The sequence below is a fragment of the Coregonus lavaretus genome (assembly GCF_964263955.1).
Source record: "Coregonus lavaretus genome assembly, contig: HAP1_SCAFFOLD_533, whole genome shotgun sequence".
Classification (NCBI taxonomy): Eukaryota; Metazoa; Chordata; class Actinopteri; order Salmoniformes; family Salmonidae; genus Coregonus; species Coregonus lavaretus.
This window is the reverse complement of record NW_028157083.1, coordinates 128,993-345,644: the sequence shown is the minus strand read 5'-3', so window position 1 is coordinate 345,644 and position 216,652 is coordinate 128,993. Positions and strand designations below refer to the sequence as shown.

General features: G+C 42.7%; 4 protein-coding genes across 8 annotated transcripts; all 4 read left to right on the top strand.

Annotated features, from left to right (window-relative positions):
- Positions 1-3,330: 3,330 nt before the first annotated feature.
- On the top strand, positions 3,331-125,780 carry LOC311125830 (uncharacterized protein; the record flags this gene model as incomplete). The annotated part of the gene is made up of 13 exons (XM_084199859.1): positions 3,331-3,411; positions 5,809-5,859; positions 5,995-6,027; positions 6,470-6,550; positions 6,968-7,018; positions 7,165-7,191; positions 33,176-33,256; positions 121,349-121,399; positions 121,544-121,570; positions 123,928-124,008; positions 124,427-124,477; positions 124,716-124,774; positions 125,391-125,780. Coding segments are annotated over 12 exons (638 nt in total), but the record flags the coding sequence as incomplete, so codon positions are not given.
- Positions 16,374-33,025, top strand: LOC311125828 (uncharacterized protein; the record flags this gene model as incomplete). Its single annotated transcript, XM_084199857.1, has 6 exons — positions 16,374-16,386; positions 29,496-29,777; positions 29,994-30,266; positions 30,417-30,488; positions 32,625-32,629; positions 32,834-33,025. The coding sequence occupies 6 exons, from the start codon at positions 16,374-16,376 to the stop codon at positions 33,023-33,025; spliced, it is 837 nt and encodes a 278-aa protein (XP_084055983.1).
- Positions 125,781-128,575: 2,795 nt separating the features above from the next.
- LOC311125833 (uncharacterized protein) lies at positions 128,576-171,788 on the top strand. 3 transcript variants are annotated; one of them, XM_084199862.1, is made up of 11 exons: positions 148,529-148,704; positions 157,688-157,972; positions 158,123-158,398; positions 158,549-158,626; positions 160,368-160,394; positions 160,532-160,588; positions 168,322-168,348; positions 170,243-170,296; positions 170,506-170,622; positions 170,850-170,939; positions 171,098-171,788. In XM_084199862.1, the coding sequence occupies exons 1-10, from the start codon at positions 148,629-148,631 to the stop codon at positions 170,933-170,935; spliced, it is 1,083 nt and encodes a 360-aa protein (XP_084055988.1). In that variant the 5' UTR covers positions 148,529-148,628; the 3' UTR covers positions 170,936-170,939; positions 171,098-171,788. The 3 variants fall into 3 exon arrangements, with proteins under 3 accessions (XP_084055987.1, XP_084055988.1, XP_084055989.1); XM_084199863.1 differs by lacking the exon at positions 168,322-168,348 and having other exon boundaries at positions 148,556-148,704; XM_084199861.1 differs by lacking the exons at positions 148,529-148,704; positions 157,688-157,972; positions 158,123-158,398; ... (5 more) ...; positions 170,506-170,622; positions 170,850-170,939 and adding exons at positions 128,576-128,697; positions 135,504-135,791; positions 135,945-136,214; ... (3 more) ...; positions 138,693-139,103; positions 139,333-139,422.
- Positions 171,789-189,665: 17,877 nt separating this feature from the next.
- On the top strand, positions 189,666-206,553 carry LOC311125834 (uncharacterized protein). Of its 3 annotated transcripts, none has more exons than XM_084199864.1 (12): positions 189,666-190,187; positions 196,535-196,822; positions 196,963-197,232; positions 197,512-197,781; positions 197,932-198,006; positions 198,337-198,363; positions 198,501-198,561; positions 201,656-201,678; positions 202,113-202,187; positions 202,580-202,630; positions 202,894-202,958; positions 205,393-206,553. In XM_084199864.1, exons 1-11 carry the CDS (start codon positions 190,121-190,123, stop codon positions 202,932-202,934), a joined length of 1,248 nt encoding a protein of 415 aa, XP_084055990.1. In that variant the 5' UTR covers positions 189,666-190,120; the 3' UTR covers positions 202,935-202,958; positions 205,393-206,553. The 3 variants fall into 3 exon arrangements, with proteins under 3 accessions (XP_084055990.1, XP_084055991.1, XP_084055992.1); XM_084199865.1 differs by having other exon boundaries at positions 190,010-190,187; positions 202,583-202,630; XM_084199866.1 differs by lacking the exon at positions 202,580-202,630 and having other exon boundaries at positions 190,030-190,187.
- Positions 206,554-216,652: the final 10,099 nt, after the last annotated feature.

Here is a 216,652-nt window from a genome sequence, read left to right as displayed (position 1 = left end):
CGAACTGCTTGACAAGACATATAAACTATCTGTTATCAGGATGTGTTTCTGTATGCGTGTGTGTGTTCATATATCTGTGTGTATGTATCCGTGTGTATGTGTGCGCGTGGTCGTGTATGAAACAGCAGGTTATGCAGTGCCTCACAAGCATAATTTTTGTTTTGTATACAGTCGTGGTCAAAAGTTTTGAGAATGACACAAATATAAATGTTCATAAAGTCTGCTGCCTCAGTTTTTATGATGGCAATTTGCATATACTCCAGAATATTATGAAGAGTGATCAGATGAATTGCAATTAATTGCAAAGTCCCTCTTTGCCATGAAAATGAACTTAATCCCCAAATAACATTTCCACTGCATTTCAGCCCTGCCACAAAAGGACCAGCTGACATCATGTCAGTGATTCTCTCGTTGACGAGGACAAGGCTGGAGATCACTCTGTCATGCTGATTGAGTTAGAATAACAGACTGGAAACGTTAAAAGGAGGGTGGTGCTTGAAATCATTGTTCTTCCTCTGTTAACCATGGTTGCCTGCAAGGAAACACGTGCCGTCATCATTGCTTTGCACAAAAAGGGCTTCACAGGCAAGGATATTGCTGCTAGTAAGATTGCACCTAAATCAACCATTTATCGGATCATCAAGAACTTCAAGGAGAGAGGTTCAATTGTTGTGAAGAAGGCTTCAGGGCGCCCAAGAATGTCTAGCAAGCGCCAGGACCATCTCTTAAAGTTGATTCAGCTGCGGGATCGGGGCACCACCAGTGCAGAGCTTGCTCAGGAATGGCAGCAGGCAGGTGTGAGTGCATCTGCACGCACAGTGAGGCGAATACTTTTGGAGGATGGCCTGGTGTCAAGAAGGGCATCGAGGAAGCCACTTCTCTCCAGTAAAAACATCAGGGACAGACTGATATTCTGCAAAAGGTACAGGGATTGGACTGCTGAGGACTGGGGTAAAGTCATTTTTTCTGATGAATCCCATTTCCGATTGTTTGGGGCATCCGGAAAAAAGCTTGTCCGGAGAAGACAAGGTGAGCGCTATCATCAGTCCTGTGTCATGCGAACAGTAAAGCATCCTGAGACCATTCATGTGTGAGGTTGCTTCCCAGCCAAGGGAGTAGGCTCACTCACAATTTTGCCTAAGAACACAGCCATGAATAAAGAATGGTACCAACACATCCTCAGAGAGCAACTTCTCCCAACCATCCAAGAACAGTTTGGTGACGACCAATGCCTTTTCCAGCATGATGGAGCACCTTGCCATAAGGCAAAAGTGATAACTTGCAACAGGCTGATCAAAGCAGTGTCATCGAACTTAACGAGGTGTCTGTCAGGATGGGAACTAGTACAACTATTAGTGTACAAGAGTGGGGACAAAACACATCCCTGAGGAGAGCCTGTGTTGGTGGTGCATATGTCCGACACGTGGGGACCTACTTTGACCCGCTGTGACCTCTGGCTCAGGAAGTCCAACAGCCACAAAACCATCCCCCCATCTAAGGAGAAGTCCCTTATGAGTCTCTGTGCCAGAATGTAAGGCTGGATTGTTTTGAAGGCAGAAGAAAAGTCAACAGAACCGTGACATGGGATTTGGCGCCCTCTAGATATCTATAGACCATGTTGAGGAGAGTAAGAATGGCATCATCAACTCCTCTGCTAGACTGATAGGCAAACTGAAACGGGTCGAGGAGCTTCAGGGTGGCACGAGGGCCAGAACATGGCTAATGAACTCAATGTTTTCTTCTCAAGATTTGTGTCGGAGGTAAAACATACATGCAAAAGGTGGAGAGGACCCTCTCCTCAGGAAACTCAAGGGTGGCCTGGCAAGGGATTAAATCCATGGCTAGTGCCTCCCACATAGGCAGGGTAAAAACCAATGCTGACCTTGGGAGACATGAGGGCCAGAACATGGCTAACCAATGCTGACCTTGGGAGACATGAAGGCCAGAACATGGCTAACCAATGCTGACCTTGGGAGACATGAGGGCCAGAACATGGCTAATGAACTGAATGTTTTCTTCTCACGATTTGAATCTGACGACTTTGTGTCAGAGGTAAAACACATGGAAGCATCATTACAAATGTTTGAGAGGGTTGTTATTAAACAGGCTGATGTTGTAAAGTTGTTCAGGGGATGTAACGCACACAAAAGCCCAGGCCTAGACAAAATAACTGGACGTGTTAAAGCACTGTGCTGAACCATTGACTGGTGTTTTTACAGACATTTTCCAATCCTCGCTCTACCAGTTCCAGTATTGTGGAAAAACTAAATAATTATTCCCATTCCTAAAGCATCTAATCCCGCTGTGCTGAATGACTACCGTCCTGTCGCCTTGACATCCTTAGTAATGAAATGCTTTGAGAAAATTGTGAGAAGTCATATGCCAAGAGTGTGCAAACTGTCATCAAGGCAAAGGGTGGCTAATTTGAAGAATCTCAAATATAGAATAACTTTTTATTTATTTAGCAGTTTTTTGGTTACTACATGATTCCATGTGTGTTATTTCATAGCTTTGATGTCTTCACTATTATTCTACAATGTAGAAAATAGTAAAAATAAAGAAAAACCCTTGAATGAGTAGGTGTGTCCAAACTTTTGACTGGTACTATACATTATACTGTGTATTATAAGTATTGGAGGTTTTCTTTCAAATGATCAGATTAGAAAAAGTTTGTCCTTCTGTTCTCCTTAACATCAGAAGTCAGCAGATCCAGTAGTCCTAAATATGAGTCAAGGCCTGAGGGTAAGAAGACACAGTGGCATTCACCTGGAATTCTGCCACTTAGCATCCTTTTCATTGTCATCCAGAAGTGAACACAACAAATACTAATGTGGTCTGTGTATGAGAATGTTAAACTCAACTTTGACTGGACTACTGATGTAGTCCAGTCAGAACAAGGCAAGTCATACAGTTAATTTCAGACTGTATAAAGCAGAAGTAACTTCTTTAAAGATGTACTATAAAGAAATCACTAAGTTTCCTGGTTGATAAAATTCTAATAGTTTGCCTAATTTCAGTTTATGTGAAGAAACAAGCAGTCATTGTGTAGAGAATCATTGTACCATCTAAATATATGTTTCCATAACCAAAAATGTTGTATATTCAGCTGTTTGAAGCTGGTGTACAAAACCGAAATGGGAAGCATAGAAATAGAACAGATTTACGGCTTCTTAGACTTGCTTACAATGGGAATGAAAGATCTATAACTCAAATTTCTATGTGAATTTGTAAGGGTCGCCCAAAAAGTTACATATCGTAGCTTTTAGAAGTGTTTGATGCAGTAGGAGAGAGGCTGTAGTTAATGTTTTCCTTCTACGTGTGATTCTGCAGGGGTTACGGTTCCACAAACGGCCAACCCCAAAACAGGGGAAGACGATGCAGACAAAGATGGAAAGGGGCAGGGGAATGGAGGTGTGTATGAAACTTAAGCGGATAGTTTACCCGGTAACAGAGTGCTCTGGCAGTTACAGTACACTCAAACCATATTTGTCCTGATGATTTGGTTCCTTGATTCACCGCTGCTGAATTGTTGATGTATTTTTTTTATGTATATATTTTTGCCAAGATGCTTTTAAATGGATAGTCATTGGCTCAATAACCTGAAGTCTATGGGAACAGCTACACTATATATAGAAACGTATGTGGACACCCCTTCAAATTAGTGGATTAAGCTATTTCAGCCACACCCATTGCTGACAGGTGTATACAATCGAGGACACAGCCATGCAATCTCCATAGACAAATATTGGCAGTAGAATGGCCTTACTGAAGAGCTCAGTGAATTTCAACGTGGCACCGTCATAGGATGCCACCTTTCCAACAAGTCAGTTCGTCAAATTTCTGCCTGGCTAGAGCTGTCCCGGTCAACTAAGTGCTGTTATTGTGAAGTGGAAACGTCTAGGAGCAATAACGGCTCAGCCACGAAGTGGTAGGCCACACAAGCTCACAGAACGGGACCGGCGAGTGCTGAAGCGCGTAGCGTGTAAAAATAGTCTGTCCTCGGTTGCAACACTCACTACCGAGTTCCAAACTGCCTCTGGAAGCAACGTCAGCACAAGAACTGTTCTTTGGGAGCTTCATGAAATGGGTTTCCATGGCCGAGCAGCTGCACACAAGCCTAAGATCAGCATGCACATTGCCAAGTGTCAGCTGGAGTGGTGTAAAGTTCACCGCCATTGGACTCTGGAGCTGTGGAAACGCGTTCTCTGGAGTGACGAATCACGCTTCACCATCTGGCAGTCTGACGGACAAATCGGGGTTTGGCGAATGCCAGGAGAACGCAACCTGCCCCAATGCATAGTGCCAACTGTAAAGTTTGGTGCAGGAGGAATAATGGTCTGGGGCAAGTTTTTTTTATGGTTCGGGCTAGGCCCCTTAGTTCCAGTGAACAGCATACAATGATATTCTAGACGATTCTGTGCTTCCACCTTTGTGGAAACAGTTTGGGGAAGGCCCTTTCATGTTTCAGCATGACAATGCCCCCGTGCACAAAGCGAGGTCCATGCAGAAATGGTTTGTTGAGGTCGGTGTGGAAGAACTTGACAGGCCTGCACAGAGCCCTGACCTCAACCCCATTGAACACCTTTGGGATGAATTGGAACGCCGACTGCGAGTTAAGAAGATTTTATAGTAAACTATGAGATTAACTCTGTTTATCACAAACATGACGAACATGGAGTCAGAATTAGACATGGGTGCTCTCTGATGCTGGGCGGGAACATGATTGGTTCCTTTCACTGGGTTTGTGTGTGTGTGAAGTGTGGATCTGACCTTGGGTCGAATTCTTTGCTCTTACCTAATCCATGGCTGTCTTACCTTATTGGAGACTGAAACCAGACTGTTGCCTTTTGACTCTCTCCTCAAACAAAGTAGAGAGAGTGGAGCCAGAGTTGAACAGAGTTTAGACTAATCATGAGTAATTACAGCATGACGGGAGGGAAGAGAGGAGTGGGTTTGGGTATGTTTGAAAGATTGAGTGTGGACCTGTCATGTCCAACAATCAATCTTCAGGTCAAGCCAGGGTGAGCCGGGGTTGAACAGAGTTTAAACTGAACATGATTGTTTTTGCATGACAAGGGCGTGATTGATTATACTACTATTGATTCTAAACTGAATAAAAGTCCAATTTAGCCGCTATCATAGACTAAGGAAGTGGGCGGAGCGGTAGAGAGGGGGAAACTGAGGATGGTGGTGGGGGAACCCAAGAGGGAGGGGCTTTAAGCTAAGATGTATGTGAATATGACTATATAAACGGAGAGCTGAGAGGTAGACGGGAGGTGCTCTGCAGACCAGCTCGGCTTCCGTTACTCTATGTAAAAAAATCTATATTGATTCTACAAAAACTCTGGAAGAACTTTGATTTTTAATAAGTATAGTGATAATTTTCCACATCACGAGCCAGGCCTAATCGCCCAACATCATTGCCCGACCTCACTAATGCTCTTGTGGCTGAATGGAAGCAAGTCCCTGCAGCAATGTTCCAACATCTAGTGGAAAGCCTTCCCAGAAGAGTGGAGGCTGTTATAGCAGCAAAGGGGGGACCAACTCCATATTAATGCCCATGATTTTGGAATGAAATGTTTGACAAGCAGGTGTCTAGATACCTTTGGTCATGTAGTGTAGCATGTCATTGCGCTAACACTAGTAGCAATGCCCCCCGTCTACCACTGCTGAAAAAGTCCTAGGGAAAACACTGCTGTAACCGACTGATTCTTAAAGGTTAAATATAATATACTGTGTATTATAAGCATAGGAGTGTTTCTTTCAAATGATCAGATTAGAGAAAGTTTGTCTTTCTGTTCTCCTTAGCAGCTGAAGCCAGCAGATCCGACAGTCCTAAAGAGAAGTCAGAGCCTGATGGTAAGGCACAGTGGCATTCACCTGGAATTCTGCCACTTAGCATCCTTTTCATTGTCATCCAGAAGTGAACACAACAAATACTAATGTGGTCTGTGTATGAGAATGTTAAGCTCAACTTTTCTCTCTTCTCCTCAGCTAAAGGCAGTGATGGAGTCCAGCCAAAACAAGGCAAGTCATCCAGTTAATTTAAGACTGTATAAAGCAGAAGTAACTTCTTTAAAGATGTATTATACAGAAATCACTAAGTTTCCTGGTTGATAAAATTCTAATAGTTTACCTAATTTCAGTTTATGTGAAAAAACAAGCAGTCATTGTGTAGAGAATCATTGTACCATCTAAACCGCTGTGAAATATATTTTCCATAACCAAAAATATTGTATATTCAGCTGTTTGAAGCTGGTGTACAAAACTGAAACAGGAAGCATAGAAATAGAACAGATTTACCACTTCTTAGACTTGCTTACAACGGGAATGAAAGATCTATAACTCACATTTCTATGTGAATTTGGCTGGGTCGCCCAAAAAGTTACATATCGTAGCTTTAAGCAGTGTTTGATGCAGTAGGAGAGAGGCTGTAGTTAATGTTTTCCTTCTACGTGTGATTCTGCAGGGGTTAAGGTTCCACAAACGGCCAACCCCAAAACAGGGGAAGACGACGCAGACAAAGCTGAAAAGGGGCAGGAGAAGGGAGGTGTGTATGAAACTTAAGCGGATAGTTTACCCGGTAACAGAGTGCTCTGGAAGTTACAGTGAACTCCAACCATATTTGTCCTGATGATTTGATTCCTGTAACTGACAGATTCTTAAATGCTAAATACATTATACTGTGTATTATAAGGATAGAGGGTTCATCTAGAACAGGGGTGTCAAACTCATTCCATGAAGGGCTTAGTGTCCGAGGGTTTTTGGTTTTTCCTTTCAATTAAAACCTAGACAACCAGGTGAGGGGAGTTCTTTACTATTAGTGACCTTAATTCATCAATCAAGTACAAGGGAGGAGTGAAAACCCGCAGACACTCGGCCCTCCATGGAATGAGTGTGACACGTGATCTAGAGGGTTACTAGAAATGATCTAATTAGAAAAAGTTTGTCCTTCTGTTCTCCTTAGGAGCTGAAGCCAGCGGATCCGGTAGTCCTAAAGAGAAGTCAGAGCCTGATGGTAAGGCACAGTGGCATTCACCTGGAATTCTGCCACTTAGCATCCTTTTCATTGTCATCCAGAAGTGAACACAACAAATACTAATGTGGTCTGTGTATGAGAATGTTAAGCTCAACTTTTCTCTCTTCTCTTCTCCTCAACTAAAGGCAGTGATGTAGTCCAGCCAGAACAAGGCAAGTCATCCAGTTAATTTCAGACTGTAAAAAGCAGAAGTAACTTCTTTAAAGATGTACTATACAGAAATTACTAAGTTTCCTGGTTGATAAAATTCTAATAGTTTACCTAATTTCAGTTTGTGAAAAAACAAGCAGTCATTGTGTAGAGAATCATTGTACCATCTAAACCGCTGTGAAATCTATTTTTCCATAACCAAAAATATTGTATATTCAGCTGTTTGAAGCTGGTGTACAAAACCAAAACGGGAAGCATAGAAATAGAACAGGTTTACCGCTTCTTAGACTTGCTTACAACGGGAATGAAAGATCTATAACTCACATTTCTATGTGAATTTGGCTGGGTCGCCCAAAAAGTTACATATCGTAGCTTTAAGCAGTGTTTGATGCAGTATGAGAGAGGCTGTAGTTAATGTTTTCCTTCTACGTGTGATTCTGCAGTGGTTACGGTTCCGTTAACTGCCAACCCCAAAACAGGGGAAGACGACGCAGACAAAGCTGAAAAGGGGCAGGAGAAGGGAGGTGTGTATGAAACTTAAGCAGATAGTTGACCCGGTAACAGAGTGCTCTGGGAGTTACATTACACTCAACCCATATTTGTCCTGGATGATTTGATGCCTGTAACATTATACTGTGTATTATAAGGATAGAGGGTTCATCTAGAACAGGGGTGTCAAACTCATTCCATGAAGGGCTCAGTGTCTGAGGGTTTTTGTTTTTTTCCTTTCAATTAAGACCTAGACAACCAGGTGAGGGGAGTTCTTTACTAATTAGTGACCTTAATTCATCAATCAAGTACAAGGGAGGAGTGAAAACCCGCAGACACTCGGCACTCCATGGAATGAGTTTGACACGTGATCTAGAGGGTTACTAGAAATGATCTCATTAGAACAAGTTTGTCCTTCTGTTCTCATTAGCAGATGAACCCAGTGGATCCAACAGTCCTAAAGATGAGTCAAAGCCTGAGGGTAAGACACAGTGGCATTCACCTGGAATTCTGCCATCTACTATGTTGTTGTTTACCTTGAGGATTGGTAGAGCAAGTTTGTGGTCCAGAATAGACAAACTAGGAAATCCCTGTACTGTTTGATTGTTGTAGCTTGTGAGGGTGTGAAGGGAGACCAGGGATGTGTGTGCACATGCGTGCTTACCTGCATGTGTATGTATGATTAAGTCCAACTCTTCTGTTGTGTGTTTTCTTGCCAGAAACCACACCGTTGATGGAGTATGAAGACAGACTGTAAATAATCCAGTGTTTTAGGATGGTAAGTCTGAGTCTGAGAAAGACAGTAACCACAAGATTTATTAAGAAAGCATTTGGAAGTGCTCACATTGTTATTACATTGTTATTATGTGTGTGATCAACATGTGGGATTTTTCTTTTAATTTGGATGCCATGAAAGTCAAACATTGAAGAGGTGAGATTGGTGTTGGCATTCTTAAAGCCAGACTCAGTGTCAGTTTCGTCATTTTGTTTACTTTGTATGTTTTGTTTTGTCGCGTCAACAAAACAAACCCAGCCATGATGTCATAACATACTCTAGAGTCTAGGCTACCTGAGAGAAATCTGACCTGCAATTTGTAAACAAAGCTGCTGTATTTATAACATAAGACCAAGAGTTTTTCCAGACCATGTGACCTGACCAGGGAAAAACTCCTGGTCCTAGTCATTAGTAATGTTTTGTCTGATGATCTCTGATCTCTATTGCTTCCTTCCAGCTGGTGGTCTTCCTGGTGGGGAACTGAGGACCACAAAAATGGGGTTTGAAGGCTCTCAGTACATGCCTCCATGTCTGTTACATTGAGACAAACGACCAAGAAGAGAGAAACTGTTGGAGATGTTTTTAATGTACTATACATTTAAAATGGAAAATAGGCAAATATTGCACATAGTAACTTGCATTCAATCAGATGAAGTACAGTGAGCTACAAAGTATTGGCACAGAGACATCTTTTGTTATTTTGGCTCTGTACTCCAGCACTTTGGATTTGAAATTAGATAATGACTATAAGGTTAAAGTGCAGACTGTCAGCTTTAACCCGATATGAATGAGAATACCCTCAAATTAAAGCTGACAGTCAGTCTGCACTTTAACCTCATAGTCATTGTGTCATTTAAAATCCAAAGTGCTGGAGTACAAAGCCAAAACAACCAAAACACGTGTGACTGTCCCAACAATTTTGGAGCTCACTGTATAATGTGATGAGCCGTGTGCTTTATGAACTTACAGTACTTCAGACATTTGAGGGCAATATTTGTATCTCAGAACATTTGGTGATTGACAAAAACAAGAGATTCTTACCCTTTCTCACTATTCATACCTCGTCTTTACAAATCTCCATCAATTTGTGCAGGTTGTTTTTGTTGTTTGAAGCCATAGTATCAATCACTTTGTGGTTGTATGATACCTTTTCAGGTATTTTCCCCAGAGCGCTTTATGCCAACCCACTCCACTTTCTGTTTTAAATCGCAGCTTGTGAATGTCTTATATCATTTCAGAATTTACTAATTCTTCAAGCCTTCACTTGACTTATATCAAGGTATTTGTACAGGTTGTTATTGTTATAGTTATTTTAATCAGAGTAATTTATGCCAACCCCCACACTAGGCAAAGTCTAGTGTAGGGAGAGAGTGTTGGTTGAGAGGAACCAGGCCTGAGGTAGAGCTCATCCTCATCTGCCTTGTAAAGAGAGTGCTCTGCAGTACTGAGATGTTGTATTACTAACAACAATGGTGCATGTGTATTTGTTTTAATACCTTAATATTCCTTCAAATTTCCCTCTGGTATACAGTGCTGCTTGAAAATATGTGAACCCTACAGGGCTGTCATTATTTTTGCTATAAAATATTAAAATAAACTTAAAATCCTTATCTAAACCCCAATTCGTAATAAAGACATTCAAGTAAATGACAAACAAAAAAGAAATGATATTTTCATTGTTTATTTAACAGAAACTCAGATTCGATGTGTCCAAAAATATGTGAACCCCTTCAGTCAATAGCTTGTGGCACCTCCATTAGCAGCGGTAACTTGGACTAAACGTCTCCTATAGCCAGTAAAATCAGTCTGACATCTGTTTTGAGTGATTTTTGCACACTCCTCCTTACAGAATTCAGCCAATTGAGTGAGGTTTGAGGGGTTTCTGGCATGAACTGCCCGCTTCAGGTCCTGTCACAGCATCTCGATTGGATTTAGGTCAGGACTTTGACTTGCCCAATCCAAAACACAAATCTTCTTTCTCCTGAGCCATTCTTTGGTAGATTTGCTTGAATGCTTTGGGTCGTTGTCTTGTTGGAAGACCCATTTTCGTCCCAGCTTTATCTCCTTGACTGATGGCCTGACATTCTGTTCAAGAATCTCCTGGTATACCTCAGAATTCATGGTTCCCTTAATGATGTGAAGTCATCCAGGTCCAGAGGAGAAAAAGCAGCCCCAGATCTTGACATTCCCACCACCATGCTTGACTGTTGGGATAAGGTTATTTTGGTGGTAGGCAGCGTTGGGTTTTCACCAAACATAGCGGTGTTGATTGTGACCAAAAAGGTCAATTTTGGACTCAACGGTCCAGAGACTGGACTTCCAGAAACCTTCAGGTTTGTCCAGGTGGTCTCTGGCAAAGTTAAGATGGGCAGTTTAGTTCTTTTTTGACAGCAGAGGCTTTTTCCTAGCAACCCTCCCATGAATGACATTTCGATTCAGTGTTCTTCTGATTGTTGAAGCATGCACAGTTACCTGAGATGCAGCAAGGGAGGTCTGCAAATCTCTAGATGTTATGTTTGGGTTGGCTTTTACCTGATTTATTATTGTTCTTGTGGCTCTTGGGGATATTTTGGAAGGGCGTCCACTTCTAGGCCGAGTTGCTGTCATGTTAAATGCTCTCCATTTGTAAATTATTTGCCTCACAGTGGACTGATTATGTTATAGCCTTCCCCAGACTGATGTGCTCTCACTACCCTCATCCTGATGTCCTCTGCGATCTCCTTTCCTCTCGGCATGGTGTGCTTTGCATTCACCTGGATGGGGAACACCAAATTGACCAGGTTTCTTATCTCTATTTATCAGAGTCCCGCCCAAACTCTTTCCTAATGATCTCTCCTTTGATTCGTTCATTTGGTAGCTAATTATTTACCCGCCTGATTCTACTTACCTACTTGATTTAACCAATGCAACTTGGGGTTCACTTATTTTTGCACCTGCAATAATTACTTTTTAATTTTGTTTTTCTACTACACGCATGATTTCCTCTACACCAACATATGGTATTGGTAAATATAAACCTGTTATGTCAGATCAAAAAGACTGGTTCTGATTAAAATAAGATTTCATGGTAAAAACGGAAAAAAGGTCTCACATACTTTCAAGCAGCACTGTATATCTGAGCGTATCTGTTTTCACAATATAATTTTGTCACCTGGATTTTAATAAAACAATTCTCATATCTGTACATCAATCTGTGATGGACCAAAGTAAGGAGTAACAGCGGTGTTGACTAGTTGCCACCAGATTGGTAAGAACATTTGTTGGGAAAGACAACTAACCTGGGATATCCCAGGTTTTAGTTTGTTTACTAGTATGTCTCAGGTAATTATGTTACAGAAGAAGATGTTATGAATTAAGACCAGCCACATTGCTTTATTTTGGAACTGGACTGTTCTAAAATGGAGTCCTGGTACATGCAAAAACCTGTACTTGTACAATCATTGTATGTATCCCTGTTTAAACTCCAGACCTCACACTGTAGTGGTGTGTTGATGACTGAATGCTTGTGTTGTCCATGTACACACAACATCTGAACACCAATTCTGTTTCAGCACTTTGTCTTAAGAATGTATTTTTTCCAAACTTGATTGGTGAAAGCAATACAGAGGAAGGTCTGTATAGGGCTGGGCTGAGCCATCATCAACATACTGTACGTATCCCTATCTGAACCCTTCAGATCTATGAATACTGAGCTAGGGAAAGGGACTAGTTGACTCTAGACTTAGAGATCAGTCTCTTTGCATGCACTGGATTACTTTCTCAGCCAGGTTCACTAAACGGATCACACCACAGGACTGACGATTCCTAAATCAAGTGTCAACTCCTTCCTTCCGAGACATGCTGCTGTGATAAACAAATGCACTTCAAAGCGCAGTGTGTTAAAAATATTTTATCTGCAACGATTGAATTCCAGACTGCATATACTGCCAATACTTTGTGAATTTGAGGTGTTTGATATTTATATTGTTTCAATAAAGGAGTTGAGTTCTATATTTCCTTTTCTTATTTTGACCTCTGACAGTGATCACATTTTTTACTAACCTGATAGGTGAAAGAAAACTACTGTATATATGATCTGTTATCAGTGTGTGTGTGCATGTTTGTTCCAATTCTTGCAGTATTGCTGTGTGTGTGTGTGTGTGCCTCTATATTACAGTGGGGGAAAAAAGTATTTAGTCAGCCACCAATTGTGCAAGTTCTCCCACTTAAAAAGATGAGAGAGGCCTGTAATTTTCATCATAGGTACACGTCAACTATGACAGACAAATTGAGAAAACAAAATCCAGAAAATCACATTGTAGGATTTTTAATGAATTTATTTGCAAATTATGGTGGAAAATAAGTATTTGGTCACCTACAAACAAGCAAGATTTCTGGCTGTCACAGACCTGTAACTTCTTCTTTAAGAGGATCCTCTGTCCTCCACTCGTTACCTGTATTAATGGCACCTGTTTGAACTTGTTATCAGTATAAAAGACACCTGTCCACAACCTCAAACAGTCACACTCCAAACTCCACTATGGCCAAGACCAAAGAGCTGTCAAAGGACACCAGAAACAAAATTGTAGACCTGCACCAGGCTGGGAAGACTGAATCTGCAATAGGTAAGCAGCTTGGTTTGAAGAAATCAACTGTGGGAGCAATTATTAGGAAATGGAAGACATACAAGACCACTGATAATCTCCCTCGATCTGGGGCTCCACGCAAGATCTCACCCTGTGGGGTCAAAATGATCACAAGAACGGTGAGCAAAAATCCCAGAACCACACAGGGGAACCTAGTGAATGACCTGCAGAGAGCTGGGACCAAAGTAACAAAGCCTACCATCAGTAACACACTACGCCGCCAGGGACTCAAATCCTGCAGTGCAAGACGTGTCCAGGCCCGTCTGAAGTTTGCTAGAGTGCATTTGGATGATCCAGAAGAGGATTGGGAGAATGTCATATGGTCAGATGAAACCAAAATAGAACTTTTTGGTAAAAACTCAACTCGTCGTGTTTGGAGGACAAAGAATGCTGAGTTGCATCCAAAGAACACCATACCTACTGTGAAGCATGGGGGTGGAAACATCATGCTTTGGTGCTGTTTTTCTGCAAAGGGACCAGGACGACTGATCCGTGTAAAGGAAAGAATGAATGGGGCCATGTATCGTGAGATTTTGAGTGAAAACCTCCTTCCATCAGCAAGGGCATTGAAGATGAAACGTGGCTGGGTCTTTCAGCATGACAATGATCCCAAACACACTGCCCGGGCAACGAAGGAGTGGCTTCGTAAGAAGCATTTCAAGGTCCTGGAGTGGCCTAGCCAGTCTCCAGATCTCAACCCCATAGAAAATCTTTGGAGGGAGTTGAAAGTCAGTGTTGCCCAGCGACAGCCCCAAAACATCACTGCTCTAGAGGAGATCTGCATGGAGGAATGGGCCAAAATACCAGCAACAGTGTGTGAAAACCTTGTGAAGACTTACAGAAAACGTTTGACCTGTGTCATTGCCAACAAAGTATTGAGAAACTTTTGTTATTGACCAAATACTTATTTTCCACCATAATTTGCAAATAAATTCATTAAAAATCCTACAATGTGATTTTCTGGATTTTCTTTTCTCATTTTGTCTGTCATAGTTGACGTGTACCTATGATGAAAATTACAGGCCTCTCATCTTTTTAAGTGGGAGAACTTGCACAATTGGTGGCTGACTAAATACTTTTTTTCCCCACTGTAAATAGCAGATTATTCAGTGCCTCACAAGCTTTTCTTCCTGCTTTGTCTTTGTCTCTCTCTCCTGGATTTACAGAGGCAGTCCCTAAACCCACAATCACTTCTTCCTGAAACTCCAACAAAACCTCCTGCACTCTGACCTGTGAAGGGGACGCCACTAATGCTGAACCAGTCACCTACAGCTGGAAAGTGGGAGAGGGGGCGTGGGAGGTCTTAGACAAACAGCTGTAAGAGTGACAATGGCAAATCAACCAACAGTTACAAGTACAGCTGCAAGCTGAAAAACTGTTAGTGGGGAAGTCAGCGAGCCAGTTGGAGAAGTGTTTGGCTCAGGTGAGTGGTAATGATAGGCCAGGGCATTAACTGAGAGGTCGCTTGTTCGAAACCCTGAGCCGACTAGGTCAAAACATCTGTCTGTGCCCTTGAGCAAGGCACTTAACCCTAATCACTCTGGATAGGAACGTCTGCTAAAGGACTAAAATGTCAATAGGCCTGATCATCATTACTGATGATTATGTTATTACATATAACAAAAAAATCTAATCAGTCTTCATTTTAGAGTCAAACAGTGCTGGTACTGCCATTTGAATTGCTGCCGGTGACCGTACCCTACTTGTTTTGACCACTTGCATTGGTGTTCATAGAAAATTGACCAGTAGGGACAATACATTCTTAGTATTTAGTAACGGAGCACTTGCTCATAGAATCTACTGTAGTTAGATGATTTGTTGTGGTGCAGGTTAACATAACAGTAACAGTGGTAACATTCCCCCTCTTACTTGTTAGTAGGCAACCTTTATGACAGGGTTTGGCTACATTAGGTTTGTGTTTTGGAAATTCCCATGGCTGCAAGAGTCACCGCGCTGAAGTGAACCATCTTATTGTCAACATGTGGTGTTAGTAAGTGCCAAGTTGTAGGTGAGTGGGAGCAAGTAGTACTACCAATATGTCTACATCATTTTGCCGACAAGCAGTAATTCTGAAGGTGGATACTGGTTCTATCTGTATTTACAGTAGTGTTCAGGTGTGCATGAACAGTACACCTGTTGCCTATTGGTATTATCTGATGTGTCCTCATTATTGAAGTAGCTTAGAGTATAAATGTGGGAGAAATCTTCAACAGCTCAGAGCTTGTGATCTTGCAACATAAAGCAACTTTATTTAATCATTTTTCTTACAGAATCTTGGATTCGAAAATATATGAGAACTGTTAAACTAATCTCTGTCTACTTCATAGAGAAGTATAGGTAAATCCTCTGGACCAGTAGACACCAGCTCAGATACAGCCTCTGTACCAGAAGAAACCAGTTGAAAAGCACTTATTGAATATATAGTTTGTTTGACAAATATTTAGATTATGTACAGGGAAGGTTTGTTTCTCTTCAGTAAACTCATCTCTTTTTCTATCAATTTCTACTATACATAATAGTATCATTGTTTTCCTGTATGGGCTGTCATGTTTAGCCTAGAATACTATCATTTTTCAACTTTGAATAATGTGAATTATAATGAAATGTTGATCCATGCAACAAGATGGCAAAAATGTATTATGTTTTGAGGAAAATATTTCGTTGTATGAATGTTTTTGTGTGCATGTCTCAAAGCCTATAGGTTAATGGCTAGGCTGGTGAATCAAAATTCCTCACTCAGTGTACAGGAGGAAAATTAAATGAACTATAATTATTACGTTACCTTTAAATATTACATTATTGCCAACTGTTGTTACATTATAGCACAGTGATCCTATCAATTCTAAATTCTATATGTAATTCTGTACATTGTAGCCAATTATACACACAGGGAGGCGTCAAAGACCAGGTATGGGCACGACTACAGCAAGGAATATTCCAGAAGTGGTTAGAAAAAAATTGATATTAAAGTTATGGCATATAAACATAATGCCAGGTGTAGGTATAGTGTGATTGTATTGCAGCTATTAAACATTATTTACAAGTCAAATGGAACATAATTTTATTTTCCACCACCTTATTTTATTTTCCACAAAGAGGTCAAACATAGGAGGAACTAAACCTAATTACTTTCACTTTCACAGCCTCGGGAAATAAAGATCAGACGTAGACTAGGTGAACCACACAGTGTTTTAGGATGTCTCATTTGAATTTACTGTTATGTATTATCTTCACAAATAAACTAGCAGCAAATATGCCCAAACTAACGCTAATCATCTGGCTTTGTCTGGCGCAAATGGTCTCCGCAGGTAAGTTGAACCGACTGGCAGGGGCGAACCTGGCATTTGGCCTACCTAATATTGGCTACTTGTTTGCTATTCTGTACTAATTGTATAGCCTAGTCTACAACATCACATCATAATCTTTGACATCTTTGATTATCATGAACAAAATGTATATGTAAGATAATGTGATTTATGAACACTATGTGCGCTGTAACTTCAAGTTAGAAGCGCATCCGCCGATGGGATTCTTATCACAGATTTTTATTTTTTAACTACGTTATGGATGAACAATAATCTAAACACGCTCTTCATATTGATTTTCAACATGGAAAATCAGAATGGTTTTAAACGACGTCTATGTGGGTTTCAATGAGAAATAAGCACCGCACCCTTCTAATTCAGTTTAGCTACAGTATGTGTAGACCATGTATCTGATGCTGTCTGGACCAAAAGAGTATGGCGCCAGAACGAATCATTTGGATGGGCATTTGATTTCTATAGGCGGGACCGTTTTTCCCCCGGGACCTCCTGTGTGGACGCCCTTGCATTGTTAATGAGGTTATAAATAAGCAATAAGGCCCAAGGGTGTGTGGTATATGGCCAGTATACCATGACTAAGGGCTGTTCTTATGCACAATGCTGAGTGCCTGGATACAGCCCTTTGCCATGGTATATTGGTAATATACCACATTTTTACATTTTACATTTTAGTCATTTAGCAGACGCTCTTATCCAGAGCGACTTACAGTTAGTGAGTGCATACATTATTTTTTTCATACTGGCCCCCCGTGGGAAACGAACCCACAAACGCCATGCTCTACCAACATCCCTGCCGGCCATTCCCTCCCCTACCCTGGACGACGCTGGGCCAATTGTGCGCCGCCCCATGGGTCTCCCGGTCACGGCCGGCTACGACAGAGCCTGGATACGAACCAGGATCTCTAGTGGCACAGCTAGCACTGCGATGCAGTGCCTTAGACCACTGCGCCACTCGGGAGTACCACAAACCCCTGAGGTGCCTTATTGCACCTAGTGTGAAAAAAATGTAGAATAATGTATGCACTCACTAACTGTAAGTCACTCTGGATAAGAGCGTCTGCTAAATGACTAAAATGTAAAAATTTAAATGTAAATTGTTATTATAAACTGGTTACCAACGTAATTAGAGCAGTAAAAATACATGTTTTGTCATACCCATGGTGTATAGTCTGATATACCACGGCTTTCAGTCAATCAGCATTCAGTGCTTGAACCACCCAGTTTATAATAAAGACCATAGGCAGCTCGTGAGTTTCAAGTTTAACCATTTCTACCTATCTGCGTGCCAGTTATGATAATTTTTATATGTACATTTTCATGCAACAGTTTCATTTTAAATAAAAAAGTTGTAGTTTCTCAGAATTATTGTCATGTGGTTGATCATAAAAATCTGAATTAAAATGATGAAAATCTAAAAGTGAAAATTCAACAAAATGCAAGACCACCAGCCTTTGCCATATGGACACACTGATACACCGTGATCCATTGGCGGCTAAAGAAATTAGCGCATGTAACTCAGAGATACGGTGCCCACAAACTGTTAGGGCCTACATAAAGCTGTCCCAACAACAGTCCCAACACCTTACCACTGCTACACCTGGCTATCAGCGGAGCCTTGTCTGGCAGCGAAACAGTTCATTCAGCCTCATTTACTGCCTTTTAAAAAAACATAGCTGATATGGCTGACTTGCTTAAACAAATGTGGTTTCTAATGACAATTGAGATGTACAAACTATGGCATAAGGGGACGAAGAGCTGATAAGAGGCAATCCGTAATTTCTATGAAGACATTAATGAGCGCGCTAGGACGGACGTAGTCAATATAACTATTTGTTTAGCACTTTTGAAATGTACAGCGACAGAATTCAGAACATGGGCCGTTCTTACAGTGTTCTCCCTGTACACCAAGTCAGAACCGTAAGATAAATAAAAGGGGGCATATAAGCAGACAATTAAAGCTCTTACAATATTTGATGATTACATTTCTCTAAAACAGGTTATAGGCTACATGTGCACTACCAAGTCAGAACAACAGGTGAAATTAAGAGGGGTAAATAGACCAAATTATTAGGGTGAGGCACATGGGCTACTAACAGCTTACTACACAACATACACTTAGTATTACTTTCTTAGCTACAGCATACATATCTCCCTGGCATATTACATCATTTATGCAGCAGCATACAATAAATTTTTTGATTCACCTTGTTGTGCTGTGCTCACTTGAACAGGAAGGTGGCGCGGCGGTCCTTCGTGGGCAAATTTTGTCATCAAAGTCTGCCATTCTCTGGATTGATGGTGCTTTCAAGACAACTGGGAACTCGGGGAAAAAACAAGGTTGAATCATGATGATGTAGCTTTTGAAAGAGGCCGGATTTACAATTCCGAGTTGGATGACCGTTCAAACCATATTTTCCCAGTCTGAGCTTGTTTATTCCCGACCTCCTAGTTGTCTTGAACTCAAGTTTTCGCAGTTCCGAGTTAACAGTTGTTTTGAGCGCGGCACAAATCATGCTTCATTGACAGCATGGCCAATGTCGAATGTTTATAATTTTAAACTTGGAAAATTAATTCCCTTAATCCCAGATTTGGGACCACACAGCCACTCCACTGAATAGCAGGCTAGTGATTGCTTTACAATGCTTGCAGTTAGCCACTGTCACTGATTCCTTCCAAACCACTCATTGTTGAATTTGCGATTTCCAACTTGTTGTGTAATGTTTATGTCCAATGGACGATGAGCCCCGATATGTTTTATCTATCATTTCTCTTCATTATTTCTCTTCATATGACAAGGATTAAAAAGGATTTGCCAGTAGATTGTCGACTTGATTCATGATGATGACTGCTAGCTAAGATTTTGAAAGTATGATGTTGACATGATCAGTCCAATCAAAGCTACTGTTGATATAACGTGATTTGACGTAATTTTATCTGTGGCCAATGACCTTGAGTCTTCTTGGATGGGCAAGTCTAATGTAAATTTATGGCAGCACCCAAGGGGCTTGAATTTTCCAGGTCTACCCTTAGACTTGGCGGTGACTTAGTGTCCCCATGAATGACAGAACACTGAGCCAATCACGACGCAACGCTCCGTATTTTCTGCTGGCTTGCCCCACCACCACAGAAAGCATTGTGCTAGGCTGAAACACCTGCATTTTGGAGCTGCCTTACTCAAGAAAACAAAAAAGAGACCATGTTTGTATGCAGCTTTTGTCACGTTTGTTCAATGACGGTTCAGACCAAGGCGCAGCGTGATATACGTACATGTTTATTAACTTATAAACACCACGACAAAACAACAAACGAAACGTGAAGTCCAAGGTAGAACACACAACTAGCCTAAACACAGAACAAGATCCCACAACTCAATAGTGCCAATCGGCTGCCTAAGTATGATCCCCAATCAGAGACAACGAGCGACAGCTGCCTCTGATTGGGAACCACACCGGCCAACATACAGTGGGAAGAACAAGTATTTGATACACTGCCAATTTTGCAGGTTTTCCTACTTACAAAGCATGTAGAGGTCTGTAATTTTTATCATAGGTACACTTCAACTGTGAGAGACGGAACCTAAAACAAAAATCCAGAAAATCACATTGTATGATTTTTAAGTAATTAATTTGCATTTTATTGCATGACATAAGTATTTGATCACCTACCAACCAGTAAGAATTCCGGCTCTCACAGACCTGTTAGTTTGTCTTTAAGAAGCCCTCCTGTTCTCCACTCATTACCTGTATTAACTGCACCTGTTTGAACTCGTTACCTGTATAAAAGACACCTGTCCACACACTCAATCAAACAGAATCCAACCTCTCCACAATGGCCAAGACCAGAGAGCTGTGTAAGGACATCAGGGATAAAATTGTAGACCTGCACAAGGCTGGGATGGGCTACAGGACAATAGGCAAGCAGCTTGGTGAGAAGGCAACAACTGTTGGCGCAATTATTAGAAAATGGAAGAAGTTCAAGATGACGGTCAATCACCCTCGGTCTGGGGCTCCATGCAAGATCTCACCTCGTGGGGCATCAATGATTATGAGGAAGGTGAGGGATCAGCCCAGAACTACACGGCAGGACCTGGTCAATGACCTAAAGAGAGCTGGGACCACAGTCTCAAAGAAAACCATTAGTAACACACTACGCCGTCATGGATTAAAATCCTGCAGCACACGCAAGGTCCCCCTGCTCAAGCAAGCGCATGTCCAGGCCCGTCTGAAGTTTGCCAATGACCATCTGGATGATCCAGAGGAGGAATGGGAGAAGGTCATGTGGTCTGATGAGACAAAAATAGAGCTTTTTGGTCTAAACTCCACTCGCCGTGTTTGGAGGAAGAAGAAGGATGAGTACAACCCCAAGAACACCATCCCAACCATGAAGCATGGAGGTGGAAACATCATTCTTTGGGGATGCTTTTCTGCAAAGGGTACAGGACAACTGCACCGTATTGAGGGGAGGATGGATGGGGCCATGTATCGCGAGATCTTGGCCAACAACCTCCTTCCCTCAGTAAGAGCATTAAAGATGGGTCGTGGCTGGGTCTTCCAGCATGACAACGACCCGAAACACACAGCCAGGGCAACTAAGGAGTGGCTCCGTAAGAAGCATCTCAAGGTCCTGGAGTGGCCTAGCCAGTCTCCAGACCTGAACCCAATAGAAAATCTTTGGAGGGAGCTGAAAGTCCATATTGCCCAGTGACAGCCCCGAAACCTGAAGGATCTGGAGAAGGTCTGTATGGAGGAGTGGGCCAAAATCCCTGCTGCAGTGTGTGCAAACCTGGTCAAGACCTACAGGAAACGTATGATCTCTGTAATTGCAAACAAAGGTTTCTGTACCAAATATTAAGTTCTGCTTTTCTGATGTATCAAATACTTATGTCATGCAATAAAATGCAAATTAATTACTTAGAAAATCATACAATGTGATTTTCTGGATTTTTGTTTTAGATTCCGTCTCTCACAGTTGAAGTGTACCTATGATAAAAATTACAGACTTCTACATGCTTTGTAAGTAGGAAAACCTGCAAAATCGGCAGTGTATCAAATACTTGTTCTCCCCACTGTAGATCTACACCTACTAGCATGCCCACATATAAAATACTACATAACAAAGAATATACACACCCTGACTCAACATATACGAGTCCCCTGAGTCAGGCCGTGACAGTACCCCCCCCCCCCCCCAAAGGTGCGGACTCCGACCGCACAACCTTCACATACCAGGGTAGGGGCCGGGTGGGCATTCCGCCTCGGAGGCGGATCCGGCTCCGGGCGTGACGACCACACCCTCTCCGCCTCCCTGTTGGGCCCCTGGTCTGGTCTGGACCTCGGCGCGCTGCTTCCCCTCTCCTTCCTCCCACGATACTCCAGGCCCTGTCTGGACCCTGGTGTGGGAGACCACCAACCTGGAGAGGGGCTGACGTCATGGTCTGGACTGGAGCCGCTGACAGGAGCTGGATCAGGCACCGGTGGAGCGGACTACTCAGGCTCCGGACTGGAGCCGCTGACCAGAGCTGGACTGGGCACCGGTGGAGCGGACTGCTCTGGCTCCGGAGTGGAGCCGCTAACCGGAGCTGGATCAGGCACCGGTGGAGCGGACTGCTCTGGCACCGGAGTGGAGCCACTGACCGTAGCTGGATCAGGCACCGGTGGAGCGGACTGCTCTGGCTCCGGAGTGGAGCAGCTGACCGGTGCCGTACCAGGCACCGGTGGAACGGGCACGGGCCGTGCCGGACTGGACAAACGCACCACTGGTCTGGTGCGAGGAGCAGGCACGGGACGGACCGGACTTGGAACGCGCACCACTGGCCTGGTGCGAGGGGCCGGACCGGACTGGCGACGCGCACCACTGGCTTGGTGCGAGGAGCAGGAACAGGCCGGGCCGGACTGGCGATGCGCACCGCTGGCTTGGTGCGAGGAGCAGGCACAGGCCGGACTGGCGACGCGCACCACTGGCTTGGTGCGAGGGGCAGGAACAGGCCGGGCCGGACTGGCGATGCGCACCACTGGCTTGGTGCGAGGAGCAGGAACAGGCCGGGCCGGACTGGCGACGCGCACCACTGGCTTGGTGCGAGGGGCAGGAACAGGCCGGGGCGACGTGCACCACTGGCTTGGTGCGAGGGCCAGGAACAGGCTGGGCCGGACTGGCGACGCGCACCACTGGCTTGGTGCGAGGGGCAGGAACAGGCCGGGCCGGACTGGCGACGCGCACCACTGGCTTGGTGCGAGGAGCAGGAACAGGCCGGGCCGGACTGGCGACGCGCACCACTGGCTTGGTGCGAGGAGCAGGAACAGGCCGGGCCGGACTGGCGACGCGCACCACTGGCTTGGTGCGAGGGGCAGGAACAGGCTGGGGCGACGTGCACCACTGGCTTGGTGCGAGGGGCAGGAACAGGCCGGGCCGGACTGTCGACGCGCACCGCTGGCTTGGTGCGAGGGGCAGGAACAGGCCTGGCCGGACTGGCGACGCGCACCACTGGCTTGGTGCGAGGGGCAGGAACAGGCCGGGCCGGACTGGCGACGCGCACCACTGGCTTGGTGCGAGGGCCAGGAACAGGCCGGGCCGGACTGGTGACGCGCACCACTGGCTTGGTGTGAGGAGCAGGAACAGGCCGGACTGTGGAGGCGGACTGGAGGTCTGGAGCGGAGAGCTGGCACCACCCGTCCTGGCTGAATGCCTACTTCCGCACAGTATGTGTGAGGCATCAGCACAGGACGCACTGGGCAGTGCACGCGCACTGGCGATACAGTTCGTAGAACTGGCGCAGGATATGCAGGACCGAGGAGGCGTACTGGAGACCAGGAGCGTTGAGCTGGCACACCCCGTCCTGGCTGGATGCCCATCTTGGAACGGCACGTGCGTGGTGCAAGCACAGGACGTACAGGACTGTGCCGGCACACTGGCGACACAGTACGTAGCTCCACATAACACGGAGCCTGCCCAGTCATACGCTTCCTCGCGTGAGTACGGGGAGTTGGCTCTGCTCTGACACTAGGCTCCGCGCACCACCCCGTGTGCCCCCCCCCCCAACATTTTTATTGGGGCTGCTTCTCGGGCTTCCTCCTCGACTGGCCTCCTCCGTGTTGCCGTTGCACCTCTCCTGCCTGGGCATCTACCTTAGCCCATGGTCCTCTCCCCGCAAATATCTCTTCCCATGACCACAAATTGCCCACCTGTGACATGGCTATTCGCTCCGCCTGGGCACGCTGCTTGGTCCTGGTTTGGTGGGATCTTCTGTCACGTTCGTTGAATGACGGGTCAGAACAAGGCGCAGCGTGATATACATACATGTTTATTAACTTATAAACACTACGACAAAACAACAAACGAAACGTGAAGTCCAAGGTAGAACACACAACTAGCCTAAACACGGAACAAGATCCCACAACTCAATAGTGCCAATCGGCTGCCTAAGTATGATCCCCAATCAGAGACAACGAGCGACAGCTGCCTCTGATTGGGAACCACACCGGCCAACATAGATCTACACCTACCAGCATGCCCACATAGAAAATACTACATAACAAAGATTATACACACCCTGACTCAACATATACAGTGGAGAAAAAAAGTATTTAGTCAGCCACCAATTATGCAAGTTCTCCCACTTAAAAAGATGAGAGAGGCCTGTAATTTTCATCATAAGTACACGTCAACTATGACAGACAAATTGAGGAAGAAAATTCCAGAAAATCACATTGTAGGATATTTAATGAATTTATTTGCAAATTATGGTGGAAAATAAGTATTTGGTCAATAACAAAAGTTTCTCAATACTTTGTTATATACCCTTTGTTGGCAATGACACAGGTCAAATGTTTTCTGTAAGTCTTCACAAGGTTTTCACACACTGTTGCTGGTATTTTGGCCCATTCCTCCATGCAGATCTCCTCTAGAGTAGTGATGTTTTGGGGCTGTCGCTGGGCAACACGGACTTTCAACTCCCTCCAAAGATTTTCTATGGGATTGAGATCTGGAGACTGGCTAGGCCACTCCAGGACCTTGAAATGCTTCTTACGAAGCCAATCCTTCGTTGCCCGGGCGGTGTGTTTGGGATCATTGTCATGTTGAAAGACCCAGCCACGTTTCATCTTCAATGCCCTTGCTGATGGAAGGAGGTTTTCACTCAAAATCTCACGATACATGGCCCCATTAATTATTTCCTTTACACGGATCAGTCGTCCTGGTCCCTTTGCAGAAAAACAGCCCCAAAGCATGATGTTTCCACCCCCATGCTTCACAGTAGGTATGGTGTTCTTTGGATGCAACTCAGCATTCTTTGTCCTCCAAACATGACGAGTTGAGTTTTTACCAAAAAGTTCTATTTTGGTTTCATCTGACCATATGACATTCTCCCAATCCTCTTCTGGATCATCCAAATGCACTCTAGCAAACTTCAGACGGGCCTGGACATGTACTGGCTGAAGCAGGGGGACACGTCTTGCACTGCAGGATTTGAGTCCCTGGCGGCGTAGTGTGTTACTGATGGTAGGCTTTGTTACTTTGGTCCCAGCTCTCTGCAGGTCATTCACCAGGTCCCCCCATGTGGTTCTGGGATTTTTGCTCACCGTTCTTGTGATCATTTTGACCCCACGGGGTGAGATCTTGCGTGGAGCCCCAGATCGAGGGAGATTATCAGTGGTCTTGTATGTCTTCCATTTCCTAATAATTGCTCCCACAGTTGATTTTTTCAAACCAAGCTGCTTACCTATTACAGATTCAGTCTTCCCAGCCTGGTGCAGGTCTACAATTTTGTTTCTGGTGTCCTTTGACAGCTCTTTGGTCTTGGCCATAGTGGAGTTTGGAGTGTGACTGTTTGAGGTTGTGGACAGGTGTCTTTTATACTGATAACAAGTTCAAACAGGTGCCATTAATACAGGTAACGAGTGGAGGACAGATGAGCCTCTTAAAGAAGAAGTTACAGGTCTGTGAGAGCCAGAAATCTTGCTTGTTTGTAGGTGACCAAATACTTATTTTCCACCATAATTTGCAAATAAATTCATAAAAAATCCTACAATGTGATTTTCTGGATTTTTTTTCCTCAATTTGTCTGTCATAGTTGACGTGTACCTATGATGAAAATTACAGGCCTCTCTCATCTTTTTAAGTGGGAGAACTTGCACAATTGGTGGCTGACTAAATACTTTTTTTCCCCACTGTACGAGTCCCCTGAGTCAGGGCGTGACAGCTTTATTAACTCAATGATATATATATATATATTTTTACATTGTTTGCAAACTGATATGCGACACGTATTAATGCCAAAATAACATGCAAAACAGGCAAGCCCCCCATTTTTGCAAAAAATGTGGGGCTCAAAACAGGTGGGGCCCTGAATGACGAGTCGCTGCTGCCTATAGGCCAATGCAGCAGAAGGCCTATAACTTCCATCATCAACTAAGTAAAATACATAGGCCTAAAGCCAACAAAATAAAAACAGTAGAACATATCCTGATGAAAATGCAGGTTATTTTAATTGCATTCATGTCTCTACTCCGCATGTCTGCCTCCCTTTCTATCTTCTTGACTTGAGTTATTGCTAGTGAAGCGCAACATTGTATCAAATTGGTTTGTTGGCGTGTTCAGGCGCGCACGCTGCCTCAACATTATCACGACAGAGAAACCACACACATGCTCAATGCTCACATGGAGCACTCCAAAAAAAATACAATGAATAAATGGACAACTCCTAAATGATAGTTATGGAATAGACAAGAACTTGTTTCTCACAAGTGTAGCAGGTTGTGAACTCTGCACACAACGTTTCCACTCCGAGAATGAGAAAGGTAAATGACTGTAATTCATGCATTAACAGTAATTAATGTAACCAAATGACGGGGATTAAGGGTACATTTACTAGACCTACTGGTTACATATGTAATGGGGATTTGATCAAAATAAACATTAAAAAGGCATTGAATTCACACAATGAAACAATTGATGTGCACGCTTTGGCGGGAGACAAAGGAGCACATTCTGGAGAGCTGAGTGAATGGAAAAAGACACACATATCTTCGCCACACACCCCTCCCCTTCTTCTTGTCTCAACATTTTAAATTATACTCAACACACATTATCTTCACACATTTTAGATGCTTTTCACTGACAGCCGCAACTCAATAATCAGCTAGGCCTATTGCCACGTGCGCCGCCCAAATTGCTGGCTTCCCAAGTTGGCATAGGCCTATTCACTTGTGATTTGAAACATTCCACATATATATATTTTTTAAGAAGCTAATGATCCTCTGTGTCTAAGTCAAGCTCTTTGGTAAAGTAATTAGAGTTATTTTATTCAGACAGGAGTAATTATATCGTTTTTGGCAAAACTTAAATTTACTTTAGGGGAAGCCAGCATCCGAACAGTGCACTGTGCACCCGACAACTTTCCTTTCTAATTCGCAAGTGGCTGAAACCAGAGATCTGTATATACAGTGGCTTGCGAAAGTATTCACCCCCCTTGGCATTTTTCCTATTTTGTTGCATCTAGCCACTGGGATTTTTGCCCATTCTTCAAGGCAAAACTGCTCCAGCTCCTTCAAGTTGGATGGGTTCCGCTGGTGTACAGCAATCTTTAAGTCATACCACAGATTCTCAATTGGATTGAGGTCTGGGCTATGACTAGGCATTTCCAAGACATTTAAATGTTTCCCCTTAAACCACTCAAGTGTTGCTTTAGCAGTATGCTTAGTGCCATTGTCCTGCTGAAAGGTGAACCTCCGTCCCAGTCTCAAATCTCTGGAAGACTGAAACAGGTTTCCCTCAAGAATTTCCCTGTATTTAGCGCCATCCATCATTCCTTCAATTCTGACCAGTTTCCCAGTCCCTGCCGATGAAAAACATCCCCACAGCATGATGCTGCCACCACAATGCTTCACTGTGGGGATGGTGTTCTCGGGGTGATGAGAGGTGTTGGGTTTGCGCCAGACATAGCGTTTTCCTTGATGGCCAAAAAGCTCAATTTTAGTCTCATCTGACCAGAGTACCTTCTTCAATATGTTTGGAGAGTCTCCCACATGCCTTTTGGCGAACACCAAACGTGTTTGCTTATTTTTTTCTTTAAGCAATGTTTTTTTTCTGGCCACTCTTCCGTAAAGCCCAGCTCTGTGGAGTGTACGGCTTAAAGTGGTCCTATGGACAGATACTCCAATCTCCGCTGTGGAGCTTTGCAGCTCCTTCAGGGTTATCTTTGGTCTCTTTGTTGCCTCTCTGATTAATGCCCTCCTTGCCTGGTCCGTGAGTTTTGGTGGGCGGCCCTCTCTTGGCAGGTTTGTTGTGGTGCCATATTCTTTCAATTTTTTAATAATGTTTTTAATGGTGCTCCGTGGGATGTTCAAAGTTTCTGATATTTTTTTATAACCCAACCCTGATCTGTCCTTCTTCACAACTTTGTCCCTGACCTGTTTGGAGAGCTCCTTGGTCTTCATGTTGCCGCTTGCTTGTTGGTGCCCCTTGCTTAGTGGTGTTGCAGACTCTGGGGCCTTTCAGAACAGATGTGTATATATACTGAGATCATGTGACGGATCATGTAACACTTAGATTGCACACAGGTGGACTTTATTTAACTAATTATGTGACTTCTGAAGGTTTGGTTGCACCAGATCTTATTTAGGGGCTTCATAGCAAAGGGGGTGAATACATATGCACTCATCACTTTTCCGTTATTTTATTTTTTTGAATTCTTTGAAACAAGTAATTTTTTTCATTTCACTTCACCAATTTGGACTATTTTGTGTATGTCCATTACATGAAATCCAAATAAAAATCAATTTTAATTACAGGTTGTAATGCAACAAAATATTATTTTTTTGCAAGGTACTGTAATGACTAGATTGTCTCCGCACTAACTATCTCCCGAGTGGCGCAGTGGTCTAAGGCACTGCATCGCAGTGCTAGCTGTGCCACTAGAGATCCTGGTTCGAATCCAGGCTCTGTCGTAGCCGGCCGTGACCGGGAGACCCATGGGGCGGCGCAGAATTGGCCCAGTGTCGTCCAGGGTAGGGGAAGGAATGGCCGGCAGGGATGTAGCTCAGTTGGTAGAGCATGGCGTTTGCAACGCCAGGGTTGTGGGTTTGATTCCCACGGGGGGCCAGTATTAAAAAATAATAATGTATGCACTCACTAACTGTAAGTCGCTCTGGATAAGAGCGTCTGCTAAATGACTAAAATGTTGTCCCAAAAGCGGGAATGCAGGCGACAAGCTTAGGTCTGCATATTATGTCCAAAGAAAAATATTGGGTTCATTCAGGACAGATTTTGGCTAGAGTGAGCTTTCTCGCTACAGATGAAATAAATTATTATGAACTTCACAGGGTGGAGAAAGTGCAGGGTGATCTTGATGCTACTTTCCAATAAATATCGAGGGTCTCATTCTGGTGACATGATGATCAATGCTTGACTGCCGTTGGACAAATAAAAATATTCTCGCTCTTATCCATGATAATCTCATAATGTAGATAGTTTACGCCCACTGTAGCTGCGAGCTGTTGGCTAGAGTGCATGTGCCAAGACCAGATTGGGCAGATTTGCTATATAATGCAACAGTTTTTGTGACAAACCATCAGTAGAGTTGAAAATGCGATGGAAACCCATGTTTCATTCGGTACATGGGAATTTAACGGCTAAAGTTATTTGTATGTGCACTACGTCATCACGCACAGCCTTTTATCCGCAGAAAGTCAGTTTGATGGAAACATACTGTATCTCTGGTAGAAAAATGTTCATATAGTTTTATGCATATTTTTGAATATTTGCATGAAAATCTGTTTCAAATAGGATGGAAACCTAGCTGGTGATATAATAGTGGAGAGCCTCAGAGGCAGGGTGTAGACAAAGATTTTCATCTGTGGTGTAGTATAGATCAATTTCTGCTCCAGTGGTGGTGGTGAGGGGGCAAATACTGGCAAAGTGGGCAGACTTCATAGGCCAGATATACCCAGCAAGCAGAATTCTTGATATAAAAAGTAAAGGTTCATAATAATGTCTCTTTCAATACCAATAGGGTTAGGACTACATATCTATACCCTAACCATAATGTGTTACCCTGGATACATTGATACTATCTTACATGTATGAAATGTCTGCTTTTCCAGATCTTTATCATAAAGTGGGAGGTGAGGTCTTGTTGAAACCAGACAAGACCACAGTGCCTGGCCCCATCACAAGCATACTATGGAAGCATGGGGAGAACAAGGTGGCAGAGTGGGACAATAATTTTGGTCTGGACATCTATGCTGCCTTCAAAGAGCGCACAGCCCTGAACCAGGCTACTGGAGAGCTGAGAATCAGTGGATTGACGAAAACAGACAGTGGAGTTTATTCTGTGGAGTTCAACAGCAAACTGCAATACAAGACATATAAACTGTCTGTTATCAGTAAGTGTTTCTGTGTGTGTGTGTGTGTGTGTGTGTGTGTGTGTGTGTGTGTGTGTGTGTGTGTGTGTGTGTGTGTGTGTGTGTGTGTGTGCGCATACGTCTGTCTGTATATACATGTGTGTATGTGTGTGTGTGTGGTCGTGTAGAAACAGCAGGTTATTCAGTGCCTCACAAGCATTTTCCCAAATTATTCCTGTTTCTTTCCTCTATTTACAGAAGCAGTCCCCAAACCCACAATCACTTCTTCCTGTAACACCAACAAAACCTCCTGCACTCTGACCTGTGAGGGCAACACCACTGATGCTGAACCCATCACCTACAGCTGGAAAGTGGGAGAGGGGGAGTGGGAGGTCTTAGACAAACAGATGAATGTCTCTAAAAGCGACACTGGCAATTCAAACAATGGTTACAAGTACATCTGCAAGCTGAATAACTCTGTTAGTGGGGAAGGGGAAGTCAGTGAGCCAGTTGGAGAGGTGTTTGTCTCAGGTGAGTGGACACTCATAAGTAGGCTACAGTCTTATGTATTGATATGTCAGTAACACTGCTAGTGTTGTAGGACATTTTGAATGCTGCACTATGTTGAATACCTGATCAACTCCTGTCAAAGTATCAGTACAAAATGTGTTTTCATTTCAGAGCCTTCCATCAGAGATGTTGTTGGTGTTGTTGTCACTGCCATCGTAGCGTTTGTTTTCATCGTCTTAACAGGTAAGAACAGCACATCTATAGTAACAGAGCACTGTACATGTACATATTTCTGAAGCACAGATTGACATAACAGCAGCAACAACAGTGAGCTATACCCCCTGAAGGGGATACCTGTTCTACCTGTATTTACAGTAGTGTTCAGGCTACTGCTACAGACAAGACAGGGGGTTAGATGCACCACCTGCCGTAGGGGACAGTCTTCATAATGTGTCACAGTGAGGCACCAATTTGGACCTCGCAGAGTATGGATTAGCCTAATCTGAATTAATTAATTAATCAGCAAAAAGGACCGTAATCACTTTGTGGTAACCTAAAAATATGTTTAGCGTACATTGGATATTAGATGTGAAATCACTGGCTATGTTATTTTACAGGTGTGCAGGTACTGTATGCAGGTTGTTTATTGGTGCTCTCAGAAATGGTTTCTTATTGCAGCTTATGCATGTAATTGTGGGTAAATTCAATAGCTGACAGAATATTAATGCAGACTTGTACTTTAAGAAGTTCTAAATTATTTGTATTTTTACTCCCCAGTTTGGTTGGTGTGGAATAAAATAAAAGGTATGATGATTATCTGTCTCTTCCTGGTTCAACTCTTCATACTCACTGATTGACCAAAATGTTACACAATGTGAATTTCATTTGATTGAAAGTGTCTTGATAATGTCTTAAATTAGAGCTTATAGTTAAAGCATTCATCTGCAGGGGTAGACAACCCTGGTCCTGGAGGTCTGCAGGCACTTCATGTTTTTGATTTTGATTTGGAAGACCAGGTGTGTTGAATTTAGGCAATCACTGAACTGATCAATTAGCTCAGTTGGTCTGGTGTGGTGCCTAGTTGGAAGAAAATCCTGCAGTACCTGCAGCACTCCAGGAACAGGGTTGCCTTTCCCTGATCTACTGTATGTTACAAATCAAAAAGTTGGATCATCATCATTCAAAATTGTCACAACAAAGATGTTTGAGAATGCAAACCTGATCTATTCTCTCTTCAGCTAGTGCCAGTGATGTAAACAACCAAACCACAGGCAAGTCATCCAGCTAATTTAAGACGTCATAAAGCAGAAGTAGCATAGATGGTCATCTGCATATCTCAGAATATCACGATAACATAGATTGATTGCTATTTTATTTGAATTCTGTTGTTGATTACTCTAAGTAGGAAGTCGTTATGTCAACCAGAAGGTAACACAAGTTGGGTGTTCCAGCCAGCAGATCCAACAGTCCTAAAGATGAGTCAAAGTTAAAGGGTAGATTTACTTTTACTGACTTTATTGTCCCCATGGGGAAGTTTTGTTGCAGTGTCTTGTACACATTTAAAGTGGTGTTTAAATACAAAACAAATTGACAATACAACTGTCATAACAGTTACATACCAATAAAAAGAGACTAGCCTGCTGGCCTTACTGGGTCGATAGGAACATTAGCCTGCTGGCCTTACTGGGTCGATAGGAACATTAGCCTGCTGGCCTTACTGGGTGGATAGGAACATTAGCCTGCTGGCCTTACTGGGTCGATAGGAACATTAGCCTGCTGGCCTTACTAGGTCGATAGGAACATTAGCCTGCTGGCCTTACTGGGTCGATAGGAACATTAGCCTGCTGGCCTTACTGGGTGGATAGGAACATTAGCCTGCTGGCCTTACTGAGTCGATAGGAACATTAGCCTGCTGGCCTTTCTGGGTCGATAGGAACATTAGCTTGCTGGCCTTACTGGGTCAATAGGAACATTAGCCCAAGCTATTTAGGAGGGATATCACACCTGGCACAAATTATTGTCTAGTTCTGTTTTTCCTGCCGAGGGGTGCCCTATACCTGCACCCAGAGGGGAGTAGTTCAGAGTCCGGGTACAGGGGGTGGCTTGGGTCTAAAATGATTTTATGAGCCTTGCGGAGGGCCCTGACCTTAAAGATCTCATCCAGGCCTGTCTGTTTGACTCCAAGTACCTTGCTTGCTGTGGTGATAATCCTTCTCAGCATATTTCTCTGGCTGACAGTGGCATTGCCAAACCAACAAACAATACAAAAAGTTAAAATAATCTCAATGAAAGATTTGTAAAACAGTCAGTATAGCACAGTCAACATTAAAAGATCCCAGCTTTTTGAGAAAGTACAGTCTCTGTTGACTCTTTTTGTAGATCAGGTCTGTACATTTACTCCACTGAAGCTTATTGTCCAAGAGGACACCCAGATATTTGTATTCCTCTACAATCTCTATGTTCTGACCTCTGATAGATGTTGCAGAGGTAGGTGTTGTACGCTTCCTGAAGTCTATGCACATCTCTTTGGTCTTGTTGGTATTGAGGACCAAGTGTGATTCGTCACACCACTCTACAAAATCATTTAGGACCGGGCCATGGTGTTCCTCGTCATCAGGCTGATCAAGGCAGTGTCATCAGTGAACTTATCGAGGTGTCTGTCAGGATGGGAACAGGTACAACTATTAGTGTACAAGATGTACAGGAGTGGGGACAAAAGGAGAGCCTGTGTTGGTGGTGCGTATGTCCGACACGTGGGGACCTACTCTGACCCGCTGTGACCTCTGGCTCAGGAAGTCCAACAGCCACAAAATCAGCCCCCCATCTAAGGAGAAGTCTCTAATTAGTCTCTGTGCAAGAATGTAAGCAGTGAATGATGCAGTAGGAGAGAGGCTGTAGTTAATGTTTTCCTTCTACGTGTGATTCTGCAGGGGTTAAGGTTCCACAAACGGCCAACCCCAAAACAGGGGAAGACGACGCAGACAAAGCTGGAAAGGGGCAGGAGAAGGGAGGTGTGTATGAAACTTAAGCGGATAGTTTACCCGGAAACAGAGTGCTCTGGCAGTTACAGTACACTCAAACCATATTTGTCCTGATGATTTGGTTCCTTGATTCACCGCTGCTGAATTGTTGCCACCGCTGCAAAAATGATGTATTTTTCTTATGTATATATTTTTGCCAAGATGCTTTTAAATGGATAGTCATTGGCTCAATAACCTGAAGTCTATGGGAACAGCTACACTATATATAGAAACGTATGTGGACACCCCTTCAAATTAGTGGATTAGGCTATTCCAGCCACACCCATTGCTGACAGGTGTATAAAATCGAGGACACAGCCATGCAATCTCCATAGTTTTGACAGTTTGAGTGAGTACTTCGTCAACTTATTCAGCCAGTTAGTTAGCTAGAATAGTTAGCAATTGGGTTGCCAGAGCAGCGAATAGCTTTGACTGGGCTGAGCGGGAACTGTGCTTCCGTAGAGGTAGGGGAGCTAGCAGGCCAGAGGGGGATGAACGTAGTGCCCTCGTTGGGTGTAGGGTCTGATCAGAGCCTGAAGGTAAGGAGGTGCCGTTCCCCTCACAGCTCCGTAGGCAAGCACCATGGTCTTGTAGTAGATGCGAGCCTCAACTGGAAGCCAGTGGAGTGTGCGGAGGAGCGGGGTGACATGAGAGAACTTGGGAAGGTTGAACACCAGACGGGCTGCAGCGTTCTGGATAAGTTGTAGGGGTTTAATGGCACAGGCAGGGAGCCCAGCCGACAGCGAGTTGCAGTAATCCAGACGGGAGATGACAAGTACCTGGATTAGGACCTGTGCCGCTTTCTGTGTAAGGTAGTGTCCTACTCTGCGAATGTTGTAGAGCATGAACCTGCAGGATCGGGTCACCGCTTTGATGTTAGCGGAGAACGACAGGGTGTTGTCCAGGGTCACGCCAAGGTTCTTTGCACTCTGGGAGGAGGACACAATGGAGTTGTCAACCGTGATGGCGAGATCATGGAGCGGGCAGTCCTTCCCCGGGAGGAAGAGCAGCTCCGTCTTGCCGAGGTTCAGCTTGAGGTGGTGATCCGACATCCACACTGATATGTCTGCCAGACATGCAGAGATGTGATTCGCCACCTGGTTATCAGAAGGGGGAAATTAATTGTGTGTCGTCTGCGTAGCAATGATAGGAGAGACCATGTGAGGATATGACAGAGCCAAGTGACTTGGTGTATAGAGAGAATAGGAGAGGGCCTAGAACTGAGCCCTGGGGGACACCAGTGGTGAGAGCACGTGGTGCGGAGACAGATTCTCGCCACGCCACCTGGTAGGAGCAACCTGTCAGGTAGGACGCAATCCAAGAGTGAGCAGCGCCGGAGATGCCCAACTCAGAGAGGGTGGAGAGGAGGATCTGATGGTTCACAGTATCAAAGGCAGCGGATAGGTCTAGAAGGATAAGAGCAGAGGAGAGAGAGTTAGCTTTAGCAGTGCGGAGAGCCTCCGTGACACAGAGAAGAGCAGTCTCAGTTGAATGACCAGTCTTGAAACCTGACTGGTTTGGATCAAGAAGGTCATTCTGAGAGAGCTAGCAGGAGAGTTGGCTAGAGATGGCACGCTCAAGAGTTTTGGAGAGAAAAGAAAGAAGGGATACTGGTCTTTAGTTGTTGACATCGGAGGGATCGAGTGTAGGTTTTTTGAGGAGGGGTGCAACTCTCGCTCTCTTGAAGACAGAAGGGACATGGCCAGCGGTCAAGGATGAGTTGATGAGCAAGGTGAGGTAAGGGAGAAGGTCTCCGGAAATGGTCTGGAGAAGAGAGGAGGGGATAGGGTCAAGCGGGCAGGTAGTTGGCCGGCTGGCCGTCACAAGTCACAAGATTTCATCTGGAGAGAGAGGGGAGAAAGAAGTCAAAGCATAGGGTAGGGAAGTGTGAGCAGGACCAGCGGTGTCATTTGACTTAATAAATGAGGATCGGATGTTGTCAACCTTCTTTTCAAAATGGTTGACGAAGTCATCCACAGAGAGGGAGGAGGGAGGGGGAGGAGGAGGAGGATGCAGCAGGGAGGAGAAGGTGGCAAAGAGCTTCCTAGGGTTAGAGGCAGAGGCTTGAAATTTTGAGTGGTAGAAAGTGGCTTTAGCAGCGGAAACAGAGGAAGATAATGTAGAGAGGAGGGAGTGAAAAGATGACAGGTCCGCAGGGAGTCTAGTTTTCCTCCATTTCCGCTCGGCTGCCCGGAGCCCTCTTCTGTGAGCTCGCAATGAGTCGTCAAGCCACGGAGCAGGAGGGGAGGACCGAGCCGGCCGGGAGGATAGGGGACATAGAGTCAAAAGATGCAGAAAGGGAGGAGAGGAGGGTTGAGGAGGCAGAATCAGGAGATCGGAGGGAGAAGGATTTAGCAGAGGGAAGAGATGATAGGATGGAAGAGGAGGGAGTAGCGGGACAGAGAGAGCGAAGGTTGCGACGGCACATTACCATCTGAGTAGGGGCAGAGTGAGTAGTGTTGGAGGAGAGCGAGAGAGAAAAGGATACAAAGTAGTGGTCGGAGACTTGGAGGGGAGTTGCAGTGAGATTAGTAGAAGAACAGCATCTAGTAAAGATGAGGTCAAGCGTATTGCCTGCCTTGTGAGTAGGGGGGGGGACGGTGAGAGGGTGAGGTCAAAAGAGGAAAGGAGTGGAAAGAAGGATGCAGAGAGAAATGAGTCAAAGGCAGACGTAGGGAGGTTAAAGTCACCCAGAACTGTGAGGGGTGAGCCATCCTCAGGAAAGGAACTTATCAAGGCGTCAAGCTCATTGATGAACTCTCCAAGGGAACCTGGAGGGGCGATAAATGACAAGGATGTTAAGCTTGAATGGGCTAGTGACTGTGACAGCATGGAATTCAAATGAGGAGATAGACAGATGGGTCAGGGGAAAAAGAGAGAATGTCCACTTGGAAGAGATGAGGATTCCTGTGCCACCGCCGCGCTGACCAGATGCTCTCGGGGTATGCGAGAACACATGGTCAGATGAGGAAAGAACAGTAGGAGTAGCAGTGTTTTCTGTGGTAATCCATGTTTCCGTCAGCGCCAAGAAGTCGAGGGACTGGAGGGTAGCATAGGCTGAGATGAACTCTGCCCTGTTGGCCGCAGAACGGCAGTTCCAGAGACTGCCGGAGACCTGGAACTCCACTTGGGTCGTGCGCGCAGGGACCACCAGATTAGAATGGCAGCAGCCACGCGGTGTGAAGCGTTTATATGGCCTGTGCAGAGAGGAGAGAACAGGGATAGACAGACACATAGTTGACAGGCTACAGAAAAAGGCTACAATAAGGCAAAGGAGATCGGAATGAAATGAACTAAACATCTGGGAAAGCGAGAGAGCGGGGCCTCCCTCACTTACATTTCACTGAAACACTCAAATATAACTCTCCCAACTTCCACTTTAGAAATTATAATTGTTGTAAACTACAGCGGTTCAATGTTTTCTAGGAATAGACTCTAACTTAGTTTATTCAGCTAGCTAACTTGGTACAGTATTCTTCTGTGAAAACCGTCCAGGGCACTGAATCCTATGACGCCATAGCCAACTAGCATGCCAGCCTCCAATAACACGGTTTAGCACCAATACTCGGTTACAACAAACCACCAGTGTGTTAACACGCCAAACAGATCATTCGTGTCCGTGTCTAACGTTGTGTAAAGTTTTGGGTTAGTTTTGACAGTTTGAGTGAGTACTTCGTCAACTTATTCAGCCAGTTAGTTAGCTAGAATAGTTAGCATACTAGCTAGCCATTACTCTCTGCCAACGAACCAACCCCTCCACCCACGGCACGAAACACAGAGAGAGCCAAGCTAACGTTAACTAGTCACCCTTGTCCCGAATTCCCTTGAACGACTCTAGTTACCAGTATGTAAAAACAAAACAAAAATAAATGTAGGTTATAACTTACCCTTAGTAGCTACTGTTAGCCAGTTAAGTGCAAAGCTAGCCACTGAATCGATTCAGCCAGTTCGCGTCTGTCCCAATGGAGAGAAAGCGTCTCCAAATATTACAGCTAGGTCGTTTCAGCTATTGTTTAGTTAGCTATCCAGGTAGCAACAAGCTAGCTACAGTTCGAGTACAGTAGCTACTAACTATCTAATGTTAACGCTTCAGATAATTAGAAAAACAGCTGAATGGTAGGTAGCTGGCTGGCATAATTACAGGTACTCTTAAGTGTGAAATAACATTGGAAACAACTATCCACAATTGCTAATAGTTACCAGTAGCTACCCGCTAGCTAGCTTTATTGGTCCAGGTAGTGGGTTAGCTAGCCTCGTGCTTCATCGGGCTCAGCCGAATACAATACTTACCTACAAATAAACTACCTTCAATACCTAACTACAATACCTACCTACAATCTAAATACATGGTTTAAGCTTTACTCAACACCATATAAGAAGCCAAGCTTACCTCCCGCTAGAGAAACACAACCTCACCCGACCAGTATCCTGTTGATGCCCCCATGCACAAAGCGAGGTCCATACAGAAATGGTTTGTTGAGGTCGGTGTGGAAGAACTTGACTGGCCTGCACAGAGCCCTGACCTCAACCCCATTGAACACCTTTGGGATGAATTGGAACGCCGACTGCGAGTGAAGAAGATTTTTTAGTAAACTATGAGATTAACTCTGTTTATCACAAACACGACGAACATGAAGTCAGAATTAGACATGGGTGCTCTCTGATGCTGGGCGGGAACTTGATTGGTTCCTTTCATTGGGTTTGTGTGTGTGTGAAGTGGGGATCTGACCTCGGGTCGAATTCTTCGCTCTTACCTAATCCATGGCTGTCTTACCTTATTGGAGACTGAAACCAGACTGTTGCCTTTTGACTCTCTCCTCAAACAAAGTAGAGAGAGTGGAGCCAGAGTTGAACAGAGTTTAGACTAATCATGAGTAATTACAGCATGATGGGAGGGAAGAGAGGAGTGGGTTTGGGTACGTTTGAAAGATTGAGTGTGGACCTGTCATGTCCAACAATCAATCTTCAGGTCAAGCCAGGGTGAGCCGGGGTTGAACAGTTTAAACTGAACATGATTGCTTTTGCATGACAAGGGTGTGATTGATTATACTACTATTGATTCTAAACTGAATAAAAGTCAAATGTAGCCGCTATCATAGACTAAGGAAGTGGGCGGAGCGGTAGAGAGAGGGAAACTGAAGATGGTGGCGGGGGAACCCAAGAGGGGGGGGCTTTAAGCTAAGATTTATGTGAATATGACTATATAAACGGAGAGCTGAGAGGTAGACGGGAGGTGCTCTGCAGACCAGCTCGGCTTCCGTTACTCTATGTAAAAAAATCTATATTGATTCTACAAAAACTCTGGAAGAACTTTGATTTTTAATAAGTATAGTGATAATTTTCCACATCACGAGCCAGGCCTAATCGCCCAACATCATTGCCCGACCTCACTAATGCTCTTGTGGCTGAATGGAAGCAAGTCCCTGCAGCAATGTTCCAACATCTAGTGGAAAGCCTTCCCAGAAGAGTGGAGGCTGTTATAGCAGCAAAGGGGGGACCAACTCCATATTAATGCCCATGATTTTGGAATGAAATGTTTGACGAGCAGGTGTCTACATACTTTTGGTCATGTAGTGTAGCATGTCATTGCGCTAACACTGGTAGCGTTTAAGCAGTGTTTGATGCAGTAGGAGAGAGGCTGTAGTTAATGTTTTCCTTCTACGTGTGATTCTGCAGTGGTTAAGGTTCCGCAAACGGCCAACCCCAAAAGAGGGGAAGACAACGCTGGAAAGGGGCAGGAGAATGGAGGTGTGTATGAAACTTAAGCAGATAGTTTACCCGGTAACAGAGTGATCTGGCAGTTACAGTGAACTCCAACCATATTTGTCCTGATGATTTGATTCCTGTAACTAACAGATTCTTAAAGGCTAAATACATTATACTGTGTATTATAAGGATAGAGGATTCATCTAGAACAGGGGTGTCAAACTCATTCCATGAAGGGCTTGGTGTCTGAGGGTTTTTGGTTTTTCCTTTCAATTAAGACCTAGACAACCAGGTTAGGGGAGTTCTGTACTAATTAGTGACCTTAATTCATCAATCAAGTACAAGGGAGGAGTGAAAACCCGCAGACACTCGGCCCTCCATGGAATGAGTTTGACACGTGATCTAGAGGGTTACTAGAAATGATCTCATTAGAACAAGTTGGTCCTTCTGTTCTCATTAACAGATGAACCCAGCGGATCCAACAGTCCTAAAGATGAGTCAAAGCCTGAGGGTAAGACACAGTGGCATTCACCTGGGATTCTGCCATCTACTATGTTGTTGTTTACCTTGAGGATTGGTAGAGCCAGTTTGTGGTCCAGAATAGACAAACTAGGAAATCCCTGTACTGTTTGATTGTTGTAGCTTGTGAGGGTGTGAAGGGAGACCAGGGATGTGTGTGCGCGTGCGTGCTTACCTGCATGTGTATGTATGATTAAATCCAACTCTTCTGTTTGTTTTCTTGCCAGAACACACCATTGATGAGTATAAAGACAGACAGTAAAGAATCCAGTGTTTCAGGACGGTAAGTATGAGTCTGAGAAAGACACGAAACACAATATGTATTAAGAACGCATTTGGAAGTGCTCACATTGTTATTACATTGTTATTATGTTTGTGATGATCAACATGTGGGATTTGTCTTTTAATTTGGATGCAATGAAAGTCAAACAATGAACAAGTGAGATTGGTGTTGGCATTCTTAAAGCCAGACTCAGTGTCAGTTTCGTTATTTTGTTTACTTTGTATGTTTTGTTTTGTCGCGTCAACAAAACAAACCCAGGCATGATGTCATAACATGCTCTGGAGTCTAGGCTACCTGAGAGAAATCTGACCTGCAATTTGTAAACAATGCTGCTGTATTTATAACTCATAAAAACGTATTTATCACTTTGAAGTGACCCAAATGGCAACTTAAGCTTTCATCTATCCATTTCGAGATATATTCAACAAAAAAAGAAAATGTGTATTTTATTTGGGACTGAGTCTGGCTTTAAAGGAAAGGAAGAACACATTTTGCATTTATAACATAAGACCAAGAGTTTTTCCAGACCATGTGACCTGACCAGGAAAAACTCCTGGCCCTAGTCATTAGTAATGTTTTGTCTCATGAGCTCTGTTCTATATTGCTTCCTTCCAGCTGGTGGTCTTCCTGGTGGAGAATTTAGGACCACAAAAATGGGGTTTGAAGGCTCTCAGTACATGCCTCCATATCTGTTACATTGAGACAAACGACCAAGAAGAGAGAAACTGAAGAGAGAAACTGTTGTAGATGTTAGCACACTCCGCCAACCCTGATGTTCTAGCAGTGTCTGAATCCTGGCTTAGGAAGGCCACCAAAAATTCTGAAATGTCCATCCCCAACTACAACATTTTCCATCTAGATAGAACTGCCAAAGGGGGTGGAGTTGCAATCTACTGTAGAGATAGCCTGCAGAGCTCTATCATACTATCCAGGTCTGTGCCCAAACAGTTTGAGCTTCTACTTCTAAAAATCCACATTTCCAGAAATAAGTCTCTCACTGTTGCCGCTTGCTACAGACCCTCCTCAGCCCCCAGCTGTGCCCTGGACACCATATGTGAATTGATTGCCCCCCATTTATCCTCAGAGTTCGTACTGCTTGGTGACCTAAATTGGGATATGCTTAACACCCCGGCCGTCCTACAATCCAAACTAGATGCCCTCAATCTCACACAAATTATCAACGAACCTACCAGGTACAACCCTAAATCCGTAAACATGGGTACCCTCATAGATATCATCCTGACTAACTTACCCTCTAAATACACCTCCGCTGTCTTCAACCAGGATCTCAGCGATCACTGCCTTATTGCCTGCGTCCGTAACGGGTCCGCGGTCAAACGACCACCCCTCATCACTGTCAAACGCTCACTAAAACACTTTAGCGAGCAGGCCTTCCTAATTGACCTGGCCCAGGTATCCTGGATGGATATAGATCTCAATCCGTCAGTAGAGGATGCCTGGTTGTTCTTTAAAAGTAATTTCCTCTCAATCTTAAATAAACATGCCCCATTCAAAAAATACAGAACTAAGAACAGATATAGCCCCTGGTTCTCCTCAGACTTGACTGCCCTTGACCAGCACAAAAACATCCTGTGGCGTACTGCATTAGCATCAATTAGCCCCCGCGATATGCAACTTTTCAGGGAAGTCAGGAACCAATATACACCATTAATTAGGAAAGCAAAGGCTAACTAAATTTGCATCCTGTAGCACTAACTCCAAAAAGTTTTGGGACACTGTAAAGTCCATGGAGAATAAGAGCACCTCCTCCCAGCTGCCCACTGCACTGAGGCTATCACTATCACCACTGATAAATCTACAATAATCGAGAATTTCAACAAGCATTTTGTTACGGCTGGCCATGCTTTCCACCTGGATACCACTACCCCGGGCACCACCTCCGCTGCAACTTGCCCATGCCCCCCCCGCTTCTCCTTCACACAAATTCAGACAGCTGATGTTCTGAAAGAGCTGCAAAATCTGGACCCCTACATCTGGGCTAGACAATCTGGACCCTTTCTTTCTAAAACTAGCCGCCGAAATTGTCGCAACCCCTATTACTAGCCTGTTCAACCTCTCTTTCGTAACGTCTGAGATCCCCAGAGATTGGAAAGCTGCCGTGGTCATCCCCCTCTTCAAAGGGGGTGACACTCTAGATCCAAACTGTTACAGACCTATATCCATCCTGCCCTGCCTTTCAAAAGTTTTTGAAAGCCAAGTTAACAAACAGATCACCGACCATTTCGAATCCCACCGTACCTTCTCCGCTATGCAATCCGGTTTCTGAGTTGGTAATGGGTGCACCTCAGCCACGCTCAAGGTCCTAAACGATATTATAACCGCGATCGATAATAGACAGCACTGTGCAGCCGTCTTCATCGACCTGGCCAAGGCTTTCGACTCTGTCAACCACCGCATTCTTATTGGCAGACTAAATAGCCTTGGTTTCTCAAATGACTGCCTCGCCTGGTTCACCAACTACTTCTCAGATAGAGTTCAATGTGTCAAATCGGAGGGCCTGTTGTCTGGACCTATGGCAGTCTCTATGGGGGTGCCACAGGGTTCAATTCTTGGGCCGACTCTTTTCTCCGTGTATATCAATGATGTCGCTCTTGCTGCTGGTGACTCTCAGATCCACCTCTACGCAGACGACACCATTTTGTATACATCTGGCCCTTCATTGGACACTGTGTTAACAAACCTCCAAACAAGCTTCAATGCCATACAACACTCCTTCAGTAGCCTCCAACTGCTCTTAAACAGTAGTAAAACTAAATGCATGCTCTTCAATCGAACGCTGCTGGCACCCGCCCACCCGACTAGAATCACTACTCTCGACGGGTCTGACCTAGAGTATGTGGACAACTACAAATACCTAGGTGTCTGGTTAGACTGTAAACTCTCCTTCCAGACTCACATTAAGAATCTCCAATCCAAAGTTAAATCTAGAATCGGCTTCCTATTTTGCAACAAAGCCTCCTTCACTCATGCTGCCAAACATGCCCTCGTAAAACTGACTATCCTACCGATCCTTGACTTCGGCGATGTAATTTACAAAACAGCCTCCAACACTCTACTCAGCAAATTGGATGTAGTCTATCACAGTGCCATCCGTTTTGTCACCAAAGCCCCATATACTACCCACCATTGTGACCTGTACGCTCTTGTTGGCTGGTCCTCACTACATATTCGTCGCCAAACCCACTGGCTCCAGGCCATCTATAAATCACTGCTAGGCAAATCCCTGCCTTATCTTAGCTCATTGGTCACCATAGCAACACCCACCCGTAGGATGCGCTCCAGCCGGTATATCTCACTGGTCATCCCCAAAGCCAACACCTCCTTTGGCCGCCATTCCTTCCAGTTCTCTGCTGCCAATGACTGGAACAAATTGCAAAAATCTCTGAAGCTGGAGACTCTTATCTCCCTCACTAACTTTAAGCATCAGTTGTCAGAGCACCTTACCGATCACTGCACCTGTACACAGCCCATCTGAAATTAGCCCACCCAACTACCTCATCCCCATATTGTTATTTATTTTGCTCATTTGCACCCTAGTATCTCTATTTGCACATCATCTCTTGCACATCTATCATTCCAGTGTTAATACTAATTGTAATTATTTTGCACTATAGCCTATTTATTGCCTTACCTCCATAACTTGCTACATTTGCACACGCTGTATATATATTTTCTGTTGTATTTTCGACTTTATGTTTTGTTTTACCCCATATGTAACTCTGTGTTGTTGTTTTTATCGCACTGCTTTGCTTTATCTTGGCCAGGTCGCAGTTGTAAATGAGAACTTGTTCTCAACTGGCTTACCTGGTTAAATAAAGGTTAAATAAAAAATTTTAAAAAATGTACTATACATTTAAAATGGAAAATAGGGAAATATTGCACATAGTAACTTGCATTCAATCAGATGAAGTACAGTGAGCTACAAAGTATTGGCACAGAGACATCTTTTGTTATTTTGGCTCTAAGTGGCAGGTAGCTTAGTTGTTAAGAGCATTGTGCCAGTAACCGAAAGGTCGCTGGTTCTAATCCCAGAGCCGACTAGGTGAAAAATCTGTCGATGTGCCCTTGAGCAAGGCACTTAACCCTAATTGCTCCTGTAAGTCGCTCTGGATAAGAGCATCTGCTAAATGACCTATTTACTCCAGCACTTTGTATTTGAAATTAGATTATGACTATAAGGTTAAAGTGCAGACTGTCAGCTTTAACCCGATATGAATGAGAATACCCTCAAATTAAAGCTGACAGTCAGTCTGCACTTTAACCTCATAGTCATTGTGTCATTTAAAATCCAAAGTGCTGGAGTACAAAGCCAAAACAAACAAAAAACGTGTCACTGTCCCAACAATTTTGGAGCTCACTGTATAATGTGATGAGCCGTGTGCTTTATGAACTTACAGTACTTCAGACATTTGAGGGCAATATTTGTATCTCAGAACATTTGATGATTGACAAAAACAAGAGATTCTTACCCTTTCTCACAATTCATACCTCGTCTTTACAAATCTCCATCAATTTGTGCAGGTTGTTTTTGTTGTTTGAAGCCATAGTATCAATCACTTTGTGGTTGTATGATACCTTTTCAGGTATTTTCCCCAGAGCGCTTTATGCCAACCCATTCCACTTTCTGTTTTAAATGTTTTATTACTAAAAGAGAGTCCTCTGCAGTACTGAGATGTTGTATTACTAACAACAATGGTGCATGTGTATTTGTTTTAATACCTTAATGTTTTAATTTGACAAACACAGTGGTTGTCTTCATCAAATTCCTTCAAATGTCCCTCTGGTATACAGAGCTGGTCATTATTTTGGTGGAGGAGGAATAATGGTCTAGGGTTGTTTTTCATGGTTTGGGCTAGGCCCCTTAGTTCCAGTGAAGGGAAATCTTAACGCTACAGCATACAATGACATTCTGTGCTTCCAACTATGTGGCAACCATTTGGGGAAGGACCTTTCCTGTTTCAGCATGACAATGCCCCCGTGCACAAAGCAAGGTCCATACAGAAATGGTTTGTCGAGATCGGTGTGGAAGAACTTGACTAGCCTGCACAGAGCCCTGACCTGAACCCCATCGAACACCTTTGGGATGAATTGGAACGCCGACTGCAAGCCAGGCCTAATCGCCCAACATCAGTGCCCCACCTGACTAATGCTCTTGTGGCTGAATGGAAGTAAGTCCCCGCAGCAATGTTCCAACATCTAGTGAAAGCCTTCCCAGAAGTGGAGACTGTTATAGCAGCAAAGGGGGGACCAGCTCCATATTAATGCCCATGATTTAGGAATGAGATGTTTGACGAGCAGGTGTCCACATACTTTTGGTAATGTAGTGTATATAGTTTGTTTGACAAATATTTAGATTCTGTACAGGGAAAGTTTGTTTCTCTTCAGTAAACTCATATCTCTTTTCTATTTCTTTTGGGTTAGCCTATTAAGTATCATATTGTTATCCTGTATGTGATGTGCTGTCATGTTTAGCCTAGGCTACTATAATTTTCCAACTTTGAATAATGTGCATTATAATGAAATGTTGATCCATACAACAAGATGAGAAAATGTATTATGTCTTAAGGAAAATATTTATTGTGTGAATGTTTTTGTGTGCATGCCAAATAGGCCTACAGGTGAATGGCTAGGCTGGTGAATCAAAATCCCTCACACTCAGTGGACAGGAGGACAAGTAAATGAACTATAGTTATTTATTTACGTTTGAATATTACAGTATTGTCAACTTTTGTTACATTATAGTAGAGATTCTATCAATTCTAAATTCTGTATGTAATTATGTGCATTGCAGCCAATTATACACACAGGGAGGCGCCAAAGACTAGGTATGGGCATGACTACATCAAGGAATATTCCAGAAGTGGTTAGAAAAAAATTATTATTAAATTATTAAAGTTAATGTGGTCCTCTGTAGCTCAATTGGTAGAGCATGGCGCTTGTAACGCCAGGGTATTGGGTTCGATCCCCGGGACCACCCATACGTAAAAATGTATGCACACATGACTGTAAGTTGCTTTGGATAAAAGCGTCTGCTAAATGGCATATTATTTATTTATTTATTATTAATATAGCATATAAACATAATGCAATGTGTTGGTATACAGTGTGATTGTATTGCAGATATTAACATGATTTACAAGTCAAATGGAACGTTATTTTATTTTCCAACAAGAGGTCATAAATAGAGAACTAAACCACATTTTACTTTCACGTTCACAGCCTCTGGAAATAAAGATCAGATGTAGGCTAGATGAACCACACAGTGTTTTAGCATGTCTCATTTGAACTTACTTTTATTTATTATCTAAACAAACTAACTATATGCCCAAACTAACGCTCATCAGATTGTGCTCCTGGCTTTGTCTGGCGCGAACAGTGGTCTCCAGAGGTAATTTGAAACGACTGGCGGGGCCGAAAGCACCGTTTGGCCTACCAAATATTGGTTAGGCTACTTGTTTGCTATTGTGTGCTAAATATTTATCCTAGGCAACAACATCACATCATAATATTTGATTATCATGAACAATAGGTATATGTAAGGTAATGTACTTTATGAACGCTATGTGCGTTGCAACTTCAAGTTCTTAGTGCAGCCGCCGAGTGGGATTCATATCACTGAAAAACAACAACTTGTAACGACATTATGGATGGACAATATCCTAAACACGCTCTTCACATTGATTTTTAACATGGAAAGTCAGAATGGATTTAAACGACGTCTATGTGGGTTTCGATGAGAAAGAAGGGTCTGCATGATCATGGCAGGGCCGGCGTTATGGGCTGGCCCACCCTACCTTACTTCCTTGCCCATCTGATATTACGTCTTTATACAGGATTAGATCATGTTTGATATTGTGAGCTGCATAAGGATTTGGAGAATGAGGACATTCCATGTATTTATTTCTGTCACTGGTCGGTGCCAGGAGGTATGCGGGCCAAGATAGCTGGGGGGCCACTGGTGCTAATCTTAGAAGGAGTGCGTGATGGAATATCCTGACTAGGGTGCAACACGATACCATATAGGGTAATCCTATTCTGGTGAGGAGTGACACTCAATAATGGTTGGCAACTGTTGGATAGAATTAGCTTGCAAACAAGTATATAAGCTAAGAGATTTCCTTTGTTCAGTGAGTTCAGATAGCAATGGGCCACCCACGTGCCGTTTGCTATGTGAACACGGTACCGCAATATTAAATACTTTGAATCAACTCTCCATGAAAGTATCTTCTTGCATACTGAATTACTTGACGTCAGAGAAACTCATAACACCATCCCAAAAAAATATTCAAATATTGATCATTAATTTGACCTAAACTCACGCTGACAGAAAGACCCATCAATCTCAGATAAAGCATCCGAGCGAGCGAAACAGCGCCCCTCTGTCTCAGAATGTGTCGACCATGTACAGTGCCCTCCACTAATATTGGCACCCTTGGTAAATATGAGCAAAACGGGCTGTGAAAAATCGAACCTTTAATTGAAGTAAAATGATTCAAAAAAAATTATGTGAAATAAATATTTTTCTCCGAAACATGTCTGCCACAATTATTGGCACCCCTAGAAATTCTTATGAGTAAAATATAACTGAAGTATATTCCCATTCATATTTTACGTTTTTAAGTTCACTTAGTGTGAAGGAACACTTAAGTGGTAAGCCATGACTTCCTGTTTCACTGGGGTATAAATATGAGGTGACACACAGGCCAAGTTCCCATAGTCATCCATCACTATAGGAAAGACCCAAGAATACTGTAATGATGTGCGAGAAAAGGTTGTTGAGCTGCACAAATCCGAAATGGCTATAAGAAAATATCTCAACAGTTGAAAATGCCTATTTCCACTATCAGGGCAATAATTAAAAAGTTTAAAGCAACTGGCGATGTTAAGAATCGGCCTGGAAGAGGACGTGTTTATTTTTATTTTTTGTAATTATAGTTTTTATTGTTTCCTTATATAATATAACAACAATGCAATTGAATTACATTTGGCATTAAACAATAATTTGACAGACATGAAAATGTCCGCAGATGTCAGAAAACGTATCGAGTTTACCATTCATTTTATAAATCAATCTTTCGTATGAAGCTGTTTCTGCCAAGGCTACATAAAATTCCTTATATGAGGGAGTGTCCTTCTCCCTCCAGTGTCTCATTATGACTCTTTTGGCTTTTAGCCAGTTTAAACATGAGCTTCTCAGTCTATCAATATCCTTAGTGACATTCAGTAATAACAAAGCAGGATTTGCAAGTATTGTGGTACCCAGAATATCCCCAATATTTTCCATTACCTTCTGCCAAAAGGTATGCAAGCTTGGACACAGAACATATGGATCATGTCATTTGTACTTGACTGACATCTCCAGCATAGGTTGGATTCTATCAAACCTATTCTGTTCAACCTCCTATTGAACACTTTAAATTGAATCAGCTTGGACCGGGCATCTCTCATAGGGAGGAGCATCTGTTGTACTATTATATTCAATTCCTCCTCTCCAAATGTTACCTCCAAGTATTTTTCCCATATGGCCTTTAGGCCCTTACAAGTTCCATTAAATGCACCTATAAAGTGGCTATATATAAGCCCTGAGGTATGTGGTAATATGCATAGGATTTCTATATTAACACTTATATCGGAATGTACTGGGAATTTGTTGTTGTTTTGTCCTACCTTAAACATACAATCTCTAAGCTGGAGATACCTCCAAAAGTCTTGTTTCTGTAAATTATATTTGGACCTTAGTTCTTCAGATGAGGTAAAAGTGTTTTCTTGATACAGACAAACAATGTTCTTTATCCCCTTTCTATACCAATCTTTCCAGAAAACCATGTGTCCCCAGATTTTCAATTTAGGGTTGTTCCATAATGAAGCAGAGCTCGTCAAGAAAGGTGAAGATCTCTCTCTCTTATGAATCTGGCTCCATATATTTTTAGTATGGGACATTATTGGATTCTGCAGTCCCAACTTTTGTTGCCTCAAATAATCTGATGCTCCGAATGGGGCATTAAGTTCCTCTTCCATGTCCATCCAAATTGGCCTAGTTGAGTTCTCAATAAAGAGAGAGCCTATTTGGGCAGCTACAAAGGCTTCTTGATATAGTTTCATGTTAGGGAGCTTTAATACTCCCTTCTCAGTCTTTGCCTGTAATCTCGCTAGATCAATGGGTGCATGATCTGTCATAGCTATCGTGCCCACACTGCAAGCACCCACTTTATCTATGAGAGAGTGTGAGATCAGAAAGTAGTCGATGCGTGAATAAACAGTGTGCCTATTTGAAAATAATGTGTAATCACGAGCGGTTGGATTGATCAATCTCCATATATCATAAAGACCAGCATCTTTACACAGTGTTTTAATTGCTTCTTGAGTTTTTGAGGTCCTGGTTAGACCAGTTTTGGATTTATCTAAAAAATCAGGGACCTGATTGTAATCCCCCCCTAGTACCAGAGAAAAATCACAGAAATCCAGTATTATTTTGTTAAGTTGAAGGAAGAAGTCTGGATCCTCCTCATTTGGAGCATAAATATTTCCAGATATTATGTTTTGTCCTGAAATCTTTACAAGTAAAATCAAGATTCGTCCCTCTTTGTCCTTAAACTATTTTTTCACGTGAACATGTATACTTTTGGAAAATAGAATAGAGCCACCTCTTTCTTTTTGGTAAGCACTGCCCACCCATCTGTCTCCCACCCTAGGAGCATCCTTTTCCAGCAGGTGGGTCTCTTGGAGCATAATCATGTCTGAGTATTTTTGTTTAAGATAATTCAATACCTTATGTCTTTTTAAATATGAACCTAATCCGTTCACATTCCATGACATAACTTTAATCACATTGGTCATTATATCTGAAAGGTTGTAAATATATTATTACCAAAACGTGACGAGTGTTAGAATAGTTTTAATCAATGCGTTTCTGATGGCGAATCAATGAAAGTGAATGACTGGTAGCCCCTCCCACCTAGAACACTAAACTTCCCATAGAACAAATATGTAATAAACATATCCCAACCCCAGATGGTACAAAATAAAATAAAATACAAAATAAAAATCTCCCTCCCCCTAAACCAGGCCTTCATCCGTGTGAAGTGTCCCGAGGTCTTCCGAGCACTGACGCTCCAACTAGAATAAGGACGCTTTACCAACGCCAAATATAGGCATGACCATATACATTTTGAAATGACAGAGATGACATGTCATAGAGATGACATAGATCAACCAAAAACATTGAACATAAAGACATGCTGATCATTACTCTCGCATAGAGAAGAAATGACCTTTCTCATGTAGACTGATACATGAACTGTCTAATTCCAAAAGACAGGGATGTAAGGTGAGGTCAAACACAAAAGGGAGACCGCTATAGGTCATAATAATGATAAAATAAAATAAGCTGACTAACACTTCACTAACATATCACTATTTCTAAAACAAGCCATAGAAAGTTGGTTGCAATTTCAATTTAATCCTCCAGAAACGACAGAACAAATAATGCAACAAATATTGTGGTTAAACTCAAATATACTTTGACAAAATGTTTAAAAAAGTATAATCTTCGTAAATGATATCATCGGTAGGACTGGTGGAGTTATGTCGCACATGCAGCTAACAAAAACATATGGAAATGTCTGCTCTACCCAAAATTACAACCAAATAATTGCAGCCTTACCGCAAAAATGGAAGAGGAAAGTGGAAGGGGGAGAAAGTAAGGAACTTGTCTGTCGGCCTTGCATTAATGAACATAATTGATTAAAGAAAACTGTGATAAATAAAAAAGTATATGTCACGGTTTCGGCCGAGGCTGCTCCTCCTCCTTGTTCGGGCAGGCTTCGGCGGTCGTCGTCCCCGGAGTACTAGCTGCCACCGATCTATGTTTCATGTTCGTTTGGTTTTGTCTTGATGTTGTACACCTGTGTCTAGTTAGTCCTCGTTAGTGTCCTATTTAGTTCTCGTTGTGTGTGTCTGTGTTTGTGTGTGATTGCCCTTCTGTTTTGGTGTTTGAGCTACGTACTTCCCTCCAGTGTTTGGAGAGGTTTTCGCACATGTTAGTGCGCCGTTTGTTTGACGCCTGTGTGCGCCGTTATTTCCCCTCCGGGCTTATTGTGCTCATTTACTACGTGAATATTTCACTAAAGTCTTTTGGACTGAGCTTCTGCGTCCTGCGCTTGATTCCTGCACCACACCCACCTTCAGCACCCCTTGACAGAATCACACACCTTAAGAATGGAATCAGCAGGATCAACAGTCACACCTGAGTCGCTCGAGGAGCATGTCCGCGGCCAGGATGACCAGATACGACAACTGGGGACCGCTCTACAGGACGTCATCAACACCCTGCACCGATGGGAGGCCAGAGGGGTACCCACACCTCCACCTACCCTGCCAACCCCATCGGCCGGTCCACCAGTCCCAGGTCCGGAACCCAGGGGAATTCGGCTCTCGCTCCCGAGGGCGTATGACGGAACAGCTGCCGGGTGTCAGGGGTTCCTCCTGCAGGTGGAGCTCTACCTGGCCACTGTACACCCGGTGCCCTCGGGACACGAGAGCGTTTCCGCCCTCATCTCCTGTCTCACGGGCAAGGCGTTGGAATGGGCCAACGCCGAGTGGAGGAAGATGGACGCCGCCACCATCTCCTACGCCGAGTTCTCCCGTCGCTTCAAGGCCGTGTTCGACCATCCACCTGAGGGCAAAGCGGCGGGGGAGCGTCTAGTCCACCTGAGACAGGGGAGGAGGAGTGCACAGGCGTTTGCGCTGGAGTTCCAGACTCTAGCAGCGGACGCAGGGTGGAATGAACGGGCCCTCATCGACCATTTTTGATGTAGCCTACGGGAGGACGTTCAACGTGAGTTGGCCTGCAGGGATACCAATCTCACCTTCGACCAGTTGGTCGATATGTCCATCCGTCTGGACACCCTGCTGGCCACCCGTGGACGTCCCGAGGGGGGTCCGTCCATTCCACCCTCCGGCACCTCCGAGCCGAGCCCTATGGAGCTCGGGGGTGCCGGCGCTAGAGAAAGGAGGAGGAGGAGCCCGAGGGGGCCTGTCTCCTGCATCAAGTGCGGTCGTGGAGGGCACACTGCGGCCAGGTGCTGGGGAGGGTTCTCCGAGGGAGAAGACAACAGGCCACGCACTGGGGAGGCCTCCCAGGTGAGTAGAGGCCCCACTTACCCAGAGCTCTCTGTTGCGCACTTTTGTATACCTGTTTGTTTTCCACAGGTTGCACCTCATTCCCAGCATAAGGCGCTAGTAGATTCAGGCGCAGCTGGGAATTTTGTTGATCGGAAGTTTTGTTTAGATTTAGGGATCCCTCTCCTACCTGTTGACAAACCTTTTCCCGTTCATGCCTTAGATAGCCGCCCGTTGGGGTCGGGGTTGATTAGGGAAGTCACAGCGCCACTTAGGATGTGTGCGCAGGGGGGTCATGAAGAGACTATACAGCTGTATCTGATCGACTCTCCTGCGTACCCAGTGGTGCTGGGAATTCCCTGGTTAAGCACCCATAACCCTGCTATTTCGTGGCAACAGAGGGCTCTCGATGGGTGGTCTGCTCAGTGCGAGGGGCGATGTCTGGGTGTTTCCGTGGGGGCGACTTCGGTGGAAAGTACAAACCAAGTGCCCGCACTGCACATTCCGCCTGAATATGGGGATTTACTCTCGTGTTTAGTAAAACTAGGGCGGCGCAGTTGCCTCCTCATAGACAGGGGGATTGTGCGATTGATCTCCAGGCAGGAGCAGCGCTCCCACGGAGCCACGTGTATCCTTTGTCTCAAGAGGAGTGAAAAGCTATGGAGACTTACATAGCCGAATCTTTGAGACAGGGATACATTCGGCCCTCCACTTCTCCCGCCTCCTCGAGCTTCTTTTTTGTGAAGAAAAAAGATGGAGGGTTGCGCCCGTGCATTGATTACCGTGGTCTCAATCAGATTACTGTGAAATACAGTTATCCACTCCCTCTGATTGCGACCATGACGGAGTCATTGCATGGAGTGCGGTTTTTCACAAAACTGGATCTCAGGAGCGCGTATAACTTGGTGCGCATTAGGGAGGGCGACGAATGGAAAACAGCGTTTAGTACCACGTCAGGTCATTTCGAGTATCTCTTCATGCCATATGGGTTGATGAATGCTCCATCAGTCTTCCAATCCTTCGTAGATGACATTTTCCGGGATATGCAGGGGCAAGGGGTGGTCGTGTACATTGATGACATTCTGGTGTACTCGTCTACCCGAGCCGAGCATATAACCCTGGTGCGTCGTGTATTGAGGAGGCTGTTGGAGCACGACCTATATGTCAAGGCAGAGAAATGTCTGTTTTTCCAGGAGTCGGTCTCCTTTTTGGGTTATCGGTTGTCAGCGTCAGGGGTGAGAATGGAGGTGGATCGTGTGTCCGCTGTGCGTAATTGGCAAACCCCAACCACTGTCAAAGAGGTGCAGCAGTTCTTGGGCTTTGCTAATTACTACCGGAGGTTTATCCGGGGTTTTGGACATGTGGCAGCTCCCATCACGTCCCTTCTGAAAGGGGGTCCGGTGCGCCTGCAGTGGTCAGCTGATGCGGACAGGGCTTTTGGGAGACTGAAGGACCTGTTTACGTCGGCTCCGGTGCTGGCGCATCCGGATCCCGCATTACCCTTTCAGGTTGAGGTGGACGCGTCTGAGGCTGGTATAGGGGCCGTTCTCTCTCAACGGTCCGGCACGCCACCTAAACTCCGCCCCTGTGCTTTTTACTCAAAAAAGCTCAGCCCGGCGGAGCGTAATTATGACGTCGGGGACAGGGAGCTGTTAGCTGTAGTTCAGGCCCTTAAGGTGTGGAGGCATTGGCTTGAGGGGGCTCAACACCCTTTCCTCATTTTGACTGACCATCGGAACCTGGAGTACATCCGGGCAGCGAGGAGACTGAACCCTCGCCAGGCTCGATGGAGTATGTTTCTCACCAGGTTCGTATTTAAAATCACGTACATCCCTGGGTCCCAGAATGGTAAGGCAGATGCGCTGTCCCGGTGGTATGACACGGAGGAGAGGTCCGTTGAGCCTACTCCCATACTACCGGAGTCTTGTCTTGTGGCACCGGTGGTGTGGGAGGTCGATGCCGAAATCGAGCGAGCGTTGCGTACCGACCCCAGCCCTCCACAGTGTCCTGAGGGTCGGAAGTACGTCCCGCTCGAGATTCGGGATCGACTCATTTACTGGACTCACACGTCACCCTCCTCTGGACATCCGGGTATTGGCCGGACAGTGCATTGTCTTAGCACTAAATACTGGTGGCCCACGTTAGCCAGGGATGTGAGGGTTTATGTCTCCTCCTGCTCGGTGTGCGCCCAGTGTAAGGCGCCCAGACACCTGCCCAGGGGTAAGTTACAACCCCTGCCCGTTCCACAACGACCATGGTCCCACCTCTCGGTGGATTTTGTGACAGACCTTCCCCTCTCTCAGGGGAATACCACCATCCTGGTCGTTGTGGACCGGTTCTCTAAGGCCTGTCGTCTTCTCCCTATGTCGGGTCTGCCTACTGCCCTACAGACCGCAGAGGCCCTATTTACCCACGTCTTCCGGCATTATGGGGTACCCGAGGATATAGTGTCTGATTGAGGCCCCCAGTTTACCTCCCGAGTATGGAGATCGTTCATGGAGCGTTTGGGGGTCTCGGTTAGCCTTACCTCAGGGTACCACCCGGAGAGTAACGGGCAGGTAGAACGTGTCAACCAGGATGTGGGTAGGTTTCTGAGGTCGTATTGCCAGGACCGGCCTGAGGAGTGGGCTCGGTACATTCCCTGGGCCGAGATGGCCCAGAACTCTCTCCGCCACTCCTCTACCAACCTAACCCCCTTCCAATGTGTGTTAGGTTACCAGCCGGTTCTGGCACCTTGGCAGCAGAGCCAGATCGAGGCCCCTGCGGTGGATGATTGGATGAGGCGCTCGGAGGAGACGTGGAACGCTGCCCACGTCCACCTGCAGCGGGCCATCCGTCATCACAAGGCGAGCGCCGATCTCCACCGCAGTGAGGGGCCGGTGTACGCACCCGGAGATCGAGTCTGGCTCTCTACCAGAAACCTACCCCTCCGCCTGCCCTGCCGGAAGCTGGGTCGGCGGTTTGTGGGGCCTTTTAAAGTCCTGAGAAGATTGAACGAGGTGTGTTATAGGTTACATCTACCTGTTGAATATAAGAATATTAACCCCTCGTTCCATGTGTCTCTTCTCTGGCCGGTGGTAGCTGGTCCACTCCAGGAAGGTGAGATAGGAGAGACTCCTCCGCCCCCACTGGACATCGAGGGGGCTCCGGCGTACACCGTTCGGTCCATCTTGGACTCAAGACGCTGGATGGGGGGCCTCCAGTATCTTGTGGAGTGGGAGGGGTACGGCCCGGAGGAGCGGTGCTGGGTGCCGCGGAGGGACATCCTAGACCCATCTCTCCTGTCGGAGTTCCACCGGGACCATCCCGCGCGCCCTGCTCCGCGTCCTCCTGGTCGTCCCCGAGGCCGGGGTCGGCGCACGGCTGGAGCCGCGCGTCAAGGGGGGGGGGGGGGGGTACTGTCACGGTTTTGGCCGAGGCTGCTCCTCTTCCTTGTTCGGGCAGGCTTCGGCGGTCGTCGTCCCCGGAGTACTAGCTGCCACCGATCTATGTTTCATGTTCGTTTGGTTTTGTCTTGATGTTGTACACCTGTGTCTAGTTAGTCCTCGTTAGTGTCCTATTTAGTTCTCGTTGTGTGTGTCTGTGTTTGTGTGTGATTGCCCTTCTGTTTTGGTGTTTGAGCTACGTACTTCCCTCCAGTGTTTGGAGAGGTTTTCGCACATGTTAGTGCGCCGTTTGTTTGACGCCTGTGTGCGCCGTTATTTCGCCTCCGGGCTTATTGTGCTCATTTACTACGTGAATACTTCACTAAAGTCTTTTGGACTGAGCTTCTGCGTCCTGCGCTTGATTCCTGCACCACACCCACCTTCAGCACCCCTTGACAGTATATCAGTTTCATTTAAGGACCAAAGGATTGACAGCCGTCCCATATAGATTCCAAAATAGTTGGGAAGAGATTTTTTTTCCCATGGCATAGTGTTTATGAACTGATACGCAAAACGACACCGGATTCAAAACTTAGAATCTTTCAATTTAAATTATTATATAAAATTCTTGCTACCAATAGAATGTTAATTATATGGGGGATACAATTTTCCCAGCTCTGCAGATTTTGCTGCGAAGAGACAGAATCATTAGATCATTTGTTTTGGTACTATCCATTTGTAGCTTGTTTTTGGACACAGGTCCAGGAATGGCTAAAGGATTGTAATATTTACCTGGAGCTAACCTTGCAGATAGCATTACTGGGTGATCTGAAAAGTCATAGTCAATCGATCAATAATATAATAATACTTTTAGCAAAAAAAAATATTTTCAATTCACAATCTGGAGAAACAATGAGAATAGAAAGGTTCAGAACTTTTGTAAAACATCACAGTACAGTTGAAATATATATGGCAAATATAAATCCTATATGGATGGTGTTAAGAGATAGATGGGAGGTGTTGAATGGAATTGAAGGATGGGACTATATAACAGCTAACAACAAATAATAACAAGATAACTAATAATGTAAGCATACTGTGTCCATAATAAGTATATAGGTTGTATGTTGGGAGCTTTTGTGAAAGCACAGTTAGAAAGATATGGCATATAGAAGCAAAGCCCTGCAGCCCCCAGTATCACTCCTACTCCCCAGGAGCTATCATTTGTTGACTTCTGTAACCGTAAAAGTCTTGGTTTTCTGCACATAAATATCAGAAGCCTCCTTCCTAAGTTTGAGTTATTCACTGCGTTAGCACACTCCGCCAACCCTGATGTTCTAGCAGTGTCTGAATCCTGGCTTAGGAAGGCCACCAAAAATTCTGAAATTTCCATCCCCAACTATAACATTTTCCGTCTAGATAGAACTGCCAAAGGGGGTGGAGTTGCAATCTACTGTAGAGATAGCCTGCAGAGCTCCATCATACTATCCAGGTCTGTGCCCAAACAGTTTGAGCTTCTACTTCTAAAAATCCACCTTTCCAGAAATAAATCTCTCACTGTTGCCGCTTGCTACAGACCCCCCTCAGCCCCCAGCTGTGCCCTGGACACCATATGTGAATTGATTGCACCCCATCTATCCTCAGAGTTCGTACTGCTTGGTGACCTAAATTGGGATATGCTTAACACCCCGGCCATCCTACAATCTAAACTAGATGCCCTCAATCTCACACAAATTATCAACGAACCTACCAGGTACAACCCTAAATCCGTAAACATGGGTACCCTCATAGATATCATCCTGACTAACTTACCCTCTAAATACACCTCCGCTGTCTTCAACCAGGATCTCAGCGATCACTGCCTTATTGCCTGCGTCCGTAACGGGTCCGCGGTCAAACGACCACCCCTCATCACTGTCAAACGCTCCCAAAAACACTTCAGCGAGCAGGCCTTCCTAATTGACCTGGCCCAGGTATCCTGGATGGATATAGATCTCATTCCGTCAGTAGAGGATGCCTGGTTGTTCTTTAAAAGTAATTTCCTCTCAATCTTAAATAGACATGCCCCATTCAAAAAATACAGAACTAAGAACAGATATAGCCCCTGGTTCTCCTCAGACTTGACTGCCCTTGACCAGCACAAAAACATCCTGTGGCGTACTGCATTAGCATCAAATAGCCCCCGCGATATGCAACTTTTCAGGGAAGTTAGGAACCAATATACACAAGCAGTTAGGAAAGCAAAGGCTAACTTTTTCAAACAGAAATTTGCATCCTGTAGCACTAACTCCAAAAAGTTTTGGGACACTGTAAAGTCCATGGAAAATAAGAGCACTTCCTCCCAGCTGCCCACTGCACTGAGGCTAGGAAACACTATCACCACCGATAAATCTACAATAATCGAGAATTTCAACAAGCATTTTGCTACGGCTGGCCATGCTTTCCACCTGGCTACCACTACCCCGGCCACCAGCTCTGCACCCTCCGCTGCAACTTGCCCATGCCCCCCCCGCTTCTCCTTCACACAAATCCAGACAGCTGATGTTCTAAAAGAGCTGCAAAATCTGGACCCCTACAAATCATCTGGGCTAGACAATCTGGACCCTTTCTTTCTAAAACTAGCCGCCGAAATTGTCGCAACCCCTATTACTAGCCTGTTCAACCTCTCTTTCGTAACGTCTGAGATCCCCAGAGATTGGAAAGCTGCCGCTGTCATCCCCCTCTTCAAAGGGGGTGACACTCTAGATCCAAACTGTTACAGACCCATATCCATCCTGCCCTGCCTTTCAAAAGTTTTTGAAAGCCAAGTCAACAAACAGATCACCGACCATTTCGAATCCCACCGTACCTTCTCCGCTATGCAATCCGGTTTCCGAGCTGGTCATGGGTGCACTTCAGCCACGCTCAAGGTCCTAAACGATATTATAACCGCGATCGATAATAGACAGTACTGTGCAGCCGTTTTCATTGACCTGGCCAAGGCTTTCGACTCTGTCAACCACCGCATTCTTATTGGCAGACTAAATAGCCTTGGTTTCTCAAATGACTGCCTCGCCTGGTTCACCAACTACTTCTCAGATAGAGTTCAATGTGTCAAATCGGAGGGCCTGTTGTCTGGACCTATGGCAGTCTCTATGGGGGTGCCACAGGGTTCAATTCTTGGGCCGACTCTTTTCTCTGTGTATATCAATGACGTCGCTCTTGCTGCTGGTGACTCTCAGATCCACCTCTACGCAGACGACACCATTTTGTATACATCTGGCCCTTCATTGGACACTGTGTTAACAAACCTCCAAACGAGCTTCAATTCCATACAACACTCCTTCAGTAGCCTCCAACTGCTCTTAAACACTAGTAAAACTAAATGCATGCTCTTCAACCGAACGCTGCTTGCACCCGCCCACCCGACTAGAATCACTACTCTCGACGGGTCTGACCTAGAGTATGTGGACAACTACAAATATCTAGGTGTCTGGTTAGACTGTAAACTCTCCTTCCAGACTCACATTAAGAATCTCCAATCCAAAGTTAAATCTAGAATCGGTTTCCTATTTCGCAACAAAGCCTCCTTCACTCATGCTGCCAAACATGCCCTCGTAAAACTGACTATCCTACCGATCCTTGACTTCGGCGATGTCATTTACAAAATAGCCTCCAACACTCTACTCAGCAAATTGGATGTAGTCTATCACAGTGCCATTCGTTTTGTCTCCAAAGCCCCATATAATACCCACCACTGTGACCTGTACGCTCTTGTTGGCTGGTCCTCACTACATATTCGTCGCCAAACCCACTGGCTCCAGGCCATCTATAAATCACTGCTAGGCAAATCCCCGCCTTATCTTAGCTCATTGGTCACCATAGCAACACCCACCCGTAGTCTGCGCTCCAGCGGGTATATCTCACTGGTCATCCCCAAAGCCAACACCTCCTTTGGCCGCAATTCCTTCCAGTTCTCTGCTGCCAATGACTGGAACAAATTGCAAAAATCTCTGAAGCTGGAGACACTTATCTCCCTCACTAACTTTAAGCATCAGTTGTCAGAGCACCTTACCGATCACTGCACCTGTACACAGCCCATCTGAAATTAGCCCGCCCAACTACCTCATCCCTATATTGTTATTTATTTTGCTCATTTGTACCCCAGTATCTCTATTTGCACATCATCTCTTGCACATCTATCATTCCAGTGTTAATACTAATTGTAATTATTTTGCACTATAGCCTATTTTATTGCCTTACCTTCATAACTTGCTAAATTTGCACACTGTATATTATATGTATTTCTGTTGTATTTTTGACTTTGTTTTGTTTTACCCCATATGTAACTCTGTGTTTGTTTTTATCGCACTGCTATGCTTTATCTTGGCCAGGTCGCAGTTGTAAATGAGAACTTGTTCTCAACTGGTTTACCTGGTTAAATAAAGGTGAAATAAAAATAAAAAAATAAAAAAATAAAAACCGGATGGACATCATGAAAATGATCGGAGAGGTTGAGAGTAGAAGAAGTTCAGGAGAAAAAACAAACAAAATATAATTATTGTAAAATTGACTGTGTCCATAAAATGTAGATAGTAAGTATAAGCTGGAAGTAGAGGCCTAAGCATTGTTGTTCACTAGTTTACTCCAAGTAGGAAAAGGGTGGCGGGGATGGAAAGTGATAAAGGGGAATATATATATATTTTTTATAGGATATGTATGTATGTGTGTATGTGTGTATGTGTGTATGTGTGTATGTGTGTATGTGTGTGTGTATGTATATGTGTATATATTGTTAGAAATAGCGTAATTCAAATCTGGTATTGGAATAAGAGAAAACATAATCAAGAGATATTCAATCCAAGCTAAATGTATTATATGCAAAATGTATGTATGATAAGTATGATGGTTCGTATACGGGCTCACTGAAATACCACGCAGGGCAGACAGAGAACTGATCCATTGTTACAGGCTCTTCTTTAAATACCCTGACAGTGATAGTTCCCGCTCCTTGCTGGGCCTATCAGGGTAGAGACTGAGCATGGTTTAGACTTACTCAGCCTATCCGTTGGCGCACAGGCTGGTCCCATCCCCTTGGCACTCCACTGTTGCACACTGTTGCCAGGCATAAGTTGTTATCATCACAACCGGTAGAGTCAGCACCTTTTTGCAGTACACGTCCTTGAGCGCGGTTTAACAAAAAGGCAGTGTTCGTGTATGTGAGACATTTGAGACACAAGTTCTTATCTCCCCCTACTCCCTAACAGCTCCTCACATGAATCACAGCTTGTTATGTGAAACTATTTATATCAGTACAGTACAAACCTATTATGTTTAATCATTAATGCATTCTTTCTAAGCTAGTCATCACATCCAGTTATAAGAAAATAGAACCCCACAATATGTCTATGTGTGTATATATATATACACACATGTATGTATATATACAGTGGGGAGAACAAGTATTTGATACACTGCCGATTTTGCAGGTTTTCCTACTTACAAAACATGTAGAGGTCTGTAATTTTTATCATAGGTACACTTCAACTGTGAGAGACGGAATCTAAAACAAAAATCCAGAAAATCACATTGTATGATTTTTAAGTAATTCATTTGCATTTTATTGCATGACATAAGTATTTGATACATCAGAAAAGCAGAACTTAATATTTGGTACAGAAACCTTTGTTTGCAATTACAGAGATCATACGTTTCCTGTAGGTCTTGACCAGGTTTGCACACACTGCAGCAGGGATTTTGGCCCACTCCTCCATACAGACCTTCTCCAGATCCTTCAGGTTTCGGGGCTGTCGCTGGGCAATACGGACTTTCAGCTCCCTCCAAAGATTTTCTATTGGGTTCAGGTCTGGAGACTGGCTAGACCACTCCAGGACCTTGAGATGCTTCTTACGGAGTCACTCCTTAGTTGCCCTGGCTGTGTGTTTTGGGTCGTTGTCATGCTGGAAGACCCAGGCACAACCCATCTTCAATGCTCTTACTGAGGGAAGGAGGTTGTTGGCCAAGATCTCGCAATACATGGCCCCATCCATCCTCCCCTCAATACGGTGCAGTCGTCCTGTCCCCTTTGCAGAAAAGCATCCCCAAAGAATGATGTTTCCACCTCCATGCTTCACGGTTGGGATGGTGTTCTTGGGGTTGTCCTCATCCTTCTTCTTCCTCCAAACACGGCGAGTGGAGTTTAGACCAAAAAGCTCTATTTTTGTCTCATCAGACCACATGACCTTCTCCCATTCCTCCTCTGGATCATCTAGATGGTCATTGGCAAACTTCAGACGGGCCTGGACATGCGCTGGCTTGAGCAGGGGGACCTTGCGTGCGCTGCAGGATTTTAATCCATGACGGCGTAGTGTGTTACTAATGGTTTTCTTTGAGACTGTGGTCGCCAGCTCTCTTCAGGTCATTGACCAGGTCCTGTGTAGTGTATGATGGATTATGACTTTGCTAATGTTTTCAAGTGGAACCTGAGAGGATGTTTATTCAGTTTCAGATGGAGTTGTTTTAGAGTGACGCCCCATAGAACAGAGGGAGTCTGTGTGTTGTAGACAGGGGATTGGACAGTAGATAGCCACCCATATTTTGGGAAAGATTATAAGTACTGGATGGGAACAAAGAAGGTCAGAGCAGCAGACATATTCTTTTCGGACACTGCTCTCCGGATGCTATAGACATCTGTAAACTTATGCTGAAATCTTGTGATATGAATAAAACTTATGATCAAAGCTCAGTATAAGCGGACTCCTTTGTTACAGCATAATTAGCAACATTGACTCGACCCTACAAATTTGGCGACGAGTGATGAGGCGGTCTGCGTCTCTTCAGTGTTATATTCATGAGCAACGACGTGACTCTCGCTCAAGACGCCGGCTTAAGGTGAGATTTCTCACGGTCTTGTGTGTGATTTCGTTCGTCAGCTTTTGGGTGTGTGCGCTGGGGAGATGTACCGTAAAGGACCGGTGTGTGCCGCTGTTGCTTTTATTGCTGTGGACTAGGGGTCTGGCCTAACCATTCTAAATTTCTTTGCACTGGTAACCAGCGCAAAAGGGGGGAGTGTCTATAGAGTGTCTATAGAGATATTTGGCTTGAATAAGAGTTCAAGAACAATCGATTGAGAGGAATAAGGCCTAGGCATATGTATGTAACTTAGAACCGCTGTGAATCAACGGAAACCCTCATGGAGGTGATCAATATGATGGGCCAACAAATCCTGTAACACTTTAGGTGGAATAGGTGAGTCCTGGGGACTGGAGGCCGTGGTATATTGTGATTGCATGTTACTGCTCAGCTGGTGATTGACGAATAATTTGTTTGATGTGACCACTCATTACAATTCCGGAGGGACCTTGTGGTAGCACAAATTTAGCTAACAAAGACATTTTACGGCACGGCGGAGGGAGGAATGCTAAACGTGGCCTGCTAATAATGCTTCATGCTACATGCTAATGCTAAATGCTAATTTATTCTTGCTACATGCCAATTTTGATGCGGGTTATGTTCGATATTTTTTCCTTGGTGGTCCATTGGAATGGGTCGAGCCACCAATATTGTGTTTAGATAGTTTGGGCTTGGTGCCTGATGTTTTGTGAGCTCTGTTAAGTGTTATTGTTTGTCTATAAGGGTAAAAGAGAGGAGGTATAGCAGACTGCTAACGTTCTGTTGTCTGGAGTGAAGAGAGCTGAGAGAGAACTCCTTCCACTGTGAAATCGTAGTGATGAATGTACTGCGCATGCGTGTGATTTTACGACACTAGAGTGACGTAGGGGTAAATAGGTCACTCCTCTGCTATACTCTTCTGCGGGGAGACGCAGACGAACGAAGGAACAAAGAGAAGGGAACATTTAGAGTCTAATGGTGTATGCTGGTTGTTACATTGGCTGTTGTTTGAAGATGGAACTGTTTTCTTGTGACCTATTGAATTGATAAACTAGAGATATGTTGACGGATTAAAAATTAAAATAATTAAATAAATAAATAAAATAAAATGTTATTGAGCTATCTATAAATATTCCTTAGTTAAGGTTGCTTATTTCATAGCGCGAATGTGACTGGAGGAATATTGAATGGTTGAAATAACTCAGTGACTGCATAAACTGCTAGATTCTTGTCTGTTTCTTTGTTCTTTTGTCATATGAGAGACGATAAGAGGAACGAGAGGAGAGAGAGAGAAAGAGAGGAAGTGCTGACGTGTACATCATGTGACAGGGTGTGACGCGGCAAGAGGCTGCTGCGACAGGATCAAGTCAAAAGAGAATCAGGCTAGTGCTGTTCTGTTTACAAAACCTTCCCCTACAGGATATTTGATGTTATGACAATTTGACAAGGACTTGGCAAAAGACTGATCAATTGATGAAAATAAAAATTGCATTTTGGAGTTTTTGTGCATGAGTGGGTTTGATTAGAGTTGTGTTGGGAATCGAGTACTGACATTATTCTGTAAAATTAAGATAATTGGGTGCTTATTCAATAATTGGTTTATGAGGACTGTAGTGTTGCTGGATTATAGGTGTTTTCTTTTTGGATTGCTCTGAAGTTGTCTACTTTCCTGTACTTTTCCTGATTGAAGGTGGTAAGATAGCCACTAATTGATAAATTAGTAAAATAAAATAAATAAAATATTTTTGAATATTCATATTTTTATTGATTATTTTTTTATTATTTAGATTTAAAAGAAAAAAAAACTTTTTGGGGTTTATATTAATAATTAAAGGGAGGACACTATAAGCTATATATTCTAAAATAATAAAATAATTCACAATAAAGGAATATAAAAGAGTTGTTACAATGGGGAAAAAGGATATCAGGACTATGAAGGTAATTACACCTGTTGATATAGTACAAAATAGTAATCCTTTAGTTAATGGTATTGCTAGGTTATCCGGCAAATGGAACAAACGTTGGCCTGACATTGAACAACCATGGCCAGTGGAAGGGACTCTTAACCCTGATGTAATCAACATAAAGAAAGTGCTTCTGTCAATTCATAAAGCAGATCAAAAGAAAGGGAAAAAAAGGGAACAACGTAAAGAAAAGAGACAAAGAGAGCTGGGTGTTCTTAAGCTGTTTGAGAATGAAGGACAAAAACGGATAAAAGATGCCAGCGATAAAATAAACAAAGGTATAGAGAAAATGGTGAAACAAGGAAAGGCGACAGAAAAACTAATGGCAGAAGTCAGTACAACTTTCTCACATACGGATTCAGCAAAAAGACCCCCACCTTATGAGGAAGAAGTAGAGCTTAAGGACGTCTATCCTCAGCTTCCGGTGTTCAGGAGGGTGATTATTGCATCAGAGATGAAGATGAACGAATAATAGAGAGAGGACAAGCAGAAACGACCATAAAAATGACTCCAAACTCCAGAAGTAAGAAAAAACCGAGATGTCTGGAAACTAAGGGTAGAATGAGGTTCAGGAGAACCAGGTGGCGAATCGCATCTCTGCATGTCTGGCAGACATATCAGTATGGATGACGGATCACCACCTCAAGCTGAACCCTGGCAAGACGGAGCTGCTCTTCCTCCCCGGGAAGGACTGCCCGTTCCATGATCTCGCCATCACGGTAGACAACTCCGCTGTGTCCTCCTCCCAGAGTGCGAAGAGCCTAGGCGTGACCCTGGACAACACCCTGTCGTTCTCCGCCAACATCAAGGCGGTGACCCGCTCCTGCAGGTTCATGCTCTACAACATTCGGAGAGTGCGACCCTGCCTTACACAGGAAGCGGCGCAGGTCCTGGTCCAGGCACTTGTCATCTCCCGTCTGGACTACTGCAACTCGCTGTTGGCTGGGCTCCCTGCCTGTGCCATTAAACCCCTACAACTCATCCAGAATGCCGCAGCCCGTCTGGTGTTCAACCTTCCCAAGTTCTCTCACGTCACCCCCCTCCTCCGCACACTCCACTGGCTTCCAATTGAAGCTCGCATCCGCTACAAGACCATGGTGCTTGCCTTTGGAGCAGTGAGGGGAACGGCACCCCTGTACCTTCAGGCTCTGATCAGTCCCTACACCCAAACGAGGACATTGCGTTCATCCACCTCTGGCCTGCTGGCTCCCCTTCCTCTGCGGAAGCACAGCTCCCCCTCAGCCCAGTCAAAACTGTTCGCTGCTCTGGCACCCCAATGGTGGAACAAGCTCCCTCACGACGCCAGGACAGCGGAGTCACTCACCACCTTCCGGAGACATTTGAAACCCCACCTCTTTAAGGAATACCTGGGATAGGCTAAAGTATTCCTTCTAACCCCCCCCCCCCCCCCCCCCCAAATTGTAAAGTGGTTATCCCACTGGCTATAGGGTGAACGCACCAATTTGTGAGTCGCTCTGGCTAAGAGCGTCTGCTAAATGACGTTAATGTGCCCTTGAGCAAGGCACTTAACCCTAATTGCTCCTGTAAGTCGCTCTGGTTAAGAGCGTCTGCTAAATGACTAAAATGTAAATGTAAATGTAAGACGATGATGATGATGATGATGATGATGATGATGATGATGATCAGAGTGATGAAGAAGAGATCATGGGTGGATATGACCCTGTGATCAGACGGAGGTTGGCCAGAGCGGAAAGAAGGGGTGATGGATGTTTGAAGAAGAAGAATACAAGAGATTCGAGTTCTGATAAAAGCAAAGATGAAGACAGCGATAAAGAGTGGGAGAGTAAAGGTGCTTCATATTCAAGGGGATTTTATCCAACAATGACTAGCACAGAAGAAATAGAAAGGGATATAGACCGATGCGTATCATGCCTGGATAAAGCGAATGATTTAGGAGAAGAAGATACAGAAGAAGAAACTGCTGAGAAAAGAATCCCAATAATTTGAGAAAAAATATACATTGAGGCCAAGGAAAGAGGGCACTAGCAAGAAAATTATGCCGGTGATCATTCGAGGTCAAAACTTAGAATATAAGCCTTTGCAAAGTACCGATATGTCAGATATACTTGAGAAGCTGCCTACTCTTCAAGATGGAGCCTATCCTTGGATTTCAAAATTGGAAGAAATTACAGTGGGAACACAGTCTGCTATAGGAGACATTAAGAGACTTTTGGCTAATCTCCTGGGGATTATGTCGTAGAAATATTTGACTAATAATTAATCAACTCAAAAATATCTCGCAAGACACCAGAGCTTGTGAATCCAAGAATTTAGACTTTATTGCATAACAAAGCCGAGTTTGCTCCATGGAACAACTGTCTCTCTCTGGCTTAGAGATCTCTTATATACACACAAATGAACAAACATGCGTACATTCCTAACTTATTTTAGTTCTGCACCACCCTTCTTTTTCAACGTCCAGCTGTCACACAATGTCCAGTCCAAAAGGTCATGAATGCTTTTTTCTATATGAAGCCTCTCATTCTATCATTCTATTGGCTGCGTGGCTTAGGCCCCTTCTTAAAAAAGAACTAATGTAATGCATACATTACATATGTGTCCATAACAAGCCCATGGGCCACAGTTTGAGAGCCCCTGCGACAGAGCACATATATTAATTTAAACATATTCATGCTTATTACTAATATTATTATTTTACCTTTGACCTCTACCTACATTTGCCTTAATGATACATAAAATAATACCATATAATCCCCCCTATGGGACATTCCAACAATGTCCCAACAATACAAAGATTAATTGTATAAATGAATATAAGCATGTGCATTTCCTTATTTCTAACCTTGCCATATGTGGTTACTTTTCATATGCATATATTTAAACCAATATATCTTCCTCATTACTTGACCCATCCTGATGAGGACCCATAGCCCAGTCAGGTATTGATTACAAGTCTAGAAGGTTTTCCTCTAAATTAACCTCCACATTTTCCTGTTGGGTTTTATAACCATGGCAGGCCCATCCACCCCCAGGAACAACTCCATACAAACATTCAGGATTCCCAAATTCCCAAAATGTCCCATATTTATTTACCTAGTGTCATGGCGCTCCCTGAACTGGGTGTATTTCTTTATAAACAATGCTCCCCACTTTTGTTTAGTTATAGCCTTTCCCATATATGTGTTAGTATCCTATCACATCAACATATGCAACTTTGTCTTAACAATAATATCTAGGACATGTTTAAGAATGGTGTCAATATCTTTAGCTTACATAACCTTTTTCACCCATATCACAAGTATTATAACAATCAAAATAATCAATATCCATATCTAATCAAGTAATTGCCATGTCAACATCACGTGGTCCTCTGTAGCTCAGCTGGTAGAGCACGGCGCTTGTAACGCCAAGGTAGTGGGTTCGATCCCCGGGACCACCCATACACAAAAATGTATGCACGCATGACTGTAAGTCGCTTTGGATAAAAGCGTCTGCTAAATGGCATATTATTATTATATTATTACTAAGCATTAATATTAATAAGGTATTCAGATCAGTCAGTCCACTTATAATTTATAATCATAATCAAATTAATTACCCAAAACAACTTTAGAATGACAATTCTTAATTAGTCACCTTTGTTCCATCATTCAAAGTAAAAACTCTCACCTTGGCACATATTGACACTGGCCGAATATATATTTATATTATAATAATTCTAGCATTAACTTCCTCATAACGAGAATTACAACAGATCAGTACCTTAATGCATTGTCCAAATTACTATAAATTTAGTAGTGTATAATACCTCCTTAATCAACATACTACCTCAACTAACACTCCCTTCCTCTACCAGCACTCAATCTTCTGGCGTCTTCATTATGTTCTTCAGATAGCTTCATAGTTCATCTTGGATTACCCATAGCAATGTCCCAATTCCAATGTCACACCTGAACCGCCACACCTCCACCATCATTCTGTTTTGTCCATGTGCAAACCAGTATACCCAAACTAGGAAGAACGTTGCATTTGCATAGACCTCTTTCCTCACATTCTTGAAAGAAAAGGCACAAAAGAGAAGGCAATTGATTGCTTTGATTTGATGCTGGATTCAGGTCTCCTGGCAGAAGTGATGTCAGACAGGAACGTCTTCAACGCCTTTGTTGTTCCTCTTCAGCCAAGTAGAGGATTTTTGGTTTTTATTGAGGTTTACACCGTTCTGGGCCAAATGATCTCTGCAATGCATTACGACACCATCCGTAGCAACCTCAGGAAAGGACAGATCATAACAGTTCAGTTGAGTTAATTTCCAATCCAAAACATCCCTGTTAACATTGTCTACATGACAAATCATTATGTTTCATCACTCATTCTTATACCCATTTCTATCTAACGCCTGATAGGTTTTCCTTTGAGGGGCCCCTGTATTCCAAAGGCTATCTGTTTAAACACCCCCTAGTTTCACATTCTCCCTTGAATTCTCCCAAATTATATAACCCAATTGTTTTATTGTAACATTCCTATATTTTTGCTCATACTCTATTTGACATTACTCTGGTGTTTCCCTTTCCTTGTTCCTATTCTAACAATTGCTTACACTTCTCTCCTCATCCTGGTTGATCATAAAATTGTTTATATTTAGGATTTCCTAAATATTACAAACATTCTGCTGGCCAATATGGTCTTTCCGAGTTCCTTATATGACAAAAGTTGTAGTTGAATCATAACACAGTCCTAGTAACTGTGAAGATTTTGAACTACTGTTAATTCTTTAAACGGAGATGTGGTGCATATTAGACTATTTTCTTTATTTAATTGTAATATAATATATTGTACTCATCTATATCAATCATTGTTTAACGGCTCCTTCAATTCCCTTTCTTCTGTATTTGGTATAGCTCTAACATATACAGGGTTTAATGCACTTTCCCAAGGAATAACTACTCCAATAACACTTCCCCCTGGAAATCTAACACCAAATACTACATCAAATTGTTTGTCTAAGTCTTGGACTGTTCTCCTTATGTCTATGATTCACCTGTCTCTTTCTTTCATTATCTTAAGGTCACACTACCCCATGTGACTTCCCCATACTCTTTGTGCTGGTTTCTCACACACCAATAATATTTTAACCCTTGTATTTTAATAGTGATCCCTTCCTGTATTTTTAGTTATGGTTCCTGCCTGTGCAAGAATATACATTCTAATCCTGTCTATATCCCTTCTTTGTCTTGTTCTTCTGCTCTTTATTATTATCAGTACTCCATTCCCCTTATTCTCAGGTAACTAGTCAAGTGTAGAGAAATCAATGATAAGGATATCTGGTGCGTCTTGGAGGTCTGGAATCTCTCGATGGTCTGGAATCTCTCGGTGGTCTGGAATCTCTCGGCGGTCTGGAAGGTCCTTAAAGTCTCTTAATCATCAGTTCCCTCACTCTGGTACAATGGTTAAGATGATACCCGATACTCCCCTCTATCCGTACCATCGATGGTATAACCAAGACTACGATGTGTATGGTCACTTCAGTTGTTAACCTTCCCCCGTTACTAGGGTCTCCGGATCAGCCAGAGTCCCTCTCAATCTATCGACATCTGTCTGTGAAAAGTGTCCTTCAATCAGCCTACCCATAGGGAAGATCAGAGTTACTGCTGCAAAGACACAAGCACAGACACACACAAAAGACAACAATGCTACCCAATGGCTGAGGTTGGAACACTCCTATAGTGGGAAATATGAATCTAAGTATCTGTCTCCACCACTTTTACCATCATTAAGGTAGCCAACAACACCTGGTACAGGCCCCTCCACATAGGGTCTTTCCAGCTCTTTCTTCTGTAGTCTTTTGCCATCACATAGTCTCCAGGGCACAGAAAATATTCAGATTATCCTACTCAGTTGGGCAGAGTTATCTTCACCCATGAAAAGAAAAATTTAAGAACATTGTTAGGTTAGGTGAGACACAGTATGCTACTCATGTCCTCTCATCCGTCAAGAGAAGCCTTGAGATTATGAAGCACACCTGCTTCCAGCTTGTTGTAGTTCACTTATCTCATAGACAGACCACCTCTACATCATGCCTCCTATCACAAAAACTAAAATTATTTAACCTAACCCATAACACATTATTACTACTGCTCATATCCTTAATACACCTTGCATATTTCCCCACAAAACCATAATAAAATATTAAAACCTCTGTAATCCCAACTTCCCCCCTTGGACACATGCATCACATCGTGATTCATGTGTACAAAAAACAAAACAAAACAATATTGCCTATCAAACCTAAAATAATAAGTAACCTTAAAATGACAACCCTTGAGCATATCTTTACTTAACTGTATTCCATAACACTATTCAAGGAATACCTCTCCTTCAGGACTAACCCTCTCACTTCATCCTTGTCCTGTTTTGACTAATTTATATATAGGATTTTTTCCAAATTATAAACTTCTTCACAATTATCCTTATTTTATCCAACCCCTTAATTCAGCATGCCTCTAGAATTTATAGTGCGGGTGATCAGGTCACACTATAAAGCCAAGACAGATTTCAGAGGTCATTGAAATCATTCAATGAATTGTTTCATCCAATAGTATACTACTCCTAACAACCATCAAGACCTTTCATAAATGTTGTAAGTCCTTAGTACAGCTCTTTTCAAAATAAATCACACATATTTACTTATCCCTCAGTAAATAAAACCCAAATTACATGTGTCTGCCCCTTTAAGATATTTCACTTCCATCCCATCACAAAACCCCAAATATAAATAAAAATCCTATACAACTAACATTTCATACTAAGTAGTTTGTTTGTGGTTATTCGAACACCATATAGTAAAACAATAAACAAACAAAAATGGCCAGGCCTTATTTATTTTGGTAGCTCCCTATGACAACCTAAAAATAAAACTACTTAATTTTACTAACTAGTTCCACCCTAGCCTACAGACTTTTTTAACCTCCCAATAAAGAAATCCCCATGTTCCTGGAAGAGAAAGTATACATGTCGTTAACATATAATCAACCATCCAAAGATAGTAATTACACACAAAACATCATACATATATCCCCAGTCCTATCTCATCAACAATCATTAACCCCAGCATCAATTTAAAATTGTTTGATACGTCGTGTCCTATCTTACCCCTAACATAATATTATAGGAGACTCCCATCAACCCTTAAAAGAAACTCCCACTTAGAAGACACTAGATAATAACACGTTTTATTATGTTAACTACACCTTCCACTATAAACCTATAACCCCATTTTAGTAATTTAACGTCGCAAACTGTTGCATTGATGTTTTCTATTTTTTTTTTCTTCTAAACATAAACTTATTGTTTCATAATCCAAAACCCATAAAAAGATGTCTACTTAATCCATCAAGCCAACAGCAACAACTACCTCCCAAGGTTCAACGTACTATAAACAATTTATCGTTAACTGAAGTAATACAACTTCATCATAACTCACTGTTGTTTAAACAAACTATATAATGTCATAATAAAATGATCAATTATCAAATATTGTTCCTTATTCAACTATCGAGACATGTTCTTCATTAGTAAATCGTCTCCACAAAGCAATACTACCTAATAACTTATTCTCATTCTCCTAAGTAGAAATAATTACTTCTATTAAACAATCCCATTCAACATCAAGTCAACCTGTCTCATCTCCCAATTAACTTATTTTTTAAACCCTCTACAATATCTATCATACTCTACCGCTAATTTCCCTCATAATGGTACCTCAACAGATGACAAATTATTTTATATTTATAGTAAAAACCAATAAAACATCCAATTCACCAATATGCAATTTTAATTACTATGTTATCCTATCCAACATGGATTGGTAGGACAACATCTTTCCTATAATGTTATCAATGAAACCAGTAATTCACATCAATAACATCAATGTAAAAGATTTGCTTTCTGTCCCTCACTGGATTCGAACCAGGGACCCTCTGCACACATTGACAACATTCACCACCGAAGCACCGTTACCCGTAGCTCCACCAATGCCACACAAAGCATCTACTTCCAGTTCATAGAGCAAGTGACGTCACCCAACGAAAACCGCACTAGCTCTCACCGCTAACTAGCTAGCAATTTCCTGCCGATAATATTCAACCTTCTACGACTTCCTACAAAATATGCGATCCTTGTACACCTAACGTAACCCATAATGTCCCTTATAGCGCTCTCACGTTTCAGCAAGCCCCAATGTTTAACACCCACAGACAAAAATGGAAATTCTTCAATTTTTCCTAGCAGACCTAATAAAACACACTTTCAAACAGCGTTCTGCATTTACCTCTATCATAGGGTTTAAAAATGAACTTAACAACATTAATCATGCTAAATTTCCATAGTAACGTCATGTTTGGTTCAGTTGATCTCTTACCATAAAAGACATTCACTTCTCCATGCGTCGTAAACTATATCCTATTTCTCCTGTAATTAACTCAAATCATAGCCACGCAATTAAACCATCACCCCGCCATTACAGAATGAATGAGATCTATTAATCTATCCTTTCTAAGTAAGCTACAAGTAACACCAAACACTTGCTGTAGTTTACCATCATATATTGAAATCATCCATTTATCACAATCCAATTTATTTATAGACATATTCCACCATTGTCACTCGTTTAATCTAGCAAAACCTTATTCAATGACTAAAAATTATTACCACGTACTCTCCTCTCCATTAATATTTTAGTCATTTAGCAGATGCTCTTATTCCAAGCGACGCACAATTAGTGGGCTCATACATTATTATACTTATACTAGCCCCCCTTGGGAATCGAACACCCAACCCTGGCATTGCAAGCACCGTGCTCTACCAACTGAGCTACAGAGGACCACAGATGAGCGTATAGTGCCTTTTTCTGATAATGTTATAATTGTAGCCTATTGCATTACTTTAGTTTAAAATATAAGTTTGTTTATTCAACAAATCTAGAACCCACTATAAATTGGTGCTATTCACTCAGCATAATAGCCAAAGCTCCTTGCATCCCCTAGTTCACGTAACGAAAATACATTATCATTCTACAATTCACAGACGTCATATGACCACACCGGTACACGTGACCTGTTCCTCCAACAGGTTTTATTCTACCCCTCCTGGTAACGTGAATTTTCTACACTCAGTTGGTCAATGAATATCCACGCACCATTTATTCTTCTCTTTCCTAATGTGAGATTGGGCACGCCCTTTCTCCATCAGACAGAAGCTTCAAACAACCTCAAATATATTTCCTTTCCTTAAAGAAAGGCTATTTACTTGCAGGATTTCTTATTATTCTCACTCACACAGATGAGCAGCCACTTGTGCCCAAATGAATCAGACAGTTGAATGACTCACAGCCGCCAAAGCAAACCACTCACTCACACAAGATGAGCAGACATACTCTATTTAACACTTTATCAAAATTTTGAAGCCCTTGTGACTATTTAACCCGTTCACCTACTCAGGATGACCGGTGTTACTCCAATTTATGGTGTCACCTACGCCGGATGACCTAACTTTTTTTACCTGATCGACCCTACCTAATTTTGGCATCACCACAACACAGGATGATGCCCTACCTGCCCGTTCAGACCTCTGGAGTGCTAATTTTAGCTCTCCAAAGCGGTATCCACATGATTTCTATTTATTTAGCCCAGGTGTTACACTTCCTCTACACACCTGGACTTCTACTACGCTTTCCTAAGCGACCTGTAAATTTTGCCCTATTTTTTCTGTTACACTTCCTCAACACAGAAAAAGGAGCGGTTTTACACAGGATTTCTGCCTACCTAAGCAGTCCTCAAGACGATTCACTTCCACAACACGTCTAAAGCGGTATATGTAGGACTTAACATGTTATTGTCTGATCGCTCAACCAGCTGGACAACCACCCGTGCCGAAATGACTCAGACAAAGCGATCAGCAGGATGAATCTAATGAATCAAATGAATCAAATGAATCAAATCAATTGAACAGACGGTTCAGACAAACAACAGCGACATGTATTCTTAAATTCAAAAGCTCCTAGTCTTTAATTTTCTGGTTCTTAAATTTGGAGAGACCTATTTGGTATTTCTTTAGATGTTGCCGAGCCCCGGATCGGACCACACAAACGTTATACTATATAAGTAAGAACTTGGCTTACCTTTTAAAAGCGGCCGCTTTTGTTTGTATGGTCCGTCCAAGCCGTTTCACAACTGCAGATGTATACCGTCTCTGGTCCCTATTTTTCAACTCCTGGCAAAAGCTCTTCAATTATGTCGTAGAAATATTTGACTAATAATTAATCAACTCAAAAATATCTCGCAAGACACCAGAGCTTGTGAATCCAAGAATTTAGACTTTATTGCATAACAAAGCCGAGCTTGCTCCATGGAACAACTGTCTCGCTCTGGCTTAGAGATCTCTTATATACACACAAATGAACAAACATGCGTACATTCCTAACTTATTTTAGTTCTGCACCACCCTTCTTTTTCAACGTCCAGCTGTCACACAATGTCCACTCCAAAAGGTCATGAATGCTTTTTTCTATATGAAGCCTCTCATTCTATCATTCTATTGGCTGCGTGGCTTAGGCCCCTTCTTAAAAAAGAACTAATGTAATGCATACCAAGTGTCCATAACAAGCCCATGGGCCACAGTTTGAGAGCCCCTGCGACAGAGCACATATATTCATTTAAACATATTCATGCTTATTACTAATATTATTATTTTACCTTTGACCTCTCCCTACATTTGCCTTAATGATACATAAAATAATACCATAATTCCAGGTATGGAAGACATTTTTCAGAGAGCGGGACTCAATAGATATGTGGGGACTGCAGTGAACGACCCTGAATTGTTGGCTGCAAGTAGGAATCGTCTGTGGAGAGCATTGAAAGATACATTTCCAACAAATGTGCATCCTGATAACATTCTGATTGACCCACTAGGACAACAAGAAAATCAGAGAGCCTATGTGTCAAGAGTTCATCAAGTGTGGAGAAATATTACTGGAAATGATCCAGATGTGAGTCAAATTGAGCAGTCAATTTTGAGAGCTAAATTGCAGATGGGACTGCCCTCACCAGTAAGGAGTAAACTGGCAGAGGTGGTTGGACTTGGAAGCATGACAAAAGGTGTCTATACAGATCATATAGCCCATCAAGTGGATTTGTACAGAAAAAAGGAACACAACCAGAAAGAACAGGACCAAGAAACTCTCAGAAAACTCAATCAAATACAGCTGGGGGAGAAGAAGAAGGAGAAGAGAAGCTTTGGTTATGAAGGATCAGAGTGAACCAAATCAACAATCACTGCCACAGCTTCAACAGGACCAGTTCCAACCTCAATTGTATCAGCCACCAATAGCGGTTCCAGTTGTTCCATATCCACAGCCAGTTTCTGGACAGACACAGAATTGGAGAGGAAAAGGACGAGGAAGGTTTCAGCTACACTTCCAGCAACTTTCAGAAGCGTGTTATAATTGTGGACAGGTTGGTCACTTTGCCTGTGAGTGCAATGCGCCAGGAGGAAACAACAGAGGGAATTTCTGAGGAAGATAAAGGAGCAAGTGAAGATCATCTGGAGGACAGGTGAACCCTTAAAGGAGCAAGGATTCTAGAGTGCCTAGAAGATCCGAAGGGGGGTGTCAGCTGATAGCACCAATTAGGGAGAAAAAAATATCCAACAATTGAAGTGAAAATAAAAGGACTAGGAGAAGTGATAGTGGAAAAGCTTTTATCTGTGTTGAGCCTGATGAGGTTACACATCTCACTATGTAAAATTAACTAATTAGGATTTGAGGGAGTAAAACAGCTGATTACTCTTAAGGAACCAATTGAGCTCTGCTATAAAAATCAAAGAGAAATTAAAATACCCATACTGGTATCAGAACATATACCTATTGCATTGTTGGGAAGAGATGCATTGTGTAAATTGAACTGTACAATAAGATGTACACTAGACGGCTGTCTGGTAGAAGATTTTAAAAGTGTAGGGTTTTTGGGAATCATATTTGCTTGAAAAGATAATATCATTGGAAGGAGGACAATCTATTAGACTGCCTATTAGACAATCTGTCTGAAAAATAAAGTTAAAAGGGGTGACTGTTATTCTTGGTTACATTCCTACACCAAGAGATTTCAAACTAGGCTAAAAGATGTTCAATCGTTTGCCAAGTCTGTGTGTAAAGAAGTCAGAAGCAGGTGGGGATTACCCGATCACATATTCTAAAAATTGGTGGTAAAGGGATTTTGTGAATAAATCAGTGGAATGGTTTTTTTAAAGTTAGAAGAAAAGATTAGATTAAAAAAGTTAGGAAAACTAGGGTTGAAGGAACTCTAGGACAGTAAGCTAAGTTTCAATGTTAGTTAGTAGTAAGAGAGAGAGAACAGTGGTGAAGGAAATATTTAGAGTTCAGTGGGAAGATGGATATGGTAGGAGTTTAAATCTGTTAGGAGCAGTGCCATTGAGAAAGTATGCATTGCTGAATGATGAGAGAAGAATGAAAATTGAGGGTGATTGCGGTATCTATATTTACAATTCCCAGCAGGAAGATCAAGGTGATTATAAGTGTATTTTTATAATCAACAGTTTGAAAGTGAGGGATTAGAGTTAGGACTGAGAGTGAATGTAGTGACACTAGTGGTGATAGATGGAAATACAAGTCAGGAGTTCAAAGTCTTACGGAGAATGGATGAAGTAACAACAAGGACATCAACACTTCAGCCTATTATAACAACAGTGAGAAGCAATTTAACTCTTTCAACATTGATAGTTATTAAAGCCATAAATATATCGCATTTGATTACAAGGGAGCAGATAGCTCCAGCACCAATTTTAGAGGAATTTCATAGTCTGGGAAGCCTATCATTGGAGGATAAGTCTAAGAGAGAAGTGGGGATTTTTCCATGGTATGGTGTAAAATTTGGCAGATCATATTGATAATATTACCTATGCTTTGCAGGGTTTTGCAAATGAAACGATAAAAGGGTTTAACCTTCTGTCGAATACTCAAAGAAGTCACAGACTGACGCTGTTAAAACATGACATGGCTCTTGACTATATTCTAGCAAAACAAGGTGGCTTATGTCTGGCTATGAATTTGAAGGGGGATGATTGTTATACTTTGATTCCAGATAGTTCAGATAATATCACTAGTGTTATAGATGCATTGAAGAATATAAGGGATGCATTTGGTAGATCTGAAGGTGCTGGATGGTCAGCGAAGACTTGGTTGCAAGATCAGTTAGGCCCAGTGGGAGCAGTGATGGTTCAGATTTTAGTAGCAGCTTTGATAGCACTGTGTGTGATGTTTTGCTTTTGTACTTTGTTACTGACCTTTGCGAAAGCTATGATATTGAGATGGGTTGGAGTTGTGATGCCTGGAGACAACACTCAGATGCCGTTGTTGACTGTTCCTGATCTGGATGAAGATGGACAAGTGGGACTGGATGGAGTATTGATGGATAAATATCCTTTTTGATTATTTGATTATTTTTCAAATGTTTTTCAATATTAGTGTGATTTTTGTATTTTGTTATGAATCAAAGGGGGGAAATAGAATAATGTGATTCATTCATATATCATTTTATATCATTGTTTATATTCTTAGTTGATATTGATGTTTTAATTTGAATGTGTTGTTTTGCAAAAGATACTGTTTGGTCTTTTCTTTTCTTCCAGAAGCATTTGGGGGAATATGTAGAGATTGAAATACTCAAACAAGGACAATATGAAAGGACAATATGAAAGGACAATATGAAAGGAGAATATGAAGGGACTGGAGGAGATGGAACAAGGAAGGTGTGGAAATGTTCAGAGTCCATCATCAGCGATGCATTGGAAGTCGAGACTGCTGAGGAGATGAAGTGTAGTGGACTACATTCCAGTGTCTGCAATGAAATATAGACATATTTGCATGTGTAATACATAATTTGTGTCATATTCTTTCTGTATAAATTTTTGTAGAATGATATTTGATGTTATTGGATACATGTGGGGATCTTAGATGTTTTTGTTTATTTTGTGGAAGCTTAGGGACATGGAGTCTAGGCAGGGATAGAGATAATCCACAGTAGGGTTCGATGGGTCGACCAGCCTGAGAGTGGACATTTTGGATAGTATTTTGTTTGCTGGGGCTTTCATGTGTATTTAATGGCATCATAGTTTCAAATGCATTGATAAAGATTTATGAATTGATCTGGAGTACTTAGGTGGTTGCCTGGGGCAGAGGGGCCGTGAGAGAATTTTACTGTCTTGATTGATGGATGGATATTTGGAAAGAAGGCTGCCAGACAGGTTTTTCGCTCTCACACTTCATAAAGGTTTGTTCATATTTCATAGTAATGTATTCACACTTCATAAAGATTTGTTCATATTTCATAGAAAGTATTTAGTATTTACACTCCAGAGAAAAGTGTTTTGGGTATATTGTTAAAGATACTCAATAAGAGAGATTGTTACTTGTCATAATCCTATTCTTTTTGTTTTCGAGACTTTTAGTTAGTCTCGAAGGGGGGAAATATGTAGTGTATGATGGATTATGACTTTGCTAATGTTTTCAAGTGGAACCTGAGAGGATGTTTATTCAGTTTCAGAGGGAGTTGTTTTAGAGTGACGCCCCATAGAACAGAGGGAGTCTGTGTGTTGTAGACAGGGGATTGGACAGTAGATAGCCACCCATATTTTGGGAAAGATTATAAGTACTGGATGGGAACAAAGAAGGTCAGAGCAGCAGACATATTCTTTTCGGACACTGCTCTCCGGATGCTATAGACATCTGTAAACTTATGCTGAAATCTTGTGATATGAATAAAACTTATGATCAAAGCTCAGTATAAGCGGACTCCTTTGTTACAGCATAATTAGCAACATTGACTCGACACTACACCTGCCATGTAGTTCTGGGCTGATCCCTCACCTTCCTGATGATCATTGATGCCCTAAGAGGTGAGATCTTGCATGGAGCCCCAGACCGAGGGTGATTGACCGTCATCTTGAACTTCTTCCATTTTCTAATAATTGCACCAACAGTTGTTGTCTTCTCACCAAGCTGCTTGCCTATTGTCCTGTAGCCCATCCCAGCCTTGTGCAGGTCTACATTTTTATCCCTGATGTCCTTACACAGGTCTCTGGTCTTGGCCATTGTGGAGAGGTTGGAGTCTGTTTGATTGAGTGTGTGGACAGGTGTCTTTTATACAGGTAACGAGTTCAAACAGGTGCAGTTAATACAGGTAATGAGTGGAGAACAGGAGGGCTTCTTAAAGAAAACCTAACAGGTCTGTGAGAGCCGGAATTCTTACTGGTTGGTAGGTGATCAAATACTTATGTCATGCAATAAAATGCAAATTAATTACTTAAAAATCATACAATGTGATTTTCTGGATTTTTGTTTTTGTGTCTCTCACAGTTGAAGTGTACATATGATAAAAATTACAGACCTCTACATGCTTTGTAAGTAGGAAAACCTGCAAAATCGGCAGTGTATCAAATACTTGTTCTCCCCACTGTATATATATATATATAAACATGGGGGATTGGAAGTGATGCAGACAATTACATTGATGGAAGTTACAATCTATCTGCAACACTTTGGGTTATGGCCTATATTGACCCACTATTGCTGTTATTAGAGTGAAAATTTAAAATAATATATATGTTTATCCCCACTATAACCACAATACAGAATTATATGCTTGGACTATATTCCTGCTTAATCTAGTACTATAATGATGTCAACTGTAAACCAGAAAGATATATTATAGGCAGCATTTGTAGCATAAACACTCAATGAGACTATTAATCACAACATGGGAGGTTCTATCACCTTAAAGAAAAATGGTTGTCCATCCGTGATGAACCACTGCCACCATGCGGATCTTCCATAGCCTTCCACGCTACTCATTTTGTTCGGCCTCATTGACGTCCATGACACACTTCTTTGCCTCCTTTGGGTCTGTGAAACGACCTAGTGATCCTCTCACAGTAACCCAGAACACGGTGGGATATTGCAACAAATATTTCAGTCCCCGTTTCATGCACATATGTTCACCTCTGTGAACTAATTTCTCTTGTCCTGAACCTCCTTGGAAAAGTCAGGGAAAAACTCCACCTTTGACCCTTTCCAGTGAAAAGTCCTAAGCTCTTTAGCTCTGAGCCAGACCTTCTCCCTGTCGGTGTATCGTAAGACTTTCACCAGGATAGGACGGGGGTTGCGTGGGGCTGTATCCTAACAAATAGGTTGTCAGGATACATAGTATCATGGATTCCATCAAGTAACAACTGATATTAAATCAAAACCTGACAGCCTCTGCTAGGAAGCTTAAACTGGGCCGTGGTTGGATCTTCCAGCAGGACAATGATCCAAAGCACACCTCAAAATCAACACAAAAATGGTTCACTGACCACAGGATCAAGATTTTGCCATGGCCATCCCAGTCCCCTGACCTAAACCCCATAGAAAACCTGTGGGATGAGCTGAAGAGGAGGATCTGGAAAGATTCTGTATGGAGGAATGGTCTCAGATCCCTTGCCATGTGTTCTCCAACCTCATTACGCATTATAGGAGAAGACTCAGAGCTGTTTTCTTGGCAAAGGGAGGTTGCACAAAGTATTGAATGAAGGGGTGCCAATAATTGTGGCACACACATATTCTAGAAAAATATTTGTTTTATGATAAGAATAAAACCATTTATTTTCATTATTTTACTTGAATTAAAGGTTAGATTTTTGTGAGTATTTTGAATGAAAGACCAAGAGGATAAACAATAAAGAAAAAATTTTCACAGCCCGTTTTGCTCATATTTACCAAGGGTGCCAATATTAGTGGAGGGCACTGTATTTAGGCAATCCCTAGCTGCTAGGCTGCTCAGTCCTGGCATTGGGGGTCTGCCGTCCTGTGGGTTGTCACTCTGTCCTTGGCATAACACACCCGAAACCAATAATGAAAGTTTCACTAAGATTCTACAGCTGAGTGGGGTGTGTTGGGTTGGGGTGCTGCAGGGTGGTGGACCCTTATGGACAGGACGGGGCGACCCAGCTATATTGTGTGCAAGTAAAAAGAGCTCTACAGTACTATTAGGCCTATTAGAATAATTATATGGAGGATTTGTTGTTTCTGTATGTTAAGGTATATTTGAGGTGTATGTGTTTTTTTGGGTGTTTTTTTGTTTCTAAACCTTTCCCTTGGGAACAAAAAAAATGTAAGGTGGGAACTGGGAAGGAACTTGTTGGGAGAGAGTTGAGTTATTGACTAGACTGGTGGGGGTCGGTCGTGCAGGCGGCTGGAGCTGGCTGGTCGGTCTGGCTGAAATTTTATATAGAGGATGTCTTAATAAAGACAATCAAAAATATTTGTATTTTTTCAAGACTTGTTCATTTGTTAGGCTAATGGTTAAAGGTGCAACACTATATTTATTATTGAATTACCTTTGATCTAGTTCAGTCTTATTAATCACTTAAACATATTTAGTAATGATCTCTTACCTAGTTTGATGACTGTGGGCATTTTTGCTTACTTTTTTGTTCTAAATAGAGACGGCATATTGGATTGTGTAAAAAAGCAGGAAATTAGCTTTAGATGCCCCTTAGATGCCCCAAAACATTCTGTGGGAGGACCCCCAGACGCCTTGCCAGGTTATGTCCCCACCACTTCTAAAACCAAAGTGGTGCCCCTTGAAATAAGTTATGATGAAATTCACAGGGTGGTGAAAGTGCAAGGTAATCTTAATGCTCCTTTCCAATAAATACCGAGGGTCTTATTCTGGTGACATGATTATCGATACTTGACTGCCGTTTGACAAATAAAAATATTCTCGCTCTTATCCATAATAATCTCATAATGTAGATATCTTACCCTCACTGTAGCTGTGAGCTGTTGGCTAGAGCGCACATGCCAAGACCAGAGTAGGCATTTTGCTATTCAATGCAACAGGTTTTGTGACAAAACTATTAGTGGAGTTGAAAATGTGATGGTACATGAAAACGTAAGAGATAAAGGACATTTTGTGTGCACTACATCATGACGCACTGATTTCTATCTGCAACAAGTCTGTTGGTGGAAACTCACCACTGGTTGGAAAATGCGCACATTTTCTTTATGTGAATTTGAGAATATTCACATGAAAATCTGTCGCTAATTGGCTGGAAACCTAGCTACTAACCAAGTTTCCATCTAACCTTTTTATGCGAGTAAAGTATATGTCAGTAAATTAAATTCATGACAGGCCTGATGGAATGATTTTAAAAAATGGTAAACTTTCCAAATGTCGACAAAACAAAATACGCTAGACAAGGTGGGATCTTTTTGTGTCTGTAAAATTAATAATCCAATAAATGTTGGTGGAAATGCTTTTATGCACAAATATTGATATAATACTCATCATATTGAAGTAAACTTGGAGTCACGCAATGACATGTTGTGTGGTCCTCCCAATATGACTCGTCAGGAAAGCATGCAGTTTATTAGGCTACAGATAAAATAAGTTATGATGAACTTCACAGGGTGGTGAAAGTGTAAGGTGATGAACTTGATGCTCCTTTCCAATAAATATTAATGGTCTTATTCTGGTGACATGGAGATCATCCGTTCACACACACAGCATCTCACAAATACACGGCGGTTGGAACCAAAAATCTCACATTTGGACTCCAGACCAAAGGACAGATTTCCACAGGTCTAATGTCCATTGCTCGTGTTTCTTGGCCCAAGCAAGTCTCTTCTTCTTATTGGTGTCCTTTAGTAGTGGTTTCTTTGCAGCAATTCAACCATGAAGGCCTGATTCACGCAGTCTCCTCTGAACAGTTGATGTTGAGATGTGTTTGTTACTTGAACTCTGTGAAGCATTTATTTGGGCTGCAATTTCTGAGGCTGGCAACTCTAATGAACTTATCCTCTGCAGCAGAGGTAACTCTGGGTCTTCCATTCCTGTGACGGTCCTCATGAGAGCCAGTTTCATCATAGCGCTTGATGGTTTTTGCGACTGCACTTGAAGAAACTTTCAAAGTTCTTGAAATTTTACAGATTGACTGAACTTCATGTCTTAAAGTAATGATGGACTGTGCTTATTTGAGCTGTTAATATTGCCATAATATTGACTTGGTCTTTTACCAAATAGGGCTATCTTCTGTATACCACCCCTACCTTATCACAACACAACTGATTGGCTCAAACACATTAAGAAGGAAAGATATTCCACAAATTAACTTTTAACAAGGCACACCTGTTAATTGAAATGCATTCCAGTTGACTACCTCATGAAGCTGGTTGAAAGAATGCCAAGAGTGTGCAAAGCTGTCATCAAGGCAAAGGGTAGCTACTTTGAAGAATCGCAAATATAAAATATACTTTGATTTGTTTAACACTTTTTTGGTTACTACATGATTCCATATGTGTTATTTCATAGTTTTGATGTCTTCACTATTATTCTACAATGTAGAAAATAGTAAAAATAAAGAAAAACCCTTGAATGAGTAGGTGTGTCCAAACGTTTGACTGGTACTGTATACAGTGGGGAGAACAAGTATTTGATACACTGCCGATTTTGCAGGTTTTCCTACTTACAAAGCATGTAGAGGTCTGTAATTTTTATCATAGGTACACTTCAACTGTGAGAGACGGAAACTAAAACAAAAATCCAGAAAATCACATTGTATGATTTTTAAGTAATTAATTTGCATTTTATTGCATGACATAAGTATTTGATCACCTACCAACCAGTAAGAATTCCGGCTCTCACAGACCTGTTAGTTTTTCTTTAAGAAGCCCTCCTGTTCTCCACTCATTACCTGTATTAACTGCACCTGTTTGAACTCGTTACCTGTATAAAAGACACCTGTCCACACACTCAATCAAACAGACTCCAACCTCTCCACAATAGCCAAGACCAGAGAGCTGTGTAAGGACATCAGGGATAAAATTGTAGACCTGCACAAGGCTGGGATGGGCTACAGGACAATAGGCAAGCAGCTTGGTGAGAAGGCAACAACTGTTGGCGCAATTATTAGAAAATGGAAGAAGTTCAAGATGACGGTCAATCACCCTCGGTCTGGGGCTCCATGTAAGATCTCACCTCGTGGGGCATCAATGATCATCAGGAAGGTGAGGGATCAGCCCAGAACTACACGGCAGGACCTGGTCAATGACCTGAAGAGAGCTGGGACCACAGTCTCAAAGAAAACCATTAGTAACACACTACGCCGTCATGGATTAAAATCCTGCAGTGCACGCAAGGTCCCCCTGCTCAAGCCAGCGCATGTCCAGGCCCGTCTGAAGTTTGCCAATGACCATCTGGATGATCCAGAGGAGGTATGGGAGAAGGTCATGTGGTGTGATGAGGCAAAAATATAGCTTTTTGGTCTAAACTCCACTCGCCGTGTTTGGAGGAAGAAGAAGGATGAGTACAACCCCAAGAACACCATCCCAACCGTAAAGCATGGAGGTTGAAACATCATTCTTTGGGGATGCTTTTCTGCAAAGGGGACAGGACGACTGCACCGTATTGAGGGGAGGATGGATGGGGCCATGTATCGCGAGATCTTGGCCAACAACCTCCTTCCCTCAGTAAGAGCATTGAAGATGGGTCGTGGCTGGGTCTTCCAGAATGACAACGACCCGAAACACACAGCCAGGGCAACTAAGGAGTGGCTCCGTAAGAAGCATCTCAAGGTCCTGGAGTGGCCTAGCCAGTCTCCAGACCTGAACCCAATAGAACATCTTTGGAGGGAGCTGAAAGTCCGTATTGCCCAGCGACAGCCCTGAAACCTGAAGGATCTGGAGAAGGTCTGTATGGAGGAATGGGCCAAAATCCCTGCTGCAGTGTGTGCAAACCTGGTCAAGACCTACAGGAAACGTATGATCTCTGTAATTGCAAACAAAGGTTTCTGTACCAAATATTAAGTTCTGCTTTTCTGATGTATCAAATACTTATGTCATGCAATAAAATGCAAATTAATTACTTAAAAATCATACAATGTGATTATCTGGATTTTTGTTTTAGATTCAGTCTCTCACAGTTGAAGTGTACCTATGATAAAAATTACAGACCTCTACATGCTTTGTAAGTAGGAAAACCTGCAAAATCGGCAGTGTATCAAATACTTGTTCTCCCCACTGTATATATATATATATATATATATATATATATATATATATATATATATATATATATATATATATATATATATATATATATATATACAGTTGAAGTTGGAAATTTACATACACCATAGCCAAATACATTTAAACTCAGTTTTTCACAATTCCTGACATTTAATCCTAGTAAAAATTCCCTGTCTTAGGTCAGTTAGGATCACCACTTTATTTTAAGAATGTGAAATGTTAGAATAATAATAGAGAGAATGATTTATTTCAGCTTTTATTTCTTTCATCACATTCCCAGTGAGTCAGAAGTTTACATACACTCAATTAGTATTTGGTAGCATTGCCTTTAAATTGTTTTACTTGGATCAAACGTGTCGGGTAGCCTTCCACAAGCTTCCCACAATAAGTTGGGTAAATTTTAGCCCATTCCTCCTTACAGAGCTGGTGTAACTGAGTCAGGTTGTAGGCCTCCTTGCTCGCGCACGCTTTTTCAGTTCTGCCCACAAATGTTCTATAGGATTGAGGTCAGGGCTTTGTGATGGCCACTCCAATACCTTGACTTTGTTGTCCATTTTGCCACAACTTTGGAAGTATGCCTTGGGTCATTGTCCATTTGGAAGACCCATTTGCGACCAACCTTTAACTTCCTGACTGATGTTTTGAGATGTTGCTTCAATATATCCACATAATTTTCCTTCCTCATGATGCCATCTATTTTGTGAAGTGCACCGGTCCCTCCTGCAGCAAAGCACCCTAACAACATGATGGTGCCACCCCCGTGCTTCACGGTCGGGATGGTGTTCTTCGGCTTGCAAGCTACCCCCTTTTTCCACCAAACATAACGATGGTCATTATGGCCAAACAGTTCTATTTTTGTTTCATCAGACCAGAGGACATTAGTCCAAAAAGTCCCCATGTGCAGTAGAAAACCGTAGTCTGGCTTTTTTATGGCGGTTTTGGAGCAGTGGCATCTTCCTTGCTGAGCGGCCTTTCAGGTTATGTCGATATAGGACTCGTTTTACTGTGGAAATAGATACTTTTGTACCTGTTTCCTCCAGCATCTTCACAAGGTCCTTTGCTGTTGTTCTGGGATTGATTTGCACTTTTCACACCAACAGAACGCGTCTTCTTCCTGAGCAGTATGACGGCTGCGTGGTCCCATGGTGTTTATTCTTGCGTACTATTGTTTGTACAGATGAACGTGGTACCTTCAGGCGTTTGGAAATTGCTCCCAAGGATGAACCAGATTTGTGGAGGTCTACAATAATTTTTCTGAGGTCTTGGCTGATTTCTTTTGATTTCCCCATGATGTCAAGCAAATAGGCACTGAGTTTGAAGGTAAGCCTTGAAATACATTCACAGGTACACCTCCAATTGACTCAAATGATGTAAATTAGCCTATCAGAAGCTTCTAAAGCCATTACATAATTTTCTGGAATTTTCCAAGCTGTTTAAAGGCACAGTCAACTTAGTGTGTGTAAACTTCTGACCCATTGGAATTGTGATACAGTGAATTATAAGTGAAATAATCTGTCTGTAAACAATTGTTGATAAAATTACTTGTGTCATGCACCAAGCAGATGTCCTAACCGACTTGCCAAAACTATAGTTTGTTAACAAGAACTCTGTGGAGTGGTTGAAAACGAGTTTTAATGACTCCAACCTAAGTGTATGTAAACTTCCGACTTCAACTGTATATATATATATATATATATATATATATATATATATACAGTGAGGGAAAAAAGTATTTGATCCCCTGCTGATTTTGTACGTTTGTCCACTGACAAAGAAATGATCAGTCTATAATTTTAATGGTAGGTTTATTTGAACAGTGAGAGACAGAATAATAACAAAAAAATCCAGAAAAATTTATGTCAACATTTTTATAAATTGATTTGCATTTTAATGAGGGAAATAAGTATTTGACCCCTCTGCAAAACATGACTAAGTACTTGGTGGCAAAACCCTTGTTGACAATCACAGATGTCAGACGTTTCTTGTAGTTGGCCACCAGGTTTGCACACATCTCAGGAGGGATTTTGTACCACTCCTCTTTGCAGATATTTTCCAAGTCATTAAGGTTTCGAGGCTGACGTTAGGTAACTCGAACCTTCAGCTCCCTCCTGTTACGTGAATTATTTAACAAACTATTTTAGTGTCTCTGTGCGTCTCCCAAAAGATTGTAAGTCTTTTGGGATTTAAGTAACGGCCAGAGTCCCGGTCTGCATAGTCAGAGATATTTATTCATTGAGAATTCTGCCATCACAATTTCAGAGTCCATCTTTTATACTCATACGTCATACAAAAAGAAATCCCTTCCCTCTGTAGGCGGGCTGTAGTTTTCCACTCTAAAACTGCTCTACTGACCTTCAGTTCACACACACACACACATATACACACATGCATACACCCATACATACACACACACACACACATATCCTACTCACTGCTTTACTCAGTTATTGCCGTTCTCACAATATTCTGCACCATGTTTTCATAACAGTTTCTCCCCTCCCTAAATTGGGAGGCCTCTTTATCTTAGTTTCTCAGTTGTCTTTGTTGTCTGGCCTAACTCTTACTCACATTGCTAAATAGTGGCTCAATGCCATAGCCTTTACTGGTCCTACACTCACACATTTCTAACACATTATACACAGTTTCAGGGTGTAATAATTAGTCATTAATAATTAATCTATCAATTCCACCCTTTGACTAAATATTACACACATACAAAATATATGTTGTTATAGAAATGAATCACACTCATTGAAGTATATAAGTTGGTTTGCATATAAAAACATTACAGGTTCATCAGTGTTACCCCATGATTAAAAGCGTAACGTTACTTTTTAGCAATGGTAACTAGTATATCATACTTAAAACGAGACTTTAATACACAAAAGATCATTACAATAACTTTTAAACTAGAGATTTATAGTTCTAGGAAAACATCCAGTCTCAAACTATCTGGATCGTCGTCGTCCTCCACCAAGCCTGGTAGGTCATATCCTTAATTCCTTAGGTCGGAGTCCGGGATTGGGCCGTATCTCACCATCTGTTGGGAAACCACCTTCTCCATCTCCTTTTCTCACCAACCCTCAGACACAGGAAATAAGACAACATCCACAAAGAACAAGTATACCCATAGAAGCTATAACTTCACCCAGAATAGTTACAACAATAGTTTTCCATTTACCAAATATGTTATCAAACCAACTGTTTATGGAGCTATCAATACCAGAGTTCTCAGCCAGTTTGTTTGCCAGCGTGGTGAGTCCCTGAAGCGCTTTGGTCACGGACCCGTCCGGTGCTGTATTGTTGGGGATGAAAGTACAGCACATAGATCCAAACAGAACGCAAACTACATTCTGCTCAGCCAAAAGCATATCTAAAGCTATTCTATTCTGCCATGTCATTAAGCTAGTTGCCGCTGTCTGCTCAGCTAATCCCTTTATTGCATCACGAGTGTGGTTTATAAATCTTTACTGGTTATAGTACATATAATTTATCCAACCTACGCTTTTATTAATTGTTGACCACCAGAAAATACTTGATTCAAACCCAGCTGCGATTTGATTCCTAGCTTTGAATTATTCTGGAACCCCTCGAGGTACTCCTATCCCATCAATATATATCCTTTCATCGAAGGATCCCGGGAGGAGGTCCCACTTTCTACGTGACAACTCACCAATCTCTGACACGTTTGATTGTTTGCGTATGTAGGTGAGTTCACAATCTGTTATCACCACACAACCATCAGATGTCAGCACGGGCCTGGTTTTGGTTCCTAAAATCCTCTGGCTGCAACAAAGAGGAGAGATTAGTCATGGTCTCTTTAGTTGTGACATTCTCTGTGTGGGAGCAGGAGCTAAGATGCCCAACCCTGTATCCTATCTTACTAGTCCTAGAAAAACAATAAGAATCCCCTGAGACTTCAAACAGAGGCAACCTAGGTCGGGGTGACTTTGTTATCGGGGGATACAGATAGTGCAAGTTACTACAAGACTCCTTCACCACAGCCCCGGTCTGACTACCTCCCTCAGAGAGGTTTACAATATAGGGTGCCCCAGTTGAAGAGGATATCTCACTTGTTCAGGTCTGTAACCTGTTTTAGCGTAATTCAGACTTTCAGACAGGACCTACCCTTATATGGGTCGCACTGCCATTTCTGGTAATTCCCTACTTTCACAATACTACACCTGTCCTTAAACTGTGTATGGAGATTGACATATCCCCCCCGCTTGGTATGAGCAACTACATAGTCCCAGGATATACATGGTGACATACATATGGTGATGTCCTTCCCTATAGTCCCTAGTACTTCCCCTTTCCCTACGTCTAGTTGTCTCCTATGCCTTCATAGACTGTGTTAAGGTATTATTTTATCAACTTGTTGTTAGGTTAACTACTACTTCTGGCGGATCAGGAGGGTTTGAGTGTGTTAGGAATATGGCCACCACAATCAGACAGCTACCTACCGTCAGGAGACCTGTGAATCCCCACCCTCGCCCTGAGAACATGTCAGACGCCAGAGGCCAACCCATTGCTTTACCTTCTATCGAACTCACACAGGGATGATCAGACAGGGTAAGGGAATCTTCGTTAAGGAGCCAACCCCCGAGCCCTAGTGGTGATCAGTTCTTTCTCCTAACTCTGTGTTTGTTCGTCAGGTGTAACTGGGTTTACCTTTTTGCAGTGAGTGACATGCACCAAGGTGGATCTTTCGGCGATTCTTACAGCGAAGGCCGTCACCAACAGGACCTGATATAGACCTTCCCAACGGGGCTGCTTCCAGTTTTTCTTCTTTAGGGACTGGATCCACACCCAGTCTCCTGGTTAGATAGAGTGGGTCACCTTCTCCTTTAGTTCACCTGTGGGGCACAAAACCTCTGACATACAGGTGTGGTTAATAAACTACCTTCTCATGTGTTCTGCTAGGGTGCTCTCTAGTTCTATGTCTGCCTGTCTGGTCCTGCCAACTGTGGCATTCTGTAAGGTCTTCCAAACACTTTCTCAAAGGGGGATAACCCATCTTTATCTGGGGTTACTCTAAATTTCTTCCCTTCACTCCGTGATAACTCTATAAAATCAATTTCCAATTGCTGGAAAGGGTACTTAGCCGGAGGATACTCACCCTGAGGTGCCCTTTGTCTGCCCTGGTGATTATTTTGAGCACAGATAACACATCTTGAACAAAAGTTTTTTTTGTTATTTTTTTTTTTATATATAATTAGTAATCCCATGTGCAACAAAGTGTTGTCTAATCTGTTCTACCATCCATCCCTCCTTTTGACACATGTCACTGCCCATGTGTCAATATTATCACCTACCTAACAATCACTTAGGTAATATTGGTAATTTATCATCCAATTGCCATCCCTTATTTTTATTTATTGGTAAAATAAACTATCTTAAAGTCCTCCTCTCATGCCTTTAGAATTTACCAGTGTGGATGATTAATTAACACCAGAAAGTTAAAACAGAGTTCAGAGGCAATTGAAATTCCATCCCATAGTATACCAAACATTACCATTATTCTAAATATTTAATAAATGTTACTTATCCCAAGTGTTCATTAATCCTCATGACATTCATTCTCATAAGAAATCATATATACCCCAAACTCAGCCAAAACCTAAAAAACTCCATAAATTCACTGTGTGCTCCTCTAAGACCTATCACCCTTGACCTGCTGAAAACCCCCCAAAATTGAAACAACAAGGCTTTATAAACATCATACTAGGTGTGTTGTTTTTTATTTGAAAACCCCAATTTAAAAAAACAACAACCAAACAGCCAGGTCATGAGGACTCCTGATTTCTCTCTTCCCCTTCTGCCTACAGTTTCTTAACTGGTGCCCTTTCCTTGCACAGTAACTACACGGTTCCTCACATTCTCTAGCAAAATGTCCCGTTTTGTCGCAATTGTAACACTTCCACTTACTCCTGTCTCCACTATTACCATTTCCTTCTTGTCTGTCTTTGCTACCGTAACCTCTCTTCTCTCCTAGGTATTGACTAATAGTCTCACTGTCTCTAATTCAACACAAAACCCCATCATCCAATGTACTCCCAGCAGAACTGAAAAAACAAAACAGACTGTGATTTCCAGGACACTGCACCTTTGTTTCTGGCCTCACTATCTCCCCGAGAATTGGCCCTCCCTCAAGGTCCCTCACAATCTGCTCTTGGTAAACTGCAAACCTTTTATTGCTTCTGGTTTCATAGGGTATTGCTTCTGATATGGCCTATGATTAGATTTGGGTATCTCCTGTACTGGAATTACCCCTTTTATTAATCCTACGTATGCTGGACCCCGGGACCACAAATGCTCTGGAACTTCTTTTAAGTCTGACTCCTGTTGTTCTGTCAACAGGTATTCCTCTCCTCAGCATCTGCTATTCTCATCTAAATGTACTATCTGTGGATGGGCTGTGTTGATCGCCACTCACAATATTGACCCAATCAGTGATCCTCTTACCCTTGGATACCCACTGGCCCATGTCTTTCCAGTCCTCTGCTGGCTCCTTTGCTAGGGACACATGTGGGCTCCATATTTCCCTGAACAGTCTCTGACTTTGGGGCCCTAGTTCCACCTCCACTACTGCGTGGGTGTTGTCATAGTGAAACCATTTCAAGGCTATAGTCCTTTCTGTGGTTTTAAATAATGCTTCCTCATATATTGCATCTGGACCTGGGTGTTTGTTATACCAGAGAGTACAGTGTAGGTCATCGGGGGACATTTTAGTGGGGCCTGGTACTACATCATCAGCAAGTTCCATCAAGGTTCGGGGAATATCAATTATTCCCCCCCTTAACAATTATTGCCTATACCAATAACATGGCTCCCCTTCCCCACAGACCACCATATTGTCTCTGACTATGTGTACTTTCATTCCCCTCTCAGCGGAAATGACAGCCACATTCAATTTAGTCATTACATCACGTCCTAGTAAATTTACCCGACACAGCTTAGATATCAGGATGGGTATGGTTGCCTCTCATCCTGATTGGTCATGTTTTAGGGTTATTGGGGCTGATAACCTTTCAATAAATTGATGACCAGAGGCAGATCGCACTATGATTTTCTCCCCATCAATCCTGACTCCATCTGGCTTGTCTGTTGCACAGATTGCTGTCCTGCAGGCTCCCGTATCACAAAGGAATTTCATTTTCATACCCATTACTGTCAATGTCAAATAAGGTTTCTGTTCCTGTTGAAGTGCTAAGTCAATAGTAGCCAATTCAAACACCTCACAATTTGGATCAAAGGGTTCCTTAGTCTTCCCCCCACTAGAGTCTACTATTTCTCCCTCAAGGACTAGTCACGCCTTATCTTCCTCTTCCTCACGCTCAAAGCTGGGGGATGGACTTCTCTCTCTCTCTCTTCTCTCTTTTCTCTCTTTTCTCTCCCCGGTTTCCCTTCTTGCCCTCTCCTTTATGTTTGCAGCGGGAAAAGTTATGGCCTATCTTGCCACAGTATTTACACAGGGCCTCACATTCTTTGGCGAAGTGCCCTCCCTTGTTACAGTTAAAGCCCCTATTCTCCCCCCCCCCCCCCCCCCCCCGTGGCCTTCACTCTTTCCTGCCTTATCTCCTCTCTCTCCTAAGTTTCTAGTTCTACCCGCCATCTCTCCCAGAGTGGCAATTAGTTACTCTGCATCTTCCTCTTCTTTCTTGGCTCTGTCCTGTCTGTTATTCTGCTCATGATGGATTACATGTCTCTCTGAGGCTATTACACAATTCAGTTATTTTCCCAACATACTCTCCGTGATCGGCCCATGGCAAAGGTGTCCTCTGGGCATCCCCTGAAACCCACTGCCCTCTAACGGCAGCCCAAACCTTACTATTCCTGTTTTGGGGTGGGTCATTCCTTCTACCGCTCTGGCCACGTCCTCTGTGTTCATGGCCTGTCTGCTAAATGGCATATTATTATTATTACTGTATACATCTAAGGTTGCTGGGGCCCCTTTCATTCCCCGCCAATAGATTAGGTAAGGCTATCAGTGGGTACTGGCCCCCTCCTACTCTCTCTCTCTCTCACTGCTTATTTCTCCTTTACACACCTTATGTGTATGTTTAAGCATGGATTCGAGTTTATCTGCGTCTAGACGTCCCTCAAAACCATACCTCTCCCTCCACCTGGTTACATAATGGAGATTTCTTCTATCCCTGGATTCCATTTTAATTACATCAAGTATTTCTCGTCCCCAGTAAATTCTGGGACCTCTTGTGAGGATTTGCCCCCCCCATGGTTGGTACTGTTAAAAATCCCTTAGCCACCTCTTCTATATAACAAGTCAATTTAACAAGTAATTCAAAATAGCTTCACACAACAACACCTTGAATCACCCCTTCCTGTATACGTAATCTTGACTAGTCCCCCAGAATTATCTCATACTTTTACAGAGGGATTGATCCCCACAATGTAATGTCTCCCGAGTGGCGCAGTGGTCTAAGGCACTGCATCGCAGTGCTAGCTGTGCCACTAGAGATCCTGGTTCGAATGTTTGTGACTTTTGACTTTACTAATATTCTATTTCTCACACATGCTATTTTAATTCCTTCTGGTGTACTTTTTGTATTTGTTTAACCCGGATTATTTGTTGACTGTTCAATAATCTCTTACAGGTTCCATCCCATAGGTGTACTTTTAATAGTTCCTTCTATTTCAACACCGGGTAGTTTATTTTGGTAATTGGCCTATTACCGTGAGTCGTTACGGACCCACCAACAGGTTGACTAGTCCCCCAGAATTATCTCCTACTCTACGGAGGAGTCTATCCTCACAATGTAATCTTGATAATTCCTGACAGTCCCCTACATTTCACTTAAAATGGCTACACATTTATCAATTTGCTACTTTTCAATATTTTAGCAAGTTCTCAAATCAATTTCACCAAGTAATGAATAAAGACTACTGACCTTATCCTTGCAGCCGAGATTCAATGTAGGTTTGGATTCCGTCACCGTCTCTGTCATTAATCAGGTGTCCTCTGGCCTGTTTTAACCCTTAATGTCAAAGGGCAGGACTTTCTATTTACGAATGTATCATTCGCCCGTCGACGGTTTTCAGAGTTACCTGGAATGACAGAAACAGGGTATTGGAGTCCGGCTCAGAAGGACCAAGCTGTTACGTGAATTATTTAACAAACTATTTTAGTGTCTCTGTGCGTCTCCCAAAAGGTTGTAAGTCTTTTGGGATTTAAGTAACGGCCAGAGTCCCGGTCTGCATAGTCAGAGATATTTATTCATTGAGAATTCTGCCATCACAATTTCAGAGTCCATATTTTATACTCATACGTCATACAAAAAGAAATCCCTTCCCTCTGTAGGCAGGCTGTAGTTTTCCACTCTAAAACTGCTCTACTGACCTTCAGTTCACACACACACACACACACACACACACACATATACACACACATGCATACACACATACATACACACACACACACACATATCCTACTCCCTGCTTTACTCAGTTATTGCCGTTCTCACAATATTCTGCACCATGTTTTCATAACAGTTTCTCCCCTCCCTAAATTGGGAGGCCTCTTTATCTTAGTTTCTAAGTTGTCTTTGTTGTCTGGCCTAACTCTTACTCACATTGCTAAATAGTGGCTCAATGCCATAGCCTTTACTGGTCCTACACTCACACATTTCTAACACATTATACACAGTTTCAGGGTGTAATAATTAGTCATTAATAATTAATCTATCACCACCACAGATTTGCTATGGGATTAAGGTCTGGAGACTGGCTAGGCCACTCCAGGACCTTAATGTGCTTCTTCTTGAGCCACTCCTTTGTGGCCTTGGCTGTGTGTTTGGGGTCATTGTCATGCTGGAATACCCATCCACGGCCCATTTTCAATGCCCTGGCTGAGGGAAGGAGATTCTCACACAAGATTTGACGGTACATGGCCCCGTCCATCGTCCCTTTGATGCAGTGAAGTTGTCCTCTCCCCTTAGCAGAAAAACACCCCCAAAGCATAATGTTTCACCTCCATGTTTGATGGTGGGGATGGTTTCTTGGGGTCATAGGCAGCATTCCTCCTCCTCCAAACACGGCAAGTTGAGTTGATGCCAAAGAGCTCGATTTTGGTCTCATCTGACCACAACACTTTCACCCAGTTCTCCTCTGAATCATTCAGATGTTCATTGGCAAACTTCAGACGGGCCTGTATATGTGCTTTCTTGAGCAGGGCGACCTTGCGGGCGCTGCAGGATTTCAGTCCTTCACGGCGTAGTGTGTTACCAATTGTTTTCTTGGTGACTATGGTCCCAGCTGCCTTGAGATCATTGACAAGATCCTCCCGTGTAGTTCTGGGCTGATTCCTCACCGTTCTCATGATCATTGCAACTCCACGAGGTGAGATCTTGCATGGAGCCCCAGGCCGAGGGAGATTGACAGTTATTTTGTGTTTCTTCCATTTGCGAATCATCGCACCAACTGTTGTCACCTTCTCACCAAGCTGCTTGGCGATGGTCTTGTAGCCCATTCCAGCCTTGTGTATGTCTACAATCTTGTCCCTGACATCCTTGGAGAGCTCTTTGGTCTTGGCCATGGTGGATTGTTTGGAATCTGATTGATTGATTGCTTCTGTGGACAGGTGTCTTTTATACAGGTAACAAGCTGAGATTAGGAGCACTCCCTTTAAGAGTGTGCTCCTAATCTCAGCTCGTTACCTGTATAACAGACACCTGGGAGCCAGAAATCTTTCTGATTGAGAGGGTGTCAAATACTTATTTCCCTCATTAAAATGCAAATCAATTTATAACATTTTTGACCACCGTTTTTCAGGTTGTTTTTTTTGTTATTCTGTCTCTCACTGTTCAAATAAACCTACCATTAAAATTATAGACTGATCATTTCTTTGTCAGTGGGCAAACGTACTAAATCAGCAGGGGATCAAATACTTTTTTAGTACATATACTTTGTGCATGACAGAAGTAATTTTTCCAACAATTGTTTACAGACAGATTATTTCACTTATAATTCACTGTATCACAATTCCAGTGGGTCAGAAGTTGACATAGGCTAAGTTGACTGTGCCTTTAAAGAGCTTGGAAAATTCCAGAAAATGATGTCTTGGCTTTAGAAGCTTCTGATAGGCTAATTGACATCATTTGAGTCAATTGGAGGTGTACCTGTGGATGTATTTCAAGGCCTACCTTCAAACTCATTGCCTCTTTGCTTGACATCATGGGAAAATCAAAAGAAATCAGCCAAGACCTCAAAAAGAAAAATTGTAGACCTCCACAAGTCTGGTTCATCCTTGGGAGCCTGAAGGTACCACGTTCATCTGTACAAACAATAGTACTTCAAATATAAACACCATGGGACCACGCAGCGTCATACCACTCAGGAAGGAGATGTGTTCTCTCTCCTAGAGATGAACGTACTTTGGTGCGAAAAGTGCAAATCAATCCCAGAACAACAGCAAAGGATGCTGGAGGAAACAGTTACAAAATGATCTTTATCCACAGTAAAACAAGTCCTTTATCGACATAACCTGAAAGGCCGCTCAGCAAGTAAGAAGCCACTGCTCCAAAACCACCATAAAAAAGCCAGACTATGGTTTGCAACTGCACATGGGGACAAAGATCGTACTTTTTGGAGAAATGTCCTCTCGTCTGATGAAACAAAAATAGAACTGTTTGGCCAAAATGACCATCGTTATGTTTGGAGGAAAAAGGGGGTATCTTGCAAGCCGAAAAACACCATCCCAACCGTGAAGCACGGGGGTGGCAACATCATGCTGTGGGGGTGCTTTGCTGCAGGAGGGACTGGTGCACTTCACAAAATAGATGGCATCATGACGAAGGAAAATTATGTGGATATATTGAAGCAACATCTCAAGACATCACTCCGGAAGTTAAAGCTTGGTCGCAAATGGGTCTTCCAAATGGACAATGACCCAAAGCATACTTCCAAAGTTGTGGCAAAATGGCTTATGGACAACAAAGTCAAGGTATTGGAGTGGCCATCACAAAGCCCTGACCTCAATCCTATAGAACATTTGTGGGCAGAACTGAAAAAGCATGTGCGAGCAAGAAGGCCTACAAACTTGACTCCGTTACACCAGCTCATCAGGAGGAACGGGCCAAAATTCACCCAACTTATTGTGGGAAGCTTGTGGAAGGCTACCCGAAACGTTTGACCCAAGTTAAACAATTTAAAAGCAATGCTACCAAATACTAATTGAGCGTATGTAAACTTCTGACCCACTGGGAATGTGATGAAAGAAACAAAAGCTGAAATAAATAATTCTCTCTACTATTATTCTGACATTTCACATTCTTAAAATAAAGTGGTGATCCTAACTGACCTAAGACAGGGAATTTTTACTAGGATTAAATATCAGGAATTGTGAAAAACAGAGTTTAAATGTATTTGGCTAAGGTGTATGTAAACTTCCGACTTCAACTGTAGGTGGTTCTGTGAGTAATAGCCAGAATCAGGCCCGAGATTCCAACCAGCCTACATTTCAGATGAGGACACCGACTAAGGAATGTGAAGACGGAGAGGGGGAGGGAGAGAAAGAGAGAGAGAGGAAAGTAAAGAAAGAGAGTGAGGGAGGGAGAGGAAGAGGATGGGCTCATCTCACCCCCTCCAAAGCCCAACCAGATGCCACTTGCCAGCAATGGATACAGCCTGAAACACAATCTAATACTCCCAACAGGTTCAAGATAAACAGTGGGGGAACCGAGCTGACCAGGGGTTACATGAGGAAAGTGACTAAGGAAATGACTCAGAGACAGAGGGAGAGAGAGATGGACAGGGAAAGAGAGATGGACAGGAGAGACAACATGGAGAGGACAGGAGATACAACATGGAGAGAGGAGGAATGAGAGATGTTGATGGGGAGAGACAGAGGAAAGATGAGCTGGAGAGAGGGAGGGAGGGGGAGGAAGAGAAAGAGGGAAAGCAAGAGGGTGAGGGAGAGGAGAATGATGTAAAGACAACAGGAGGACATTAACTCTGAGTTGGAGCCAGAGTCAAAGGAGCAAGAGGAGGAATCCAGCAGAGGCACACACAACAGCCAGACTGACGGTCAGAGGTCTCCACCAACCCCTCAGAGAAGGGATGAAGATGGAGTATCAGAGAGAGGAGGGAAAGAACATAACTTCTTCAAAACAAACACCTCCATACCGAATTCCCAAACATCAAGACCCAACTTCTCCTAAAACAACGGCATTCCCCCACAATCCCCCACCATGTGTTGCACCAAGACCACCATCTATAAGACACTATCATGGCTATCAGATGGGTGTAGAACAAGGAAGCCTAGTGGAAAGACAGAGGACCAGTGGTCAGGTAGACAGAGAGGGAGGAACACCTGGCCTATCAGGTCTGAGGAGACCCACTAGCTCAGTGTCAGACAGTCCAGACACTCCTGATAGAAGCAGTCCAGGATTGTCAGCTGGTCTCAGAGCCACAGCATGTAGGTACACTATCTACTCCAGTAAAATACAGTTCAGGTGCACCCTCTGGACCAGTAGACACCAGCTCAGATACAGCATGTAGGTACACTATCATGGCTATCAGATGGGTGTAGAACAAGGAAGAGTAGTGAAAGCAATGGAAACCCAGAGGAGCAGTGGTCAGGTAGACCGAAAGGGAGGAACACCTGGCCTATCAGGTCTGAGGAGACCCACTAGCTCAGTGTCAGACAGTCCAGACACTCCTGATAGAAGCAGTCCAGGATTGTCAGCTGGTCTCAGAGCCACAGCATGTAGGTACACTATCTACTCCAGTAAAATGTGTGTGCATGCCTCAAAGCCTATAGGTTAATGGCTAGGCTGGTGAATCAAAATCCCTCACTCAGTGGACAGGAGGAAAATTAAATGAAATATAATTATTAAGTTACCTTTGAATATTACAGTATTGCCAACTGTTGTTACATTATAGCACAGTGATCCTATCAATTCTAAATTCTATATGTAATTATGTACATTGTAGCCAATTATACACACAGGGAGGCGTCAAAGACCCGGTATGGGCACGACTACAGCAAGGAATATTCCAGAAGTGGTTAGAAAAAATTGATATTACAGTTATTATGGCATATAAACATAATGCCAGGTGTAGTTATATTGTGATTGTATTGCAGCTATTAAACATTATCTACAAGTCAAATGGAACATAATTTTATATTCCACCACGTTATTTTATTTTCCACCGTGAGGTCATACAAAGGGAGGAACTAAACCTAATTACTTTCACTTTCACAGCCTCGGGAAATAAAGATCAGAAGTAGGCTAGATGAACCACACAGTGTTTTAGCATGTCTCATTTACTGTTATGTGTTATGTTTACAAACAAACTAGCAGCAAATATGCCCAAACCAATGCTCATCATCTGGCTTTGTCTGGCGCAAATGGTCTCCGCAGGTAAGTTGAACCGACTGGCAGGGGCGAACCTGGCATTTGGCCTACCTAATATTGGCTGGTTGTTTGCTATTCTGTGCTTATTGTATAGCCTAGTCTACAACATCACATCATAATATTTGACATCTTTGATTATCATGAACAATATGTATATGCAAGATAATGTGCTTTATGAACACTATGTGCGCTGTAACTTCATGTTAGAAGCGCATCCACCGATGGGATTCTTATCACAGATTTTTATTTTTTAACTACGTTATGGATGAACAATAATCTAAACACACTCTTCATATTGATTTTCAACATGGAAAGTCAGAATGGTTTTAAACGAAGTCTATGTGGGTTTCAATGAGAAATAAGGACCGCACCCTACTAATTCAGTTTAGCTACAGTGTCTGATGCTGTCTGGACCAAAAGAGTATGGCGCATTTGATTTCTATAGGCGGGCCCGTTTTTCCCACGGGACGTCCTGTGTGGACGCCCTTGCATTGTTAATGTGTGTTATAATTAAGCAGTAAGGCTCAAGGGTGTGTGGTATATGGCCAATTTACCATGACTAAGGGCTGTTCTTATGCACAATGCAGGGTGCCTGGATACAGCCCTCTGCCATGGTATAGTGGCAATATACCACAAACCCCTGAGGTGCCTTATTGCTATTATAAACTGGTTACCAACGAAATTAGAGCAGTAAAAATACATTTTTTGTCATACCCATGGTATATAGTCTGATATACCACGGCTTTCAGACAATCAGCATTCAGTGCTTGAACCACCCAGTTTATAATAAAGACCATAGGCAGCTCGTGAGTTTCAAGTTTAACCATTTCTACCTATCTGCTTGCCAGTTATGATTATTTTTATATGCACATTTTCATGCAACAGTTTCATTTCAATAATAATGTTTTCGTTTCTCAGAATTATTGTCATGTGGTTGATCATAAAAATCGGAATTAAAATGATATAAATCTAAAAGTGAAAATTCAACTAAATGCAAGAGCACCATGTCACGATTCTCTAAAGCAGAACCCAGAAGCAGGCCAGGAGAAGGTGAGTAGAACGAAGGTGAGTATTATATTTACAGATTCAAATGTGGAAGCAGAATAATCCAGGAGACGGAGCGGGCAGCGGAGGTGAGTTGGTGGGAGTGAATAGGCAGATCCAATGATGTCACAGAAGCCACCTACGACCAGGCAGGGGTGGGGTGAATGTTCTGGGAGGATGACTGTAGACAGAGTAAACGAAGGTAAGTACACGGCAAGCAAAAAGTACAAAACAACAAAACTAACTCTAGTAACTTTGAGGCTGATACGCTGACACAACATACTGTTCATGGCTAACGATCCGGCAGGGAATGGATGTCAGGTCAGAGCTTATGAAGTGGAGAGGTGATGATCAGGACCAGGTGTGCAGATAGCTGATGAGATGCAGGTGCGGGTAATAGAGACATCTCCCGCCTAGCTTCGTCGCCCGGCAACCAGACAGGGTGCGTTCAGGAACCTCAGGAAACAGACTCCAGGACAGAAAACAGGCAACACAGGCAGAAACAGACTCAGGAAGCGGGATTCATGACAGTACCCCCCCCTCCGACGAACGCCACCGGGCGGACTACCCGGAGCACCAGGATGGAGGCGGTAGAAGTCACGAAGGAGGTCAGCATCACGGATCTGACACAGAGGAATCCAACTCCTCTCCTCAGGACCATACCCCTCCCAGTCCACGAGATACTGGAAACCCCGGCCCCGCCGTCTGGAATCCATGATGTGGCGCACCGTGTAGACAGGACCACCTCCGATCATCCGAGGAGGAGGAGGAGGAGGAGGGGGCAGCAGAGGACTGAGGAGAACAGGCTTGAGGCAGGAGACATGAAAGGTGGGATAGATTCTGAGCGTTCTAGGCAATTTGAGTCGAACCACCACAGGATTAATGACTCTCTCCACCACAAACGGACCAATGAACTTCGGTGACAGCTTCCTCGACTCAGTCCGCAGAGGAATATCCCGTGTAGTCAACCAGACCTTATCTCCGACGGCATAAGCGGGGGCTGGAATACGGCGATGATTCGCCTGGAGCTGATACCGGTCAGAAACTCTAAGGAGGGCCTTTCTGGCCCGATGCCAGGTCCAGTGGCAACGACGAATGTGGGCCTGGACAGAGGGAACCGAGAGATCCTTCTCCTGAGAAGGAAACAAGGGAGGTTGGTAGCCGTACAGGCACTGGAAGGGGGACATCCCAGTGGCAGAAGTAGGGAGAGTATTATGGGCATACTCGACCCATGGCAACTGAGAGACCCAAGAGGTGGGGTTGGAGGAGACAAGGCAGCGCAGCGTGGACTCCATCTTCTGGTTGGCTCTCTCCGCCTGACCATTAGATTGGGGGTGAAATCCAGATGTGAGACTGACTGTAGCTCCAATGGCCAAACAGAAGGATTTCCAGACAGCAGAGGTAAACTGAGGACCACGGTCGGAAACTATGTCACTGGGCAACCGGTGGACCCTGAAAACCCAAGGATCTCGGACGTCTCAGAGGCAGAGGGAAGCTTGGAGATGGGCACAAAGTGGGCGAACTTGCTGAATCTGTCCACAATAGTCAGAATGACCGTGTTCCCATCAGAAGAGGGCAACCCAGTGACAAAGTCCAGGGCCAGATGCGACCATGGTCGCCGGGGAATAGGTAGGGGGTGAAGAAGTCCAGAGCTGGGCCGATTGGTACTCTTATTCTGCGCACAAACTGGACAGGCAGCAACAAACTTCCGGGTCTCTTCTCCCATGGCAGGCCACCAAAATCGTCTGCGTAGTAACGCCATAGTCCGAGCCACGCCAGGGTGACAAGCCATCTTGCTGGCGTGGGACCATTGGAGGACAGCAGAAGGGACAGACTCTGGCACAAACAACTGACCGGATGGACCGTTACCGGGACCGGGCTGCGTCCGAAGGGCCGCCATAACCTCCTCCTCAATCCTCCACGTAACTGCTCCCACGACGAAGTTCTGGGGAAGAATCGTCTCAGTCTTGGCCCCACTCTCCTCCGTCTTGGAGAACATCCGGGACAAGGCGTCCGCCTTGCCGTTCTTTGAACCAGGTCGGAACGTCAGGGAAAAACTGGCCTGACGGGAGTTGAGACGTCTAGCCGATTGCACGTAAGCAAGATTCTTGTGGTCAGTCCAGACAATAAACGGTTGCTCCGCCCCCTCCAACCAGTGGCGCCACTCCTCCAAGGCAAGTTTCACAGCGAGAAGCTCCCGGTTACCCACATCGTAGTTTCTCTCCGCAGGCGAAAGACGACGAGAGTAGAAGGCGCAGGGATGGAGTTTACCGTCAATGGAGCTTCGCTGGGACAGGATGGCGCCAACCTCCACATCAGACGCGTCCACTTCTACGACAAACTGACGGGAAGTGTCAGGTTGAGAGAGAATCGGGGCGTTGGTGAATCGGCTCTTCAAGTCCAGGAATGCTCGGTCTGCCTCAGGATTCCAACAGAAGGTTCTGGTGCTAGAAGTCAGGGCAGTTAATGGAGCGGCCACACAGCTGTAATCACGGATAAATCTACGATAGAAATTCGCAAACCCCAGAAACCTCTGGAGCTGCAATCTCGTACCGGGCTGGGCCCAATCAAGAACCGCCCTAACCTTCTCTTGGTCCATCTTAATCTCTCCCCTGGAGATGATGTACCCGAGGAAGGATGTAGTGTGGGCGTGAAAATCACACTTCTCTGCCTTCACAAACAGGCGGTTCTCCAACAATCGCTGCAGAACCTGCTTGACATGCTGGACGTGGCTGGAAAGCTCCTTAGAGAAGATGAGAATGTCACCCAGGTAAACGAACACAAAAAGACCGATCATATCTCTCAGAACGTCATTCACCATACTCTGGAACATTGCTGGAGCATTGGTCAGTCCAAACGGCATCACTTGATACTCGAAGTGTCCCATAGGTGTATTGAACCCAGTCAACCACTCGTCCCCCTCTCTGATCCGGACCAGATGATACGCATTGCGTAAATCAAGCTTAGTGAACACAGTAGCACCCTGTAAGGAGTCGAAAGCAGAGCTCATCAAGGGCAGGGGATACTTGTTCTTGACAGTAATATCATTCAAACCCTGAAAATCAATACAAGGTCGAAGAGAGCCATCATTCTTACCCACGAAAAAGAATCCGGCTCCCAGGGGTGATGACGAGGGACGAATGAGACCAGCAGCTAGCGACTCCTTTATGTAGGTCTCCAAGGCTTCACGTTCAGGTCGAGAGATACTGTATAAACGTCCCTTGGGATAGGCAGCTCCAGGGAACAGATTAATCGCACAATCATATGGTTGGTGGGGAGGAAGTAACAGAGCCTTCTGCTTACTGAACACTTCACCCAAATTGTGATATGTTTCAGGAACTTGGGACAAATCTGGGGGGGCAGAATCAATGACCTGACTGGGAAGAGAATGGGAACAAGCAGTCCTAAGGCAGTTAGCATAACATTCAATGCTCCAACTAGTTACCTTGCCAGTCACCCAATCGAACGTGGGATTGTGTTCTCTCAGCCAGGGGTATCCAAGAACCAGGGGAACATGGGGAGAAGGCAGAATGAAGAAGGAGATAACCTCGGAATGATTCCCTGACAACAGCATCTTAACAGGTTCAGTCCTCATAGTGATACGTGCCAGCAGACTGCCGTTCAGAGTGGTAGCTTCAATGGCTTCCGGTAATTGCTCCTTGGAAAGCCCCAGCTGTTCCACCAAGTCAGCATCCATAAAGCTGCCATCGGCACCAGATAAAAAGCGTTAATCGCTAAACTCTGATTCTTGTTCATGAGGGTTGCAGGAAAACGGGGTCTGACAGGGCTCTTGAGAGGTTGAAACTGGCTCGCTAAAAGTCCTCCCAAACTTAGCGAGCCGGGCATTTTAACGGGCGCTGGGGACAAGCGGAGATGTAATGTCCCGGGTTACCACAGTAGAGGCAGCTGTTGGTCTCACGTCTACGTTGGTGCTCCTCCTTGGTTAACCTGTGCCGCCCCACCTGCATGGGTTCAGGATCTGGAGGCAGGACCCCTCCTCTAATCCCGTGTGGTGAATACTGATCGGCTCGTTCTGGTCCACTTCCTGACCCAAATGGTAACCGAGTAGCTGAGTGATTGGACGGACCCCATTGCTTCTCCCTCCTTCTCTCTCGGACTCTGTTATCCACCCGAATAGATAATGCTACCAAACTGTCCAGGTCACTAGGCTCAGGATAAGAGATCACCTCATCCTTGAGTTGCTCCGACAACCCCTGATAAAAAACCGCTTGTAGTGACTCCTCATTCCACCCACTCTCCACAGCCAATGTCCTGAATTCGATAACAAAGTCTGCAACACTGCGAGCTCCTTGGCGAAGAGAGAACAAATGCTTAGCTGCGTCCTTACCTCGGACTGGATGGTCAAAAAGCTTCCTCATCTCTGCCGTGAACTCCTGGTATGACGCCATGCAGGTGTCCTGTCGTTCCCATACTGCTGAAGCCCACTCCAGAACTCTTCCACGCAGCAGTTCAATAACAAAAGCTATCCTGGCCTTGTCTGTGGCGTAAGAGTTGGGTTGCAGATCAAAGACTAATCCACACTGCATATGAAATGAACGGCATCTTCCCATATCCCCTTCGTACTTATCTAGCATCGGAACCTTGGGCTCACGGAAGGGAACAGCTCCAGAAGCGGCAGGCGAGAGGGGTGAAACTGAGACTGGCAAACTGAGCTGAGCCTGGATACTCATCAGACTGGCAGAAAAGTTCTGAACCGACAACGCTATCTCCTGTAGCGCCGTGCTGTGTTGTCCCAACATCCTCTCCTGATGGGTAATGGCATGGCGAACAGAGTCCAGGTCCGCTGGGTTCATCCTTGGCCGGATCGTTCTGTCACGATTCTCTAAAGCAGAACCCAGAAGCAGACCAGGACAAGGTGAGTAGAACAAAGGTGAGTATTTTTTTACAGATTCAAATGTGGAAGCAGAATAATCCAGGAGACGGAGCGGGCAGCGGAGGTGAGTTGGTGGGAGTGAATAGGCAGATCCAATGATGTCACAGAAGCCACCGACGACCAGGCAGGGGTGGGGTGAATGTTCCGGGAGGATGACTGTAGACAGAGTAAACGAAGGTAAGTACACGGCAAGCAAAAAGTACAAAACAACAAAACTAACTCTAGTAACTTTGAGGCTGATACTCTGACACAACATACTGTTCATGGCTAATGATCCGGCAGGGAATGGATGTCAGGTCAGAAGTTATGAAGTGGAGAGGTGATGATCAGGACCAGGTGAGCAGATAGCTGATGAGATGCAGCTGCGGGTAATAGAGACATCTCCCACCTAGCTTCGTCGCCCGGCAACCAGACAGGGTGCGTTCAGGAACCTCAGGAAACATACTCCAGGACAGAAAACAGGCAACACAGGCAGAAACAGATACAGGAAGCGGTATTCATGACACACCAGCCTTTGCCATATGGACACACTGATACACCGTGATCCATTGGCGGCTAAAGAAATTAGGCATGTAACTCAGGGATAGCCTATAGGCAGTGGCGATTTTAGCATGTAAATCTTGGTGAAAAAATAGAAAGTGGGATGCATGCCAGCAAAGCCACAGCACAACACACCACTAAATAACACATTAATTGCACAATAACGGTGACAAACAGTGTCCACAAACTGTTAGGGCCTACATAAAGCTGTCCCAACAACAGTCTCAACATCTTACCACTGCTACACCTGGCTATCAGCGGAGCCTTGTCTGGCAGCGAAACAGTTCATTCAGCCTCATTCACTGCCTTTTAAAAAAACATAGCTGATATGGCTGACTTGCTTAAACAAATGTGGTTTCTAATGACAAATGAGATGTACAAACTATGGCATAATGGGACGATAAGCGGATAAGAGGCAATCCGTAATTTAGATTAAGACATTAATGAGCGCGCTAGGACGGACGTAGTCAATACAACTATTTGTTTAGCACTTTTGAAATGTACAGCGACAGAATTCAGAACACGGGCCGTTCTTACAGTGTTCTCCCTGTACACCAAGTCAAACCGTAGGATAAATAAAGGGGGCATATAAACAGACAATTAAAGCTCTTACAATATTTCATGATTACATTTCTCTAAAACAGGTTATAGGCTACATGTGCACCACCAAGTCAGAACAACAGGTGAAATTAAGAGGGGTAAATAGACCAAATTATTAGGGTGAGGCAAATGGGCTACTAACAGCTTACTACACAACATACACTTAGTATTACTTTCTTAGCGACAGCATACATATCTCCCTGGCATATTACATCATTTATGCAGCAGCATACAATACATTTTTTGACTCAACTTGTTGTGCTCACTTGAACCGGAAGGTGGCGGTCCTTCATGGGCAAATTTTGTCATCAAAGTCTGGCATTCTCTGGATTGATGGTGCTTTCAAGACAACTGGGAAATCGAGAAAAACTAACTTTTTTTGAAAGAGGCCGGATTTACAATTCTGAGTTGGATGACCGTTCAAACCATATTTTCCCAGTCTGAGCTGGTTTATTCCCGACTTCCCAGTTGTCTTGAAATCAAGTTTTCACAGTTCAGAGTTAACAGTTGTATTGAGCGCGGCACAAATCATGCTTCATTGACAGCATGGCCAATGTTGAATGTTTATCATTTTAAACTTGGAAAAGAGACCCTTAATCCCAGATTTGGGACCATACAGCCACTCCACTGAATAGCAGGCTAGTGATTGCTTTGCAATGCTTGCAGTTAGCCACTGTCACTGATTCCTTCCAAACCACTCATTGTTGAATTTGCGATTTCCAACTTGTTGTGCAATGTTTATGTCCAATGGATGATGAGCACCGATACGTTTTATTTATAATTTCTCTTCATTATTTCTCTTCATATGACAAGGATTAAAAAGGATTTGCCAGTAGATTGTCGACTTGATTCATGATGATGACTGCTAGCTAAGATTTAGAAAGTATGATGTTGACATGATCAGTCCAATCAAAGCTACTGTAGATATAACGTGATCTGATGTCCTTTTATCTGTGGCCAATGACCTTGAGCCTTCTTGGATGGGCACGTCTAATGTAAATCCATGGCAGCACCCTAGGGGCTTGAATTTTCGAGGTCTACCGTTAGATTTGGCGGTGATGTAGTGTCCCCATGAATGACAGAACAGTGAGCCAATCACGGCACAACGCTCCGTATTTTCTGCTGGCTTGCCCCACCACCACAGAAAGCACTGAGCTAGGCTGAAACACCTGCATTTTGGAGCTGCCTTACTCAAGAAAACAAAAAAGAGACCATGTTTGTATGCAGCTTTATTAACTCAATGATATATATTTTTTGTACATTGTTTGCAAACTGATATGTGACATGTATTAATGCCAAAATAACATGCAAAACAGGCAAGACGCCCATTTTTGCTAAAAATGTTTGGCTCAAAACAGGTGGGGCCCTGAATGACGAGTCGCCGCTGCCTATAGGCCAATGCAGCAGAAGGCCTATAACTTCCATCATCAACTAAGTAAAATACATAGGCCTAAAGCCAACAAAATAAAAACAGTAGAACATATCCTGATGAAAATGCAGGTTCTTTTAATTGCAGTCATGTCTCTACTCCGCATGTCTGCCTCCCTTTCTATCTTCTTGACTTGAGTTATTTCTAGTGAAGTGCAACATTGTATTAAATTGGGAGGTTGGCGTGTTCAGGCGCGCACGTTGCCACAACATTATCAGGACAGAGAAACCATTCACATGCTCATTGCTCACATGGAGCACTCCAAAAAAAAACTATGAAAAAATTCACAACTCCTAAATGATGGTTATGGAATAGAGAATAACTTGTTTCTCACAAGTGAGGCAGGTCGTGAACTCTGCACACAACGTTTCCACTCCGAGAATGAGAAAGGTAAATGACTTGCATGAACAGTAATTAATGTAACCAAATGACCGGGGATTAACGGTACATTTACTAGACCTACTGGTTACATATGTAATGGGGAGTTGATGAAAATAAACATTCAAAGGGCAAAAAATGAACCCAATGAAACAATTGATGTGCACGCATTGGCGGGAGACAGCGAAGCACATTCTGGAGAGCTGAGTGAATGGGAAAAGACGCCCATATATTCGCCACACACCCCTACCCTTTTCTCAACATTTTAAATTATACTCAAGACACATTATCTTCACACACTTTAGATGCTTTTCACTGACAGCTGTAACTCAATAATCAGCTGGGCCTATTGCCACGCGCGCTGCCCAAATTGCTGGTTCCGCTGGTGTACAGCAATCTTTAAGTCATACCACAGATTCTCAATTGGATTGAGGTCTGGGCTTTGACTAGGCCATTCCAAGACATTTAAATGTTTCCCCTTAAACCACTTGAGTGTTGCTTTAGCAGTATGCTTAGGGTCATTGTCCTGCTGAAAGGTGAACCTCCGTCCCAGTCTCAAATCTCTGGAAGACTGAAACAGGTTTCCCTCAAGAATTTCCCTGTATTTAGCGCCATCAATCATTCCTTCAATTCTGACCAGTTTCCCAGTCCCTGCCAATGAAAAACATCCCCACAGCATGATGCTACCACCACCATGCTTCACTGTGGGGATGGTGTTCTTGGGGTGATGAGAGGTGTTGGGTTTGCGCCAGACATAGCGTTTTCCTTGATGGCCAAAAAGCTCAATTTTAGTCTCATCTGACCAGAGTACCTTCTTCCAGATGTTTGGGGAGTCTCCCACATGCCTTTTGGCGAACACCAAATGTGTTTGCTTATTTTTTTCTTTAAGCAATGGCTTTTTTCTGGCCACTCTTCCGTAAAGCCCAGCTCTGTGGAGTGTACGGCTTAAAGTGGTCCTATGGACAGATACTCCAATCTCCGCTGTGGAGCTTTGAAGCTCCTTCAGGGTTATCTTTGGTCTCTTTGTTGCCTCTCTGATTAATGCCCTCCTTGCCTGGTCTGTGAGTTTTGGTGGGCGGCCCTCTCTTGGCAGGTTTGTTGTGGAGGCATATTCTTTCCATTTTTTAATAATGGATTTAATGGTGCTCCATGGGATGTTCAAAGTTTCTGATATTTTTTTAGAACCCAACCCTGATCTGTACTTCTCCACAACTTTGTCCCTGACCTGATTGGAGAGCTCCTTGGTCTTCATGTTGCCGCTTGCTTGGTGGTGCCCCTTGCTTAGTGGTGTTGCAGACTCTGAGGCCTTTCAGAACAGGTGTGTATATATACTGAGATCATGTGACGGATCACGTGACACTTAGATTGCACACAGGTGGACTTTATTTAACTAATTATGTGACTTCTGAAGTTAATTGGTTGCACAAGATCTTATTCAGGGGCTTCATAGCAAAGGGGGTGAATATATATGCACGCAACACTTTTCCGTTATTAATTTTTTTAGACTTTTTAGTAATTTTTTTCATTTCACTTCACCAATTTGGACTATTTTGTGTATGTCCATTACATGAAATCCAAATAAAAATCTATTTACATTACAGGTTGTAATGCAACAAAATAAGAGAAACGCCAAGTGGGATGATTACTTTTGCAAGGTACTGTAATGACGAGATACTCAGGTCTCCGCCCTAACAATGCGAGTCGTTGTCCCAAAGGCGAGAATGCAGGCGACAAGCTTAGGTCTGCATATTATGCCCATAGAAACGCATTGGGTTTATTCTGGACAGATTTGGGCGAGAGTGAGCCCTCTCGCTTCGCCTCTTCCTCTCTGCTGAAACTAGCCAGTGAAACAGCGCCCCTCTGTCTTACTATATGTAGCCCATGTATCTGATCCTGTCTGCCCAGAAAAAGTATGACATGCCATACTACTTTTGTCCAGACAGCATCAGATACATTTTCTACACATACACAGACAGAGGGGCGCTGTTTTGCTCTTTCTGTCGGTGTGCGTCTCGGTCAAATAAATGATCAATAGTTCAATATTTTATTTGGAAGGGCAAAGAGGTACGGTAGGGCGGGCCAGGCCCCCTAGCCCCGCCCATGATGCCTGCTCTGCTTTATAAGCAAATATTGATATAATAACCATCATTGAAGTAAACTTGCAATCACATGATGATATGGTGTGTGGTCCTCCCACTACCACTCGTCGGGAAAGCATGCAGTTTATTAGGCTACAAATGAAATAAGTTATGATGAACTTCACAGGGTGGTGAAAGTGCAAGGTGATGAGCTTGATGCTCCTTTTAAATAAATATTGAGGGTCTTATTCTGGTGACATGATGATCAATGCTTGACTGCCGTTGGACAAATACAAATATTCTCGCTCTTATCCATAATAATGTCATAATGTAGATAGTTTACCCCCACTGTAGCTGTGAGCTGTTGGCTAGAGTGCATGTGCCAAGACCAGATTGGGCAGATTTGCTATATAACACAACAATCTATATAAGGCAAACATTTTTGACAAACCATCAGTAGAGTGTAAAATGTGATGGAAACCCATTTTAAACTTGTATTTATCATTCGGTACATGGGAATTTAACTGCAAACGTTATTTGTATGTACACTACGTCATCACACACAGTATTTTATCCACAAATAGTCAGTTTGATGGAAATATATCTCTGGTGGGAAAATGTGCATATTGTTTTATGCAGATTTTAGAATATTCACATGAAAATATGTCACAAATTGGATGGAAACCTAGCTGGTGATATAATAGTGGACAGCCTCAGAGGCAGGGTGTAGACAAAGATGTTTGTCTGTGGTGTAGTATAGATACATTTCTGCTCCAGTGGTGGTGGTGAGGAGGGAAATACTATCAAAGTGGGCAGACTACATAGGCCAGTTACGCCCAGCAAGCAGAATTCTAGACATAAAAAGTAAAAGTCAGTTCAATGCCAATAGGGTTAGGACTACATATTTATACCCTAACCATAATGTGTTACCCTGGATATTTTGATACTCTGATAAATGTATGAAGTGTCTGCTTTTCCAGATCTTTATCATAAAGTGGGAGGTGAGATCGTGTTGAAACTAGACAAGTCCACAGTGCCTGGCCCCATCACAGGCATCATATGGAAGCATGGGAAGAACAAGGTGGCAGAGTGGGACGAGTATTTTGGTCTGGAAATCTATGCTGCCTTCAAAGGCCGCACAACCCTGAACCAGACTACTGGAGAGCTGAGAATCAGTGGCTTGAAGAAAACAGACAGTGAAGTTTATTCTGTGGAGTTCAACAGCAAACTGCTTGACAAGACATATAAACTGTCTGTTATCAGTAAGTGTTTCTGTGTGTGTGTGTGTGTGTGTGTGTGTGTGTGTATACATCTGTGTGTATATACATGTGTGTATGTGTGTGCGTGGTCGTGAGAAACAGCAGGTTATTCAGTGCCTCACAAGCATTTTCCCAAATTATTCCTGTTTCTTTCCTCTATTTACAGAGGCAGTCCCCAAACCCACAATCACTTCATCCTGTAACCCAGACAAAACCTCCTGCATTCTGTCCTGTGAGGGCAACACCACTGATGCTGAACCCGTCACCTACAGCTGGAAAGTGGTAGGGAGAGCGTGGGAGGTCTTAGACAAATCGATTATTGTCTCTAAAAGCGACACTGGCAAACCAAACAATGGTTACATGTACATCTGCAAGCTGAATAACTATGTTAGTGGGGAAGGGGAAGTCAGTGAGCCAGTTGGAGAGGTGTTTGTCTCAGGTGAGTGGACACTCATAAGTGTGTTACTGTCTTATTTATTGATATGTCAGTAACACTGCTAATGTTGTAGGACAATTTGAATGCTGCGCTATTTTGAATACCTGATCAACTCCTGTCAAAGTATCAATACAAAATGTGTTTTCATTTCAGAGCCTTCTGAAGTTGGTGGTTGGGTTGTTGGTGTTGTTGTTGTCATATTAGTACTTGTAGCGTTTTTTTTCAACGTCTTAACAGGTAAGAACAGCACCTCTATAGTAACAGAGCACTGTACATGTACAGTTGAAGTCGGAAGTTTACAAACACTTAGGTTGGTCATTAAAACTTGGTTTTCAACCACTCCACAAATGTCTTGTTAACAAACTATAGTTTTGGCAAGTCGGTTAGGACATCTACTTTGTGCATGACACAAGACATTTTTCCAACAATTGTTTACAGACAGATTATTTCACTTATAATTCACTGGATCACAATTCCAGTGGGTCAGAAGTTCACATACACTAAGTTGACTGTGCCTTTAAACAGCTTGGAAAATTCCAGAAAATTATGTCATGGCTTTAGAAGCTTCTGATAGGTTAATTGACATCATTTGAGTCAATTGGAGGTGTACCTGTGGATGTATTTCAAGGCCTACCTTCAAACTCAGTGCCTCTTTGCTTGACATCATGGGAAAATCAAAAGAAATCAGCCAAGACTTCAGAAAAAAAATTGTAGACCTCCAAAAGTCTGGTTCATCCTTGGGAGCAATTCCAAACGCCTGAAGGTACCACGTTCATCTGTACAAACAATAGTATGCAAGTATAAAGACCATGGGACCACGCAGCCATCATACTGCTCAGGAAGGAGACGCATTCTGTCTCCTAGAGATTAACGTACTTTGGTGAGAAAAGTGCAAATCAATCCCAGAACAACAGCAAAGGACCTTGTGAAGATGCTGGAGGAAACAGTTACAAAAGTATCTGTATCCACAGTAAAACAAGTCCTATATCGACATAACGCTCAGCAAGGAAGAAGCCACTGCTCCAAAACCGCCATTAAAAAAGCCAGACTACGGTTTGCAACTGCACATGGGGACAAAGATCGTACTTTTTTGGGAAATGTCCTCTGGTCTGATGAAACAAAAGTAGAACTGTTTGGCCATAATGACCATCGTTATGTGTGGAGGAAAAAGGGGGAAACTTGCAAGCCGAAGAACACATTTTACATTTTAGTCATCTAGCAGACGCTCTTATCCAGAGCGACTTACAGTTAGTGAATACATATATATATATATATATATATTGTATATACTGGCCCCCTGTGGGAATCAAACCCACAACCCTGGCGTTGCAAACGCCATGCTCTATCAACTGAGCTACATCCCTGCCGGCCATTCCCTCCCCTACCCTGGACGACGCTGGGCCAATTGTGCGCCGCCCATGAGTCTCCCGGTCGCGGCCGGCTGCGACAGAGCCTGGATTCGAACCAGGATCTCTAGTGGCACAGTTAGCACTGCAAAGCAGTGCCTTAGACCACTGCGTGGGGGTGGCAGTATCATACTGTGGGGGTGCTTTGCTGCAGGAGGGACTGGTGCACTTCACAAAATAGATGGCATCATGAGGAAGGAAAATTATGTGGATATATTGAAGCAACATCTCAAGACATCAGTCAGGAGGTTAAAGCTTGGTCACAAATGGGTCTTCCAAATGGACAATGACCCCAAGCATACTTCCAAAGTTGTGGCAAAATGGCTTATGGACAACAAAGTCAAGGTATTGGAGTGGCCATCACAAAGCCCTGACCTCAATCCTATAGAAAATTTGTGGGCAGAACTGTAAAAGCATGTGCGAGCAAGGAGGCCTACAAACCTGAATCAGTTACACCAGCTCTGTCAGGAGGAATGGGCCAAATTTCACCCAACTTATTGTGGGAAGCTTGTGGAAGGCTATCCGAAACGTTTGACCCAAGTTAAACAATTTAAAGGCAATGCTACCAAATACTAATTCAGTGTATGTAAACTTCTGACCAACTGGGAATGTGATGAAAGAAAGAAAAGCTGAAATAAATCATTCTCTCTACTATTATTCTGACATTTCACATTCTTAAAATAAAGTGGTGATCCTAACTGACCTAAGACAGGGAATTTTTGCTAGGATTAAATTTCAGGAATTGTGAAAAACTGAGTTTAAATGTACTTGGCTAAGGTGTATGTAAACTTCCAACTTCAACTGTACATAGTTCTGAAGCACAGATTGACATAACAGCAGCAACAACAGTGAGCTATACCCCCTGAAGGGGATACCTGTTCTACCTGTATTTACAGTAGTGTTCAGGCAACTGCTACAGACAAGACAGGGGGTTAGATGCACCACCTGCCGTAGGGCACAGTCTTCATAATGTGTCACAGTGAGGCACCAATTTGGACCTCGCAGAGTATGGATTAGCCTAATCTGAATTAATTAATTAATCAGCAAAAAGGACCGTAATTACTTTGTGTCAACCTAAAAATATGTTTAGAGTTCAATGGATATTAGATGTGAAATCGCTGGCTATGTTATTTTACAGGTGTGCAGGTACTGTATGCAGCTTGTTTATTGGTGCTCTCAGAAATGGTTTCTTATTGCAGCTTAAGCATGTAATTGTGGGTAAAGTCATATTCAATAGCTGGCAGAATATTAATGCAGACTTGTACTTTAAGAAGTTATAAAATATTTGTATTTTTACTCCCCAGGTTGTTTGGTGTGGAAGAAAAAAAATGGTAGGATGATTCTCTGTCTCTTCCTGGTTCAACTATTCATACTCACTGATTCACCAAAAGTGTTACACAATGTGCATTTCATTTGAATGAAAGTGTCTTGATAATGTCTTAAATTTGTGTGTCTCTTTTTCATCTCAGGATATCCCGAAGACACCTGGATCTACTTTTTGACAAAGTTTTGTGGTGGAATGTTTGGTAATTTTACCCTAACTTGACTCTGATCCATATTCAACCTGCTAACTGGCTCCCCACAGTAATACAAACACAACATTATTATTATTATTATTATTCATGCACTGCACCATATACACATTCAGTACTTCCATGCACTGCACACATGCTTCCTCACAGCACAGGACAGGAGTGTTGTTTCTGTCCCATCCCAGAAATCAAGAAATCTGTTTTAATCAAATTAGGGCCCTTACTTAGTAACAGGTATCTCCAATTGTGTTTGTGTGATAGAAAGCGAGAGTGCGAGTGCACAGCAGTAATCTCACAACCCAGAATATTTTCTTACTGGGTCGATAGGAACATTAACCTGCAGAATATTTCCACTTATATGCAAACTTAAAGGGCAAATACAGTGCCTTGCAAAATAATTCATCCCCCTTGGCGTTTTTCCTATTTTGTTGCATTACAACCTGTAATTTAAATGGATTTTTATTTGGATTTCATGTAATAGACATACACAAAATAGTCCAAAGTGGTGCGTGCATATGTATTCACCCCATTTGCTATGAAGCCCCTAAATAAGATCTGGTGCAACCAATTACCTTCAGAAATCACATAATTAGTTAAATAAAGTCCACCTGTGTGCAATCTAAGTGTCACATGATCTGTCACCTGTTCTGAAAGGCCGCAGAGTCTGCAACACCATTAAGCAAGGGGCACCACCAAGCAAGTGGCACCATGTAGACCAATGAGCTCTCCAAACAGGTCAGGGACAAAGTTGTGGAGAAGTACAGATCAGAGTTGGGTTATAAAAAAATATCAGAAACTTTGAACATCCCACGGAGCAAATTTAAATCCATTATTAAAAAATGGAAAGAATATGGCACCACAACAAACCTGCCAAGAGAGGGCCACCCACCAAAACCCATGGACCAGGCAAGGAGGGCATTAATCAGAGAGGCAACAAAGAGACCAAAGATAACCCTGAAGGAGCTGCAAAGCTCCACAGCGGAGATTGGAGTATCTGTCCATAGGACCACTTTAAGCCGTACACTCCACAGAGCTGGGCTTTACGGAAGAGTGGCCAGAAAAAAGCCATTGCTTAAAGAAAAAATAAGCAAACACGTTTGGTGTTCGCCAAAAAGCATGTGGGAGACTCCCCAAACATACGGAAGAAGGTACTCTGGTCAGATGAGACAAAAATTGAGCTTTTTGGCCATCAAGGAAAACACTATGTCTGGCGCAAACCCAACACCTCTCATCACCCCGAGAACACCATCCCCACAGTGAAGCATGGTGGTGGCAGCATCATGCTGTGGGGATGTTTTTAATCGGCAGGGACTGGCAACTGGTCAGAATTGAAGGAATGATGGATGGCGCTAAATACAGGGAAATTCTTGAGGGAAACCTGTTTCAGTCTTCCAGAGATTTGAGACTGGGACGGAGGTTCACCTTCCAGCAGGACAATGACCCTAAGCATACTGCTAAAGCAACACTTGAGTGGTTTAAGGGGAAACAGTTAAATGTATTGGAATGTCCTAGTCAAAGCCCAGACCTCAATCCAATTGAGAATCTGTGGTATGACTTAAAGATTGCTGTACACCAGCGGAACCCATCCAACTTGAAGGAGCTTATAGAGACACACCTCAAGAGACTTGCAGCTGTAATTGCTGCAAAAGGTGGCTCTACAAAGTATTGACATTAGGAGTGGAGGTGAATAGTTATGCACACACCGTTTCAGTTTTTTTGTCTTATTTCTTGTTTGTTTCACCCCAAAAAATATTTTGCATCTTCAAAGTGGTAGGCATGTTGTGTTAATCAAATGATACAACCCCCCCAAAATCCATTTTAATTCCAGGTTGTAAGGTACCAAAATAGGAAAAATGCCAAGGGGGGTGAATACTTTCGCAAGCAACTGTACATCCTAAAAGGAACCTCTTCTACTTTGTTTGTTGTAAAATATTTGTATGGATGGTGTAACTTTACAGGGGTTGCAGTCAACAATCAGAATTCTATTGCCCCGGATACTGTTTATCAAACTGTAGGGGATGTTCAGGTTGCCAACTGTGGAGTTTCAGGGTTTCTCTCTGGGGTTGCCATGGATACAGTTAACAGCGCTGTAATAATAATATGCCATTTAGCAGACACTTTTATCCAAAGCGACTTACAGTCATGCGTGCATACATTTTTGTGTATGGGTGGTCCCGGGGATCAAACCCACTACCTTGGCGTTACAAGCGCCATGCTCTACCAGCTGAGCTACAGAGGACCACAAGGTGAATAGACTCTTAGAGATTACTCCATGAATCAGAATAATAACAATCAGCCCACTAACAGGTAGTAACACTAACACACCTTTTACATGGTACTTCTATGGGGCCATTTTGACAATGCCGATATTTGGAGATGTTGCCAGAAATGTGTTACTCACATTATTTGTGGTAGCATTTATTTGAATAACATGTTTTAGTGACATCTACATACAGTATGAGAAGGTGATTACTAATGTGAGTTTAAAGTTAGCAGTGTGTGGACTAGCCTATATCAAATGTGAATGATGTAGTTGGAATCTGCAAGGGAAATGTGCTTTAAATTATGTACGTGTGATGAGTATTTGAAATAACCTGTTTGGTTTTGGTTTTGTCGTGTATGAAGATTATGACTTTCTATAGGAACAAAGAGTGGATGTTTATCTTAGTTCAAAAGTAGCCAGTTGTAGGGTGACGCCCCAGGGGAGACAGGTGATTGGACAGCAGAGGGAGCAACCCATATTTTTACATTGTTTATAAGTATATGCTGGAGGAAAAAGAGGTTAGAGCAGCCATTGCAATCTGGGACGTTGCTCTCCGGGTGATCTTGACACCTGTAACTCATGCTGAAAGCTTGTGATATGAATAAACGTATGATCAAAGGTTCAGTATGAGCAGACTCCTTTGTTTGACAGCAATAATTGCCAGCATTTACTCGATACGACAGTTTCTCTTCACATCTATGCATTCGTGAACTTTCTAAATGTCTCCAATAGAGGTAACATTGTGGATAAAGATTCTGTCACCTCCACCCCTTGCTAGATTATACATCCAAAAGCCAATTATTTAATGTGCTTCAGTGTGAGTCTTCTGTTTTATTTGATCTGCTCCATGGTTGTCAATCAGGACATTTTGAGTTCTGAGAACTGTTTCCATTTTGTTTTGTTTGATATGACTGTTGCTGGTTTAGAAATGTGGCTTGTGTCAGAACATCTCAAGACCTTTGCAGGATTTGTGTCTTTAAGAGCTTACGCTTAAAGCGTTCATTTACTGCAGGGGAAGACAACCCTGGTCCTGGAGGTCTGCAGGCACTTCATGTTTTTGATTTAACCGACATGGAAGACCAGGTGTGTTGAATTTAGGCAATCACTGAACTGATCAATTAGCTCAGTTGGTCTGGTGTGGTGCCTAGTTGGAAGAAAATCCTGCAGTACCTCCAGCACTCCAGGAACAGGGTTGCATATCCCTGTTACAAATCAAAAAGTTACATCTTCATACTTCTCCCATCATCATTCAGTATTGTCACAACAAAGATGTTTGAGAATGCTAAACTGATCTATTCTCTCTTCAGCTAATGCCGGTGATGGAATCAACCAAACCACAGGCAAGTCATCCAGCTAATTTAAGACGTCATAAAGCAGAAGTAGCATAGATGCTCATCTGCATATCTCAGAATATCACGATAACATAGATTGCTATTTTATTTGAATTCTGTTGTTGATGACTTTTAGTAGGAAGTCGCTATGTCAACCAGAAGGTAACACAAGTTGTGTGTTCCAGCCAGCAGATCCAACAGTCCTAAAGATGAGTCAAAATTCAAGGGTAGCTTTACTTTTACTGACTTTATTGTCCCCATGGGGAAGTTTTGTTGCAGTGTCATGTACACATTTAAAGTGGTGTTTAAATACAAAACAAATTGACAATACAACTGTCATAACAGTTACATACCAAAAAAAGAGACTAGCCTGCTGGCCTTACTGGGTCGATAGGAACATTAGCCTGCTGGCCTTACTGGGTCGATAGGAACATTAGCCTGCTGGCCTTACTGGGTGGATAGGAACATTAGCCTGCTGGCCTTACTGGGTCAATAGGAACATTAGCCTGCTGGCCTTACTGGGTCGATAGGAACATTAGCCTGCTGGCCTTACTGGGTGGATAGGAACATTAGCCTGCTGGCCTTACTGGGTCGATAGGAACATTAGCCTGCTGGCCTTACTGGGTCGATAGGAACATTAGCCTGCTGGCCTTACTGGGTCGATAGGAACATTAACCTGCTGGCCTTACTGGGTGGATAGGAACATTAGCCTGCTGGCCTTACTGGGTTGATAGGAACATTAACCTGCTGGCCTTACTGGGTCGATAGGAACATTAACCTGCTGGCCTTACTGGGTCGATAGGAACATTAGCCTGCTGGCCTTTCTGGGTCGATAGGAACATTAACCTGCTGGCCTTACTGGGTCGATAGGAACATTAACCTGCTGGCCTTTCTGGGTCGATAGGAACATTAGCCTGCTGGCCTTTCTGGGTCGATAGGAACATTAGCCTGCTGGCTTTACTGGGTCGATAGGAACATTAGCCTGCTGGCCTTACTGGGTCGATAGGAACATTAGCCCAAGCTATTTAGGAGGGATATCACACCCGGCACAAATTATTGTCTAGTTCTGTTTTTCCTGCCGAGGGGTGCCCTATACCTGCACCCAGAGGGGAGTAGTTCAAAGTCCGGGTACAGGGGGTGGCTTGGGTCTAAAATGATTTTGTGAGCCTTGCGGAGGGCCCTGACCTTAAAGATCTCATCCAGGCCTGTCTGTTTGACTCCAAGTACCTTGCTTGCTGTGGTGATAATCCTTCTCAGCATATTTCTCTGGCTGACAGTAGCATTGCCAAACCAACAAACAGTAGAAAAAGTTACAATAATCTCAATTAAAGATTTGTAAAACAGACTCAGTATAGTACAGTCAACATTAAAAGATCCCAGCTTTTTGAGAAAGTACAGTCTCTGTTGACTCTTTTTGTAGATCAGGTCTGTACATTTATTCCACTGAAGCTTATTGTCCAAGAGGACACCCAGATATTTGTATTCCTCTACTATCTCTATGTTCTGACCTCTGATAGATGTTGTACGCTTCCTGAAGTCTATGCACATCTCTTTGGTCTTGTTGGTATTGAGGACCAAGTGTGATTCGTCACACCACTCTACAGAGTCATTTAGGATGGTGTTCCTCATCATCATGCAACAGGCTGATCAAGGCAGTGTCATCAGCGAACTTATCGAGGTGTCTGTCAGGATGGAAACTAGTACAACTATTAGTGTACAAGATGTACAGGAGTGGGGACAAAACACATCCCTGAGGAGAGCCTGTGTTGGTGGTGCGTATGTCCGACACGTGGGGACCTACTTTGACCCGCTGTGACCTCTGGCTCAGGAAGTCCAACAGCCACAAAACCAGCCCCACATCTAAGGAGAAGTCCCTAATTAGTGTCTGTGCCAGAATGTAAGCAGTGTTTGATGCAGTAGGAGAGAGCCTGTAGTTAATGTTTTCCTTCTACGTGTGATTCTGCAGGGGTTACGGTTCCGCAAAAGGCCAATCCCAAAACAGGGAAAGAGGACGCAGACAAAGCTGAAAAGGGGCAGAGGAATGGAGGTGTGTATGAAACTTAAGCGGAACTGGCCTGCACAGAGCCCTGACCTCAACCCCATTGAACATCTTTGGGATGAATTGGAACGCCGACTGTGAGCCAGGCCTAATCGCCCAACATCATTGCCCGACCTCACTAATGCTCTTGTGGCTGAATGGAAGCAAGTCCCTGCAGCAATGTTCCAACATCTAGTGGAAAGCCTTCCCAGAACAGTAGAGGCTGTTATAGCAGCAAAGGGGGGACCAACTCCATATTAATGCCCATGACTTTGGAATGAAATGTTTGACAAGCAGGTGTCTAGATACCTTTGGTCATGTAGTGTAGCATGTCATTGCGCTAACACTAGTAGCAATGCCCCCCGTCTACCACTGTTGAAAAAATCCTAGGGAAAACACTTCTGTAACTGACTGATTCTTAAAGGTTAAATTTAATATACTGTGTATTATAAGCATAGGAGTGTTTCTTTCAAATGATCAGATTAGAGAAAGTTTGTCTTTCTGTTCTCCTTAGCAGCTGAAGCCAGCGGATCCAACAGTCCTAAAGATGAGTCAAAGCCTGAGGGTAAGACACAGTGGCATTCACCTGGAATTCTGCCACTTAGCATCCTTTTCATTGTCATCCAGAAGTGAACACAACAAATACTAATGTGGTCTGTGTATGAGAATGTTAAACTCAACTTGTCTCTCTTCTTCTCCTCAACTAAAGGCAGTGATGGAGTCCAGCCAGAACAAGGCAAGTCATCCAGTTAATTTAAGACTGTATAAACAGAAGTAACTTCTTTAAAGATGGACTATACAGAAATCACTCCTCCATTTCCTGGTTGATAAAATTCTAATAGTTTGCCTAATTTCAGTTTATGTGAAAAAAACAAGCAGTCATTGTGTAGAGAATCATTGTACCATCTAAACCACTGTGAAATATATTTTCCATAACCAAAAATATTGTATATTCAGCTGTTTGAAGCTGGTGTACAAAACCGAAACAGGAAGCATAGAAATAGAACAGATTTACCACTTCTTAGACTTGTTTACAACGGGAATGAAAGATCTATAACTCACATTTCTATGTGAATTTGGTTGGGTTGCCCAAAAAGTTACAGTGGGGAAAAAAAGTATTTAGTCAGCCACCAATTGTGCAAGTTCTCCCACTTAAAAAGATGAGAGAGGCCTGTAATTTTCATCATAGGTACACGTCAACTATGACAGACAAAATGACGAAAAAAAATCCAGAAAATCACATTGTAGGATTTTTAATGAATTTATTTGCAAATTATGGTGGAAAATAAGTATTTGGTCACCTACAAACAAGCAAGATTTCTGGCTCTCACAGACCTGTAACTTCTTCTTTAAGAGGCTCCTCTGTCCTCCACTCGTTACCTGTATTAATGGCACCTGTTTGAACTTGTTATCAGTATAAAAGGCACCTGTCCACAACCTCAAACAGTCACACTCCAAACTCCACTATGGCCAAGACCAAAGAACTGTCAAAGGACACCAGAAACATTACATTTACATTTTAGTCATTTAGCAGACGCTCTTATCCAGAGCGACTTACAGTTAGCACATACATTATTTTATCGAACCCACAACCCTGGCGTTGCAAACGCCATGCTCTACCAACTGAGCTACATCCCCTGCCGGCCATTCCCTCCCCTACCCTGGACGACGCTGGGCCAATTGTGCGCCGCCCCATGGGTCTCCCGGTCGCGGCCGGCTACGACAGAGCCTGGATTCGAACCAGGATCTCTAGTGGCACAGCTAGCACTGCGATGCAGTGCCTTAGACCACTGCGCCACTTGGGAGACTCCACAAATTGTAGACCTGCACCAGGCTGGGAAGACTGAATCTGCAATAGGTAAGCAGCTTGGTTTGAAGAAATCAACTGAGGGAGCAATTATTAGGAAATGGAAGACCTACAAGACCACTGATAATCTCCCTCGATCTGGGGCTCCACGCAAGATCTCACCCCGTGGGGTCAAAATGATCACAAGAACGGTGAGCAAAAATCCCAGAACCACACGGGGGGACCTAGTGAATGACCTGCAGAGAGCTGGGACCAAAGTAACAAAGCCTACCATCAGTAACACACTATGCCGCCAGGGACTCAAATCCTGCAGTGCCAGACGTGTCCCCCTGCTTAAGCCAGTACATGTCCAGGCCCGTCTGAAGTTTGCTAGAGTGCATTCGGATGATCCAGAAGAGGATTGGGAGAATGTCATATGGTCAGATGAAACCAAAATATAACTTTTTGGTAAAAACTCAACTCGTCGTCTTTGGAGGACAAAGAATGCTGAGTTGCATCCAAAGAACACCATACCTACTGTGAAGCATGGGGGTGGAAACATCATGCTTTGGGGCTGTTTTTCTGCAAAGGGACCAGGACGACTGATCCGTGTAAAGGAAAGAATGAATGGGGCCATGTATCGTGAGATTTTGAGTGGAAAACCTCCTTCCATCAGCAAGGGCATTGAAGATGAAACGTGGCTGGGTCTTTCAGCATGACAATGATCCCAAACACACCGCCTGGGCAACGAAGGAGTGGCTTCGTAAGAAGCATTTCAAGGTCCTGGAGTGGCCTAGCCAGTCTCCAGATCTCAACCCCATAGAAAATCTTTGGAGGGAGTTGAAAGTCTGTGTTGCCCAGCGACAGCCCCAAAACATCACTGCTCTAGAGGAGATCTGCATGGAGGAATGGGCCAAAATACCAGCAACAGTGTGTGAAAACCTTGTGAAGACTTACAGAAAACGTTTGACCTGTGTCATTGCCAACAAAGGGTATATAACAAAGTATTGAGAAACTTTTGTTATTGACCAAATACTTATTTCCCACCATAATTTGCAAATAAATTCATAAAAAATCCTACAATGTGATTTTCTGGAATTTTTTTTCTCATTTTGTCTGTCATAGTTGACGTGTAACTATGATGAAAATTACAGGCCTCTCTCATCTTTTTAAGTGGGAGAACTTGCACAATTGGTGGCTGACTAAATACTTTTTCCCCCACTGTACATATTGTAGCTTTAAGCAGTATTTGATGCAGTAGGAGAGAGGCTGTGGTTAATGTTTTCCTTCTACGTTTGATTCTGCAGGGGTTAAGGTTCCACAAACGGCCAACCCCAAAACAGGGGAAGACGACACAGACAAAGCTGGAAAGGGGCAGGGGAATGGAGGTGTGTAGGAAACTTAAGCGGATAGTTTACCCAGTAACAGAGTGCTCTGGCAGTTACAGTGAACTCCAACCATATTTGTCCTGATGATTTGATTCCTGTAACTGACTGATTCTTAAACGCTAAATACATTATACTGTTTATTATAAGTATAGAGGGTTCATCTAGAACAGGGGTGTCAAACTCATTCCATGAAGGGCCTAGTGTCTGAGGGTTTTTGGTTTTTCCTTTCAATTAAGACCTAGACAACCAGGTGAGGGGAGTTCTTTACTAATTAGTGACCTTAATTCATCAATCAAGTACAAGGGAGGAGTGAAAACCCGCAGACACTCGGCACTCTGTGGAATGAGTTTGACACGTGATCTAGCGGGTTACTAGAAATGATGTAATTAGAAAAAGTTTGTCCTTCTGTTCTCATTAGCAGATGAACCCAGCGGATCCAACAGTCCTAAAGATGAGTCAAAGTGTGAGGGTAAGACACAGTGGCATTCACCTGGAATTCTGCCATATACTATGTTGTTGTTTACCTTGAGGATTGTTAGAGCCAGTTTGTGGTCCAGAATAGACAAACTAGGGAATCCCTGTACTGTTTGATTGTTGTACCTTGTGAGGGTGTAAAGGGAGACCAGGGATGTGTGTGCGCGTGCGTGCTTACCAGCATGTGTATGTATGATTAAGTCCAACTCTTCTGTTGTGTGTTTTCTTGCCAGAAACCACACCATTGATGGAGTAGAAAGACAGACTGTAAAGAATCCAGTGTTTTAGGATGGTAAGTCTGAGTCTGAGAAAGACAGTAACCACAAGATTTATTAAGAAAGCATTTGGAAGTGCTCACATTGTTATTACATTGTTATTATGTGTGTGATCAACATGTGGGATTTTTCTTTTAATTTGGATGCCATGAAAGTCAAACATTGAACACGTGAGATTGGTGTTGGCATTCTTAAAGCCAGACTCTGTGTCAGTTTCGTCATTTTGTTTACTTTGTATGGTTTGTTTCGTTGCGTCAACAAAACAAACCCAGGCATGATGTCATAACATACTCTAGAGTCTAGGCTACCTGAGAGAAATCTGACCTGCAATTTGTAAACAAAACTGCTGTATTTATAACTCATAAAAACGTATTTATCACTTTGAAATGACCCAAATGGCAACTTAAGCTTTCATCTATCCATTTCGAGATATATTAATCAAAAAAATAAAATGTGATATTTTATTTGGGACTGAGTCTGGCTTTAAAGGAAAGGAAGAACACCTGTTATTGCATTTATAACATAAGACCAAGAGTTTTTCCAGACCATGTGATCTGACCAGGGAAAAATCCTGGCCCTAGTCATTAGTAATGTTTTGTGTCATGAGCTCTGTTCTCTATTGCTTCCTTCCAGGTGTGGAAGTGAGGACCACAAAAATGGGGTTTGAAGGCTCTCAGTACATGCCTCCAAATCTGTTACATTGAGACAAACGACCAAGAAGAGAGAAACATGTTTGAACGGTTGGAGATGTTTTTAATGAAATATATAATGAAGGAAACAACAGGCAAATATTGCAAATAGTAACTTGCATTCAATCAGATGAAGTACAGTGAGCTACAAAGTATTGGCACAGAGACATATTTTGTTATTTTGGCTCTGTACTCCAGCACTTTGGATTTGAAATTAGATAATGACTATAAGGTTAAAGTGTAGACTGTCAGCTTTAACCCGATATGAATGAGAATACCCTCAAATTAAAGCTGACAGTCAGTCTGCACTTTAACCTCATAGTCATTGTGTCATTTAAAAATCCAAAGTGCTGGAGTATAAAGCCAAAACAACCAAAAAATGTGTGACTGTCCCAACAATTTTGGAGCTCACTGTATAATGTGATGAGCTGTGTGCTTTATGAACTTACAGTACTTCAGAAATTTGAGGGCAATATTTGTATCTCAGAACAGTTGATGATTGACAAAAACAAGAGATTCTTACTGTCACGGTTTCGGCCGAGGCTGCCTCTCTTCCTTGCTCGGGCAGGCTTCGGCGGTCGTCGTCTCTGGAGTACTAGCTGCCACCGTTGAATGTTTCTATGTTCGTTTGGTTTTGTCTTTATTATGTACACCTGTTTTCGTTTAGCGCTAATTAGTGTCCTATAAGTTCTCATTGTGTTAGTCAAGTGTTGTGTGTGATTGTTTCGCTGTCGTGTTTGTGCGCTACAGTTGCCCGTTTGCTCTTCGTAGTTTTCCTCCTCTGTTTTAGGAGGGTATTTACGCACATGTTAGTGCGCCTTTTTGGTTTACGCCTGTGTGCGGATTTTCGCCTCCGGGCTTTTGGCTCGTGTAGTGAGTGTGCTTTCACTAAAGTCTTTTGGACTTATTTTCTGCGTCCTGCGCCTGATTCCTGCACCACACCCACCTACAGCACCCACTGACACTTACCCTTTCTCACAATTCATACCTTGTCTTTACAAATCTCCATCAATTTGTGCAGGTTGTTTTTGTTGTTTGAAGCCATAGTATCAATCACTTTGTGGTTGTATGATACCTTTTCAGGTATTTTCCCCAGAGCGCTTTATGCCAACCCACTCCACTTTCTGTTTTAAATGTTTTATTACTAAAAGAGAGTGCTCTACAGTACTGAGATGTTGTATTACAAACAACAATGGTGCATGTGCATTTGTTTTAATGCCTCAATGTTTTAATTTGACAAACACAGTGGTTGTCTTCATCAAATTCCTTCAAATGTCCCTCTGGTATACAGTGCTGGTCATTATTTTGGTGGAGGAATATTTTTATTTTTTTATTTCACATTTATTTAACCAGGTAAGCCAGTTGAGAACAAGTTCTCATTTACAACTGCGACCTGGCCAAGATAAAGCAAAGCAGTTCGATAAAAACAACAACACGGAGTTACATATGGTGTAAAACAAAACATAAAGTCAAAAATACAACAGAAAATATATATACAGTGTGTGCAAATGTAGCAAGTTATGGAGGTAAGGCAATAAATAGGCCGTAGTGCAAAAATAATTACAATTAGTACTAACACTGGAATGATAGATGTGCAAGAGATGATGTGCAAATAGAGATACTGGGGTGCAAACGAGCAAAATAAATAACAATATGGGGATGAGGTAGTTGGGTGGGCTAATTTCAGATGGGCTATGTACAGGTGCAGTGATCGGTAAGGTGCTCTGACAACTGATGCTTGAAGTTAGTGAGGGAGATAAGAGTCTCCAGCTTCAGAGATTTTTGCAGTTCGTTCCAGTCATTGGCAGCAGAGAACTGGAAGGAATGGCGGCCAAAGGAGGTGTTGGCTTTGGGGATGACCAATGAGATATACCTGCTGGACGGCATACTACGGGTGGGTATAATAATAATGGTCTAGGGTTGTTTTTACATGGTTCGGGCTAGGCCCCTTAGTTCCAGTGAAGGGAAATTTAACGCTACAGCATACAATTACATTCTGTGCTTCCAACTATGTGGCAACAGTTTGGGGAAGGACCTTTCCTGTTTCATCATGACAATGCCCCCGTGCACAAAGCGAGGTCCATACAGAAATGGTTTGTCGAGATCGGTGTGGAAGAACTTGACTAGCCTGCACAGCGCCCTGACCTGAACCCCATCGAACACCTTTGGGATGAATTGGAACGCCGACTGCAAGCCAGGCCTAATCACCCAACATCAGTGCCCGACCTGACTAACGCTCATGTGGCTCCGCAGCAAAGTCCCCGCTGCAATGTTCCAACATCTAGTGAAAGCCTTCCCAGAAGAGTGGAGACTGTTGTAGAAGCAAAGGGGGGACCAACTCCATATTAATGCCCATGATTTAGGAATGAGATTTTCGACAAGCAGGTGTCCACATACTTTTGGTAATGTAGTGTATATTGTGTGTTTAACAAAAATTTAAGTATTAAGTATCATATTGTTATCCTGTATGTGATGTGCTGTCATGTTTAGCCTAGGCTACTATAATTTTTCAACTTTGAATAATGTGAATTATAATGTAATGTTGATCCATACAACAAGATGGCAAACATTTATTATATGTTTTGAGGAAAATATTTATTGTGTGAATGTTTTTGTGTGCATGCCACATAGACCTACAGGTGAATGGCTAGGCTGGTGAATTAAAATCCCTCACACTCGGTGGACAGGAGGACAAGTAAATGAACTATAGTTATTAATTTACCTTTGAATATTACAGTATTGTCAACTTTTGTTACATTATAGCACAGAGATCCTATCAATTCGAAATTCTATATGTAATTCTGTGCATTGTAGCCAATTATACACACAGGGTGGCGCCAAAGACCAGGGATGGGCACGACTACATCAAGGAATGTTCCAGAACTGGTTAGATTTTAAAAAATTAATTAAAATAAAGTTAATATAGCATATAAACATAATGCCATGTGTTGGTATACAGTGTGATTGTATTGCAGCTATTAAACATTATTTACAAGTCAAATGGAACGTTATTTTATTTTCCACGAAGAGGACGACTCATGCAGAGGGAGGAACTAAACCACTTTTTACTTTCACAGCTTCAGGAAATCTAAAGATCAGAAGTAGGCTAGGTGATGAGCCACACAGAGATTTAGCATATCTCATTCGAACTTAATTGTATTTATTATCTAAACAAATTAACTATATGCCCAAACTAACGCTCATCAGATTGTGCTTCTGGCTTTGTCTTGCACGAACGGTGGTCTCCGGAGGTAAGTTGAAACGACTGGTAGGCCTACATACTATTTGTTAGGCCACTTGTTTGCTATTGTGTTCTAAATGTAGATCCTATCCTACAACATCACATTAAATATTTGATTATCATGAATAATAGGTGTATGTAAGATAATGTCCTTTATTAACACTATGTGCGCTGCAACTTCAAGTTAGTGGGATTCATATCACTGAAAAAAACAACTTGTAATGACATTATGGATGGACAATATCCTAAACACGCTCTTCATATTGATTTTCAACATGGGAAGTCAGAATGGTTTTAAACGACGTCTATGTGGGTTTCTTTGAGAAATAAGGACAGCGCCCGTCCTATTCAGTTTAGCTACACACAGATCTCACTTGAAGAAGTTATTGAATATTGATTCCTGGCCTAACCAAGGCTCAAACCTACACATGACCTAGCCCTACGGTACCTCCTTGCCCATCCAAATAAAATATTGAAATATTGAACATTTATTTGACCTAAACTGACGCCAACAGAAAGACGTATTAATCTCAGATAAAGCTTCCGAGCGAACGAAACAGTTTCCCTCAGTATGCGTCGACCATGTATCTGATGCTGTCTGGACCAAAAGAGTATGGCGCCAGAACGAATCAGTTGGATGGGCATGCAACAATTTAAAAGATTTTACTGAGTTACAGTTCATATAAGGAAATAAGTCAATTGAATTAAATTCATTAGGCCCTAATAGATGGATTTCACATGACTAGGCAGGGGTGCAGCCATGGGGTGGGCCTTGGAGGGCATAGGCCCACCCACTTGGCAGCCAGGCCCACCCACTGGGGAGCCAGGCCCAGCCAATCAGAATGAGTTTTTCCCAACAAAAGGGCTTTATTACAGACAGAAATACTACTCAGCACTCCCCTTCAGACGATCCTGTAGGTGAAGAAGCCGGATGTGGCGGTCCTGGGCTGGCGTGGTTACACATGGTCTGTGGTTGTGAGGCCAGTTGGACGTACTGCCAAATTCTCTAAAACAACGTTGGCGACAGCTTATGGTAGAGAAATTAACATTCAAATATCTGGCAACAGCTCTCGTGGACGTTCCTGCAGTCAGCATGCCGATTGCACGCTCCCTCAAAACTTGAGACATCTGTGGCATTTTGTTGTGTGACAAAACTGCACATTTTAAAGTGGCCTTTTATTGACCCCTGCACAAGGTGCACCTATGTAATGATAGTGCTGTTTAATCAGCTTCTTGATATGCCACACCTGTCAGGTAGATGGATTATCTTGGCAAAGGAGAAATGCTCACTATCAGGGATGTAAATTTGTGCACATCATTTGAGAGAAATTAGCTTTTTGTGCATATGGAACATTTATGGGATTTGTTATGTCAGCTCATGAAACATATGACCAACACTTTGCGTTCATATTTTGTTTCAGTGTAAATTATTCTCAAGACACATTATCTTCACACATTTTAGATGCTTTTCACTGACAGCCGCAACTCAATAATCAGCTAGGCATATTGCCACGTGTGCTGCCCAAATTGCAGGCTTCCCAAATAGGCATCGATTTGTGATTTGAAACAATCCACAGCTATTTTTGTAAAAAAGAAGCTAATGATCCTCTGTGGCTAAGTCAAGCTCTCTGGTAAAGTATTTTGAATAATTTTATTTAGACAGGAGTAAATATGTAATTTTGGCAAATTTGGCAAAATTTACTTTCGGTTTTCCGCCAGCATCCGAACAGTGCACACGTTTTCCTTTCTAATTCGCAAGTGCCTGAAACCAGAGATCTGTATATAATGGCGAGATGCTCAGGTCTCCGCCCTATCAATGCGAGTCGTTGTCCCAAAGTCGGAAATGTAGGCGACAAGCTTACGTCTGCATATTATGCCGATAAAAACGCATTGGGCTTATTTCAGGACAGATTTTTGCGATAGAGCGAAACAGCGCCCCTCAGTCTTACTATATGTAGCCCATGTATCTGATACTGTCTGGCCAGAAAAAGTATGACATGCCATACTCCTTTTGTCCAGACAGCATCACATTGACATTTTTTTATTTTTTTTAGTCATTTAGCAGACGCTCTTATCCAGAGCGACTCACAGTTAGTGAATACATTTTTTTTTTTTTTATACTGGCCCCCCATGGAAATCAAACCCACAACCCTGGCGTTGCAAACGCCATGCTCTATTACATTTACATTTACATTTACGTCATTTAGCAGACGCTCTTATCCAGAGCGACTTACAAATTGGTGCATTCATCCTATAGCCAGTGGGATAACCACTTTACAATATGTTTTTTTTTTTTTTTTTTAGGGGGGGGGGGGGGGGGGGGTAGAAGGATTACTTTATCCTATCCCAGGTATTCCTTAAAGAGGTGGGGTTTCAAATGTCTCCGGAAGGTGGTGAGTGACTCCGCTGTCCTGGCGTCGTGAGGGAGCTTGTTCCACCATTGGGGTGCCAGAGCAGCGAACAGTTTTGACTGGGCTGAGCGGGAACTATGCTTCCGCAGAGGAAGGGGAGCCAGCAGGCCAGAGGTGGATGAACGCAATGCCCTCGTTTGGGTGTAGGGACTGATCAGAGCCTGAAGGTACGGAGGTGCCGATCCCCTCACAGCTCCATAGGCAAGCACCATGGTCTTGTAACAGATGCGAGCTTCAACTGGAAGCCAGTGGAGTGTGCGGAGGAGCGGGGTGACGTGAGAGAACTTGGGAAGGTTGAACACCAGACGGGCTGCGGCATTCTGGATGAGTTGTAGGGGTTTAATGGCACAGGCAGGGAGCCCAGCCAACAGCGAGTTGCAGTAATCCAGACGGGAGATGACAAGTGCCTAGATTAGGACCTGTGCCGCTTCCTGTGTAAGGCAGGGTCGTACTCTGCGAATGTTGTAGAGCATGAACCTACAGGATCGGGTCACTGCCTTGATGTTAGCGGAGAACGACAGGGTGTTGTCCAGGGTCACGCCAAGGTCTCTTTGCACTCTGGGAGGAGGACACAACAGAGTTGTCAACTGTGATGGCGAGATCATGGAACGGGCAGTCCTTCCCCGGGAGGAAGAGCAGTTCCGTCTTGCCGAGGTTCAGCTTGAGGTGGTGATCCGTCATCCACACTGATATGTCTGCCAGACATGCAGAGATGCGATTCGCCACCTGGTTATCAGAAGGGGGGAAAGGAGATGATTAATTGTGTGTCATCTGCATAGCAATGATAGGAGAGACCATGTGAGGATATGACAGAGCCAAGTGACTTGGCGTATAGCGAGAATAGGAGAGGGCCTAGAACTGAGCCCTGGGGGACACCAGTGGTGAGAGCACGTGGTGCGGAGACAGATTCTCGTCACACCACCTGGTTGGAGCGACCTGTCAGGTAGTACGCAATCCAAGAGTGAGCCGCGCCGGAGATGCCCAACTCAGAGAGGGTGGAGAGGAGGATCTGATGGTTCACAGTATCAAAGGCAGCAGATGGGTCTAGAAGGACGAGAGCAGAGGAGAGAGAGTTAGCTTTAGCAGTGCGGAGAGCCTCCGTGACACAGAGAAGAGCAGTCTCAGTTGAATGACCAGTCTTGAAACCTGACTGGTTTGGATCAAGAAGGTCAGTTTATTAGTGTACAGATGAAATAAGTTATGGTGAACTTCACAGGGTGGTGAAGTGCACGGTGATCTTGATGCTCCTGTCCAATAATTATCGAGGGTCTTATTCTGGTGACATGATGATCGATGCTTGACTGCCATTTGACAAATACAAATATTCTCGCTCTTATCCATAATAATCTCATAATGTAGATATCTTATCCTCACTGTAGCTGCGAGCTGTTGGCAAGAGCGTACATGCCAAGACCAGAGTAGGCATTTTGCTATTCAATGCAACAGGTTTTGTGACAAAACTATTAGTGGAGTTGAAAATGTGATGGTACATGAAAACTGAAGCGAAAAAGTACATTTTGTGTGCACTACATCATGACGCACTGATTTCTATCTGCAACAAGTCTGTTGGTGGAAACTCACCACTGGTTGGAAAATGCACACATTTTCTTTGTGAATTTTAGAATATTCATGTGAAAATCTGTCGCCAATTGGCTGGAAACTTAGCTCCTAACCAAGTTTCCATCTAACCTTTTTATGCAGTAAAGTATAAGTCAGTAAAAAATATAATGACAGGCCTGATGGAAACAACATAATTTGTTTGGGGTAAACTTTCCAAATGTCGACAAAACAAAATACTCTAGACAAGGTGGGATCTTTTTGTGTTTGTAACATTTATTATGCGAGAAATGGTGGTGGAAATGCTTTTATGCGCAAATATTGATATAATAACCATCATATCGAAGTAAACATGGAGTCACGCGATGACATGTTGTGTGGTCCTCCCACTACGACTGCAGTTCATTAGGTATGCAGTTTATTAGGCTACAAATGAAATAAGGTATGATGAACTTCACAGGGTGGTGAAAGTGCAAGGTGATGAGCTTGATTCTCCTTTCCAATAAATATTGAGGGTCTTATTCTGGTGACATGATGATCGATGCTTTGTTCCCTTTTGACAAATACAAATAATATCGCTCTTATCCATAATAATGTCACAATGTAGATAGTTTACCCCCACTCTGTGAGATTTTGGCTGGAGCGTATGTGCGAAGACCAGAGTGGGCAAACATTTAGCTATATAACGCAACTGTTTTTGTGACAAACCATCAAGGAGGGGTTCGTGCTGATTGTACAGAGATTGTGACAGCCGGTTAAATGGCGTTCCTTGACAAGGCAAGAACAAGATGTATGTCAGGAGAAGTGCAGTACTATCATAAGGAGATTTATACTTGGAATACGGAGAAGGAATGGAGGGAAAAAGAGAGGCAGAGGAGGTCTAAGAGAGAGAGGGAGGAGGAAGAGGGTGAGCTTGAGTCGGTTAAAAATTGTGGGAAAAAGGGAGATGGTTTGTTAAAGGGGAATGGTAGAAAGTATTAGAGTGTGTTGAAGACAGTAGGAGAAATGGAAGTGAATGAGGGCGAAGTATCGGAAGTGGTAGGTGTGGTGAAATTCTCGGAGCCCGAGGCTTGCACCGATAAAGATGAGTCTGTGACAGTAGGATTGAAGTTTTTGGAAAAAGTGGACCCTTGCCTTTTGGCTGATCCATTTGTGGTTTCAGGGTGGGTGAAAACAGAGTTATGTGCTGTGGAATCGGTGAGGGTAACCAGAAGTGGTCTTGTGATAATTATTTGTGTTTCTGCTGGTCAGAGGGAGCAGGCGCTCCACGTTAAACGAATGGGGGCAAGAGATGTGAATTGTTTTGCACTCAAGAAAAGGGCGCCATTGAAAGGAGTGATTACTGGGGTAGCAGTAAATGTAAAAGTTGACCAACTGAAGGTGTTTTTGATGCTCGTCGTTTGGTGCGACGCAGACAGGGTGGCGTGAGTGGTGAAACAGAATCATTGTCTGTTCTTTTGAGTTTTGATGTTGAGTCTTTGCCTGACAAAGTGATGTTAGGATATATGTTACCCTGTACAAGCTTTTGTGCCAAATACATTACGTTGTTACAGGTGTCAAGCTTATGGGCATGTGGCAGCAGTATGTAGGAGGGAGGTTCCTAGGTATGAGAAGTGTGCAGAAGGGCATGAGACAAAGGAATGTGTAGCATTGGGGAAAGTAGTGGTATGTGTTAATTGTAGGGGTGCCCATGGGGCTGGGGATCAGAAATGTCCCATGCAAGAGAGGCAGGTTGAGGTTTCCAGGGTTAGAGTAGTGCAGAAGTTGTCATATGCGGAGGCAGTGAAGAAAGTAGAGGAAGATGGGTCAAGGGGGAGGGATCCTGAGAGGAGTGGTGTGAGTAGTAGATCTGTACCAGTACAGAGGGATAAACCAACAAGTGATATATGTTTCAGTAAGATTGGATTTTGATCATTTATAGCAATGGTTATCAACTGTACTGCAGGGATGGAACATAAGTCGCAGAAAATTGAGGTTGTGGTGGCAGCTGCAGAAAGGTATTTGGGTGTGCGAGACTTGACATCAGAAGAGTTACAGGGTGTTAAGTGGTGGTGTTCTATGCTTTCAGGTTGTTGGCCTGAGTTAGTACTAAATAGATTGAAAGAGTGGAGTTTTATATTTTTTTGTGAATGTAGGGTATTTCTTTATTTTTTCAAGCAATGTATAAGGGAGTTGTACTGTTGTCTAGTTGGTGGCGGTAATGCAACATTTACTGGATGCCAACCGCCGTTAAAACTCATAAAAGAAGAAGGAGGCACCAAAGAGTAGTACCAGAGATATTTATAACTAAGATAGACCACATCCTGTCGTTGCCAACGGGAACAAATGAGTACCAGAGATAAAGAAGAAGACCATCATTAGAGTCTAAAATGGAAACCTATTCAATTGTATTTTTCATTCGGTACATGGGAATATAACGGCAAAAGTTATTTTTATGTGGACTATGTCATCATGCACAGCCTTTTATCCGCAAAAAGTCTGTTTGATGGAAGAAATCTCTCTACTGGGAAAATGTGCATATTGTTTTATTCAGATTTTAGAATATTTGCATGAAAATCTGTCGCAAATTGAATGGAAACCTAGCTGGTGATATAATAGTAAGCCTCAGAGGCATGGTGTAGACAAAGACTTTAATATGTAGTGTAGTCTAGATACATTTCCACTCCAGTGGTGGTGGTGAGGAGGAAAATACTATCAAAGTGGGCAGACTACATAGGCCAGATACACCCAGCAAGCAGAATTCTAGACATAAAAAGTAAAGGTTGACAATAATGTCTCTTTCAATGCCAATAGGGTTAGGTCTACATATTTAATGTGTTACCCTGGATACATTGATACTCTTTTACAGATGATCTTTATCATAAAGTGGGAGGTGAGCTCGTGTTGACACCGGACAAGTCCACAGTGACTTACCCCATCACAAGCATCCTATGGAAGCATGGGAAGAACAAGGTGGCAGAGTGGGACAAGGATTTTGGTGGTCTGGAAATCTATGGTGCCTTCAAAGAGCGCACATCCCTGAACCTGACTACTGGAGAGCTGAGAATCAGTGGATTGACAAAAACAGACAGTGGAGTTTATTCTGTGGAGTTCAACGGCAAACTTCAAGACAAGACATATAAACTGTCTGTTATCAGTAAGTGTTTATCTGTGTGTGTGTGTGTGTGTGTGTATGTGTGTGTGCATACATCTGTATGTGTGTATGTGTGGTCATGTAGAAACAGCAGGTTATTCAGTACCTCACAAGCATTTTCCCCAAATTATTCCTATTTCTTTCCTCTATTTACAGAGGCAGTCCCCAAACCCACAATCTCTTCTTTCTGTAACGCCAACAAAACCTCCTGCACTCTGACCTGTGAGGGCAACACCACTGATGCTGAACCTGTCACCTACAACTGGAAAGTGGGAGAGGGGGCGTGGGAGGTCTTAGACAAACAGATTACTGTCTCTAAGAGCAACACTGGCAATTCAAACAGCGGTTCCAAGTACTTCTGCAAGATGAAGAACTCTGCTGGAGAAGGGGAAGCCAGTGAGCCAGTTGGGCAGGTGTTTGGCCCAGGTGAGTGGACACTCATAAGTATGCTACGGTGTAATGTATTCATATGTTAGTAACACTGCTAATGTTGTAGGACATTTTGAATGTTGGGCTATTTTGAAAACAGACAGTGGGGTTTATTCTGTGGAGTTCAACTGCAAAGTGCTTGAGAGGATATATACATTATGTTATAAGTAATTTTTTATTTCTGTCTATCTGTGTGCCTCTATATTAAATAGCAGATTATGCAGTGCCTCACAAGCATTTTTCCCTGCTTTGTCTCTCTCTCCTGGATTTACAGTGGCAGTCCCCAAACCCACAATCACTTCTTCCTGTAACTCCAACAAAACCTCCTGCACTCTGACCTGTGCAGGCGACACCACTGATGCTGAACCAGTCACCTACAGCTGGAAAGTGGGAAAGGGGGCGTGGGAGGTCATAGGAAAACATCTGGTTGTCTCTAAAAGCGATACTGGCAAATCAATCAACAGTTACAAGTACATCTGCAAGCTGAAGAACGCTGTTAGTGTAGAAGTCAGTGAGCCCGTTGGAGATGTGTTTGGCCCAGGTGAGTGGACACTCATAAGTATGCTACAGTCTTATGAATTAATATGTCAGTAACAATGCTAGTGTTGTAGGACATTTTGAATGCTGCACTATGTTGAATATCTGATCAACTCCTCTCAAAGTATCAATACAAAATGTGTTTTTATTTCAGAGCCATCTGAAGAAAGTGTTGCTGGTGGTGTTGCTGGTGTTGTCGTCGTCATATTAGTACTTGTCGCCATCATAATAGGTAAGAACAGCACATCTATAGTAACAGAGCACTGTACATGTACATAGTTCTGAAGCACAGATTGACATAACAGCAGCAACAACAGTGAGCTATACCCCCTGAAGAGGATACCTGTTCTACCTGTATTTACAGTAGTGTTCAGGCTACTGCTACAGACAAGACAGGGGGTCAGAAATTTTTCTCACATTTGTGGTGGCATTTATTTGAAAATTGTTTTTGTTGAGACATCTACATACCGTATGAGAAGGTGATGATTACTAATGTGAGTTTAAAGTTATCGGTGTGTGGGCTAGCCTATATAAAATGTGAATGATGCAGTTGGAATCTGCAAGGAAAATGTGCTTTAAATTAACTGCCGTGATGAGTATTTGAAATAACCTGGTTAGTTTTGGTTTCTCTTCATATCTATGCATTCGTGCACTGTCAAAATGTCACCTATAGACCACTGTCGATAAAGATTCTGTCACCTCCACCCTAGTTTGTACGTTCCAAAAGCTAATTATTAAATGTGCTTCAGTGTGAGTCTTCTGCTTTATTTGATCTGCTCTATGGTTGTCAATCAGGACATTTTGAGTTCTCAGAACTGTTTCCACGTTCTTTTGTTTGATATGACTGTTGCTGGTTTAGAGATGTTTGCAGGTTTTGTCGTCATAAAGCAGAAGTAGCATTAGATGTAGCATAGATGCTCATCTCCATATCTCAGAATATCACAAGATCTTAGATTGCTATTTTATTTGAATTCTGTTGTTGATGACTGTAAGCAGGAAGTCACTGTGTATGATGCTATGCCTACTGGTATCCTTTATTGTGAAGTTATTCTTGTTGTCAAAATGTGGGGTTAGTAAGTGGTAACTTGTAGGTGAGTGGGGGCAAGTACTACTAATATCTACACCATTTTGCTGACAGTCATTCTGAAATGATGATACCTGTTCTACATGTATTTACAGTAGATCTTAGGTGTGCATGTACAGTACGCCAGTTGTTTATTGGTGTTCTCTGTTGTGTCCTCATTATTGAAGTAGCTTAGAGTGGAAATGTAGGAGAAATCTTCGACAGCTCATTGCTTGTAGTCTTGCAACTTTTATTTAATACTTTTTTTTACAGAATCTTGGATTTCCTGAAGTCATGAGCTAATTTTAGACTGTATAAAGGAGAAGCAGCATTAGATGTGTATCTGCGTATCTCAGAATATCAGAGGAACTTGATTGATTCTCTTTGTGTTGTTAGTGATTTCTTCTGAGATGGTACTGTCACAGACCTTTGCTAGAATCAAGCTTTGACTATTGTTCCAAGCAGATGCAGGGTTATGCTGAAATATCATTTGGTGCAACTGTGAACAAAGTTTTCCTCTTTAAGCTCCACTAACAACAGACAGGATAGGAGTCATACAGCCCTTAACTGAGGAAGTTGATTTATAGACAAACTTTGCTCTTCTGTCCTCAGGGATGGCTGGCAACAATGCCAACAGTGTTAAGCCGGTGACAAAACCTGAAGAAGGTAAGTCACAGATGGAGGTGATCGTGGCATTCCACTGGAATTCGACAATCGAATAGGTTGAGGATTGTTAGAACAAGTCGGATTTGAAAAACATATATATTGGTGGGTGGGAGGGCTTGCACTGTCTACGAAACCACTGTTTGGGAAAAACTGGTGGTTCAGTAGAAAGGCTGTAGTAAATTTTTTACCCTCTCTGTGTGTTTCCTCAGGGGCCAATAATAACACTACAACGGTCATCAGCGTTGGACCAGGGGGCAGTGATAAGACTACAACGGACAGCAGCGTTGGACCAGGGGGCAATGATAAGACTAAAACGGACAGCAGCGTTGGACCAGGGGGCAATGATAAGACTACAACGGATGGCAGCGCTGGACCAGGGGGCAATGATAAGACTAAAACGGACAGCAGCGTTGGACCAGGGGGCAATGATAAGACTAAAAAGGACAGCAGCGTTGGACCAGGGGGCAATGATAAGACTAAAACGGATGGCAGCGCTGGACCAGGGGGCAATGATAAGACTAAAACGGATGGCAGCGCTGGACCAGGGGGCAAGGATGAGACTAAAATGGCTGGACCAGGGGGTGACCTAAACACAGCTGAAAAAGGAGAGGTGAAAGAAGGTGTGTGTATGAGAAAGGGATAGTTCACCTCAAGTCCCGCTGAATAAATGGATAAATGTACAGCCCTCAGTCTCAAATAGATGGGAAAGACTGGTATCATCTTAAACTGTCATAAGCATTCATAACACAGCAGGAATCAGTGCCATTGTAATTACAGCATTCTTGAATCACATTATTTCTGAATGATTTAATTTCTCCAGTTGAGTTCTCCTATTGTGTATTCTTGCAGAGGGGTCCGTGTTGCTGAACGAAGACAGGGTGAAGTACCACAATGACAATGGAGAGGGGGCAGCAGAAGATAATTCAGTATTGTAGGACGGTAAGTTGGAGTGTGATAACAATGTAGACTGTTTTCACTTCATTTCCCTTTATTGTGCAATACTTCTACCCCACTCTGGCCAACTCACTGTAAGTAGACTGTTAGTCTGTTACCAACTCTTGTTCCTACTGATTTATTCCTAACTGACGTCTCTCTAGCCAGGGAACTGTGGACCAGAGGTACACAGAGGATCATGAAGAGAACCCACTGTCTCATCTGGGCTACCAGCGCTGGAGGACAATGCGCTGTAATGTCCAGAGAACATTTCCATAGCAATAGACTGATTGATGATTGGTGAAGGGAGGTCCATTTATAAGAGTCACCTGTCCATTGGCATATTATTATTATTATTATTATTACTTAGTTAAGGTCAGTTTAGTTGAATGTTGTTTTGTAAGTAATGTCCAAAGCTGCAGCTTCTACTCTGCATATTTCTGAGCTTCCACCTCTGTCGTCTCTTCTCTTTAAGAAGAAGTGTATGTCTAGCAAGTGTGATGCACATGTCAAGATATTGGTCAAAAAGCAGAGTCATTTCACGGGGGGGGGGGGGGGGGGGGGGGTCTGCATTCTTTTAATTTGCTTCTCATACTCCTACATAGTTAGTATCCTACTTTGGCAATCAGCATTTCTAATGTTATTTTTCCATGACAATTTGTATCAAACTTTTGGAAAAATCTATCGTTTTTGCTCATATTGACGTAATAATTTTGTACTACAGTTCTTTTAACCTGTATGTAAATCTAATTTTATGCAATTGTATATCCCCCTGATGTATGTAATCATATCACAATGTGGTTATTTTAGCTGGCATGCAATAACTTCATGTACTGAATAAGACTCCCATTCCTTTGTCTTTTACCCAGATTTTAGTAGAGATGCAGAGAAGCATATTTAGTTTCTTTAAATAAAGAACCACCAGTCAGAAGGATACAGACAGCTCAAGAGGTATGCTTAGATATGAAAAATGTATGCACTCACTAACGGTAAGTCGCTCTGGATAAGAGCGTCTGCTAAATGACTAAAATGTACTGTGTGTGCTGTGTATAGTGTAGTGTGAGCAAGGCACTTAACCCTAATTGCTCCTGTAAGTCACTCTGGATAAGAGCTTCTGCTAAATGACTAAAATGTGTGTTCTGCCTCATGCCTATTGTATTGTGTGTTTGTGTCACAGGGAGACACCAAACAGTATGGAATAACCTAATCTGAATTAATTTGCAAAAATTACCGTAATTACTTTGTGTCACTGTCAACCTAAAAATATGTTTAGCGTACAATGGATATTGCATAGCTGTGAAATCGCTAGCTAGGTTATTTTACCTTTGTCATAGGCTACATCCATCCTATTTGTTTCAATGTTGTGTCTCAACAAGCAAGTTTGACGTTAACTTTTACAGAAAGCTCATGTCTGCTACGTAGGCTCAATACATAGCCACAGTCAACATACTATAAAACTGTTTGTTACAAACAAACTAGAAAATTGACTGAAAAGAAAAGGCTCCCAGTGCCTCTGAGGACGGTATGGTTGATGAAACTACGGAAAGCCACTCATTTCCAACAGAAGAGAAGCAAAGTGGCGGGGGATTGTTGGGCGCAGGGTTGCCAGGTCAAGCTACAATTTGTAGCCCATTAACTACTCAAAACCCGGCCGAAAGGCATGGAAACTAACCCAATATTTTTTTTCCACGGCAAGAGGAGTTGCCATATCTATTCAATAAACCCTTTTCCCATAGCGTTATCGAGCCAATTAAGAAGGAATATCGTAGTAACTTGTAACGACGCTAGAAGGAAAATTTGGTTTCCTCAAAATAATAATTGCAAGCTATGACATGACCTAATAAAGGAATTTGAATATGTGGCAAGAGAAAATATCTGAGCAGAAACACTAGGATGAACATAAAAAAACTAATATTAGGCTATTTTCTGGCAATTGTGCTGTTATGTTCCAGATGTTAAGTCTACAACCCATTATAGATGGCCCATTTGCGAGATTGATTTGTCATTTCAATAGGCATAGGCTACAGACACAAATCTGGGTTTATGATTCTAATTACATTTTGCCATAGTTTGCTTTGATAAAGGCAGGTAGCCTATAGCCCCTGATAGGCCTACATCTCATTTCAGATAGTCTACAGTAGCCTAGACAAGATGTAGAAAATATGTCAACTGACCGATTTAGCAGCTTTCTTAGTCCAAATTAACAGACTAAATTATTCAATATTAATAGCTAGGCGATTTCGCAATAAGAAGTGCTTGTGTTTCCCAATAGCCTGCTGGAATAGGCTACTGAAGATGGGGCCATATATTAAATCACTGAATTAAATATGAATAATATGTATATGAACTGAATATGCTTGTCAACAACAGCCAGTGTTTATTTTTTTGAATTTGTTTTACCTGTAGCCTAATCTGATTACTGTTACTGTCGATCTAATGCGTTCATAATAACACAAGGCTACAACAACAATAAACTGAAGTTATAGGCTATTTATTAAATTGGTTTGCCAGCTCCAGGTAGATTACACAAGTGGCACAAATTGATTTGCAATGACTCCAGTGATGTTGTCATTTCAACATATTTATTGTATCAAATGGTAGCCTACAATGGCATATACATTAATAGGCTACTTGATGGCCAACAGAGGCAAATGTATAATTCTCCACATTTAGCCTAATGTCAGTTTCATTGAGGACTTTTCCACATAAAAAGAACCACGCGAGGGAGTTCCATAACTTCCATTTCAAATTCCCACCCAGGCAGCCCCCGAGACCAAGAACTGAGCCTGCATTAAGCATTTCGCTTGATACAGTTTTCTTTAAGCAGTCAACATTAGAATGCAGTTTAAACCCCCTCGGAGCAGATGTATTAATGCGCTCTAGTGCGCCCAAAGTCAGTGCTTTGTCTCCGTCATTTCTTGATGTGCATCAGTTCTAGCGTATTAACATGTTTTATGGAAAAAGGTTTGGAAATAGGTGTCTCCATAATGACAATCTAAATAGCCTACCTACAACTGGTAGAAAGTTGTCACAACGTGCGCGTGTGCTTGCGCTCGCTCCTCTCGCTCACGTGACTCACGTGACCAAAAACTGTAGTAAAGATGTTTAATTGCCTCATCTGTGACTAGTGCTCACTCAACACACACACACACACACACACCCCTCCGGCCCTCTCCACCACTTACTCACTCAGCAACAGCCTGCCTCACTGCCTGACAGTCAGCAGCAGGTCACAGTGAAATATATATTTTTTTAAACAGGGCGGTACCAAAGTTGGGGAAAGCTGAACTTTATGCAAATAAGCCGCGATATCGCGGCGCACTTGGAAGTACATCACAACACAAGTCAAAACAACATAATCTTACGACACTGCTAATAATAAAACATGGTCGCACAAGTATGCTACGTTTTCGATATCATATCGACAACACACTATATCTGTACTATGTGACTATCTGTACTATGGCCTATCTGCAGGTCCATAAAAGAATGGTTCATTTTGGCTGTGTGTGTGTGTGGGTGGCTTTACCATTAGAAGTAGGGGGTTTCCAGGGTTGGTAGGTTACATGCAATCAGTTACTCCCCAACCCTTGGGGTTTCCACTTCTGCCTCCCAATGATGACATATTATAGGCCTATTGTATTGGCAAGGAGAGAGATTTTAACAGCTGAAATTGTGCGTGGTAACCTTCACTTACCTCCTGTAGTTTGGCATCAGTTTATTTTAAGGGCTATACATAAACCATGCATAACATAATGTCCACATAGGAACTACATGACACATTTAAAAGTGCATGTAAACTCACATTAACTGTTATTATGGTTACTGTAGATAATATGTATCACTTTCAATGTCAATAGGGCTATGTAGGCCCATTTAGAGTGTTAACCTCTAACCTGGACACCAGTCACTAGTTCACTTTCACGTGTATGATGTCTGGTTTTCCAGATGAACAGCTCTACAGAAAAGTGGGAGAGTATCTTGTGTTGACGCCGGACAAGTCCACTATAACTGACCCCATCACATGCATCCCATGGAAGAATGGCTTGAACAAGGCGGCAGAGTTGGACAATGATTTTGGGCTGTACACCTATAGTGCCTTTGAAAGCTGCACAACCCTGGACCAGACTACTGGAGAGCTGAGAATCACCAGCTTGACGAAAACAGGAGTTTATTCTGTGGAGTTCAACAGCATACTGCTTGACAAGACATATAACCTGTCTTATCAGTAAGCGCGTGTGTGTGTACAGTATGTGTGTGTGCATGTTTGTTCCTTTGCTTGCAGTATTGCAGAGTGTGTGTGTGTGTGTGTGTGTGTGTGTGCCTCTATATTAAAGCAGATTATTCAGTGCCTCACAAGCTTTTCTTCCTGCTTTGTCTTTGTCTCTCTCTCCTGGATTTACAGACGCAGTCCCTAAACCCACAATCACTTCTTCCTGAAACTCCAACAAAACCTGTTTTGAAATGCAGCCTAATAGAGATTAAAAGAGAGAGAGAGAGAGAAACAGAGAACACAAACAGATTGTAAAGAAGAGAAAGAGAAAGAAAGAGAGAGAGAGTGTGTGTGCACCACCAGGTGTCCTCTGCTATGTGACATACTCCTCCATTTCCATCAACAGAGCCAGTATCACAACCTGACGTCACCTGTGAATTGAGCGGTACCATGGCAACACTTCCCTGCAGTGCTAAGGGTCTGCTGGTTGTGTACCGCTGCGACTGGCCTGACCACCAGGGGGAGATGTGGAGCAAACTAGACAGCACTTTAACATCAAATCCCCAGAGTCAGACAGACAGCTACACCTGTAAGGCCAGAAACCCAGTCAGTGAGATGACACGAACCTACAACAGCAATGACTGAAAGGCCACAGCTTAACAAGATAGATAGAACAAGCAGATATGGGTGACATCAACAAAATATGTTTTTGTCTATCTGACCGTCTCCAACTGTTTCTGTATTTGCATGTTTCCATTGTCCCCCTAATAGCTGGTGCTGTGATTGGTGTCTTGGCTTCTGTTCTATTGGCTGTTCTTCCATGTGTAGTGGCCTGTCTCATCTGCTGGAAGTGTTCCAAAGGTAAGCCCATGTCCTTACTGTAAATATTACCATACATTTTTCATTATTTGAGTCTCCTCCTTGAAGTTTGATGGAAATGTATTTTCCATATCAACAATTGTATCTCTAGCTATCTCAGGATCAAAGAATGATTCTAGGTCAAGTAAATATTCAGATTTGGAAAGTAAGAAAGTAAAAGTGTTTTTCTGAAATAGACTTTCATATGCTCTACTACATCACATTTAACAGCCGTGCAACAGTAACCAGATTACCCACACCAGCAAGGCTGTGATAACCAGAGAGAGTGAGGGAGAGAAGCAGCCATTACTAGATGAGGCAGGGTCTACTGATAACACAGGTGATGTTGTGAGTAATAGCCCGCTCAAACAAAATGACCAGAATCAGGGCTGGAATTCCAATGCCTTCCAGCCTAGATCTCAGGTGAGGACACTGACTAAGGTATCTGGGAACGGAGAGGGAGAAAGAGACAGGGCAGTGAAGGAAGAGTGAGGGAGAGGAGGACATGTCACAGGCTCATCTCACCCTCTCCAAAGCCCCCTCGGATTTCACATACCAGAGATGGATACAGCCTGAACCACAATCAGGATACACAGTGGGGGACAGAGGATTATGGGAATGGATCTGACCAGGAGTCACATGAGGCAAGTGTCAGAGGTTATGATGCAAAGATAGGGGGATATGGAGAGACAGAGGGAGAGGGAGAGAATGAGGGAAGACGAGATGGAGAGGAGGAGGAAGAGGGAAAGCAGAGGAAGAGGAGGAAGAAGAAGAGAAAACACAGGAAGAAGGGAAGGAAGAGGAGAGATATAGAAAATAAGAAAGTGATTCCCAATAACAGGAGGACATGCACTCTGAGGTGGAGCCAGGGTCAGAGGACCAAGAGGAGGAATCCAGCAGAGCCACACACAACAGCCAGACTGACGGTCAGAGGTCTCCACCAACCCCTCAGAGAAGGGATGAAGATGTAGCGTCCAGAGAGAGAGGAGGGAAAGAACTTAACTTAACTTCTTTAAACGTACTCTTGAAAGTTGTAATAGTAGAATGCACAAGGTGCAATTTCGAAATTGGGTGGTGCATCATCGGTTCCTCTTGTTATGTTAGTCATTGCATACCTTAGAGAGCTATTTATAAATGTCCAGATCAACTAGCCCATGTCAACTAATGTTTTATTTTTATTTTATTTTTTTAGCTCATAGATACTGTTGTAATTCTTTACTCACTTAAATATCACATGAATACAGATTAGACATGGCAAAATATATAGAATTGCAAGAAAATATGCTTTAAAACTGCAAATGTTTATTTGCACACCATGACAAAATGTGTAGAATTTCAGGAAATAAGCTTTAAACCTGCAAAATTCTCTCCCCCTACAAGAGGGGTGTGAACAGTTTGTGGTGCGCACGTGGTGCAAGGGGGTCCCGAGTGAAAACGTTTGGGAACCCTTGATCTGTAAGACACTCTCATTGCTATCAGATAGGTGTAGAACAAGGAAGCCTATTGGAAACACAGAGGAGCAGTGGTCAGGTAGACAGAGAGGGAGGAACACCTGACCTATCAGGTCTGAGGAGACCCACTAGCTCAGTGTCAGACAGTCCAGACACTCCTGATAGAAGCAGTCCAGGATTGTCAGCTGGTCTCAGAGCCACAGCATGTAGGTACACTATCTACTCCAGTAAAATACAGTTCAGGTGCACCCTCTGGACCAGTAGACACCAGCTCAGATACAGCATGTACAGCCATAGAGAGTAGCTCAGATACTCTGTCTACCTCATAGAGAAGTATAGGTAAATCCTCTGGACCAACAGATACCAGTACAGGTACAGCCTCTGTACCAGAAGAAACCAGTTGAAAAGCACTTGTTGAATATACATTATATATACAAAAGTTTGTGGACACCCCTGCAAATTAGTGGATTCGGCTATTTCAGCCACACCCATTGCTGACCGATGTACAGTATAAAATCGAGCACAAAGCCATACAATCTCCATAAACAAACAATGGCAGTAGAATGGCCTTACTGAAGAGCTCAGTGACTTTCAACATGGCACTGTCATAGGATGCCACCTTTCCAACAAGTCAGTTTGTCAAATTTCTCCCTGGCTAGAGCTGCCCTGGGCAACTGTAAGTGCTGTTATTGTGAAGTGGAAATGTCTAGGAGCAACAACGGCTCAGCCGTGAAGTGGTAGGCCACACAAGCTCACAGAACAGGACCGCTGAGTGCTGAAGCACGTAGCGCATAAAAATAATCTGTCCTCGGTTGCAACACTCACTACAGAGTTCCAAACTGCCTTTGGAAGCAATGTCAGCACAATAACTGTTCGTCAGGAGTTTCTTAGCCACACAATTCTCAGATCAGCATGCGCAATGCCAAGCGTGCACTGGAGTGATGTAAAGCTCTCCACCATTGGACTCTGGAGCAGTGGAAACGCGTTCTCCGGAGTGATGAATCAAGCTTCACCATCTGGCAGTCCGACGGACAAATCTGGGTTTGGCGGACGCCAGGAGAACGTTACCTGCCCCAACACATAGTGCCAACTTTAAAGTTTGGTGGAGGAGGAATAATGGTCTAGGGTTGTTTTTCATGGTTCGGGTTAGGCCCCTTAGTTCCAGTGAAGGGAAATCTTAACGCTACAGCATACAATGACATTCTAGAGGATTCTGTGCTTTCAACTTTGTGGCAACAGTTTGGGGAAGGCCCTTTCCTGTTTCAGCATGACAATGCCCCTGTGCACAAAGTGAGGTCCATACAGAAATAGTTTGACGAGATCGGTGTGGAAGAACTTGACTAGCCTGCATAGAGCCCTGACCTCAACCCCATCGAACACCTTTGGGATAAATTGGAACGCCGACTGCAAGCCAGGCCTAATCGCCCAACATCAGTGCCCGACCTGACTAACCACTCATGTGGCGCCGCAGCAAAGTCCCCGCAGCAATGTTCCAACATCTAGTGAAATCCTTCCCAGAAGAGTGGAGATTGTTGTAGCAGCAAAGTGGGGACCAACTCCATATTAATGCCCATGATTTAGGAATGAGATGTTCGACAAGCAGGTGTCCACATACTTTTGGTAATATAGTGTGTTTAGATACAAATATTTAGATTCTGTAAAGGGAAGGTTTGTTTCTCTTCAGTAAACTCATCTCTTTTCTATCTCTTTTGGGTTAGCCTATTAAGTGGTCCTCTGTAGCTCAATTTTTAGAGCATGGTGCAGGGTAGTTACATTTTAGCACTGAGATCCTATCAATTCTAAATTCTATATGTAATTCTGTGCATTGTAGCCAATTATACACACAGGGAGGCGCTAAAGACCAGGTATGGGCACGACTACATCAAGGAATATTCCAGAAGTGGTTAGATTTGAAAAATAAAGTTAATATAGCATATAAACATAATGCCATGTGTCGGTATACAGTGTGATTGTATTGCAGCTAAGTCAAATGGAACGTTATTTTATTTTCCACGAAGAGGACGACTCGTGCAGAGGGTTAGTGAGTTTCAGACCCCTCTAGCGACACATTTTCAAAAAGAGCGACTAGCGACAAATCTAGCGACTTTTTCTGGTGTTATTGGAGACTCTGACGTGAAAGCACGTATCTTTCTTACTCTTCTCAACGAGCAGCGGGTGCTGCAGTCAACGAGCAGCGGGTGCTGCCGTCCCACCCCTGTCCCAAAGCACTCACAGGCGGCCCAGTCCTCGCTCAGCAATCCAGCTGCAGGAGATGTTCACCCCTCCGCGTCCAGACTGCAAATGAATCATGCATGCAGAAAGCCGGCGCTGGCTGATCCCGCCCTGGCTGATCCCGCCCATTCAGGGCGTGATGTAAATGTAGGGTGTTTTTTACTCCCTTTTGTCTCTCCCATGACGTTATTCTCTCTCTCCTACAGCGTCCATCACAATTACATGCACATGACCAATTATGCAAATCGGGTGATGACATCATTTAGCGACTTTTAGGACAGCCAATAGCTACTTTCCTTACTGAGGAGTTAGCAACACTGGAGGGAGGAACTAAACCACATTTTACTTTCACTTTCACAGCCTCATGAAATCTAAAGATCAATAGTAGGCTAGGCGATGAGCCACACGGGGATTTAGCATATCTCATTTGAACTTAATTGTATTTATAATGCAAACAAATGTACAATATGCCCAAAATAACGCTCATCAGATTGTGCTTCTGGCTTTGTCTTGCACGAACTGTTGTCTCCGGAGGTAAGTTGAACATACTGGTAGGCCGAATTTAAGTGTTTGGCCTACCTACTATTTGTTAGGCCACTTGTTTGCTATTGTGTGCTAAATGTAGATCCTATCCTACAACATAACATCATAATATTTGATTATCATGAACAATAGGTATATGTAAGATAATGTCCTTTATAAACATTATGTGCGCTGCAACTTCAAGTTAGAAGCGCACCCGCCGAGTGGGATTCATATCACTGAAAAACAACAACTTGTAATGACATTATGGATGGACAATATCCTAAACACGCTCTTCCTATTGATTTTCAACTTGGAAAGTCAGAATGGTTTTAAACGACGTCTATGTGGGTTTCGATGAGAAATAAGGACCGCGCCCTTCTTATTCAGTTTAGCTACACACTGAGCCAACTTCAGGAAGTTATCGGATATTGAGTCCTGGGCTAACCAAACTCATGCCAACAGAAAGACGCATTAATCTCAGATAAAGCTTCCGAGCGAGCGAAACAGTGCCCCTCAGTATGCGTCGACCATGTATCTGATGCTGTCTGGACCGAAAGAGTATGGCGCCAGAACGAATCAGTTGGTTGGGCATTTGATTTCTATAGGCGGGCCCGTTTTTTTTCCAGTGGGACCTCCTGTGTGGACGCTTTTGCATTGGTGTTATAATAAATACCATAGGCAGCTCGAGAGTTTCAAGTTTGGAGAAGCATTCAATGTATCCTACCATTTCTACCCATCTGCGTGCCAGTTATTAAAATATTTTATCTGCACATTTTGATGCAATGGTTTCATTTCAATAATAACGTTTGCGTTTCTCAAAATTATTGTCACGTGGTAAATCATAAAAATCTACATTAAAATGATAAAAATCTAAAAGTTAAAATTCAACTAAATGCAAGAGCACCAGCCTATGCCATATGGATACATTGATCCCTACATTATCAGGACAGAGAACACACACATGCTCACATTGAGCACTCCAAACAAAACACAATGAAACATTTGACAAAACTCCTAAATTATGGTTATGAAATAAACCGAAAGGTGTTTCTCATAAGTGTAGCACGTTGTGAACTTTGCAAGCACCGTTTCCACTCGAGAATGAGAACGGTAAATTACTGTTATTCATGCATTAACAGTAGTTAATGTAACCAAATGACGGGGATTAACGGTACATTTACTAGACCTACTAGTTACATATGTAATGAGGAATTGATAAAAAATAAACAATCAAAGGGCAAATAATTCACACAATGTAACAATGAATGTGCACGCATTGGCGGGAGACAACGGAGCACATTCTGGAGAGCTGAGTGCATGCATTCTGGAGAAAGACGGCCATATCTTCAGCACACACCCCTCCCCTTCTTCTTGTCTCAACATTTTATACTGAGCAAAAATATAAACGCAACATGCAACAATTTCAAAGATTTTACTGAGTTACAGTTCATATAAGGAAATAAGTCAATTGAAATAAATAAATTAGGCCCTAATAGATGGATTTCACATGACTGGGTAGGGGTGCAGCCATGGGTGGGCCTTGGAGGGTATAGGCCCACCCACTTGGCAGCCAGGCCCACCCACTGGGGAGCCAGGCCCAGCCAATCAGAATTAGATTTTCCCAACAAAAGGGCTTTATTACAGACAGAAATACTACTCAGAACACCCCCTCAGACGATCCCGTAGGTGAAGAAGCCGGATGTGGCGGTCCTGGGCTGGCGTGGTTACACATGGTCTGTGGTTGTATGGCCAGTTGGACGTACTGCCAAATTCTCTAAAACAACGTTGGCGACAGCTTATTTTTACATTTTTACATTTTATGGTAGAGAAATTAACATTCAAATATCTGGCAACAGCTCTCGTGGACGTTCCTGCAGTCAGCATGCCAAATGCACGCTCCCTCAAAACTTGAGACATCTGTGGCATTGTGTTGTGTGACAAAACTGCACATTTTTAAAGTGGCCTTTTATTGACCACAGCACAAGGTGCACCTATGTAATGATAGTGCTGTTTAATCAGCTTCTTGATATGCCACACCTGTCAGGTAGATGGATTATCTTGGCAAAGGAGAAATGCTCACTATCAGGGATGTAAACAAATTTGTGCACATCATTTGAGAGAAATAAGCTTTTTGTGCATGTGGAACATTTCTGGGATTTGTTATGTCAGCTCATGAAATATATGACCAACACATTACATGTTGCGTTCATATTTTGTTTCAGTGTAAATTATTCTGAAGACACATTATCTTCACACATTTGAGATGTATTTCACTGACAGCTGCAACTCAATAATCTGCTAGGCATATTGCCACATGTGCTGCCCAAATTGCAGGCTTCCCAAATAGGCATCGATTTGTGATTTGAAACAATCCACAGCCATTTTTGTAAAAAAAGAAGCTAATGATCCTCTGTGGCTAAGTCAAGCTCTCTGGTAAAGTATTTTGAATTATTTTATTTAGACAGGAGTAATTATGTAATTTTGGCAAAACATCAATTTACTTTAGGGAAAGGCAGCATCCGAACAGTGCACACATTTTCCTTTCTAATTCGCAAGTGTATATAAGGACGAGTTGCTCAGGTCTCCGCCCTAACAATGCGAGTCGTTGTCCCAAAGTCGGGAATGCAGGCGACAAGGGGCCTCATGTATCAATCTTGCGTACGCACGAAAACACGGCGTACGCCAGCTTTCACGTTCACGGTCAGATGTACTAACAGTGAAATTAACGTAAGAATGTGCGTTCTTCCACGTAAACTTCAGGCCTGGTGTACGTACATTTTTGTGATGTTTGTCCGTTGGCGACTCATAGAGGCAAAAAAGTGAAGTGGCAAACATTACACTACGAACTGTTCTATCGCACCTGCCAGATATTGCTTATAATTTGTAATTGATAAATGATTTGCCATATTATTGTCACACGAGTCTTATTAGAATATTCTATTAATTATGCAATTAAGTAAGAACATATATAAAGGATGTGAAAATTGATACAACCCGTCTAGCAATGGCAGCTTTGGCTTTATTAGAAGACATTTTCAATGGACAAATCCGGAGAGAACGAGTTTTTAGGGACCACAGTGATTTTCTGGCCCACGACGATGACTGGCTCATCAGCCGTTTCAGATTTCCAAGGGCTATACTCTTGGAGCTCTGCGCTGAGTTGGGTCCGAATTTGGAAAGAGAGACAGTGAGGAGCCACGCATTACCCGTTCCTTTACAGGTGCTTACTACACTTGGTTTCCTAGCAACCGGTTCTTTCCAAAGAGAACTGGCAGACCGCTCAGGAATAAGCCAGTCGTGTTTGAGCCGTGCAATGCCACCTGTATGGGACGGCATCATCCGCTTGTCTACCAGGTATATAACGTTCCCATACGATGCAGGTGACCAGCCAAACATCAAAGCGCAATTTGCAGCGATAGCCGGTTTTCCTAATGTAATCGGAGCGATCGACTGCACACATATTGCTATAAAGGCGCCATCTGAAGACGAATTTGCATATGTGAATCGGAAACATTTCCATTCAATAAATGTGCAGATTATATGTGATGCACAAATGCGCCTAACAAATATTGTGGCAAGGTGGCCTGGGTCAACCCATGATTCATATATCCTTACAAACAGCATGGTTGGGATGAGACTCCAAGCTGGCAGGGTGCGCAATGGGTGGCTACTTGGTAAGTTATGCATTTAAATGTATGGTTCTATCTAAAAGTAAAATGTTTGTGTCTGTAATTATTATTACTGCCCATCAGGAGACAGTGGTTATCCACTAAAGACGTGGCTGTTAACCCCCCTCACCAACCCACAAACTGACCGAGAGCGCAGATACAATGATGCCCATTCCCGCACTCGGTCAGTTGTGGAGCGGGCGATTGGGCAGCTGAAATGTCGGTGGCGCTGCCTTGACAGGACCGGGGGGATGCTGTTATACCGCCCTGACAAGGTTTGCCGCATCATACTGGCCTGTGGAGTGCTGCACAATGTCGCGCACAGGCATGGCATACCCCTTGGTGAGGTGGGGGCACCGCCAGATGACCCTGACCCAGGACCAGTATATGTGCAGCACAATCAACAAGCCATTCAGGCCCGTCAACGTGTAATTGCGACAATATAAATGGTACTCAGACACAAAGTTCATTTTTTGACCAATTCTTTTAATGAATGGCTTATTTCTGTGAGTGCGTCAGTGACATTTTTAAGGTGACTGTTATTTTCTTCAATTGCCTTAACAATTTGTTGTTGTGACTCCAGAACAGCATGCGTCAAGACACGGCCAGATGGACGGGCTTCAGCACTGGGGGGAACATTAGAGACACGGGAGACGCTGGACTGAATGGGCTCTGGCTGCTCAGGTGGTGCGGTCTCTGAGTGCGTGCCAGTGGACGTTCCTGCGGTTCCTAAGTCCAATTAAACACAGGCACATCTTAACAGTAATTTGAGTCTGTTCCTTATTAATGGGTACACGCATTTGCAATAAAAGCAGTGGATACGTGAAATCTCTGGTGTACCTTTTGCTATATTGCATGCATTTTAAAATTAAACGGTGGCTGGCTATGTATATCAAAGTTAAGGAAATAAATCTGAGTCACCTTGCTGGCAGTCCTGTAGTATATCCGAGTCTCCTACATCAGCGGATACGATTCCAGAGATTAACGTGTCTCCTACAATAGAGGCAACTCTCTGATCAAAGGGTGCAAGTTCATCGGTCCCTGTACCACCGCCTGTTCTGCCCACACTTTGTCGGTGCGCAGCAGTTCTCCGCTTAACTTCCACCTTTATGTCTGACCATTTCTTCTTCAGTTCATTTACGGTGCGACTCTCAGATCCCACCGCGTTGACGGCATCAGACAAACTCGCCCACTCTTTTTTCTTTCTTTTGTTATTAATTCCAGAGGACAGATTTCCAAATAAAATATTTTTTCTTGTTTCTACCTCTGATAGTAGCACCTCTAATTCATTTTCAGTGAAATTTCGTTTCTTGCTTGCTTTAGCCATGTTCTTGCAGGTTTCTTTTGCCAAATTGGACTAATTACCATATTTAAATTTATTTAATTGAGGGAGGAGACAGGGTGTGGTGTGGTGCTCGTGCATGTGCGCTCAATTTCGCGTTGATTGGGATGTACAAAGAGAATGTATGTGGAATGCTGCGTACGCAGAGATTCATACATCAGATTTTTTTGGCGCGTACGCACATTTATGGCTTTGTCCGTACGCAATGTTTTAGTATGAATTCAACGCAAGTCTTTGTACATGAGGCCCATGGTCTGCATATGCCCATATAAATGCATTGGGTTTATTTCAGGACAGATTTTTGCGAGAGTGCGAAACAGCGCCCCTCAGTCTTACTATATGTAGCCCATGTATCTGATTCTGTCTGGCCAGAAAAAGTATGACATGCCATACTCCTTTTGTCCAGACAGCATCAGACACATGGTCTACACTTACGGAGACAGAGGGGCGCTGTTTTGCTCGCTCGGATGCTTTATCTGAGATTGATGCGTCTTTCTGTCGGCGCGCATCTCGGTCAAATAAATGATCAATATTTCCATATTTTATTTGGATAGGCAAGGAGGTTCGGTAGTGCATTGGCCCGCCCATAACGCCGACCCTGCTTTATGCGCAAATATTGATATAATAGCCATCATATCGAAGTAAACTTATAGTCACACGATGATATGATATGGTATGGGTCTCACTATGACTCGTCAGGAAACCATGCAGTTTATTAGGGTACAGATGAAATAAGTTATGGTGAACTTCACAGGGTGGTGAAGTGCACTGTGATCTTGATGCTCCTGTCCAATAAATAGAGAAGGTCTTATTCTGGTGACATGATGATCGATGCTTGACTGCCATTTGACAAATACAAATATTCTCGCTCTTATCCATAATAATCTCATAATGTAGATATCTTATCCTCACTGTAGCTGCGAGCTGTTGGCTAGAGCGCACATGCCAAGACCAGAGTAGGCATTTTGCTATTCAATGCAACAGGTTTTGTGACAAAACTATTAGTGGAGTTGAAAATGTGATGGTACATGAAAACTGAAGTGAAAAAGTACATTTTGTGTGCACTACATCATGACGCACTGATTTTTATCTGCAACAAGTCTGTTGGGTGGAAACTCACCACTGGTTGGAAAATGCGCACATTTTCTTTATGTGGATTTTAGAATATTCACTTGAAAATCTGTCGCCAATTGGCTGGAAACCTAGCTCCTAACCAAGTTTCCATCTAACCTTTTTATGCAGTAAAGTATATAATGACAGGCCTGATGGAAACATAATTTGTTTGGGGTAAACTTTCCAAATGTCGACAAAACAAAATACTCTAGACAAGGTGGGATCTTTTTGTGTTTGTAACATTTATTATGCGAGAAATGGTGGTGGAAATGCTTTTATGTGCAAATATTGATATAATAACCATCATATCGAAGTAAACATGGAGTCACGCGATGACATGTTGTGTGGTCCTCCCACTACGACTGCAGTTCATTAGGCTACAGATGAAATAAGTTACGATGAACTTCACAGGGTGGTGAAAGTGCAAGGTGATGAGCTTAATGCTACTTTCAAATAAATATTGAGGGTCTTATTCTGGTGACATGATGATTGATGTTTTGCTGCCGTTTGACAAATACAAATAATATCGCTCTTATCCATAATGATGTCATAATGTAGATAGTTTACCCCCACAGTTTTTGGCTGGAGTGTATGTGCGTAGACCAGAGTGGGCAAACATTTAGCTATATAACGCAACAGTGTTTATGACAAACCATCAAGGAGGGTTCGTGCTGATTGTACAGAGATTGTGACAGCCGGTTAAATGGCATTCCTTGACAAGGCAAGAACAAGATGTATGTCAGGAGAAGTGCAGTATTATCATAAGGAGATTTATACTTGGAATACGGAGGAGGAATGGAGGGAAAAAGAGAGGCAGAGGAGGTCTAAGAGAGAGAGGGAGGAGGAAGAGGGTGAGCTTGAGTCGGTTAAAAATTGTGAATAGAAGGGAGATGGTTTGTTAAAGGGGAATGGTAGAAAGTATAAGAGTGAGTTGAAGACAGTAGGAGAAATGGAAGTGAATGAGGGCGAAGTATCGGAAGTGGTAGGTGTGGTGAAGTTCTCGGAGCCCGAGGCTTGCGCCGAGGGTCAGGATAAAGATGAGTCTGTGACAGTAGGAGTGACATTTTTGGAAAAAGTGGACCCTTGCCTTTTGGCTGATCCATTTGTGGTTTCAGGGTGGGTGAAAACTGAGTTAGGTGCTGTGGAATCGGTGAGGGTAACCAGAAGTGGTCTGGTGATAATTGTTTGTGTTTCTGCTGGTCAGAGGAAGCAGGCACTCCATGTTAAACTAATGGGGGCAAGAGATGTGAATTGTTTTGCGCTCAATAAAAGGGCACCATTGAAAGGAGTGATTACTGGGGTAGCAGTAAATGTAAAAGTTGACCAACTGAAGGGGAAGATTCCTGGTGTTTGTGATGCTTGTCGTTTGGTGTGACGCAGACAGGGTGGCATGAGTGGTGAAACAGAGTCATTGTCTGTTCTTTTGAGTTTTGATGTTGAGTCTTTGCCCGACAAAGTGATGTTAGGATATATAAGTTATCCTGTACAAGCTTTTGTGCCAAATACATTACGTTGTTACAGGTGTCAAGCTTATGGGCATGTGGCAGCAGTGTGTAGGAGGGAGGTTCCTAGGTATGAGAAGTGTGCAGAAGGGCATGAGACAAAGGAATGTGTAGCATTGGGGAAAGTAGTGGTATGTGTTAATTGTAGGGTTGCCCATGGGGCTGGGGATCAGAAATGTCCCATGCGAGAGAGGCAGGTTGAGGTTTCCAGGGTTAGAGTAGTGCAGAAGTTGTCATATGCTGAGGCAATGAAGAAAGTAGAGGAAGATGGGTCAAGGGGGAGGGATAGTGAGAGGAGTGGTGTGAGTAGTGATCTGTACCAGTACAGAGGGATAAACCAACAAGTGATATATGTTTTAATAAGATTGGATTTTGATCATTTATAGCAATGGTTATCAACTGTACTGCAGGGATGGAACGTAAGTCGCAGAAAATTGAGGTTGTGGTTGCAGCTGCAGAAAGGTATTTGGGTGTGCGAGACTTGACATCAGAAGAGTTACAGGGTGTGTTAAGTGGTGGTGTCCCATGCTTTCAGGTTGTTGGCCTGAGTTAGTACTAAATAGATTGAAATAGTGGAGTAGGGTGGTGTTATTTTTATATTTGTTTGTGAGTGTAGTGTTAGATGGTAGGGTATTTCTTTATTTCTTTATTTTTTCAAACAATGTATAAGGGAGTTGTACTCCAGTCTAGTTGGTGGCGGTAATGCAACATTTACTGGATGCCAACCGCCGTTAAAACTCATAGAAGAAGAAGGAGGCGCCAAAGAGTAGTACCAGAGATATTTATAACTAAGATAGACCACATCCTGTCGTTGCCAACGGGAACAAATGAGAAGAAGAAGACAAACCATCAGTGGAGTGTAAAATGGAAACCCATTTAACTTGTATTTTTCCTTCGGTACATGGGAATTTAACGGCAAAAGTAATTTTTATGTGGACTACGTCATTAGGCACAAAGTCTGTTTGTTGGAAAAAATATCTCTACTGGGAAAATGTGCATATTGTTTTATGCAGATGTTAGAATATTTGCATGAAATCTGTTGCAAACTGGATGGAAACCTAGCTGGTGATATAATAGTGGACAGCCTCTGAGGCAGGGTGTAGACAAAGACTTTCATCTGTGGTGTAGTCTAGATCAGTTTCCACTCAAGTGGCGATGGTGAGGGGGAAAATACTGGCAAAGTGGGCAGACTACATAGGCCTTGATACTCCCAGCAAGCAGAATTCTAGACATAAAAAGTAAAGGTTGATAATAATGTCTATTTCAATGCCAATAGGGTTAAGACTACATATTTATACCCTAACCATAATGTGTTACCCTGGATACATTGATACTCTTTTACATGTATGAAATGTCTGCTTTTCCAGATGATCTTTATCATAAAGTGGGAGGTGAGGTCTTGTTGAAACCAGACAAGTCCACAGTGCCTGGCTCCATCATAAGCATCCTATGGAAGCATGGGAAGAACAAGGTGGCAGAGTGGGACAAGGATTTTGGTCTGGACATCTTTGCTGCCTTCAAAGGCCGCACAACCCTGGACCAGACTACTGGAGAGCTGAGAATCAGTGGATTGACGAAAACAGACAGTGGAGTTTATTCTGTGGAGTTCAACGACAAACAGCTTGACAAGACATATAAACTATCTGTTATCAGTAAGTGTTTCTCTCTCTCTCTGTGTGTGTGTGTGTGTGTGTATATATACATGTGTGTATGTGTGTGTGTGGTCTTGTAGAAACAGCAGGTTATTCAGTGCCTCACAAACATTTCCCCAAATTATTCCTGTTTCTTTCCTCTATTTACAGAGGAAGTCCCCAAACCCACAATCACTTCTTCGTGTAACACCAACAAAACCTCCTGCACTCTGACCTGTGAAGGCGACACCACTGATGCTGAACCCATCACCTACAGCTGGAAAGTGGGAGAGGGAGAGGGGGAGTGGAAGGTCATAGACAAACAGCTGATTGTCTCTAAGAGCGACACTGGCAATTCAAACAGTGGTTCCAAGTACTTCTGCAAGATGAAGAACTCTGCTGGGGAAAGGGAAGTCAGCGAGCCAGTTGTTGATGTGTTTGGCCCAGGTGAGTGGACACTCATAAGTATGCTACAGTCTTATGTATTGATATGTCAGTAACACTGCTAGTGTTGTAGGACATTTTGAATGCTGCACTATGTTGAATACCTGATCAACTCCTGTCAAAGTATCAATACAAAATGTGTTTTCATTTCAGAGCCATCTGAAGAAAGTGTTGCTGGTGGTGTTGCTGGTGTTGTCGTTGTCATATTAGTACTTGTCGCCACCATAACAGGTAAGAACAGCACCTCTATAGTAACAGAGCACTGTACATGTACATAGTTCTGAAGCACAGATTGACATAACAGCAGCAACAACAGTGAGCTATACCCCCTGAAGGGGATACCTGTTCTACCTGTATCTACAGTAGTGTTCAGGCTACTGCTACAGACAAGACAGGGGGTTAGATGCACCACCTGCCGTAGGGGACAGTCTTCATAATGTGTCACAGTGTTGCACCAATTTGGACCTCGCACAGTATGGATTAGCCTAATCTGAATTAATTAATTAATCAGCAAAAAGGACCGTAATCAATTTGTGGTAACCTAAAAATATGTTTAGCGTACAATGGATATTAGATGTGAAATCGCTGGCTATGTTATTTTACAGGGGTGCAGGTACTGTATGCAGGTTGTTTATTGGTGCTCTCAGAAATGGTTGCTTATTGCAGTTTAAGCATGTAATTGTGGGTAAAGTCATATTCAATAGCTGACATAATATTAATGCAGACTTGTAATTAAGAAGACACCATTTTGTATACATCTGGCCCTTCATTGGACACTATGTTAACAAACCTCCAAATGAGCTTCAATGCCATACAGCACTCCTTCCGTAGCCTCCAACAGCTCTTAAACGCTAGTAAAACTAAATGCATGCTCTTCAAACGAACGCTGCTTGCACCCGCCCGCCCGACTAGAATCACTACTCTCGGCGGGTCTGACTTAGAATATGTGGACAACTACAAATACCTAGGTGTCTGGTTAGACCGTAAACTCTCCTTCCAGACTCACATTAAGCATCTCCAATCCAAAGTTAAATCTAGAATCGGCTTCCTATTTCGCAACAAAGCCTCCTTCACTCATGCTGCCAAACATGCCCTCGTAAAACTGACTATCCTACCAATCCTTGACTTCGGCGATATCATTTACAAAATAGCCTCCAACACTCTACTCAGCAAATTGGATGTAGTCTATCACAGTGCCATCCGTTTTGTCACCAAAGCCCCATATACTACCCACCATTGTGACCTGTACGCTCTCGTTGGCTGGCCCTCACTCCATATTCGGCGCCAAACCCACTGGCTCCAGGTCATCTATAAATCACTGCTAGGCAAATCCCCGCCTTATCTTAGCTCATTGGTCACCATAGCAACACCCACCCGTAGTATGTGCTCCAGCAGGTATATCTCACTGGTCATCCCCAAAGCCAACACCTCCTTTGGTAGCCATTCCTTCCAGTTCTCTGCTGCCAATGACTGGAACAAACTGCAAAAATCTCTGAAGATGGAGACTCTTATCTCCCTCACTAACTTTAAGCATCAGTTGTCAGAGCAGCTTACCGATCACTGCACCTGTACACAGCCCATCTGTAATTAGCCCACCCAACTACCTCATCCCCATATTGTTATTTATTTTGCTCATTTGCACCCCAGTATCTCTATTTGCACATCATCTTCTGCACATCTATCATTCCAGTGTTAATACTAAATTGTAATTATTTTGCACAATGGCCTATTTATTGCCTTACTACATTTGCACACACTGTATATAGATTTTCTATTGTGTAATTGACTGTACGTTGTGTTTATCCCATATGTAACTCTGTGTTGTTGTTGTTTTTATCGCACTGCTTTGCTTTATCTTGGCCAGGTCGCAGTTGTAAATGAGAACTTGTTCTCAACTGGCTTACCTGGTTAAATAAGAGTGAAATAAAATAAAATAAAAAAGTCATAAAATATTTGTATTTTTACTCCGCAGTTTGGTTGGTGTGGAAGAAAAAAAACGGTAGGATGATTCTCTGTCTCTTCCTGGTTCAACTCTTCATACTCACTGATTCACCAAAATGTTACACAATGTGAATTTCATTTGTATGAAAGTGTCTTGATAATGTCTTAAATTTGTGTGTCTCTTTTTCATCTCAGGATATCCCGAAGACACCTGGATCGACTTTTTGACCAAGTTTTGTGGTGGAGTGTTTGGTAAGTTTTACCCTAACTTGACTCTGATCCATATTCAACCTGCTAACTGGCTCCCCACAGTAATACAAACACAACATTATTATTATTATTCATGCACTGCACCATATACACATACAGTACTTCCATGCACTGCACACATGCTTCCTCACAGCACAGGACAGGATTGTTGTTTCTGTCCCATCCCAGAAATCCAGAAATCTGTTTTAATTGAATTAGGGTCCTTACTAAGTAACAGGTATCTCCTATTGTGTGTGTTTGTGTGAGAGAAAGCGAGAGTGCGAGTGCACAGCAGTAATCCCACAACCCAGAATATTTCCACGTTTTCTTATATGCAAATTTAAAGGGCAAATACATCTTAAATTCAAGGAACTTCTTCTACTCTGTTTGCTGTAAACACATGTTGATGGATGGTGTAACATTACAGGGGATGCAGTCAACAATCAGAATTCTATTACCCCGGATAATGTTTATCACACTGTTGGGGATGATCAGGTTGCCAACCGTGGAGTTTCAGGGGTTCTCTCTGGGGTTGCCATGGATACAGTTTATAGCACTGTAGGGGAGAAGACACCTAGAGATTACTCCATGAATCAGAATGATAACAATCAGCCCACTAACACAGGTAATAACACTAACACACCTTTTACATGGTACTACTATGGGCCTTTTTGACAATGCAGATATGTGGAGATGTTGCCAGAAATGTGTTACTCACATTATTTGTGGTAGCATTTATTTGAAGAACATGTTTTAGTGACATCTACATACAGTATGAGAAGGTGATTACTAATGTGAGTTTAAAGTTAGCTGTGTGTGGACTAGCCTATATAAAATGTGTATGATGCAGTTGGAATCTGCAAGGGAAATGTGCTTTAAATGATGTACGTTTGATGAGTATTTGAAATAACCTGTTTGGTTTTGGTTTCTCTTCACATCTATGCATTTGTGCACTGTCAAAATGTCTCCAATAGAGGTAACATTGTGGATAAAGATTCTGTCACCTCCACCCCTTGCTAGTTTATACGTTCCAAAAGCCAATTATTTAATGTGCTTCAGTGTCACGCCCTGGCTCTGGGGACTCTTAAATGTTGAGCCAGGGTGTGTAGTGTCTATGTTATATTTTCTATGTTGATGTTCTAGATAGTTTAGATCTATGTTGGCCAGGGTGGTTCCCAATTAGAGGCAGCTGTATCTCGTTGTCTCTGATTGGGGACCATACTTAGGCAGCCTGTTTGGCACCAGTCGGTGTGGGATCTTGTTCCGTAAAGGTTTGTTTTGTGTAGCCTCAGGACTTCACCTATCGTTTGTTTGTTGTTTTTGTTCGTGTTGTGTACTACAATAAAGATGTACGCTTATCACGCTGCGCCTTGGTCCGTATCTTCCGTTAACGAGCGTGACAGAAGATCCCACCAAAAGAGGACCAAGCAGCGTGCCCAGCAGGAGAGAATAGCGATGTCTCAGGTGGGCAAATGGTGGTCATGGGAGGAGATATTCGCGGGGAAAGGGCCATGGGCAAAGGTTAATGCCCAGGCAAGAGAGGAGAAACGGCGCCAACCGTGCCGACGACGGACACCCGAGAGGCAACCCCAAGAAAATGTTTTGGGGGGGCACACGGCGTGGACGACGGGGCAGCAGGAGGCAGCGACAGGGCGTATCTGCAGAAGGGAGAGGGAGAGTGTAGAGGCACGGCGAGAGGAGCTGGTTAGGCAGCAGAAGGAGCGGAGGTTTATAAGGAAACCCAGTCCCGCTCCTCGCACCAAGCAAGTGGTGTGTGTCACCAGTCCGGTCCGGCCCGTTCCTGATCCCCGCACTAAGTTAGTGGTGCGTGTTCCCAGTACGGCCCGACCCGTTCCTGCTCCTCGCACTAAGCCAGTGGTGCGTGTTCCCTGTCCGGCCCGGCCCGTTCCTGCTCCCCGCACCAAGCCAGTGGTGCGTGTCCACAGTACGGCCCGACCCGTTCCTGCTCCCCGCACCAAGCCAGTGGTGCGTGTTCCCAGTCCGGCCCGGCCCGTTCCTGCTCCCCGCACCAAGCCAGTGGTGCGCGTCGTCAGCCCGGTCCGGCCCGTTCCTGTTCCCCGCACCAAGCCAGTGGTGCGCGTCGTCAGCCCGGTCCGGCCCGGTCCTGCTCCCCGCACCAAGCCAGTGGTGCGTGTGTCCAGTCCGGCACGGCCCGTGCCTGTTCCACCGGTGCCTGGTCCGGCACCGGTCAGCTGCTCCACTCCGGAGCCAGAGCAATCCGCTCCACCGGGGTCCGGTCCAACTCCAGTCAGCGGATCCACTCCGGAGCCAGAGCAATCCGCTCCACCGGTGCCCAGTCCAGCTCCGGCCAGCGGCTCCAGTCCGGAGCCTGTACGGGTTGATCCACCGTCGTCGGGTCCAGCTCCAGTCACCGGTGCCAGACCAGACCAGGGGAGCAACGGGGAGGTGGAGAGAAAGTGGTGGTCACGCCCGGAGCCGGATCCGCCTCTGAGGCGGAATGCCCACCCGGCCCCTACCCTGTTGTATTTGTGTGGCGCGGTCGCAGTCCGCGCCTTTGGGTGGGGGGGGGTACTGTCACGCCCTGGCTCTGGGGACTCTTAAATGTTGAGCCAGGGTGTGTAGTGTCTATGTTATATTTTCTATGTTGATGTTCTAGATCGTTTAGATCTATGTTGGCCAGGGTGGTTCCCAATTAGAGGCAGCTGTATCTCGTTGTCTCTGATTGGGGACCATACTTAGGCAGCCTGTTTGGCACCAGTCGGTGTGGGATCTTGTTCCGTAAAGGTTTGTTTTGTGTAGCCTCAGGACTTCACGTATCGTTTGTTTGTTGTTTTTGTTCGTGTTGTGTACTACAATAAAGATGTACGCTTATCACGCTGCGCCTTGGTCCGTATCTTCCGTTAACGAGCGTGACATTCAGTGTGAGTCTTCTGCTTTATTTGATCTGCTCCATGGTTGTCAATCAGAACATTTTGAGTTCTGAGAACTGTTTCCATGTTGTTTTGTTTGATATGACTGTTGCTGGTTTAGAAATGTGGCTTGTTTCAGAATGTCTCAAGACCTTTGCAAGTTTTGTGTCTTTAAGAGCTTGTGGTTAAAGCGTTCATCTACTGCAGGGGTAGGTAACCCTGGTCCTGGAGGACTGCAGGCACTTCATGTTTTTGATTTAACTGACCTGGAAGACCAGGTGTGGTGTGAATTTAGTCAATCACTGAACTGATCAATTAGCTCAGTTGGTCTGGTGTGGTGCCTAGTTGGCTATCCCTGACCTATTGTATGTTACAAATCAAAAAGTCAGGGTACAGGGGGTGGCTTGGGTCTAAAATGATTTTGTGAGCCTTGCGGTGGGCCCTGACCTTAAAGATCTCATCCAGGCTTTTCTGTTTGACTCCAAGTACCTTGCTTGCTGTGGTGATAATCCTTCTCAGCATATTTCTCTGGCTGACAGTGATTGCCAAACCAACAAACAATACAAAAAGTTAAATTAATCTCAATGAAAGATTTGTAAACAGAGTCAGTATAGTACAGTCAACATTAAAAGATCCCAGCTTTTTGAGAAAGTACAGTCTCTGTTGACTCTTTTTGTAGATCAGGTCTGTACATTTACTCCACTGAAGCGTATTGTCTAAGAGGACACCCTGATATGTGTATTCCTCTACAATCTCTATGTTCTGACCTCTGATAGATGTTGTACGCTTCCTGACGTCTATGCACATCTCTTTGGTCTTGTTGGTATTGAGGACATTTTACATTTTTGTCATTTAGCAGACGCTCTTATCCAGAGCGACTTACAGTGTGATTTGTCACACCACTCTACAAAGTCATTTAGGATGGTGTTCCTCGTCATCATGCAACAGGCTGATCAAGGCAGTGTCATCAGCGAACTTAATGATGTGTCTGTCAGTATGGAAACTAGTACAACTATTAGTGTACAGGAGTGGGGACAAAACACATCCCTGAGGAGAGCCTGTGTTGGTGGTGAGTATGTCCGACACGTGGGGAACTACTTTGACCCGCTGCGACCTCTGGCTCAGGAAGTCCAACAGCCACAAAACCATCCCCCCCATCTAAGGAGAAGTCCCTAATGAGTCTCTGTGCCAGAATGTAAGGCTGGATTGTGTTGAAGGCAGAAGAAAAGTCAACAGAACCGTGACATGGGATTTGGCGCCCTCTAGATGTCTATAGATCATGTTGAGGAGAGTAAGAACGGCATCATCAACTCCTCTGCTGGGCTGATAGGCAAACTGAAACGGGTCGAGGAGCTTCTGGGTGGCACTGAGAATATGACTTCTCACAATTTTCTCAAAGCATTTCATTAATAAGGATGTCAAGGCGACAGGGTGGTGGTCATTCAGCACAGAGGGATTAGATGCTTTAGGAATGGATATAATTATTGAGTTTTTCCACAATACTGGCACATGTTGCTGGTAGAGCGAGGATTGCTAAATGTCTGTAAAAACACCAGTTAATGGTTCAGCACAGTGCTTTAACACGTCCAGTTATTTTGTCTGGGCCTGGGCTTTTGTGTGCGTTACATCCCCTGAACAACTTTACAACATCAGCCTGTTTAACATCAACCCTCTCAAACATTTGTAATGATGCTTCCATTTCTTTTACCTCTGACACAAAGTCGTCAGATTCAAATCTTGAGAAGAAAACATTCAGTTCATTAGCCATGTTCTGGCCCTCATGTCTCCCAAGGTCAGCATTTGTTAGCCATGTTCTGGCCCTCATGTCTCCCAAGGTCAGCATTTGTTAGCCATGTTCTGGCCCTCATGTCTCCCAAGGTCATCATTGGTTAGCCATGTTCTGGCCCTCATGTCTCCCAAGGTCAGCATTGGTTAGCCATGTTCTGGCCCTCATGTCTCCCAAGGTCAGCATTGGTTAGCCATGTTCTGGCCCTCATGTCTCCCAAGGTCAGCATTGGTTTTTACCCTGCCTATGTGGGAGGCACTAGCCATGGATTCAATCCCTTGCCAGGCTACCCTTGAGTTTCCTGAGGAGAGGGTCCTCTCCACCCTTTGCTTGTATGCCTCCTTGTCCACCAGTATCTGTCTTTTGATATCACGTTGTCTAGCCTGTCTATTACCATCAGCATAAACTGCCTTCTTCCTATTAAGTAGTGATTTTAGATGTTTTGATACCCAAGGCTTATTGTTAGGGAAGATTTTACAGGTTTTAGTAGGCACAACTGACTCAGAAGTTTACATAGTCTGAAACAACATCTGTGAGTTCATCAAGATCAGAGCTGTCCTCATATACCTCATATATCCTCATATACCTCCCACATAGTACAGTCAAAACACCCTTGGAGATGAGTGATACTATTGTCGTTCCAGATCTGAACAGTTTTAACTGTAGGTTTCTCCCTCTCCAGGAGCCGACAGTAGGTTGGCCAGAGGTAGACAACATTGTGGTCTAATGTCCCCAGGGGAGGTCTAGTGGTGGCAGACAAATCATTTGGTATTGTCCCATAGCACAAATCAAGAGTCTTATTTTTCCTAGTGTGACATTTCACATACTGCTGGTACATGCGCAGGATCTTGTGCAAAGTACAGTTGTTAAAATCCCCTAAAATAAATGTGGGTGCGTCGGGGGAGATGGATTCCAGTTTCTGTGATAGATTATAAATAATCTCTGATGCTTTTGCTATATTAGCTTTTGGTTGAATGTACACAACGGTAACAAACAATTGGGGTGTCACGCCCTGACTCAGGGGACGTTATTTGTTGATTCAGGGTGTGTATATTCTATGTTGTATATTTCTATGGTGATATGTTCTAGTATGTCTATTTCTATGTTGGCCGGTGTGGTTCCCAATCAGAGGCAGCTGTCGCTCGTTGTCTCTGATTGGGGACCATACTTATGCAGCCTTTTGGCACTAGTTAGTTGTGGGATCTTGTTCCGTGTTATGGTATGTTTGTGTGCTACCTTGGACTTCACGTTTCGTTTGTTGTTTTTGTCGTGTGTTTATTCGTTTAAATAAACATGTATGCTTATCACGCTGCGCCTTGGTCCTTCTCTTTCGTCAACGAGCGTGACATGGGGGAACTCACAGGGCAGATAGTAGGGTCGCAGTGACACAGAAAGCAGTTCAAGTTGGGGGTACAGAGTATCTCTCTTACCAGGATCGATTTACACCACTGGTCCCTGACAAGCAGGCCACAGTGATGTTTCCCTGTGACGGTCAGATCACAGTCCGCTCTGACCAGTGTGAAGCTTGCCGGCTCCACTTCCCTGTCCGGTACTCTGTCATCCAGCCAAGTCTCAGTAAACGCCAGCAAACAGGCCTCCCAGTATTCATGTTGGAAGCACAGATTCTCTGACAGCTCATCCGCTTTCCCCCTCAGTGACTGGGCATTGATCAGCAAGGTGGTGGGTAAGGGAAGTTTGGTCTTTAATTTTTAAGTCTTTGTCTGATTCCCACGCGTTTTCCACTCGCAGACAATCAGGGATTATATGGGCCATTGGGATATCGATGGCGTTCGTGTTTGAGTTGCATTGTAGTAGGAACTCTCTGCTGTATTGGATTCCGCTGCCAGCAGCGTTTTCATCATTTAGTCCATCTGTAGCGGGTACACGATCAACAAGATCAGTCCAACACCCCACCACTGTAAAGCCATCGTTGACAGATGGTTTACAAACAAAGTGTACAAATTAAAAACATAAAAGAAGGTTACACACACTGCGGGATGCAACAGAGCCTTGCACTCCAGGAACAGAGTTGCCTATCCCTGATCTACTGTATGTTACAAATCAAATAGTTGTATCATCATCATTAAATATTGTCACAACAAAGATGTTTGAGAATGCTAAACTGATCTAGTCTCTCTTCTTCAACCAAACCACAGGCAAGTCAACCAGCTCATTTAAGACGTCATGAAGCAGAAGTAGGATAGATGCTCATCTGCATATCTCAGAATATCACGAGAACATAGATTGATTGCTATTTTATTTGAATTCTGTTGTTAATTACTTTAAGTAGGAAGTCGCTGTAAGCATACTGTGTCCATAATAAGTATATAGGTTGTATGTTGGGAGCTTTTGGGAAAGAGCACAGTTAGAAAGATATGGCATATAGAAGCAAACCGGATGGACATCATGAAAATGATCGGAGAGGTTGAGAGTAGAAGAAGTTCAGGAGCAAAAATAAATAAAAATAATAATAATATATATATATATACATATATATATATATATATATATATATATATATATATATATATATATATATATATATATATATATATATAAATAGAATTATTGTAAAATTAACTCTGTCCATAAGGTGTAGATAGTAAGTATAGACCGGAAGTAGAGGCCTGGGCATTGTTGTTCACTAATTTACTCCAAGTAGGGAAAGGATGGTGGGGTTGAAAAATAATAAAGGGGAGTATATATATATATATATATATATATATATATATATATATATAAAAAAAAAAATAAAAAAAAAAGGGGGGTTGGAAGTGATGCAGACAATTACATTGATAGAAGATACAATCTATCTGCAATATTAAGCTGATCCAACCCACGAAAAAATAAAAAATAAATAAATATATATATTTTTTTAAAGGAAGTCGCTGTTTAAGTCAATGACACTTGATGGTAAGACACAGTGGCATTCACCTGGAATTCTGCCACTTAGCATCCTTTTCATTGTCATCCAGAAGTGAACACAACAAATACTAATGTGGTCTGTGTATGAGAATGTTAAGCTCAACTTTTCTCTCTTCTCTTCTCCTCAACTAAAGGCTGTGATGGAGTCCAGCCAGAACAAGGCAAGTCATCCAGTTCATTTAAGACTGTATAAACAGAAGTAACTTATTTAAAGATGTATTATACAGCAATCACTCCTCCATTCCTGGTTGATAAAATTCTAATAGTTTACCTAATTTCATTTTATGTGAAAAAACAAGCAGTCATTGTGTAGAGAATCATTGTACCATCTAATCATTGTACCATCTAATCATTGTACCATCTAAACCTAAAATATATTTTCCAGAACCAAAAATATTGTATATTCAGCTGTTTGAAGCTGCTGTGCAAAACCAAAACGGGAAGCATAGAAATAGCACACATAAAACAGATCTACCGGTTCTTAGACTTGCTTTCAATGGGAATGAAAGATCTATAACTCACATTTCTATGTGAATTTCGTTGGGTCGCCCAAAACGTTACGTATTGTAGCTTTAAGCAGTGGTTGATGCAGTAGGAGAGAGGCTGTAGTTGATGTTTTCCTTCTGTGTGTGATTCTGCAGAGGTTACGGATCCACTAATGGCCTTCACCAGAAATCTGTTTTAATTTTATTAGCTACCTTTACTCACTAATGTGTGTGTGAGAGAGAGCGTTCACAGCTATAATCCCACCACCCAGAATATTTCCAAGTTTTACATTTACATTTTCTCATCATAACCTTATGCAAACTTAAAGGGCAAATACCTCCTAAATTCAAGGAACCTCTTCTACTCTGTTTTCTGTAAACAATGTTGATGGATGGTGTAACTTTACACGGTACGCAGGCAACAATCAAAATTATGTTGATGATCAGGTCGCCAACCGCGGAGCTTCAGGGATTCTCTCTGGGGTTGCCATGGATACAGTTAACAGCGCTGTAGGAGAAGTCTCCTAGAGATTACTCCATGAATCAGAATAATAACAATCAGCACACTAACACAGGTGTTAACACTAACACACCTTTTACATGGTACTTCTATGGGGCCATTTTGACAATGCAGATATGTGGAGATGTTGCCAGAAATGTTTCTCACATTTGTCGTGGCATTTATTTGAACATTGTTTTTGTTGAGACATCTACATACAGTATGAGAAGGTGATGATTACTAATGTGAGTTTAAAGTTATCGGTGTGTGGGCTAGCCTATATAAAATGTGAATGATGCAGTTGGAATCTGCAAGGAAAATGTGCTTTCAATTAACTGCCGTGATGAGTATTTGAAATAACCTGTTTGGTTTTGGTTTCTCTTCAAATCTATGCATTTGTGCACTGTTAAAATGTCACCCATAGAGGTAACACTGTAGATAAAGATTCTGTCACCTCCACCCTAGTTTGTACGTTCCAAAAGCGAATTATTAAATGTGCTTCAGTGTGAGTCTTCTGCTTTATTTGATCTGCTCTATGGTTGTCAATCAGGACATTTTGAGTTCTTAGAACTGTTTCCATGTTGTTTTGTTTGATATGACTGTTGATGATTTAGAGATGTGGCTTGTTTCAGAACGTCTCAAGACCTTTGCAGGTTTTGTCGTCATAAAGCAGAAGTAGCATTAGATGTAGCATAGATGCTCATCTGCATATCTCAGAATATCACAAGATCTTAGATTGCTATTTTATTTGAATTCTATTGTTGATGACTGTAAGCAGGAAGTCACTGTGTATGATGCTATGCCTACTGGTATCCTTTATTGTGAAGTTATTCTTGTTGTCAAAATGTGGGGTTAGTAAGTGGTAATTTGTAGGTGAGATGGTACTGCCACAGACCTTTGCTAGAATCAAGCTTTGACTATTGTTCCAAGCAGATGCAGGGTTATGCTGAAATATCAACTGTGAACAAAGTTTTCTTCTTTAAGCTCTACTAACAACAGACAATATAGGAGTCATACAACCCTTAACGGAGGAAGTTGATTTAAAGACAAACTTTGCTCTTCTGTCCTCAGGGACAGCTGGCAATAATGCCAACAGTGTTAAGCCGGTGACAAAACCTGAAGAAGGTAAGTCACAGATGGAGGTGATCGTGGTATTCCACTGGAATTCGACAATCGAATAGGTTGAGGATTGTTAGAACAAGTCGGATTTGAAAAACATATATTTTGGTGGGTGGGAGGGCTTGCACTGTCTACGAAACCACTGTTTGGGAAACACTGGTGGTTCAGTAGAAAGGTTGTAGTAAATGTTTTACCCTCTCTGTGTGTTTCCTCAGGGGGCAATGATAAGACTAAAACGGACAGCAGTGTTGGACCAGTAGGCAAGGATGAGACTAAAATGGCTGGACCAGGGGACGACCTAAACACAGCTGAAAAAGGAGAGGTGAAAGCAGGTGTGTATGGGAAAGGGATAGTTCACCTCAAGTCCCGCTGAATAAATGGATAAATGTACAGACCTCAGTCTCAAATAGATGGGAAAGACTGGTATCATCTTAAACTGTCATAAACATTCATAACACAGCAGGAATCAGTGCCATTGTAATTACAGCATTCTTGAATCACATTAATTTTGAATGATTTTATATCTCCAGTTGAGTTCTCCTATTGTGTTTTCTTGCAGAGGGGTCCATGCTGCTGAACGAAGACAGGGTGAGGTACCACAATGACAATGGAGAGGGGGCAGCAGAAGGGAATTCAGTATTGTAGGACGGTAAGTTGGAGTGTGATAACAATGTAGACTGTTTTCACTTCATTTCCCTTTATTGTGCAATACTTCTACCCCACTCTGGCCAACTCACTGTAAGTAGACTGTTAGTCTGTTACCAACTCTTGTTCCTACTGATTTATTCCTAACTGACGTCTCTCTAGCCAGGGAACTGTGGACCAGAGGTACACAGAGGATCATGAAGACAAGAGAACCCACTGTCTCATCTGGGCTACCAGCGCTGGAGGACAATGCGCTGTAATGTCCAGAGAACATTTCTATATCAATAGACTGATTGATGATTGGTGAAAGGGAGGTCCATTTATAAGAGTCACCTGTCCATTCACATAGTTAAGGTCAGTGTAGTTGAATGTTGTTTTGTAAATAATGTCCAAAGCTGCAGCTTCTACTCTGCATATTTCTGAGCTTCCACCTCTGTCGTCTCTTCTATTTAAGAAGAAGTGTATGTCTAGCAAGTGTTATGCACATGTCAAGATATTGGTCAAAAAGCAGAGTCATTTCACTGGGGGGGGTAATTTGCTTCTCATACTCCTACATAGTTAGTATCCTACTTTGGCAATCAGCATTTCTAATGTTATTTTTCCATGACAATTTGTATCAGACTTTTGGTAAAAAATCTGTCGTTTTTGCTCATATTGACGTAATAATTTTGTACTACAGTTCTTTTAACCTGTATATAAATCTAATTTTGTGCATGTATGTATGTAATCATATCACTGTGCTGTGTGTGCTGTGTATAGTGTAGTGTGAGCAAGGCACTTAACCCTAATTGCTCCTGTAAGTCACTCTGGATAAGAGCTTCTGCTAAATGACTAAAATGTGTGTTCTGCCTCATGCCTATTGTATTGTGTGTTTGTGTTACAGGGAGGCACCAAACAGTATGGAATAACCTAATCTGAATTAATCTGCAAAAAGGACCGTCATTACTTTGTGTCACTGTCAACCTAAAAATATGTTTAGCGTACAATGGATATTGCATAGCTGTGAAATCGCTAGCTAGGTTATTTGACCTTTGTCATAGGCTACATCCATCCTATTTGTTTAAATGGAGTGGCTCAACAAGCAAGTTTGACGTTAACTTTTACAGAAAGCTCATGTCTGCTACGTAGGCTGAATAAATAGCCTCAGTCAACATACTATAAAACTGTTTGTTACAAACAAACTAGAAAATTGACTTAAAAGAAAAGGCTCCCAGTGCCTCTGATGAAGATATGGTTGATGAAACTACGGAAAGCCACTCATTTCCAACAGAAGAGAAGCAAAGTGGCGGGGGATTGTTGGGCGCAGGGTTGCCAGGTCAAGCTACAATTTGTAGCCTAATGACTACTCAAAACCCGTCAAAAAGGCATGGAAACTAACCCAATAAAAAAAATTCACGGCAAGAGGAGTTGCCATATCTATTCAATAAACCCTTTTCCCATAACGTTATCGAGCCAATGAAGAAGGAATATCGTAGTAACTTGTAACGACGTTAGAAGTAAAATTTGGTTTCCTCAAAATAATAATTGCAAGCTATGACATGACCTATATTGGGGATTTATTATTCTCCTAAACTGATGGGATGACTAACTTAGAAAGAATGCAGTCTTGACTGGGCTAATGTAGGCTGTGACACCTGGCAAGGCTGTGATTGATGTGAAGAGCTGCTTTAGGGGGTAAAATTAGATACTGGTTCTTTGTGATCTATGAGTCTTCCTTTGACTAGGAATGATGTCTAAGGGAGCTGGCTCTTCTCACTATGATAGGTTGTTATGATAATCTTGTGCCTGGCTGAAGTGTGTAACAAATGGCGCCGAAGAGATGAGAACAACCCCTGAATCAACGGATTGGCTGAGATAGTTTAAACCACGCTCAAGTCTTTACTCTAATTGGCCAGCAGAGAAGTGGGAAACTTCCTCTGTCAGAGTATTTGGGTATTGTTTCTGGAACAATGTTTTAGTTCTCTGGAGTGTCCTGCGAGACATCTCAGAGAGTCCGTATATACGAAACATCATATTTACCATTGAAGGTTTTTGCATTAATTAAAATAACTAGTATACCTTAGAAGTCGTGTTGACCTCTTTTGTTCCTAATACCAGATTTGAATTGACGCGACTTTGACAATTCGTGACCCCGACGCGGTCTGGTAGAAGGGACTTCGCTGGATACTGTCCGGCCCATTTGGTCAACTCTTTAATCGAACCGTGTGTTTCACAAACTGCCCGGGCTTCTAAAACGGTAAGCAGATACCTGTTGTTAAATAACCAAAGATCTGCACATTGGCTTTATCCAAATTAATTTTGTGAAACACCTGTCTGATGTAAGTGAACTAAATTGTGAAACTATTATGAGTAGACAAGCACAATATTGTGACATGCAAACCTTTGCTAAATGTGATGTTTAAAAAAACCATGGTACCAGAGAGTGTTGATTCTACCGGCAAGGTCCGCTAAGATACGGCTAGGTTCAGGAGACAATACTGACATCTACCGGCAAGGTCCGTAATTGCGACATACGGCTAAGGTTCGGAAGATATAGGGAATAATTGGCTTAAGTAATTGCTATCGACAAGGTTCGTAACTACGACAGTACGACTAGGTTCGAAGAATTACACCGGCAAGGTCCGTAACTACGAGGATACGGCTAAGGTTCGGGAAATTTTAGATAATACTGGTGACTGGCAAGGTCCGTAACTAAGGGTTGCGGCTAGGTTCAGCACAGTGTTTTGAATAAAATAGACGCGGCTGTAATACTGGTGACTGGCAAGGTCCGTAACCAAGGGTTGCGGCTAGGTTCAGCACAGTGTTTTGAATAAAATAGAAGAGGCTGTGTGCCCAAATAGATTGTGTGTGGAACATGGGTGTAATTGATGACTGTGTGACATTTGACTGTATGATAGGATTATGACTGTGTATTGTGAGTGAGGGCGATAACTGTGCACTATTTTTGCTGGGTGATAACTGTATACTACGCTTAACTGTGTACCATTTTTGGCTGTGAATACAAAGAATATTTTAAAACAGTAAATAATGAGAATTACAAATAGGAAATAAGGTTTAAATTGTGCAAACGTTAACAAAAGACACCCATAGGAGGTACTATAAAAAGTTAAACAGTGCGAGTGTTGTCGTATGCATGAAAGTGTGAATGATAAACCTGTATACCTTGATAGAAAACAAATTGGGAATCATAAGACGTCTGTGGCTGTCCAAACGGTATAATTTGGGAATAAATGTTGGATTTGTGGTTACTCAAACCATATAACCCGTCAGTAACAATCGAAAACATGAAATGAAAAGTGATGAATGAGTGTGACTGAATTAGAACGTTTGAATTGATATATTTGAAATATAACATTTGGTGTTTGACATAGCATAATACTGCTTTTGAATAGTTGTGTCGAAGCAATTCGGCTAGTATTTGATTTGACGTTTGATGTTTGACCGTGCAAAATACTGGTTAAACAATTAGACCGAAATAATTCGGTTTATAAACGTGCACCAACTTTAACTAATTAGGTGGGAATTATTTGATTTAAATAAATGGACTGGAGTACTTTGAGTAACGGCGGAATATTGGAGGCGCGCTGGGACGAGAAGCAGCTCCTCACAGCTCCTCAAAAAGGTAGAGTTGCGAGGGGAGGGGCTGGAGAGAGCGAAAGTGTGGCTTTTGGAGCCATGAAAAGACTGGGAGATGGCTGGGAACGCATGTGGGTATCTGACGAGAGGGTGTTCTAAACTTGCTCACCGAGCGTAGACGTGCGTTGGGTGAGAGAGTAGAGAATATTCACCAGTGGCGGCTCCTGAAAAAATTCTCAGGGGGGGCAATTTTTCTGATGATTTAGGTGACCTACACACATTTTAAAAAAGATATGTCCAGCAACAACATGAAGACAGGGGCAGCATATAAGTCAATACCAGAAGCATTTATTGACTGATCTCAAAAGTGTTGGCTTACCAGGGTTGGTGGAGCCCTCAGTTTCATCTTTGCCTCGCAAAGCTAACTCAAACACTCCGCAAAACTTCACACACTGGATTAGCCGGCTGAGGATGTGGCGGTTCTTGCTAATGTCGTAGTAAATATATTTGTTATAGTGAATATGGAATATGATATGTTGAGTAAAATGTTGTGCTAAGATCTATTTAGGTCAGGAGCTGGTTATAAGTTCTGTTCCTATCCAATAACAATGGACAAAAGGGTCCTATCTTGTCAGCCTTGTCAGCAGGTGGCCAAGGACAACACCCACGCCATAGGCCTCTCAGTTCTTCCAACTCACGAGTTCTTGCTCTGAGGACACACACACACACACACACACAAACACACACACACACACACATCATCACTGTTAAACACACACACACACACACACACACACACACACACACACACACATCATCACTGTTAAACACACACACACACACACACACACACACAAAAATCCCCTCTCTTAGGCTGAACATTTGAAGACAGAGAACCCGACTCAGAGCCAATGCAACAGTGACACTAGCCTGGAGGGGACCTCGCCCAACTCATCAGGACCAATCAGAAGATCAGAACTACTAGATTCAACCTACTTCATTTATTGCATAAAATGTCTGCACACAATGTTTCGGGGCTCTCTTCAGATAGCTCCCTAAGAGTTTGACGAAAGGGTCCGTGCACGCGATTCCAGATATCTTTACCTCTGAATAAACTGCCTTTATTATACCATATCCACCCTGTCCAAAGTCTCTACTTGGTCTCAGTTCTCCAGTAAACTTGTGATTATCAACACTAACCTCATCGTTGTGGCGGCGGACAGCTAGCCTGTATCCCTCATCCAGTTGAGTGGCAATGTTCACTCTCCCCAAAGCAGACAATCTCAAACAGCTATCCATGTGGGTCTTTGACAGCTCATGTTTCTTAATCTTTCCTGAAAGATGGTGCATGTCCGTTACACACCAGTCGCTGTCCAAGCGGTGCTGTCTGCCGTGCCGCCTTCAGGGTGAAAGAGTAAGCAGGGGGTAGCAGAAGACTGCATTAGCTACATCGCAGCCTGCTAGCCAGGTTTTTCGTTCGTACCAATTTTTGGAAAATCCTCGGGTGTAGGACTTTCCCCCTTTAGTAGAAACCTGTTGAATTATTAAATTTGGTCTGGGAGGTCCTAATTGTTTCGTTGCCAATTTATCTTGATTTGTTCGCTGACAAAAAGTAACTTATTTCAAAGAGACAATCGAGTTGCACTGAACGCTATAGCCATCTTGACAGTAGTACGTGAATTGATTGACGCTGCTACCCGCTCTTTTCTTAGTTACGTTCATGGTTATGTTACGTATGACGAAAGCGCGTAAGTGCAAGCCCTCAGAAACCCATAGAGATTGTATTGAAAGCTCTGATATTTGAAAAAAATAGATTTTACATGGGAGTCTATGAGAGACTTCTGGGGCGATTTTCAACCTGACTGAAATCGCCCCAAAAGGGGGGGGGGGCCATTTGAAGCACGACTTTAGCCTGATTGGACATTTAGTGGCAGATCAGACGTCTAGATTAGAACACTGATAACTACTGTTGCCGTGATATAATTGATTAGAAAAAAAATCCCTTCCTTTTCCCGTTTGGCAGTGCGTCGCCCATATCGCCCTAATGAACACACCGCCCCTGATATTCACATTTGCGTTTTTGGTAATTTGGCAGACGCTCTTGTCTAGAGCGATTTATGGGAACAATTGGGGTTGAGTGCCTTGCTCGAGGGCACATCGGCAGATTTTTCGCCTGGTCGGCTCGGGGATTGGAACCGGCGACCTCTCGGTTGTTGGCGCGGCGCTATTGGTCACTAAACTGCCAGCCGCCCCATATGAGTTTAAGATTGTGGCGTTGTTGGATAATATGATGGCGGAATAAACTGACCATAAGTAATGTTGTTTTAGACGTAATGTATAATATAGTACAAAACAAATAGAGGGTTAAATTGAACTAATTATCATGGTAGAGCTAACGTAGTACAGTGAGGGAACTTCATTTTGTGTCAGAGGGTAAGATGAGATCATTAATGGTACTATTAGTGGAAATCTATTTATCATTTCAAGGCATGGAGTAACAATCTGCATTTATGAGTGTAAATTCCACGGCTGATGTGTTGATTGAATGGGTACGATGGAGTATTTGGTTTGGTAATGTTGAATGGACTATTTGTAGCGAGCGTGTTTAGGGGTTAAATAGAAAAACTAAATCCTACAATAGGGAATCAAAGAGAGAGAGAGTTTTTTGCTGAGGTGAAAGCTACTGCGATTTTCATTTGGTGACGTCACTTGCTCTATGAACTGGAAGTAGTTACTATGAGAGCATCGCAGATGGTGTGAAGTGACTGGCGATGTCCCTGGTTCGAACACAGGTAGGGACAGTAGACAAAGCTTTCGCAGTGGGGCTATATACCTAAATTACTATGTGGATTGAGAAATGTGAAAGATTGAATTAGATAGCTTAAATAGAAGTATTCTAGAAAAGTCTATGAAAATATGTTACCAACGATAGCAAGTATTTGTTTTATTAATTAGGGCCTAATCAGAGAGAACAGTTAAATAAATTGAATAGCGAACTGAAATGGGTTAGCGGGAAAAATACAAAATAATTGGACGATTATAAAACGATAATTTATTTTGGTTAGGATGAAAGTATGCATTGGCTGTTGTGCTGGGGAATAGCGCCAGCCTGTAGTGGGTTATGGATTTGTTACATAAACTTATATTTTGGACTGGGGTGATAGAATAGGCTACAATTGTAGCATTATCAGAAAAAAGACACAATTTAACGTGAAATAGTTATTACAATTGTTGTTGATAGTTGTTACGGTTATTATCATTGATCCAGTAATGATATAAGGATAGTAGAGGAAGACAGGGGATTTAATCTCATTTAGGGAAGTTATATTAGGAAGAAAATACCATTAAATGAGGGAACATTTGATGTAACCGTGATTGTATTGGCTAAAAACTCAAATATGACATTTACAGGGAGGACAGGAACAATAGAAGGGAAGACAGGTTTTCCTAGGGGGTTGAATAAATAATTGATAAATGGATCATTTGAGATGAGATCACATGTAGCAGAGTTAGGGTAATCAATTAAATAATCATTGTATACTCGAGGAATTTTGAGTGGTTTAATGGATTAGTTGGGAGGAATTAGAATGATACAAACAATTATTGATGGGTTAAGACTGGGAATATCTATCATGTTTTGTGTGTACTACCATCTTTAGATTATAACTAGGAGAGGGAGATTAGCTCATCTCTTTCTTTGTGATTGTTGTTTTTTCAAATTGGGTTAAAATGGGTTCACAGAGCCAGAGGCTGTACAGAGAAAGGTGGAGCCCCCATGTTGCCCTAGTGAAAGAACATTCAGAGGAATGGTTATCATTAGGTAATTGGATAAAACAGGGGAAAAACATTACTGACTGGCAGAATACACCAAATGGGGATCAGTATGGCCACTCCACTGGGAGATATAGAAGAAAGTTAAATTGGAAAGCAAAAACCCAGCCCAGTGTCCATCTGGAGATAAGTTTTAACGGATGACAGGAAGAGATTTTCTTAACTCAGGAACAGGAGGCTGAGTTAGAAGCAATTCCGTTCAAATTATGGTCACAAGGACAACAGATGTAGGACTAATAAAGGGGGTAGCTCCAGTAAAAGTGATTCCTCGATTCAATAATAGACCATACCAAAAATGATATACTATGAAACCAGAAGCAATAAAAGGGATAACACCTACATTTGAGCATTTACTTAAGGGAGGGGTGATAATTCCTGGAGATGAGGTACAATGAAACTCTCCAATATTTCCTGTTAGAAAGGAGGCACCTAGCGCCGACTGGAGGATGGTCATGGACTTACAGTTAGTTTCAGAAAGTCTTACAATCTTAGCCCAGGCTATAACTAAAAATGTGGGAAAGTTTGAACCTAGGGAAGGAAGCAAATGTTAGTTTATGTAGATGATATTCTATTGGCTAATCCCACTCAGGAGGGATGTAAGAGGGATACAATCCAATTGTTAACCTTCCTGGCAGAACAGGGACACAAAGTGAGCAAAAAGAAACTTCAACTTTGGTAGAGCGAGGTCATTTACCTAGGACACACTATAACACAGGAGGGGCGAATGTTAAATTCATCCAGGAAAACTGCTATATTTGAAGCGCCAAAACCGTTAAAACAAAAAAACAAATTATCAGCTTTTTGTTAATGATAAAGTGCTGTAAAGTTTGCGTACTCCATTATGTACTGCATACGGGTAAATTAAGTGATCTTAGCTATGGGAAGGCAATGGTAGCCCATGGTAAAGTAATTTGGAACTCTAAGGAGGCATACATACATCAGGGATGTTATCCAAATGGTAGAGAGTAACGAGGGATATGACATTGGTAGTGATTTAAAGATGATGAGGTTTTTTGGTGGGCTATTAGATATAACTGGGTTAATCATGAACATAGATATTTTTATTCTTTGTTGCTAGACAGAAGACTTAGGTGACCTAAGAAATAGACTTGTCATGTCCAACAATTAGTCTTCAGGTCAAGCCCGGGAGAGCCTGGGTAGAACAGAGTTTGAACTAAACATAAGTGTTTTTACAAGATAAGAGATTGATTGATTGGATTACTAATTGATTCTAAACTGGATGAAAGTTGAATTTAACTGCCATAAAAGACAAAGGAAGTGGGAGGAGCAATAAAGAAGCAAAAGATAATCCCAAAAATGAAAGGCATGGCAATTGGATGATAAATTGCATAAGGAAGGGTTTAGAAAGGTGGTAATATTGACACATGGGCAAATCATGTGTCAAAAAAGGGGGAGTGATAGGATTAAATAATAATGATAGGATTAAATAAATAAAAAAAAACAACAATAGAAATTGAGAGCTCAACATGTATGTGTGAAGATAGTTTATTAACCACACCCGTATGTCAGAGGTTTTGTGCCCCACAGGTGAACTAAAGGAGAAGGTGACCCACTCTATCACACCAGGAGACTGGGTGTGGATCCAGTCCCTAAAAGAAGAAAAACTGGAAGCAGGCCTGTTGGGAAGGGCCCTATCAAGTCCTATTAGATCCATCTGGGTGCATGTCACACACTGCAAAAAGGTAAACCCAGTTACACCTGATGAACAAACACAGAGTTAGGAGAAAGATCCGATCACCATTAGGGCTCGGGGGTTGGCTCCTTAACGAAGATTCCCTTACCCTGTCTGATCATCCCTGTGTGAGTTTGGTAGAAGGTGAAGTAATGGGTTGGCGTCTGACATGTTCTCAGGGCGAGGGTGGGGATTCACAGGTTTCCTGACGGTAGGTAGCTGTCTGATTGTGGGGGCCATATTCCTAACACACTCAAACCCTTCTGATCAGCCAAAAGTAGTAGTTAACCTAAAACAAGTTGATAAAATAATACCTGAGCACAGTCTATGAAGGCATAGGAGACAGCTAGACGTAGGGAAAGGGGAAGATTAGGGACTTTAGGGGAGGACATCACTGTATGTGTGTCGCCGTGTACATCCTGGGACTATGTAGTTGCTCATATCGAGAGCGTGGGGGATATGTAAATCTCCATGCACAGTTTAGGGACAGGTGAAGTATTGTGAAAATAGGGAATTACCAGAAATGGCAGTGCGACCCATAGAAGGGTAGGTACTGTCTGAATGTCTGAAGTACGCAAAAACTGGTTTATCCTCCATACAAGCCACCTGGGAATGTGGTGAAAGAGTCTTGTAGTAACTTGAACTATCAGTATCCCCCGATAACAAAGTCATTCCGACCTAGGTTGCCTACGTTTGAAGTCTCAGGGGATTCTAATTGTTATTCTAGGACTAGTAAGATAGGATACAGAGTAGGGCATCTTAGCTCTGCTCCTACACAGAGAATATCACAACTGAAAGAGAACATGACTAATCTCTCCTCTTTGTTGCAGCCAGAGGATTGTAGGAACTAAAACCAGGCCCGTGCTGACATCTGATGGTTGTGTGGTGATAACTGATTGTGAACTCACCTACATACGCAAACAATCAAACGTGTCAGAGACTGGTGAGTTGTCAAATAGAAAGTAGGACCTCCTCCCGGGATCCTTTGATGAAAGGATCCTGTGATGGGATAGGAGTACCTCGAGAGGTTCCAGAACAATTCAAAGCTAGGAATCAGATCGCAGTTGAGTTTGAATCAAGTATTTTTTGGTGGTCAACAATTAATAAAAACGTAGATTGGATAAATTATATTTACTATAACCAGCAAAGATTTATAAACCACACTTGTGATGCAATAAAGGGATTAGATGAGCAGACAGCGGCAACTATCTTAATGACAAGGCAGAATAGAATAGCTTTAGATATGCTTTTGGCTGAGAGGGGCGGAGTTTGTGTTCTGTTTGGATCTATGTGCTGTATTTCCATCCTCAAACAATATAGCACCGGACTGGTCAGTGACAAAAGAGCTTCATGGGAGTAACTACACTGACAAACAAACTGGCTGAGAGCTCTGGTATTGATAGCTCCATAAACGGTTGGTTTGATAACATATTTGATAAATGGAAAACTATTGTTGTAACTATTCTGGGTGAAGTTATAGCTTCTATGGGTATACTTGTTCTTTGTGGATGTTGTCTTATTTCCTGTGTCTGAGGTTTGGTGAGAAAGGAGATGGAGAAGGTGATTTCCCACAGATGGTGAGATAAGGCCCAATCCTGGACTCCAACCTAGGAATGGAGGATATGACCTACCAGGCTTGGTGGAGTGACACTAGAGGGTGTCTAAAGGGGGCCAAAATATACTTCTCTGTTTGTGTTTTATGTTTTAATAGTCTTATGTTTTGTGTTCTATTAATCCTGTGTTTTATGCTTTATTAATCAAGTTAACCATGTGAATGTTTGTCTTTTCTTATGTGATGGTTTGAAGTTCCTTGGTGACTGGTAACAATTTGCAAGTGGGGTGTAGATGGACTGAGGGTTTGAATTTTTTAGTATCATTATGGCCTATTAATAAAAGTGTGATTTTTTGTTTGTATTGTATTATAATGAATGACAATCTGTGTTTTCTTATTTTTTGAATCACACCTTATGAGGTGTGAAAAGGGGGACTATTGGGGATTTATTATTCTCCTAAACTGATGGGATGACTAATTTAGAAAGAATGCAGTCTTGACTGGGCTAATGTAGGCTGTGACACCTGGCAAGGCTGTGATTGATGTGAAGAGCTGCTTTAGGGGGTAAAATTAGATACGGGTTCTTTGTGATCTATGAGTCTTCCTTTGACTAGGAATGATGTCTAAGGGAGCTGGCTCTTCTCACTATGATAGGTTGTTATGATAATCTTGTGCCTGGCTGAAGTGTGTAACAAATGGCGCCGAAGAGATGAGAACAACCCCTGAATCAACGGATTGGCTGAGATAGTTTAAACCACGCTCAAGTCTTTACTCTAATTGGCCAGCAGAGAAGTGGGAAACTTCCTCTGTCAGAGTATTTGGGTATTGTTTCTGGAACAATGTTTTAGTTCTCTGGAGTGTCCTGCGAGACATCTCAGAGAGTCCGTATATACGAAACATCATATTTACCATTGAAGGTTTTTGCATTAATTAAAATAACTAGTATACCTTAGAAGTCGTGTTGACCTCTTTTGTTCCTAATACCAGATTTGAATTGACGCGACTTTGACACCTAATAAAGGAATTTGAATATGTGGCAAGAGAAAATATAATTTGCCCTTGTTAAACTTGCCAGATAATTTTCCATCAATGGATGTCGATTTAACTTGTTTGACTGCTATGATTAAGCAATAAGGTACAAGGGGGTACGGGTATATGGCCAATATACCAGGGCTAAGGGATGTTCTCAAGCACAACAGACACGGAGTGCCTGGATACAGCCGTTTGCTATGGTATATTGGCCATATACCACAAACCCCCAGGGTGCCTTATTGCTATCATGAACTGGTTTCCAACTAATTAGAACAGTTAAAAGTAATGTTTTGTCATACCCGTGGTATATGGTCTGACATACAACGTCTTTCAGCCAATCAGCATTAAGGGCTCGAACCAGGTTTATAATTGTAAATCAATCCCCTTTGCGCATGTGCATAACTATAGCTACATCCAACAGGAGAGTTTGAGTGATGAAAGTTGGACAGACGATCTCGAAATCTCTGAGCAGAAACACTAGGATGAACATAAAAAACTAATATTAGGCTATTTTCTGGCAATTGTGCTGTTATGTTCCAGATGTTAAGTCTACAACCCATTATAGATGGCCCATTTGCGAGATTGACTTGTCATTTCAATAGGCATAGGCTACAGACTAAAATCTGGGTTTTTGATTCTAATTACATTTTGCCATAGTTTGCTTTGATAAAGGCAGGTAGCCTATAGCCCCTGATAGGCCTACATCTAATTTCAGAGAGTCTACAGTAGCCTAGACAAGATATAGAAAATGCTTAGTCCAAATTAACAGACTCAATTATTCAATATGAATAGCGAGGCGATTTCGCAATAAGAAGTGCTTGTGTTTCTCAATAGCCTGCTGGAATAGGCTACTGAAGATGGGGCCATAATTTCAATCACTGAATTAAATATTAATAATATGTATATGAACTGAATATGCTTGTCAACAACAGCCAGTGTTTATTTTTTAGAATGTGTTTTACCTGTAGCCTAATCTGACTACTGTTACCGTCGATCTAATGCGTTCATAATAACACAAGGCTACAACAACAATAAACTGAAGTTATAGGCTATTTATTAAATTGGTTTGCCAGCTCCAGGTAGACTACACAAGTGGCACAAATTGATTTGCAATGACTCCAGTGATGTTGTCATTTCAACATATTTATTGTATCAAATGGTAGCCTACAATGGCATATACATTAATAGGCTACTTGATGGCCAACAGAGGCTAACACTGCTAATAATATAACATGGTCGCACAAGTATGCTACGTTTTCGATATCATATCGACAACACACTATATCTGTACTATGTCACTGTGCATAAGTCCTATCTGCAGGTCCATATAAGGATGGTTCATTTTGGCTGTGTGTGTGTGGGTGGCTTTACCATAAGAAGTAGGGGGTTTCCAGGGTTGGTAGGTTACATGTAATCAGTTACTCCCCAACCCTTGGGGTTTCCACTTCTGCCTCCCAATGATTACATATTATAGGCCTATTGTATTGGCAAGGAGAGAGATTTTAACAGCTGAAATTGTGCGTGGTAACCTTCACTTACCTCCTGTAGTTTGGCATCAGTTTATTTTAAGGGCTATACATAAACCATGCATAACATAATGTCCACATAGGAACTACATGACACATCATTTAAAACTGACATTAACTGTTATTATGGTTACTGTAGATAATATATATCACGTTCAATGTCAATAGGGCAATGTAGGCCCATTTAGAGTGTTAACCTCTTACCTGGACACAAGTCACTAGTTCACTTTCACGTATGATGTCTGGTTTTCCAAATGAACAGCTCTACAGAAAAGTGGGAGAGTATCTTGTGTTGACCCCGGAGAAGTCCACTATAACTGACCCCATCACATGCATCCTATGGAAGCATGGCTTGAACAAGGCGGCAGAGTTGGACAATGATTTTGGGCTGTACACCTATAGTGCCTTTGAAAGCCGCACAACCCTGGACCAGGCTACTGGAGAGCTGAGAATCACCAGCTTGACGAAAACACATAATGGAGTTTATTCTGTGGAGTTCAACAGCATGCTGCTTGACAAGACATATACACTATCTTATCAGTAAGCGCGCGTGTGTGTGTTTACAGTATGTGTGTGTGTGCATGTTTGTTCCAGTTCTTGCAGTATTGCTGTGTGTGTGTGTGCCTCTATATTAAATAGCAGATTATTCAGTGCCTCACAAGCTTTTCTTCCTGCTTGTCTTTGTCTCTCTCTCCTGGATTTATAGAGGCAGTCCCTAAACCCACAATCACTTCTTCCTGTAACTCCAACAAAACCTGTTTTAAAATATAAATTAAAAGAGAGTGAGAAACAGAGAACACAAACAGATTGTAAAGAAGAGAAAGAGCAAGAGAAAGAAAGAGAGAGAAAGAGAGAGTGTGTGTGCACCACCATGTGTCCTCTGCTATGTGACATACTCCTCCATTTCCATTCACAGACCCAGTATCACAACCTGAAGTCACCTGTGATTTGAGCGGTACCATGGCAACACTTCCCTGCAGTGCTAAAGGTCTGCTTGTGGTGTACCGCTGCGATTGGCCTGACCACCAGGGGGAGATGTGGAGCAGACTAGATAGCACTACAACATAATAATATAATAATATGCCATTTAGCAGACGCTTTTATCCAAAGCGACTTACAGTCATGCGTGCATAAAAAAATTTTTTTTGTGTATGGGTGGTCCCGTGGATCGAACCCACTACCTTGGCGTTACAAGCGCCGTGCTCTACCAGCTGAGCTACAGAGTCAGACAGACAGCTACACCTGTAAGGCCAGAAATCCAGTCAGTGAGATGACACGAACCTACAACAGCAATGACTGAAAGGCCACAGCTAAACAAGATAGATAGAACAAGCAGATATGGGTGACATCAACAAACATACTCTTGAAAGTTGTAATAGTAGAATGCACAAGGTGCCATTTCGAAATTGGGTGGTGCATCATCGGTTCCTCTTGTCATGTTAGTCATTGCATACCTTAGAGAGCTATTTATAAATGTCCAGATCAACTAGCCCATGTCAACTAACGTTTTTCTATTTGTTTTTTTTAGCTCATAGATACTGTTGTAATTCTTTACTCACTTAAATGTCACATGAATACACATTAGACATGGCAAAATATATAGAATTGCAAGAAATATGCTTTAAAACTGCAAATGTTTATTTGCACACCATGACAAAATGTTTAGAATTTCAGGAAATAAGCTTTAAACCTGCAAAATTCTCTCCACCTACAAGAGGGGTGTGAACAGTTTGTGGTGCGCACGTGGTGCAAGGGGGTCCCGAGTGAAAACGTTTGGGAACCCCTGATCTATAAGACACTCTCATTGCTATCAGATGGGTGTAGAACAAGGAAGCCTAGTGGAAACACAGAGGAGCAGTGGTCAGGTAGACAGAGAGGGAGGAACACCTGGCCTATCAGGTCTGAGGAGACCCACTAGCTCAGTGTCAGACAGTCCAGACACTCCTGATAGAAGCAGTCCAGGATTGTCAGCTGGTCTCAGAGCCACAGCATGTAGGTACACTATCTACTCCAGTAAAATACAGTTCACGTGCACCCTCTGGACCAGGGGCGGTCTGTTCAATAGGGCGATATGGGCGACGCACTGCCAAACGGGAAAAGGAAGGGAATTTTTTTCTAATCAATTATATCACGGCAACAGTAGTTATCAGTGTTGTAATCTAGACGTCTGATCTGCCACAGTGCCACACTGCCACTAAATGTCCAATCAGGCTAAAGTCGTGCTTCAAATGGCTCCCCCCCCTTTTGGGGCGATTTCAGTCAGGTTGAAAATCGCCCAGAAGTCTGTCATAGACTCCCATGTAAAATCTATTTTTTTCAAATTTCAGAGCTTTCAATACAATCTCTATGGGTTTCTGAGGGCTTGCACTTACGCGCTTTCGTCATACGTAACGTAACCATGAACGTAACTAAGAAAAGAGCGGGTAGCAGCATCAATCAATTCACGTACTACTATCAAGATGGCTATAGCGTTCAGTGCAACTCGATTGTCTCTTTGAAAGAAGTTCACATCAAAGAGACAACCACAAAGTGCAGGAGCGCTTTTTTGAGTTCCTTCCCATCTCGGAATCAACCTCAGTCTCAATCGCCAGTGTGCTTTTGGAGAGACTGAACGGTCTTTTTGCCGACGACGTGAAAGTCAAACTCATTGCGCAAGCTTACGATGGAGCCAGTGTGACGAGGCGAGAGAAGGCAAAAGGTGCGTGAGCATTTCAAGAAAGGCCATTACGTGCATTGCTATGCGCATCAGCTGAATTTGATCATGCAGCAAGCTAAAAAGTAACTAGTAAACTAGTCCTCAGCATGCCTGATTTCAATGAGAAAGTCATTGACCGCTTTTCTGCATTGAAAGAGAGAAGAGAACAGTTTCAGTACAAGTAATGTAGCCTCTCTCTCTCTTTGTCCCTCCCTGTCTGTCTCTTTAACACACACACGCCCAAATCAGTTCACAGTTGATGTTGTTTAAAATAGTTATTTTTCATTTTTAAAAAAGTAAACAATTTTTTTTACAAATCTATACAATTGGCCAGAATATGGTTGTTCATATTTACAAAGCCATACAGATAGCTGTGTTTACCTTTTCTAGAAATTATTTTCAAATTCTGTTTTCAGGCAAAATGTCTATCACTGTTCATTTTCACAAATCTATACAAGAGGGCAGAATATGGAAGTCTATAAAAATTTCTTATTACCAATAACTTGCATCAATGTTTTCAGTAGCCTCTATCAAAAGCTCCTGCTTGCTCAGGTGCACATATTTCCAATTCAACCATGAGGCCTTTTTGAAGCAAGTAATGTGTATATCAGTATTGACTTATATGCTGCCCCTGTCTTCATGTTGTTGCTGGACATATCTTTTTTAAAATGTGTGTAGGTCACCTAAATCATCAGAAAAATTGCCCCCCCTGAGAATTTTTTCAGGAGCCGCCACTGCTCTGGACCAATAGACATCATCTCAGATACAGCATGTACAGCCATATAGAGTAGCAGACGCTCTTATCCAGAGCGACTTACAGTTAGTGAATACATAATTTTTTTTATTTATACTGGCCCCCCGTGGGAATCAAACCCACAACCCTGGCGTTGCAAACGCCATGCTCTATCAACTGAGCTACATCCCTGCCGGCCATTCCCTCCCCTACCCTGGACCAATTGTGCGCCGCCCATGAGTCTCCCGGTCGCGGCCTGCTGCGACAGAGCCTGGATTCGAACCAGGATCTCTAGTGGCACAGTTAGCACTGCAATGCAGTGCCTTAGACCACTGCGCCACTCAGGAGTACAGAGAAGTATAGGTAAATCCTCTTGACCAGTAGACACCAGCTCAGATACAGCATGTACAGCCATATAGAGTAGCTCAGATACTCTATTTACTTCATAGAGAAGTATAGGTAAATCCCCTGTACCAACAGAGACCAGTTGAAAAGCACTTGTTGAATATACACAATATATACAAAAGTTTGTGGACACCCCAGCAAATTAGTGGATTCAGCTATTTCAGCCACACCCGTTGCTGACCGATGTACAGTATAAAATTGAGCACAAAGCCATACAATCTTCATAAACAAACATTGGCAGTAGAATGGCCTTACTAAAGAGCTCAGTGACTTTCAACATGGCACCGTCATAGGATGCCACCTTTCCAACAAGTCAGTTTGTCAAATTTCTCCCCGGCTAGAGCTGCCCTGGGCAACTGTAAGTGCTGTTATTGTGAAGTGGAAATGTCTAGGAGCAACAACGGCTCAGCCGTGAAGTGGTAGGCCACACAAGCTCACAGAACAGGACCGCTGAGTGCTGAGGCACGTAAGCGCATAAAAATAGTCTGTCCTCGGTTGCAGCACTCACTACAGAGTTCCAAACTGCCTTTGGAAGCAATGTCAGCACAATAACTGTTCGTCAGGAGCTTCTTAGCCACACAATTCTCAGATCAGCATGCGCAATGCCAAGCGTCGGCTGGAGTGGTGTAAAGCTCTCCACCATTGGACTCTGGAGCAGTGGAAATGCGTTCTCCGGAGTGATGAATCACGCTTCTCCATCTGGCAGTCCGACGGACAAATCTGGGTTTGGCGGACGCCAGGAGAACGTTACCTGCCCAACGCATAGTGTCAACTGTAAAGTTTGGTGGAGGAGGAATAATGGTCTAGGGTTGTTTTTCATGGTTCAGGCTAGGCCCCTTAGTTCCAGTGAAGGGAAATCTTAACGCTACAGCATACAATGACATTCTAGAGGATTCTGTGCTTCCAACTTTGTGGCAACAGTTTGGGGAAGGCCCTTTCCTGTTTCAGCATGGCAATGCCCCCTTGCACAAAGTGAGGTCCATACAGAAATGGTTTGTCGAGATCGGTGTGGAAGAACTTGACTAGCCTGCACAGAGCCCTGACCTCAACCCCATCGAACACCTTTGGGATGAATTGGAACGCTGACTGCAAGCCAGGCCTAATCGCCCAACATCAGTGCCCGACCTGACTAACGCTCATGTGGCGCCGCAGCAAAGTCCCCGCTGCAATGTTCCAACATCTAGTGAAAGCCTTCCCTGAAGAGTGGAGAGTGTTGTAGCAGCAAAGGGGGGACCAATTCCATATTAATGCCCATGATTTAGGAATGAGATGTTCGACAAGCAGGTGTCCACATACTTTTGCTAATGTAGTGTATATAGTGTGTTTGACAAATATTTAGATTCTGTAGAGGGAAGGTTTATTTATCTTCAGTAAACTCATATCTCTTTTCTATCTCTTTTGGGTTAGCCTATTAAGTATCATATTGTTATCCTGTATGTGATGTGCTGTCATGTTTAGCCTACTATAATTTTTCAACTTTGAATAATGTGAATTATAATGAAATGTTGATCCATACAACAAGATGGTAAACATTTATTATATGTTTTGAGGAAAATATTTATTGTGTGAATGTTTTTGTGTGCATGCCACATAGGCCTACAGGTGAATGGCTAGGCTGGTGAATTAAAATCCCTCACACTCAGTGGACAGGAGGACAAGTAAATGAACTATAGTTATTAATTTACCTTTGAATATTACAGTATTGTCAACTTTTGTTACATTATAGGACAGAGATCCTATCAATTCTAAATTCTATATGTAATTTTGTGCATTGTAGCCAATTATACACACAGGGAGGCGCCAAAGACCAGGGATGGGCACGACTACATCAAGGAATATTCCAGAAGTGGTTAGATTTGAAAAATAAAGTTAATATAGCATATAAACATAATGCCATGTGTTGGTATACAGTGTGATTGTATTGCAGCTATTAAACATTATTTACAAGTCAAATGGAACGTTATTTTATTTTCCACGAAGAGGACGACTCATGCAGAGGGAGGAACTAAACCACTTTTTACTTTCACTTTCACAGCTTCAGGAAATCTAAAGATCAGAAGTAGGCTAGGCGATGAGCCACACAGGGATTTAGCAAATCTCATTTGAACTGAATTGTATTTATTATCTAAACAAATTAACTATATGCCCGAACTAACGCCCATCAGATTGTGCTTCTGGCTTTGTCTTGTACGAACGGTGGTCTCTGGAGGTAAGTTGAAACGACTGGTAGGCCGAACTTAAGTGTTTGGCCTACCTACTATTTGTTAGGCCACTTGTTTGCTATTGTGTGCTAAATGTAGATACTATCCTACAACATCACGTCATAATATTTGATTATCATGATCAATAGGTGTATGTAAGATAATGTCCTTTATAAACACTATGCGCTGCAACTTCAAGTTACAAGCGCACCCGCCGAGTGGGATTCATATCACTGAAAAACAACAACTTGTAATGACATTATGGATGGACAATATCCTAAACACGCTCTTCCTATTGATTTTCAACATGGAAAGTCAGAATGGTTTTAAACGACGTCTATGTGGGTTTCGATTAGAAATAAGGACCGCGCCCTTCTTATTCAGTTCAGCTACATACAGATCTCACTTCAAGAAGTTATCGGATATTGAGTCCTGGGCTAACCAAGGCTCAAACCTACAGAAGGGTCTGCATGATCATGGCAGGGCCGGTGTTATGGGGCCCGCCCTACGGTACCTCCTTGCCCATCCAAATAAAATATTGAAATATTGAACATTTATTTGACCTAAACTCATGCCAACAGAAAGACGCATTAATCTCAGATAAAGCTTCCGAGCGAGCGAAACAGTGCCCCTCAGTATGCGTCGACCATGTATCTGATGCTGTCTGGACCGAAAGAGTATGGCGCCAGAACGAATCAGTTGGTTGGGCATTTGATTTCTATAGGCGGGCCCGTTTTTTTCCCAATGGGACCTCCTGTGTGCACGCTTTTGCATTGGTGTTATAATAAATACCATAGGCAGCTCGAGAGTTTCAAGTTTGGAGAAGCTTTCAGTGTATCCTACCATTTCTACCCATCTGCGTGCCAGTTATTATAATCTTTTATCTGCACATTTTGATGCAATGGTTTCATTTCAATAATAACGTTTGTGTTTCTCAAAATTATTGCCACGTGGTAAATGATAAAAATCTCAATTAAATGATAAAAATCTAAAAGTTAAAATTCAACTAAATGCAAGAGCACCAGCCTTTGCCATATGGACACATTGATCCATTGGCTGCTACATTATCAGGACAGGAAACCACACACATGCTCACATGGAGCGCTCCAAACAAAATACAATTAAACATTTTACAAAACTCCTAAATTATGGTTATGAAATAAACCAAAACGTGTTTCTCACAAGTGTAGCAGGTTGTGAACTTTGCAAACACCGTTTCCACTCCGAGAATGAGAACGGTAAATTACTGTTATTCATGCGTTAACAGTAATTAATGTAACCAAATAACGTGGATAAACGGTACATTTACTAGACCTACTAGTTACATGTGTAATAAGGAATTGATAAAAATAAACAATCAAAGGGCAAATAATTCACACAATGTAACAATGAATGTGCAAGAATTGTCTGGAGACTGCCAAGCACATTCTGGAGAGCTGAGTGCATGCATTCTGGAGAAAGACACCCATATCTTCAGCACACACCCCTCCCCTTCTTCTTGTCTCAACATTTCATACTGAAAAAAATATAAACGCAACATGCAACAATTTCAAAGATTTTACTGAGTTACAGTTCATATAAGGAAACAAGTCAATTGAAATAAATTAATTAGGCCTTAATAGATGGATTTCACATGACTGGGTAGGGGTGCAGCCATGGGTGGGCCTTGGAGGGCATAGGCCCACCCACTTGGCAGCCAGGCCCACCCACTGGGGAGCCAGGCCCAGCCTATCAGAATGAGTTTTTCCCAACAAAAGGGCTTTATTACAGACAGAAATACTACTCAGCACTCCCCTGAAGAGCACTCCCCTGAAGAAGCCGGATGTGGCGGTCCTGGGCTGGCGTGGTTACACATGGTCTGTGGTTGTGAGGCCAGTTGGACGTACTGCCAAATTCTCTAAAACAATGTTGGCGACAGCTTATGGTAGAGAAATTAACATTCAAATATCTAGCAACAGCTCTCGTGGACGTTCCTGCAGTTAGCATGCCAATTGCACGCTCCCTCAAAACTTGAGACATCTGTGGCATTGTGTTGTGTGACAAAACTGCACATTTTAAAGTGGCCTTTTATTGAACCCAGCACAAGGTGCACCTATGTAATGATAGTGCTGTTTATTCAGCTTCTTTATATGCCACACCTGTCAGGTAGATGGATTATCTTGGCAAAGGACAAATGCTCACTATCAGGGATGTAAACAAATGTGTGCACATCATTTGAGAGAAATAAGCTTTTTGTGCATATGGAACATTTCTGGGATTTGTTATGTCAGCTCATGAAACATATAACCAACACTTTACATGTTGCGTTCATATTTTGTTTCAGTGTAAATTATTCTCAAGACACATTATCTTCACACTTTTTAGATGCTTTTCACTGACAGCCGCAACTCAATAATCAGCTAGGCATATTGCCACATGTGCTGCCCAAATTGCAGGCTTCCCAAATAGGCATCGATTTGTGATTTGAAACAATCCACAGCTATTTTTGTAAAAAAAAAAGCTAATGATCCTCTGTGGCTAAGTCAAGCTCTCTGGTAAAGTATTTTGAATTATTTTATTTAGACAGTAGTAATTATGTAATTTTGGCAAAACAACAATTTACTTTAGGGAAAGCCAGCATCCGAACAGTGCACACATTTTCCTTTCTAATTCGCAAGTGCCTGAAACCAGAGATCTGTATATATGTGGTCCTCTGTAGCTCAGCTGGTAGAGCACGGCGCTTGTAAAGCCAAGGTAGTGGGTTCGATCCCCGGGACCACCCATACACAAAAAAAGAAAAAAAAAGAAAATGTATGCACGCATGACTGTAAGTCACTTTGGATAAAAGCGTCTGCTAAATGGCATATTATAATGACGAGATGCTCAGGTCTCCGCCCTAATAATGCGAGTCGTTGTCCCAAAGTCGGGAATGCAGGAGACAAGGTCTGCATATTATGCCCATAGAAACGCATTGGGTTTATTTCAGGACAGATTTTTGCGAGTGCGAAACAGCGCCCCTCAGTTTACTATATGTAGCCCATGTATCTGATTCTGTCTGGCCAGAAAAAGTATGACATGCCATACTCCTTTTGTCCAGACAGCATTAGACACATGGTCTACACTTACGGAGACAGAGGGGCGCTGTTTTGCTCGCTCGGATGCTTTATCTGAGATTGATGCGTCTTTCTGTCGGCGCGCAACTCGGTCAAATAAATGATCAATATTTCCATATTTTATTTGGATAGGCAAGGAGGTTCGGTAGTGCATTGGCCCGCCCATAACGCCGACCCTGCTTTATGCGCAAATATTGATATAATAGCCATCATATCGAAGTAAACTTATAGTCACACGATGATATGGTATGGGTCTCACTATGACTCGTCAGGAAACCATGCAGTTTATTAGGGTACAGATGAAATAAGTTATGGTGAACTTCACAGGGTGGTGAAGTGCACTGTGATCTTGATGCTCCTGTCCAATAAATATAAAAGGTCTTATTCTGGTGACATGATGATCGATGCTTGACTGCCATTTGACAAATACAAATATTCTCGCTCTTATCCATAATAATCTCATAATGTAGATATCTTATCCTCACTGTAGCTGCGAGCTGTTGGCTAGAGCATAAGTGCCAAGACCAGAGAAGGCATTTTGCTATTCAATGCAACAGGTTTTGTGACAAAACTATTAGTGGAGTTGAAAATGTGATGGTACATGAAAACGTAAGCGAAAAATTACATTTTGTGTGCACTACATCATGACGCACTGATTTTTATCTGCAACAAGTCTGTTGGGTGGAAACTCACCACTGGTTGGAAAATGCGCACATTTTCTTTATGTGGATTTTAGAATATTCACTTGAAAATCTGTCGCCAATTGGCTGGAAACCTAGCTCCTAACCAAGTTTCCATCAAACCTTTTTATGCAGTAAAAAATATAATGACAGGCCTGATGGAAACATACTTTGTTTGGGGTAAACTTTCCAAATGTCGACAAAACAAAATACTCTAGACAAGGTGGGACCTTTTTGTGTTTGTAACATTTATTATGCGAGACATGGTGGTGGAAATGCTTTTATGCGCAAATATTGATATAATAACCATCATATCGAAGTAAACATGGAGTCACGCGATGACATGTTGTGTGGTCCTCCCACTACGACTGCAGTTCATTAGGCTACAGATGAAATAAGTTATGATGAACTTCACAGGGTGGTGAAAGTGCAAGGTGATGAGCTTAATGCTACTTTCAAATAAATATTGAGGGTCTTATTCTGGTGACATGATGATCGATGCTTTGCTGCCGTTTGACAGATACAAATAATATCGCTCTTATCCATAATGATGTCATAATGTAGATAGTTTACCCCCACTCTGTGAGTTTTTGGCTGGAGCGTATGTGCGTAGACCAGAGTGGGCAAACATTTTGCTATATAACGCAACAGTGTTTATGACAAACCATCAAGGAGGGTTCGTGCTGATTGAATGGAGATTGTGACAGCCGGTGAAATGGCATTCCTTTACAAGGCAAGAACAAGATGTATGTCAAGAGAAGTGCAGTATTATCATAAGGAGATTTATACTTGGAATACGGAGGAGGAATGGAGGGAAAAAGAGAGGCAGAGGAGGTCTAAGAGAGAGAGGGAGGAGGAAGAGGGTGAGCTTGAGTCGGTTAAAAATGGTGAATAGAAGGGAGATGGTTTGTTAAAGGGGAATGGTAGAAAGTATTAGAGTGAGTTGAAGACAGTAGGAGAAATGGAAGTGAATGAGGGCGAAGTATCGGAAGTGGTAGGTGTGGTGAAGTTCTCTGAGCCCGAGGCTTGCACCGAGGGTCAGGATAAAGATGAGTCTGTGACAGTAGGAGTGAACATTTTGGAAAAAGGACCCTTGCCTTTTGGCTGATCCATTTGTGGTTTCAGGGTGGGTGAAAACAGAGTTAGGTGCTGTGGAATCGGTGAGGGTAACCAGAAGTGGTCTTGTGATAATTATTTGTGTTTCTGCTGGTCAGAGGAAGCAGGCACTCCGCATTAAACGAATGGGTGCAAGAGATGTGAATTGTTTTGCGCTCAAGAAAAGGGTGCCATTGAAAGAAGTGATTACCTCGGTAGCAGTAAATGTACAAGCTGACTAACTGAAGGGGAAGATTACCGGTGTTTGTGATGCTCGACGTTTGGTGCGACGAAGACAGGGTGGCATGAGTGGTGAAACAGAGTCATTGTCTGTCCTTTTGAGTTTTGATGTTGAGTCTTTGCCCGACAAAGTGATGTTAGGATATATAAGTTATCCTGTACAAGCTTTTGTGCCGAATACATTACGTTGTTACAGGTGTCAAGCTTATGGGCATGTGGCAGCAGTGTGTAGGAGGGAGGTTCCTAGGTGTGAGAAGTGTGCAGAAGGGCATGTGACAAAGGAATGTGTAGCATTGGGGAAAGTAGTGGTATGTGTTAATTGTAGGGGGGCCCATGTGGCTGGGGATCAGAAATGTCCCATGCGAGAGAGGCAGGTTGAGGTTTCCAGGGTTAGAGTAGTGCAGAAGTTGTCATATGCTGAGGCAGTGAAGAAAGTAGAGGAAGATGGGTCAAGGGGGAGGGATAGTGAGAGAAGTGGTGTGAGTAGTGATCTGTACCAGTACAGAGGGATAAACCAACAAGTGATATATGTTTCAGTAAGATTGGATTTTTAGCATTTATAGCAATGGTTATTAACTGTACTGTAGGGATGGAACGTAAGTCACAGAAAATGTGGGTTGTGTTGGCAGCTGCAGAAAGGTATTTGGGTGTGCGAGACTTGACATCAAAAGAGTTACAGGGTGTTAAGTGGTGGTGTTCTATGCTTTCAGGTTGTTGGCCTGAGTTAGTACTAAATAGATTGAAATAGTGGAGTTATTTGTTTGTGAGTGTAGTGTTAGATGGTAGGGTATTTCTTTATTTCTTAATTTTTTCAAACAAAGTATAAGGGAGTTGTACTGCTGTCTAGTTGGTGGCGGTAATGCAACATTTACTGGATGCCAACTGCCGTTAAAACTCATAGAAGAAGAAGATAAACCATCAGTAGAGTGTAAAATGCGATGGAAACTTAAAATACTAATTGTATTTTTCATTCGGTACATTCGGGAATTTAACGACAAAAGTTATTTCTATGTGGACTATGTCATCATGCACAGCCTTTTATCCACAAAAAGTCAGTTTGATGGAAAAAATCTCTCTACTGGGAAAATACTCCCAGCAAGCAGAATTCTAGACATAAAAAGTAAAAGTTCATAATAATGTCAGTTCAATGTCAATAGGGTTAGGACTACATATTTATACCCTAACCATAATGTGTTACCCTGGATACATTGATACTATCTTACATGTATGAAATGTCTGCTTTTCCAGATGATCTTTATCATAAAGTGGGAGGTGAGCTCGTGTTGAAGCCAGACAAGTCCACAGTGCCTGGCCCCATCACAAGCATCTTATGGAAGCATGGGAAGAACAAGGTGGCAGAGTGGGACAAGGATTTTGGTGGTCTGGAAATCTATGCTGCCTTCAAAGAGCGCACATCCCTGAACCTGACTACTGGAGAGCTGAGAATCAGTGGATTGACGAAAACAGACAGTGGAGTTTATTCTGTGGAGTTCAACGACAAACAGCTTGACAAGACATATACACTGTCTGTTATCAGTAAGTGTTTCTGTGTGTGTGTGTGTGTGTGTGTGTGCATACATATGTGTGTGTATGTGTGGTCGTGTAGAAACAGAAGGTTATGCAGTACCGCACAAGCATTTCCCCAAATTATTCCTGTTTCTTTCCTCTATTTACAGAGGCAGTCCCCAAACCCACAATCACTTCTTCCTGTAACGCCAACAAAACCACCTGCACTCTGACCTGTGAAGGTGACGCCACTGATGCTGAACCCATCACCTACAGCTGGAAAGTAGGAGAGGGGGTGTGGAAGGTCATAGACAAACAGCTGGTTGTCTCTAAAAGCGACACTGGCAAATCCACCAACAGTTACAAGTACTTCTGCAAGATGAAGAACTCTGCTGGGGAAGGGGAAGTCAGCGAGCCAGTTGGAGAGGTGTTTGACCCAAGTGAGTGGACACTCATAAGTATGCTACAGTCTTATGTATTGATATGTCAGTAACACTGCTAGTGTTGTAGGACATTTTGAATGCTGCGCTATGTTGAAAACAGACAGTGGGGTTTATACTGTGGAGTTCAACAGCAAATTGCTTGAGAGGACATATACATTATGTTATCAGTCATTGTTTCTGTCTGTCTGTGTGCCTCTATATTAAATAACAGATTATTCAGTGCCTCACAAGCTTTTCTTCCTGCTTTGTCTTTGTCTCTCTCTCCTGGATTTACAGAGGCTGTCCCTAAACCCACAATCACTTCTTCCTGTAACTCCAACAAAACCTCCTGCACTCTGACCTGTGAAGGCGACGCCACTGATGCTGAACCCGTCACCTACAGCTGGAAAGTGGGAAAGGGGGCGTGGGAGGTCATAGGAAAACATCTGGTTGTCTCTAAGAGCGACACTGGCAAATCAACCAACAGTTACAAGTACTTCTGCAAGCTGAAGAGCTCTGCTGGGGAAGGGGAAGCCAGTGAGCCAGTTGGAGAGGTGTTTGGCCCAGGTGAGTGGACACTCATAAGTGTGTTACAGTCTTATGTATTGCTATGTTAGTAACACTGCTAGTGTTGTAGGACATTTTGAATGCTGCACTATGTTGAATTCCTGATCAACTCCTGTCAGAGTATCAATACAAAATGTGTTTTCATTTCAGAGCCTTCTGAAGTTGGTGTTGGTGGTGTTGTTGCTGGTGTTGTCGTTACCATATTAGTACTTGTCGCCATAGCAGGTAAGAACAGAACATCTATAGTAACAGAGCACTGTACATGTACATATTTTTGAAGCACAGATTGACATAACAGCAGCAACAACAGTGAGCTATACCCCCTGAAGGGGATACCTGTTCTACCTGTATTTACAGTAGTGTTCAGGTGTGCAGGTACTGTATGCAGGTTGTTTATTGGTTTACTGTATGCAAGTTGTTTATCGGTGCTCTCAGAAAATATGTCTTCTTATTGCAGCTTAAGCATGTAAATGTGGGTGAAGTCAAACTCAATAGCTGATAGAATATTAATGCAGACTAGTACTTTAAGAGAATATTTGTATTTTTACTCCCCAGTTTGGTTGGTGTGGAAGAAAAAAAACGGTAGGATGATTCTCTGTCTCTTCCTGGTTCAACTCTTCATACTCACTGATTAACCAAAATGTTACACAATGTGCATTTCATTTGATTGAAAGTGTCTTAATAATTTCTTACATTTGTGTGTCTCTTATTCATCTCAGGATATCCCCAAGACACCTGGGTTGACTTTTTGAGAAAGTTTTGTGGTGGAATGTGTGGCAAGTATTACCCTAACTTGACTCAGATCCCTATTCAAGCTGCTAACTGGGTCCCCAAAGTAATACAAATACAAGATAATTCACTATATACAGTTGAAGTCGGAAGTTTACATACACTTAGGTTGGAGTCATTAAAACTTGTTTTTCAACCACTCCACAAATGTCTTGTTAACAAACTATAGTTTTGGCAAGTCGGTTAGGACATCTACTTTGTGCATGACACAAGTAATTTTTCCAACAATTGTTTACAGACAGATTATTTCACTTATAATTCACTGTATCACTATTCCAGTGGGTCAGAAGTTTACATACACTAAGTTGACTGTGCCTTTAAACAGCTTGGAAAATTCCAGAAAATGATGTCATGGCTTTAGAAGCTTCTGATAGGCTAATTGACATCATTTGAGTCAATTAGAGGTGTACCTGTGGATGTATTTCAAGGCCTACCTTCAAATTCAGTGCCTCTTTGCTTGACATCCAGCCAAGACCTCAGTCTGGTTCAACCTTGGGAGCAATTTCCAAACACCTGAAGGTACCACGTTCATCTGTACAAACAATAGTACGCAAGTATAAACACCATGGGACCACGCAGCCGTCATACTGCTCAGGAAGGAGACGCGTTCTGTCTCCTAGAGATGAAAGTACTTTGGTGCGAAAAGTGCAAATCAATCCCAGAACAACAGCAAAGGACCCTGTGAAGATGCTGGAAGAAACAGGGACAGAAGTATCTATATCCACAGTAAAACGAGTCCTATATCGACATAACCTGAAAAGCCGCTCAGCAAGGAAGAAGCCACTGCTCCAAAACCGCCATAAAAAAGCCAGACTACGGTTTGCAACTGCACATGGGGACAAACATCATACTTTTTGGAGAAATGTCCTCTGGTCTGATGAAACAAAAATAGAACTGTTTGCCCATAATGACCATTGTTATGTTTAGAGGAAAGAGGGGGTGGCTTGCAAGCCGAAGAACACCATCCCAACCGTGAAGCACGGGGGTGGCAGCATCATGCTGTGGGGGTGCTTTGCTGCAGGAGGGACTGGTGCACTTCACGAAATAGATGGCATCATGAGGAAGGAAAATTATGTGGATATATTGAAGCAACATCTTAAGACATCAGTCAGGAAGTTAAAGCTTGGTCGCAAATGGGTCTTCCAAATGGACAATGACCCCAAGCATTATTCCAAAGCCCTGACCTCAATCCTATAGAACATTTGTGGGCAGAACTGAAAAAGCGTATGCGATCAAGGAGGCCTACAATCCTGACTCAGTTACACCAGCTCTGTCAGGAGGAATGGGCCAAAATTCACCCAACTTATTGTGTGAAGCTTGTGGAAGGCTACCCGAAACGTTTGACCCAAGTTTAACAATTTAAAGGCAATGCTACCAAATACTAATTGAGTGTATGTAAACTTCTGACCCACTGGGAATGTGATGAAAGAAATAAAAGCTGAAATAAATCATTCTCTCTACTATTATTCTGACATTTCACAATCTTAAAATAAAGTGGTGATCCTAACTTACCTAAGACAGGGAATTAAATGTCAGGAATTGTGAAAAACTGAGTTGAAATGTATTTGGCTAAGGTGTATGTAAACTTCCGACTTCAACTCTATACATACAGTATCTCCATTCACTGCACTCACAGCACAGGACAGCAGTGTTGTTTTTGTCTCATCCCAGCAATAAAGAAACCTGTTGTAATCTAATTAGGGACCTTTACTCACTAATATGTGTGTGTGTGTGTGTGTGTGTGTGTGTGTGTGTGTGTGTGCACGCTCGCAGTGGTGGCAAAAGTACTCAATTGTCATACTTGAGTAAAAGTAAAGATACCTTAATATAAAAGGACTCAAGTAAAAGTCACTCAGTAAAATAGTACTTGAGTAAAAGTCTAAAAGTATCTGGTTTTAAATGTACTTAAATACAGTGGTGAAAAAAGTGCCCATTTGTCTTACTTGAGTAAAAGTAAATGCTATACATCAAATTCCTTATTTGAAGCAAACCAGACCAGACGGCACAGTTTTCTTGTTTACTTTTTACGGACAGACAGGCACATTTACAAATGCAGTATTTGTCTTTAGTGAGTCTGCCAGATCAGAGGCAGTAGGGATGACAACGCATTATATTGATAGGTGAATGGATTGGACCATATCGCTGTCCTGCCTGAGCATTCGAAATGTAACGAGTACTTTTGGGTGTCAGGGAAAATGTATGGAGTAAAAAGTACATTATTTTCTTTAGGAATGTAGTGATGTAAAAGTAAAAATTTTCAAAAATATGAATAGTCAAGTACAGACACAATGTTTTTTAAAGAAAAGTATGAAAAATGAACAAGAAAGTGTGTGTCATCATAACCTAATGCAAACTTAAAAGACTGTAGGTGCCTAAATATGAAATATTTTACAGAAAATAATGCACTGACTATTATGTGACTAAAATGGGACTAAGGGAGTGGAAGCCATTATGTTCATGATGGAAGTTAAGTTAGAGGTTTGTATGAACTATTTAATAAAACAAAAGAAAGTTACAATGACTCAAATGACTGACTAAAACTAGACTAGAATCGTCCAGAGTCGACTGATGATAACTAAAATCAAGGATGAAATGACTTAAATGGGACTAGGATTAAAGACATTTTAGTCATAAAGACTAAAACTAAATTAACACTGCCACTAAAACAGGTAGTAACACTACACACCTTTTTACATGGTACTTCTGAGGCCATTTTGACGATGCAGATATGTGAAGATGTTGCCAGAAATGTGTTTCTCATATTATTTGTGGTGGCATTTATTTGAAGAATATGTTTTTGTGACATGTAAACTTACATACAGTATGAAAAGTTGATGATTATTCATGTGAGTTTAAAGTTAGCAGTGTGTGTGCTAGCATATATAAAATGTGTACGGTGCTGTTGCAATCTGCAAAGATGAGTCAAAGCCTGAGGGTAAGACACAGTGGCATTCACCAGGAATTCTGCAACTTAGCATCCTTTCCATTGTCATCCAGAAGTGAACACAACCAATACTAATGTGGTCTGTGTATGAGAATGTTAACCTCAACTTTTCTCTCTTCTCTTCTCCTCAACTCAAGGCAGTGATGGAGTCCAGCCAGAACAAGGCAAGTCATCCAGTTAATTTCAGACTGTATAAACAGAAGTAACTTCTTTAAAGGTGGACTATACAGAAATCACTCCTCCATTTCCTGGTTGATAAAATTCTAATAGTTTACCTCATTTCAGTTTCTGTGAAAAAACAAGCAGTCATTGTGTAGAGAATCATTGTACTATCTAATCATTGTACCATTCCATAACCAAAAATATTGTATTTTCAGCTGTTTGCAGCTGGTGTACAAAACCGGAAGCATAGAAATAGCACACACATAACAGATCTACTGCTTCTTAGACTTGCTTTCAATGGGAATTAAAGATCTATAACAGTTCTATGTGAATTTGGTTGGGTCGCCCAAAAAGTACCATATTGTACCTTTAAGTAGAATTTGATACAGTAGGAGAGAGGCTGTAGTTGATGTTTTCCTTCTGTGTGATTCTGCAGGGGTTATGTTAACGGCCAACCCCAAAACAGGGGAATACGACAATGACAAAGCTGTAAAGGGGCAGGAGAATGGAGGTGTGTATGAAACTTAAGCAGATAGTTTACCCGGTAACAGAGTGCTCTGGCAGTTACAGTGAACTCCAACCATATTTGTCCTGATGATTTGGTTCCTGTAACATTATACTGTGTATTATAAGGATAGAGGGTTCATCTAGAACAGGGGTGTCAAACTCATTATATGAAGGGCTTAGTGTCTGAGGGTTTTTGGTTTTCCTTTCAATTAAGACCTAGACAACCAGGTGAGGGGAGTTCTTTACTAATTAGTGACCTTAATTCATCATTTAAGTACAAGGGAGGAGTGAAAACCCGCAGACACTCGGCCCTCCATGGAATGAGTTTGACACGTGATCTAGAGGGTTACTAGAAATGATCTCATTAGAACAAGTTTGTCCTTCTGTTCTCATTAGCAGATGAACCCAGTGGATCCAACAGTCCTAAAGATGAGTCAAAGCCTGAGGGTAAGACACAGTGGCATTCACCTGGAATTCTGCCATCTACTATGTTGTTGTTTACCTTGAGGATTGGTAGAGCCAGTTTGTGGTCCAGAATAGACAAACAAGGAAATCCCTGTACTGTTTGATTGTTGTAGCTTGTGAGGGTGTGAAGGGATGACCAGGGATGTGTGTGTTAGCTTGCGTGCTGACCTGCATGTGCGTGCGTGCTTACGTGTGTGTGTGTGTGTGGTTAAGTCCAACTCTTCTATTGTGTGTTTTCTTGCCAGAACATCATCTGAATCTGTTGAGGGCGGCTGACGACAGCTAGTAAAGAATCCAGTGTTTTAGGATGGTAAGTATAAGTCTGAGAAAGACACTAACCACAAGATTTATTAACAAAGCATTTGGAAGTGCTCACATTGTTATTACATTGTTATTATGTTTGTGATGATAGGAATACCTGGAATAGTATAACAGCAATTCTTCTACACCCCCCCCCCCCCCCCCCCCCATATTTATTTATTTATATATATATATATATATATATATATATATATATATATATATATATATATATATATACACTGCTCAAAAAAATAAAGGGAACACTAAAATAACACATCCTAGATCTGAATGAATGAAATAATCTTATTAAATACTTTTTTCTTTACATAGTTGAATGTGCTGACAACAAAATCACACAAAAGTTATCAATGGAAATCAAATGTATCAACCCATGGAGGTCTGGATTTGGAGTCACACTCAAAATTAAAGTGGAAAACCACACTACAGGCTGATCCAACTTTGATGTAATGTCCTTAAAACAAGTCAAAATGAGGCTCAGTAGTGTGTGTGGCCTCCACGTGCCTGTATGACCTCCCTACAACGCCTGGGCATGCTCCTGATGAGGTGGTGGATGGTCTCCTGAGGGATCTCCTCCCAGACCTAGATTAAAGCATCCGCCAACTCCTGGACAGTCTGTGGTGCAACGTGGCGTTGGTGGATGGAGCGAGACATGATGTCCCAGATGTGCTCAATTGGATTCAGGTCTGGGGAACGGGCGGGCCAGTCCATAGCATCAATGCCTTCCTCTTGCAGGAACTGCTGACACACTCCAGCCACATGAGGTCTAGCATTGTCTTGCATTAGGAGGAACCCAGGGCCAACCGCACCAGCATATGGTCTCACAAGGGGTCTGAGGATCTCATCTCGGTACCTAATGGCAGTCAGGCTACCTCTGGCGAGCACATGGAGGGCTGTGCGGCCCCCCAAATAAATGCCACCCCACACCATGACTGACCCACCGCCAAACCGGTCATGCTGGAGGATGTTGCAGGCAGCAGAACGTTCTCCACGGCATCTCCAGACTCTGTCACGTCTGTCACATGTGCTCAGTGTGAACCTGCTTTCATCTGTGAAGAGCACAGGGCGCCAGTGGCGAATTTGCCAATCTTGGTGTTCTCTGGCAAATGCCAAACGTCCTGCACGGTGTTGGGCTGTAAGCACAACCCCCACCTGTGGACGTCGGGCCCTCATACCACCCTCATGGAGTCTGTTTCTGACCGTTTGAGCAGACACATGCACATTTGTGGCCTGCTGGAGGTCATTTTTCAGGGCTCTGGCAGTGCTCCCCCTGCTCCTCCTTGCACAATGGCGGAGGTAGCGGTCCTGCTGCTGGGTTGTTGCCCTCCTACGGCCTCCTCCATGTCTCCTGATGTACTGGCCTGTCTCCTGGTAGCGCCTCCATGCTCTGGACACTACGCTGACAGACACAGCAAACCTTCTTGCCACAGCTCGCATTGATGTGCCATCCTGGATGAGCTGCACTACCTGAGCCACTTGTGTGGGTTGTAGACTCCGTCTCATGCTACCACTAGAGTGAAAGCACCGCCAGCATTCAAAAGTGACCAAAACATCAGCCAGGAAGCATAGGAACTGAGAAGGTCTGTGGTCACCACCTGCAGAACCACTCCTTTATTGGGGGTGTCTTGCTAATTGCCTATAATTTCCACCTGTTGTCTATTCCATTTGCACAACAGCATGTGAAATTTATTGTCAATCAGTGTTGCTTCCTAAGTGGACAGTTTGATTTCACAGAAGTGTGATTGACTTTTACATTTTACATTTTTAGTCATTTAGCAGACGCTCTTATCCAGAGCGACTTACAGTTAGTGAATACATTTTTTTTTTAATATTTTGACTTGGAGTTACATTGTGTTGTTTAAGTGTTCCCTTTATTTTTTTGAGCAGTATATATATATATATATATATATACAGTATATTCAAAAAAAACAAAACTTTACTACCACTGTCTTTTGTCTAAACTAACACCTGACTTATTTCACCTGCTAGCACTGACTTGTTAAAAAAACTTATTGTGATCAAGATGTAGTTGTCCCTGATTGCACTGACTTTGCTCACAGATGTTTGTTTAAAAAAATGTACTTACTGTGATCGAGATGTGGTTGTCCCACTGGCTATCCTAAGTTGAATGCACCAATTTGTAAGTCACTCTGGATAAAAGCGTCTGCTAAATTACTTAAATGTAAATGTAAATGATGATCAACATGTGGTATTTTTCTTTTAATTTGGATGCAATGAAAGACACACATTGAACAAGTCAGATTGGTGTATTCTTAAAGGAAAGGAATAGCACCTGTTGTTGCATTTATAACATAAGACCAAGAGTTTTTCCTGACCATGTGACCTGACCAGGAAAAACTCCTGGCCCTAGTCATTAGTAATGTTTTGTCTCATGAGCTCTGATCTCTATTGCTTCCTTCCAGGTGGTGGTCTTCCTGGTGCTGAACTGAGGACCACAAAAATGGGGTTTGAAGTCTCTCAGTACATGCCTCCATATCTGTTACATTGAGACAAATGACCAAGAAGAGAGAAACTGTTGATGTTTTCGATTAACTATAAAATGAAGGAAAACAACAGGCAAACACTGCACAAAGTAACTTTCCTTCAATCAGATGAATCTAAAGTGCTGGAGTACAGAGCCAAAGCAATCAAAAAATGTGTCACAATCCCAATACTTTTGGAGCTCACTGTATAATGTGATGAGTTGTGTGCTTTATGAATTTACAGTACTTCAGAAATATGAGGGCAATATTTGTATCAGCACATTTTTGATGATGGACAAAAACAAGATATTATCTTATACTTTAAGGTAAATAGCTTTGGATTCTTACCCTTTCTCATTATTCATGACTCGTCTTTACAAATCTAAATCAATTTGTGCAGATTGTTTTTGTTGTTTGAAGCCATAGTATCAATCACTTTGTGGTTGTATGATACCTTTTCAGGTATTTTCCCCAGAGCACTTTATGCCAACCCACTGCACTTTCTGTTTTTAATCGCATCTTGTGAATTTCTTATAATTTAATAATTCTTCAAGCCTTCACTTGACTTAAGTCAAGGTATTTGTACAGGTTGTTATTGTTTTTGTTATTTTTCTCAGAGTAATTTATGCCAACCCCCACACTAGGCAAAGTATACTGTAGGGAGAGAGTGTTGGTTGAGAGGAACCAGGCCTGAGAGGTAGAGCTCATCCTCATCTGCCTTGTAAAGAGAGAGAGATTTATTTATTTTTTTACTTGATTGGTGAAAGCAATACAGAGGAAGCTCCATTTAGGTCTGGGTTCAGCCATCACCAACATACTGTACGTATCCCTATCTGACTAGTTGACACTAGACTTAGAGATCAGTCTCTTTGCATGCACTGGATGACTTCTCAGCCAGGTTCACTAAACGGATCACACCACAGGACTGACGATTCCTAAATCCTTCCTCCCGAGACATGCTGCTGTGCAAAACAAATGTACTTCAAAGCGCAGTGTGACATCTATCTGCAACGATTGAATTCCAGCCTGTATATACTGCCAATTCAATGTGAATTTGAGGTGTTTGATATTTATATATTTTCAATAAATTGATGAGTTCTATATTGGATTTTATTTGATTATTATGACCTCTGAAAGTTATAAGGTAGATTTGTTTAATAAACTGATTGGTGAAAGCCATTAACTCCACGTCACAAGGTGGCGCCAAAGAGTAATATACACGACTAGTCAGGGACTCTTCGGGAAAAGGGTGGAGAATCTGGGGGCTACATTGTAATAATTAAGAAATGTGTTGAGCATGTGATCTAGGATACATTGTAACAATTATATATATATATATATATATATATATATATATATATATAGTTGATCATTCTAACCATTAGCCAACAAATTCTTAGCCAAATGATTGTGCAATTTCATTGTCAAGAAGTTCTCTAGTAGGAAGTTGACTTTCACTTCGACTTCTTAGGCTACGAAAAGGGAGCTTTCTCAGAAAGATCAACATGTAATGTAGCCTCGTAGGCTACTGAAATAGCAGCGACAAACAGATTTGACGAGTTATTACATTTTAGTCATTTAGCAGACGCTCTTATCCAGAGCGACTTACATGAGCAATTAGGGTTAAGTGCCTTGCTTAAGGGCACATCGACAGATTTTTCACCTAGTCGGCTCGGGGATTAGACCCAGCGACCTTTCGGTTACTGGCACAACGCTCTTACCCACTAAGCTACCTGCTTATCATTGGTTGTGCATGGTTTTCTCATTCTAGTTTTTTATTAGGCTATTGTGTGCGCCTTACAACCAAGGTGCATATGTCAACAACAACAAACCACAGGAAAAACAATGTGTGTGCTACACAAGGCTCAAACGTTGAAAGCGTCGGGGTGAACTGAAACTTTGACAATGTAAAGTAGTCTACCTACCACCAACATAATCGAATGAAAGTTGTAAAAAAATACGCTTTCTTAGGCCTATCGATAAGAAAAACGACCACACCCTTTACTGCAGGCTACATCCACTGGACACAGACGTCAGTTCAACGTCTAGTCCAAGTTGGTTCGACGTAATTTCATTGAAATGACGTGGAAACAACGTTGATTCAACCAGTGTTTCCAGTGGGATAGCTAAGCAAGTGTGTGCCCAGTGGGATACCGTTAGATAGGCTTAGTGTGAGCTGGTTACCTAGAGGCCTAACCAAAGTAATGATCAAGAAGATATTTTGTTAATGAGGTATAACTTCTCTCTCATTTATAAATATGTGGCAGAAAACATGTGTTCATGCAATGGGATGAGAAGGCCACACTAATCTGCAGGCCTTGTGTATACATGTATAGATACAGTATACTGTAGCTAAATCAAATCAAATTAAATTGTATTTGTCACGTACACATGTTTAGCAGATGTTATAGCGGGTGTAGCGAAATGCTTGTGCTTCTAGCTCCGACAGTGCAGTAATATCTAACAAGTAATATAACAATTTCCCAACATATACCCAATACACACAAAACTAGTAAGGAATGGGATTTAAGAATATATACATATATGGACAAGCAATGACAGAGCGGCATGGACTAAGATACAGTAGAATGTTATAGAATAGAATGCTGTATATACATATGAGATGAGTAGTGCAAGATATGTAAACATTATTAAAGTGACTAGTGTTCCATTTCTTAAAGTGTCCAGTGATTTCAATAGGCAGCAGCAGCCTCTAATGTGCTAGTGATGGCTATTTAACAGTCTGATGGCCTTGAGAGAGAAGCTGTTTTTCATTCTCTCGGTCCCAGCTTTGAGGCACCTGTACTGACCTCGCCTTCTGGATGATAGCGGGGTGAACAGGCAGTGGCTTGAGTGGTTGATGTCCTTGATGATCTTTTTGGCCTTCCTGTGACATCGGGTGCTGTATGTGTCTTGGAGGGCAGGTAGTTTGCCCCCGGTAATGCGGTCGGCAGACCGCACCACCCTCTGGAGAGCCCTGCGGTTGTGGGCAGTGCAGATGCCATACCAGGCGGTGATACAGCTCGACAGGATGCTCTCAATTGTGCATCTGTAAAAGTTTGTGAGGGTTTTAGGTACTAAGCCGAATTTCTTCAGCCTCCTGAGGTTGAAGAGGCTCTGTTGCTGAGCTATAGTCAATGTTGTACAAACTGGCGCCGACGAAGATGGCGGCCTTGCGACTAGCTCTTAGGAAACTGCAGTATTTTGTTTTTTATGTATCATTTTTTACATTATTAGCTCAGAAAGTGTTTTGCATCATTACATACAGCCGGGGAAAAACTATTGGATATCAGAGCGTTAACTCACCAGCATTACGACCAGGAATACGACTTTCCCGAAGCAGATCCTTTGTTTGCTCTCCCCAGGGCAACTGAACTGATTCCAGCGGCTGACCCAAAACATCGCCGGCGGAGGAGAGGCACTCGGAGCGGCCTGCTGGTTCGACTTAGGAGGCGCGCACACATGAAAGTAATACTAAGTGTATGTTGTGTAGTAAGCTGTTAGTAGCCCATGTTCCTCACCCTAATAATTTGGTCCCTTTCCCCCTCATAACATAGGCCACTGTTCTGACTTGTTGGTGCACATGTAGGCTATAGCCTGTTTTAGAGAAATGTCATCAGCGAATATTGTAAGAGCTTTCATTGTCTGCTTACTGTATCTCCCTGGCATATTAGATCATTTATGCAGCAGCATACAATACATTTTTGGACTTGAACAGGAAGGTGCCGCGGCGGTCCTTCTTGTGTGCAAATTTTGTCATGACATTTGTCATCAAAGCCTGGCATTCTCTGGATTGTTGGTGCTTTCAAGACAACTGTGAACTCTGAAAAAAACAAAGTTGAATCATGACGTCAGTGATCTTCAGGTCGGAGCTCTAGAAAGATGACAGAGTTCCCGACTTGGAATTCCGAGTTGGATAACCATTCGAAACGTATTTTCCCAGTCGGTTCCAAGTTGTCTTGAACTCACTGAAGTCTGTGATTTCCCAGTACCGAGTTTCCAGTTGTTTTTAACCCGGCAGAACTCATGCTGAATTGACAGCATGGCCAATGTATTCAACCTTTTCTGGCCCATTGTGTTGCGTGTGAATGTTTATCCTTTTAAGGTTGGAAAAGAGACCCTTAAACCCAGACTTGGACCACACACCCTCTCCACCAAATAGCAGGCAGGGGAAGCAAAATAGTGATTGCTTTGCAAGGCTTGCAGTTAACCACTGATTCCTTCCAAACCATTAATTGTTGAATTTGCGATTTCCAACTTGTTGTGTAATGTTTATGTCCAATGGCCGATGAGCACCGATACGTTTTATCTATAATTTCTCATCATATGACAAGGATTGAAAAGGATTTGCCAGTAGATTGTCGACGTGATTCATGATGATGACTGCTTGTCTAGCTTGCTAGCTAAGATTTTGAAAGTATGATGTTAACATGATCAGTCCAATCAAAGCTACGGTAGATATAACATGATTTGACATCATTTTATCTGTGGCCAATGACCTTGAGCCTTCTTGGATGGGCACTTCTAATGTAAATCTATGGCAGCACTCAAGGGGGCTTGAACTTTCTAGCTCTCCCTGTATCTTTTGCGGTGATGTAGTGGCCCCATGATTGACAGAACACTGAGCCAATCACGGCGCAACTAGAGAAGATTACCAACCCCTACGCTCTGTATTTTCCGCTGGCAGCCCCTCCACCACAGAAAGCACTGATCTAGGCTGAAGCCTGCATTTTGGAGCTGCCGTACTCAAGAAAGCAAAAAAGAGACCATGTTTGTATGCAGCTTTATTAACTCAATTTATAAAACAATTATATTGTTTGCAACTGATATGTGACACGTATTAATGGCAAGATAACAAGGAGGCTTGCACACTGTTAAAGCTCCCAATTCACCGCTTTAATGACAACGTCTCGATACAAAACAGATCTTCCTCAGGTCAAACAAACAAACAGTGCTCACATCCCAAAATATACACATTTCACCTCACATGACCATTAAGCACATGACGCAAAAAAACAATTTGTGTATCTCTAATAATTTGATAACAATGAGATGGGCACATGTAGTAGTTACAGACAATAGTATATATGTATAAAATGACCAAGGAGGAGACCTGTAAGGCAAGACAAATCAAAGTGACATATTCATGTAAGAAATGGTCTGATATCAAACTCTTGGTCCAAACCTTTAGGAGACATTGTACACAATCCTAACAAGGATTGAAAAGGATTTGCCAGTAGATTGTTGACGTGATTCATAATGATGACTGCTTGTCTAGCTTGCTAGCTAAGATTTTGAAAGTATGATGTTAACATGATCAGTCCAATCAAAGCAAAGATAGATATAACATCATTTGACGTCATTTTATCTGTGGCCAATCTTAGCTCACTGGTCACCATAGCAACACCCACCCGTAGTATGCGCTCCAGCAGGTATATCTCACTGGTCATCCCCAAAGCCAACACCTCCTTTGGCCGCCATTCCTTCCAGTTCTCTGCTGCCAATGACTGGAACGAACTGCAAAAATCTCTGAAGCTGGAGACTCTTATCTCCCTCACTAACTTTAGGCGTCAGTTGTCAGAGCAGCTTACCGATCACTGCACCTGTACACAGCCCATCTGTAATTAGCCCATCCAAATACCTCATCTCCATATTGTTATTTATTTTGCTAATTTGCACCCCAGTATCTCTATTTGCACATCATCTTTTGCACATCTATCATTCCAGTGTTAATACGAAATTGTAACTATTTTGCACTATGGCCTATTTATTGCCTTACCTCCATAATTTACTACATTCGCGCACACACTGTATATATATTTTCGCTTGTATTTTTGACTTTATGTTTTGTTTACCCCATATGTAACTCTGTGTTGTTGTTTTTATCGCACTGCTTTGCTTTATCTTAGATCTTAGAATATTTAATGATGCTATTCATGCAAGAGCACCCCTGGTGCCAAACACAGTTACAGTGGCTTGCGAAAGTATTCACCCCCCTTGGCATTTTTCCTGTTTTATTGCCTTATAACCTGGAATTAAAATTTGTATCATTTGATTTACACAACATGCCTACCACTTTGAAGATGCAAAATATTTTTTGGGGTGAAACAAACAAGAAATAAGACAGAAAAAACAGAAAACTTGAGCGTGCATAACTATTCACCCCCCCCACAGTCAATACTTTGTAGAGCCACCTTTTGCAGCAATTACAGCTGCACGTCTCTTGGGGTATGTCTCTATAAGCTTGGCACATCTAGCCACTGGGATTTTTGACCATTCTTCAAGGCAAAACTGCTCCAGCTCCTTCAAGTTGGATATGTTCCGCTGGTGTACAGCAATCTTTAAGTCATACCACAGATTACCAATTGGATTGAGGTCTGGGCTTTGACTAGGCCATTCCAAGACATTTAAATGTTTCCCCTTAAGCCACTCGAGTGTTGCTTTAGCAGTATGCTTAGGGTCAATGTCCTGCTGGAAGATGAACCTCCGTCCCAGTCTCAAATCTCTGGAAGACTGAAACAGGTTTCCCTCAAGAATTTCCCTGTATTTAGCGCCATCCATCATTCCTTCAATTCCCAGTCCCTGCTGACGAAAAACATCCCCACAGCATGATACTGCCACCACCATGCTTCACTGTGGGGATGGTGTTCTCGGGGTGATGAGAGGTGTTGGGTTTGCGCCAGACATAGCGTTTTCCTTGATGGCCAAAAAGCTCAATTTTAGTCTCATCTGACCAGAGTACCTTCTTCCATATGTTTGGGGAGTCTCCCACATGCCTTTTGGCGAACACCAAACATGTTTGCTTATTTTTTTCTTTAAGCAATGGCTTTTTTCTGGCCACTCTTCCATAAAGCCCAGCTCTGTGGAGTGTACGGCTTAAAGTGGTCCTATGGACAGATACTCCAATCTCCGCTGTGAAGCTTTGCAGCTCCTTCAGGGTTATCTTTGGTCTCTTTGTTGCCTCTCTGATTAATGCCCTCCTTGCCTGGTCCGTGAGTTTTGGTGGGCATATTCTTTCCATTTTTTAATAATGGATTTAATGGTGCTCCGTGGGATGTTCAAAGTTTCTGATGTTTTTTTATAACCCAACCCTGATCTGTACTTCTCCACAACTTTGTCCCTGACCTGTTTGGAGAGCTCCTTGGTCTTCATGGTGCCACTTGCTTGGTGGTGCCCCTTGCTTAGTGGTGTTGCAGACTCTGGGGCCTTTCAGAACAGGTGGATATATACTGAGATCATGTGACAGATCATTTGACACTTAGATTGCACACAGGTGGACTTTATTTAACTAATTATGTGACTTCTGAAGGTAATTGGTTGCACCAGATCTTATTTAGAGGCTTCATAGCAAAGGGGGTGAATACATATGCACGCATCACTTTTCCGTTATTTATTTTTTAGAATTCTTTGAAATAAGTACTTTTTTTCCTTTCACTTCACCAATTTGGACTAGTTTGTGTATGTCCATTACATGATATCCAATTTAAATTACAGATTGTAATGCAACAAAATAGGAAAAACGCCAAGGGGGTTGAATACTTTTGCAAGGCACTGTACTATTCTTTCCCAAGTTCCCCCAGGGAGCTGTTTTTTTTCGGTTATAGATTTGGCTAATGCATTTTTCAGCATCCCTGTTGACCCTGGGTCACAGGATTTGTTCTCTTACGTTTCTTGGGAAAGAATTGACTCGGACGATGATGCCACAAGGCTACGTTGAATCACCTGGAAGGTTTTATTCTCCCTGGAGGTAGTATTGTGGTTCAATATGTTGATGACCTGTTGGTCTGTTCCTCATCTGAGGAAATCTGTCACGAAGATACTAAGGCATTGTTGATTTTTTCTTAGCTGAAAATGTTCATAAAGCTTCCCCCTCTAAGATGCAGTTGTGTAGAAGTTCTGTTAAATATTTTGGTCATGACATTACTTCTGAGGGTCGCGCCCTCTCTACAGATAGGCTTGAGGCGATAACGTCCCTGCCTAAACCTGTTACTAAGCATCACATGATGTCGCTGTTGGGAGTGGCTGGCTACTGTCGCCCATGGTTGAAAGACTATGCGGAGACAGTACAGCCTCTGCAGGATTGTATTTATGGCAAAAAGATAGAAATGTCTGAAGGCTGAATTAGCCTTGATTAAGTTAAAGCAGGCTCTAATGTTGACCCCCTGTTTGGGCTTGCCTGACCACACCAAACCATTCCATCTTTTTGTCTCTGAGAATCATGGGTTTATGTCTGCTGTGTTGACACAGTACCACAGAGTTGTCTATAGGCCCGTGGCGTACTACTCTAAGCGTTTAGACACTGTTATCCGAGGCATGGTTTCCTGCTTCCGCTCTGTTACTGTGGTAACTGAGGGGGTTTTGGCATGTTCTGATATTGTAGCGATGTCTGAGCTGATAGTGCATGTTCCCCATGCGGTTCATGCCACTATTACACAGGCTGAAACTGCCCATTTTATACCTGCCAGATTGCTAGATTATCAGAACATCCTGTTGACGATGTCTCATGTTACACTGAAGAGATGTGCTGTACTTAACCCTTCTACTCTCATCCCTACAGCTGATGCCGTTGAAGAACATGCCTATGAATTGACCTTTGAAATTGACTGTATCCCTAGGCTTGACCTAAAAGACGTTCCTATTTTGAATTCGTACTTTGAGTTTTTTGTGGATGGCTCTGCCCAGCGAAACGACAAGGGTGAACCTTTAGTAGGCTATGCTGTTGTCATCACTGTTCAAACTGTGGAAAGTGCTAGACTTTCCTCTCACTTGTCTGCTCAGGCAGCAGTTATTTGGTTTAACCAGAGCATGTATTTTGGCAAAGGATTGCTCTGTTAATATCTACACTGATAGATATGCATTAGGTGTTGTGCACAATTTTGGCACGTTGTGGAAGAATAGAGGATTTTTAACTTTGTCTGGAAAAACTATTGCTCACAGTGATCTTGTCTCCTTTTTGCTGACGGCCATTCAGCTCCCCTCATTTATTGCAGTGGTTAGCACACACTTCTGCTAAAGCTGATTTTGTGGCCAAGCTGGCTGCTTCCTCTTCTGTCTGTTTCCCCAAAGGCGGTGGGCTGAACACTGTCACAAGGACACCTCGGGTGTATGGCTTAATGAATATAATAGACCTGCCATGCCATGTTGTACTTTCTAATACCTTGCTAAATTGTCACATGGTGAAGACCATGTGTCAAAAGGAGGGATGGTTGATCTTGTAAATAAATATTGGAGTACAGTAGGATTTACTGTGTTTGCTGAACATTTTTGTAAGAAGTGTATGATCTGTATGACTAATAATGTTGGAATATTCCAATTCTGGTTATTTCAGTATCCCCGCGTCCCATCCCAGGCCAGAGGGCCCCCTTTGAGCACTTGATGATGGACTTCATTGAGTTGACCCCTTGTGAGGGGAACAAGTATTGTTTGGTGATTGTTGACATATTTTCAAAATGGGTTGAAGCTTTTCCTTGCAGGAGAGCTACAGCAGCAGCTGTGGCAAAGGCTCTTCTGAGAGAGATCCCACACAGTGACTGGTATCTCTCCCCATGAGGTGCTGACAGGGCGACCCATGAGAATGACTAACACGCCATTTCCTCAAAACAGGTTGACGTTGCAGGGAATGGAAGAAGACATGGTAGCATACTGTGCCTCACTTAACAGTGTTCTTAAGACTCTCTTCCCACAGGTGAAGGCTTCTCTGCCCAAGCTATCAGGAGGAACTGAGCATTGTCTGCGCCCTGGAGACTTTGTGGTGGTAAAAGACTACAGAAGGAAGAGCTAGAAGGATCCTCGTTGGAGAGGACCATATCAGGACCAGAATCAGGGCCGGGATTCCAACCAGCCTAAATATCAGATGAGAACACTGACTAAGGAATGTGAAGACGGAGAGGGGGAGGGAGAGAGAGAGATAGAGGAGGGGCTCATCTGACCCCATCCAAAGCCCCACCAGATGTCACTTACCAGCAATGGATACAGCCTGAAACACAATCTAACACTCCATACAGGTTCAGGATAAACAGTGGGGGAACCGAGCTGACCAGGGGTTACATGAGGAAAGTGACAAAATAAACAGTCTCTCTCTCCCTCTGTCTCTGAGTCATTTCCTTTGTCACTTTCCTCATGAGGGAGAGGAGAATGATGTAAAGACAACAGGAGGACATTAACTCTGAGGTGGAGCCAGAGTCAGAGGAGCAAGAGGAGGAATCCAGCAGAGCCACACACAACAGCCAGACTGACGGTCAGAGGTCTCCACCAACCCCTCAGAGAAGGGATGAAGATGGAGCATCAGAGAGAGAGGAGGGAAAGAACATAACTTCTTCCAAACAAACACCTCCATACCGAATTCCCATACATCAAGACCCAACTTCTCCTAAAACAACGACATTCCCCCACAATCCCCCACTACGTGTTGCACCAAGACCACCATCTATAAGACACTCGCATGGCTATCAGATGGGTGTAGAACAAGGAAGAGTAGTGAAAGCAATGGAAACTCAGAGGAGCAGTGGTCAGGTAGACAGAGAGGGAGGAACACCTGACCTATCAGGTCTGAGGAGACCCAATAGCTCAGATACTCTGTCTACTTCATAGAGAAGTATAGGTAAATCCTCTGGACCAGTAGACACCAGTTCAGATACAGCATGTACAGCCATAGAGAGTAGTTCAGATACTCTGTTTACTTCATAGAGAAGTATAGGTAAATCCTCTGGACCAACAGAGACCAGTACAGGTACAGCCTCTGTACCAGAAGAAACCAGCTGTAAAGCACTTGTTGACTATATCGTTTGTTGGACAAATATTTAGATTCTGTACAGGGAAGGTTTGTTTCTCTTCAGTAAACTCATATCTCCTTTTCTATCTCTTTCTGGTTATTATGTATCATATTGTTATCCTGTATATGATGGGCTGTTATGTTTAGCCTAGGCTACTATAATTTTTATCAACTTTGAATAATGTGAACAAGATGGCAAACATGTATTATGTTTTGAGGAAAACATTTAATTGTGTGAATGTTTTTGTGTGCATGCCTCATACAGTAGTCCTAGAGGTCAATGGCTATAGGCTGGTGAATCAAAATATAGTTATTAATTCTAAATTCTATATGTAATTCTGTACATTGTGGCCAATTATACACACAGCCAAATACCAGGTATGGGCACGACTACAGCAAGGAATATTCCAGAAGTGGTTAGAAAAAAGT

Coding starts and splice junctions, on each gene's coding strand:
- LOC311125833 (XM_084199861.1), top strand. CDS start 128,631: ATGCCCAAACTAACGCTCATCAGATTGTGCTTCTGGCTTTGTCTTGCA. Junction 128,698..135,503: donor ACGAACGGTGGTCTCCGGAG/GTAAGTTGAAAC, acceptor ACTCTTTTACAG/ATGATCTTTATCATAAAGTG. Junction 139,104..139,332: donor AAAAGGAGAGGTGAAAGAAG/GTGTGTGTATGA, acceptor GTATTCTTGCAG/AGGGGTCCGTGTTGCTGAAC.
- LOC311125834 (XM_084199864.1), top strand. CDS start 190,121: ATGCCCGAACTAACGCCCATCAGATTGTGCTTCTGGCTTTGTCTTGTA. Junction 202,188..202,579: donor AAAGGGGCAGGAGAATGGAG/GTGTGTATGAAA, acceptor TGTTCTCATTAG/CAGATGAACCCAGTGGATCC. Junction 202,631..202,893: donor AGATGAGTCAAAGCCTGAGG/GTAAGACACAGT, acceptor TTTTCTTGCCAG/AACATCATCTGAATCTGTTG.